We start from the raw sequence: 288,358 nt of genomic DNA, 5'->3' as shown, positions 1-288,358 counted from the left end.
TAAAGTAGTATATGCCTGTCGACCTTGTCTCTCTCTTCGTCGGTCCCCGTGCAAGGAAACTTAAAAATGCAGCAACTTGCTGGTTGAGTCCGTGTGTTGGTCGACAGGAGGTAGAGAGAGGGGTGGGGTAGGTGGCCATTACCAGTGTCAGCTGACCTCACGATTGGACAAGTGTTCGTTTTTAGAAAAACAAAAGTACAGCTCGAGTCGAGATGCCGAGCGTCGCGCGTGGAAAAATATGCACTGTCCACGGTGCTGAAAAGGGGAGTTTCTGTATGTGAGCGAGGCCGAAGGCTTGTGTAGTGTATGCCCCCCCTCCCACACGCACACTCCGCTGTTCAACACCCCCCCTTCTCCTCCCTTCGCTCCTTATCCATCTAGAGCACATATGTCAGAGTCAAGGCCCGCGGGCCACATCCGGCCCGCAAGAAGGTTTTTTACGGCCCCTGGGATGATCTTGATTTATTATTAGAACCGGCCCGCAGCAAGCCGGCAGCCCGCAGATCTTTTACACGCACCAATACTACATTTCCCACAATGCAAAGGTGACGCACCGAGCAGTAGGCTGCTTCATTTCAATATTTATTGGCACAGCAGTCGTCAGCATCACAGTAAAATTAACTTTCAGATACCCATCAAAAATGGCAAAACGGAAGGTGGATACTGAGAACCGGGGGTTTCAAACAAGGTGGGAGTCGGAGTATATGTTCACGAAGGTAGCTGGAAAACCTGTGTGTCTTCTGTGTGGAGAAAGTGTGGCGGTACTGAAAGAGTATAATCTGAGACGACATTATGAAACGAAACACGCGAACAAAAACAAGAATATGGACATGGAACAAAGGCTACAAAAGGCCAGTTTTATTTTGGCAGAAGAGATCGCTAAATCAGCCCGGCCATTTACGGAGGGGGATTTCATCAAAAACTGCATGATTAAAGTTTGTGACGAAGTTTGCCCAGAAAAAAGGCAACTCTTTTTAAATGTGAGTCTGAGCAGAAACACCATTGCCGAGAGAGTAGACCAGTTGTCCATCAATCTAAAAGAGCAGCTTGTGAAAAAGGGAAAAGATTTTATTGCATATTCCTTGGCTGTGGATGAGAGCACCGACATTTCTGACATTGCCCAGTTGTCAATTTTCATCCGCGGAGTGGACTCCAACCTAAGCGTGACAGAGGAGTTTTTGGCTTTACGTCCTATGCATGGCACAACTACGGGGCATGATTTGTATGAAGAGGTGTCAAGATGTGTAAATGAGATGGAGCTGCCTTGGGAAAAACTCGTGGGTTTGACAACCGACGGAGCACCTGCGATGTGTGGACACAGGAGCGGACTGGTGGCGAAGATACGGGAAAAGATGCAAGAGGAAAACGCGACAGGTGAGCTGACAGCTTATCATTGTATCATACACCAGGAAGCGTTGTGCGGTAAAGCCTTGAAAATGGAGCATGTAATGAGCATCATCACGCGCACAGTTAACTTTATCAGAGCCAAAGGTTTGAATCACCGCCAGTTCAAGGCATTTCTGACGGAGTTAGAAACGGAGCATGGTGATTTGCCTTATCACACAGAGGTGCGATGGCTAAGCCAGGGAAAGGTGCTTCAAATATGTTTCGAGCTTCGTGAGGAGATTTGTCTGTTCTTGGACAGCAAAGGGAAAGACACAACACAACTCCGAGACGAAATGTTTCTGTGTGAAATGGCTTTTCTGTGTGACATTACGAGTCATCTGAATGCAATAAACTTGCAGCTGCAGGGTCGGGATCGTGTCATCTCTGATATGTACAGTACAGTGAAGGCATTTAAAACCAAACTGACTCTGTGGGAGACGCAGATGCGGAAAGAAAATTTGAGCCACTTTCCCAGCTGCCAGACCATGAAAGAGAAGCTCTCTACCAGTGCGTTCCCGAGCACACAGTTGGCTGATAAAATAGGTATGCTTGCCGCTGACTTTCGACGCCGATTTGCTGACTTTGAAGCACAAAAAAGCAGGTTGGAACTGCTCGGTAACCCATTTGCTGTTGACGTGGAAAGCTCACCACCAAACCTCCAAATGGAGTTGATTGACCTCCAATGCAATGATGCACTGAGGGCAAAATATGCGGCAGTGGGTGCTGCGGAGTTCGCCCGTTTCCTCCCCGGCACAATGCCCCAGCTGCGCATCCAGGCTGCTCAAACGTTGTCTATGTTTGGCAGCACATACCTGTGTGAACAACTGTTTTCTTTGATGAACCTGAACAAAACATCACACAGAAGTCGACTTACTGCTGAACACCTCCACTCAATTCTGAGGATTTCTTCAGCTCAGAGCCTTACCCCGAACATTGATGAACTTGTGGAAAAGATGGGACACCACCAAGTATCACCCTCAACCTCAAACAAGTGAACATTACTGTGCAATCACATATTTAGAGTTTTTACTCAGTTCAAGTTTAAAAGTTAAAATTTAATATTTGTTTTCACTGCATGTTACTTCTCCTTAAACAAAGTGTTGTTTTTGATTAATAGATTTTTGCACTTTATTTTTTTGTATTTCAATCCAATTATATTTTAAAAATATTTCAGTTGAGTGGATGATAGAAAATTGCTATTATTGTTTTTTCTTTGAAGTAAATTTAGCCCACTTTTGCTAAAATAGAAAATATAGTCTACTGATGGTGCCTTGAATACCGGTTTCTTTCATTTAATGTTCATGTTATGGGGATATTTATATAAAGGAAATTTGTCTTTTGTGTCTGTTGAAAATTAAAGATTACTGACAGAGCCATAAGAAAATATTGCTTTATTTATCTGATCATATTGTAATATATTTGTTAGGTTTTCAGTAGGTTCAATTAGGTTCACTAGACTATATGCGTCATTTAAAAATTTTTCAATGAACATTCGAACAGTCCGGCCCTCGTCTTGTAGCTGATTTTTTTATTTGGCCCTCCGTCCATTTGACTTTGACACCCCTGATCTAGAGGTACACGTGCCCTTTCATCCTGCAAAATAGGGCAATGGGCGATTCTTCGATACATTGTTGTCATGAGTTTTCATTCTCTTGCCCCTCTTTTGTTCGGCCAAGAAAATACCGTAGCCTAACAACAGAGACAAGTGGACGGAGCGTCATTGTTCCATTTTGCTGTTGTGTTTTTATTCAGATTGGCCATACTATCTGTGGTGAGCTACCAGCATGCATTTTCCTTATTTACTGTATGACCTGAAGAAGACGCCAATGGTATTCGAACACTTGTTAGCAAATTTAGATGTTTTGGCAAGGGCATTTCGTTGCAATCTGATTGTAATATAGCCTACAGGTCTACATTTGTGTTTTTAGGAGTTGTTGTAACGGTTTTCTTCTGGTGAAAGAGAAGTGGACCAAAACGCAGCGTGGTTATAATTCATGGTTCTTGAATAACGAAACTATACATGAATAAACTACAAAACAAGAAACATGAAAACCCGAAACAGTCCCGTGTGGTACAAACACTGACAGGAGACAACCACCCACAAAACCCAACACAAAACAGGCTACCTAAATATGGTTCCCAATCAGAGACAATGACTAACACCTGCCTCTGATTGAGAACCATATCAGGCCAAACATAGAAATAGACAAACCAGACACACAGCATAGAACGCCCACCCAGCTCACGTCCTGACCAACACTAAATCAAGGAAAACACACAAGAACGATGGTCAGAACGTGACAGTGGCGGCTCTAGCGGCTCTGGACAGACGGGAGACTCTAGCGGCTCTGGACAGATGGGAGACTCTAGCGGCTCTGGACAGATGGGAGACTCTAGCAGCTCTGGACAGATGGGAAGCTCAGGCGGCGCTGGGCAGACGGGCAGCTCCGGCAACGCTGGAGAGGAAGGCTCTGGCAGCACTGGACTGAGGAGCTCTGGCGCCTCTGGACTGAGAGGCTCTGGCGCCTCTGGACTGAGGGGCGGGAGCTCTGGCAGCGCCGGACAGGCGGGAGACTCCGGCTGCGCTGGAGAGGAGGAAGGCTCTAGCAGCGCTGGACAGGCGAGACGCACTATAGGCCTGATGCGTGGTGCCGGCACTGGTGGTACTGGGCCGAGGACACGCACCTCAGGGCAAGTGCGGGGGGGAGAAACGGGGAGTACTGGGCTCTGGACATGCATAGGAAGCCTGGTACGGGGGGCTGCCACCGGAGGGCTGGTGCGTGTAGGTGGCACTGGATAGACCGGACCGTGCAGGTGCACTGGAGCTCTTGAGCACCGAGCCTGCCCAACCTTACCTGGCTCGATGCCCACTCTAGCCCGGCCGATAAGAGGAGCTGGTATGTACCGCACCGGGCTATGCACCCGCACTGGAGACACCGTGCGCTCCACAGCATAACATGGTGCCTGCCCGGTCTCTCTCGCTCTCTGGTAAGCACATGAAGTTGGCACAGGTCTCCTACCTGGCTTCGCCATACTTCCTGTGTGCCCGCCTCAAGACATTTTTGGGGCTGACTCTCGGGCTTCCTACCGCGCCGCCGTGCTCGCTTCGCCAACCTCATTCTCCTGTAACCTTCCTCGCACTGCTCCATTGAATCCCAGGCGGGCTCCGGCACTCTCCCTGGGTCGACCGCCCACCTGTCTATCTCTTCCCAAGTTGTGTAGTCCAGATTCTGCTCCCATGTCCCGAAATCCTGTCATCGCTGCCTCTCCTGCTCCTCGTAATGCCGCCTCTCTGCTTTCGCTGCCTCCAGCTCTGCTTTGGGGCGGCGATATTCCCCTGGCTCTGCCCAGGGTCCTTTTCCGTCCAACTCGTCCTCCCAAGTCCATGAGATAATTTCATGATTCTTTTTCTTTCTCAGACTCACTGTAACAGTTAATCTGACAAAGTGATGACGTCATCCTACAGCTTTGATTTGATTTCAGCTGCATAGCAGGCTTACTCACCAGTAGATCTGAGCCAATTACATCATTACTTCATTCATTATTTCTTCTACAGGACAATTATAAACTTAAATACATCACATAATATTCTAAGCCTCCCTTTCACCCAATATCATAATGTCTATCTATCTATCTATCTATCTATCTATCTATCTATCTATCTATCTATCTATCTATCTATCTATCTATCTATCTATCTATCTATCTATCTATCTATCTATCTATCTATCTATCTATCTATCTATCTATCTATCTATCTATCTATCTATCTATCTATCTATCTATCTATCTATCTACAGTGCCTTGCGAAAGTATTCGGCCCCCTTGAACTTTGCGACCTTTTGCCACATTTCAGGCTTCAAACATAAAGATATAAAACTGTATTTTTTTGTGAAGAATCAACAACAAGTGGGACACAATCATGAAGTGGAACGACATTTATTGGATATTTCAAACTTTTTTAACAAATCAAAAACTGAAAAATTGGGCGTGCAAAATTATTCAGCCCCTTTACTTTCAGTGCAGCAAACTCTCTCCAGAAGTTCAGTGAGGATCTCTGAATGATCCAATGTTGACCTAAATGACTAATGATGATAACTACAATCCACCTGTGTGTAATCAAGTCTCCGTATAAATGCACCTGCACTGTGACAGTCTCAGAGGTCCGTTAAAAGCGCGGAGAGCATCATGAAGAACAAGGAACACACCAGGCAGGTCCGAGATACTGTTGTGAAGAAGTTTAAAGCCGGATTTGGATACAAAAATATTTCCCAAGCTTTAAACATCCCAAGGAGCACTGTGCAAGCGATAATATTGAAATGGAAGGAGTATCAGACCACTGCAAATCTACCAAGACCTGGCCGTCCCTCTAAACTTTCAGCTCATACAAGGAGAAGACTGATCAGAGATGCAGCCAAGAGGCCTATGATCACTCTGGATGAACTGCAGAGATCTACAGCTGAGGTGGGAGACTCTGTCCATAGGACAACAATCAGTCGTATATTGCACAAATCTGGCCTTTATGGAAGAGTGGCAAGAAGAAAGCCATTTCTTAAAGATATCCATAAAAAGTGTTGTTTAAAGTTTGCCACAAGCCACCTGGGAGACACACCAAACATGTGGAAGAAGGTGCTCTGGTCAGATGAAACCAAAATTGAACTTTTTGGCAACAATGCAAAACGTTATGTTTGGCGTAAAAGCAACACAGCTGAACACACCATCCCCACTGTCAAACATGGTGTTGGCAGCATCATGGTTTGGGCCTGCTTTTCTTCAGCAGGGACAGGGAAGATGGTTAAAATTGATGGGAAGATGGATGGAGCCAAATACAGGACCATTCTGGAAGAAAACCTGATGGAGTCTGCAAAAGACCTGAGACTGGGACGGAGATTTGTCTTCCAACAAGACAATGATCCAAAACATAAAGCAAAATCTACAATGGAATGGTTCAAAAATAAACATATCCAGGTGTTAGAATGGCCAAGTCAAAGTCCAGACCTGAATCCAATCGAGAATCTGTGGAAAGAACTGAAAAATGCTGTTCACAAATGCTCTCCATCCAACCTCACTGAGCTCGAGCTGTTTTGCAAGGAGGAATGGGAAAAAATGTCAGTCTCTCGATGTGCAAAACTGATAGAGACATACCCCAAACGACTTACAGCTGTAATCGCAGCAAAAAGTGGCGCTACAAAGTATTAACTTAAGGGGGCTGAATAATTTTGCACGCCCAATTTTTCTGTTTTTGATTTGTTAAAAAAGTTTCAAATATCCAATAAATGTCGTTCCACTTCATGATTATGTCCCACTTGTTGTTGATTCTTCACAAAAAAATACAGTTTTATATCTTTATGTTTGAAGCCTGAAATGTGGCAAAAGGTCGCAAAGTTCAAGGGGGCCGAATACTTTCGCAAGGCACTGTATCTATCTATCTATCTATCTATCTATCTATCTATCTATCTATCTATCTATCTATCTATCTATCTATCTATCTATCTATCTATCTATCTATCTATCTATCTATCTATCTATCTATCTATCTATCTATCTATCATCCATCCATCCATCCATCCATCCATCCATCCATCCATCCATCCATCCATCCATCCTATAAGCCTGGCTGTAAATATATATCCATTTCTCTATAGGTTAATGGATGAATGGAACAGGTTTTTGTGTTCTACAGTAATCCCCAGTCAACAAATCAGCCTGACCTCTTTATGTAGATTAAGGAAACACGCCAGTGAATCTGGAAGGAGCCATACACTAACTAGGATCCTATATATAACGTTGCCTCAAAGGAACTTATAGGAAAACAGCATAACAAAAGAAAGGAACCTTTATGCCATACAGACTGTTTTTCTTCTCTTTTTCTCTGCCTGCCTGTTAGATACTTGAATGTGTTTTCCCCTGGGATTTTCCACTAGGCCTACGGTGGGGTCAAATGTGAAGTTCGAATGAAGCAATAATCGGCTGTATAAAACCAGGATAAAACCATACCCTATTTCTGACACTGCTCATCCAAGGACTATATCCCGACCAAGGTCTTTGTAGCAATGCATCGCTGCTGAAGGGAAGTATGCATAAACAGAAGAGTACTATGTAGCCTGCTGAATGATGCTGCTGCTGATGAATATAACAATGTAATAATACAAATAATAAAAAAGTAACAGCAACAATAATAATAATAATAACAAAGGTTCTAGTTTTCATAATCATGAAAATATATTTTAATCATAGTCTTTGTGCAGTGTGTACAGTATAACCACGATCCACTCTTTATTTCTGTAAGGTTGCATATAGTGTTAGACCACTCTATAGTTTTCTGTTGTAAAAGTAGAAAAACATTGCCAGCAGTCTTGGTCTTGGAGATCTTCCTTGGACATAAAGCCCCAGACGTGATTTCATAAAAGGGACCAGCTTAAAAAGGCTGAGGCTTTTATTCTACCACTCTCTGTGCACTGGGAAGCATCATTACAGGAGATTGGTAAAGTGTTAATGCACCTGGGGCCCACTTGAGAGAGTGTCCACAATCAGATTTGAAGGGTTCTCCACAAAAGGCTCCAGCGTTTACACCCCTCAAAGCCTAAAGGTCTGGCCTCGCTTTCTGTCGGAGAATACATGGACGATATGGGGACATGACACATGCCCTTCTTCTGAAAGGTGAGTCTCTTAAAGCACTCTCTCATCTCCCATCTCAGTGTTTTTGTGATGTTTCCCAAACAGATCAATCCTCTGTATCACCCTCGAGTACAGTAGAGCTAATTGGTTTAGCAGAGTTCGCATTAATGTAGCTTATGTGTGTTGCTAAATATTGCTTGCGTGAATAACTTGAGCAGGGAGAAAAGTTGAATACATTCTGCCATCTTCCTTTCTCACCCTGTCAGTACCAAGCAGTGAACTTCTTTGGATATGCAACTGGCATATTAAGGCATGGTAATATTTTATTTTTGGCTCACTCAAACTTGATATATAATGCAATATACAGTATAGTAACAAAGTCTAAGTGATGGGGAAAATGTCACATTCAGCCAACTGGACTTGCAAAGGCACAAACATGTTAAAAAACATGAATAAATGTTAACATAACACAACATTCATGCTCTTGACTTTGCAATGATTACTATTACCACAAGAGCTCCACATGTAAATCTTGTAGATGCAGCTAGAGAGTAAAAAGAACCTTGCTGGTATCAGCAGAAAAAGTTTAGCTCTAAATATTTTTTCAGGTCCAGCAAGTGTATTTTGTGAGTCAGTTTAACAGAGCTATATTGGCAGCCGGGTCCACACACACAGCGTCACTAAACGCCTGATGTCAAACTATAGAGTGAATCATCAGTGGAAAAGATAGTCCATTTCACAGCTGCAAAACCTTCTAGGGAGACAGTATAATGTATTGCCATGCATCCTGCTTCCCATATGGGAGAATATTGGCCTCTCTCCATGTTGCCAGGTTGGCGCTTTTTAGCCAAGAAAGGGCTTTCTGTGATGTCACAGCATCCATTACCTACAGAGGCAAAAGTTCTGTGAAGAAATGTTCCCATCTGAGCAGGTTGAAGTTGTAAAATCAGGAAGTCACATAAAACTCATTGGAAACGTCAACTCAGTGTATCTAAACTGGAAGCAAGGAATTTGTGTTTGTGTGTGTAAGTTTGTGTATGTGTAGGCCAGTATGCATCAATGCGTTCTCTGCCCATGTGTGTGTCCATCACCACATATTTACAAGTGTGTCCTCTCATGCATGTTAGTGTATTTGAATATGCGTGCAAATGCTGCATTTGTATAACTGCCCATGCACAGCTGAGTTTGGGGGAGCTCACCCCCGCCGCTTGGCTCGGCGCACCCATGCCACCCCTCTGACACCAGGTCTCCATTGTGTGCCTGTCGTGATCAATCATGTCCTCCAATGACTGACCTTGTGCGGGAGGGAGGGCACCAATCACACGCCTCATTACCCTGGCTTGGTTACTCCGAGCCCTTAGTGGTCCCAGGACACTCAGCCTGTTGAGCCTGGTGTATGAGGCGTCGGGGCTTCACAGAAAGAGAGGGAATAGAAAGATGACTGGTGCTCATAGGCGTATAAAGGGCTTTGGTCTCATAGACTGCTGGAAGGAAGGAAGAGAAACAACACTGACGTGATATATGATGGACTATAGTTTTTGTTGTAGTGTTGGGATGACATGGGGAGGCTCACGAAAAGCATCCAGATCTAGACTGGTCTGAAACTGCTGCTGTTGTCTGATAAGAGCGGTGACCCAGGGTTGGCTGGGAAGGGGTTAATTTAGGCTGTGAAGGGGTTAACTTAGGACAGAGGATTTTAGGCTTAAGGACATTACCTTCCTAAATATCTGGAAATGCTAAACCAGTGTCAAGCCAAAAACTGCTCAAATCTTAATGGTGAAAATGTTACATCATGGTGTCACAGTCAGTCAGCATAACACTTAATAACTAGACAGAAAATGATCATAACAGATTCTATCACAATCTACAATAAGTTAGCATAGTAGCAAATGGGTGCTAGAAACCCCTAGCTTTAACCAAATCAAACAGCTCTCATTGTTCTGAAATGCCTCCATCTGTCAGGTTTCACTGGCCGGCAACAGTCATGTCTCCCCCAGCAGCTGGCGAAACTGTCCAACCGCTTTTCCGCTTGGCCGTCAGAGTAACCGCCTCGCTCACTCCGGCCGGCCCACACCACTACGCTAACTGTCCCCTAGCTACTGTCAGTCAGGGGGTCAGCCGGCCAGAGAGGGGGAGAGTGGAGGAGAAGGATTGGAGGGAACGGGTGACACCATTGAGCCCTTTGTTACTCATCCCTGGGTAGGGACAGGATGAAGGGGGGAGTGGAGGGACTAACTGCCTGGTTAATATTTTGGGATAAAGAGAACAATTGTTGATATATTTTCATATAAGGGAAAAGTTGTAGAACCGTCAATACTACAGTACCTTAACAATGCCAACTACAGCTTCAACAACAATGAAAATAGTATATTATCACTGCTAATCATATCATAAATTGTTCTACAAAAAAAATGTATGTTTCCAGAATGAATAATGAACCTTTTCATGAACAAAAAGGTATTGAAGTAAACATGAAAATGGATACAAAATAAAATGACAAACACATATTGAACAAAGCTGAGCAAGTGATTCAGACTTCATCCTCTCGTTATGAGTCTGCCATTGCCTTTCTACCGTTGTGTCTTATCAATGATCTCCACAAGTGTTTAACTCAACAGCAGGTCCTCAGGGTCTGTGTGAGAGAGAGAGTGCTCAGCTCGGGTCTAAAGAGGCTGCCACCTCTACCCGACATCAACCTCTGAAATGAATATTGATATGCTAATGACGTACACCACAGGGGACAAAGGCCCAACGCTACCACTGGACACCAATACAATGGCCCTTAACTCAAGTCCCTGACATTTTTACAACCCAACATGTGTCACTTGTGTCATACTCAGACAATGAAGGGACCAACAACTGTCCTTCCTTTTCGGAATCTCGCATGCTCACTTTTCCTTTTTGTCTTCTTTCTGTCGACTCTGCATGGCTGGCCAAGACTGACCTTCTGGGGACTCTTGGGTTTTGTGGGGCTTTGTTTCAGTAGGGAATATCTGTCTCTTTAGTGCGACGACAGGCAACCCTGCAGGGCAGACACAATGTCATGAGGTCAGGGTTCAAACCTCTAAGGCAGAGTTAAGGCTCTTCCCAGCTTGGGTTAGGGGATGCTGACCTGTCGAGGACATGCCTGTCTGGTTTGTAGGTGGTCGTTGTTGGGTCTTCTGAGGGGCAACTACTGACGCAGACGGATGGACAGACAGGCAGAAAGATGGACAGACGGATGGGCAGACAGCCAGATGGACGGAAAGACAAACAGACCGACAGAAACAGGGACTGTTTAGGGACTGTAAGCTTTAAGACAATTTACGTTTAGATTAATTCATAACGGACTTGGATCAGATTTGAAAAAATATTACCCTTACCATAACCCCCATATTTCCGTGGCTAACTGTACATAAGACTTCAGTTACAAAGGATTAATTGCTGACCTTCATCCTAACCTGAGCAAAGATAATTGCAGATCAGGGGTAGCTTCTAATCTACAGCCAATTATATTCCACTTTGTCCAGTATTACTCATGGCATTACTCAATGGTGACAGAATAAAGTAACAGGAGAGGGCGATAGAAGACGGGGATGTTGGACCTTGATTGAAAAACACTCCAACCTTAACCATTTTACCCAAAACAACCCTGAATCATTCCATATTAAGAAGTAGATGTTATCTGAGGGTCAAGGGGTGTGCAATATTTAATTGTTGCATAAACAATTGTTGGTCAAAGTCATCACTTGTCTTTTCCAGGTGATTATAACCCCCCCATAACCTATAACTCATAAACAAACACCTGGATAACTGAGAGTTATGACTTCCTATTGTAATTGAGGAGAGACAGGAGAGGAGAGACACTCAAGGTTGTGCCTTTGCTCAGGGACACTTCAGCAGGCCATCAGTGCCACTGGTGGCTCTTAATTGGATTCTAATTGAAATCTCTGTTCCGTCCTGCTCATCCCCCCCGCAGTTAGAGAGGTGAGATGAGACTCCCTACTCCTTTCTGCTTGTCCAAAGATGAGATGAGGGCGATGAGTTATAGCTCTCGGTCTCCAGAATTACAGGGCTCCCATTCCCAAATACAAAGCCTCTTCATGTGCTCACACCTCTTGCTTGTTTTTTAGCCTCTTTCATCGATAAAAACTCTTTCTCCTTGTTTCGTCTCTTTCTTTTGGTCTTTTCCCCAATCTGCTTGACTTCTGTCACTTTTTAATTTTCCCTTTCTCTCATTCTCTTTTCCTTTTGTTGCTTCCATCTCTCTATCTTTCACCCTCGCTCTCTGACCATCAGCAGTCTCATCACAGAGCAGGGCGAGGCTCCTCTCCTGTATTGATGGATGTAATCATTTCACTCCAAAATTAATGTATTTATTATTAGTAATTTATTTGCTGATGAATCATACTCGGTGTCAGAGCAAGCTGGACAAATGGCCTGCCGCAAGAATCAGAGGGGTCAGGTATTTAAAAGCCCACATTTATCATGGTGTCACTGTTAGATGTCATTATTGCTGAGCTGGTCTTGATTCGGTAAATTAGAAATCAATTCATTGGAACACTCTGAAAAATCACACATCAGAGCCTGGGCTAAAAAAGCTAGTTGTCTTAGTGTGGTTGACATTTATACTTTTTCCTCTTTCCTTGAACCTCCTCTAAATTCTATTTTAGTGTTAATTGGACTATGTTTATCCACCTTCCTTACTATGGTACGCATCAAGAGGTCTGGAGAAGGAAGTTACCCTAACGGCACAAACAGACTAACCCAAACAGACTAACCAAAACATGCTAAGCAAAATCAGGATGGTTGTGGAGGGAGGGAGGGAGGGGGGCAGTTGTGGTAGTCTGCGGCATGCAAGAGTGTGTGTCTGACAGAGAGGATGGGGATTTAAAAAACACAGATAAGAGACACCCGACGGACGACACACTACTCCCGGACAGTAATCCCATAGTCTCAGACTCGTGACCCACTTTCTTGGAGGAGCGGGACAGAGCAGCCGCAGCCCCTTGCCCAGCCCAGCCCAGGAGCCTCCAGAAGGCAGGGTGGAGGGGTTGGAGGGGTTGGGGTGGTGGAGGGACCCCCAGACAAAGGGATGGGCAGACTCCTGGTCCTTGGGGGCCATTGCTGCCACGGCTCTGTCCCAGTTCTTTGCCCAACCTCGACGTTTGATATATGTACTATATGCTAACATCCATCGATAGACAGGCTTTTATGAAGGTGTCCGTCCCTACATGGGCTTTTGTCAACATGCTAAGGAAGAAATAATACACATAATGCTGGATAGCATCTCTGAGCTCTGATGATACTGCTCTCTAGTTAGCATTTACTTAGCTAAGTGTCACCATTCACCCATCAAGGAAACTGATATTTGCAGGTGTTTAAGATTTAAGATGCATAATGGACAAAGTTTAGTGTTCTATCATTCGTAAAGCAGACTAACAGGGCTAGCTACTCCAGAATAACCGTTAGAGGCTTGTGGCATCTGGTATGACCATCACCATCCTATCAGAGGCTTGACCCTTGTAGGACTATCCTATCAGACAGCTGAAGATGTCTCTTTGGATGCCCCTTGCACAGTTAGCACTGTACCCCCTACTGCGAGTACCATATAGGAGATACTCCCAGACCAAGGGAGAATGGCGGCCGAAGGGGAATCCAAGCCATTTCCTAATTAAACCAGTGAATAAATCACAGATTATCCACCCATACAAGACAAAAGAACAGCTTATCCTTTATTTTATCTTACCTATTGTAAACACAGTAACTTAAGATGGGACGCGTGCCTGATGTAAAATAGGTCAACAATGCAGAGTTTAAATATTAGATCATGTTACCCTCTATATCTTTCTTTTTTTTACTCCCTCTTTCTTTTAGAAAACATCTCCCCACTGGCACCACAACACACGCAGGTCTTATTTCTCTCTTTATCTTAATCTCTGGCAGACTTTAAGTGTCTGGCATCGGGGCAGAATCCCAAACTGGAGAGGAGCGCGTTTGGACTTAATCCCCTTACCCCTAGACTTGAGCCGCCCTCAATTCACCTCTCCCAAAGTAGGCCAAGAACCAAGAGCCTCCACAGGGGAGGCAAGCAGCATCCCCACCAACAAGCTCTTAGGCTCAGCATCAACACGATGCCAACATGGACACATGCATGCACACTCACGCCTCCAGAGTGTACAGTATGACACACACACACCCCTGTGGCCCCCTCCACCCACCCCTCTGTGGCAGGCCTTGCCCACATGGCTGCATGTAGCTGGGCTGACTGACTGGCTCAGTAGGAGGGCATCCAGCAAAGCGCCGCTCCCGCGCCTTTTGCAGGCTCAAGGACTGCTCCCCCAGATTAGACAGGGCACTTTCTTCAAGTGTGGCAGGGCCCAACAGAGGGTTAAGACCCAGGGAGGTGGTGGTGAAGGAGTGAGAGGGAGTTATCTGAAGAATCAATGAATAACAGTAGATTTAGCACCATTCATTTATACTGGCATTTGGCACTTCAGTTATTGTAAAAAGAGTATCAAAGAACCCATACTAGTACTAGATTAATTTTACAGCACAACCCAGTGTAAACTCTTGAGGATAAATTCATTGATTATTTATTTTTATGAGGTGCCAACTTCACAGGGCCGTGAGTGGGGTACTATGGCTTGTCTCCAGGGAAACCCGTGTTAAGGAATGGCCGCCTTGACGACAGGTGAAACTAAAACCATGACAGGCCTGTGACAGTGTTCCCTCAGCATGTGGTCAATGGCCAGGTCTCCCCACTAAAAGGAAATGTAATGCAAAGTGTGGGGCTGGCTAAATGATGTACATCACCTGAAATAACCTACCTGATATATCCTCAATCAATTGGCAATTTGACATTTTTGTCATTTAGCAGACGCTGTTATCCAGATTGCATAGTTTTTGTATTTTTTTGTACTGGTCCCCTGTGGGAATCGAACCCATAACCCTGGTTTTGCAAGCACCGTGCTCTACCAACTGAATGACTATGAAGGACAATGTGCACACACGCTCACATAAACAAACACTCATCAATAAGCTTTCTCAGCTATCAAGAGTCTCACAATAATTACATTAAAAATAGAAAGACCATGGTCAACAAATTAATAAACATAAACACTGCTGGACAAATATCTAGGAAAATATCAATGTAAAGTTATATCATCAATGATAAACTTAAATTCATTATCTCAGACAAACATTTACACTCTGAATACATATGCTCTATTCAATCTGTAAAGCTGAAGCGTTACAGATTCCTCGATATGTAATGGTAATTCCTGATTAAATTGACAGCATCTACAATGAATGCAGTCTCTGCTAAATCAGGATCATTGCCTTTAAATTTCAATCACGCTGTAAAGTTGGATTTCTGCCATGTGGATAGAATAGAGCCCATAGTGTGTTTGCAATCCTTAGAAAATATATTAGATTGCAGCATCCAATGATTTAGGTTGTAACTATACATTTTTGGAAGCATTCATGGGATAATGTAGCAGTAAAGGATGACTGAACAACACTGCCACCCCCTGGCAGCTAGGTCAAACCACACGAAGGTTCTGAGAAAATAATGGAATATATGCTACAAAACTGGATCTCATTATATGCACATTATAGTTGTGACGATAGTCGCGGATTGGTTGATGCTCAATGTTTAATTTAAAGCTTTCTACCATCACATCTAAACCAGTATGACACCAATGTCGATGAAATGTAGCAAATCAGCTTGATCAGACGTTCACAACACATTATGATCTGTACAGACTTTACCGAGAACCATATACCATATGTTTTACAGGGTCGTTAGTATTTGAGTTTCAGATAATTTTCTGCCACCACATCGGATTAAAACGAGAGTATAGCTTCCAAAAAGTGACAATAAGATTTCACATTTGTCGGATTGACTAAATTTGCAGGTGCAACAGTTTGTATTAAAATTATAATTTTGTCATGTGCCCATTAAGAACCAACAATGTGCTATCTTTTCCAGACGAATTATCAAGAGTTCTAAAACCGGTCCCAAAGCACTTGGGTTGTCACGCAAAAGCACCAGTAGCCGGCTAACAGCTGGCTGTAGCTAGTTTACACAAGCCAGATGAGAGGCAAGCTAAAAGCAAAGGAAACTATATTTTCTATGGAAGGTCTTTCATATGGCTGAAGTCATCTGTGTAAACTGCTGACCTTGACACTTGCGTGTAATCGAGTACAAACACATAAGCACAAATAAACGAACGAACGTTCTTGCCTGCTATTATAGCCAGTTAACTAGCCAACTAGCCACCAGCTGCTACAAGTCAGCAAGACTGGCTGTATGGACTGATCGTGCACCACACCTCAATGTTGTCAATATATCCTACATTCTTCCACAAAGCATAGTTAGCTAGCTAGTCAACACCAAACTTTGGGAAACTGCCATGTTACTAATTTATAATACATGCAATGGGTATTGCTTATCTAGCTATTCCATACAGTTAAACTGGCCTGATAACTACATGTGCAGTCTGATTTCAGTTTCAGCAAGACATGCTAACTTCTTACCATTACCTATAACAGGGGCAGGTTAGCATTTTTTGGGGGGTATAATATTTATGCGCCTGTAACTTTCTCATTCATAATTATTCATGATTTAATCTAGGTCAGATAATTATCCACCATCATGGTAGCATCCACATTAATGTAGAAGTGTTCATAAACATATTCCATTCTTATTAACAATAGAAGTGACTCCAAAATGACACAATACATTATTTACCATTCATTTCTACTGGGCACAACATAATCTGAAACACAACCAAAATAAACTGTAATGCATCCAATACATTTGTAGAGTTACAAGCTTAATGTAGTCATAGCGTGCTTGGAATATGGGACAAAATACTTAACTCTTTGTCTACTTTAATACACATATAAGTGAATTTGTCCAAATATGTATGAAACTTTCAAATGGGAGATACATGAAGTGCTGTCATTTCTAAACGGTAAAACAGATAAGTATGAAAATACCCTCAAATAAAAGGTGAAATTCTGTGCTGTGCTGAAACATTTGATCTCAAATCCAAAATGCTGGAGTATAGAGCCAAATTAAAGGTTTTAGCTTCAGTGTCCCAAAAAATATGTTGGTGAGTGTGTCATTGAGAAAAATATATACTTCGCAATAACATGTATTTTTTGGTCAGTAGGTGTGCAACATAGACAAGTTACTGGCTCAGAACCCCTTGTTTTGCAAACATGGTCTCGTTTTATCAATTGCGCGGGCTAATCAATAGGCATTTCATTAACTCTGTCAAAATAATGTGGCTTCAAGTTACAGGTAACTGCCAAAATAAAGGAAACACCAATGTAAAGTGTCTTAATAGAGCTTTGGGCCACCACGAGCCGACCAGAACAGCCTGAATGTGCCTTGGCAAGTGTTTGGAACACTATTCTTCCACGATAAATTCCGTAATTTGGTATTTTGTTGATGGTGATGGAAAACGCTGTCTCAGGTGCCACTCCAGAATCTCCCATAAGTGTTCAATGTGGTTGAGATCTGGTGATTGAGACACACAAGGTTCAAGTTTCAAGTTTTATTAATTGTACAGTACAGAATACACCATCCAACGAAACGCTTAGGTGCAAGTGTTTAAATTGTGCAGCATTTATCAATAATAATAAGAGTCTGGGAGCAGCAGTTGGGATGTGTGTGTTGCATGAATGTATGTGTGTGTGGATGTGTGCATGAGTGAGTGCATGTGTGCTAACGTGTGGAGTGTCAGTGCAGGTTGTCAGTCCAGTTCAAGTTTTCAGCAGTCTGATGGCTGGTAGATATGGCTCCCAAGTGGCGCAGCGGCCTAAGGCACTGCATCTCAGTGCAAGAGGCGTCCCTACAGTCCCTGATTCGATTCCAGTCTGTATTACATCCGGCCGTGATTGGGAGTCCCACAAGGCAGCGCACAATTGGCCCAGCGTCGTCCGGGTTTGGCTGGTGTATGCCGTTATTGTAAATATGAATTTGTTCTTAATTAACTGACTTGCCTAGATAAATAAAGGTTATATAAAAAAACAGTCTCTGAGCCTGTTGGTATAATGCCCCGATACTGTCTGCCCGAGTGAACAGCTCGTGGCTGGGTGTGGGGTCCCTGATGATGCTGTGGGCCTTCCTCAGGCATCATTTCGTGTAGATGTCCAACTAGGCCGTCTTCACCACCCGCTGGAGGGCCTTGCCGTCATGGACGGAGTAATACCTGTACCAGACTGTGATGCAACTAGCCAGGACACTCTCGATGATGAAGTGGTAGTATTTGGAGAGGACCCGGGATGGAATGGCACATTTCTTCAGCAATTTCAAGTCAGCCATTGGTCCATTTCAAGTTCTCAGTGATGTGTAAACCGAGGAACTTAAAATGGCTGACTCTGTCTACTGCAGTCCCATAGATGTGAATAGGGGCATGTTCCCTCCTCTGCTTCTTGAAGTCAACAATCAACTCCTTTGTTTTGCTGAGGTTGAGGGAGAGGTTGTTGTTGTCATGTCACCATAACTCCAATTCACTTACCTCCCTCCCTATAGGCTGACTTGTCATTGTTGGTTATCAGGCATACAACCATGGTGTCGTCAGCAAACTCGGCTTTGTGAGTATTCACTCTTTTGAGAATTTTCCTCATGTCAGCTTTGGAGAATGAAAGTACCTGGTCATCGGGAGCAACAAGACTCTTCCTGGATGGCTCTCTCCCTCTACTGTCTCCCTCAAAGTGAGCATAGAATGTGTTAAGCTCGTCTGGGAGGGAGGCTTCGGTGAGCACCACACAGCTGGGTTTGCCTTTGTAGTCAATGGTAGTCTATAGTCCTTGCCACATGAGTCATGAGTCTGAGTTGTAAAACATCAATTCAAGTTTGAGTCTGTATTGTCTTTTTGCATCCCTAATGGATTCGGGGAGCTCATACACATCTCGCGCCACTGACTCAGGAGGCATGCACACCATCCACCGCTTCCGAGTGTATTACTTACTAATGTCTCTGGATAATAAAGTAGAGGAGCTAAGGGAAAGGATCTCCTTCCAGAGAGACATCAGGGATTGTAACATATTCTGTTTCAAGGAAACATGGCTCTCTCTGGATATACTGTCCCTGTCCATACAGCCATCTGGGTTCTCAGTACATTGCGCATACAGGAATAAAGAACTCTCCGGGAAGAAGAAAGGCAAGGGTGTATGTTTCATGATTAACTACCGATGGTGTGATTGTGAAAACATACAGAAACTCAAGTCCTTTTGTTCACCCAACCTAGAATACCTCACAATCAAATGCCGACCGTATTACCTCCCAATATAATTCTCTTCAGTTACAGTCACAGCCATGTATATTTCCCCTCAAGTCGATACCATGGCGGACCTCAAAGAACTACACTGGACTGTATTCAAACTAGAAACCACATATTCTGAGGCTGCATTTATTGTAGCTGGGGATTTTAACAAAGCAAATTTGAGGAAAATGCTACCTAAGTTCTATGAACACATTGACTGCAGTACTCGCGCTGGTAAAACATTCGACCACTGCTACTCAACTTTTCAAAATGCCTACAAGGCACTCCCCTGCACTACCTTCGGAAATTCTGATCATGACTCCATTTTGCTCCTCCCTTTCTATAGGCAGAAACTCAAACAGGAAGTACCTGTCCATTCAACGCTGGTCTGACCAATCGGAATCCATGCTTCAAGATTGTTTTGATCACGCGGACTGGGATATGTTCCGGGTAGCCTCTGAGAATAACATAGACAAATACACAGATACGGTGACTGAGGTCATCAGGAAGTGTATAGGAGATGCTGTACCCACTGTGACTATTAAAACCTACCCAAACCAGAAACCATGGATAGATGGCGGCTTTCACACAAAACTGAAAGCGGTAACCACCGCATTTAACCATGGCAAGGTGACTGGGAATATGGCCGAATACAAACAGTGTAGTTATTCCATCCGTAAGGAATCAAACAGGCAAAACATCAGTACAGAGACAAAGTGGAGTCACAATTCAATGGCTCAGACACGAGACGTATGTGTCAGGGTCTACAGGCAATCACAGACTACAAAGGGAAAACCAGCCATGTCGCGGACACTGACGTCTTGCTTCCGTACAAGCTAAACACCTTCTTCGCACGCTTTGAGGATAACACAGTGCCACCGACGTGGTCAGCTACCAAGGACTGTGAGTTCTCCTTCTCCATGGCTGATGTGAGTAAGCCATTCGAGCGTGTTAACCCTCGCAAGGCTGCCGGCCCAGACGGCATCCCTAGCCAAGTCCTCAGAGCATGCGCAGACCAGCTGGCAGGAGTGTTTACGAATGATATCACCTCTACCTTACCTGACACCCTAGACCCTCTTCAATTTCCTTATCACCCCAATAGATCCACAGATGATACAATCACCATTGCTCTGCACACTGCCCTATCCCATCTGGACAAGAGGAATTCATATGTAAGAATGCTGTTTATTGACTATAGCTCAGCATTCAACACTATAGTACCCTCCAAGCTCATCATGAAGCTCGGAGCCCTTGGTCTGAACCCCACCCTGTGCAACTGGATTCTGGAATTCCTGACGGGCCACCCTTAGGTGGTGAAGGTAGGAAACAACACCTCCACTTTGCTGATCCTCAACACAGGGGCCCCACAAGGGTGCGTGCTCAGCCCCATCCTGTACTCCCTGTTTACCCATGACTGCATGGCCACACACGCCTCCAACTTAATCATCAAATTTGCAGATGACACATAGGAGGGAGTAGGAACAGAGAGAAGTGATCTTATTGGTCGAAGTGGGGGGCGGGGGATAGCTTTGCACGCGTCATGGATGTTTGTATATACATGATCCAGCACGTTGTTTCCTCTCGTGGGGCAGGATACAAAACGTGCTTGGTTAAAATCACCTGCAACAATAAATACTGCTTCCGGGTGAGAGGATTCTTGTTGGCTAATATTCTTGTAGAGTTCGCTGAGTGCTGCCTTGGTGTTTGCTTGTGGCGGTATGTTCACAGCTGTGATAATAACACAAGTGAATTCCCTTGGCATATAGTGGGGTCGGCGTTTTAGAATTAGGAATTCCAGGTTGGGTGAACAGGAGCTTGAGATGTTTTCAACTTCAGTACACGAGGAATTGTTGATGAGGAAGCATACACCTCCCCCCTACTCTTACCAGAAGTCGCTGTTCGATCCATACAGAAAATGGACAAGCCGTCTGATTGAACAACAGAGTTAAGTGTATTTTCCGTAAGCCATGTCTCTGTAAAAACAAAGACATGGCATTCCTTGTTGTCCCTCTGCTATTTAATCCTTGCTCTGTGTTCAGAATGTTTATTTTCCAGCGATTGGACATTAGCAATCAGGGTACTAGGAAGACGAGGCCGTGTAGCCAGTCTTTTCAGCCTAGCTTAGAGTCCCCCTTTCCTTCCTCTTCGCCGGCATTGCCTTCTTTCATCTTGGTCAAAAGCAACAGGGAAGCCCGCTGTGCTTGGAACAAAGGAGCGAATGTAGTATTTCAGACCTGGGAAGCTGAGAGATAAGTATGTAGCTTCCGATTCATGATCCATAAGTTTTTGTCGGTTGTAGGAAATGATTCCACGAACATTATGAGCAAACAAAGTAATAATTAATGCCAAAACAGCCATTAAAAAGTTAAGTCGAGCAGGAACCGTCAAGATGCTCGCCCTCTTCAGCGCCACCATCTTAAATATCTTATATCACACACACACGCACAAACACACACACACCTCAATCCACCTCAAATGGCACAAGAAAGAAGATTGACACTCACCATCTGAGATTGATATAAACAGATAAGATTAGTATTCCTGCAACATTATTTTGTTGAAATATGATTTAATCTTTTTAAAGGGATAATTGACCCAAATTATACATTGGTTTTCTTACACCTCAGAGTATGGACCAAAGGGGTATCCTACGAAGCAGGTTTGAGGAGTTAGTGAGGTAACTTTGGTTAACTCTGAGTTCAACTTGGGATAACCAGTCATACTAAAGTGGCTTACCTTTTAGCCAGGCCACGAATTATGGCCAGGGTCTGTGGATGTCTTTTGACCACGTCTTTGGATTCCTCATGTCTTCCTCATTTTTTATTAAAAAGGCCGATTTGGGTTCAATCAATTATCTTAATTTCTCAAACCAAATTATATTTCAACAAAATAATGCTTTGGGAATGCAGATCTTATCTTTCTAACTACAGAAACGATTTCAGAGCAAACATAACCCGAGAATAGTAGAAATACATTCTCAACTCAACAACTTTAATAAGGAAACAATAATCACATGATTTTGGTAATTGACCACAGGCTTTATGGTTTAAAATCAATCAGGTAGCAATGATGAACCCATTGATAATGATGGATTTAGATACTACTATCTCCTAATCAGGGTTGGGGAGAAACTGATTACATGTAATAAGTTACATGCAATCTGATTTTAAAAAGTAACTGTAACCAGCAGAAATATTGTAATCATATTACAGATACTTTTGAAAAACTTGATTACTTCTTTGATTACTTTTAAATTCATTATGACACCTTTCTGTTTTCTCAATGACATTCAAATCAGCATAAAAAAGTTTAAGTTTGTTCCACCTGAGCAAGTCCGACCACAAATCAGAGACCTATGATGACAGACAAAATTTGTTTCATGAATCCTTTTCGTCTTTTTGTAATGCCTCTTAAGGGGAAAGTAACCCACAAGTAACAGAAAGTAATCAGATTACGTTACTGAGTTTGCGTAATGCGAAAGTTACGTTACTGACTACAATTTTGGACAGGTACTGTAACAGATTACATTTAGAAAGTAACCTACCCAACCCTGCTCCTAAATAGGTTACATCTCAAAAGTAGTATTACCTGTAGATACAAGTCCTCGTGTGTCTTTCAGTGTACAGTGTACCAATATTTGATAGCACTAATCAGATACTACACTCTACACACACACATACTGTGGGCATAAGGATAAAAAATACATTCATGTTTTCTTCATTTTTCTCTCAAAACATGACAATTGTCCAAATAACAACTTCACAAACATTTTCTGAGAACATCAATTAAATTAATTAGAATTTTAAGTCACTAGGACAAAAGGATCATACTCTTATTAAGACTGCACTTCTTCAGATACAGAAAGCCCACTTATATGCCATTAGCGTGAAAAAAAAACATAAAAAGAGAAACAAACAATGACAATAACAAACAATGAACTAAAAACAATATGGATTTGAGGGGAATCATACTAAAAGAACATCCAGCCTAGCTATTTGAAATTTATCCCACTACGTTTGAGCTCCTATATTGCACGTGCCCTCCCTGTCCCACACACAAGCGGCCCCTACAGGCTATGTTGTTAAATCAAAACTCTAAGCTGCCAGTGCTCTAACCAGCTTACCGAAGTGGGGGAAAAAGGCATTATGGGAAAGCCAAAGTGGACACAAGTCAAAGGCAAAATGGCCATTAGAGTGAGGAGATTGGCCCGGGCTGGGGCATTGTCTTGGGGATTGTTGTGGCCGATTGGGAGTTTTAAGAGCTTTTACAGGAGGGCTAAAAACTTCAGCTCTGGTTGGATCCCTGATATAGAGTGCAGAGTAATGACAGAAATGCTGTGGATTTAAAGGGCTCATCCTCTTCTCTCTCTCTCTTTCCCTCCCCTTTTCCCTTTCTCTTCTCCCAGCTTTGGGAAGATTTGTTCATAATTTTTCATTACACAAATTGGTTTTCCCCTCAAAACCCCTGGCATCATTTAGGTTCGCCAAAGAGATAGTTTTCATGTTAGGGCGATGGAGTACAGAACATGTAGACAGACACTAAGCTAGTGTATTACACCCGCTCACACACTGCCCTGCTTTCAGCTCCTACCCATGAGCTGATGCAGAAGGCCAGGCATGTAGTGAGCTGTCCATCTGGGCTGATTCTATAAATTATGTGCAGGCGATTGTCCATGTAATTGGACCATAACAATGACCACCAGGTATAGCAGGGGTTATGTCTTTGTTAAACCTTGTAGGAAGGTCATTGGGCAGGTATAAGGAACGTATAGGGGAACATTAGTTCTAATGTCCCACAGATTATTTAAACCCGCACCACACACCATCTATGGGAGTTTTTTTAGGTGATATTGTACTTTAAAAATATGTACTTGGTAAAAATCATACTACAATTCAAGAATAGAGGTGAGAATAGCCTACTGATGAGTATTGGTGAACCTTACAGGATGCACCCCAGTGCACACATTGTTCTGAACACATTGCTTGGGAATACAATTAATATTCTCCCTGCTGTTGGTGTCAAGTGGGGTCAATTAATATCTGCATGTAAGAGCAGATGTAAAGAATTACACCAAGCCTGTGACATTTCTCTCATTATGAAGATTCCAAAAACACAATAGTTTGAGAAAATGAATCTAGATTTATTTTTTTTGTGCACACAATGTACTCGAGTGACAACAACAATAACAATGCATTAATGACAAGGTAATGGAGACAGATGGTTTTGTTTTTGTCAAACAGACATTTACCAAAAAATAAAAAGATAAAATACATTTGAGTTGCTCACTTTAAACCTAAAATAAGCTTACTCCCAATCTCATGTTGTCTTAGTTGTTTCTTGCAGCCCCATAATAAACTGTTCCCTTTAGGAGTGACGAAATGAAATCCCCTGGCATGCAGCTCAGGGATTAAAGTAGAAAACAAAAAAGCCAAGGGCCCTCCTGGGAAAAACAGCTTGTTTTTGGTATATCTGAGAAAACAATTTTAGGACTAATGAGGTAGGTGTCTTGAGGAGCTTACTGTACTCTGCTGTTTCACACAATGATACATGAATAATTTACCCCATTAAAATAAGTGTTTTCTATGTACAAATTTTGCAAAAAACCCACAATATATCTTGGCAAACATGTAACACGATACAAAACAAATATGTTTACTGACAAATATTATACAATATCTAGATGTTAATGTATTCTGGCTTGAAGGACCAAATACAGAAAATGCTATAGAATTATAAAGGACTGTAGGCCAAGTGCGTATGTCTGGTTTTCATTAGAATACATTTAATAATAATTCTCCCAAGCTTGCAAAATGTGGAAGCCTACATTTCATATTGTAAATATTGGGAAAACAGTACAGTATGTTACAACATAGATAACTATTTGATTACTATTTGATTCCTTACACCAGGATGACCTCTATGATTGTCTGTGACTCTTTCCATTCAAATACTCATAGAAACACGCTGGAGCAATAACAATAACAGCATGCCAAGTCTCATGAGTCCATATCTGATTCATTTTTGTATAGTATTCTAAATCAAAGAGTCCATACAACTACTTAATCCAAACACAAACATACTGCTCCTATTCTACATGCTCTATATTAAATTGCAGAATTCAAGGAAGACCTGCTATTGACAGGCTCAATAAGGGATGATCCGTAAGCCTATGCTCCAGACATATTTAATATTTGACCGGTTTATTTGGGGGGAGGGGTGGGGTTAATTTTCTTAAATGGGGGGCATTATCAGAACAGACCCCATTGGGATGCCTCCGTGCTATAGTATAAACAACTATTCGTTTATTACATTGACGGTATTCCTGAAGATTTGTGCCTCATTAAATAGAGTTGCTGAAGCCTACAACCTCATCCCTTGACTACTTTGACAGATAGACTGCTGGGAAGGGGGGGGGGGGATTATGGAATAACACTATGTAATTATCTCCTTATATGAGAAGAGTGTAGGGGTTAGAAAGAGGGAGGCTGGGGAAGAGAGGTGATCCGGGGTGTTACAGTGTCAAGACCTAAGACGCTGCGAACAAAACAATACCATGGATGTCAGCACGCTACGACAGCTTGAAGCCCAATTGTGGTCCGTGCTGATTTCTCAAAGTGACAAATACATCAAATAATACATTATTAAAAGTAGGCTCTGAATTAATGAATAAATTAGAGAAAATATATTTTTACCTGGACAAACAGTATGTGTATTACAGTAAATATGTGATATGTGAGCTGGGATCATTGAGTTAAGATCTTCACAGGGAGCACAATATTTTGGATTATAGAGAGATTACGTATTTCTGTGGAGTGTCGTGTATGGCTGTGGTAGGATTGGATGGGATGGGAGACACGCGCCACGCAACGCTTAACTCCTTACGCTCCCCGTCTCGCTGGGACCAGTCATGCAGCAGCAAATTGGATATGATCATTATCCAGGGAGAGTGCTTGCATGTAAGTGTGTGGTGTGTGTGGTGTGTGTATTTGTGTGTTGGCAGGGGGGGTGCATTGCTTGTCCAGACATTGAGATGAGGCACAACGGAGAGTTAGTACAAGAATACATGCGTTGTCTTGGAAATGAACCCACTCTATGCAGCAAATCCATAACTTCATGAGATCTGTATTTATTCTGCTCATTATCACGTGATCCACTGCTATGTAGGATGGCCTGTAAAATGGTTCTTAAAACAAGAAGTAGTAGATTAGGTAGAGAAGAACAGAGCTTTTGATTCTAATGATTCTAATAATGTTCATTTATAATCATATACATGTAGGAGCCACTCAGGGTTAACTCAACAACATTGAAACAAATACACTGATTTAGTCACACTGTGTTTGATAGCTTTTGTGAGGATTTGACTCAGTTTTGTAGTTACTACATGGGAATGTGTGGAAGGTTAAAAAACAGTGGGATACATTTCTAGAGCTTTATCATCATTCTTCTATTGATATAACACTGCTCTCCAATGGCAAGCCTACAGACTACTGTAGAAGCCCTGGATATTGGTTTTCACTAGATAACACAGCCACAGTCAGATTCCGCAGCCATAAAGTCAAAATTGGCACAAAAACAATAATTTGGGGTCTTAATTTAAGGTAAGGGTTAGGCATAAAGTTAGCAGTGTGGTTAAGTTTACGGTTAACGTTAGGGTAAGGTTTAAAATACAATTTTAAGAAGAAAGTTATGGACGGGGTTTAGCCATAACTAGGATTTTGTGGCTGTGTTAACTAGTGACGACTCTGAAGTGAATCAAGTGCATCCAACTAACTACATTCTTCAGCAAAATGACCCATCAAATTGTCCAGACTTCATGAACAATCCCTTTTAACCTGGAAACTATGTTATGTCCACAACATCTCCCTACACAAGGCACTTCTGTGGAACAACAAAGATAATGTTGTTAAAAACAAGTCTTTGTTCTTCCCTAAGTGGTTTGAAAGAAATATTATATTTCTGCTTGATTTATTTGATAAAGAAGAAAATATACCCTCTTATAGAAAGTTCTTAAAAATATATTATAAAGAATTTAATTATATAATTATATATATATAATTGTAATTAAATTATATAATTATAATTTAATTATATATGCAAAGCAACACTTTCAGGATTCACTCAATTAATGAAATCTAATTTGTTTTGGCAAACATGTCAAGATAGGGGCGGCAGGTAGCCTAGTGGTAAGAGCGTTGGGACAGTAACCGAAAGGCTGCTGGATTAAATCCCCGAGCTGACAAGGTAAAAATCTGTCATTCTGCTCCTGAACAAGGCACAGATACCGGGTATTGGAACAGTTGGAGAATTCTGCCGCTGGCCCCAAAGGAACAAACAATTTTGCCCGGAAGCAAGTGGACCCCTGCCATCTAAACAATTTACAACAAAACAGCTCTATAACTAGCCCCAAACAACCTTCTAGGAGGAAGATAACTCAAGAGAGACGCAGCAGTCCCGCTGTCCTTATTGTGGGCTCATCTATGATCCAAAATGTTTCTATTAGGAAAGCAGAGACCATCTGTTACCCGGGTGCCCGGATCCAGGACATTGCCTGTATGATCCCGCTACTCATTAGTGAACACCTGACTGCTTCAGCTATCACTGTCCATGAAGGGTCAAATTATATTAAACTACAGGAATCTGAGCAACTTAAAAATTACTTTAAATCACTGATTCATACTGTACTTAAATTAGGTAAACAATGCATTATTTCAGGTCCATTCCCGTCTCCACGCTCTATGGATAATCATTTCAGTCGTATACGCCAGCTACACATCTGGCTTAAAGGTTATTGTTGTTCAATAAGCATACAATATGTGGACAATTTTACAGCTTTTCTACATCGACCAAATGTATTTCTCCGGGATGGATTACATCTGAATAGGTATGGTACAAGCATTCTCTCCTCAAACCTGGCTCTCACTATAGCCTCATACAGGGCATTTGAGAATTGACAATATATAGCCATGGGGGTTGATACTCGGAATTGGTCGATTCCCCATCAGGCTATACTGACTGCTCCCCCCATAGCTTTAAATAGCTCTACAGGTGCTGCTAACATGGATGAAACTTTTGATGGACTTTATGTTATTGTTACACTACTGTCAAGGTACCGTGTTGCCACTTCCTCGCACAGGCAGAGGGGCATTGTTAGAAGTAATCTTATTTCCATCCAACTCAGGCCTGTCAGTAGTTACACAAGGAAGCGTTGCTCATCTAATATTACCTTGAATGCTCCATCTGATATGAGCTCTCGAAATAGTGGTCTAGGAATTATTCATTTGAATGCTAGAAGCTTGATCCAAAAGCTAGATTTGATTGAAATACTGGTCTCACAATAACATGCTGACATAATGATTATGTCTGAATCCTGGCTGTGTGTCTCTGAGAAATTATAAACACTTCTCAGAGCAAGCCTTTATCCATGACCTTTATTATTCAGAGCTTTTATCCGTAAACTGCATAATGGACCTAGTTTTAGCGTTCTCTTTTTTTTCACCAATTTTTTACCTTCATGGATGATAAACACGCCCCGTTAAAGCGACTTAGGGTAAAAAAAAATCGAACTAATCCTTGGTTCTCCTGTGGTTTGAAAATCCTTTTTCTGCAAAAGAATCAAGCATGGTGTTACGCCCGTCGTTGGAATGAGACCAAAGCGCAGCGTGGACAGTGTACATCTTCTTTATTTAAAATGAACACCAAAAAACAACAAAAGAAAAATGAACGTAAAGTTCTGCAGGGCTATACAGCTACTGTGCAAAAACAAGATCCCACAACATAGGGTGGAAAACAGGCTGCCTAAGTATGATTCCCAATCAGAGACAACGATAGACAGCTGCCTCTGATTGGGAACCATACTCGGCCAACAAAGTAATAGAAAACTAGAATGCCTACCCAAATCACACCCTGACCTAACCAAATAGAGAAATAAAAAGGCCTTATATGGTCAGGGTGTGACACATGGGCCTTGGCGAGGAAAACTGGTGAAACAGCTGATTGGCTGCTTTTTAGGCAATTGAGAAATAAATTGACCGGAGGAATAAAAAAGGCAAAATCTAGGTATTTTCTTGATGCTACGACAGAGTCTGCTGGTGATCCCGCTAAATTCTGGAAAAATGTCAACTCACTTAAACAAGGAAACTCCTTGACATCCCTGCCGAAGCAAATTACATCGGAATCTGTGATCATCAGTGACCGAACTGAAATTTGCGATGTTTTTAATAAGCATTTTATTTCTGCTGGTTTTCTTTTTGAAAAAAAAATGGCCAACATGATCCTGACCGGTCTATGGTTTCAGCCCCTCGGCCTTTATCTGATGTGGAAAACAGTAAGACGGTTTTCAATTTTCAAAAAGTCACAGAAGATGAGGTCTTATCTGCACTATCTGCTATAGATTCTAAGAAATCATTAGGCGCTGACAAACTGGATCCATATTTACTCAAGTGTGCGGCAGGTGGTGCGGCAGGTGGTGTAGTGATGCATATTTTTAATCCAACATTTGTCGTAGGAAAGATTCCTAAATCTTGGAAAACAGCTTTTGTTTTACCACTCCTCAAGGGAGGTGATGGTAGTGAGTTGAATAATTATCGGCCCATCTCTAAGCTCTCCTGTTTGGCTAAGATTCTAGAGTCACTGGTGAATAGGCAACTACAATCTTTTTTAACTGTTAACAATATTCTTTCTAGTAATCAATCTGGCTTTAGACCTAAACACAGTACTATTAACACCACTGTACGTGTTGTAAATGATATTACTAATGCCCTAGATAATAGAAAGTACTGTGCCGCCTTATTCATAGATTTATCTAAAGCTTTTGACACTGTAGACCATGCGATACTTTTGGGTAAGCTGCCGTCAATAGGACTGGGACTGGATGCCTGTCGTTGGTTTCATGACTATCTAAAGAATAGAAGTCAGGCTGTTACAGTCAACGGCATCCAGTCAGAGCCATTGGAGTTGGTTAAAGGGATACCACAAGGTTCTATACTTGGTCCATTACTGTTCACTCTCTACATAAACAATATCGGTGATGAGATAAGAAAGTGTCAAATTCATTTATATGCTGATGACACTGTCATGTACTCTATCGCTTCAACGGCTGACCATCTATAGAAACAGGACATGCTTGTCCTCTACAAATAGAAGACCTAAACTGTGTGTGCAAACATGTATACGCAGGGCCCAGCTGTAAAAGGGACCTTGGTCACAGTCTGTGCTCCTTGTTGAAATAAAGGTATAATAAAATAATAATAATAATTAACCCACTGTTCCCTGGTAGGCTGTCATTGTAAATAAGAATTTGTTTTTAACTGACTTGCTTAGTTAAACAGGTTACATAAATAAATAAATTTAATAAAGATGCATGTTAGAAGGTTGCCCCCTGCTGGATAATACATGTAATAATACATTCATAACATTACATTTTAACTCCAAGAACAAGATCTCTCCTATAGAGACATTCTTCAGGAATGCATATATTACTGAAATTGAATGGAAGAAAGCTTGGTTGCACCCTCACAAATTTTGTTTATCAGAAATTCACTTTGTAATAACTTGTTGAGGACATATGCCTTTTCTGTGATAAAGAAGGGGAAACTATTATACAAATTTTTTATGAGTGTGACTTGCGCACTTAGGTTAAGTATTTACATTTTTTATTTCATTAATAAGACCCATGTATTTACAATGAAAGATGTAATATTTTATTATTCAAATGAAAACAAAACTACTGAATTAGTCATTCATTTTTTCATTCTCTCCGGTAAATTGTGTATACACAAAAACAAATATTTTAAATCTGTCCCCAAATCGAATAAATATTTTTACTTGAATTCCAATATTTAATAACATCTCTAGAATTTTTCAATAACAAAAAAAAACGGTATTCTTACAACTCTATCTATCACAGGTTTTCCCTGCACCTGCAAGAACATCTGTTAATCACGTGTATGTGACCAATAAAATCATAGCATTTCGCTACACCCGCAATAACATCTGCTAATCACGTGTATGTGACCAATAAAATGTGATTTGATTTTTACAACTGTAACCCCTGGCCTTTATTTTATTTTAGGTAAATCAACTTTTGAAAGAAAATTCTTGTGATTTTTTTCTTTTAATGTTATTTTATGTTTCTTCAGAGAAAACATACTGTACGTGCAGTGATGTCCTATGTTTTTTGTTTTTGTATTGTAATTTGAAATACACTGCTCAAAAAAATAAAGGGAACACTTAAACAACACAATGTAACTCCAAGTCAATCACACTTCTGTGAAATCAAACTGTCCACTTAGGAAGCAACACTGATTGACAATACATTTCACATGCTGTTGTGCAAATGGAATAGACAACAGGTGGAAATTATAGGCAATTAGCAAGACACCCCCAATAAAGGAGTGGTTCTGCAGGTGGTGACCACAGACCACTACTCAGTTCCTATGCTTCCTGGCTGATGTTTTGGTCACTTTTGAATGCTGGCGGTGCTTTCACTCTAGTGGTAGCATGAGACGGAGTCTACAACCCACACAAGTGGCTCAGGTAGTGCAGCTCATCCAGGATGGCACATCAATGCGAGCTGTGGCAAGAACGTTTGCTGTGTCTGTCAGTGTAGTGTCCAGAGCAAGGAGGCGCTACCAGGAGACAGGCCAGTACATCAGGAGACGTGGAGGAGGCCGTAGGAGGGCAACAACACTGCAGCAGGACCGCTACCTCCGCCTTTGTGCAAAGAGGAGCAGGAGGAGCACTGAAGAGCCCTGCAAAATGACCTCCAGCAGGCCACAAATGTGCATGTGTCTGCTCAACCGGTCAGAAACAGACTCCATGAGGGTGGTATGAGGGCCCGACGTCCACAGGTGGGGGTTGTGCTTACAGCCCAACACCGTGCAGGACGTTTGGCATTTGCCAGAGAACACCAAGATTGGCAAATTCACCACTGGCGTCCTGTGCTCTTCACAGATGAAAGCAGGTTCACACTGAGCACATGTGACAGACGTGACAGAGTCTGGAGACGCCATGGAGAACGTTCTGCTTCTGCTGCCTGCAACATCCTCCAGCATGACCGGTTTGGCGGTGGGTCAGTCATGGTGTGGGGTGGCATTTCTTTGGGGTGCCGCACAGCCCTCCATGTGCTCGCCAAAGGTAGCCTGACTGCCATTAGGTACCGAGATGAGATCCTCAGACCCCTTGTGAGACCATATGCTAGTGCGGTTGGCCCTGGGTTCCTCCTAATGCAAGACAATGCTAGACCTCATATGGCTGGAGTGTGTCAGCAGTTCCTGCAAGAGGAAGGCATTGATGCTATGGACTGGCCCGCCCGTTCCCCAGATCTGAATCCAATTGAACACATCTGGGACATCATGTCTCGCTCCATCCACCAACGACACGTTGCACCACAAACTGTCCAGGAGTTGGCGGATGCTTTAGGAGGAGGAGATCCCTCAGGAGACCATCCGCCACCTCATCAGGAGTAAGCCTAGGCGTTGTAGGGAGGTCATACAGGCACATGGAGGCCACACACACTACTGAGCCTCATTTTGACTTGTTTTAAGGACATTACATCAAAGTTGAATCAGCCTGTAGTGTGGTTTTCCACTTTAATTCTGAGTGTGACTCCAAATCCAGACCTTCATGGGTTGATAAATTTGATTTCCATTGATAATTTTTGTGTGATTTTGTTGTCAGCACATTCAACTATGTAAAGAAAAAAGTATTTAATAAGAATATTTCATTCATTCAGATCTAGGATGTGTTATTTTAGTGTTCCCTTTATTATTTTGAGCAGTGTATATCTAAAAAAAGGATGGGATGGGACAAGACTACAGAACATTCATATGCCCCCATCATTTTAATAGGAAGATTTCCAAGTTTGCAGTTTAACACACAAGGGCTATGCATTAATCTTTCCATATGATGTCATGGGTCATATTTGGGTCAGCATAATAAAATAATCACTTTAAAAAATATCTAATAATACTAACTCCATTTGTATGAGGCAGTTTAGTTTTTTAACATTAATTTAAAGATAATTCTGACAATACATACCTCTGTAAATATCTTTGTTGAAGAGTTGTGAATGAAAAGTAAACCCTTGATCACAGATGTTAAAATAGCCCTTGATTCTTCTCTTCGTTCCTGACTTCCTGGTTCTACTTGTTTCTCTCCAAACAGGATATAGATCTTTGGTGCCTCCCTGTGGCGTTACATAGTAACACAGGTTTTATAAATGCAGAAATGGAAGTGAATACCGTTTCTGCCTGTTCTATTTGTGGGCACGATTCTCAAGTATTTGTTCAGATTAGAATGGCAGAACATATAGATAGGCCATGTGAGTCATATTAGAGACTAGCTTATATTGTTTGTTTATGTTGTTTCAGCTCACCAAAAAGAGGAATGGCCATACTCACTAAAATAAAAATTTATAATTTTCGCTTGATTGTTACACTGAATTATTACATGTTTACATATTGTAGTTTAATGTCTGTTTTAGTACAAATGACTTTAGGTTCTCACACCATATGCTGGTATCCCATGAAATAATCATGACTCGTGATGCCATGTCTTTGTAATTTCCTCATTGTATCCAGAGATCCATGGAAATAACTGAATGAAAAGTAGGATGAGGAGAAGAGAAGAGGAGGAGGAATGGGGAGACTGTTAGCATGAGTCACACTTGTCATGCCACGCAACATCTCACCAAGAAAGCAAAAGCCCCTTGAATCTAATGCTGGCTTCACGTGCTTGTGAGAAATGGGAAACTAGGAAGTGGGAAGACATCAATCCAACATGATTGTGTTCAAGTGTTTTTGAAGTGGGAACAATTCTTCAACGATAAGAAGTTAGATAGTTTGCTTAACATTGACAATATGTTCAAACTAGCTACATTATCCATATTGATAAGGTAGGTGGTAGTTGTCAAAAACAGATTTGTTGTCATCTTTTATTTGAAAAGGTGAAAGGTCAGTGGGGAAAAGTCACAAAATGGCAACAACATTTTCTCAGAGTTCCCCACTTGTAACTCCATCTTGGAAGGTCGTTCAAGTGAAACTACTCAGTCAATGTGACATAATCCATTCTCTGTAAAGGTGACTTATTGACCCCTGAGCCCTGACCCTGGGACTGCCAAGAGACCAGAGGTGGAGTGCTCGGTTGGGATGTATGGTTTAAGCGTAGCCTGAAGGCAGGGAAGGTCAGTTCCCCTTGCTGCTATGTAGGCAAGCACCAAGCACCAGGGTTATCTGCCAGTAAGGCACCCCCACCATTGTCCCAATTCATGCCCTTCCCCTCAACCCAATGAGGGGATTCGATTAATGCCCCGGGCCTACTACCCCTGGTGAACCGGGTTAGCATTGATTGCATTCGTTTTGTATTTGAGCTGCCTCCCCGGCATGAGGCAGGTGTGTCACGCCCTGACCATAGAGAGCCTTTTATTCTCTATGTTGGTTTGGTCGGGGTGTGACTAGGGTGGGCACTCTAGTTTTTGTATTTCTATGTTGGCCTGGTATGGTTCCCAATCAGAGGCAGCTGTCTATCGTTGTCTCTGATTGGGGATCATATTTAGGCAGCCATTTTCCCCACTGTGTTTTGTGGGATCTTGTTTGTGTGTAGTGGCCTGTGAGCACTCCATGACTTCACGGTTCGTTTAACTCTTTATTGTTTTTTGTGAGTTTTGTTTCAATTAAACATGTGGAACTCTACGTACGCTGCGCCTTGGTCCATTTATTCCAACGAGCACCCTCCGCACTGCTTTTGCCTGTTTACGTCACGGAACGTAGCCCGCCGCACTGTGGATCAGCTTAATCGATCTCCCAAAGTGAATGCGTGATGAGCGAAATGAGATTAAAAGTGGCATTGATGCTTTGGAAATATTTTGCTGTGTGGTGGTATCATTTAATTGTATTAATTTTATACAGACTTTGTTATATCATTTCATAAAAGGAGGGGGGAAGATTTTCCTACCACACAGGCCTAAGTCATCATACCATAATGAATGTTGTTGTGTGGACCCCAGGAAGAGTAGTTGCTGCTTTCGCAACAGCTAATGGGGATCCTAATAAAATACCAAATACCAACATTATTTATGCATACACTAAATTCCTGCCCACTAAGTCTCAAGGGCTTGTTTTGTGCCACCACAGCATTTCAAACAATGGCCTCTATATCCTTCCCCCGTCATTCCAAAGCAATGTTACTAAGCGGGGCTCATAAGCGCAATCCCGATGAGGAAACCATGCTGAGGCTGGAGACACAATTAGTGGCATAAAAAACAGCCCTGGAGCTCGTTGGCACTCTGCTAACCATGGAATAACATGTCGCCAAATCTATTTAACTGGTTTACTATGGACCAAACCCCTGTTTCCCTGGGGGGAGCACATACTGTATCTCAGATTCGTCAACAAGACAACAACAACTATGAGAGAGCTAACCACAACTATAAGAGTGCTAACCACAGACATTCAATGTCAGAATATTTGTGCAGTGTAGCTACTAGCTAGCCTATGAGCCCTCTAAAATACTACCCACCTGAAGCCTCCTGCTCAAGCGTTTACCTCCTTCGTTCAGAATGGAAATGAGCCAGACTAGGCTCTAGGTTGAATGAACCAGAGGATTTTAAAGCTCACCTCAACCATGTTACTTTTGTGTAGCAGGCCTGTAATGAGCTTTGGATGACTTTTCCAGCAGACCTAATACTCATTCAGTGACAAAATCACTGGTGATGATTTAGTATTTGGGTGGGAACCTGTGGGTCATTCTTAATGGACAGCTTATTGCAATCCATTATTTTGTGAATCGCAACACATTCAAATATAAAAGTCTGTTCTCAAGCACTTTTAACCATATAAGCAAACACATCTCACATGCTCCTCATGAGTCCAGTCCTATTGTTAGTTTTGTGTTTTCAGTTTATTCAGTTTTCCATATTCATTGAGAACAGATAGCATTTAGTCACGAGAAAAGAGAAGCAATACTTGTGAAAAAGGTGCCGGTGGATAAACAAACACACATTCAGTGTGTCAACATGCATGGCTGAGAAAAGAACACACATACCCCATTATGCTTCATATATAGTCTGTCAACATAGCAAACGGGACACATGCACAAAATACTATTATTAGTGAGATCTACAGTGTGTCAAGACCCTAGGAAACTCTTTTCCACCATCTCCTACCTCCTTAATCCCCCACCCCCTCCCCCTTCTTCAACCTCTCCACTGGTCCCACTCGCACAGAACTACCTTATGCCTTGACCTTTTCCTCCTGTCTCTCTTTAGAGGTATCGGCCACCCGAAAACGTACCCGTTCGACCCATCCCCTCCTCGCTTGTCCAGACCATCTCTGGAAACCTTCTCCCATTCCTCATTTCCCTCATCAATGTCCAGAGTCGCTCGCCTCCTCAAGAAACCAACACTCAGTCCCCCCAACACCAAACGTTTAAAAAGTGTTGATAAGGGAGAGAATGAGGTCGGACCATCACATAATTGGCATGTATATTACAGAATTTCCACATGGGCGAGGATATTGGAAATGTAATCAAAGCTTATTGGATGATAACTTGTTTTTAACTAAGAGGAATTTAGAAGGTACTTTTTCAGACATAACATAGGTAAAGCATATCCCCTTATTGTATGGGACAAGTCATTCGCATACATAGGCACTCTGGCTTTACTCAAAGTCAGTGGCATGTCGTTAGTAAAAATTGAAAAAAAGCAAGGGGCCTAAACAGCTACACTGGGAAATTCTGATTCTACCTGGATTATATTTGAGAGGCTTCCATTAAAGAACACGCTCTGTGTTCTGTTAGACAAGTAACTCTTTATCCACATTATAGCAAGAGGTGTAAAGCCATAACACATACATTTTTCCAGCAGCAGATTATGATAGATCTTGTCAAAAGTTGCACTGAAGTCTAACAAGACAGCCCCCACAATCGTTTTATCATCAATTTCTCTCAGCCAATCATCAGCCATTTGTGTAAGTGCTGTGCTTGTTGAGTGTCCTTCACCCCAGAAGTATGATGAAATTCTGTTGTCAATTTGTTTACTGTGAAATAGCATTGTATCTGGTCAAACACATTTTTTTCCAGAAGTTTTCTAAGGGTTGGTAACAGGCAGATTTGTCTTCTATTTGAGCCAGTAATGGGGGCTTTACTATTCTTGGGTAGCAGAATGACTTTAGCTTCCCTCCAGGCCTGATGGCACACGCTCTCTAGTAGGCTTAAATTGAAGATGTTTCAAATAGGAGTGGCAATATCGTCTGCTATTTTCCTCAATAATTTTCCATCCAGATTGTCAGACCCCTGTGGCTTGTCATTGTTGATAAACAACAATACTTTTGTCACCTCTTCCACACTGACTTTACGGAATTCAAAAATACAATTCTTGTCTTTCATAATTTGGTCCAATATACTTGGATGTGTAGTGTCAGCGTTTGTTGCTGGCATGTCATCCCTAAGTTTGCTTATCTTGCCAATGAAAACGTCAATAAAGTAGTTTGCAAAATCAGTGGGCTTTGTGATGAATGAGCCATCTGATTCATCGAATGGCTTTTTTCCCCAAAATTTTATTTAACCTCTCTGGGATATCCGGGATGCAAGCGTCCCACCTCAACAACAGCCAGTGAAAGTGCAGGGCGCCAAATTCAAAACAACAGAAAACCCATAATTAAAATTCCTCAAACATACAAGTATTTCACACCATTTTAAAGATAAACTTGTTGTAAATCCAGCCACAGTGTCCGATTTCAAAAATACTTTACGACGAAAGCACACCAAACGATTATGTTAGGTCAGTACCTCTTCACAGAAAAACACAGCCATTTTTCCAGCCAAAGAGAGAGGTCACAAAAAGCAGAAATAGAGAGAAAATAAATCACTAACTTTTGATGATCTTCATCAGATGACACTCATAGGACTTCATGTTACACAATACATGTATGTTTTGTTCGATAAAGTTCATATTTATATCCAAAAATCTCAGTTTACATTGGCGTGTTATGTTCAGTAGTGCCAAAACATTCGGTGATTTTGCAGAGAGCCACATCAATTTACAGAAATACTCATAATAAACATTGCTAAAAGATCAAGTGTTATGTATGGAATTATAGATCCACTTCTCCTTAATGCAACCCTTGTGTCAGATTTCAAAAAAGCTTTACCGAAAAAGCACACCATGCAATAATCTGAGTACAGCGCTCAGACAACAAAGCAAGCCATACAGATGTCCGCCATGTTGTGGCGTCAACAGAAGTCAGAAATAGCATTATAAATATTCACTTACCTTTTATGATCTTCATCAGAATACACTCCCAGGAATCCCAGTTCCACAATTAATGTTTGATTTGTTCGATAAAGTCCATCATTTATGTCCAAATGACTTTATGTTCACGCGTTTAGTACACAATCCAAACTCACGACGCGCCGGCAAGTTCAGACAAAAGTTCAGACGAAAAGTCATAATACAGTTCGCAGAAACATGTCAAACGAAGTATAGAATCAATCTTTAGGATGTTTTTAACATAAATCTTCCATAATGTTTCAACCAGAGAATTCCTTTGTCTGTAGAAATGCGATGGAATGCAGGTCGCTCTCACGTGAGCGGGCGTGATCAGCTCATGCCACTCTGGCAGACCCATGACTCATTCAGCTCTCATTCCCCCCTCCTTCACAGTAGAAGCATCAAACAAGGTTCTAAAGACTCAAAAAGAAAGGTGGACCAAGGCACTCTTCATATATTTGATTCAAATGCCTTTGTTAGTATGGCATGTTCAATTGAAACAAAGTTTTTAAAACCGCCACGTTTCGGCTGCATGGCCTTTGTCAGGGAGAACCAAAAAAAAAGGAATACAATGTTCTCTTTTGAACAGCTTTTCAATTAGCCCTAATTGGAAGAAGGAGTGGTTACACAATTGATTGGACACACCTAGTAAGCAATACACATTAAAAGGTGAAATACTGTAGCTATGCTATCATAAAAATACAACTCCAAGATAGAAGTATCAGAACACTAAAAGGTAGTTCTAACCTTCTATATACTATTGTGTACCTTAGTAGCGCTTCCCTTCCTCCTCTTTCCACAAGGTTCTAAAGACTGTTGACATCTAGTGGAAGTGCAATATGACCCCATAGACACTGTATATTCGATAGGCAATGACTTGAAAAACTACAAACCTCAGATTTCCCACTTCCTGGTTGGATTTTGTCTCAGGTTTTTGCCTGCCATATGAGTTCTGTTATACTCACATACATTATTCAAACAGTTTTAGAATCGTCAGAGTGTTTTCTATCCAAATCTACTAATTATATGCATATTTGAGTTTTTAGGCCTGAGTAGCAGGCAGTTTACTCTGGGCACCTTTTTATCCAAGCTACTCAATACTGCCCCCCAGTCCCAAATAAGTTTTTAAGGTGCCCCAAAGCTTTTTACTGTCATTCTTTATATCATTTATCTTTGTTTCATAGTATAGTTTATTTTCATTTTCATTTAGTTTAGTCACATGATTTCTTAATTTGCAGTACGTTTGCCAATCAATTGGGCTGCCAGAGTTAATTGCCATACCTTTTGAGGAAAAACAAAAAGAAATGGAGGAACTTATTCAAGAAAGATCCAGTGTAATATGTTTAAAGAATAAAGCAAACTGGATGGAATACAGTATGGGGAAAAATGCACCATGAGTCACCCATGATTCACCAAATGATGGAGTCACCCATGATTCACCAAACAATAGTTTGAAAGAGGAAGTAATGTACGTTAAGCATATGTGTTTGTTTCAGTCTCCTCCATCTCCAGTAACCGAAGCTAATTGTATGGATTTTTTTCCTATTCATAAAGTCAAATGATCATCTGTACAGAAAGACTCATGTGAAGGCCAAATTACAGAGGGGGAACATCTTGATGCAATTCAAGCCTTTAAGTCCGAGAAACCTCCAGGGCTGGATGGCATACCAGTGGAGGTATACCAAACCTTTTTGATATACTCAGAGAACCGTTATTAGCATGTTTTAACCACTCCTATATAAATGGTAGTTTATCGGACACTCAACAAGAAGGTCTGATTTCATTATTACTGAAACAGGATCCAAGTGGTAAATATAACGATCCAGTCCATTAAAAAAATGAGAGACCTCTTACACTTCAGCAAAATGCTTGCGCATAGAATTGAAAACATATTGTCTGATATTATTCATCCTAATCAGACAGGTTTTTTACAATGACAATATATTGGAGATAATATAAGACAAGTACTGGAAACAAAAGATCACTATGAAATATCTGGGAAACCAGGCCTAGTATTCATAGCTGACTTTGAAAAGGCCTTTGATAAAGTCTGACTGAAATGTATATATAAATGCCTGGAATATTTCAATTTTGGAGAATCTCTTCTAAAATTGGTTAAAGTTATGTATAGTAACCCTAGGTGTAAAATAATAAATAATGGCTACTTCTCAGAAAGTTTTAAACTGTCAAGAGGATTAAAACAAGGTTGCCCACTATCGGCATGTCTATTCATTATTGCTATCGAAACGTTAGCTGTTAAATTCAGATCCAACAATAATATTAAGGGATTAGAAATCCATAAAAAACCAAGGTGTTGTTGTGCACTGATGATGAATGTTTTCTTTGAAATCCACAATTAGAATCCCTCCATAGCCTCATAGAGGATCTAGATACTTTTTCTAACCTCTCTGGATTAAAAATAAATTATGAAAAGTGTAGTACATTACATTGAATCACAAAAAATACAACCTCTACATTACCATATAGTTTACTAATGAAATTGTCTGACAGGGATGTTTATTTAAATTTCTATTTTATTTTATTAAACTAGGCAAGTCAATTAAGAACACATTTTTATTTTCAATGACGGCCCCTTGTACAGGGTCAGAACGACATATTTAATGTGGACACACTTGGTATACATATCCCAAAAGAAAACAATTATCTCACTCCAACAAATTTTAATAGAAAGTTAGCAAAAATAGATAAGATCTACCATGGAAAGGAAAATACCTGTCTATTGTGACTTTAGTCACATACCAGTCTACCTATTTGCGTATGGTTTTGCCTACACCTAGTGACCTGTTTTTTTTACTATATGAGCAAAAAATATTCAATTTTATTTGGAATGTCAAGCCAGAAAAAACTAAAAGGGCCTAACTACATAATGGCTATGAATTTGGAGGGCAAAAATGATTAAATATTAAAGCATTAGACCTCTCCCTAAAGAAATCAGTCATCCAACAGTTATACATAAATCTGAACTGGTTCTCTAGCAAATAGGTAAGAATGTCTCACCCCATGTTCAAGAATGGCCTTTTTCCCTTTATTCAGATTACAACCGCTGGCTTTCGGTCATTTGAAAACGAAATCATCTCCAAAATATCGTAATTTTTTAAACAAGCCATAGAAAGCCGGTTGCAATTTCAGTTTAATCTACCAGAAAAGACAGAACAAATAATGCAACAAATATTGTGGTTAAACTCAAATATACTAATTGATAATACATTTTAAAAATCTGATAAATTGTTTAAAAATTGTATAATCTTTGTAAATGACATCATAAATAGGACTGGAGGAGTTATGTCAAACATGCAGCTAGCACAAATATATGGAAACGTATGCACTACCCAAAATTACGACTAATTGCAGCATTACCGAAAAATGGAAGAGGCAAGTGGAAGGGGGGAAAATAAAGGAACTTGTCTGTCAGCCCTGCTCTTAAGGATCGTACCCGTTAAAAAAAAAGAATTCACCTAAAATGACATACCCAAATCGACAGCTGAAGTCGGAAGTTTACATACACCTTAGCCAAATATATTTAAACTCAGTTTTTCACAATTCCTGACATTTAATCCTAGTAAAAATTCCCTGTTTTAGGTCAGATACGATCACCACATTCTTTTAAGAATGTGAAATGTCAGAATAATAGTAGAGAGAATGATTCTTTCATCACATTCATCACAAGTTTACATACACTCAATTAGTATTTGGTAGAATTGCCTTTAAATTGTTTAACTTTGGTCAAATGTTTTGGGTAGCCTTCCACAAGCTTCCCACAATAAGTTGGCTTTGTTGTCCTTATGCCATTTTGCCACAACTTTGGAAGTATGCTTGGGGTCATTGTCCATTTGGAAGACCAATTCGCGACTAAGCTTTAACTTCCTGACTGATTTCTTGAGATGTTACTTCAATATATCCACATAATTTCACTTCCTCATGATGCCATCTATTTTGTGAAGTGCACCAGTCCCTCTTTCAGCAAAGCACAGCCACATCATGATGCTGCCACCCCCATGCTTCACGGTTGGGATGGTGTTCTTGGTGTACCTTTTGGGCATTTCTCCAAAAAGTACGACCTTTGTCCCCATGTGCAGTTGCAAACTGTAGTCTGTCTTTTTTATGGCGGTTTTGGAGCAGTGGCTTCTTCCTTGCTGAGTGGTCTTTCAGGTTATGTCGATATAGGACTCGTTTTACTGTGGATATATATACTTCTGTACCTGTTTCCTCCAGCATCTTCACAAGGTCCTTTGCTGTTGTTCTGGGATTGATTTTTCACCAAAGTACTTTCATCTCTAGGAGACTGAACACGTCTCCTTCCTGAGCGGTATGACGGCTGCGTGGTTCAATGGTGTTGATACTTGCGTACTATTGTTTGTACAGATGAACGTGGTACCTTCAGTCATTTGGAAATTGCTCCCAAGGATGAACCAGACTTGTGGAGGTCTACAATGTTTTTTTCTTAGGTCTTGGCTGATTTCTTTTGATTTTCCCATGATGTCAAGCAAAGAGGCACTGAGTTTGAAGGTAGGCCTCTAAATACATCCACAGGTACACCTCCAATTGACTCACATGATGTTAATTAGCCTATCAGAAGCTTCTAAAGCCATGACATCATTTTCTGGAATTTTCCAAGCTGTTTAAAGGCACAGTCAACTTAGTGTATGTAAACTTCTGACCCACTGGAATTGTGAGTTATAAGTGAAATAATCTGTCTGTAAACAATTGTTGGAAAAATGACTTGTGTCATGCACAAAGTAGATGTCCTTTCCGACTTGCCAATAAATTTGTGGAGGAGGTTGAAAAACCTGTTTTAATGACTCCAACCTAAGTGTGTGTAAACTTCCGACTTCAACTGTAACTGCCTGTAGTTAAGGACCTGAATCAAGGATATGCAAATTATTGATAACATTTGAAAGGAAACACTTTGAAGTTTGTGGAAATGTGAAATTAATGTAGGAGAATATAACACATTAGATCTGGTAAAAGATAATACAAACAAAAAAACATGTGTTTTCAATTTTTTTGTTACATCTTTGAAATGCAAGAGAAATGCCATATTTTCTGATACGAGTCTAGGTGTAATTTAGATTTTGGCCACCAGATGGCAACAGTGTGTGTGCAAAGTTTCAGACTGATCCAGCAAAGAATTACATTACTGCACAATATTTTGTATCAAGTCTGCCAGGAGTTTGTCCAGATGTGCTGAATTGGTCAATTGATGCTAAGATGCTAAGATGGCGCAGAAGAGGATGGCTGACGTTTTACATGCTCCTAACCTGTTGTGCTATTTTTGTGCTATATTTTTTTGCATTGTTTGTACCTTTTTAAATGTATTATTATTTTGTACATAATGTTGCTGCTACTGTCTCTTATGACTGAAAATAACTTCTGGACATCAGAACAGTGATTACTCACTACGAACTGGAAGAAGCATTTTCCTTTAACGAGTCTGACGAGAAGGATATACTGCTCTCCAGGGAACAGGCCCAAATCCTCGTCATTTGCGTGAAGAAAAGACGGAGGAAAAGAGGATGCAGATTGGGCTGCCCTCTGAGAATCCATAGGTGTGCGAGTAAACTCTTACGGCCATCCATTCTACTTGCTAACATGCAATAATTGGAAAATAAAATTGATGACCTACAATTACAAGTATCCTACCAACGGGACATATAAGATATTACAGTTCTTAGTTTCACCGCGTCGTGGCTGAATGACGACACAGATAATATAGAGCTGGAGGGATTATCCATGCACCGGCAGAACAGAGAAGCTACGTCTGGTAAAACGAGGGGTGGGGGTGTGTGTCTTTTTGTCAGGAACAGCTGGTACGCGATGTCTAATAATAAAGAAGTCTCAAGGAATTGCTCGCCTGAGGTAGAGTACCTTATGATAAGCTGTAGGCCACACTATCTACCAAGAGAGTTCTCTTCTATATTACTCGTAGCTGTCTATTTACCACCACAGACCAATGCTGGCACTATGACCAAACTCAACCAACTCTATAAGGCCGTAAGCAAACAAGAAAATGCTCACTCAGAAGCGTTGCTCCTAGTGGCCTTGGACTTTCATCTAGGCAAACTTAAATCAGTTTCACCAAATTTCTTACCAGCAACACCTTTACACCACACACAGAGATGCATACAATGCTCTCCCCTGCTCTCCATTTGGCAAATCTGACCATAATTCTATCCTCCTGATTCCTGCTTACAAGCAAAAACTAAAGCAGGAAGTACCAGTGACTTGCTCAATATGGAAGTGGGCAGAGATTTTCACGTTCCTAGGTGTCCACCAACAAACTATCATGGTCCAAACACACCAAGACAGTCGTGGAGAGGGCACTACAACACCTTTTCTCCCTCGGAAGACTGAACATGTTTGGCATGGGTTCCCAGATCCTCAAAACGTTCTACAGCAGCACCATCGAGAGCATCCTGACCGGTTGTATCACCGCCTGGTATGGTAACTGTGCGTACGGCCAACCAATAGAATGTTAAATATATGGGGGGGATACAACCTTCCCAGCTCTGCAGATTATGCTATGAGGAGGCAGAGTCATTAGATCATTTATTTTGGTACTGTCCATATGTAGCTCGTTTTTGGTCACAGGTCCAGGAATGGCTGAAGAATTGCAACACTTACCTGCAGCTGACGCTGCAGATAGCAATACTGGGTAATTTGAAAAGTCATAGACAATCAATCAATAATATAATAATACTTTTAGCAAAAAATTTTATCTTTAATTTACAATCTGTAGAAACTATGAGAATAGAAAGGTTCAGAACATTTGTGAAGCATCACAGCACAGTTGAAAAATATCTGGCAAATATATCAACTGGATGGACATCAGAAGTAAAGGGGAGATGTGGAGGTTAGAAGAAGGCCAGGAATAAAAACATTTTTTTTAAAAACTATTGTTAAATAGATTGTGTCCGTAAAATGTATATAGTATGTATGAGCTGGAAGTAGAAGCCAAAGTGTTGTTGTTTATTAGCTTGCTCCAATTAAGGGAGGGGTGATAGGGTTTGTGGGAAATAAGAAAGACAAATATATTTTTAAAAGATATCTAAACTCAGCAAAAAAAGAAACATCCTCTCACTGTCAACTGCATTTATTTTTTAGCAAACTTAACACGTGTAAATATTTGTATGAATATAACAAAATTCAACAACTGAGTCATAAACTGAACAACTTCCACAGACATGTGACTAACATAAATGCAATAATGTGTCCCTGAACAAAGGAGGGGTCAAAATCAAAAGTAACAGTCAGTTTCTGGTGTGGCCACCAGCTGCATTAAGTACTGCAGTGCATCTCCTCCTCATGGACTGCACCAGATTTGCCTGTTCTTGCTGTGAGATGTTACCCCACTCTTCCACCAAGGCACCTGCAAGTTCCCAGACATTTCTGGGGGGAATGGCCCTAGCCCTCACCCTCTGATCCAACAGGTCCCTGACGTGCTCAATGGAATTGAGATCCGGACTCTTCGCTGGCCATGGCAGAACACTGACATTCCTGTCTTGCAGGAAATCACGCACAGAACGAGCAGTATGGCTGATGGCATTGTCATGCTGGAGGGTCATGTCAGGATGAGCCTGCAGACAGGGTACCACATGAGGGCAGAGGATGAATTCCCTGTAACGCACAGCGTTGAGATTTCCTGCAATGACAACAAGCTCACTCCGATGATGCTGTGACACACTGCTCCAGACCATGATGGACCCTCCAGCTCCAAATTGATCCCGCTTCAGAGTACAGGCCTTGGTGTAATGCTCATTCCTTCGCAATACATGCGAATCTGACCATCACCACTGGTGAGACAAAATCGCGACTCATAAGTGAAGAGCACTTTTTGCCAGTCTTGTCTGGTCCAGCAACGGTGGGTTTGTGCCCATAAGCGCAACAAGTTGTTGCCGGTGATGTCTGGTGAGGACCTGTCTTACAACAGGCCTACAAGCCCTCAGTCCAGCCTCTCTCAGCCTATTGTGGGCAGTCTGAGCACTGATGTAGGGATTGTGTGTTCCTGGTGTAACTCGGGAAGTTTTTGTTGCCATCCTGTACCTGTCCCGCAGGTGGGATGTTTGGATGTACCGATCCTGTGCAGGTGTTGTTACACGTGGTCTGACACTGCAAGGATGATCAGCTGTCTGTTCTGTCTCCCTGTAGTGCTGTCTTAGGCGTCTCACAGTACGGACATTGCAAATTATTGCCTTGGTCACATCTGAAGTCCTCATGCCTCCTTGCAGCATGCCTAAGACAATTTCACGCAGATGAGTAGGGACCCTGGACATCTTTCTTTTAGTGTTTTCAGAGTCAGTAGAAAGGCCTCTTTAGTGTCCTAAGTTTTCATAACTGTGACCTTAATTGCCTACCGCCTGTAAGCTGTTAGTGACTTAACGACTGTTCCACAGATGCATGTCCATTAATTGTTTATGGTTCATTGAACAAGCCTGGGAAACAGTGTTTAAACCCTTTACAATGAAGATCTGTGAAGTTATTTGGATTTTTAAGAATGTTTACGATTTTTACGAATTTTCTTATCCTTCAGGGTCCTGAAAAAGGGACGTTTCTTTATTTGTTGAGTTTATATATATATATATATACATAGTTTACATACACGAAGTTGACTGTGCCTTTAAAAAACTTGGAAAATTCCAGAAAATTATGTTATGGCTTTAGAAGCTTCTGATAGGCTAATAGAAATAATTTGAGTCATTTGGAGGTGTACCTGTGGATGTATTTCAAGACCTACCTTCAAACTCAGTGCATCTTTGCTTGACATCATGGGAAAATCAAAAGAAATCAGCCAAGACCTAAGAAAGAAATGTAAGACCTCCATAAGTCTGGTTCATCCTTGGGAGCAATTTCCAAATGCCTGAAGGTACCACGTTCATCTGTACAAACAATAGTACGCAAGTATAAACACCATGGGACCACGCAGTTGTCATACCGCTCAGGAAGGAGACGCATTCTGTCTCCTAGAGATGAACGTTATTTGGTGCGAATAGTGCAAATCAATCCCAGAACAACAGCAAAGGACCTTGTGAAGATGCTGGAGGAAGCAGGTACAGAAGTATCTATATCCACAGCACAACGAGTCCTTTATCGTCTTAATCTGAAAGGCATCTCAGCCTTTCAGAGCACTGGTCCAAAACCGCCATAAAAAAGCCAAACTACGGTTTGCACCTGCACATGGGGACAAAGATCATACTTTTTGGAGAAATGCCCTCTGGTCTGATGAAACAAAAATATAACTGTTTGGCCATAACGACCATCATTATGTTTGGAGGAAAAAAGGGGAAGCACAACGTGGCAACATCATGTTGTGGGGGTGCAATGCTGCAGGAGGGACTGGTGCACTTCACAAAATAGATGGCTTCATGAGGGAGGAAAATTATGTGGATATATTGAAGCATCATCTCAAGACATCAGTCAGGAAGTTATAGCTTGGTGGAAAATGGGTCTTCCAAATGGACAATGACCACAAGCATACTTCCAAAGTTGTGGCAAAATGGCTTATGAACAACAAAGTCAAGGTATTGGAGTGTCCATCACAAAGCCCTGACCTCAATCCTATAGAAAAAATGTGGGCAGAACTGAAAAACCGTGTGTGAGCAAGGAGGCCTACAAACCGGACTCAGTTACACCAGCTCTGTCAGAAGGATTGGGCCAAAATTCCCCCAATTTATTGTGGGAAGCTTGTGGAAGGCTACCCGAAACATTTGACCTAAGTTAAACAATTTAAAGGCAATGATACCAAATACTAATTGAGTGTATGTAAACTTCTAACACACTGGGAATGTGATGAAAGAAATAAAAGCTGAAATAAATCATTCTCTCTCCTATTATACTGACATTTCACATTTTTTAAATAATGTGGTGATCCTAATTGACCCACGACAGGGAATATTTACTTGGATTAAATGCCAGGAATTGTGAACAACTGAGTTTAAATGTATTTGGCTAGGGGTGTATGTAAACATTCGACTTCAACTGTGTATATACACTGCTCAAAAAAATAAAGGGAACACTTAAACAACACAATGTAACTCCAAGTCAATCACACTTCTGTGAAATCAAACTGTCCACTTAGGAAGCAACACTGATTGACAATACATTTCACATGCTGTTGTGCAAATGGAATAGACAACAGGTGGAAATTATAGGCAATTAGCAAGACACCCCCAATAAAGAAGTGGTTCTGCAGGTGGTGACCACAGACCACTTCTCAGTTCCTATGCTTCCTGGCTGATGTTTTGGTCACTTTTGAATGCTGGCGGTGCTTTCACTCTAGTGGTAGCATGAGACGGAGTCTACAACCCACACAAGTGGCTCAGGTAGTGCAGCTCATCCAGGATGACACATCAATGCGAGCTGCGGTTGGCCCTGGGTTCCTCCTAATGCAAGACAATGCTAGACCTCATGTGGCTGGAGTGTGTCAGCAGTTCCTGCAAGAGGAAGGCATTGATGCTATGGACTGGCCCGCCCGTTCCCCAGACCTGAATCCAATTGAGCACATCTGGGACATCATGTCTCGCTCCATCCACCAACGTTGCGCCACAGACTGTCCAGTAGTTGGCGGATGCTTTAGTCCAGGTCTGGGAGGAGATCCCTCAGGAGACCATCCGCCACCTCATCAGGAGCATGCCCAAGCGTTGTAGGGAGGTCATACAGGCACGTGGAGGCCACACACACTACTGAGCCTCATTTTTACTTGTTTTAAGGACATTACATCAAAGTTGGATCAGCCTGTAGTGTGGTTTTCCACTTTAATTTTGAGTGTGACTCCAAATCCAGACCTCCATGGGTTGATACATTTGATTTCCATTAATAATTTTTGTGTGATTTTGTTGTCAGCAAAAAAGAAAAAATAAAAAAAAAAAAAGAAAAAGAAAAAAGAGAAAAAAGTATTTAATAAGAATATTTAATTCATTCAGATCTAGGATGTGTTATTTTAGTCTTCCGTTTATTTTTTTGAGCAGTGTATATTTAACCCAAGAATATATGGGGGATTGGAAATGATGCAGACATTTACATTGATGAAAGCTACAATCTATCCGCAACGTTAAAGCTGATCTACCCCAACATTAAAAAAAAGAAAATAGAAATAAATACTTGACCCCTCTGAAATAAAAAAACTTTAGACCAATATCCCTTCTTTCTTTTCTTTTTAAAATACTTATGCTTATGAGTATGCTGTCTCTGACCAACTCCCTTGCAATCTCTATCAGAATGATCCCCTTTACCGTAACCAGTCAGGTTTCAAGATGGGTCACTCAACTGAGTCTGGTCTTCTCTGTTTCATGGAGGCTATCCGCACTGCCAAAGCTGACTCTCTCTCCCCTGTTATCATCCTCCTAGATCTATCCACCCACTGCAATGCCGTGAACCATCAGATCCTCCTCTCCACCCTACCAAGCCTGGGTGTCTAAGGCTCTGCACACTCTTAGAATGCATCTTACCTGGCAGGCTGCTCCTACCAGGTGACGTGGAGAGGATCTGTGTCTGTACCACATACTCTCACTACTGGTGTCCCCAAGGGCTTTGTTCTTGGTCCTCTCCTCTTCTCTCTATACACCAAGTCACTGGTCATATCCTCCGTCATATCCTCACATGTTCTCTCCTATAATTACTATGTGGATAACACTTAACTACTATTCTCCTCCCCCTTCTGCCACCCAGGTGGCAACACGCATCTCTGCATGCCTGGAAGATAGATTAGCTTGGATGTCGGTCCACCACATTAAGCTCAACCTAGGAAGAAACCTAGAGAAGAACCAGGCTCTCAGGTTTGGCCAGTCCTTTTCTGGCAATGCCGGGTGGAGATTCTAAGAGTACATGGCCATTAAGGCCAGATCTTTCTTCAAGATGTTCAAACGTTCATAGACGACCAGTAGTGTCAAATAATAATCACAGTGGTTGTAGAGGGTGCAACAGGTCAGCACCTCAGGAGTAAATGTCAGTTGGCTTTTCATAGCCGAGAATTCAAAGGTTGCGTCAGCAGGTGCGGTAGAGAAGGAGAGAGAGAGAGAGGGAGGGAGAGAGAGGGAGAGGGAGAGAGAGGGTTGATAACAGCATGTAGCATGCCCGGTGAACAGGTCAGTTATGACAAAGCATGGATTAGCTTTTCTGCATCTTTGCTACATCTTTTTTTGCAATTTTTGTAGTTAGGGGGCTGCCATAATGCGGTAGGTAGCCTTGTGGTTAGAGCATTGGGCCAGTAACCGCAAAGTTGCGAGATTGAATCCCTGAGCTGACAAGGTTCAAATCTGGCAGTTAACCCACTGTTCCCCGGTAGGCAGTCATTTTAAATAAGAATTTGTTCTTAACTCACTTGCCTAGTTAAATAAAAAATACAAATAAATGCATACTTACTTGTTACTACCCTGCCATAAACACAGACTGACAACTCAGTAAGCAGTGATTACTTGAGTGTAACTTGTCTATTGACATGTTTCTCAAGAGATAATGACAGTTAAAAGGAAAATAACCTGAAATTATTTTATATGATGTGGGGAAACGATTAAATTCAACATGTGAAAAGATGGTGAGAAAAGGAAGCTGGAAAAGCATAGATGCAAGCCAAATTGGGGAAGAGACCCTGTGGGAAAAACCCAGGTTGAGCTATGTGCTTTGAAAAGAGACCAGAAAAACGCTATCGCTCAGCATACAGTAAGACAGAGTAAGAGGACAAAGAGAAGAGTGAGAAAAAGAGCCTCTGTGTGTGTGTGTGTGTGTGTGTGCGTGCGTTTGTGCGCGTGCGTGCATTCATGTGAGTGTGTGTGCCCATAAGTGTGTATGTGTGTGACCTATGTATCAGACAGAGACATTGGGATTTCCCCTTTTGCAGTCAGCAGCCCTGCTTGTTCCCTCCCTCCCTCATACTCACACCAAACATGCATCACTCTCTGCTCTGTGATGTCAGCAACAGGGGAGGGGCTTGCCTTATATGGATGTATTTGCACAATACCTCACTTCCTCAGCAGCTGCCATTTCTGTGCTGAGAGAGAGGGAAGGAGAGAGAGAGAGAGGGAAGGAGAGAGAGAGAGAGGTAGAGAGAGCTGCTGGGAAGGACGCAGTTGCAGCACTGGGAAGTCTTGAGCAGCTGGAGGAAATATTTGTGAAGGGTTAGCTACTGGAGGAGGCTGCCCATGGCTCAGTCTGCTAACACTGTTGACCAGGATCTGGCCAGCAAGAGGCTACACTCGAGGTAGGAACCGACCCAAGGGGGAAGTGAGAGGGTTAGTGTGGTGTGGATTCCTGGACGTTCAGCACAGCCTGTTCTTAGTGGGGGGAGGAGAGAGGAAAGTCCGGGAAAGAGGAGCGACTGGGCTGAGAGACAAGGGCTACCGGGTCTCGGCCTGGCTGCCTAAGGAGGCGTTAGACAGGGCGAGCTAAGCTAGACACAGCTCCCTGTGAGTAGGCTACAACTCTAGTCAAAGCTTCAGCCCCAAGCCTCATTCCTGGCCTCAGTCCTGGATATCTTAGCCTCTCCTTTCCCAGACTAACATTGCTGCTGCTGTGGGCTCTAAGTGAATGTGCAGACTGGAAGGAGCCACATAGGACCAGGACAAGAGTGGAGCTGGCTGGCTGAGATTGGGCTCTCTCACACACACACACACACACACACACAACAGAGCACACAGCTGCTCGGTAAAGTCTGTATTTGTGGTAGGTGGATTTGTATACGTAACAGTATGGCTGTCTAGGGAGGCATTCATTTTCCTTTGTCTTTGCATGCATTTCGAGACAGCTAAGTCTTTCTCTGTTCCATCCCTGTGCTCTCTCTACTGCTGACTGTACTATATCAATTGTTTCCACACAGCTTTGAGGGTAAACATTATGTGCAGTTGAATTATAGACAGCACTGAGAGTATGACAGTGGAAAGAATGATGTGTAGGTTTTATTGTAGACTTGAATGTCCTGAGTTAATAATGGTTACACAAAGTGTGTGTGGAGCTCAAAATCCCCTCTAGCAGTAACACCACGTTGGGTTGATTAGCTTAAAAAAATGACACTGAGGACAAATCTGGATATACTGTATAAAGGATGACCACCATACTTCATATGTGACCGGTGGGCCGTCTCAAATCAAATGTTATTTTTCACATGCGCCGAATACAACTGGTGTAGACCTTATAGTGAAATGCTTACTTACAAGCCTTTAACCAACAATGCAGTTTTAAGAAAATCCCCCAAAAATTAAGCGATAAATAAACTGCTGCTCTTTAAATATTTGTTTTATTTTAATTTAACCTTTATTTAACCAGGTAGGCCAGTTGAGAACAATTTATCATTTACAACTGCGACCTGGCCAAGATAAAGCAAAGCAGTGTGACAAAAACAACAGCAGAGTTAATAACACAAAATAAAATAAACATTTAAAATCTATGTACAGTGTGTGCAAATGTAGAAGAGTAGGGAGGTAGGTAAAAAATAGGCCATAGAGGCGAAAATAATTACAATTTAGCATTAATACTGGAGTGATATATGTGCAGATGATGATGTGCAAGTAGAGATACTGGGGTGCAAAAGAACAAGAGGGTAAGTAATAATATGGGGATGAGGTAGTTGGATGGGCTATTTACAGATTGGCTGTGTACAGGTACAGTGATCGGTAAGCGGCTCTGACAGCTGATGCTTAAAGTTAGAAAGGGAGATATAAGACTCCAGCTTCAGAGATTTTTGCAATTCGTTCCAGTCATTGGCAGCAAAGAACTGTAAGGAAAGGCGGCCAAAGGAAGTGTTGGCTTTGGGGATGACCAGTGCAATATACCTGCTGGAGTGCGTGCTATGGATGGGTGTTGCAATGGTGACCAGTGACCTGAGATAAGGTGGAGCTTTACCTAGCAAAGACTTATAGATAACCTGGAGCCAGTGGGTTTGGCGACGGATATGTAGTGAGGGCCAGCCAACGAGAGCATACAGGTCGCAGTGGTGGGTAGTATATGGGGCTTTGTGATAGATGGCACCAGTTTGCTGAGTAGAGTGTTGGGGGCTGTTTTGTAAATGACATTAACGAAGTTAAGGATTGGTAGGATAGTCAGTTTTACGAGGGTATGTTTGGCAGCATGAGTGAAGGAGGCTTTGTTGCGAAATAGGAAGCCGATTCTAGATTTAATTTTGGATTGGAGATGCTTAATGTGAGTCTGGAAGGAGAGTTTACAGTCTAACCAGACACCCTAGGTATTCTAGGTCAGAACTGTCCAGACCAGTAAATAACAGTAGTGGGGCTATATACAGGGGGTACCGGTACAGAGTCATTTGAATAGCTGTTCAGGAGTCTAATAGCTTGGGGGTAGAAGCTGTTTAGAAGCCTCTTGGACCTAGACTTGGTGCTCCGGTACCGCTTGCCGTGCAGTAACAGAGAGTCTATGACTAGGGTGGCTGGACAATTTTTAGGGCCTTCCTCTGACACCGCCAGGTATAGAGGTCCTGGATGGCAGGCAGCTTGGCCCCGGTGATGTACTGGGCCAAACACACTACCCTCTAGTGCCTTATACGGTCGGAGACGAGCAGTTGCCATACCAGGCAGTGATGCAATGCGTCAGGATGCTCTCGATGGTGCAGCTGTAAAACCTTTTGGGGATCTGAGGATCCATGCCAAATATTTTCAGTCTCCTGAGGGGGAATAGGTTTTGTCGTGCCCTCTTCACGACTGTCTTGGTGTGCTTGGACCATGTCAGTTTGTTGGTGATGTGGACGCCAAGGAACTTGAAGCTCTCAACCTACTCCATTACAGCCCCGTCAATGAGAATGAGGGCATCCTCGGTCCTCCTTTTCCTGTCGTCCACAATCATCTCCTTTGTCTTGATCACATTTAGGGAGAGGTTGTTGTTTTTTGCACCACACGGTCAGGTCTTTGACCTCCTCCCTCTCAGATCACTGTTGTGTCATCAGCAAACTTAATGATGGTGTTGGAGTTTTGCCTGGCCGTGCAGTAAATTTTCGCTTGTAAGCAGGAATCAGGAGGATAGCGTTATGGTCAGATTTTCCAAATGGAGGGACACCTTTGTATGTGTCTCTGTGTGTGGAGTTAAAGTGGTCAACATTTTTGTCTCTCTGGTTGGACATTTAGCTGATAGAAATTAGGTAAAACTGATTTAAGTTTCCCTGTATTAAAGTCCCCGGCCACTGGGAGCGCCACCTCTGGATGAGCATTTTCCTGTTTGCTTATGGTGGAATAGAGCTCATTGAGTGTGGTTTTAGTGCCAGCCTCTGTCTGTGGTGGTATGTAGACAGCTACGAAAAATTCAGATGAACTCTCTATGTAGATAGTGTGGTCTACAGCTTCTCATGAGATACTCTACCTCAGGCGTTTAAAAACCCTGAGACTTCCTTAGATATCGTGCACCAGCTATTGCTTACAAATATGCATAGGCCCTCGCCCCGTGTCTTAGCAAAGGCTGGTGTTCTGTCCTGTCGATAGTGTATAACCCGTCAGATGTATCTTCTTAATATTGTTGTTCATCCACGACTCGGTGAAACATAAAATATTACAGTTTTTAATTTCCCATTGGTAGGATATACTGTATAAGTCGACGTTTACATACACTTAGGTTGTAGTCATTAAAACTTGATTTTCTACCACTCCACAAATGTCTTGTTAACAAACTATAGTTTTGGCAAGTTTGGCATCTACTTTGTGCATGACACAAGTACTTTTTCCAACAATTGTTCACAGACATTACATGATTTCACTTATAATTCACTGTATCACAATTCCAGTGGGTCAGAAGTTTACATACACTAAGTTGACTGTGCTTTTAAACATCTTGGAAATTCCAGAAAATGATGTTATGGCTTTAGAAGCTTCTGATAGGCTAATTGACATCATTTGAGTCAATTGGAGGTGTACCCATGGATGTATTTCAAGGCCTACCTTCAAAATCAGTGCCTCTTTGCTTGACATCATGGGAAAATCAAAAGAAATCAGCCAAGACCTCAGAATAAATTTTTTTGTAGACCTCCACAAGTCTGGTTCATCCCTCAGAGCAATTTCCAAACGCCTGAAGGTACCACGTTCATCTGTACAATCAATAGTACTTAAGTATAAACACCATTGGACCACGCAGCCATCATACCGCTCAGGAAGGAGACGCGTTCTGTGTCCTACAAATTAACATACTTTGGTGCGAAAAGTGCAAATCAATCCCAGAATGACAGCAAAGGACCTTGTGAAGATGCTGGAGGAAATGGGTACAAAAGTATCTATATCCACAGTAAAACGAGTCCTAAATCGACATAACCTGAAAGGCCGCTCAGCAAGGAAGAAGCCACTGCTCCAAAACCGCCATAAAAAAGCCAGACTACAGTTTGCAACTGCACATGGGGACAAAGATCGTATTTTTTGGAGAAATGTCCTCTGCTCTGATGAAACAACAATAGACTGTTTGGCCATAATGCCCATCGTTCTGCTTGGAGGAGAAAGGGGCAGCAGAAGAACATCATCCCAACCGTAAAGCACGGGGGTGGCAGCATCATGTTGTGGGGGTGCTTTGTTGCAGGAGGGACTGGTGCACTTCACAAAATAGATGGCTTCATGAGGAAAGGAAATTATGTGGATATATTGAAGCAACATCTCAGGACGCCAGGGAAGTTAAAGCTTGGTCGCAAATGGGTCTTCCAAATGGACAATGACCCTAAGCATACTTCCAAAGTTGGCTTAAGAACAACAAAGTCAAGGTATTTGAGTGGCCATCACAGAGCCCTGACCTCAATCCTATAGAAAATGTATGGGCAGAACTGAAAAAGCGTGTTTGAGCAAGGAGGCCTACAAACCTGACTCAGTTACACCAGCTCTGTCACGAGGATAGGCCACAATTCCCCCAATTTATTGTGGGAAGCTTGTGGAAGGCTACCTGAAACATTTGACCCAAGTTAAACAATTTATTGGCAATGCTACCAAATACTAATACTAAGCAACTATACTAAATAAAATGCATTATTATTCCCATACCATTATTACAGAGATTTTGACAAATTATGCCACCCTCTGCCTATTGGGTAATTAGCTTATTTAAGCCTGTCTCAAAATACAACACAGCCTCTTTAAAACCTGTTTGGGATAGGCGTGCCGCTAGTGGGACACCTCGACAACATCCGTTGAATTGGCAGAGCGCCAAATTCTAATTTAAATTAAATATTAAACTTTCATGAAGTCACAAGTGCAATACATCAAAACAAAGCTTAACTTGTTGTTAATCCTGCCGCTGTGTCAGATTTCAAAAAGGCTTTACGGCGAAAGCAAACCATGCGATTATCTGAGGACAGCGCTCCCAGCACACAAATGCATAACAAATCATTTTCAACCACTGAGTTGCGACAAGAAAGTCAGAAATAGCGATATAATATATGCCTTATCTTTTGAAGATCTTCGTCTGTTGGCACTCCAAAAGGTCCCAGTTACTTTACAAATGGTTATTTTGTTCGATAATGTCCTTCGTTATATCCATAAAAACTCAGTTTAGCTGGCGCGCTTCAGTCAATTATCGACTCAGTTTCCCTCCATCAAAATGCATACAAAATGAATCCCAAACGTTCCTAATAAACTTTTCCAAACAAGTCGAACAACTTTTATAATCAAACCTTAGGTATCCTAATACGCAAATAAACAATACAATTTAAGACGGAGAATAGTATGTTCATTACCAGAGATAAATAAGAAAGAACGTGCTTTCCTTCACACGCCTAGAAACAAACACTACAGCCAAAATAGGAGCCACCTAAAAAAAACTACAATTTCTGGGTAATTTTTCCAAAAACCAGCCTAAAACTCTTTCTAAAGACTTTTGACATCTAGTGGAAGCCCTAGGAACTGCAATTTGGGAGGACTTGGGCTTATAATTATAGTACTAGCCATTGAAAACAGTGGTAAGGTGAATTTTTTGGGGGGGGATGGTTTGTCCTCTGGGTTTTGCTTGACGTATCTGTTCTGTTATACTCAGATATAATTTGAACAGTTTTAGAAACTTTAGTGTTTTCTATCTAAATCTACCAATTATATGCATATCCTAGCTTCTGGGCCTGAGTGACAGGAAGTTTACTTTGGGCTTTTCATCCGGATGTGAAAATACCGCCCCCTATCCCAAATAAGTTTTTAAGACAAAAAAAGCTCTTTAACCTCTCTGGGGTATGTAGCGTCCCACCTCGCCAACAGCCAGTGAAATTGCAGGGCGCCAAATTCATAGCAACAGAAATTCCATAATTAAAATTCCTCAAACATACAAGCATTTTACACCATTTTAAAGATAAACTTGTAAATCCAGCCACAGTGTCCGATTTCAAAAAGACTTTACGGCGAAAGCACACCAAATGATTGTTAGGTTAGCACCTAGTCACAGAAAAACAGCAATTTTTCCAGCCAAAGAGAGGAGTCACAAAAAGCTGAAATAGAGAGAAAATTAATCACTAACCTTTGATGATCTTCATCAGATGACACTCATAGGACATCATGTTGCACAATACATGTATGTTTTGTTCGATAATGTACATATTTCTTTCCAAAAATCTCAGTTTACATTGGCTTGTTATATTCAGTAGTTCCAAAACATCCGGTGATTTTGCAGAGAGCCACATCAATTTATAGAAATACTCCTAATAGACATTGCTAAAAAATCAAGCGTTATGCATGGAATTATAGATCCACTTCTCCTTAATGCAACCGCTGTGTCAGATTTCAAAAAACTTTATGGAAAAAGCACACCATGCAATAATCTGAGTACTTCGCTTCAGACACATAAACAAGCCATGCAGATACCCGCCATGTTGTTTAGTCAATAGAAGTCAGAAATAGCATTTTAAATATTCACTTACCTTTTGATGATCTTCATCAGAATGCACTCCCAGGAATCCCAGTTCCACAATAAATGTTTGTTTTGTTCGATCAAGTCCATAATTTATGGCCAAATACCTTCTTTTTGTTTGAGCGTTTAGTACACAAATCTAAACTCAGGAGGCGCGGGCAAGTCCAGGTGAAAGTTCAGACGAAAAGTCATATTACAGTTTGTAGAAACATGTCAAACGAAGTATAGAATCAATCTTTAGGATGTTTTTATCATAAATCTTCAATAATATTTCAACCTGAGAATTTCTTTGTCTGTAGAAATGCGATGGAACCCAGCTAACTCTCACGGGAGCGCACCAGACTGAGCTCATGGCACTCTGCCAGATACCTGACTCATTCAGCTCTCATTCCCCCCTCCTTCATGGTAGAAGCCTCAAACAAGGTTCTAAAGACTGTTGACATCTAGTGGAAGCCTTAGGAAGTTCAATATGACCCCATAGACACTGTATATTCGATAGGCAATGACTTGGAAAAACTACAAACCTCAGATTTCCCACTTCCTGGTTGGATTTTTGTATCTGGTTTTTGCCTGCTATATGAGTTCTGTTATACACAGACATCATTCAAACAGTTTTAGAAACTTCAGTGTTTTCTATACAAATCTACTAATTATATGCATATTCTAGCTTTTAGGCCTGAGTAGCAGGCAGTTTACTCTGGGAACCTTTTTATCCAAGCTACTCAACTTTTGGGACTGGGGGCAGTATTAACTGACTCGCTTTTCAAAGAATTGTACACAATTTGTGCTCTTGTTGGAAGCAATCACTCCCCTATTACTGATGACAAAAGGATCTATAACTGGGTTAATAACTCACTAACTAGTTTAGGATATGAACCAAAAGTTCACACGTGGCTACATGCAGCTCTTGCTTTGATACCAGAACAAGCATATCTACTCAGGACCACAGCTGTAAGCACAGTCCAGTTCAAGGTAAATGGCATAGATCCATATGTGGCAATGGTCTATTTGCATATAGGCCTGCTGCAGCTCTGGTTGGTTATTCCGCACCGGTCTGTGTAGAGTACGGGCTGAGTTGTGTGCAATCGAATCCAACTCCGAAGCATTCCGCCTATAGCAAAATCTCTTGCATATTTTGTTTTGTTTCGGTGTGTTGCATTGAAAGTGGCTAATATTGTGTTGATCCGATCACAATTGCACAGTAAAGGGAAACATTTGTAGTGTTAACTAACAGGGAAAACTCTAAAAAGTTGAGTACAATTCAATCTCGTGCTACTCTCAGTGGGCTGATATTTCTTCCATGTGCTGCACGACAGTCTTGGAGCGATTGCTCGCCTGAGCGCAGCTTAGATGGACCATTGATTACAATGAACAAAGTGATCATGCTGTTTGTATGTGGCTGCTGTGAAAGATCATTTTGTTTGTGTGTGGTCAGGAGTGTATTCAATCCGCCGATTCTGTTGAAGAACGTTTCTTAAATGGAATCAAATGGATCCTATAGATACCCATGTTTGGAACAGTTGGACTAATGATTACACCCTAAATCAGCTAAATGCAGGCAAGAGTGTGCAAAGCGTTATTGAATGTGTCACTGTCTGCCACCTTGATTACTGATTACTGATCTTTTCTCTCGACCTGTGCACCTACGTTGTAAACTTCCATTCATAGGCTAGGTTGTAGCATCGTCATGATGGGTAGATGGAAAATTACAGTATCACGTCGTAGATTAAACCTAACGATCTTACATTGAGCTGGGTGAATGGGAAATCTAATGACAGTCAATCAATATGCTGTAATAGAAATAAGACCACGCTCATAAAAAAAATAAGAATCATCCTCATTTTAGACAGCACGACTGCCACTGGTGGGTGTATGTGTGTGTTTGTGAGTAACGGGACAAACACAGATGAGTCAATAGCATGGTTTTGTCTAGGGTGACTTTTTCATCACAAGCCAAACAAACCCTACCTCATCTGTCCATGTTGTCGGTGTGGGTCTGATTGACAGGGCTCCATTCATATGCATTCAAGGCTTTGTGGGCAGTGCAGACACAACGATGCCCTCTCGGTTTTCTAATGATACAGTAGATGACTATTCATTAGTCCCAGAGCTAATGTTTGTGATATTGCACAGAGCTGAAACACTGGCACTCCATCTGTCCGCGATCAAGAGGTTTTCCTCTGTCAGAATAGGAATGACAATTCTTTTTCCATTATCTATTGCTTTCAATTGATGTAGATAGACTACAAGAGGATTCAGTTGACCTCTATATGGCCCTGTAATATCCTCAATCAAAGTGCGCCATAGCTTTTAGATCAGTCTGATTTGAGAGGCATTGAAAATATGGCATTGCTATTGCTTTAATGTGATGTGGTATTGTTTTTTTTGTTTACATTCCTTTCATCTTTAACCCATTTCCATGCACAGTAATATCTGTTGACACCATGTAATAATATGTAGCGAGAGAAAGGGTGAGAAGGAGAAAACAGGAATCAGCCAAAAACCGAGACATGTAATGAGGCGAAAAAAACATTGAAGAGTTTCACTTTGGTCACCCTGACAACCAGCCTTGCCTCTGTAATTATGGGTGGATTAATACTCGGAGCACAGAGCTCCTTAGCCAAGCAAGGATCCAGCAAAGAGAACAGTACATTATCATAACACCCAGAATCATCTTAAAACCCATACATGCTAATAATGTAAGCTATATTTCAGTGCATTTCTCTTGTTTCTTTACCACCTTTGTTTCTATTGGTCCTGTCTGTTGCTCTCTCTCTGTCTCTCTCTGTCTCTCTCTGTCTCTCTCTGTCTCTCTCTGTCTCTCTCTGTCTCTCTCTGTGTGTGTGTTGGAAGGTCAATGTTAGTCACACAATTTTTTTTGTTAGGATTTGGCATGGCTTTCTCTCTCTCACTAGTTCAACTCAACTGTCACCGATGACTCTCTTGCCTCCTTTCCAGGGGAAAGGTCATGAAAAAATAACTTATCACGCAAACCTAACAAAGACTTATTCCATTTTTATTGGCATTATAATGCTCGACTACTGCTGAGGTGTGGAGATGGAGCACATAGATGAAGCATCTACCTGTTTAATTGGAAACAGTGTATATACATTATATATTCAAAAGTATGTGGACACCCCTTCAAATTATTTGGCTATTTCAGCCACACCCGTTGCTGACAAGTGTATACAATTGAGAACACAGCCATGCAATCTCCTTAGAAAAACATTGGCAGTAGATTGACCTTACTGAAGAGCCCAGTGACTTTCAACGTGACATCGTCATAGGATGCCACCTTTCCAACAAGTCAGTGTGTCAAATTTCTGCCCTGCTAGAGCTGCCCTGGTCAATTGTAATTGCTGTTATTGTGACGTGGAAATGTCTATGAGCAACAACGGCTCAGCCGCGAAGTGGTAGACCACACAAGCTCACAGAACGGGACCGCAGAGTGCTGAAGCGCGTAAAAGTTGTTTGTCCTTGGTTGCAACACTCACTACCGAGTTCCAAACTGCCTCTGGAAGCAATGTCATCACAAGAACTGAGCTTCATGAAATTACATGGTCAGCCAGCCACACACAAGCCTAAAATCACCATGCGTCTGCTGGAGTGGTGTAAAGCTCGCCTCCATTGGATTCTGGAGCAGTGGAAAAGCGTTCTCTGGAGTGATGAATCACGCTTCACCATCTGGCAGTCCGACGGACTAATTTGGGTTTGGCGGATGCCAGGAGAACTGTAAAGTTTGGTGGAGGAGAAATAATGGTCTGGGGCTGTTTTTTCCTGGTTTTGAGCCAGTTCCAGTGAAGGGAAATCTTAACGCTATAGCATACAATGACATTCTAGAAGATTCTGTGATTCCAGCTTTGTGGCAACAGTTTGGGGAAGGCCCTTTCCTGTTTCAGCATGACAATGCCCCCGTGCACAAAGCGAGGTCCATACAGAAATGGTTTGTCGAGATCGGTGAAGACAAACTTGACTGGCCTGCACAGAGCCCTGACGTCAACCCTATCAAACACCTTTGGGATGAATTGGAACACCGACTGCGAGCCAGGCTTAATCGCCCAACATCAGTGCCCACCTTCACTAATGCTCTTGTGGCTGAATGGAAGCAAGTCCCAGCAGCAATGTTCCAACATCTAGTGGAAAGGCTTTTATTTATTTTTTATTTAACCTTTATTTAACTAGGCAAGTCAGTTAAGAAGAAATTCTTATTGACAATGATGGCCTACCCCGGGCAAACCCTATCCCGGATGATGCTGGGCCAATTGTGTACCGCCCTATGGGACTCCCAATCACAGCCAGTTGTGATACAGCCTGGAATCAAACCAGGATCTGTAGACTGAGATGCAGTGCCTTCGACCGCTGTGCCACTCGGGAGCATTGTGGAAAGCCTTCCCAGAAGAGTGGAGGCTGTTATAGCAGCAAAGGGGGGACCAACTCCATATTAATGACCATGATTTTGGAATGAGATGTTAAACGAGCAGTTGTCCACATACTTTTGGTCATATAACTTGTCTTCAGGGAAGGGCAAGCATAATGTAGATAGGACTTGTAAAATTCACAGCCAACATCTGGGAACTTTATGCAAGGCAAGAGACATCCAAGTAACCATATTGTTTCCGGGAAAGAGGAGATCATTTGACCTTTGAGTTTATGAACGTATTTTAAGACCCCCCACACACACACACACACAAATGTTTACGCTACTGGGTCATTCCAAGAAAATAGTGCCTTTTGCATCCCTTTGACATTTTAAGTAGAAATTGTGCAGCAATATTAAAAGCCTGTCATATTAAATGAAGTGCCCTTTTAATATAGACACATGGAGAATTCAATAAATCTGATTTTCTATATGAATAATGACTTGCTAAAGTTTTCACCATAATTGTAAAGCCCTGGTTATTGTTTTGACAGTCATTCCTGAAGATGATTATTTATTTATTCTGATTAGGGATTAATTTACATCTGAGTGTCATTTTTAGGTCAACCCTGTTACTTGAACTGAACTTTCGTTTTAATATAGGGAAAGTATTCCTTTTTAAAATGTATTTCGAAAGGAACATTGAACATCTAATAGTCAAATGACAGTGTGAAAGCAGGTGACTTTTAAAATACTACTCTTTTTGGCCATTTTCTGGTGTTTTGTGTTGGGAAACTGAGTGGGTCGAGCATAACATGTTAACCCTGTTACCCATAAATTGACCGTCTGGAAATGTTTTAACAATTGCATTTTTTTGTGACGCTTTACATTCAATTGCCACTTCCTGTTGTACACAACAAGCTTCCATTCCCCCTGTCACAAGTGGATTCATGGCTGATTCAAGATGTAATCGTCAACCCTGTTACGGTCAACCCTGTTACTTTATTTGGTAATTAATAGGCCCTTTAAAAAAAATTCAATTTTACCTCTTGAGATGAGAACTTGTTTTTTATGAAGTTGAATTTGTGCTCTTTATGACAATGTAAAAGTTTTGTAAAATCGACTTATCAAAAGTCACCGAATTGATGGAACAACCCTACTGCTTCGTGGCTGAGGCATGATGGTGTTTTATGACACATGCTGTGTGATTATTGTTTGTCTGGAAGGTTTCTAAATTCAGTGGTTTAAGCTAACATGCTTCTCTCTGTGTGTGTTGTAGTTTCCTCATCCTCAACTATAATAGAAAGTAATTCATGAAGACAGCCAATGTAAAAAAAAAAAAAAATGCAATGACAAGAAACATGCTAAAATAACAAATTCCCTCCCTTTCCAGACTAAACCATAATTCCACTACCCATTTTAGCACACCGAATCACAATATCTGCAATAAGACCACATGACAGATTTTTCTACTGGGATATTATGGCGACTCAGTATTGACTTAGTGTTACTATGCAGAGACCAACCGTCACTGAGGGAAAATATTATTATTCCTTTTAAAATACTATCTTTGGCCCTGAGTAACCATGGCTCCCCTTTTGATCCCACCAGAAACTAAATGTCCTTCTCTCTGGTGTACGTCTGGCATTTCTTTGGACCTCACTCCTGGAGAGGACTTTATACTATTGGACTGTTTCAAAGTTCATCTTTGGAGGTTTATCCTGGCTCAGATTGGGTCTGTGTTCAGTAACCAAACAGTGTGGAACGTTGCAGATAGAAATCCTATGAATAGAGCTGATGTGATTCCTTGTTCTAACAGAGAGGCGTGTTTATGCTCCATAACATACTGTATCTCTGTCTGAACGTAACAAAATGTTGCGTCCTGCTGAATGCACCCGTGGCTGCTTCAGTAACCTTGCAGTGCAAATGACAATTCGGATATCAAATGCCTGGGTAAATATTAAACTAAACCTTGCCTGTGTTAAGTTATAATATTTTTGTTAGCTCCCTCGGAACCCTCATAGTCTTAACTCATTTTATGATCTGTTCTTCTCTGGAAAACATAATTTACGTTTTACCCCTGTGTTGAATAAATGTTCAGGCCACACAGCAATGCAAGAAGACCAATATACAGTAACTACTGATATATGGTTTAATGAGTGTCCTCCTATGTTTGTTTATAACTTCATTTGGCCTGAATGGTGACTGTCTGACTGATCTACAAATAATAATAATAATAATAATAATAATAATAATAAGTAGATCTTTAGGATGCAAGGTGATTTGTAGATCAGTCAGTCTTTAGTCACTACGTGGTAAGTCTACTTCCTGGTTGGCCTACTTGGTCGTAAGTCTCCAGGCTGTGTTTTCAGGGCTCTGACCTGTCTCTGACCATACGGTCAGTCAGTAGCACAATCGTCTCAGCACTCTCAGCTAATTGTCTCTCTTTAATCCCACTGGACTCCAATGCTAATGTGGCATCATTTGAGATTAGGCTAATTACAAGCATGAAAGGCTGTGGTAATGCAGTGTAGGTTGCAGTTTACAATTTTAAAGAACGCAAACAAGACAAAACCAAACTCTTGCCTTTTCACTGGCTACATTTTTAAACAGTGTTCCAGTAAGGTGGTGGTTAAGGGATGTTCATAATTCTACAATTTTACTAACCAAGAAAAAGGCTTCATCCATATTACGAAGGTGGATATTGCTCGTCCGCCTGTCGCTAACTCTAGCAGGCTTGTAACTGCGTGTACATGTTAAACATGGCTAGTCGAAACGCCAAACTCTTTCATTGTGACAATACTGAACCATCAATCTACGGGCGAGTCAGTGCCACATTGTTATTTTAGCTGAAATCAATATAAAATAAAAGTTATCTTGCAAATTCAGGAAGCTATGGTGTGAAATAGGCTATTAGAAGTGCCGTCTGTCTTTTCTTTTATTCACTTATGTATCGTTGGTGTGCATATCAATGCAGGAGCACCTTTTCCCCCCCATTCCCTCGGAGTGTGGTGTCAGGAAAATAACCTCACACTCAACGTCAACAAAACTAAGGAGATGATTGTGGACTTCAGGAAACCGCAGAGGGAACACCCCCCTATCCACATCGATGGGACAGTAGTGGAGAGGGTAGTAAGTTTTAAGTTCTTCGGCGTACACATCACAGACAAACTGAATTGGTCCACCCACACAGACAGCATCGTGAAGAAGGCGCAGCAGCGCCTCTTCAACCTCAGGAGACTGAAGAAATTCGGCTTGTCACCAAAAGCACTCACAAACTTCTACAGATGCACGATCGAGAGCATCCTGTCGGGCTGTATCACCGCCTGGTACGGCAACTGCTCCGCCCACAACCGTAAGGCTCTCCAGAGGGTAGTGAGGTCTGCACAACGCATCACCGTGGGGCAAACTACCTGTCCTCCAGGACACCTACACCACCCGATGTCACAGGAAGGCCATAAAGATCATCAAGGACAACAACCACCCGAGCCACTGCCGGTTCACTCCGCTATCATCCAGAAGGCGAGGTCAGTACAGGTGCATCAAAGCAGGGACCGAGAGACTGAAAAACAGCTTCTATCTCAAGGCCATCAGACTGTTAAACAGCCACCACTGACATTGAGTGGCTGCTGCCAACACACTGACTCAACTCCAGCCACTTTAATAATGAATTGATGTAAAATATATCACTAGCCACTTTAAACAATGCTACTTAATATAATGTTTACATACCCTACATTATTCATCTCATATGTATACGTATATACTGTACTCTATCATCTACTGCATCTTTATGTGATACATGTATCACTAGCCACTTTAAACTATGCCACTTTGTTTACATACTCATCTCATATGTATATACTGTACTCGATACCATCTACTGCATCTTGCCTATGCCGCTCTGTACCATCACTCATTCATATATCTTTATGTACATATTCCTTATCCCTTTACACTTGTGTGTATAAGGTAGTAGTTTTGGAATTGTTAGTTAGATTACTCGTTGGTTATTACTGCATTGTTGGAACTAGAAGCACAAGCATTTCGCTACACTCGCATTAACATCTGCTAACCATGTGTATGTGACAAATAAATTTGATTTGATTCCTATAGAGGAAACACTTGTATAAAGTTTTACTGTGCGTGAAGTCCTGTCATTACTAAATGTGTACTGTGATAGTTATTTTAATGTTACTATATTTTTTACACAAAAAAACATTTGAATGAAATATTTAAAGCTGCATTATGTAACTTTTTGGGGGACCCTACGGAATTCACATAGGAAATGTTAGTTATAGATCTGTCATTCTCATTGAAAGCAAGTCTAAGAAGCAGTATGCTTCCCAGTCTTAAGTTTTGTTTCAGCTTCAAACAGCTGAAAAATACAATATTTTGGGTTATTGAAAAGATACTGTATAAATTCATAGCGGTTTAGATGGTACAATGATTCTCTAGGGGTGCATTGCTTATTTTGTCACAAACTAAAAATAGGCAAAACGTTTGAATTTTAGCAACCATGAAATGGGCGAGCGATTTCTGCATATTGCACCTTTTTAATCAGTTGTCTTCCTCACATGAAGGGGATGATGACGCAATATTTGCGATAGGGAGGGAATCTTATTTCATTGGTCATCAACTTGCTGCTCCACACTTCATTCTGGCTAAGTGGAGTTAGCCTGCCCTGAAGGTGGTTAGTTCTGAAAAATTCATTGCCATAAAAATGTACCTGGCTAAAAGCTAACTACTATTGTGTCACTGGTTATCCTGAGTTGAACTCAGTTGACCAAAGTTAGCTTGCTAACTCCTTAAACCAGATTCGTAGTACACCACTCAGACCTTTTGAGAGGGATCCCATCCTCCTATGGCTGGCTAGGCATAGCCATCAAGGTCAAACAATTGTCAGGTCAGTTTTAAGTGCACAGGGTTTCCCTCTCACTCTGATCTTGACCTCCAGCCATGAGAGCCCAACGATCAAAGACAAGGCTCTGGGGTGTGGACATGGAGCTAATAGAGAGACACTGGCCTGGTAGAAACCATAACCTAGCCTACCCAGAAGCCAGTGCTGTGATCAGACACTCAGGTCACTGCCCCTTTGTGATCACAATACAGCGGGAGTGCTCAACCCCAAAGGCCCAGCTGTTTGTGAAGATTTGGTAATTCATTGATCTATTTCTATCATTTGTTGGCTTAGGGCCTGAGACTGTGGACCCCTATGTCACAGTTTACCAGAGGTTTGAAACCCGTTTTTGCGTTTTCACTTATGTTTCTTCTTCTAAAAGGAACAAAAGGATAACGAAAGTTGAATGTAGATTTCTCTCTAATCCTCTTCAGACTATAGGGGCTAAAGGATCCATTTTAGCCAAAACTTCTTAGCCCTCTTATCTTACCCAATTCTAACCCAGTAACCCTGGGAGACCAACAGCCAGTGTGTTCTGTTTTCCCTTTGAGGCCTGTACTTCTCTCTCTCTCTCAGCCTCTCAAATGAGAACTGATAAAATAACTCAGGCTCTTTACTCATCAAAAGCACCCTAATGCAAGAAATGGAGCAGCCGAAAATATAATGCCAAATATTCCAGATTTAATGGGATCAAAACCAATTGTGTACTTACTGCAATTTTGTTTCGGATTTGTAAAACCTGTGTTTATCTTTTAGTAAATATATCAAGGTTGGGGGAATGCAATCAAACTTCCTTCAAATGTATTATTCCCCATGTCACCTCCCTGCTTTTCACCTTCTACCTCTGGGGCTGGTCAGTGTGCCAGACCATGTGCTGTGGGCCTGTTAGAATATATGTCAGGGTCAGCAGATAGCTGGATTAGACCAGACTGCCTGGATCGCTGTGTCTCCTCCACAGAGGAGCTGCAGGTCATTGGATTAAGGTTCGGATTAGATTCTCTCACTCACTTGGGAATTGGTTCTGCTGAGACGCTGGTGTCACACTGTCGTCACACGCTGTTACCCAGGATCCTCGCTCCAAGACACTTCCTCTTCTCTCAGTGTGGCTCAGCAGAAATAGATTACAGCACTCAGTCACTCAGTGCTGGTTGAGAGATGAACCATAAAATACTACCTAGGCAGGACAACACTATACAGTCATTTACTGACTCGCCTCTTAACCTACCTCTTACAGTGCTTCTGAATTTTACTTTTGTGGATATCCATAGACATCTGCGGTGTTGAAAGGAGTAACTTTGTGCTTTGTTAGGAGTTTATGGCTTCACATTTGAAGGTTTTTTGGGATCCTTGTCATTGTTCGGATCGCTTCAGAGGTTCATCATTAGTTATTGGGCAGCATTTGAGGACACCTGAGGAACAAATGTTATCCTTTGCTTTAAAGCGTGCAAAGTATCTCCAATGGGTTTCTGTCCCAGTGGTCTGGCAGCACTGTTGCTGACATTGACGTATTCGACTACTGGAATAATCAATTGAATCTGACGTGGCTGTTGGACATCTGCTTGCATATTGACTTATCGGGAACACAGAAAGCCATCTCAAACCTTTTTGTGTGTGTCCTGGTTGGAGCAGAGTATTGCTATGTTTTTCTCCTGGATTCTCTAGCAGAACTCTAGGGTAGTACATTAGCATATGTGACATTTTGCATTCACGTTCTCCTCCACCCTAAAGTTTAACCTCACGACACATATCCCTTAGGCTAAGGAGGGCCTTTCAGTGCCTTAAGTTGACCTGGTACCCCATGTCGTCTGACTCTGGCCATCTCACCGGGGCCCAGAGAGCTGTGTGCAGGCTGGTCCACCGGGGCCCCAGACCGCAGGCCCTGCTGAGGCCCATAAGGCTGGAGCTGGGGGTGTATGTGGAGAAGACCTGCACTAAACAGAAACACAGGTATTGAGCCTGCCGACAGCAGGCTCAGACGTAGCACTTTATTTCACTGTACTATTATGCTATTTCCTCAAGATATAGTGTAGATGCTGACTGATACTGTATCGGTTGGCTACTTATTTCAAGTAATTCTATTTCCAACCTATTTGGGACAAATCAGTGTCAGGTGGTGTCATACATCTTACAGAACTTAATTAACAAGTTGTTTATGCCAATGAATCCCTTGATGCAAAGGAGTAATGTTTTGGTAATAATACCACGTTATTTGTAAGTAAATAGCAGCGAAGTGGTGTACTGTCAAATAGAAAGCTGCTAATCATATTTACATCTAGATTAAACTGTGGGGCTAATCTACACTCAACACTACAGTGAGCTGGCTGAAGAAGCAGTGTCATGTCTTTTGCGTTTTTAACGATAACAGAATCCACATTGGCTGGTATGTTAATTTCAGTTGCTTTCATCATACTGTAGCAATGATTTTCAGATGACTGTGGGGGAAGGTCTTGGAATGGACTCAGGAATGAGGCTTGCTGAGCGATTATGCCAGATTTCTGTGGTATGGACTTCAGACCACGTGTGCTAAAAGAATGAAGTAGAACTCGTTTTCCTTGAAAACGAATGTCTGTCACTGCGCTGTATAATCATATTAGGCTTTAGGCAGTGGAAGTAAGATGTATTTAACTTTACAAATATTTTGGACAGTTTTGTATGGCAAAAACTGTTATATGAAATCCAGGAAGAGGCTAGGCATATTATGTAACAATTGTAACTAAACTAAAGCATTCTGGAATGTGAGAGGGAGTGGAGTGACTGTGTACATCAGAGCCTTGTGACCTGGCTCTACAGCAGTTATTTCTGGCATATACTGTAATTCTAAAGAGAATAGATTGACTAAACCCAGAATCTTGATAATTGTACTCTTGGGCTTCATGTTGCTGAATGATATTTAGGTTGGACAAAAAGACAGTGTTTGATAGGGCAAGGAAATCCTCTGTAAATTTCTCCAAGGAGCATGTTAATTGGGCATGGGGTTTTGTGTGTAGTGACATGAATTCACTCTCCTTCCTTATTGTCAAGTGTGGAGATGAGGTGTTTCACTCTAATCACTCCCACTGAAGCATTTAAGACCTGCATCACTATGTGTAACCTTTATCTAAGCAAGTCAGTTAAGAACAAATTCTTATTTACAATGACGGCCTACCGGGGAGCAGTGAACAACTGCCTTGTTTAGGGGCAGAACGACAGATTTTTACCTTGTCAGCTCGGGGATTCGATCCAGCAACCTTTGGGTTACTGGCCCAACGCTCTAACCACTAGACTACCTGCCGCCCACAGCCTGACTGAAATAGAGTGTGTGGGCCGAACAGCTCTGGGAGGATGAGACACTCCTTCTCAATGCAGGGAAGGAAAGATGTCAGTTATCTTTACCATATAAACTGGACTTTAAACAGTAGCGTTTATGGAAAGATAGATGTGATAAAGGAGCTGAAAGGACGATGTCTCCAAGGTGCTCATGACAGGGATTCTTCTGACACTCTTGCTGTGGTAACTGCACAGTGACATGCATTCAGACACTGTTGCCATGGAGACATTTCGGGAATAAACTTTTCATTGTCATAAACCAAGTTTCCATCCACAGTTTTTATGCGAGTAAAGTCATATTGTAAAAAAAATAATCATGACATCTGTGATGGAAACAGGTCGTATTGCTACAATTTTATAAATGCAGACAGATCAGTTGTTTGTTCGACATGGTGATATCTTTTTGTGTCGGTAAAATATATTATGTGGGAAATGTTGGTGGAAACACCTATGTGCAAATATTGATATAATAACCATCATATCGAAGTAAATTTGGAGCCACGTGATGGTGTAATGTGTGGTCCTTCCACTATGACTGAGGACACCATGCAGTTTATTAGGCTACAAATGAGTTATGATGAACTTCGCGGGTTGGTGAAAGTGCACGGTGATATTGATGTTTCTTTCGAATAAATATTGAGGGTCTTATTCTGGTGACATGATGATTGATGCTTGACTGCCTTATCCATTATCCTAACCGCACTGTATCTATTAGCTGTAGGCCAGAGCACAAGCACCAAGACCAGAGTGGGCACATTTACTATTTAACACAAGTTTGTGACACAATTATTAGTGGAGTTGAAAATGCAATAGAAACACATTGATCTTTAGGTTTTTATTTGCTGGTAATGCCAGAGGCACACTGTTTCGGACTTGCTATAATACGGATGTTATTTCTCACTTTTCTCTGTGTGTGTGTGTGTTCAGGATGGAGGCTTCGTGTCTGGAGTTGGCACTGGAGGGAGAGAGGCTGTGTAAGGCGGGGGACTTTAAAGGCGGGACAGCGTTTTTCGAGGCGTCTGTGCAGGTGGGAACAGAAGACCTGAAGACCCTCAGTGCCATCTACAGCCAGCTGGGCAATGCCTACTTCTACCTGAAGGAATACGGCAAGGCCCTGGAGTACCATAGACATGACCTCACTCTGGCCAGGTGAGGCCATGGAATACCAGGAAACATCATGTCTGATCATGGATTCAAATTGTAGTTGAAGGATTTCAACCAATGGTATTAACATGTTTAAAAGATAAATTGTATAGACTGCAATGAATGTATATTTATACTGAAGTCATTCATAAAGCATAAGAGAATAAACAGTTATCATTCATTGCACACTGTGCAGAGTGTACTCCTGTTGCCCTGCTAGAAAAATATAAGGGTTTGATACTGCTAATGTTGATGAGACCCCCTTGGTATTTAACTCAGATGGCTAAGCCTCTCCTGTGGAGAGGGGGGCAGTTGGTAGCCTGGCAGGGGGGTGATTACAAAGCCAGGGGGCTGCTGCCTTGATAAATTACAATAACAGCAGGACAACTGGAACCCTGTCCTAGGAAGGAAGCTACCTCTCAAACAGTTAGATAATCAAATCAATAAAGCTAATATAATATTATTGTAATAATTATCCATTTAGCAGATGCCTTTGTCCAAAGCAACTTACAGTCATGCGTGCATAACTGTTTCATATGGGTGGTCCCAGCGGGAATCAAACCCACAATCTTGGCGTTGCAAGCACCTCTAGCTGTGTTACTGTACTGACAATGACCGCAATGGATTTGGCAAGACAGCATAAACAGATCTGGATCTCAGGCTATGTATGACTGATAATGAGATACGGTCTCTATTCTCAGGACAATAGGGGACAGGATAGGGGAAGGGAAAGCCAGCGGTAACCTTGGAAACACGCTGAAGGTTTTGGGCCGCTTCGACGAGGCAGCAGTGTGCTGTCAGAGACACCTGGACATCTCTCAAGAGCAAGGGGACAAGGTTGCGTACACGCACACACCGACATCCCATGGATTGGAGGATTGCATCTGTTTAGTACCTTTCACCAGATTTTGAAGAACAGCCTGTTGTATTGAAAATAATTACTGAGTGTGGTCCATGCTATTTTAGTTGAAAAATTCCTTAATGTCTTCCAATGTCTCTCTTTGTATTCTAAAGTCGCTCATTTCTTTCTCTCTTTACCCTTTGTTTCTGACCAGGTGGGAGAGGCCAGGGCTCTGTATAATATAGGGAACGTGTTCCATGCCAAGGGAAAGCAGCAGTTATGGGGCTGTACCCAGGACCCTGGGGACCTCCCACCAGACGTCAGAGATACACTGCAAAGGGCTACTGGCTTCTACGAGTGAGTGTTATGCTGTATACAAGTGCAAATGTGACAGACCGCCTCAAATTGGTCTTTTGTAGCAAAACTCGAAATTGTGTTTTTTACATTGGATAAAAGTAGAGACTCAGAGATAAAAATAAAAAAAAATGTATATCATATACGGCAGTTGAGGAACAAATGGAAAAGTAATTATGCTTTGAAAGTTGATACACTTGTAACCCCACTTTTGAGAAAATGTCCCTTTAATGTTTTGGGACACCTACTGGAGAACTCTTCTTTGTCTACAACCATTCAACATGGTTCACAGTCTCTTAAGCCTTAGCCCCACCCATCTCTTCAAGGATTCACATGTGAGGCCATGTGCTGAACAGTGAGTATGGTAGTGTACAACCAAAGATTTCAAGACTAAAGGCTGGTTAATACTAGAGGTCGACCGATTTATGATTTTTCAACGCCAATACCGATACCGATTATTGAAGGACCAAAAAAAGCCGATACCGATTAATCGGCCGATTTATTAAAGAAAAATAAAAAATAGAAAGAAGAAAAAAAGAACAAAGTATTTGTAATAATGACAATTACAACAATACTGAATGAACACTTATTTTAACTTAATATAATACATCGATAAAATCAATTTAGTCTCAAATAAATAATGAAACATGTTCAATATGGTTTAAATAATGCAAAAATAGTGTTGGAGAAGAAAGTAAAAGTGCAATATGTGCCATGTAAGAAAGCTAACGTTTAAGTTCCTTGCTCAGAACATGAGAACATATGAAAGTTGGTGGTTCCTTTTAACATGAGTCTTCAATATTCCCAGGTAAGAAGTTTTAGGTTGTGGTTATTATAGGAATTATAGGACTATTTCCCTCTATACCATTTGTATTTCATTAACCTTTGACTATTGGATGTTCTTATAGGCACTTTAGTATTGCCAGTGTAACAGTATAGCTTCTGTCCCTCTCCTCGCCCCTACCTGGGCTCGAACCAGGAACACATCGACAACAGCCACCATCGAAGTAGCGTTACCCATGCAGAGCAAGGGGAACAACTACTCCAAGTCTCAGAGCGAGTGATGTTTGAAATGCTATTAGCGTGCACCCTGCTAACTAGCTAGCCATTTCACATCGGTTACACCAGCCTAATCTCGGGAGTTGATAGGCTTGAAGTCATAAACAACGCAATGCTTGAAGCATTGCGAAGAGCTGCTGGCAAAACACACAAAATTGCTGTTTGAATGAATGCTTACGAGCCTGCTGGTGCCTACCACCGCTCAGTCAGACTGCTCTATCAAATAATATACTTAATTATAGCATAATAACACACAGAAATACGAGCCTTAGGTCATTAATATGGTTGAATCCGGAAACTCTCATCTCGAAAACAAAACATTTATTCTTTCTGTGAAATACGGAACCGTTCCGTATTTTATCTAATGGGTGGCATCCATAAGTCTAAATATTCCTGTTAAATTGCACAACCTTCAATGTTATGTCATAATTATGTAAAATTCTGGCAAATCAGGCTGCATATACCCTGACTCTGCGTGCAATGAACGCAAGAGAAGTGACTAGTTAGTTAACAGTACGCTGTAACTTGGAATAAAAATAACTTTCTGACAAAATTAGAAACTTATAATACCTGAAAATGTAGCTAGCTCTACTCTTACCCGTATCAATAGATGAACACTTCTCCCTCTCTCTCACGGATGTCATGGTTGCCCTTGAAGATGTATCCAGACAGGTGTTTTTATACAACAACCTTCTGTGTTCTCTTTTCGACTCCCTCCGCATTTGCAATCAGAAGCCTACATTTTCTCCATCTCGTTAGCTATCATACTCTGATTCCACCGGGCATTCCACTGATTTCAAAACTCGGTCCACCAGGAAGTGAAGAGCCTTAGCAACACTAGCGCGGTTCTTCGTGATATCTTTAAAAGCTACATGGCAAACCAATCCGAACTCATCTCTCACATGTCCAGCCCATCCATTATCTCAGCCAATCATGGCTAGTGGGAAGGTTCCTGCCTTTTTCCGTGGCTAAACCAACTAGGCTCGTAATTTAACACGTTTATTTGTATTTACAGATGGCATACACATTTGTTTTCTAGGCACATGAATGTTCACATCTTCCAGAAGGCATTTGTGCCAAATGTTAAAAAAAAGTATGTTCAAATGCCTCTCCTGTGAAGTAGTGATGAGCGACATATACCTAGTTTCCTGAAATTAGTCACAAATGAACACATACATACTTATATAAATAATATACAGACACAATACATATACCCCACTGGGCTATTAGCACCTTCAAAATCCTCTGGGCAATTAACACTACTTTAATCCGTATGTGAAGGAGAGGGATAAAAGTGAATTGTCTTTACAGTTTAAAAGCAATTACTGTCGTACTCAATCCCTTGTGGACACACACTGAGATGCTTCCTCGGGCCTTTTGTTTGGTATGGCAACATGGCGACAGGCCAGTTGTCTATGCCATAGCTTTCATAACTACTGATGTACTATAGGCTGCTGTAAACGTTGTGTATCCAGGAGGTACAAAATATACAGTGCCTTCAGAAAGTATTCATACTCCTTGATTTATTCCACGTTTTGTTGTGTTACAGCCTGAATTCAAAATGGATTGAATATTATTTTCTCTCCCATCTACACTCAATTCTTTTGAAAATAAGATGCAAAAATATATCATTTACATATGTATTCACACCCCTGACTTAATACTTTGTAGAAACAGTTTGGGCAGCAACTACAGCTGAGTCTTTCTGGGTAAGTCTAAGAGTTTTCCACACATGAATTGTGCAACATTTGCCTATTATTGTTTTCAAAATACTTCAAGCTTTGTCAAATTGGTTGTTGATCATTGCTAGACAACCATTTTCAGATCTTGCCTTAGATGTTCAAGTAGATTTAAGTCAAAACTGTAACTCTGCCACTCAGGAACATTCACTGTCTTCTTGGTAAGCATCTCCAGTGTAGATTTGGCCTTGTGTTTTAGGGTATTGTCCTGCTGAAAGGTAAATTCATCTCCCAGTGTCTGGTGGAAAGCAGACAGGATTTTGACTGTGATAAGCGAAATTGTGTTTCCTTTTTATGCTGAAACTCCTTAGTCCTTAATGGTTACAAGCATACCCATAACATGATGCTGCCACACTATGCTTGAAAATATGGAGAATGGTGGTCAGTAATGTGTTGTATTTGCCGCAGAAATAACACATTGTATTCAGGACAAAAAGTGACTTGCTTTGCTACATTTTTTCGTTGCAGTATTACTTTAATACCTTGTTGCAAACAGGATGCACGTTTTGGAATATTTTTTATTCTGTACAAGCTTACTTTTCACTCTGTCAATTAGGTTAGTATTGTGGAGTAATTACAATGTTGTTGATCCATCCTTAGTGTTATATTCAAATCTATAACTGTTTTAAAGTCACCATTGGCTTCATGGTGAAATCCCTGAGCTGTTTCTTTCCTCACAGGCAACGGAATTAGGAAGGACACCTGTATCTTTGTAGAATGGGTGTATTGATACATCATCCACAGTGTAATTAATAACTTCCCCATGCTCAAAGTGATATTCAATGTCTGTTTTTTTTTTTTACACATCTACCAATAGGTGCCCTTCTTTGCGAGGCATAAGAAAACATTCCTGGTCTTTGTGGTTGAGTCTGTGATTTGAAATTCACTGCTCGAGTGAGGGATGGTACAGATAATTGTATGTGTGGGGTACAGAGATGAGGTAGTCATAAAACAATCATATTAAACACTATTATTGCACACAGAGTGAGTCCATGTGACTTAATATGTGACTTGTTAAGCAGATTATTACTCCTGAACTTATCTACTTAGGCTTGCCATAACTAAGGGATTGAATAGTTATTGACTCAAGACAGTTCAGCTTTTCATTTTCTATTAATTTGTAAAAATTTCAAAACACATAATTCCACTTTGACATTATGAGGTATTGTGTGTAGGCCAATGACAATAGTATTTTCCATTTAATCCATTGTAAATTCAGGCTGTGCTACAACAAAGTGTGGATAAAGTTGAGGTGTGTGAATACTTTCTGAAGGCACTGTAGAATGTTCACTCCAAGACAACAAAAATGTGACTTTGTGTAAAACACAATTTTGTAACAAACCCAAGTCCTCTCTACTAAAGGTTGAACCTGTGTCTGGTCAAAGAGCTGGGGGACAGAGCCGCTCAGGGGAGAGCCTTCGGTAACCTAGGCAACACCCACTACTTGTTGGGAAATTTTGTGGAGGCCATCAAATTCCACAGACAGGTGAGATACATATCCCTGGGATAGTAGTCAACGTCATATGATGTACCAGTAAAGATACACACACACACTCACACACAATAGTGTGACATAACAATTAATGGAAGGTGTTTTCACACTAGATCATTTCGCCCCTGGGTGAAAACACATAAGAGACACTTGCCTTTGTCTTTGTGAATGACCCCAATGTAAGTGTATGACGTACATACAAGACGAACAAGTATCAGTTTCACAACACAATATTTGTCCGTCTATAGGGTAAAAAAAAGTTTTGAATGACACATTAATTTTCAAGACGTCTGCTGCCTCAGTTTGTGTGATGGCAATTTGCATATACTCCAGAATGTTATGAAGAGTGATTAGATGAATTGCAATTAATTGCAAAGTCCCTCTTTGCCATGCAAATTAACTGAATCCCCCAAAAACATTTCCACTGCATTTCAGCCCTGCCACAAAAGGACCAGCTGACATCATGTCAGTGATTCTCTCGTTAACATAGGTGTGAGTGTTGACGAGGACACGGCTGGAGATCACTCTGTCATGCTGATTGAGTTTGAATAACAGACTGGAAGATTCAAAATGAGGGTGGTGATTGGAATCATTGTTCTTCCTCTGTCAATCATGGTTACCTGCAAGGAAACACGTGCCATCATCATTGCTTTGCACAAAAAAGGGCTTCACAGGCAAGGAAATTGCTGCCAGTAAGATTGCACCTAAATCAACCATATATTGGATCATCAAGAACTTCAAGGAGAGCGGTTCAATTGTGAAGAAGGCTTCAGGGCACCCAAGAATGTCCAGCAAGCGCCAGGACCGTCTCCTAAATTTGATTCGGCTGCGGGATCGGGGCACCACCAGTACAGAGCTTGCTCAGGAATGGCAGCAGGCAGGTGTGAGTGCATCTGCACGCACAGTGAGGCAAAGATTTTTGGAGGGTGTTCTGGTGTCAAGAAGGGCAGCAAAGAAGCCACTTCTCTCCAGGAAAAACATCAGGGACAGACTGATATTCTGCAAAAGGTACAGCATTTGGACTGCTGAGGACTGGGGTAAAGACATTTTCTCTGATGAATCCCTTTTCCGATTTGTTTGGGGCATCCGGAAAAAAGCTTGTCTGGAGAAGACATGGTGAGCGCTACCATCAGTTCTGTGTCATGCCATCAGTAAAGCATCCTGAGACCATTCATGTGTGGGGTTGGGCTCACTCACAATTTTGCCTAAGAGCACAGCCATGAATAAAGAATGGTACCTACCAACACGTCCTCTGAGAGCATTTTCTCCCAACCATCCTTTTCCAGCATGATGGAGCACCTTGCCATAAGGCAAAAGTGGCTCTGGGAACAAAACATCAATATTTTGGGTCCATGGCCAGGAAACTCCCCAGACCTTAATCCCATTGAGAACTTGTGGTCAATCCTCAAGAGGCGGGTGGAAAAACAAAACCCCACACATTATCACAAACTCCAAGCATTGATTATGCAAGAATGGGCTGCAATCAGTCAGGATGTGGCCTAGAAGTTAATTGACAGCATGCCAAGGCGGATTGCAGAGGTCTTGAAAAAGAAGGGTCAACACTGCAGATATTGACTCTTTGTGTCATCGTCATGTAATTGTCAATAAAAGCCTTTGACACTCATGAAATGCTTGAAATTATGCTTCAGTATTCCATAGTCACATCTGACAAAAATATCTAAAGACACTGAATCAGCAAACTTTGTGGAAATTAATATTTGTTACATTCTCAAAACTTTTGGCCATGACTGTACAGTACATATAAAATATATAAACTTTATTTTGTTCACAGAGACTTTCCATTGCCAAGGAGTTCGGTGACAAAGCAGCAGAACGTAGAGCCTATAGTAACCTTGGCAATGCTCTGATTTTCCTGGGCCAGTTCAACACTGCCACGGAGTACTACAGGTTAGAAGAGACTACAACACTGACACCTAGTGGACACAATGTGTATCAACTAATGATGCTCAGAGCGCTATGTGATATATTTATTTTATTTTATTTTACCTTTATTTAACCAGGCAAGTCAGTTAAGAACAAATTCTTATTTTCAATGACGGCCTGGGAACAGTGGGTTAACTGCCTGTTCAGGGGCAGAACGACAGATTTGTACCTTGTCAGCTCGGGGGTTTGAACTCACAACCTTCCGGTTACTAGTCCAACGCTCTAACCACTAGGCTACCCTGCCGCCCCATATATACTTCATTACCTGCATGCATTCAAATGTAATGATGTATTAGATCAATATAATGTATGAAATTAATTTATAATAGTAAAAATAGTAAAAAACACATGATCAAACTTTAAATATCACTGTTCTCCTCTTTTTCCATTCATCGCCCTCTTCCCCTCTGCATACATCTCATTTCCTCTCCCTCTCGCTTTCCTTCTCCCCCCTCTCCCTGTTCCATCCAGGAAAACTCTGCAGCTGTCTCGTCAGTTAAAGGACCAGGTGATGGAGGCCCAGGCGTGTTACAGCCTGGGGAACACCTACACTTTGCTGCAGCAGTATGAGAGAGCCATAGACTACCATCTCAAACACCTCCTCATAGCCCAGGAGCTCACTGACAGGTACACACACACACACACTTCCACAAGCACCACAGGATGTTGGTGGCACCTTAATTGGGGAGGACAGGCTCGTGGTAATGAATGGTGCAGAATCAATAGAATGGTATCGGATACATCAAGCACATTGTTTGATGCCATTCCATATGTACCTTTCGAGCCATTATTATGAGCCGTTCTCCCCTCCGCAGGCTCCACACACATACCTTAAACCCTTAACATGCTTATCATTATGCTGTTTGATTTGTTTGATAGGGTTGGAGAGGGCCGTGCCTGCTGGAGTCTGGGAAATGCCTATGTGTCTTTAGGGAATCATCGCCAGGCCCTGCACTATGCCCGCAAACACCTGGATATCTCCAGAGAGGTAACCACTGTGAATTTTCAGACCAATATAAACTCAGCAAAAAAAGAAACGTCAATTGTGTTTATTTTCAGCAAACTTAACATCTGTAAATATTTGTATGAACATAAGATTCAACAACTGAGACAAACTGAACAAGTTCCACAGACACGTGACTAACATAAATGGAATAATGTGTCTCTGAACGGGGGGGGGGGGGGGGGGGGGGGGGGGGGGGCAGTTCTTGCTGTGAGATGTTACCCCACTCTTCCACCAAGGCACCTGCAAGTTCCCGGACATTTCTGGGGGGAATGGCCCTCACCCTCCAATCCAACAGGTCCCTGACGTGCTCAATGGGATTGAGATCCGGGCCCTTCGCTGAACACTGCACATACTGCACAGAACGAGCAGTATGGCTGGTGGCATTGTCATGCTGGAGGGTCATGTCAGGATGATAAACTGTTAGTGTCTTAACGACCGTTCCACAGGTGCATGTTCATTAACTGTTTATGATTCATTGAAAAGGCATGGGAAACAGTGATTAAACACTTTCCAATGAAGATCTGTGAAGTTATTTCGATTTTTACCAATTTTTACAAATTTTTATCTTTGAAAGACAGTGTCCTGAAAAAGGGACGTTTATTTTTTTGCTGCGTTTATTTGCCGTTGCTATTATCAGACTAACAATAATCAGACAGTGAAATCCCATACACCTGCAGTCAACAAGGTATTTTTCTCTCTCTACCTTCTCCCTCTCTCAGATTGGGGACAGGAATGGCGAGTTGACTGCCAGGATGAATGTGGAGCAGCTGATGGAGGCTCTGGGGGTCAACGAGAGTGACCTTTCACCCTGCGGATCAGAGTTTGAGGTGCAAGGTATGAGGGAGATTTCCTTCTATGGTTCTACCTTGAACTTGTATTTTCAGTGTGAGAGGGAGACTTAAGGCGTCCGCATAAATAGGTTCGGTTTGCTGCTAGTGGTACTAGGCTAGGCAAAGTAATCGTTTGTGCTCGCATACTCCCTTAAAATGACTATGCTTTAAAAATGAGAAGAAAGCGGCAGTATTACTGTTTATCCCTCTTGAGATGCCATATAAATAACATAACCAGTACACTTCCTCAAAATAGTCAGAATTCATCTAAGATAACTCAAGAAATCTGTTATGAATTTGCATGTTTTTTGCAATTTTACGTCGAACTAAGATGTTTGGTACAGTGTTTCTCATGTGAGTTTTTTTTACATGAAAACTAGTCTGTCGTTGAATGACAACAAACTCTTCATTGGGGAATCCCTGCTGTTGACCTATCCCAGACAAAGAGTGTGAGACTTTCGCCCACCTGAACTTCGGCATGTGTGTTTGAACAGCCCCAAAAAATAACTGCTGAACAACGAAACAAACCAATAAATGTGCTAACTGTTTCAACTTGGAAGCCTATGTTAAGCTTAACAGTATATACATTATGACCACGTGCCACGTGAGTCTGGTGTAGTGGTGAAAGCTCCCAACCTTGGACCACATATGCCCCCTGGAACCTTAAAAAAAAGGAGAACAAATAAATACATAAATGATGACCACTGGTGTTTTTTTTGGAAAAGGATAAGGTTAACCCATAAATATTGGTTTGAGTCTAGATGTGTGTTTGTCCCCTTGATGGTTCAGTGTAGGATTTGAGGGTAAGATGATTGTAGATACGAGCCTTATAGGGTTAATTCTACCTGGAGCGCTAAAATCATAACATGCTGAACTAACATTCCAAATGAATCTACTTTTGCTGTTTATTTGAGTAGATTTTAAATTTTATCCATGTCTGCACTTTTTTAAACATGAGTTAATCCCTATGTGGATAAGAAATACTTATACAAACTAAAGGGGATGGTTCTATTTATTTTGATAACCGACCCAGACATACTTTTTCCGGACGATACTAATGACCATAGTAATAATAATTATCAACATGGAAAGCCCTATATAGTATTTTCTGTTTTTGACCAGCCCTGGTTCACATTGCAGAGGCACTGCCCAGCTCGCTCTCCATCTCCATACCACACCCCTTCCTCACACAATCCCGGGCACACTCTCGCACGCACACACACACGCTCAGAAGGAAAACATCCCACCACTCCTCCAGCCAAACTCTTGAGTTGAGAGGGAGAGAACCTGTGATGGATTCTCACAGGATACTTATTGGACACTGCAAATGGAATTTAAGTATAGACTATTAACAATTATAGCAACAGTTTTTTTCAATTTATGTGACTGACAACAATTACTTTACCATAGCTCTTCAGAGTATGAGGTAAGCCTTTGAATTATTTGAATGTACTGTAAATGGTATTGGACGCTTTTTCCTTCTAGTTGCTATGGATCTGTAAAGAATAGTCAAGCGGTTTGAATGCATACTTGAGAAGGCTTCTGTGAAATTCTATAACCCATTCTCTATTCAATTGGTTGAGGGAGATGTATGTATATGTCAGAGGTGGATTGAGTTTTGCAAAGCGCAGAATAAGCTTTAGAGAATGCATACATTTGTCCTCCGCAGAGCCACTGGCTTAGATAAATTATGTATGCAGAGTAATGTCTCATTGTACTTCGGTCAACAGAATCCTTCTCTGCTGATAATGCATCTTAGTGAATGCATTATGTATGCCGCTCTAAAAGGACGTCTGTAGAAGTATAGAGTCATCATTTCAGCTCGATCGTTCTGAGATTGGATTCATTCCATCTCAGATCAGAGGATGTAGTCATTTAGCAGATGCTCTTATCCAGAGTGACATAGTTAGTGCATTCATCCTCAGTTAGCTAGGTGGGACAACCACATATCACAGGCATAGAAAGTACATTTTTCCCCAGTAAAGTAGCTGTCAGTAGAGTCCGAGCTAGAAAGGGTCTGGGGGGGTCAAGATACTTTTTGAAGAGGTAGGGTTTCAGATGTTTTCGGAAGATGGGCAGGGACTCTGCTGTCCCAGCTTCAAGGGGAAGCTGGTTCCACCATTGGGATGCCAGGACAGAGAAGAGCTTTGACTAGGCTGAGCGGGAGTTGCCCTCCTGTAGGGGTTGGAGGGCCAAGAGACCTGAGGTGGCAGAACGACGTGCTCGGGGTGTAGGGTTTGAGCATAGCCTGACGGTAGGGTGGGGAGTTCCTTTTGCTGTTCCGTAGGTAAGCACCATGGTATTGTAGTGAAGGCAAGCTTTGACTGGAAACCAGTGGAGTGTGGGGAGGCGCGGGGTGACATGAGAACTTCGGAAGGTTGAAAACCAGGCAGGCTGCAGCATTCTGGATAAGTTGCAAGGATTTGATGGCACCAGCAGGGAGCCCAGCCAACAACGAGTTGCAGTAGTCCAGATGGAAGTAGACAAGTGCCTGGATTAGGACCTGCGCCGCTTCCTATGTGAGGTTGGGTCGTACTCTATGGATGTTGTAGAGCATGACCCTGCAGGAGCGAGTCACTACTTTGATGTTTGCAGAGAATGACAGGGTGTTGTCCAGGGTCACGCCAAGATTCTTTGTACTCTGGGAGTGTGACACTGTGGAGTTGTCAACCATGATGGAGAGGTCTTGGATCGGGCAGGCCTTCTCCGGGAGGAAGAGCAGCTCTGTCTTGTTGGTGAGCTTGAGGTGGTGGGCCGACATCCAAGTTGAAATTTCTGCCAGGCACACAGAGGTGTGTGTCGCCACCTATGTGTCAGAAGGGGGAAAGAGAAAAGTAGTTGTGCCATCCACATAGCAATGATGGGAGAGACCATGTGAGGATATGAGTGAGTTGGTTTATAGAGAGAAGAGGGCCTAGAACCGAGCCCTGTTGGACACCAGTAGCGAGAGTCTGTGGTGCAGACACAGATCCTCTCCACGTCACCTAGTAGGAGCAGCCTGGCAGGTAGGATGCAATCCAAGAGTGTGCAGCAGAGCCTGAGATGCCTAGCCCTGAGAGGGTGGAAAGGAGGATCTGATAGTTTACCATGTCGAAGTCAGCGGTTAGGGTCAAGAAGATTGTTCTGAGAGATAACGAGAAAGTTGATCAGAGACAGCACGCTCAAGTGCTACATGTCTATAGTTTTTGACATCCAATGAGTCGAGTGTTGGTTTCTTTACGAGGGGAGCAACTATGGCCATTTTGAAGTCAGAGGGGACACAGCCAGTGGTCAGGGATGAGTTGATAAGGGAAGTGAGGAATGGGAGAAGGTCTCCAGAGATGGTCTGGAGAAGGGGATAGGGTCGAACGGGCAGGTTGTCGGGCAGCCAGACCTCACTAGTCACAGGATGTCATCTGGAGAGAGAGGGGAGAAAGAGGTCAAGGCGTAGTATTGTGTGAGTGAGACCAGTGGACTTAATAGGTGATTGAGTAGCGGATGTTGTCAACCTTCTTTTCAAAGTGATTGACAAAGTCGACTGCAGAGAGGGAGGAGGGAAGGGTGGAGGGTTAAGGAGAGAGAATAAGGTAGAAATAGCTTCCTAGGTTTAGAGGCAGAAGCTTGAAATTTAGAGTGGTAGAAAATGGCTTTAGCAGTGGATACAGAGGAAGAGAAGGTAGAGAGGAGGGAGTGAAAGGATGATAGGTCCTCTGGAAGTTTTGATTTGCTCCAATTCCGCTCAGCTTCCAGCAGCCTTGTTCTGTAAGCTCGCAATGGGTCACTCAGCCACTGAGCAGGAGTGGAGGGCTGAGCAAGACAGGAGGAAAGGGGACAGTGTGAGTCATAGGATGCGGAAAGGGATGAGAGTAGGGTCAAAGAGGCTGAAGCGGGAGATGGGAGGGAGAAGGATTTAGCAGAACGGAGAGATGATAGAATAGAAAAGGAGAGAGTGCTGGGAGAGAGAAAGTGAAGATTGCAGCAGCGCATGACCATCTGAGTGGTTAAGGTTGGAGGAAAGGGTGACAGAAAAGGAAACAAATGAGTGATCAGAGAACTGCAGGGGGGTTGCAATGAGATGAGTAGGCTAGAAGCCTCTAGTAAAGATGAGGTCAAGCGTATTGCCTGCCTTGTGAGTTGGAGGGGATTGGGAAAGGGTTTGGTCAAAAAAGGCAAGGAGGGGAAAGAGAGATTTGGAAATAAATAAATCAAAGGCAGACATCGGGAGGTTGAAGTCGCCAAGAATAAAGGAAATAAGTTAACCCATTGTCGTGTCTTAACTATCATTAAATTGAAGACTTTTAGTTTTATCAAAGATTCTCTGTAATTAGTATTACGTGATTAAACTGATTAATCATGTAACTGTAATTAACTAGGAAGTCGGGGCACCAAGGTAAATATTCAGATTACAAAGTTATAATTTTCCTAATATAATTTTTCAGATATTTTACATCTGATAAATTAGTCTTCTAATTAATTAATTATTTACTTTACCTCACGTTAGTCTCATTCCAAACGTCATCCATCAATTCACAGAAATGCATAAACAAACAGTTGATAGTTACAAGGAAATGATAACGGAGTTTCCCTAGTGGGCTATGGCGGCTTGTACAAAAAGGAAGTGGGGGTCGACTGAGAAAAGACCACACACAGTTGATAATTATAACAATTGAAATGCTAATCCTTTGCACATGAACGCTCACTCATTCGGAAACAATTGCAATCAAATGTATATATTTACGCTCAGTGTGTTGTCGGGATCTCTGCTGAAAAGTTAGTTTCTGTTGGAGAGTTTCCGTCCTCTCTCTCTGTCGTGGTTAGAGTGGATAGTTCAGAGTGACAGTCATTAATTTCTTTATCGGTCTTTATCGGTTTCGGCGGCCTTCGTTCTTCGCGTTCAATGATACCGAATTCCTAGCTGCAGACTAGTAATTCATATCAAAGACTTGTTCTTATTCTGTCGGTATCGATAGTCTAACGACGTGGTATGGTTAAAATATTCAGCAATCGCCTCAATCCTTGGCCCTCTCGTTATCGAGGTAAGCTGGTCTGCAACCTTTGTCCTCTCGTGATTGAGAGAAAACATGGTCTGTTGAGAACTTTTATTCAGGAGTTTATTCAGGAGTTGCAGAAACGGGCCCGACCCTAACTGGGCTCATGGGCGGTCCTCTGATTTAGTTAAAAGGGAATTGGAGTTTCCTTCATTAAACAGTCCAAAATCACATTACACAATTTTACAAACAGTATCATCCTCACTCATTCATCTTATACAACAACTAGATGTAAACCTCATATCTGAGGCTATTATATAAACAGCGTTATGGTAATGTGATCGCCCCGTCTCCCATGAGTTTCCCCAAGTTGTAACAAATGGACCAGTTCGTAGCTGGATTCTTCACCGATCTTTTATACCTTCTCTGGAACATGAATGTTGTTCGGACCTCAAGTTCTGTGAGGTGGAAGAAATACTCATTCCAGGGTTTTTCTTAATTTTTTACTATTTTCTACATTGTCGAATAATAGGGAAGACATCAAAACTAGGAAATAACACATATGGAATCATGTAGTAAAAAAAACAAAAAGAGTTAAACAAATATATTTGAGAATCTTCAAAAAGCCACCCTTTGCTATGACAGCTTTGTGCACTCTACATATATTATATATATATTTTTTATTTCACCTTTATTTAACCAGGTAGGCTAGTTGAGAACAAGTTATCATTTGCAACTGCGACCTGGCCAAGATAAAGCATAGCAGTGTGAGCAGACAACACAGAGTTACACATGGAGTAAACAATTAACGAGTCAATAACACAGTAGAAAAAAAGAGAGTCTATATACATTGTGTGCAAAAGGCATGAGGAGGTAGGCGAATAATTACAATTTTGCAGATTAACACTGGAGTGATAAATAATCAGATGGTCATGTACAGGTAGAGATATTGGTGTGCAAAAGAGCAGAAAAGTAAATAAATAACTAAAAACAGTATGGGGATGAGGTAAGTAAAAATGGGTGGGCTATTTACCGATAGACTATGTAAATATCAAAATAAATCCTCTCTCTCTCGCCCCATTGATTTACATTGGATTTGCGTATGCTGTGAATACATGTTCAATACATGTTCAAATGGTCAGATCTTAATGTATAGCTTGTCCGCATTCAGAAAGTATTCAGACCCTTTGACTTTTTACACATTTTGTTACATTACAGCCTTATTCTAAAATGTATTAAATAGTTTCAATCAATCTACACACAATACCCCATAATGATAAAGCATACACAAGTTTTTATAAATTTGAGCAAATTTACAATAAAACCACTCCACAAAAATATCACATTTACATAAGTATTCAGACCCGTTACTCAGTACTTTGTTGAAGCACCTTTGGCAGCGATTACAGCCTTGAGTCTTCTTTGGTATGTAGCTACAAGCTTGGAGTTTATCCCATTCATCTCTGCAGATCCTCTCAAGCTCTGTCGGGTTGGATGGGGAGCGTCGCTGCACAGCTATTTTCAGGTTTCTCCAGAGATGTTTGATCGTGTTCAAGTCGGGGCTCTTGCTGGGCCACTTAAGGACATTCAGAGACTTGTCTCGAAGCCTCTCCTGTGTTGTCTTGGCTGAGGGCTTAGTGAACCTTCGCCCCAGTTTGAAGTCCAGAGCATTCTGGAGCAGGTTTTCATAAAGGATCTCTCTGTACTTTGCTCGGGTTCATCTTTACCTTGACTAGTCTCCCAGTCCCTGTTGCTGAAAAACATGCCCACAGCATGATGCTGCCACCACCATGCTTCACCGTCAGGATGATGCCAGGTTTCCTCTAGACATAACGCTTGGCATTCAAGCCAAAGAGTTCAATATTGGTTTCATCAGACCATAGAATCTTGTTTCTCATGGTCTGATAGTCCTTTAGGTACCTTTTGGCAAACTCCAAGCGTGCAAACTCCAATGTGCCTTTTATTGAGGAGTGGCTTCCGTCTGGCCACTCTACCATAATGGCCTGATTGGTGGAGTGCAGCAGAGTTGGGAAAACCTTCCAGAAGGACAACCATCTCCACAGAGAAACTTTGGAGTTCTGTCATATTGACCATCGGGTTCTTTGTCACCAGCATGACCAAGGTCCTTCTCCCTCGAAAAGCTCAGTTTGCCCGGGCATCCAGCTCTAGGAAGAGTGTTGGTGGTTGCAAACTTATTTCATTTAAGTATAATGGAGGCCACTGTGTTTTTGGGGACCTTCAAAGCTGAATAACATTTTTAGTTCTCTTCCCCAGATCTGTGCCTCGACACAATTCTGTCTTGGAACTCCACGGGCAATTCCTTCGACCTCATAGCTTGGTTTTTGCTCTGACATGCTCTGTCAACTGTGGGACCTTATATAGACTGGTATTTGCCTTTCAAAATCATGTCCAATCAATTGAATTTACCACAGGTGGACTCCAATCAAGTTATAGAAACATCTCAAGGATGATCAATGGTAACAGGATGCACCTGAGCTCAATTTTGAGTCTCATAGCAAAGGCTATGAATACTTATGTAAATAAGGTATTTCTGTTTGTTATTTTTAATACATTTGCAAAAATGTATAGAAACCTGTTTTTGCTTCGTCATTATGGGGTATTGTGTGTAGATTGAGTAAAATGTGTTATTTCCTCCATTTTAGAATAAGGCTGTAACGTAACAAAATGTGGAAAAAGGGAAGGGATTGAACACTTTCCAAATGTTTTGAAAGTATATATATATATTTATATATTCATCCAGACAATCTATACACCAAAAATTATTCATTAATATATGACCATTGGAACATGTAATCATGACTTAATTTGTGACATGTGTAAAAACATTGTACCCGCACTTGTACAAAGACTAAATATAGTGCAATACAGAAACGTCTGTAGTTTACAAATTAGTTAAATCATACTGTATATTTAGCATATTTGGGCTTGGGAATAGGTCAAATAAAAAGAATATGCTTTTAAACAATTTCATTTGGAAATGTCATTTGAATGATTCTTTATATTTTCTCAATCTCAATTTTGATACTGGAAATTAGATACTGACAATCAATCTTAACATTTCAATGTGGCCTGCCTAGACACTTGTACTAGCTATGTTGACACCAAATTTCATGGATTTACAGAAATTGTTCAGTGGCGCATTTGGATATTGCACTAAATATAGTAAAAGGATGTGAATGGGTTTTAATGTTTCTCCCAGACAGACATGCACTGTTACTCATTCACACATGGTTATACAAATGACACCCTACAATTCTACATGTAGGAACAGTTGAGAGGAAGTCCATGTATTGTCTTTTTCTTACCCATTTATGTCATTGTGATATATTGTTTAAAAAATATTCAGGGAATATACTCTGTATTCCAAGAGAACAGCAATGTTCTAAGACTATGACAGGAGAAAGATTTAAAGGGACCATGTGAGAAATAATCTAATGAAGATAGACTGATAGATGGAATGTTGAGTGGTCATTGTTTGAGGTCACTTGAGATAATTCCGGTCAATTGCATCTTCTATTGAGTCCGGGTTGGGAGGAAAGGGTTAGTCAGGTGGACACAGGCCTGCTCTGTGTATGGAGAGGACATGTTGGGTGTTTATTTGAGACAGAGACGGTCTGTTTGGATCAGCAGGCCCATGCTGTACAGACTGTGGTTAGGTGGGACCCAGCCCTGGCGGCCCTGGCACTGCCGCCTCGCAAAATGGAAATACAATGAGAAGACAGACATTCAGGTTGTTATAATGATGATGAAGTTTAGAGTATTGTAGTTTGCGATCCATTGGTGCTTAGCGTTTTCTATGCAAGAATAACTTTATGCCTTACTATTTACAAATTGTCAAACTAGTATGTCATTTAGGACTGTGTTGTGTCTATTCATTTGGGGGGAATTCCAATCTGAGTTAAGCCACCGCAAATAATTCCCTTTTTAATGCACTTTTCTCTCTACGCATTTTCTGACCTTGCTATTAACTTGCTATTAATTTAGGGTGGAGATTAGAAAAATAAAGTGTGGCAGTGTGTCTTCAGATATCCTGTCCTTGATTTAATTCCCTCATAATGTCACCACATTTACACATGATGATGTATGTAAGGTTGAGCAACCTGTCAGTTCCAAGTGGAACAACATCTACTTCATTTTTTCCGATAGAAATAACAGTATTCTCCATAAACTGTAATTTATAAATTCATAAGAACTATCGATAAGAGCTAGGTAAATGAGTAAGCCTTTTGGATAAGGGGATTGTAAATATAAATGACATGATTGCTGGAGACAAATGTGAAACAAGTCATATGGCAGCAAACTGAAGCATATCAAGACTGTATCACCTTTTCCACAGTGAAGTTTATGATTATGCTGGCCTTACAACTTGGGATGAAATTGGGGGACCCAAGCTATCAGCTTCTGTAGCCATGAGCAAATGACAGTATAGCACCAAACCTACCAGTTTGATTTATGATTTCTACAATGTTTTAATTATATGTCCAGACTTTTCAGTTAAAAAAACCCAATTTGTATCATGTTAAATATTAGCCTCTATCGGTAGTAACCGTCAGTTATAACCACATACATTTACAACTGTCAGTGACTTCAGTGTTAGTTTCCTTACATATTACATCATTCAATTACGTTGTTATTTTACTGTTCATGCCTCTGTCACGTTTGTGTAGTTTTTCCTGAGGATCTCTAGCAATAGTGGATCATATTAGGCTAACGTATTATAAGTTGTGCAGTAATTTGGGACTTGTAGTCTTTTTGATTCATGATGGAACGCAAAACATACGTAAGTTCAAAACTGGAGCTTGTCGCACGGTGCACCACGACTGGACCGTTGTCAAAGTTCCATGATTATTGAGGATTATTATGGTGGATTTATAGGACTACTGTTCAACCCCTATTGTACACTTTTCTCACCTTCCAATATTTTATGGATTGAACAATTTGAATATGGCAACTTTCAGGGGGAATCAAACCACTATTTCTGATTCATCAAACATTTTTTTGTGTACATTTTTGTGAGTCTGTTGAACTATGTTTTATTAAAAGGTACACCAAATTTAAAGGGGTGTCTTTAAATAAATGTACTGAAAACCCTATTGAATGAAAACTCCATGAGAAAATCTGTTGGCCAGCAAGTGGGAGGGTTTTCAGCAATTTAATTAAATGTATTCAACGTGCGCAAAGGAACCACTCCTGCAAAGTCTGTTACGCACCTCCATACTGTAAATCTGAATCCCAACTACTGAAGTGCATAGGAAAGGTGTACATTTCCTAATTCTGAATCGGGCACTTGATGTGCATGTCTGAGATAACTAGGCCTTCAGTGAGTCTATACACTGGACACTTGTGAGCCGAAGGAAACCAGTGTAGATAGATTTGGGATGGCCAAATCCAGCAAGAAACCAACATGTGTTTTTAGATAAATAAAGTTAGGTGACTATGTCCCAGTCCAGACGGACATAACACATGTATGACAACAAAATATTTGGTTGTGTACACTTGGGCACGGTGTAGAGTGAGTGATGGTAATCATCAAGCATTACATTTTCCCCTCCAAACAAATACACAGATGGGTTCTCTGATGCACATAACAGAAACACAATGAAAATAGAGATGTCAAGTGTTGAAGAATTAAAATCATCTATTGGTCATATCATGAAGCAAAAATACAAATGTTCAGAATAATGATAATAACATAACTTTCTAAATGTAATTGCTAATCCAATCCAAACAATTATATAACTAACGATACAACCAAATACATAGTATTTTATTATTTTACTTTCCAAGTGTCACATGACTGATAGATCTCATGCTTGTTCTATCTACGTAGAAGTGGACTGCAGAAATGCACATACAGGGTACACCGGTAGGGCTGTGACGTTTGTGGATTTTGGGGTAACGATTGTCATGCAAATGGTACGGTTATTGTCAATTTGAAAATTTGTTGAAAAATGTTGTGAGCTTGTAATAAATACAACACAGCCCTGATGACACCCCTATCTCAAAAATAAATGGTTTTAACCGCTTGGAACTTTTGGAAATTATGCTTCTCTTCCAGGCCGTTCTGCTTGTAAAATGATTACCAACTCTAACCACTTCAAATGTCAAACTCATATTAGGTAAACTAGATCTACTTCAATATAAAGTTGAATCCCCCTTCCTCAAAAATAAATGTATTAAGATGATTATGGAGATACATTTTTTTTAATTCACAGTTATTGTCGGTTACACAATTATACAATAAGTGTGCCAGCCCTACACATTCTCCATATCTCAGTGCAGGCCGTCCAGCTCACACACTGGCCCAACATTCCCTATGGGTTCATGGCTCGTAAAGGGCCCGTTAACCACAGTCTTTTTACTTGGCTGTCTGACTAAACCGCGTCCTCACCACGCATCACAAGACCATCTATTTGAGCTGTATGGGAAACAGTCTAGATATGTGTTTTGGTTTTATGTTTATATAGGTTTATTGGTTGAACGATACAGTTCTTGAATGGTCATCCTACAGAACCTTGTGTAATACATCAATGTTAGAGACATTGGTAAGATAACGTTATTGCACCCTTTATAAGGGGTTTGTAAACTATTTTTAAAACTATTTAAACCTCTTTAGATGTAAAGTCCCTTGTCTAGGGGACTCGCATGGTTCTGGTACCGGTTCCGACTGACATTTTTTGCTTATAAATGGATCTATGGACACCGTAGATCAGAATTGGGGTAGCCCTGGTAGCGTTAGTACTGGTTCCCACGGACTGTGAAATCTAAGTAGCACATTCAGAGATAAAATAATTCATAGATTAAACAAAAAACACTTTGTTTAATATGAGATGAACGGCAAGTTCTTAACCAGTTCAGGAAGCCAAGCTAGAGCTACAGTGCCTTGCGAAAGTATTCGGCCTCCTTGAACTTTGCGAACTTTATCCACATTTCAGGCTTCAAACATAAAGATATAAAACTGTATTTTTTTGTGAAGAATCAACAACAAGTGGGACACAATCATGAAGTGGAACGACATTTATTGGATATTTCAAACTTTTTTAACAAATCAAAAACTGAAAAATTGGGCGTGCAAAATTATTCAGCCCCCTTAAGTTAATACTTTGTAGCGCCACCTTTTGCTGCGATTACAGCTGTAAGTCGCTTGGGGTATGTCTCTATCAGTTTTGCACATCGAGAGACTGAAATGTTTTCCCATTCCTCCTTGCAAAACAGCTCGAGCTCAGTGAGGTTGGATGGAGAGCATTTGTGAACAGCAGTTTTCAGTTCTTTCCACAGATTCTCGATTGGATTCAGGTCTGGACTTTGACTTGGCCATTCTAACACCTGGATATGTTTATTTTTGAACCATTCCATTGTAGATTTTGCTTTATGTTTTGGATCATTGTCTTGTTGGAAGACAAATCTCTGTCCCAGTCTCAGGTCTTTTGCAGACTCCATCAGGTTTTCTTCCAGAATGGTCCTGTATTTAGCTCCATCCATCTTCCCATCAATTTTAACCATCTTCCCTGTCCCTGCTGAAGAAAAGCAGGCCCAAACCATGATGCTGCCACCACCATGTTTGACAGTGGTGATGGTGTGTTCAGGGTGATGAGCTGTGTTGCTTTTACGCCAAACATAACGTTTTGCATTGTTGCCAAAAAGTTCAATTTTGGTTTCATCTGACCAGAGCACCTTCTTCCACATGTTTGGTGTGTCTCCCAGGTGGCTTGTGGCAAACTTTAAACAACACTTTTTATGGATATCTTTAAGAAATGGCTTTCTTCTTGCCACTCTTCCATAAAGGCCAGATTTGTGCAATATACGACTGATTGTTGTCCTATGGACAGAGTCTCCCACCTCAGCTGTAGATCTCTGCAGTTCATCCAGAGTGATCATGGGCCTCTTGGCTGCATCTCTGATCAGTCTTCTCCTTGTATGAGCTGAAGGTTTAGAGGGACGGCCAAGTCTTGGTAGATTTGCAGTGGTCTGATACTCCTTCCATTTCAATATTATCGCTTGCACAGTGCTCCTTGGGATGTTTAAAGCTTGGGAAATCTTTTTGTATCCAAATCCGGCTTTAAACTTCTTCACAACAGTATCTCGGACCTGCCTGGTGTGTTCCTTGTTCTTCATGATGCTCTCTGCGCTTTTAACGGACCTCTGAGACTATCACAGTGCAGGTGCATTTATACGGAGACTTGATTACACACAGGTGGATTGTATTTATCATCATTAGTCATTTAGGTCAACATTGGATCATTCAGAGATCCTCACTGTACTTCTGGAGAGAGTTTGCTGCACTGAAAGTAATTTCAATTTTTTTGATTTGTTAAAAAAGTTTGAAATATCCAATAAATGTCGTTCCACTTCATGATTGTGTCCCACTTGTTGTTGATTCTTCACAAAAAAATACAGTTTTATATCTTTATGTTTGAAGCCTGAAATGTGGCAAAAGGTCGCAAAGTTCAAGGGGGCCGAATACTTTCGCAAGGCACTGTATGTGTGACGTTCACAGTTGTGGGAGCAGATCAAGAGAGAACTTTAGAAAATATGCACATTTTCTCTAACACTAAACATACAAATATGTATTTTAGAGTTATAAGGAATCTTATAGTGGTTTAATAATTGTATTATGCTATATTTATAAAACACATGTCAATTTAAGCCGTATCCATACAGTTTTGTTGAATAGGAAATACGTCATGAAATATTTCGTAGTTTCATATTTGTGCTTGAGCTTGTGTCCTCAAAAGTGACTACACCTCAGCAATGTATAACTATTTTTAGTACACAAGGGGGTTAGTCCGACAGTCCAGGTCACAAAGTGTAATCTCACACACAGTATTCTGTCTTCTCCCACTCTTCATAACGCTCTTGGTTCTCTCCTACTCTGCCCCATTATGAATGTTGCTTCCCCCTTTTATCCCCAAACACTCCCTGGCTTAACGAGTTAGTCTTTCTTCTTTGGGGCAGGAAGTCCACATAAGGCCCAGGGGTGGAGCCAACGGACTGCCCAGATATCTCCCCTCAATCACCACTCCTCTCACCTCTCCCTGCCCACTGCCACAATATTTATGAAATACCTGTACATACTTTAACAATCCTAGCCTTGATTAGTGTTTTACTATGTCTCTGAAGTGGGATTGTGGATAGGGTGTTTGTCTTGGGTCAGGTGACCCGGGTTAAATCCCCCCTCAGGGCAATACTGTCCCCCCATTCATTACAGTACTAAAGGACACTAAACCATCCATACACACTAAACCGTCCATTGACAACTTTACAAAGGGTATCTTATGCTTTGATGTCCTCTTTTTCTCTCCTCTTTGTTCTAGGAGCCAGACCCAAAATTACCAAGAGAAACAGTATGGACAGTGTCGAACTGTGGAAGTACTCGTCAGATAAGGTAAAAACAGTCATTTTGTTGATTCATTGAGATTTCGTTTTCTCACCTAATTTCCAACATTTTATATAATGACAACATACACAGGTAAAATCAATGAAAATCCAATGGTATCCCTGCAGAATGGAGACAGCCAGGAATTGGACAGTATATCTCGGAGATCCAAGAGTCAGCAGTCTCAGCCAAGTAGAGGGAAGGGCTACCCCGACAGCCAGTCCTCAGAAGAGAGGCAGTGGTTTGACTCCCCTGTGGACGCCGATGAAATCACAGTCCAAGCCCCGCCTCCGGTGAGTAGCCATATTTTCATTTTCAATATTTATTTAACCATTATTTAACTAGGCAAGTCAGTTAAGAACAAATTATTATTTACAATGACGGCCTACCCCGGCCAAACCCGGACGACGCTGGGCCAATTGTGCGCCGCCCTATGGGACTCCCAATCACGGCCGGATGTGATGCAGCCTGGATTCCAACCAGGGACTGGAGTGATGCCTCTTGCAACTAAGTTCTGAAAAACGTAGTTAACCAGTGCATAATCTTTCCATTGATCATCCTTGAGATGTTTCTACAACTTGATTGGAGTCCAACTGTAGTAAATTCAATTGATTGGGCATAATTTGGAAAGGCAAATACCAGTCTATATAAGGTCCCACAGTTTACAGAGCATGTCAGAGCAAAAACCATGCTATGAGGTCAAAGGAATTGCCCGTAGAGTTCCAAGACAGGATTTTTTTGTGGCACAGATCTGAGAAGGGTAGCAAAACAATTCTGCAGCATCGAAGGTCCCCAAGATCATAGTGGCCTCCATCATTCTTAAATGGAACAAGTTTGGAACCACCAAGTCTCTTCCTAGAGCTGGCCGCCTGGCCACACTGAGCAATCGGGGGAGTTCCTCTGTGGCGATGGGAGAACCTTCCAGAAGGACAACCATCTCTGCAGCACTCTACCAATCAGGCCTTTATGGTAGAGTGGCCAGACGGAAGCCACTCCTCAGTATAAGGCACATGACAGCCTGCTTGGAGTTTGCCAAAAGGCACCTAAAGACTCTCAGACCATGTGAAACAAGATTCTCTGGTCTGATGAAACCAAGATTGAACGCTTTGGCCTGAATGCCAAGTGTCACGTCTGGAGAAAACCTGGCACCATCCCTACGGTGAAGCATGGTGGTGGCATCATCATGCTGTGGTGATGTTTTTCAGCGACAGGGACTGGGAGACTAGTCAGGATTGAGGGAAAGATGAACGGAGCAAAGTACAGAGACTTCCTTGATTAATACCTGCTCCAGAGCGCTGAGAACCTCAGACTGGGGAGAACGTATACCTTCCAACAAGACAACAACCCTAAGTACACAGCCAAGACAATGCAGGAGTGGCTTCGGGACAAGTCTCTGAATGTCCTTGAGTGGCCCAGCCCGAGCCCGGACTTGAACCCGATCGAACATCTCTACAGAGACCTGAAAATAGCTGTGCCACAACGCTCCCCATCCAACCTGACAGAGCTCGAGAGGATATGCAGAGAAGAATGGGAGAAACTCCCCAAATACAGGTGTGCCAAGCTTGTAGCGTCATACCAAAGAAGACTCGAGGCTGTAATCGCTGCCAAAGGTGCTACAACAAAGTACTGAGTAAAGTGTCTGAATGCTTATGTAAATTTGATATTTCCTTTTGTTATTTTTAATATATGTGCAAAATATTCTAAAAACCTGATTTTTGCCTTGTCATTTTGTGTAAATGAGGAGAAAAAACAACTTAATCCATTTTAGAAAAATGTTGTAACGTAACAAAATGTGGAAAAGTCAAGGGGTCTGAATACTTTCTGAATGCACTGTATAACTTCACTTCCTCATTACATCCCTGCATAACAACAACATGCACCTGGTGTTTACTAGTCATGTTCATTTAATTAACGTGGAGAATATACCAGAGGAAATTAGAATGGCCAAACTCATCCCTATGTCAGCTCCACTAAAAGGCATCAGTTACAAAGACTATTGTTTTCAATGTGTAGCCTAGTTCTATAATGGGCTCCGACACAATGGCTTGAAGTGTGTTAACTTTAGGAGACGGTAGCGATAGCACCTCTTGAGTAGCTTGTATCTCCTTAAAGCCCTAATTAAATCTGACACTTTCCTCCTAGTATCAAAGTGTTTTACTGAAAGGCATTATCTACCGAGTCAAGCTTCAGTTTCCTCTCTGCATTTTAGGAATGAAGCCTTTTAAAAAATCAATGGAAGCTTACCTGACGGATAAAATTAAATAAATGTGATTAGCGCACTAAAGCTGGTGGTCAGGAAGACGCTTCTGAAGCCTGAAGGGTTCTTGCATCTTTGCACCTTTAGTCTGAGATTTACATCATGATTATAGAGGCAAGGGAAAGTGCCATAGGTGAGACATGATGTGATTTAATGAGGGTTATTGGACAATCTAGATCTCCAGGTTAATTCCTGGTAGAGACAGGAGTGCTGTGTCTGATGGCGTCAGAATACATCAACGTCCAGGAATAACACAAAGTAAACCTGCAGGCCTTTCTGACTGCTCTAGATTGTTCACAACAATATTCCTTTGTGCTTCCGTTATCCTTAGGGCATCCTCGGCCAGCATCAGCCAAAGCGGTTGTGCTTTGCTGTCACTTGGCATCTGAGGCGGCCAACCATGCGTCCCGGTTCTGTGATGCTGTTAATTGTTGCAATCAGTGGCTTGCCATGGAAAAGGGCGAGGAAGCCATTGTATGAAGGAAGCCTGTTATTTAATGACTGACTAAAATAGCGGTTGTGCAATTTGGGGTTGAAATGGAGACAAAGTGGACTTCATCTGGCTAATCTTTCTCTTGTCTACAGAAATAAGGTCAATAAAAATGGTATTTGAACTTTAGTCTCTTTGTTTCACACCAGGTCACAAGTTGTTCTTCAAAGAAAATGCGAGTTGAAAAGGTCTGTGTTACAGTCTTTGGTTTTTCTCTGGATTCTGTTTTTGGTTGGTTCTGTTTGGGTGTGGCACACACAGATTACAATATTTTTCTTTGGTGGAATTTAACGGTGGTTGGAATCCAATATGTTGCATTGCCACCCCCAACTGAACTATAGTATAAATTCATTACACGTTGTGAGAAAAAAATATATATAAGCTGATATAAATCATTCTCTCTACTATTATTCTGACATTTCACATTCTTAAAATAAAGTGGTGATCCTAAAACAGGGAATTTTTTTAAATGTAGTAAAAAGGTGTATGAAAAAGTACATTTAAACTCAGGTTTTCACAGTTCCTGACATTTAATCCTAGTAAAAATTCCCTGTTTTAGGATCACCACTTAATTTTAAGAATGGCTTGCAATGGAAAATTCACTTTATTAAAATCACCACTTTATTTTAAGAATGCGAAATGTCAGAATAATAGTAGAGAATAATTTATTTCAGCATTTCTTTCATCACATTCCCAGTGGGTCAGAAGTTTACATACACTCAATTAGTATTTGGTAGCATTGCCTTTAAATTGTTTAATTTGGGTCAAACATTTCAGGTGGCCTTCCACAAGCTTCCCACAATAAGTTCCTCCTGACAAGAGCTGGTGTAACTGAGTCCGGTTTGTAGGCCTCCTTACTCGAACACGCTTTTTCAGTTCTGCCCACAAATTTTCTATACGATTGCGGTCAGGGCTTTGTGATGGCCACTCCAATACCTTGACTTTGTTGTCCTTAAGCCATTTTGCCACAACTTTGGAAGTATGCTTGGGGTCATTGGCCATTTGAAGACCCATTTGCGACCAAGCTTTAACTTCCTGACTTGATGTCTTGAGATGTTGCTTTAATATATCCACATCATTTTCAGTCCTCATGATGCCATCTATTTTGTGAAGTGCACCAGTCCCTCCTGCAGCAAAGTACCCCCACAACATGATGCTGCCACCCACGTGCTTAACGGTTGGGATGGTGTTCTTCGGCTTGCAAGTCTCCCCCTTTATCCTCCAAACATAATGATGGTCATTATGGCCAAACAGTTATATTTTTGTTTCATCAGACCAGAGAACATTTCTCCAAAAAGTACTATGTCCCCATGTGCAGTTGCAAACCGTAGTCTGGCTTTTTTATGGCAGTTTTGGAGCACTGGCTTTTTCCTTGCTGAGGGCCTTTCAGGATATTTCGATATAGGACTCGTTTTACTGTGGATATAGATACTTTTGTACCTGTTTCCTCCAGCATCTTCACAAGGTCCTTTGCTGTTGTTCTGGGATTGATTTGCACTTTTCGCACCAAAGTACGTTCATCTCTAGGAGACAGAACGCGTCACCTTCCTGAGCGGTATGACGGCTGCGTGGTCCCATGGTGTTTATACTTGCGTACTATTTATGGTACAGATGAACATGGTACCTTCAGGCATTTGGAAATTTCTCCCAAGGATGAACTAGACTTGTGGAGGTCTACAATGTTTTTTTCTGAGGTCTTTCCTAATTTCATTTTATTTTCCCATGATGTCAAGCAACAAGGCACTGAGTATGAAGGTAGGCCTTGAAATACATCCACAGGTACACCTCCAATTGACTCATATGATGTCAATTAGCCTATCAGAAGCTTCTAAGGGCATGACATAATTTTCTGGAATTTTCCAAGCTGTTTAAAGGCACAGTCAACTTAGTGTATGTAAACTTCTGACCCACTGGAATTGTGATACAGTGAAATAATCTGTCTGTAAACAATTATTGGCAAACTTACTTGTCATGCACAAAGTAGATGTCCTTACTGACTTGCCAAAACTGTAGTTTGTTAAACAGACATTTGTGTAGTAGTTGAAAAACAAGTTTTAATGACTCCAATCTAAGTAAACTTCTGACTTCGTGTGTGTGTGTGTGTGTGTGTGTGTGTGTGTGTGTGTGTGTGTGTGTGTGTGTGTGTGTGCGCGTGCGTACAGTCGTGGCCAAAAGTTTTGAATGACACATTCATTTCCACAAAAAATGCTGCTTCAGTGTCTTTAGATATTTTTGTCAGATGTTACTATTGAATACTGAAGTATAATTACAAGCATTTCACAAGTTGCAAAGGCTTTTATTGACAATTACATGAAGTTGATGCAAAGAGTCAATATTTGCAGTGTTGACCCTTCTTTTTCAAGACCTCTGCAATCCGCCCTGGCATGCTGTCAATTAACTTCTGGGCTACATCCTGACTGTTGGCAGCCCATTCTTGCATAATCAACCCTTGGAGTTTGTTTGTCCACCCGTCTCTTGAGGATTGATCACAAGTTCTCAATGGGATTAAGGTCGGAGGAGTTTCCTGGCCATGGACCCAAAATATCGATGTTTTGTTCCCAGAGCCACTAGTTATCACTTTTGCCTCATGGCAAGGTGCTCCATCATGCTGGAAAAGGTGTTGTTTGTCACCGAACTGTTCCTGAATGGTTGGGAGAAGTTGCTCTCTGAGGACGTGTTGGTACCATTCTTTATTCATGGCTGTGCTCTTAGGCAGAATTGTGAGTGAGCCTTTTCCCTTGGCTGAGAAGCAACCCCACACATGAATGGTCTTAGGATGCTTTACTGATGGCATGACACAAGGCTGATGGTAGTGCTCACCTTGTCTTCTCTGGACAAGCTTTTTTCCTGATGCCCCAAACAATCGGATAGGGGATTCATCAGAGAAAATGACTTTACCCCAGTCCTCAACAGTCCAATCCCTATACCTTTTGCAGAATATCAGTCTGTCCCTGATGTTTTTCCTGGAGAGAAGTGGCTTCTTTGCTGCCCTTCTTGACACCAGGCCATCCTCCAAAAGTCTTTGCCTCACTGTGCGTGCAGATGCACTTACACCTGCCTGCTGCCATTCCTGAGCAAGCTCTGTACTGGTGGTGCCCCGACCCCGCAGCTGAATCAACTTTAGGAGATGGTCCTGGCGCTTGCTGGACATTCTTGGGCGCCCTGAAGCCTTCTTCACAACAATTGAACCGCTCTCCTTGAAGTTCTTGATGATCCGATAAATGGTTGATTTAGGTGCAATCTTACTGGCAGCAATATCCTTACCTGTGAAGCCCTTTTTGTGCAAAGCGATGATGACGGCACGTTTCCTTGCAGGTAACCATGGTTGACAGAGGAAGAACAATGATTCCAAGCACCACCCTCCTTTTGAAGCTTCTGTTATTCGAACTCAATCAGCATGACAGAGTGATCTCTAGCCTTGTCCTCGTTAACACTCACACCCGTGTTAACGAGAGAATCACTGACATGATGTCAACTGGTCCTTTTGTGGCAGGGCTGAAATGAGGTAGAAATGTTTTTTGGGGGTTCAGGTCATTTTCATGGCAAAGAGGGACTTTGCAATTAATTGCTATTCATCTGATCACTCTTCATAACATTCTGGAGTATATGCAAATTGCCATCATACAAACTGAGGCAGCAGACGTCTTAAATTAATATTTGTGTCATTCACAAAACTTTTGGCATGACTGTATATCCTTTTTTTTTACCCTACCCTCATTAAAACCCACCACCTTATTCCAATGCTTTATCCCTGTTTGATTCTATCCCATGCCTGAGGGGACTGGACACTACCGCTAACACACCCTGTAACTCTTATGAAGTGAAATCGCATATCCCCAAGTACTTTTCTGCAGCTGCCACCACAACATCTATTTTCTTACGTACCATCTCTGCAGTACAGTTGATAACCATTGCTATGAACACTAAGAAGCCAACCTTACTGAAACATATCACTCATTGGCCTATCCCTCTGTTCTGGCACAGATCTACTATTCACAGGGATCCTCTCAGAATCCCTCACCCTTGATCCACCCTCCTACTTTCTTCACTGCCTCAGAATATGACATATTCTGCACTACTTTGACCCTGGCCACCTCAACCTGCCTCTCTGACCCTGGCCACCTCAACCTGCCTCTCTGACCATGGCCACCTCAACCTGCCTCTCTGACCATGGCCACCTCAACCTGCCTCTCTGACCCTGGCCACCTCAACCTGCCTCTCTGACCCTGGCCACCTCAACCTGCCTCTCTGACCCTGGCCACCTCAACCTGCCTCTCTGACCCTGGCCACCTCAACCTGCCTCTCTGACCCTGGCCACCTCAACCTGCCTCTCTGACCCTGGCCACCTCAACCTGCCTCTCTGACCCTGGCCACCTCAACCTGCCTCTCTGACCCTGGCCACCTCAACCTGCCTCTCTGACCCTGGCCACCTCATCCTGCCGCCTCTTTTACCGGGCAACTCTGATCCCCAGAAACATGGGCACCCCTACAGTTGACAATGTTTTCCACTAAAGCAACACATTCCTCTATTCTATGTCTTCCTGCACGCTTCCCACATCTTGGAATCTCCCTCCTACACACTGCTGCAACATGCCCATAAACGTGACACCTGCAACTCTGCAGTGGATTCAGCACAAAACCAGACTGCGTCACCTCTGTTTCCCCACACTCACCACCGGATCTGCATCGCACCAAACAGCGAGCGTCACAAACACCAGGAATCAAGGGTCTCTACCTACATTAATGAGCACAAGGTTATCATGCTTTAGAAAGCTGCAGTCCTTGCAGATGAGTATGAGTTTGTGTTGACCTAAAAATACCTTCAAACAGGGCACAAAGTACTAATATCCCTACACAAAAAAACTATCCAGAGAAGTCCTCTCTCACTACAAGGTTTGTCTTTTCCACCAGCACCCAGAGACAAGGATGGACAGAACTGGTTATCCGTATTTGCCAGTTTGGCTTTACTGCCACGAGAAAAGCCATATTTGTCTCTGAGTCTGTCCTAAGTTGAAACAGAACATTTTGAGAGAAAAAGCTTTCTTCTTGTGGGAGCCCTCCAGTGCATTAAGTCTCTGGTTGGGACTGGTTTATCTCCTAAACAAGATCAGATTTGAATGAACCCTTTGTTTCAGAAGGGTTTGTATCTCTGCAGAGTGGTGATGCTGTTAAACAGCCAATGAAGATACTGGAAGACACTGGGGCCGCCCAGTCCTTCATTTTGTTTGACACTTCAGCAACTGGTGACTGTGTTGGTTCAAGGCGTGGAGATGGGTTGCTTGTAGAATGTGGAACTCAAGTCTGATCTTGTTTCTGGTCGCGTGGTCGTTGGAGTGAAGCTACCCTACCTGTGAAGGGAGTCTTGTTGATTTTAGGCAATGATTTGGCGGGAGGGAAAGTTGTGGTGAATTCTGTTGTTTGTTAGGTGCCAGAGTAGAGGAACCTGATGGGTTATCAGAGAAATACCCTAGAGTGTTCCTACCTGGTGCTTTCCCACGTGCTATGTCTAAGAAGATTGCTGAGAGCAAGTCTAGTTTTGAGGAGTCTCACCATATTTGATCTGTCTGAAACATTTCTGTGTGGTCCTGACTTTGCAGCCTGGTCTCAGTGACTAGACGTAACGTAGTAAATGTTATTCGGGACACACAAATATTATATGTTCTGTTTGGTATGTTTACTTAAGGCAAACAGGAAAGTAGGGTGGTTGGTTGAGGTGCATGGGTGGGAGTATAACGAGAACATCTAGCAACCCTGGGGTTGCAAGTTCGAATCTCTTCATAGACAACTTTTGCATTTCAGCTAATAAGCAACTTTTCAACTACTTAGCATGTTAGCTGACCCTAACCTTAAACTTAGTAGCATTATTGTATGTTTTACAAATTGGTAACATTTTGGAAATTTTTCAAATTCGTAACATATAATACTAACTGTAATTCATAACATCAAATGTGAATTGGCTAATGGTCATCCACAAATTAATACATACCACACGAAATGTAACATATCATACTAAATTGAGTGTTCAGATTTAAGTACAGAATAATACGAAATGCTCTGAGACCAGATTGGATTTTGGTAGAACTCCTGAGTTGACCTCTCCTTTGAAGACCCCAAAGGAGAGCGGGTTGGTAGGACCTCTGAAAAGAGAGAGGATCCTTACAGTTGACACTGTTTAGGAAGCAGCTGATTACTGAACAGAAAAAATATGCTTCTCTCTCCCTTCTTTTTGCGGAGATACTGTACATCCAGTGAATGAGTTTGAGTGGGTTACTTTGACAAAGATGACGTTATGAGGTGAGAAAATAGTATTCCCACGACACTTTTATTCAAGGCTACAGGCCCCAGTGTATCTCAAATTGTCGTTCCAGTTACACTCCGACAAGAAATACTGTACTTATGAGGGTAGTATTGCAGGCCATCTTGGGGTCAAGATGTATGACCGTATCTTGCATAACTTGCAACCTAGGAAAGGTAGTGGGTCAAGGAAAAGTCTGACCATTCATGGCAAAAGTGGAGGCCATTATTAAGCTTCCTGTGCCAAGGGCGAGGGGGAGTGAGGGAGGTGGCGAGAGAGGGAGGTGGCGAGAGAGGGAGGTGGCGAGAGAGGGCGGTGGCGAGGGAGGGCGGTGGCGAGGGAGGGCGTGGCGAGGGAGGGCGTGGGGAGGGAGGTGGCGTGGGGAGGGAGGTGGCGTGGGGAGGGAGGTGGCGAGAGAGGGAGGTGGCGAGGGGATGAGGGAGGGAGGTGGCGAGAGAGGGAGGTGGCGAGAGAGGGAGTTGGCGAGAGGGAGGTGGCGAGGGGGAGGGAGAGAGAGATGTGGCGAGGGGGAGGGAGAGAGGTAGAGGGGGAGAGAGGGGGAGGGAGAGAGAGGTGGCGAGGGAGAGAGGGGAAGGGAGGGAGAGAGAGAGAGAGTCGGAGGGAGATGGTGAGGGAGGGAGGGAGATGGCGAGGGGAAGAGAGAGAGAGGGAGGGAAAGAGAGAGTGAGAGAGATGGTGATGAGAGATGGGAGAGAGAGGGAAGTGGTGAGGGGAAGAGAGAGAGAGAGAGAGAGGGAGGTGGTGAGGGAAAGAGAGGGAAGGGTGGAAAGGAGGAGAGTGGTGGGGGAAGAGAGGGGAGTGAGTCAGGCGTGTGTAGAGTGAGGGAAGGGGAGAGCGCTCGGAGAGAGAGAAAGGGAAAGATCGGAAAGAGAGGTGCTTGTGTGGTAAGTCACTTCATACTCTTTATCAAAATTATTGTTTGATGGATGATAGACTAGTTAGATAGCAACACTAAGTGTTAGCCTAAATGTCTGTTTTTTTTTTTGCTTTGCCAGAGAGTCAGACACATTTAAATGCATTTATAATACCCAGTAAAGCAACGTTTGAAGGGTAGTCTAATTTTGTTATGAAGTTGCTGCTGAAAAGTTGCTGCTGAAAATGTGACCGCCTATAGCAATATCACTGTTGTATCGTACTACTGAACATTCTAGTCTCTGACCTGATTCTGGTTATCTTGTTCACTGTGAGTTGCCCTTTATCTATATCACGCTGCACCAAATTGAGTTTTAAAGGTTTTCAATTATCAAAGCAAATGTTTAGTCAATCTAATTTGCTACCAGAACGTAATGGGATTGTACGTTGTGTATCCAGTTAGATTTGTTTGGCGATAATGCTTGGTGTTGATTGTGCCATAATGGGATGTCATTATGGTATGACATCCAGGGGGATAATAACACCATCAGCCATTACTGATCCATGATGTGTCCTATGGTTTACCGCCTTTGATGTCTACCATTAACCTGCCAAGGCATTTATCATCAACATGGAGGCAGGATCACACACTTCTTCAGTGCAGAGAATCATGTTAATGTATCCTGAGGGTGGAAATTGGAGATGGCTATACTGTAGTACTGGGATGTTGATTCAGTACACATTATTTGTAACATAATATGTTGATGAATAACACTGAGGTGTTGATAGCTTTGAAAGGTCTAGTTTCATTATTCATGTGAAATTTAGAGTGGACAAGAAAGGAGGTTTATTTTTACATTATGTCAGGTGACGGATTGAGCAACCTTGAAGATCTAGGCCAAGGTATATACCCTAGGTAGGGCATTCTCAGCACTGAGGGACATAATTGGTCAGATTGTGAGAAGACTGTTATGCTGTTAGTGGTGCGTACTGGCGGCAGAGAAGTCAGACGCTGGAGAGCAAAAACTGTTTCCAAACGGCGCAGTTTAATAACAAAAAACCCCACCGGAAAACAGAACAATCAAATAATGGGTATATAACCCGACACACACCAGGACAGACGTGCACAAGCACTTACAACAAACAATACCGACAAGGACATGAGGGGGAACAGAGGGTTAAATACACATGTAATTGATGGGATTGGAACCAGGTGTGATGGAAGACAAGACAAAACCAAAGGAAAATGAAAAGAGGATCAGCGATGGCTAGAAGGTCGGTGACTTGGACCACCGAACGCCGCCCGAACAAGGAGCGGGACCAACTTCAGCGGAAGTCGTGACATATGCGCTATTCCAGGCAGTATCAAAGGCATATTGTGTCCAAAGTGCTAGGAAAAGGTTAAGAACAACTTAAACAACAACAACTTGATTTTTAATGCAACACACAGATCGCCAAAATTATGTAGAGGCAGTGCTGGAAAAAGTACTCAATTGTCATAGTTGAGTAAAAGTTAAGATACTTTAATATAAAATGACTCAAGTAAAAGTCAGTCACCCAGTAATATGCTGATATCTCCCTCACTAGCTTTAAGCACCAGCTGTCAGAGCAACTCACAGATCACTGCACCTGTACATAGCCCATCTGTAAACAGCCCATCTATCTACCTACCTCATCCCCATACAGTATTTATTTATTTATCTTGCTCCTTTGCACCCCAGTATCTCTACTTGCACATTCATCTTCTGCACATCTACCAATCCAGTGTTTTAATTGCGCTATTGTAATTACTTCACCACCATGGCCTATTTATTTCCTTATCTTACCTCATTTGCACTCACTGTATATAGACTTTTTGTTTTCTTTTGTTCTACTGTATTATTGACTGTATGCTTTGTTTATTCCATGTGTAACTCTGTGTTGTTGTATGTGTCGAATTGCTACGCTTTATCTTGACCAGGTCGCAGTTGCAAATGAGAACTTGTTCTCAACTAGCCTACCTGGTTAAATAAAGGTGTTCTCAACTAGCCTACCTGGTTAAATAAAGGTGTTCTCAACTAGCCTACCTGGTTAAATAAAGGTGTTCTCAACTAGCCTACCTGGTTAAATAAAGGTGAAATAAAAATAAAATAAATGGAACTGCTAAAATATACTTGAGTATGAAAAGTAAAAAACCTTTAACATTCCTTATAATAAGCAAAGCAGACAGCAGGATTTTCCATGGGGCACACTCTAACACTCAGACATAATTTACAAACAAAGCATTTGTGTTTAATGAGTCCGCAAGTACAGATGCAGTAGGGATGACCAGCAGTGTTTTCTTGATAAGTGTGTGAATTGGACCATTTTCCTGTCAGGATGTAACGAGTACTTTTGGGTGTCAGGGAAAATGTATGGAGTAAAAAGTACATTATTTTCTTTAGGAATGTTGTAAAGTAAAAGTTGCCAAAAAACATAAATAAACTCAGCAAAAAAAATAAACGTCCTTCACTGTCAACTGCGTTTTATTTTCAGCAAACTTAAAATTTGTAAATATTTGTATGAACATAAGATTCAACAACTGAGATATAAACTGAACAAGTTCCACAGACATGTGACTAACAGAAATGGAATAATGTGTCCCTGAACAAAGTGGGGGGTCAAAATCAATAGTAACAGTCAGTATCTGGTGTGGCCACCAGCTGCATTAAGTACTGCCGTGCATCTCCTCCTCATGGACTGTACCAGATTTGCCAGTTCTTGCTGTGAGATGTTACCCCACTCTTCCACCAAGGCACCTGCAAGTTCCTGGACATTTCTGGGGGGAATGGCCCTAGCTCTCACCCTCCGATCCAACAGGTTCCAGATGTGCTCAATGGGATTGAGATCCGGGCTCTTCGGTGGCCATGGCAGAACACGGACATTCCTGTCTTGCAGGAAATCACGCACAGAACGAACAGTATGGCTGATGGCATTGTCATGCTGGTGGGTCATGTCAGGATGAGCCTGCAGGAAGGGTACCACATGAGGGCGGAGGATATCTTCCCTGTAATGCACAGCGTTGAGATTTCCTGCAATGACAACAAGCTCAGTCCGATGATGCTGTGACACACCGCCCCAGACCATGACGGACCCTCCACCTCCAAATCGATTCCGCTCCAGAGTACAGGCCTCGGTGTAACGCTCATTCCTTCGACGATAAATGCAAATCCGACCATCACCCCAGGTGAGACAAAACTGTGACTCTTCAGTGAAGAGCACTTTTTACCAGTCCTGTCTGGCCCAGCGATGGTGGGTTATTTGCCCATAGGCGACGTTGTTGCCGGTGATGTATGGGGAGGACATGCCTTACAACAGGCCTACAAGCCCTCAGTCCAGCCTCTCTCAGCCTATTTCGGACAGTCTGAGCACTGATGGAGGGATTTTGCGTTCCTGGTGTAACTCGGGAAGCTGTTGTTGCCATCCTGTACCTGTCCCGCAGGTGTGATGTTCAGATGTACCGATCCTGTGCAGGTGTTGTTACACGTGGTCTGCCACTGCGAGGACGATCAGCTCTCCACCCTGTCTCCCTGTAGCGCTGTCTTAGGCATTTCACAGTACGGACATTGCAATTTATTGCCCTGGCCACATCTGCAGTCCTCATGCCTCCTTGCAGCATGCCTAAGGCATGTTCACGCAGATAAGCAGGGACCCTGGGTATCTTTCTTTTGGTGTTTTTCAGAATCAGTAGAAAGGCCTCTTTAGTGTTCATAACTGTGACCTTAATTGCCTACCGTCTATAAGCTGTTAGTGTCTTTACGACCGTTCCACAGGTGCATGTTCATTAATTGTTTATAGTTCATTGAACAAGCATTTGAAACCGTGTTTAAACCCTTTACAATGAAGATCTGTGAAGTTATTTGGATTTTTACAAATTATCTTTGAAAGACAGGGTCCTGAAAAGGGGACATTTCTTTTTTTGCTGAGTTTATTAAAGTACAGTACAGATACACCAAAAAACGACTTAAGTAGTATTTTAAAGTATTTTTACTTAAGTACTTTACACTACTGTGTAGAGCCAATAATTGTACTGCCAATGATTGCATTGGGCTAAAACTAGAGAATCACACTAATAGCCATTCCACAAACAGCTTCCTCATATTGAGTTGCACCCTACCAGAACAGCCTCAATTCGTCAGGGCATGGATCTACAAGGTGTCAAGTGTTCCACAGGGATGCTGGGCAATGCTTCCCTACAGTTGTGTCAAGTAGGCTGGATGTCCTTTGGGTGGTGGACCATTCTTGATACACACAGGAAACTGTTGAGCGTGAAAAACCCAGCAGAGTTGTAGTTCTTGACACAAACCGGTGCGTCTGGCATCACTACTATACCCCGTTCAAAGGCACTTCAATCTTTTGTCTTGCCCATTCACCTTCTGAATGGCACACAACCCATGTCTCAATTGTCTTAAGGCTTAAAAATGTCATACAGATTTTTTTTTGTCACTGGCCTACACAAAATACCCCAGAATGTCAAAGTTCAATTTTGTGTTTAGAAATTTGTACAAATTAATAAAAAATGAAAAGCTAAAGTGTCTTGAGTCAATACTGTAGGTAATCAACCCCTTTGTTATAGCAAGCCTAAATAAGTTCAGGAGTAAAAATTTGCTTAAGTTGCATGGACTCGCATTCTGTATTTTCTAATGCCTACCTCATGTCTGTATGCTATACATACAATTATCTGTAAGGTCCCTCAGTCGAGCAGTGAATTTCAAACACAGATTCGACAACAAAAATCGGGAGGTTTTCTAATGCCTCGCAAAGAAGGACAAATATTGGCAGAAGAGTGAAAATAAAAAGCAGACATTGAATATCCTTTATTAACTACACTTTGGATGGTGTATCAATACACCCAGTCACTACAAAGATGCAGGTGTCCTTCCTAACTCAGTTGCTGCAGAGAAAGGCACTGAAGTAAAACAGCAAAATATGTGTCAAAGAAATGCACTTTATGTCCTGAATTCAAAGCATTATGTAAAGGGAAAATGTAACAATACATCACTGAGTACCACTCTTCATATATAAAAATAAACTGAATAGAGCTAAGCTCAGGCAAAATCCTAGAGGAAAATCTGGTTGTCTACTTTCCAGCAGACACTAGGAGACATTCACCTTTCAGCAGGACAATAACCTAAAACGCAAGGCCAAATATACACTTCAGTTGCTTACCAAGAAGGCAGTGAATGTTCCGGAGTGGCAGAGTTACAGTTCTGACTTAAATCTACTTGAAAATCTATTGCAAGACCTGTAAGGGGTTGTATAGAAATTATCAACAACTAATTTGACAGAGCTTGAAGGTATTTTAAAAATAATAATGGGAAAATGTTGTGCAATTGTTGTCCAGGTGTGGAAAGCTCTTAGAGACTTACCCAGAAATACTCTGTAATCGCTGCCAAAGGTGCTTCTTAGATTAGATAGATAGATATCTGTATTTCTATCTATCTACACTACCAAAAATACCTGCTCGTTAAATATCTCATTCCAAAACCATGGGCATTAATATGGGAGTTGGCTTATTAACAGCCTCCACTCTTCTGGGAAGGCTTTCCACTAGATGTTGGAAGATTTTTGCAAGGACTTGCTTCCATTCAGCCACGAGCATTGAGGTCAGGCACTGATGTTGGGCGATTAGGCCGGCGATGTGGTTGCGGTCAGGGCTCTGTGCAGTCCAGTCAAGTTCTTCTACACTGATCTCAATAAACCATTTCTGTATGGACTTAACTTTGTGCAAGGGGGCATTGTCATTCTGAAACAGGAGAGGGCCTTCCCAAAACTGCTGCCACAAAGTTGGAACCACAGAATCGTCTAGAATGTCAATTTATGCTGTAGCGTTAAGATTTCCCTAGCCCGAACCATCGGCCTAGCCCGAACCATGAAAAACAGTCCCAGACCACTATTCCTCCTCCACAGAACTTTACAGTTGGCACTATGCATTGTGTCAGGTAGCATTCTCCTGTCATCCACCAAACCCAGATTCGTCCCTCGGACTGCCAGATGGTGAAGCGTGATTCATCACTGCAGAGAACGTGTTTCCACTGCTCCAGAGTCATTGCACATGGTGATCTTAGGCTTGTGTGCAGCTGCTCGGCCATGGAAACCCATTGTTTCCCAACAAATAGTGTTTGTGCTGACGATGCTTCCAGAGGCAGTTTGGAACTTGGTAGTGAGCGTTGCAACCGTGGACAGACCATTTATATGCGCTAAGTGCTTCAGCACTTGGTGGTCCCGTTCTGTTAGCCTTTTTGGCCTAACACTTCAAGGCTGAACCGTTGTTGCTCCTACACATTTCCACTTCACAATAACTGCACTTACAGTGGGGCAGATAGCAGGGCAGATATTTGACGAACTGACTTGTTGGAAAGGTGGCATCCTATGACGGTGCCACGTTGAAAGTCACTAAGCTCTTCAGTAAGGCCATTGTACTATGAATGTTTGTCTATAGATATTGCATGGCTGTTTGCTCGATTTTATACATTTGTCAGCAACGGGTGTGGCTGAAATCAATCTCTCATCTGAGAAGGGGACCGTGATCTCAACTTGACTTGCTGTTTAAATAAAATCCAGAACACCACTCGCCCCAAACAAGGTATCATCTTATACCATTTTTTTATTTGTTGTATTTTTTATTTAATCTTTATTTAACTAGGCAAGTTAGTTAAGAGCAAATTCTTATATACAATTACGGCCTAGGAGCAGTGGGTTAACTGCCTTGTTCAGGGGTACAACGAGAGATTTTTACCTTGTCAGCTTGGGGACTCGATCTAGCAACCTTTAAGTAACTGGCCCAATGCTCTAACCACTAGGCTACCTGCTGCCCCACGAGCCAAACATGAACCACATAAAAAGGATATAAGAGACAATTGAGTCATTGTCTGTGGTGTGAGGGGTTGTGCTGCCTCTTCTATCACTTAGCGTCCATGTCTCTCTGTTTCAGAAGCTAAGTCGTGACCCCTCTGACGAGGACTGCTTCTTCGACCTCCTCAGCAAGTTTCAGAGCAGCCGCATGGACGACCAGCGCTGCCACCTTGACGACCCGAATGTAGAGAACGGAGAAAACGGCGAGAATGGAGGGGCTGTCTCTCTTAATGAAATGCTAGGTAGGTTAGCAAATTAGTGCTGTTACGACAGTCTAAAGCTAGAGGATCCCTGATACTACTTCCATTAAGGATCTGTTGTGAATCTGTTTCGGTTTGAAAGGTGTACAAATCCAAATTCTAGGAGAAACCTATGTGAATGAGGATCCCTGAATTCCATTACTTCCATTAACTTCCTTTCACGTCAATGTATGACTCAATGCATCACTCAAAGCACACATTGCCGGACATCTCTAGTCAGAAATGTGTGGCATTGATTTTTTGGGGGGGTCAATTACAGTAAAGGAATATAATCCAACTCCCTTTTCTCTCAGATCCAGCGCTCATCACCTCGCCCCAGACAGAGGAGCTGTTTGACCTGATCGTCAGCTCCCAGAGCCGTCGCCTGGATGACCAGCGGGTCAGCGTCAGCAACCTGCCCGGCCTCAGGATCACCCATAACAATCTGGGCCACCTGTGTGTTGACACAGACCCCCAGGAGCCCAGCGATGACTTCTTCAACATGCTTATCAAGTGCCAAGTAAGGCCATGTCTCACTGCCTCAGCATCTCTATGGGTTGAATCTTAACCTTAGTCTCCCATTGACATCCATCGATGCGTAATTTAGGTAAAATACACATATTTGTGCTTATCTCAGGTTATGCAGGATTCATGAATTGCAGCACTCATGAATTGCAATTTTAGATGTACAGTGCCTTGCGAAAGTATTCGGCCCCCTTGAACTTTGCGACCTTTTGCCACATTTCAGGCTTCAAACATAAAGATATAAAACTGTATTTTTTTGTGAAGAATCAACAACAAGTGGGACACAATTATGAAGTGGAACAACATTTATTGGATATTTCAAACTTTTTTAACAAATCAAAAACTGAAAAATTGGGCGTGCAAAATTATTCAGCCCCCTTAAGTTAATACTTTGTAGTGCCACCTTTTGCTGCGATTACAGCTGTAAGTCGCTTGGGGTATGTCTCTATCAGTTTTGCACATCGAGAGACTGAATTTTTTTCCCATTCCTCCTTGCAAAACAGCTCGAGCTCAGTGAGGTTGGATGGAGAGCATTTGTGAACAGCAGTTTTCAGTTCTTTCCACAGATTCTCGATTGGATTCAGGTCTGGACTTTGACTTGGCCATTCTAACACCTGGATATGTTTATTTTTGAACCATTCCATTGTAGATTTTGCTTTATGTTTTGGATCATTGTCTTGTTGGAAGACAAATCTCCGTCCCAGTCTCAGGTCTTTTGCAGACTCCATCAGGTTTTCTTCCAGAATGGTCCTGTATTTGGCTCCATCCATCTTCCCATCAATTTTAACCATCTTCCCTGTCCCTGCTGAAGAAAAGCAGGCCCAAACCATGATGCTGCCACCACCATGTTTGACAGTGGGGATGGTGTGTTCAGCTGTGTTGCTTTTACGCCAAACATAACGTTTTGCATTGTTGCCAAAAAGTTCAATTTTGGTTTCATCTGACCAGAGCACCTTCTTCCACATGTTTGGTGTGTCTCCCAGGTGGCTTGTGGCAAACTTTAAACAACACTTTTTATGGATATCTTTAAGAAATGGCTTTCTTCTTGCCACTCTTCCATAAAGGCCAGATTTGTGCAATATACGACTGATTGTTGTCCTATGGACAGAGTCTCCCACCTCAGCTGTAGATCTCTGCAGTTCATCCAGAGTGATCATGGGCCTCTTGGCTGCATCTCTGATCAGTCTTCTCCTTGTATGAGCTGAAAGTTTAGAGGGACGGCCAGGTCTTGGTAGATTTTCAGTGGTCTGATACTCCTTCCATTTCAATATTATCGCTTGCACAGTGCTCCTTGGGATGTTTAAAGCTTGGGAAATCTTTTTGTATCCAAATCCGGCTTTAAACTTCTTCACAACAGTATCTCGGACCTGCATGGTGTGTTCCTTGTTCTTCATGATGCTCTCTGCGCTTTTAACGGACCTCTGAGACTATCACAGTGCAGGTGCATTTATACGGAGACTTGATTACACACAGGTGGATTGTATTTATCATCATTAGTCATTTAGGTCAACATTTGATCATTCAGAGAACGTCACTGAACTTCTGGAGAGAGTTTGCTGCACTGAAAGTAAAGGGGTTGAATAATTTTGCACGCCCAATCTTTCAGTTTTTGAATTGTTAAAAAAGTTTGAAATATCCAACAAATGTCGTTCCACTTCATGATTGTGTCCCACTTGTTGTTGATTCTTCACAAAAAAAATACAGTGGGGGCCGAATACTTTCGCAAGGCACTGTATGTATCTCCTTCTCTCTCACTGTCTCTCTCACTCTCATGGTCTAAACCAAGTCCTCCAGGATTGATGACCAGCGGTGCTCCCCACCAGAAGGGGGCCCCCGGGCTCCCACGGTGCCTGACGAGGACTTCTTCAGTCTGATCCAGAGAGCACAGGCCAAGCGCATGGATGAGCAGCGGGTCCACCTCCCCTCAGAAGAACAGGACGGGCCCGACTCCGACCCATCCGGGGACTCCAGCTAGGAGCCCAAGCAATCAGCCCTGGGGGCAGGGTTTGAGACTGCGACCATTTGACTTGGCAATGCAAAACCAATCTTTAATTGGTCGCTAGGGTGTCAGTGAAAATGTTTTGCTTGTCATCTTAGTTTTTGGTTCACAATTTGCTTTTTTTCTATTATCAAGATTTATTCTAATAGCAGTGGGCAGCAACAATGGGTATGCAAACCAGGTATTCAAAAGTTTAGTCTGGAGTCTTGGTTGAATCTTTGCGATGTGCAATTCGGTCATCATCCACTGTTTGAATGAACGTGTCTAAAGGTTTTCCTAAAACACCTTTCCAATTAAATGTTGACTGGAAAGTAGGACTATCTGACAGAATGTGGGGTGGCAGGTAGCCTAGTGGTTAGAGTGTTGGACTAGTAACCGAAAGGTTGCAAGATCAAATCCCCAAGGTAAAAATCTGGTGTTCTGCCCCTGAACAAGGCAGTTAACCCACTGTTCCTAGGCCATCAACTTGCCTAGTAAAAAAATAAATAAAATGATATCATAATGATTTGTATCAATCGCAGAGCATTTTTCTGCTAACTCTGTCAGTGTAGCCCACACTGTACATTGCACAGTACAAGAACACTGCTAGGCAACTTAATTCTCTAATTATACTTTTTTTTATTGTTCCCAGACCTTAAATGTGGTCTCCTGATGTGGTTTAAGCATTGTTGTGGACTTAAAACATCCAAGTTGTTGTAGTTTTCCTATTAAAAACAAAGTGTGATTTTGACAGTGAAAACCTGGAAAAAAACAAGGAAAACTATTAAATTAAACCGGGAAAAATGAATTTACCAAAACTGATTTTATAGGGCTCTACACCTGTAGACTGACTGTTCAAAATCACTAACACTAACCAGGTTTCCATCCAACCTTTTTATGTGAGTAAAGTACATGTCGGATGAGACATTTCATGACAGGCCAGATGTAAACAGCTAATATATCGGTAACCTTTCCAAATATTGACAAAACACAACACAACAAGGTGTGATCCTTTTTTGTCTGTAAAATTATGTGAGAAATGGCGGTGGAAACGCCTTTATGCACAAATATTGATCATCATATCAAAGTAAACTTGGAGTCACGTGGTGTTGTATGTTGTATGTTATGTTATATGTTGTGGGTTCCTCCCACTGCGACTTGGGAAACCATGCAGTTTATTAGGCTACAGATGAAATAGCTTATGGGCTGGTGAAAGTGCACAGTAATGAGCTTGATGCTCCTATACAATACATATCGAGGGTGTTATTCTGGTGACATGATGCTTGGCTGCCATTTGAATAATAATCTGCCATTTGTCTATAATAATCTCATCATGTAGGCTATACCCGCACTGTTTCTGCAAGCTGTTGGCTAGAGGGCACGAGCCAAGACCAGAGTGTGCACATTCACTATATAACTCAAAAACAAAATGTCACAGAACCATCAGTAGACTTGAAGATGCGATGGAAACCCATTTTTTTATTTGGTAACCTCAAAAATGATGTGTATGGGCCGCACACAGCCTTTTATCCACATCAAGTCAATTTGATGGAAACTCATCTCTGGTGGGAAAAGTTTTGAGTATTCGCATGAAAATCTGTCGCTAATTGGATGGAAACCTAGCTATTAACACAATGTTTGAGATTTTGCAAAGGTTTTATTTTCCCCTCCAAACAATCAATGTTAATATGATGTTGTCAAGTTAAAATTTAATTATTTATGTATGGAGGGTAGGACATTATAAGCTACTTGCTCAGCGTGCATTATTGCTCAGCGTGCATCATCCGCTTTACCAGGACAGTATTCTTTTCATTGGAGCCAGTAGCTCCCAGTTGGCACTGGCCCGGTGTGTCACTGGCAAATTTACCTGAATGTCAAGCCCTGCCCAAGGCATGCTAATTTACCAGATGGCTTTTCATTACTTGCCTGGTTCTGTATGGAATGCAGCTACATTATAAGTCACAGGTGAGGTCATTATCATGGGGTGTGACCAAATCATGTACTGGTGCCATCAACTGGTCTGCAACCCTGCCTGGGCCACCACTCGAGGAGATCCTTGAAGGGAATTAAGTAAATTAGGGTGATGTGTGACGCAAGATCCGAACACCATGTGCAATAGGTGGCACCCTTTCAGCCGTTGTGAATCTGTTTTAGTTTTGAAAGGTGTACAAATCCAAATTCTAGGAGAAATCTATGTGAATGAAGTGTTTCGCTAGGGTTTGAGACGCCAACAAGATATTTACTGTACCCCATCTACTGCCTTAAATCAGTTTTTTTTTGTTCAAACTCCGATTGTATTACTAAGTATCAGGGGTCTGATTTCAAAGCGTATAATGGAGAAGTGTTTGGTTTGAAGGATGACGATGATTGCTGCTGGTATTTTTGGTGACAAACAGTATTAGCTATAGTTTTCAGTGTCAAAATTGCATTCGGTGTTAGACAACAGCTCAAGAGACTACAGGAATAATTATAAAACAGCACGGTTAGTCAAGGTCTAGTCATTATAGAGTTCATGTCTTCTGGAGTACAAACAGGTTTTAAACAAAAAATTATACATTTCTCAAAATAAATGTTATGTTTAATAGTATACAAAATGTCAAGAACATATTGTTTTAGAGAGTTGAATCAAGCTCAAATCAAAGTGTATCCCTTCAGTTAGGCCATGGAAGTGCCAATAGTGCAGTATATAGGCAGTATACTGATTGCAATCGACAAATGTCTAATGGTAACCCCCACAATGCCATCAACCTATCTCTGACCAATGACCTTACACCCCATGACAGTCCAATGGATCGGGGACTTTTTTTTAGGACGACACAGGAGTATATGTATAGCCTATGCACACACAATCCTGTGTTGCAGGGATCTCCAAATACATTGCCACAGCTGTTAGTTTTCATTTTCCAATTGTCTACGAGGGGTTAGTTTTATATTCTGCTTGTATACTGTCCCTTTGTGGTGAAACATGTGTACTACAGCTGTCCTGTGTGTCCTATTGGAAATGAGACTTGTCATTCCTGAGGTTGAGGATGTAATCATGTGAGCAAGTATAATGCTTTTAAGCCCCTTTTATTATTTCAGTGACAAGCTATACATAACTGTACAGTATATACTTTGCATATTTTTTTGCAGATCATTTTGTAAAGGATGGAATATATTTGCAAAAAATGTTAGTGCCTTTTGTATTTCTGTTCTCTTGTGGCTATCAGAATTATCCTGTAGCAGACCCAGTGGACCAGAGACAGGTGTATACTGAGGAAATGAAACAAAAACAGCTTGTAGTAAGATCTAAACGTACAGTAACGTGTTGCCTAACTGATGATCCATAATGGACATTTTTGTCGCTCTTCCTCTTTGGGACTCCATTTGTAAATGTTAGTTTTACCGTGTAGCTCTACTTTGTACCTCAAGAGTCATGACCCTATCCCAGAGTGGGCCATAAACCTAACTCGGGATGGGTCGTGATCTATATGATTCATCTCGATCTCTGTAAAAAGAGGCTTACAAGGTCCCCACTGTTTTCCAAACAGAGCTAATTTCCTCTATTTTTCCATAACTTATAAGGGTAAACTTGGTCCAGATCTATCCGGTACGCTTCTATTTGTCACTACCATATGTACATATATTTTTTTTGTATTTATGTTCCATTTGAGGACATAAAGATGTCCCGTCTGCTTTTAATAAAATATTGATTCCAATGTTTTATGTGCCTCTGTTGTCATGTCCCATCAAGTGTTCTACACATTACCATAAGAAAGTCTGCTTTCAAACAACCGGCTTTGCTTCAACTTCAACACATTGCATGTAGGTGTTGTTGGGGCTACCTTTTTTTGATTACACCCCATACTATATTGCAGAACCATTCTTACGTCCACACCCAATTGGCGCAGTGTATGATTCAATCCCCCCCCCCCCCCCCCCCCCCACCCAAAGACCTGGATAGTCTTTACATATCCGATGTGTAATGTTTTACATCATCATTATCAAATGAGTCTCCTCGCCCAGACAAGAACGACTCCTTATATCAGCAACTAAAATCAAGGTTATAAAAAAGGATGGGGAGTGTCATTGACTTGCCCTTAGTTGGGCGAGGCACAGTGAACCGACCAAACATGTTGGTTTGCTTTTCTCTGTTTTCCAAAGGAGATTACAACAGTGACTAGAATGCAAAGAAAGGCAGTGCTCTTTATACAGCTTGAGTTGTGGTTCACCTTAGCACAATGGCTCTTGTCCTGTTTATTGCAAAGAAACAGATGCAACATTGTTATTTTATTGTTTGAGAGTCATTTGATAATTCCCGGCATTTCCTGCACATAAACAACGTCTCCTCTATGATGTTACAGCTGAGGCTCGCGATGGGATTTAATTATTATTTTTTTTTTTATAGCAAAGGCAAAGTAATTCCCATGCATCTCAAGTATTCTGCTGGAACAGACCACAATCCTCCTACATAGCCCCCCCCCCCCCCCCCCCCAGCAGTTGGTTCGTTCCATATTAAAAGGAACAACATATCAATCTGCAGTTAGCTGATAATCCCCCTCTGACTTCCTCATTAGCTTGGTCTCTCCCTAGCTTCCTAGCTCACTCTCTCTCTTCCCCTCGATTTAACAACCTCTCCTCAAGGATGTAAACTGTAAATGCAAAAGCAAAGCTTCCGTGGATCGAATACACAACACATGATGACAATAATACATTCTTACAGCAGTCGAAGGCACACTGCCCCCAAACTCCCCTCTCCTCCTCTCTCTCCCTCTTTTCCCAGAATGCACTGGTGTCTGAGCAGGCTGAGCTGTGCTATAAAAAGTGGAGGAGGGGGAAAGAGTGCTGCCGTGCAGCAGGGACACTGCTCAGACACACACAGGATCCAGAGACACACACTTGTGGACAGAGCCGCAACGTTACAGAGGTCAGTACAGAGGACAGACAGCCACACAATGGCAGCGGTGCAGAGGAATAAAAAGCACAGGAAGCGGGGCTTGGGGGATAATTGTGCTGCAGGAACACAGAGAGGGGCTTGTGAGGGAATAGTGGGCAGGGCTGCTTGACTGGCGGGACAGAGGGTGGCACTGTGGAGTGCCGCCTGACCCTAGCTGCCACTGCTTCTTTGATGCAATGCATTTAAAGGCTATGGAAGGCTGAGGAAAAGGGTAGCTCAGACACTTGCGTACTGTATGTAGCATTGTCCTCATTCTGCTATGGTGTAAGAATGTCATAGCCAAATGAAGTGTGTGTCATACTATGTGCGAGTGGACTAGACCATGCCTGGACTTGCATGCACAGTAGGAGATCAAAAGAACAGGCTTGGCTGTTTTTACTATTTTTTTTCATCCTTCATTGTCCATGGCAGAAACAACGTGTTGCTATGCCTGTCCGGTTGCTCATTCCCACCAACCCACTAATTTGCAATATGCCTGTGTTTACAACATGCTGCATTGATGCGGGGTGATGTATGTATTTTTATGCTATTGGTTCTTCTTAGTCAATGGTGAAGATCCAAACACGAAAAGCCCTATCGCCTGGAAGTCACACACCACACAGCTGCAGTACACATCCTTCTCTCCCTTTCTCCCCAACCATATCTCTGTAAAGACCATAGAATATCTTAACTCAGACTGGGCTGGTGATGTCAAAAAGTTATCCTGCTTTCCCTTAAAGGCATATCACCACTATTAAAGGAGCAGGACCACAAGAGGACCACATACAATACAGTTCATCAACTGCTTTGCATAAGAGAGCTGTGGACACTGCAGTTGTAATGACAGATTGTGGTTATTGTTAAATACTCTATGCTACACTTACATTGGCTTTACCAGCTAAGCTAGTGCAATCGAGCCTTCCATGTGCTTTCTGCGAATGGTTGACATGGTATCTGGGAACAGCTGCAGAGAGGACAGACAGGGTCTTTTAATAGCTGAACTGCATGACTGGGGACACCAATAACACACGCTTGGGAAAGAGAGAGGTGCATTGGATATGCACAGACTTGAGATAGGGGCGAGTGGGTTACCAGATGCTTCTTGGTACAGGTTTTACGCACGTGGCTTACATGGGGAAACTGAATGGGTTGATTCTGGAGCATTCAGATGACGCTGCCCTTGGTACTGAAACGTTAATGTCTGGGGAATCATGTCTGGGGGATGTTGCTTTACTCAAAGCCAGTGGCATGTCATTAGTAAAGATTGAAAAAGGAATGGGCCTAGACAGTTGCCCTGGGCAATTCATGATTCTACCTGGATTATGTTGGAGAGGCTTCCACTAAAGAACACCCTCTGTGTTCTGTCAGACAGGTAACTCTTTATCCACAATATAGCAGGGGATGTAAAGCCATAACACATTTTTCCAGCAGCAGATTATGACCGATAATGCCAAAAGCCGTACTGAAGTCTAACAAAACAGTCCCCACAATCTTTTTTTATCATCAATCTATCTCAGCCAATCCTCAGTCATTTGTGTACGTGCTGTGCTTGTTGAATGTCCTTCCCTATTTAATGAATGATGGAGCCGAGTTAGCCTTTTTTCCCAAAATTTTATTTAAGGTGCTCTAAGGTTTTTTACTATCATTCTTTGTCATTTATCTTTGTTTCATAGTGTAGTTTCTTCTTCTTTTTATTCAGTTTAGTCACATGATTTCTCAACTTGCAGTACGTTTGCCAATCGGTTGTGCAGCCAGACTTATTTGCCATTCTTTTTGCATCATCCCTCTCAACCATACAATTATTCAATTCCTCATCAACCCACAGGGATTTAACCGTTTTTACAGTCATTTTCTTAATGGGTGCATGCTTATTAGTAACTGGAATTAGCAATTTCATAAATGTGTCAAGTGCAGTGTCTGTTTGCTACTCATTACACACCACAGACCAACAAATATCTTCAAAACCATAGGAATCACCACAAAACGTATTGTATGCCCTCTTTATACACTATATTAGGCCCAGTCTTTGGAACTTTGGTTTCCCTAGATATGGCTACTATATTGTGAACACTACATCCGGGGGATCTGGGAGTACAGTGAGTACAGTGTAGTTTAATTCCGTAGAGTACATTAGAGTAAAGTAGGGTGCAATACAGTACACTATACTTTACTGTACTGTAATATAGTGTACTCTGCTGTAATGTACTGTGAGGCACTGCCCAAACATGCAAAACATAGATGTCTATGATTGCTTCAGATTTGGTCTGGTCTGGATTGTACCAAATCTGAACCATGTCTATGTTTGGGCCAAATACAGTCAGGACTGGACCAGAAATCAACGTCCTTGGACGTTGAAATCAAAGCTGGCCTGGACTGCACCAAAGAAAGACCAAAAAATACGTCCGGTTTGGACAGGACCAAAAAGACATACAAAGAAGTGGCCATTGGGAAATGGTTAGTGTAAAAAACAGAACAGTCAACGTAATGGTCAATGTAACACATAGTGCTGTGTACCACAATATAGCACACGTTACACCTCATGTCAAGTTAACCATACTTCATGATATAATAATAATTTGGCGGGTGCTTGTATTTGTCCCATTTCACATGCGAATTATATGCATGTGTAAATTGGAAATGTGTATTTTGCATATCCAAACTCCACTTGAGACATCCTCGGATATTGGGGTCATGGCCAGGGTCTGCCATGATTAACGGTCAGTAACCCCAGCTGCTTGGGCAGTGCCCGATCCTCTCCTGATTGGAGGAGGTGTGTGTTTGGCATGCCAAGGAAGCTGCACAGCCTAGTGAAGGCACCATAATAGGCCAGGGTGGGTGTCCCAAAGGGGCACAGAGCTGACTCAGATGCCTGGGTGACATTTACAAAGGACACGGAGTCAAGAGCTCTACATAAAACCTGCCACCCTGGACCTGGACTACTGAGTCTTCAGAAAAACCAAGGTAGAGTAGGGTAGCAGGATGGTGAAGAGGTTCAGTGAAACTTTACCACTTCTTTCTTTCTCCTCTGTGAGTGGGGTGAAATAATCCTATCAAGCTCTGGCTGCCATATTGAAACGCTTTTCCAAGGGTGAAATGTACAGTATACTTGAGCCTGTCTGTGGAACAGGTCCGAGCTGTGGCTTTTTTTATGGTGGGTTATAAACAAATCACAAAGAAAATGAAAGAACATCTTTGCTTAGCAACTTAAGATGCAACTAGTCACCTGCCTACCCGTGTCTTTGGCAGTGTCACTACAACATGAATCATAGGATATTTAAAACCAGAAATGCCCTTAGTGTGTTGTTGGTAACCTGTGAGTTTATGCACTGAAAATGATTACCATGACACGAGCAAACATTCAACCATTATTCTACTCAGTCCCTAATCAACCTAATATTCTGAGAGATTTCCCCTTAGATAAGCCAGCTGCAGTCAAAATTGTCTATATTGTACAAATTCACCTTAATTTAAGGTTAGGGTTAGGCATTAGAGTTAGCAGTGTGGTTAGGGTTAAGGTCAGGTTTAAAATAATATTGTATGACTTTGTGGCTGTACCAGCTAGTGACCACTCTGCAGAGTTTCCTTCAGAACAGCTACTCTTTCTGGGGTCCAAAAAGACTATGGTAACTAATCTACATTTGAGTCACTTAGCAGACGGTCTCTTATCCAGAGCGACATACAGGAGCAATTAGGGTTAAGTGCTTTGCTCAAGGGCACAGACAGATGTTTTACCTAGTTGGCTCTGCGATTCAAACTAGTGACCTTTCAGTTACTGGCCCAACACTCTTAACCTAACGAAAGCAGACTTCTTACTTTCTCGCTGGCTTATTGTAGGGTCAGCTCCTCCTATCCCAAGACACATTGAGTTTTACACTTATCCCTCAACAACTGATTGAATAGCACCCTCCCTACCGCCGCCTTTGTTTCAGCCAGTCAATGACTGATTCATGGTCAGCTCATGTCAGACCTTTTCATTTATTCCACGACAATTTATACAGGATCAGCTTTCTCTCCAACTTTTTATCCAGTTGTTTCAGGCATCATTCAAAAATAATCACACGGCTAGGCTTCACCCTCATCACATGATCCAGACGGGCAGCCACTTGAGCTGAGAGATCTGTTTACACATGCCACCCTGACGCACCCAGAAATGATTCTCCCTCTTCCTCCCTCCCTCTGGCACTTAGGAAGTCCAGAAGAAAATGCACAGGCTGTAAGGCTGTAAGGCTGTTATTTTATTTGGTAATATTAACTCATATTTACTGCAATCAGAAATATTCAGATTCCATTCCATCATACAGTTTTTGCACAGGGATGGTACTATGCTCTGGTCGTGATTTTTTGGGGGTGTTAAGGAACATCAGGTTCTGCTATAATTTCTGGTTGAGTGGTGTAACCGGCTGCTGAGTGATCAGATACTGTAATGTTACTGTCATTGATTCTGTCCATCTTGAGATATGTGGAAGTAATGCTTTTGACTTTACTTGATGCTGCATTCCAATGATTCCCTTCTGTGGACTGGGTTTATTGTTCCTAAGTTAAGTTACGTTCAAGTTACATAATATACAAATGGTATTGTGTTTGTTCTGAGGAAACTTTATTCTCACAAATTTTGAGAAGGTAACAATTTCAGGCGGTAGGGCTTTTGGTAATTTTCTCTTTTGCTTGGACATCAACTGTCTTAATGTCAAAACTGATTAAGAGTATAGGCTTTACTGTATTACTATGAGAATTTATTCAGATTGCGTAATTTGCTGTAATTCTTTTGATATGGATAAGTAAGTATACTAACACAGCATTCACCCAAAATCAATTGCTTTGGAGGACACAACAATATTTTTAAAAACAACTAAAGCTACTGACTGATATTACTGTCTTTGGTTCTCTTCGAAATAGGAAAATGAGACTTTGCATCTATTTGCATGGAGTCAAATGCAGGCTAAGAAGGGGTACTATCTCTGAATGTACAAGCTAACTTCTGTTTTATCTGTCTTCTATTTCAGTTAAAAGGAATAACCCCTTATAGATCAAAATGGCAGGTAATTATGACAAAAGAAAAATACGTTGATCTCCTTTAACATAAAACTTTTCTCATGGGGGAAGTACTTGTGTTCTAAGCAATGATTTATGTATACACTAGATGACTCAGATGGGGTGCTGTGTGGAAGCAAATGCGTCTCCATCTTGACACTCCCCCACATTGTAGAAAATATTTGGAAAACTATAGAAATGCATTTATTAATGTCTTCATTCATCCTTGTAGTGGTTTTTCTATTAGACAGCTTAATGCATACATTAATTATATTGTGAGCTAAACATAATAAAATGAATAAAATATATATAAAACCATTCTTAAATTGTCACTTTTTGAGATTACTAATGTTACTGTCCCCAGTACAATAACAAATACTTAAATATATGTAATTTTGTCCTTATAATTGAAATACAGTAGAATTCCATTCATTCCTATAAAGGAAATCACCTACTGGGGAGTGCCAATATGGCCGACCGGTGGCTTCAAAGCCTCTCAATGGCCAATACATCGCATGGCAATCCAGTGTATATTTATGTCATTGGTCCTAAGTGTGTGCTTAAGCTATGGTGACCTCTTCTGGTTATTTACAATATTGCCACTGCTGAAAGGAACATACTGTACTCTACCTTCATAGTCAGCACAACACTCAAATGGGAAAATACATTATATGAGTTTGTAGCTATATATTGTATTGTTGTTTATTATCAGATGAGGGAACATTCAAAAATAAAGGGATTTCTTAGCTACTACTTATCAGTGAATGATTCAGTGCCTTAAAGTATCCAGACCCCTTGACTTATTCCACATTTTGTTGTGTTAGAGCCTGAATTCAAAATGGATTAAACAGATTTTTGTTCACACCCATCTACACACAATACTCCATAATGACAAAGTGAAAACCTGTTTTAAGAAAATACTGAAAATGTATTGAAAATGAAAAACAGAAATATTTAATTTACATAAGTATTCACACCCTTTTGGTATGACACTCCAAATTGAGCTCAGGTGCATCCAATTTCCTTTGATCGTCCTTAAGATGTCACTACAACTTGATTTGAGTCCACCTGTGGCCAATGCGATTGTTTGGATACAGTTTAGAAAGAAACACACATCTGTCTCTATAAGGCCCCATAGTTGACAGTGCATGTCAGAGTAGAAACTATACCATGAAGTGTCTGTAGATCTCTGAGAATTGAGATGAAGCATAAGTATAAAACCATTTCTAGAGTCTTGAAAGTTTAAATTTCCCATCATTGGGAAAATGGAACTTCCCAGACTCTGCCTAGAGGTGTCCAACAGGACAATGACCCCAAGTATACAGCCAAAGCAACGCTGGAATGGCTTCAGAACAAGAATGTGAAAGTATTTTAGTGGCCCAGCCAAAGCCCAGACTTAAATCCCATTGAAAATCTGTGGCAAGACTTGAAGAGTGCTGTTCACTGCCACTCCCCATCTTATTTAACAGAGGTTGAAAAATCTGCTAGGAAGAATGGCAGAAAATCCCCAAATCCAGATGTGCAAAGCTGATACATGCCCAAGACGACCCAAAGCTGTAATCGCCGCCAAAGGTGCTTGTACAAAGTGTTGACTCAGGGATTTAAATACTTACATAAATGAGATCTGTTTTTCATTTTCAAATGTGCAAACATAAAAAAATATGTTTTCACTTTGTCATTATGGGGTATTGTGTGTAGATAGGTGAGATTTGTATTTATTTAACCAATTTTGAATTCAGACTCTAACAACAAAAGGTGGAATAGGTCAAGGGGCTGAATACTTTCTGAAGGCACTAGAGAGATCGATAGGTTTACAGTGTTTTTGCTGGACTCTTACCCAATTCAGATGTACAAATCTCAAAAGCCTTTAATAAAAAAGTACAGTACTTTTGGATTCCCTAGTGACTCAAACACTGCATATTCTCATGTGGAATAACTCAGACCATTATGCATAAACACCCCACATTTCTACAAAATGTGTGACTACAGTGACTTTGGCTAATCTTAGCCCAGTGCTACTGTAGCTAGGGGCCATTTTCTATGTGGTCACAAAGCATTGTGAAGTGGTTGGCGAAGGTTGCCAAGGTAACTCCGTTGTATATAAGTCCAAGAAGGCAGAGAGGTTCCATGTCAAGATGGGTTGCTCATTCAGCTGCTCCAACTCCACAAGCTGCTCCAGACAAATTGTCCGTTCTGATGATGGTTTGTTGCACATCCACAAAAACTTTTAGTCACCTTGGTTTACTGTCAGCAACCTGCAGGTTTAACCAGTAATCGTCTGAAGTTGTTCTAGAACTACCAGCTATGTTTCTCTGTTGCCTCTGTTCCTTTTAGACAAAATCAAGGACGCCAAGATCATCTTCGTTGTAGGTGAGTGAAATATAATATATCATCTTATTTTAAAATCAACACTATCAGGCAACACAGCACAAAATGTAGGCATATGCATGTTCTACGTCTGATATAAGGTGAAGTCAACACTTCTCTTGAAAGAATACACCAAAGTATAAAGTAAATATACACAACAGCCCTGTGTCATAAACCTACCACCACCAAGGTTATGGCTAGATGGGATTCACCAACCAACCAACCAACACTAACCCCTGTTCTCCTTGTATGTGTCCCCTAGGTGGGCCTGGCTCTGGTAAGGGCACCCAGTGTGAGAAGGTGGTGGCCAAGTATGGCTACACCCACCTGTCTTCTGGGGACCTGCTGCGTGCTGAGGTAGCATCCGGCTCCGAGAGGGGCAAGACCCTCCAGGCCATCATGCAGAAGGGAGAGCTCGTACCCCTGGTGAGTGGCTGGGACAGTGCACACAGTCATTCCTAAAGCAGTTACTATGTAATAACATGTTAACAATATTGTTACTACAGTAAATATAGTCTAACTACACAGGTTTAATGTATACTGTACCGTTTGTGCTGAATTCCTTGGAATAAGCATGAATAAATCAGGTTAACACCCATTTTAATTTGGATATTGTGTTCACCAGGAGTTGGAACCGGTTCAGGGAACAGAACCAAAAACAGGAAAATAATTACATTATTTGAGGAACAGAACCAATACCGAAAACAAAAGTGATCTATACTGTTCCAGAACAGAATTGTTATTTTAAAAGCATGGGTACCGGTTAATAATGTTCCGGGCATTTTTTTCCAGTCACAACGAAGTACTTATGCAAAGCCCTCACTCAGTCACTCTGTCAGCTGGAAATCTTTGCCAGTCTGTGTGAGTGTGTGTACGTTAACTTCTCCTCCCCTCTGAAGCATAGGTTACTATAGCCTACTGATGATGTTAGAAGCGTAATTCAAACATTTTGGAGAGATGTTTAATTAGTGGAGAATGGATTAACTTTTTCAATGCTAACTAAGAATACTATAGTTTTCACCTTTCACATTGGATTTATTAGCCACATAAAGGTAAGACGTGTTTTAAATTCTTGTGTAAGATTGTTAGCTAGCTAACGTTTGCTCTGGTCCAACGTTAAACCAACTGGGAAGTGAAAGACATTGAAAGTTATTCCATAGAAGTCGCTCCTCCGTAGGTATAATTCTGTATAATGCTTGTCATAACAAGATGCCCAGCACTTCAAGGCAAGCTTCCTCCATCCTCTCTCCTCACCCTCAACATTTCAGTTGCATTTCATGCTTGACACTGTGACTAGCAGCATAGTGTGTGTGTTTATCTTTCATTATGATATTATGAAACCATGCTGTCACGGCAAAATACAATTTGCTCTTAACAACTTTCCTATATAGATTAAATCACTTACCCGCTCAACAGCAAGCTGCTCCATCCGCACTGATTGGTGAAGTAATTTAAAGTCGAGCTAAATGTAAAAAACAATATATATTTCAGAGGATAAAAAGGAACAGAAAGGAACGATATAAACTGGTACTTTTTTGTTGTTGTTAGAACCGGTTCATAACTTTATTTTGCTGGTCTGAACAGTGGAATGGAACAAAAGAAAATGATGGTTCTGTTTGGATTTTTTTTTTGGTTCAAACACCTGGTGATCACAAGTTACTTTATGTCACTTTCGACACAGAAGTTAAATTGTTCCAACATCTTTCTATGGAGGTGTGTGTGTTTCATGTCAATAAATAGTACATGTGCCCCCCCCAGGACACAGTCTTGGACATGATCAAGGACGCCATGATTGCTAAGGCCGACGTGTCCAAGGGCTTCCTCATCGACGGCTATCCCCGTGAGGTCAAGCAGGGCGAAGAGTTTGAGAAGAAAGTAAGACGAGAAAGGAACATATATTCACATTCAGAAAATCCATACTTGAACATTGCTGGGCAATTAGGTTGCAGCAGTGCAAAAAATCACAGAACGCAAGTAGGGAAACCTATGCATTTTTAAGGAGTCCCATCCTTTAAAAAAATCACCATAAGCTCAACATCTATCAATTTCCAACAGTTCTTCTCTCAAAATATATTTTCTTTTAGCACATCCCCTCCCAGTTAAAAGGACTATATAATTTCAACAACCTTTTTAAAGTTGTCCTGACCATTATGTTTGTCTTCTCACAGATCGGAGCCCCCTGTCTGCTGCTGTACATTGACGCCAAGGGTGAGACCATGGTCAAGAGGCTGATGAAGCGCGGTGAGACCAGCGGTCGCGCTGACGACAACGAGGAGACCATTAAGAAGCGCTTGGACCTGTACTACAAAGCCACTGAGCCAGTCATCACCTTCTACACCAGCCGCGGCATCGTCAGGAAGGTAAGACTGGTGCCACTAGTTATAGGCTACTGTCAATGCCTGAATCCACAGGAGGTTGGTGACACCTTAATTGGGGAGAGCGGGGTGTGGTAATGGCTGGAGCGGAAGGAGTGTTTAATGCCATTCGTTCCGTTCCAGCCATTATTATGAGCCGTCCTCCCCTCAGCAGCCTCCACTGGTTGTATCCCAACATCAGATGAGAGAGAGAGTGTCATAGGACAGTGTTAGATAAACAGTTCTGCTCTTTTAAAAATAAACAAGTGCATTGTGACAAAATATGCATTGTGACAATACGCCCAAGTGTCTCACCTCGCAGCTCTTGTAAACTCTGAAAATTTGACTCTCTCTCTCTTAATAAAATCCTTATAATTTTAAAATGATGATGCCACCGACATTACAATCACATCTCATGCCTTTCTCTCTCATTCTCCTCAGATTGACTCTGAGCTGCCCGTGGATGAAGTCTTCGGACACGTTGCCAAAGCTATCGATGACCTGAAGTAAAACGCAAACATGACTGGATATGAATTTGTTTTGGTCATTTTTTTCAAAATGTCAATTTTATGCCGAAAGAAGCTCAAATCTGCTCAGTCACCTCCCACTGGGCACACACTGGTTGAATCAACGTTGTTTCCATGTCATTTCAATTAAATTAAGTTGAACCAGAGTGGAATAGACATTGATTGGATGTCTGTGCCTAGTTGGCTTGGCAATAATGAAAGGCCATTAAGGAACAGCACTGCCTTAATTCAACACTGTAGTCTCCTGTTTCAGTCCACAACAGACACCCATATATGGCAATTTTCTCTCTCTCTCTCTCTCTCTCTCTCTCTCTCACGGTTAGTGCTGATTTCAGTTCTATGTAATTACAGGAGGGATCTCTCATCACTTTCCCAGACCATACATGTACAATGCCTGCCTGGGGTGGCTCTGGGCTACACTCTGATCCTGTGCCGCCATGTAGACACCGGAGTATATGGGAAAGCATGGAGACATGACTCCTTTATGGCTGGTGCTAAACGCCATGCAGTGACAGACATGGCAGCAGGCCATTACATCATGCAGGCATTCAGGATATAGTATAGTTCTCCCACAGCAGGAATAGAGTACAATAGTAACCAACCATTGTAAAATAAAATGCAGTATGCCTATGTTCGTATAAATTTCACTGCTTCCGGGATTCATGTGCTACTATTCCTTATGTCGTTTGTAATCTGACGGCCTGTTGGGCTAATGTGTTTTGTACAGGAGATTTGTTTTCCTTCCTGAAGGAAGTAAATATTATTTAGCAGTTGTAATCTGTTGCTGGAAAACTATACCATAGATAATAATCCAATCTCTTTGATAGGTAAATTCTTACTTTTGTAGTGGCTAACCTAACCCAAAAATGAACTCCTTATAGTCCAAGGACCTTACATGTTCTGTTTAGAGGCGAATTGGCCCTGGCAGCCAAAACAACCAAACACTCCATGTGAAACGATTCTCTTACATATTATATCGAAATTATTTCACAAATGCCAACAGTTGCAGGCGACAGTATTTTTCAGTGACAACACATTTGTGGCCTCCGTTTTCCGTTTACATACAGGTGTTGGGAGACGCAAATAGCTAATTAGCACAGGTACGCCTCTGTCTTCCGTAAACAAGTGCTGTAAACATGGAAATATGGCCATGTGGGAACCCTAACTCTATAAAGATGTGTAGTAGTTGAACCTTTGTTTAAATAAACAAAAACAAATGTATCACTGATATGAAAGAAACATTCCTTATGTTTCCAAAACTACCGCAAGCGATGCGTTTTAACGATCAGAACGAGCTTCGTAGTCTTAACAACAATTCCCAGGCCAGAAGATACTATCGTCAATAGGCACTAAAGGTAAGTTAGTTATCGTCTAGGAATGGGTTATGGATTACCTAGTTAAACATTCCTGCTAGACACTCTAGCTCAGGTGAGATTGCAATTGTTCATAAATGTGTGCAAAACAACCTGCTTTTCAAACGTGGATATTTGGTTGTCTTTTGACCATTTATTAGCAGCATAGATAAAAACGTAACAAGATTTCATACTGGCAGATGTAATTACCGATAAGTCCATATCATAGATCCCAGTGACCCAGCATATAGTACTTTAGAGTAAAATTTGTGAAATTTTGTCAGACAAACTAGACAACACACATAAGTAGGCCAATTGCTTATACAGTCTGTCTGATTTACAAACAATTTGAAGACAATACTGCACTCTAGTGGGCAAAAACCTGATGATCAAAGCTATTGCCTCATATCCCAGTGTGAGTGCAGTGTAGCTTAGTTGGTAGAGCATGGCGCTTGTAACGCCAGAGTTGTGGGTTTGATTCCCACGGGGGACCAGTATGAGAAAGAGTTTGCACTCACTTTGGATAAGAGTGTCTGCTAAATGACTAAGATGTCAAATGTGTTGCAGGTGCTTCATGTTTTTGGTTTAACTGGCCTGAAAGACCAGATGTGATGAATTTAAGCAATTACTGGGCCTCCCGAGTGGCGTAGCGGTCTAAGGCATCACTACAGACCTGGGTTCAATCCCAGGCTTTATCACAACCGGCCGTGATCGTGAGTCCCATACGGCGGTGCACATTTGTCCCAATGTCGTCCGGGTTAGGGGAAGGTTTTACTTGACTCATCGCGCTCTAGCGACTCCTTGTGGCAGTGGGGGGGCATGCAGGCTGACTGTGGTTGTCAGTTGAACGGCGTTTCCTCAAACACATTGGTGCGGCTGGCTTCCGGGTTAATCAGGCGGGTGTTTGAAGTGCGGTTTGGAGGGTCATGTTTCGGGGGATGTGTGACTCGACTTTCGACCCAGTTGGGGAGTTTCAGCAATGAGACGATCGAAAAAGGGGGTAGAAAAATATTATTATTTAGGTAATCACTGAACTGATCAATTAGCTCAGTTGGTCAGGTATGGTCCCTAGTTGTAACAAAATGCTGCAGTACCTGCAGCTCTCCAGGAACAGGGTTGTCTACCCCTGGCATATAGCATAAAAAACATGCTGTCATAAAATAAAGCAGCTCTTTCAGAAACCATGAAGCATAGTTTCAAAATAGTTTTTATGTATGACTCTATCCCTGAAACATCCCAACTTACCCGGTCAATAACAACCTTTTCAAAATCCATGCGTGGACCCACTTTACTAAAAGTGCTGAAGGTGGCTCTTTTACAACAAAAACAGGGTCAAGGTGAGTGAGCATGTAGACACAACAGGATGTAGAGTCATTGCTACACCAGTACATCCAGTGTGTTATTGAAGCTCCCCACCTCATGTACCTCACATCTCACACACAGCCCTCAGTAGGCTCACAAACACTTTCTAGCAGGTATCCGGGCTATCCTCCAAGGAGCGCTCTGCTCACGACTCCACGGCTACACTGGAAGGGGGATGAGAAAGAGGAAAGGAGCTTCTTAGGGACAGGATGTGTTCATTGGAAAGCCAATTAGAAAAGGAGTCAGTAAGCACTTTTATGCAGTCAGCAGGAATGTTAAGAATGTCGCGACTGTACCTAGTTTAAAGGTAGGGGGAACAATAAGGGAAAACGAGGGAGGGGGTGATGGCATGTGTGTGTGTGGATACCAAAATGGGCCAGTTCAATCAGCCTTTCACATAGTAGCCTATATTACAGAAAACATATACGACAGAAAAAGTGTCAGATTGATGTGAGCTGTAATTTACACTTAATTCCTTTCACCAGCCATCATACAAATCAGTGGAGGCTGGTGGAGTGAGAAATGGGGAGGATAGACAAATGCTTGATAGGCCTACCTCACAGGAGGTTGGTGGCACCTTAATAGGGGAGGACGGGTTTGTGGTAATGACTGGAGCGGAATAGGTGGAATGGTATAAAATACATCGGACACATGGTATGGAGCCAATCCATTCGCCCCGTTCAAGCCATTATTATGAGCCGTCCTCCCCTCAGCAACCTCCCCTGGCCCACACATACACTTGCAGCCTTAGGCCAATACTATGATTCAAAGAAAACACAACGAGGGCCTCCATGCCAATCTCTCACGTCATGTTTCAAAGCCCTTTGCTAACACACTGCCTTGACCCAGAACCCACGAGAGCCATAAGGAAACCTGTGAGCTGGCGCATGGACACTTTCACAAACAACCCCCTCAGACTGATGTGCTGCTGGCCAGCGACATGGAAACTCGTGGCACCGCGCTGAAACCCGTGTCGACCTGCTGGACCAGCGATGACAGACGATGACCACAGAGCGGCGGATTGTTTCCTGTTATTGAAGGACTACAGAGAAGTACCCCCCCCCCCCCCCCCCCCAGTGGCCCACTGCGGATAGAAGGGAAGTGTCGCTTATAGAGGAGACGCACCCTAAATGCCGAGGTGTACGTGCAGACTGTCTGGTGCGCCTGGGACGTTGCTATACTAGGCTTGTGGGTGCTTATCTATCTAGCTGTCTGTGATGAATGGCCAATATACTGTAGTCCTCCTGTGTCTACTTACTTGTAGAGGGGTGTCTACAACAAGCTGAGCGTGTGTGCATGTTTTATTTAACAGGATTTGAGTTGTGATACATTAAAGTTTTTTGTTCTTCCCTGGAGTCATGTAGTCAAGAATGTTATCTTAGGTATCTCCCCTGTAAGTCTGAAAAAAAATCTGAAATGTATACATTTTCCATAGTATAAACGAGTCATGATCTAGAATCATGAGGCAAGTGTTTTTGTAGGCTACATAGCATACACAAAATCCTATAGTTAATTTTTTTTCACAGGACTTGTACTAAAGCAAACATGTATAGGCTACAAAACACATTGAGGAATAATCATATTCCTGAATTTACACATACACTACATGACCAAAAGTATGTGGACACCTGCTCGTACAACATCTCATTCCAAAATCATGGACATTAATAGGGAGTCGGTCTCCCTTTTGCTGCTATAACAGCTTGATGATTTTTTCCCACTACGCGCTTCAGCATTCGGCGGCCCCGTTCTGTGAACTTGTGTGGCCTACTACTTCGCGGCTGAGCCATTGTTGCTCCTAGACGTTTCCATTTAACAATAACAGCACTTACAGTTGACCAGGGTAGCTCTAGCAGGGCAGAAATTTGACAAACTGACTTGTTGGAAAGGTGGCATCCTATGATGGTGCCATGTTGAAAGTCATTGAGCTATTCAGTAACGGCATGCTACTGCCAATGTTTGTCTATGGAGATTGCATGACTGTGTGCTCGATTTTATACATCTGTCAGCAACAGGTGTGGCTGAAATAGTCGAATCCACTAATTTGAAGGGGTGTCCACATACTTTTGTATTTACTGTATAGTGTGCCATTAATTTATTTAATGTATTTTTTATTTAACCTTTACTTACCTAGGCAAGTCAGTTAAGAACAAATTCTTATTTAAAATGATGGCCTACCAAAAGGCAAAAGGCCTCCTGCGGGGATGGGCGATTAAAAATATAGGACAAACAACACCACGACAAGAGAGACACCACAACACTACATAAAGAGAGACCTAAGACAATAACGTAGCATGGCAGCAACATATGACAACACAGCATGGTAGCAACACAACATGACAACATGGTAGCAACACAACATGGTAGCAGCACAAAACATGGTACAAACATTATTGGCACAAAAGCAAGAAGGTAGAGACAACAATACATCACGAGAAGCAGCCACAACTGTCAGCAAGTGTCCATGATTGAGTCTTGAATGAAGAGATGGAGATAAAACTGTCTAGTTTGAGTGGTTTTTGCAGCTCATTCCAGTACTGCAGTGGAGGCTTCGAGGAGAGGACGGATCAAAATAATGGCTGGAACAGAGTGAATGGAATTGCATCAAACACATGAAAAACACCTATTTCAGCCATTACCACAAACCCATCCTCCCCAATTAAGGTGCCACCAACCTCCTGTGCTGTACTGTCAAATTCTTATGTTTTCATTTAAAATATCCTAAATTCATTTAAAGGTTGCATGCATCACTTTTACAAACATGTTCATCTGCATGCAGGCCAACAGTAGACAAAGTAATAAAAATTCTTATTCCTATTCAAATCAAATCAAATTTTATTTGTCACATACACATGGTTAGCAGATGTTAATGCGAGGGTAGCGAAATGCTTGTGCTTCTACTTCCGACCGTGCAGTAATATCTAACAAGTAATCTAACAATTTCACAACTACCTTATACACACAAGTGTAAAGGAATGAATAAGAATATGTGCATATAAATATATGGATGAGCGATGGCCGAACGGCATAGGCAAGATGCAGTAGATGGTACAGAGTACAGTATATACATATGAGATGAGTAATGTAGGGTATGTAAACATTATATAAAGTGGCGTTGTTAAAAGTGGCTAGTGATACATTTATTTAATCCAATTTATAATTATTAAAGTGGCTAGAGATTTGAGTCAGTATGTTGGCAGCAGCCACTCAATGTTAGTGATGGCTATTTAACAGTTTGATGGCCTTGAGATAGAAGCTGTTTTTCAGTCTCTCGGTCCCTGCTTTGATGCACCTGTACTGACCCCGCCTTCTGGATGATAGCGGGGGAAACAGGCAATGGCTCGGGTGGTTGTTGTCCTTGATGATCTTCTTGGCCTTGCTGTGACATCGGGTGGTGTAGGTGTCCTGGAGAGCAGGTAGTTTGCCCCCGGTGATGCATTGTGCACACCTTACTACCCTCTGGAGAGCCTTATGGTTGTGGACGGAGCAGTTTCCGTACCAGGCAGTGATACAGCCCGACAGGATGCTCTCGATTGGGCATCTGTAAAAGTTTGTGAGTGTTTTTGGTGATAAGCCAAATTTCTTCAGCCTCCTGAGGTTGAAGAGGCTTAATGACGAGTTTGGAAGGTACCATGGTATTAAATGCTGAGCTGTAGTTGATGAACAGCATTCTTACATGGGTATTCCTCTCGTCCAGATAGGTTAGGGCAGTGTGCAGTGTAAATGTGATTGCGTTGTCTGTGGACCTATTGGGGTGGTAAGCAAACGGAAGTGAGTGCTACGGGGCGATAGTCATTTAGCTCAGCTACCTTAGCTTTCTTGGGAACAGGAACAATGGTGGCCCTCTTGAAGCATGTGGGAACAGCAGACTGGGACAAGGGTTGATTGAATATGTCCGTAAACACACCAGCCAGCTGGTCTGGGCATGCTCCGAGGACGCGGCTACGAGGGTTAACAAGTTTAAATGTTTTACTCAAGTTGGCTGCAGTGAAGGAGAGCCCGCAGGTTTTGGTAGCGGGCCGTGTCGGCGGCACTGTATTGTCCTCAAAGCGAGCAAAGAAGTTAAGTTTGTCTGGGAGCAAGACATCGTTGTTCAAGACGGGGCTGGTTTTCATTTTGTTGTCCGTGATTGAATATAGTCTGGTGTCTGAGCCATTGAATTGCAACTCTACATTGTCTCTGTACTGACGCTTAGCTTGTTTGATTGCCTTGAGGAGGGAATAGCTACACTGTTTGTATTCGGTCATGTTTCCGGTCGCCTTGCCCTGATTAAAAGCAGTGGTTCACGCTTTCAGTTTTGGCGAATGCTGCCATCAATCCACGGTTTCTGTTTGGGGAAGGTTTTAATAGTCGCTGTGGGTACAACATCACTGATGCATTTGCTAATAAACTCACTCACCGAATCAGCGTATTCATCAATGTTATTGTCCAACGCTAAGCGGAACATATCCCAGTCCACGTGAGCAATCTTGAAGCGTGGAATCCGATTGGTCGGACCAGCGTTAAACAGACCTGAGCACGGGTGTTTCCCCCAGTCCCTCCAAAAGGAGAGCTTTGTATGCGTCGCGGAAGTTAGAGTATCAATGGTCAGCCAGGGTCACGCATTCGATATGCTGATAAAATTTAGGGAGCCTTTGTCACACCCTGATCATAGTTTGCTTTGTATGTTTCTATGTTTTGTTTGGTCAGGGTGTGATCTGAGTGGGCATTCTATGTTACGTGTCTAGTTTGTCTATTTGTATGTTTGGCCTGACATGTTTCTTAATCAGAGGCAGGTGTTAGTCATTGTCTCTGATTGGGAACCATATTTAGGTAGCCTGTTTGGTGTTGGGTTTTGTGGGTGATTGTTCCTGTCTCTGTGTTTGCACCAGATAGGGCTGTTTTGGTTTTTCACATTTCTTGTTTTGTTAGTCTATTCATGTATAGTTTTCTTTATTAAAGAACCATGAATAATAACCACGCTGCGTTTTGGTCTGCCTCTCCTTCGACTCAAGAAAACAGTTACAGAATCACCCACCACAACAGGACCAAGCGGTGTGGTAACGGGCAGCAGCAGGAGCAGCGAAATAAAGACTTCTGGACTTGGGAAGAAATCCTCGACGGGAGAGGACCCTGGGCAAAGCCAGGGGAGTGTCGCTGCCTCAAGGTGCAGTAGGAGAAGCGGCAGCAGGAGCAGCGCGAGGAGGAATGGACATGGGAGGACCAATTGGACGGAAAAGGACCCTGGGCACAGCCTGGAGAATATCGCCGCCCCGAAGAAGAGCTGGAGAGGCGCTGGTATGAGGAGGCAGCACGGCGGCGTGGATGGAAGCCCGAGAGTCAGCCCCAAAAATGTCTTGGGGGTGCACACAGGAAGTGTGGCGAAGCCAGGTAGGAGACCTGCGCCAACTTCCTGTGCCGCGAGAGAGACCGGGCAGGCACCATGTTATGCGGTGGAGCGCACGGTGTCCCCAGTGCGGGTGCATAGCCCGGTGCGGTACATACCAGCTCCGCGTATCGGCCGTGCTAGAGTAAGCATCGAGCCAAGTGCCATGAAGCCGGCTCTACGCATCTGGTCCCCAGTGTGTCTCCTTGGGCCGGCTTACATGGCACCAGCCTTGCACACGGTGTCCCCGGTTCGCCTGCATAGCCCAGTGCGGGCTATTCCACCTCGCCGCACTGGCAGGGCGACCGGGAGCATTCAACCGGGTAAGGTTGGGCAGGCTCGGTGCTCAAGAGCTCCAGTGCGCCTGCACGGTCCGGTCTATCCAGTACCACCTCCACACACCAGCCCTCCGGTGGCAGCTCCCCGCACCAGGCTTCCTGTGCGTGTCCTCGGCCCAGTACCACCAGTGCCAGCACCACGCATCAGGCCTACCGTGCGCCTCGCCTCTCCAGCGAGCGCTGCCGGAGTCTCCCGCCTGTCCAGCGCTGCCAGAGCCTTCCTCCTCTACAGCGCTGCCGGAGTCTCCCGCCTGTTTAGTGCTGCCAGAGCCTTTCTCCTCTCCAGCGCTGCCGGAGTCTCCCGCCTGTTTAGCGCTGCCAGAGCTGCCAGTCTGTAAGGAGTAGCCAGAGATGCCAGTCTGCAAGGAGGTGCCAGTCTGCAAGGAGGTGCCAGTCTGCAAGGAGCTGCCAGTATGCAAGGAGCTGCCAGTCTGCAAGGAGCCGCCAGAGCTGCCAGTCTGCAAGAAGCCGCCAGAGCTGCCAGTCTGCATGGAGCAGTCAGAGCTGCCAGTCTGCATGGAGCAGTCAGAGCCGCCAGTCAGCATGGAGCAGCCAGAGCCGCCAGTCTGCATGGAGCCGCCAGAGCCGCCAGTCAGCATGGAGCAGCCAGAGCCGCCAGTCAGCATGGAGCCGCCAGAGCCGCCAGTCAGCATGGAGCAGCCAGAGCCGCCAGTCAGCCCGGAGCAGCCAGAGCCGCCAGTCAGCCCGGAGCCGCCAGTCAGCCCAGAGGCGCCAGAGCCCCTCAGCCCAGAGGCGCCAGAGCCCCTCAGCCCAGAGGAGCCAGAGCCCCTCAGCCCAGAGCTGCCAGAGCTTCCGCCCCTCTGTCCCGAGCTGCCAGAGCTTCCGCCCCTCTGTCCCGAGCTGCCAGAGCTTCCGCCCCTCTGTGGCGAGCTGCCAGAGCTTCCGCCCCTCTGTCCCGAGCTGCCCCCCTGTCCCGAGCTGCCCCTCTGTCCCGAGCTACCGCCACTCTGTCCCGAGCTGCCGCCCCTCTGTCCCGAGCTGCCCCTCTGTCCCGAGCTGCCCCTCTGTCCCGAGCTGCTGCCCCTCAGTCCAGTGGGGTCATTTAGTATAGTCGCCGTGGTTAGGAGGCAACGGAAGCGGACAAGGTGGTGGACTAAGACTATGGTGAAGCGGGGGCCACGTCCAGCACCAGAGCCGCCACCGCGGACAGATGCCCACCCAGACCCTCCCCAATAGGTTCAGGTTTTGCGGCCGGAGTCCGCACCTTGGGGGGGGGGGGGGGGGGTTACTGTCACACCTTGACCATAGTTTGCTTTGTATGTTTCTATGTTTTGTTTGGTCAGGGTGTGATCTGAGTTGGCATTCTATGTTACGTGTCTAGTTTGTCTATTTCTATGTTTGGCCTGATATGGTTCTCAATCAGAGGCAGGTGTTAGTCATTGTCTCTGATTGGGAACCATATTTAGGTAGCCTGTTTGGTGTTGGGTTTTGTGGGGGATTGTGTTTGCACCAGATAGGGCTGTTTTGGTTTTTCACATTTCTTGTTTTGTTAGTCTATTCATGTATAGTTTTCTTTGTTAAAGAACCATGAATAATAACCACGCTGCGTTTTGGTCCGCCTCTCCTTTGACTCAAGAAAACCGTTACAGCCTTGTTTTCAGATTAGCCTTGTTAAAATCCGACAGCTACAATAAAAAGCCTCAGGATATGTGGTTTCCAGTTTACATAGAGACCAATGAAGTTCTTTCTGGGTCGTCAATGTGTCTGCTTGGGGGTGATGATAATCGAAGAGAATTCTCTTGGTAGATAATGCGGTCGGCATTTGATTGTAAGGAATTGTAGGTCAGGTGAACAACAGGACTTGAGTTCCTGTGTGTTGGTATGATCATGCCACGTCTCATAAGGCATACTTATTCTTACCAGAGAGATGTTTGTTTCTGTCGGCGCAATGTGTGAAGAAACCAGGTGGCTGTACCGACTCAGATAACGTATCCCGAGTGAGCCATGTTTTCGTGAAACAAAGAACGTTACAATCTCTGATATCTCTCTGGAAGGCAACTCTTGCTCGGATTTCGTCTACCTTGTTGTCAAGAGACTGGACATTGGCGAGTAGTATACTTGGGAGCGGAGCGCAATGTGCCCGTCTACGGAGCCTGACCAGAAGACCGCTCCGTCTGCCCCTTCTGCGACGCCGTTGTTTTGGGTCGCAGGCTGGGATCCGATCCATTGTCCTGGGTGGTGGACCAAACAGAGGATCCGCTTCGGGAAAGTTGTATTCCTGGTCGTAATGTTGGTAAGTTGACGTTGCTCTTACATCCAATTGTTCCTCCCGGCTGTGTGTAATAAAACAATGTAAAAATATGACGGCTGCGTGGTCCCATGGTGTTTATGCTTGCGTACAATTGTTTGTACAGATGAACGTGGTACCTTCAGGCGTTTGGAAATTGCTGCCAAGGATGAACCAGACCTGTGGAGGTCTACAATTATTTTTATGAGGTCTTGGCTGATTTCTTTTGATTTTCCCATGATGTCAAGCAAAGAGGCATTGAGTTTGAAGGTAGGCCTTGAAATACCTCCACAGGTACACCTCCAATTGACTCATATGATGTCAATTAGCCTATCAGAAGCCATGACATAATTTTCTGGAATTTTCCAAGCTGTTTAAAGGCACAGTCAACTTAGTGCATGTAAACTTCTGACCCACTGGAATTGTGATACAGTGAATTATGAGTGAAATAATCTGTCTGTAAACAATTGCACAAAGTAGATGTCCTAACCGACTTGACAAAACTATAGTTTGTTAACAAGACATTTTAATGACTTCCGTCACAAATATACAACTGACTGGATAACTTATTAATTAGCCTATCAAAAGAGACATTTGACAAGAGGACAATTGTTGGAAATCATCATCACATCATACCATTCTATATTAGTAATATGTTTATACATAATTGGTAATGTTCATTCTGAAATTACATCCCTGGTTACATGATGTCAATTTGTTCTCATAAACTAAACAGTCTGGAGGATGAGAAAGTAGTCACAAGTCACAACTCCCATAGAGCGACAAAAGATGATTGTAGCAATATTGGCCTCAAGAGGGCGGTGTGGTCCCCAGTTGTTTTTGACTTTATATGTTATACTGAGGTGAGATTCTTCCAAAACCTAGGGATCATCATCATCTTCATCCCATCTGAGATTATAAGGACACAACCCCTTTACTCTTGATGATACGTAACAGTTTGGGTTATTACAATGTAATAAACCATGTTGAATGGGTTATGGAAAGAACAAATTTATGCTTCTGTGATTTATACTTTCTTTTCTTTCATTAGGCTGCTACCGGTCGACCACATGTCATTGTTGTCGATTCACCTGTGATGCAAAATCTCAAAGAAATCCCTAATTCCTCTCACAATATTCTGTGCAGACAAGCAGTGTGGGTATTGACGTCAGTCACCGGCATTAGCACCAGCGCGCGAAGCTCTGGTTTTTGGGAGTGGTAAGAAAGTCAATCTGCGCTTCCCCGCCCGCCCAGCTACACTAGAAAGTTTATGAGCGTTTACACGACTGACTGCTCCCTTTGCACTCGTGGATTATACCCGCAATTTAAAAGGGACAATCACCATTGATATGTGAGTTTCTTTTAATCAATGCTTTGCTGACAGCTTTAGCTGTTGTCCCTGATACAATGTATTCCCTTGATGTGTTGTTTATTTGAAGCCAATGATAGGTGACAATTAGGTAAAATAACTTGTTAACGTGAATTATAACGTTGTGAACTGTGTATTGTCAGATAAACGTCTAGCCTATAGCCGTATAATCGTACATTTCTGAAAACCAGAACTATGAGTTTCACTTATTCATCCTATTTATTTCAGGCAAATAAAAACATTAATGAGTTTGCTTTTGTTTCACTTTAATAGCCTGTCTTCCGTTTACCTGAAATATTCAACTACTTTCTAGTGATCATTTTCTATAGTTAAATCGTTTTTAGGCATTTGACTCAATAATTCGTGTTTGTCTGGTTAAGGAAGTAGCCAAAGTTACTTTTGTTTTGCTTTGGTTGCATAAACAGTTTATATAGTCTTTTCCCCTCGCTCTATATGAATCATATAACAAGAGCAGTCTCCCCCGCTTATCAGATCTCCCTATTGTAACATTATTTAAAGAAAGCGACGCCATACTGTTTCCTGGCAGACTGGGCCAGCAGTTACTGACCACTGGATAACCCTAGAGCTCTGGGCCCCACGATAATATTCTAGGCTATCCAAGGACAGACAATCTCATTGGAAGTATAAATGTAATACGTTTGTAGCCTATCATTAGTTGCACATGCAGAAGTTGATGGCAATATCACGTGTCAAGTTTGAACTAATTATCCAATTTTTTATCTGAATTTGGCATGGTAGCAACAGTTATAATCAAGCACCTTACTAGAAATTGGTGGTAGTTGAGTAGAGAGAGGTACAGTACATACATTTATTAGAAATGGCCTTGTTAATCATCACTAACATAGATGTTAATCAGTGTACTTCATCTGATCCTGGACGTTTAGGAAGAGGCCCTTTGGAGAGAACATTTTATCCAATAATAATCTCAGGTACCACTATTCCAGATAAAAGACAGAAAAAAGAAAGTGATGCAGTTTATAATCTTGGCAACACCATCTCACAATTTAATTTTCAACAGGAAAGGTTCCTTGAGGGGATTTGTTAAGCTTGCCAGCATTGAGTGTAGAGGATGAGTATTACATTGATTAATATGCATTGACATTATATTAATTCTACTCTGATGTAGTTATATAAATGTGCAGCATCAGTAATATCAGAGGTATACACGATTCCTTATTGATTGGATATTTTCATTATTCATCTATGACTTTGCTTGGCAGTTGGCAATCTCCTACTGACGCCCCGCCTCTTTTCTCCTAGCTGACCTTTAACCTATCAAGGCTGGATTTGTGTGCTCACCCCTCTGGAGCGGAACCACTGCCACCACAGTCACTGCCGTGCTGCCATTGGACGAGGACGCTGCTCTCGCTGCCCGAGCACCTAGACACCGGCAAGTTCTTCATTGAGGCTCCCACAGATATCTGACTTAGAGATGGATAGCAGCAACATGTCACTTTTACCTCTGCTTCTACTCTGCCTTGCCATCACCACTTCAGGTAAGACCAACGGTTGGTTGAACCTCCAACTTCCATCTCTTCTTAATGGTTGTGTAAGTGAAGAGCTGTTTGGTTAACGGTTAGTGTGCTAGACTCGACTTGGAGACGGGTGCTGAATTGAAGCCTAGAGGGTCTTTCCTTCTGTGTAAGCAAAGTTCAAAAACCGGCATTAACCCTGATTTGAACTGTCATGATTTACTTATTCGAACCTCATCTCTTTTTAAAAAAACCAACCAGGGCTTTATTTTCACAGCTGTTTTCAGTGGTTTTCTCAGGATTACCAGTTGATTGGATGAGTCTGTATATAGAGGTGTAACGTATATAGTGACTGACAATATTTCCTAAAGACTACTTTCATTAAAACTCGTAAAGTATAAGGATTAAATGAGAAATGTGTGCATCAGTTTATTATTGTGCTGGGAATACGCTATAGGTAGCCTAGATTTGTATTGGTTTGCGTGTATATTTGATATATTTGTTAAGTAAGTTTTTGGGGCGTATGATAAAAAAAATAGGTATGTTAAATAGAGCTCGCCAGCTTGTAGTCCTAAAAAATGAAAATGAATCCTCAGGTTTGTTCAGCCATTCCTAAAAATCAAATGTGGAATGAATGGGGTTTTAGGATAAACGCAGAAAATAAGATTTGAGGTTAACACAGGCTTAGATCGTATACTTTTGTAATATCAGTCAGTTAACATGACCTTTATGAATTATGAAGCATTTATCTGCTTATTTTGATTACATAAATGTTTCAAATTCACAAGAAGTGAAATTAGCTGATGGAGACGTCATAGAACAAAACTAATAAGATCTCCTAAGCCTGTGTTTACCACAGGTCTTATTTTCCTCTTTTATCCCAAAACCCTACAAAACCCCCCATTCATTTTCCCATAGGCTTTGGCCAACAAGCAATGGTGGTACCCTCCATTAGTTCCTACAAAAAGGTGCCATTACAATTGCTCTCTGTGGTTGCAGTGGTTAGTTGGCAGTTAGCTTGAGTATTATGTAGGAAATGGAAGAGGATCTGCAGTGTTCCGTTACGCTCTGGCCACTAACATGTGTGGATCTTTGGAGTGATACTTATTTCAGATAGTTATGTCAGACAGAGCAGGTGTAGTTCATGCTATTCCAGTGGATCCTCATGTTTATGCACTGATATATGCACATTTGATGTATTTGGCTCTAGCAGACAAAGGAAAACAGTCCAAAACAGTTTGTATTATTTTTTAAATATGATTTCTTATTGGTTGTACCATTGTGGAGAAGGAACCTGCAAGTTGCATTTTGTTGGACGGTATATACCATGTGTATCCTGTACATACGACTAGTACAACTTGAAACTGCAACATAACCAAGAAATGCCAAGACATTTATTGGAATATTCTGTGAGACTTCCAAATAGGAATACTATAGCAACGTTTCTGAACACAGCATTTTTTACACCCATCACTAGTGAGTGGCTGAGGTTGTGGCTGTAACTGTGACTATCTGTCGACAGTGTAGCCCTCTGTAGTGGATTCTAGTTGGGAATCTGTCGACTGTTTTGGTCTCACTGGATTAAATCCCTGTTGCCCCTTTTGGGGGCCTCCGTTTGGGCTCCAGACAGTAGTTGGACTCCAGACTTCTGTTCTGTAGTTCCATGGGGGCCATCAGCTGTACAGCCCCTCTCTGGGGGTGTCCCTACAGGAGGCTAGGTTGACTGTAGGGCCCCATCGGCTCCCCACTGCAGTTAGTTCCCCGTGGGAGCCTGATGTGATGGTTGTCGACTCTTGGCCTCCCGCTGCACTTCCTGCCAGCCGGGTCCTTCTCCACAGACTGAAGGAAAAGTACAAAAGTGATTAGGCAGCTGCCATAGAGGGAGGGGAGCCTGAAGGAGAGCTTGGGGGAAGCTGACAGACTAGGGGGAGGGAGATGGAGGGAAGAAAGGTAAGGAGAGTAGCAGAACAGCAGGCAGGGAAGCCACTAGGACCACATCCTGAGGAAGCTACGCTGGAGGCTGGGAGGGTGTTGAGGGGTGGAGATGGTGGTGGTGGTTAGGGGTGGATTATGTAACTATCCAACAACACATCAGTGACACAGTGGGTTGATCGGGAAAGGGGTGCTGAGAGAGAGAAAGGGATGAAAGGAGAGACAAATACAAAGAGAGAGGAGGGTGAAGTGAGGGATGAGGCAGAGAGATTGAGAGACAGATGATGCTAAGGAGAGGTAGAACAGAAAGAGGGGAGGGACTAAAGAGATTGTGTGTGAGAGAGAAATACACTATGGCAAGATGCAGAGAGAGATGAAAGAGAAGGAGAGAGGGATAAAAAGAGGTGACAGACAGCTCCTTTGTATAGGGCCTTGCAGAGGGGAAAATAAAAAAAAAACCCGCTGCCCCTGTTAAAAATGGCGTTGAGAGTCTAAATAGCCCACTTCCCCACACTGCAGCCAGACTGGGTTCCAGGACCAGGGAGACATAGTGACGCGACCACTTGTCGCTGCTGCAGACCGATTTCTATCTCACTGTTGCAATCAACAATTCATTTCTGACTGCCTCTTTTTCTCTCTTTGACTAGCAGTGCTGAGCAGGACTAGCTACCCAGTGGGCACACGCTGGTTGAATAAACATTGTTTCCATTGTCATTTCAATGAAATGACTTTGAACCAATGTGGAATAGACGTTGAATTGATGTCTGTGCCCAGTGGGTATGCTACAGTATGTTGTTCACCTCTCTCTCTCTCTATTTGTCTGTTGTACCTAAAAGGGAGAGCAAGCGCTTGATGAGTTACAATAATGTTTGCTGCCAGATAACTTTTCCTGTTTGTGTATAGATTATGAATGATGTGTGATGGTTCACTTTATCTCTGGAGTAAAACAGGGCAGCAGCAGTGTCATGTAAAACGTTTAGAGAGCCAAATCATTTTTTTCCAGCTTGTGAGTTATGTTTTTCTTGAAGTTGGTTGTTAACAAGGCACCCCTCATGCGGTAAGGCATATATCAAAGCACTGCAAAACACATCCAGCTCACTCTATTTAGGCTATGCATCACCTAATGTTGATAGGCACACTTTCATCTCAGAAACCATTTATTTTAAGACTTTTCATATCTAGGAAAAACATTGAGAGTAACATACACAATCGTTTCTCATCTGCAAGGAGATGCTTGAGCCTCAGTAATTATTCTATTACTTGGCTGTGAGGCAAAGAGAGAGAGAGCACCAGTTCCGTTGAGCTCTTAACAAGTGCACACATCATTATTTACATGGAGTACTTTAGTTTTTAAACAAAAGATGACCATGTTAAATGAAAACACAGTCATGGATATTTAAGTGTCCACTCGTTTCAGCCACCGTTTCTGGCCAGGCCCTGGACCTTGTCTGCTTGTCTTTCTCATCGTGGTGCACTATCCCTGGGGATTGGTAAGGCCCAGGTTGGGTTGGTCGGCTGGCAGTGGCGTGCGACCTGAATGGCTCATTAGTACATGGCGCTGAGATAAAACTCCTCATCAGAATGGCGACCGCTATGTGCCCATGCCAGCGGCGGCCGTCTGCACACTGTGGACAGATAAGGCATGGCGTTGTGTAGCTATTATCTCTGGCCAGTCTGCCCATACTCAGCCAAGGGTCTGCCCAATCAGAAGAAGTCTTGAAAGGGGATTTGTACCTGTCCCTTTTAAAAATGATTTTTGGGGTTATCTTCCCCAAATCCCAGAGAGAGTAGTACTTGGGTTGGCTGTTTGGTACCTATTCTTTATTTCCCACTATGCAAATTCATAAACTATTTAGTATGCTATGTTGATGTGCTGCTTTCTTCAGGCAGAACAGAGATAGTTGTCAGCTAAGGTTCTAAAGGACAGGAAATTATTATTGAACAGTTGATGCTTTGAAGCAATGACGGATGTCATGGGCTTTAGTTGAAGCTTGTTGCGATATGTCTCACAAATCTTAAAAAACGCGATTGAATGGTGTTCAGAATTGAAACAACGAAGGGTAGCTACAGTCACTTGTTATTTGACCCTAATGGTAGAGCTATGCAAGCCTCGGTGTATAAAGTTGAACCTTCGTGTTGATTCAGGTGTCATGCTGCTTTCTCTGGATTCATGTGGTGAAGCGCTCAAAATTCTCTTTGATTTATGACAAACTTGGTGTGTGTGATTGTGTGTGTGTGCACGCATGAGTGTGCTCCTGTGTGTGTTGGCGTGTTTATGTAGGGGCCACATTGAGGGTTATAGAGAGTCCCTCTGAATATGATGGAAGGCTTTTGATATAATCTTTTCCCATTATTAATACTTTGAAAAGTAGAAAGTGTGATCAAGGGATAGGCTTTAATTAAAGGCCCTGTAGTGCAGATGTTTGTCATATGACTCCAACAAATCCCAAAGCCATGCTCAGGCGTCTTAACAGTCTGTACTTATCTTCCTGAGGGAATATAATCAAGCTTGTTGACAGCTTTCCACTCTCACACTATTTCATTACTCTTAGAGGAAGAAAAATGAAACTTGGCACTGCAAAGCAGCACAATCTTTCTGTCTTTGCTCCAGACTCTACCTAACTCCACTTCTTCAACTTCTCAAACGTGTCGAAAAGTATCAGAACCTTCATAGCTATGCTATCTATGATGCGACGATCCCAAAGTGGGCTCGTTAATATTTTCTGGGAAATCAGTGGAGAAAAACGGGGTAATGTCTGTTGGTTCTATGAGCAACATATGCTGTGCAAAGCGACATCAATCTTGAATGATTGGAAGCACCCAGTGTGCAATGCGTCTCTGCCGCTTCCATCTGCTCGGTGGAACGGAGTTAGCACAGCGACCGCTAAATTAGTCTTTCCCTCCAAAAGCCACGTTTGCTAATTAATGCCTGGAAGATGAATAGACTCTCACTATAGAGCAAATTCACAATGTCTCGCCGTTTAGTGATAAATTAATTTGTTCACACTGCAACCAACCTGAAGACTGAGAGCTAATAGAGTGTTTATGGAACACCTTGTCAATTTGAAGGAAGAGGCAACCAAAGCAACGAAACAGAAACATTGCACACGCTTATGCTGCCTGGAATATGACAGATATATGTTTCTGTATGTGTGTGTCTGTGAGAGGGCGAGAGAGCGATATAGAGAGAGCCTGTAGTGTATCAATGGGGAACGGCAATGTATTTAACATTCGTCATATATCTAAAGTTCCTAGCATCACCATTCTAGGAAAGAACTGCTAGTATAGTGAATGACAAGAGCACACTAAGTTTTTCAACATCAAAGCATCAGATTGCCTTAGGAACCGCAACAGACAGACAAACCATAAAGATTAATTGAGAGACAGCTCTCAAGCATCTAAGAAGTACATGAGTGTGTGTGTGTGGGTGAGCCATAGGCCCTCCATGGATTTGTTGTACTACTTCTGACATGAGGAGATATCTGACAAGAGGTGTAAACAGAGCCAATTATATATGAAGTCACGCTGTCTACAGACCAGCTTTCACATACTCAATGCCAGTGGTGTAAAAATACTTGAAAGTACTACTTAAGTATTTTTGGGGGGGTATCTGTACTTTAATTTACTATTTATATTTTTTCACAACTTTTACTTCACTACATTCCTAAAGAAAATGATGTACTTTCTACTCCGTACATTTTCCGTGACACCCAAAAGTACTCGTTACATTTTGAATGCTTAGCAGGAAAATGGTCAAATTCACACACTTATCAAGAAAACATTCCTGGTCATCCCTACTGCCTCTGATCTGGCGGACTCACTAAACACAAGCTTCGTTTGTAAATTATGTCTGAGTGTTGGAGTGTGCCCCTGGCTATACATAAATTTAAAAAAATAAGAAAATGGTGCTGTCTGGTTTGCTTAATATAAGGAATTTGAATTGATTTACACTTTTACTTTTGATACATGAGTATATTTTAGGAATTACATTTACTTTTGAATCTTAAGTACATTTAAAAACCAAATACTTTTCAAATTTTACTCAAGTAGGATTTTACTGGGTGACTTTCACTTTTATGTGAGACATTTTCTATTAAGCCATCTTTACTTTTACTCAAGTATGACAAATCATGTAATTTTTCTACCACAGCTCAATTCCAGTAACACACCTAAATAACCACACACGCGTGAGCGTACACACACACACACACACACACCAGGGCTGTCCCCGATGTTGGTCGACCAAAAGTCGGCTGTTCTTTCAACCCAATTGACTGGTTGAAATGTTACCATATATAGACACATACGTTTGAATAAAATCAATGATATACTGTAGGCAATGCATTGAGCTTTTCTGATGCTTTAAGAACACTGTTTGATGAAATAAGACACACATGACTCGAGGGAGCCAGAGATCCAGAGAGCCAGAAAATTGTTAATAAAAAATATATTTAAAAAAACTTACCTGACCATCCTCCTCCTGCTCTTATTGGCTTTCGCAGATTCTGGCTTTACTCTGCTGAAGTTGCCGGTCATAGGCTACATGAGGAATCGGCAACCTTTTTCATGTGGAATGCCAGTTTATCTTATCATTTCTACCGATATGCGTGCCAGTTAGGGTTTTCATGTGCAAATTTTCATGGAACAGTTTCATTTAATTTTTAATAAGGTCTTCGTATCTCAAAATCATTGTCATGTGGTTAATCCTAATTATATCCAAATCTAAAGGAAAATTATACAAACCTAAAAGATAGTTGGCAATACAAGTTATGTAAAAACCGCCTATAAAGGCAACAAATGAAAACATTGCAGCCTGCAGATAGAAAATATCCTGATAAAAATAAATATCCTATTAATCAAATTGGCTACACATGGCCTGTCTGCAGCGAACTTGAAACATTGTATCAACTATTACCTTGAGTCAGCCTGAAGCTCCCTCTAGCAAACTTGCAACATTGTTAAAAATATTCTGGGCCCTCAGAGTTTCCGGTGCCAGTGAGCTTGGGACAGACACAGCTGTAGGCTATTTGCACGTGATAAGAACTAATCAGGTAGGCCTATTTCATGACGCTTCCACTGGATCAGAGCATAACATTTTCCCTTTCACGCTGAGTGGTCAAACGGGAGAGAGCTGGAAAGATTTTTAAAATACATTGAGGAACTATTGGTGGTGCGTTAAGTCAATCAGAAATACTATCAGATTCCCAAATGAGCACATTTATATTCCTACATTTGCACGCAGGCCAGTTAGCCAACAGGCCTACTTCTATCCGTAATCAGGTGCGCGTCCTTACTCAAGATTGAAAGGAGCGATCTAAACAAAGACGATGACTAAATTGACAAAACCCGTAAATGGAATAAAATAAACCAAAACTCACAAGTGTAACATAGGTTGCAAACAACGTGTCCACTCCGACAGTGAGAATGACAAAAGACTGTAATAATAATATATTGAATGCATTAACAGAAATGACCGTAACCAAACAAACATTGTATATTCGAAATGATAGGAATTAATGGTAACTGTACTACTGGTGATATATGGGAATCAGGAATAGATAGACACTAACAATGAATGTAAACAAATTGGCGAGAGAGAGCGCATTCTGGAGAGATACATGCATTGTGAATTTAGCCACACTTCTTGGACTGTGCCATCCCCGCGGCCTCCTCCGTGCATTAGTCTCAGCCTCCGCAATGGATTAGTTCACATTAGTTCACAAGACATGTGTTTCGTCTGCCATAAAAAAAGTCATAAATAATAAATAAATAAATAAATAAATAATAAAAAATATATACAGTGCCTTCGGAAAGTATTCAGACCCCTTGACTTTTTCCACATTTTATTACGTTGCAGCCTTATTCTACAATTTATTAAATAGTCCCCCCCCCCACCATCAAGCTGCATACAATACCCAATAATGACAAAGCAAAAACTGTTTTTTAGAAAAGTAAGCAAATGTATTAAAAAAAAAAAAAACAGATATCACATTTACATAAGTATTCAGACCCTTTTTTTGAAGCGCCTTTGGCAACTATGACAGCCTTGAATCTTTTTGGGTGTCACGCTACAATTTGGCACACCTGTATCTGGGGAGTTTCTCCCATTCTTCTTTGCAGATCCTCTCAAGCTCTGTCCACTTGGATGGGGAGGTAAATAATATTTTCATTTTTTTTTTGGCATTAATTTAATCCATTTGAGAATAAGGCAGTGACGTAACAAAATGTGGAAAAAGTCAAGGGGTCTGAATACTTTCCCGAATGCAGTATATATACTGTATATACAAAAGTATGTGGACATGCCTTCAAATTACTGGATTCAGCTATTTCAGCCACACCCGTTGCTGACAGGTGTATAAAATCGAGCACACATCCATGCAATCTCCATAGACAGACAGCAGTAGAATGGCCTTACTGAAGACCTCAGTGACTTTCAACGAGACACCGTCATAGGATGCCACCTTTCCAACAAGTCAGTTTGTCAAATTTCTGTTGGAGCTGCCCTGGTCAACTGTAAATGCTGTTACTGTGAAGTGGAAACGTCTAGAAGCAACAACGGCTCAGCCGCGAATTGGTAGGCCACACAAACTCACCGAACGGGACCGCTGAGTGCTGAAGCACGTAGCGCGTAAAAATGTCTGTCCTCGGTTGTAACACTCACTACAAAGTTCTCCAGTTCTCTGCTGCCTGTGACTGGAACGAATTGCAAAAATCGTTGAAGTTGGAGACTTTTATCTCCCTCACCAACTTTAAACATCTGCTATCTGAGCAGCTAACCGATCTCTGCAGCTGTACATAGTCCATCTGTAAATAGCCCACCCAATTTACCTACCTCATCCCCATACTGTTTTTTTTTTATTTACTTTTCTGCTCTTTTGCACACTAGTATCTCTACCTGCACATGACCATCTGATCATTTATCACTCCAGTGTTAATCTGCTAAATTGTAATTATTTGCCTACCTCCTCATGCCTTTTGCACACAATGTATATAGACTCTTATTTCTTTGTTTCTACTGTGTTATTGACTTGTTTATTGTTTACTCCATGTGTAACTCTGTGTTGTTGTCTGTTCACACTGCTATGCTTTATCTTGGCCAGGTCGCAGTTGTAAATGCAAACTTGTTCTCAACTAGCCTACCTGGTTAAATAAAGGTGAAATAAACAAAAAATAAATAAAATAAAAAAAGTTCCAAACTGCCTCTGGAAGCAACGTCAGCACAATAACTGTTCGTTGGGAGTTTCATGAAATGGGTTTCCATGGCCGAGCAGCCGCACACAAGCCTAAGATCACCATGTGCAATGCCAAGCGTCGGCTTGACTGGTGTAAAGCTTGCCGCCATTGGACTCTGGAGCAGTGAAAATGCTTTCTTGGGCGTGATGAATCACGCTAAACCATTTGGTGGATGCCAGGAGAATGCTACCTGCACGAATGCATATTGAAAATTGTAAAGTTTGGTGGAGGAGGAATGGGCTGTCTGGGGCTGTTTTTCATGGTTCGGGCTAGACTCCTTAGTTCCAGTGAAGGGAAATCTTAACGCTACAGCATACAATGAAATTCTAGATGATTCTGTGTTTCCAACTTTATTGCTGAAATTTTGGGAAGGCCCTTTCCTGTTTCAGCATGACAATGCCCCCTTGCACAAAGCGAGGTCCATACAGAAATGGATTGTTGAGATCAGTGTGGAAGAACTTGACTGGCCTGCACAGAGCCCTGACATCAACTCCATCAAACACCTTTGGAATGAATTGGAACACCGACTGCGAGCCAGGCCAAATCGGCCAACATCAGTGCGCGACCTCACTAATGCTCCGTGGCTGAATGTGAGCAAATCCCCGCAGCAATGTTCCAACATCTAGTGGAAAGCCTTCCCAGAATAGTGGAGGCTGTTATAGCAGCAAAGGGGGGGAACAACTCCATATGAATAACCATGATTTTGGAATGAGATGTTCGATGAGCAGGTGTCAAAATACTTTGGCTATGTAGTATATATACAGTATTTTTATTTGCTACTGCTCGACAACTCCTGACATTTAATCCTAGTAAAAATTCCCTGACTTAGGTCAGTTAGGATCACCACATTATTTTAAGAATGTGAAATGTCAAAATAATATTAGAGAGAATTATTTATTTCAACTTTTATTTCTTTCATCACGTTCCCAGTGGGTCAGATGTTTACACACACTAACTTAGTATTTGGTAGCATTGCCTTTAAATTGTTTAACTTGGGTCAAACGTTTTGGGTAGCCTTCCACAAGCTTCCCACAATAAGTTGGGTGAAATTTGTCCCATTCCTCCTGACAGAGCTGGTGTAACTGAGTCAGGTTTGTAGGCCTGCTTGCTCGCACACACCTTTTCAGTTCTGCCCACATTTTCTATAGGATTGAGGTCAGGGCTTTGTGATGGCCACTCCAATATGATGACTTTGTTGTCCTTAAGCCATTTTGCCACAACTTTGGAAGTATACTTTGGGGTCATTGTCCATTTGGAAGACCCATTTGCGACCAAGATTTAACTTCCTGACAATGACTTGAGATGTTGCTTCAATACATCCACATAATTTTTCCTCCAAACATAATAATGGTCATAATGGCCAAACAGTTCTGTATTTGTTTCATCAGACCAGAGGACATCTCCAAAAAGTACGATCCTTTGTCCCCATGTGCAGTTGCAAACCGTAGTCAGGTTTTTTCATGGCGGTTTTGGAGCAGTGGCTTCTTCGTTGCTGAGCGGCCTTTCAGGTTATGTCGATATAGGACTCGTTTTACTGTGGATATAGACACTTTTGTACCTGTTTCCTCCAGCATCCTCACAAGGTCCTTTGCTGTTGTTCTGGGATTGATTTGCAAAGGCACAGTCAACATAGTGTATGTAAACTTCTGACCCACTGGAATTGTGATACAGTGAATTATAAGTGAAATAATGTAATGTCTGTAAACAATTGTTGGAAAAATGACTTGTGTCAGGCACAAAGTAGATGTCTTAACCGACTTGCCAAAACTATAGTTTGTTAACAAGACATTTGTGGAGTGGTTGAAAAACTAGTTTTAATGACTCCATCCTAAGTGTATGTAAACTTCTGACTTCAACTGTACACAACCTCCCCCCACTATCACATACACAACCTCCCCCCACTGCCACTGCCACATACACAACCTCCCCCCTCTGCCACATACACAACCTCCCCCCACTACCACATACACAACCTCCCCCCACTACCACATACACAACGCCCCCCCCACTACTAAATCAAATCAAATGTATTTATATAGCCCTTCTTACATCAGCTGATATCTCAAAGTGCTGTACAGAAACCCAGCCTAAAACCCCAAACAGCAAGCAATGCAGGTGTAGAAGCACACAACGTCCCCCTACGACCACAAACACAACCTCCCCCCACTACCACATACACAACTTCCCCCCACACATATTAGTTATAAAAGTGATAGTGATAATTAGGGACTTTTTTTGTAGACTGTGGGGATTTTGTTGGCGTGGGGAGAGAGGAGGAGAAAGGTGCGACACAGTGTTGTGCAGTGTAGGGGTGAGAGGCCAGGGGACACTGCGGGCCCCTGCAGAACGCTGATAAGAGCTTGTTTACCTTCCTGTGGATGGTCAAGCCTCAGTCTGTGGCCGCGGAAACACCAGGACAATAGGTGTGTGGAGCTGGAAAGGCTGGGGCAGGCCAGACCCCCCCCCCCCCGTGTGCTCCGACCACCCCCCTACCTCTCCCCTTCACCATCATGGCTCCTCCGACCCGGGACGCAAACAGTTTACTCTGCCTCAGTGAGACAGGTGCCCCAGACACTGCTCTGTGTTTGCCAGGGTTTACCCTAGATTTACAGATAAGGTGGGGTTTAGATGTGATGCAGACACCATTTTTGGAACCAGTTGAAATACATTTTATACAGAACAATTGATTCATGCCAGGGCAATACATTATTTTGTCGTTTTTAACATATATTATGGCATGTAATATGCTTTAGTTGTTTGGTAACTTATCATCATGGTACTTTTGATGCAGTAATATACAGCAATTAGTGAATTGGAGAGCGAAGCCACTCATCTTGATGACAGTTCCAGAACTTTGTGCATAAGGGTGTAAGTGGGGAAAAAAGTTACCCACAGAACACATTTCTTTTGGAACATAGAACTGTTGACAAAATAGATTAGGGAATTGCTTCCAAAGATGTGGTAAATATTGAGCCTAGATAAAATGGAAGAAAAAGTGTTTCCTCCTAATTCTTTTTTTGGCAGGAAAGGGGTTGTAGTGAGAGTAGTAAAGGACTACTGCTAGACTAAAATAGAAACAGTTGTCATCAATGTGTAAGATTTCTTGTTAGGGTCCTGTTGTAGGTGACAGACTTTTGGCAGACTACTGTATTCATGAATTGCAATCAAATAAAATAACTCTGTTGATTCCCCAAATGAAATTCTCATGTCTAAATTAAAAAGTGAATAACCTATCTCAAATAAAGGTGAATGTAGGATAGTACAAGTCCAAACTGCTTCATCTGCGTTTCCTGTCCCTCCCTGTCAAAGTGAATAGTGGTTTGATCTTTTGACTCTGCGAGGAGACTCAATAAAGGAAGTCAGTGTTTCCAGGATGTGGCTTGTTGCAGGCAGGGTCACAATGCCTCTCTTGAATATATAACCTTTAATGTCAGAGTTGTGTGGGTTTTTATTTCCAGCCAAGGTCCTCTTTCTGCTGAGTCGGGAGATCCACCCTACAGAATACTGACGATGAACCTTTCACCCCCCAAACAAGAACTGGTAGTCCGATCCAAGTCAGATGAGGCTGATGATGAAGTCATGCGTTTAGTATTTCTGCTTTCTGGCAGTTTTTTCTAGGAAGGAGCCGTGCTGGCTTTTTCTGCTACAGGATGTTTTTGTTCTTAATACACCTACAGTATGCCTTGAAGAGTTGCAAAAAACGTTTACAGGATTGCCAATAATTTTTTTTTTTTTTTTTGCTGTTTAGTTGTTAACCACGTCAGTGACATCTGTAGATATTAAACATTTATCACAATGTTAGGTATAAACGTTAATATTAAACAAACTATTTCTGTCCCAAAAAATAAACAGTGGTCTACTGTCCTAAGGAGACATACACTCACAGCCACAGATGGTAGACTTGGAATGTACCAAGTTGAGTCAGAGGGATAACTTTGTGTACTTTACAGCATTGAGAAATCTCCCCCTCCTAACTCGAGCTCCCGCACCACCCACCGTAGTCCGCCCCTGCATCAGACAGGAGACACATGCCTGATTGAGCATTTTCTTTGGCCCAACATCAGGTTTGGGAGTTGACCAGAACAATGAGACAAGAAGGGACAGTCCAGAGATAGACACAGACAGGAAAATAAAGTACAAGGGAGGAGGAGAGGTATGAATGGCAGATTCAGCAACATGGCCAGACACGTTTCAAGCCAAGGACTTCCATACTCAGATAAACACTGTGATACAACACTGTGAAGCATGAGGCTCATCATCATTTCCTATACATCCTCTATCATCTAGAATCATTATGATGGATTCCTTCAAAATCCCCCTGACTCCCCCTCACATCTATATGGGAATCACCACCATCGTGGAAAAGAAAATTGGAGGCGCTGCTGATAAAAATAGATAAAGACAGAGGAGGAATGGAACGGCGCTTCTCTATAGCTCATTTAACAGCAAACCGCTTAATGAGGCAGTTGGCATTTCCGGGTCAGGCAGAGGGGTCAGTGTGACTATGGTTTATATCCTTAGTGATCGGTAAATAGGATTAGGGGAGTATCGGTGTGTGCGTCTCTGTGTGTGTGTGTCTGTGTGTGTGCTTTGCAGACACCAGGGGTGATTTACGCAAAGTAGTCTGCCCCTGCCGACGCAGTCACAGGCTGTTGACTCTGTCACAGTGGAATGAGACGGTGCTTCTTTATGGGAGGTAATCTGGCTGTTGAGTGGACATTAAAGCACAGGGGCAGAATAACAGGAAGCCGGTACTTGACCAGAGCAGAAGAAGAGGGATGATGAGAAAAGACAGGGAGGATCTCTTACTGCACAGTGGGGAAAGAAATAAAGAGTTAATTAACGAAAAGATGAGAGGCTTGAAAGAAAGAGCTGTTTGTGTGGTGGGCATTGGCTTGACTTTACTCATACCCCTTTTCTCTCGCCCTTCCCTCCCTCCATCCCTTCCCCTCGTGGTGACGACAATGTCCTCTGCCAGGGCTCTCCGTCATCATCAGGCCAGCCGTCTAAACAGGGCATTTCCTGTTGCCCTCACAAAAGTTGTTGTTTCCTGTTCACCCCCACACCCCCCTTCCCCTCTCTGTCTCTCTATCCTTCCATGGCGCTCATCAACCATCAACCCCTCCCCAAATGCTTTGCACCTTGTAGCTACAGTAGATACGGAAAATCCTGAGTATTCAGACGTTCATAACAGTTTTGATCTTTTGTAATAACTTCCCAGATGAAACTATTATACCGGTCTAAATAAGAGAATGTAACGAGCTGAAAATTCTCATCAGTTTTCCCAAAGAGGGTTGTCCTCTGCGCAGTAGTATGAAGTACTTAAGTAAAAATACTTTAAAGTTCACTTTTTATATTTCTAACTTTTACATTTACTCCACTACATTCCTAAAGAAAATAATGTACTTTTTACTCTATACTGTAGATTTTCCCTGACACCCAAAAGTACATTTCAAATGCTTAGCAGGACATGAAAATGTTTCAATTAATACACTTATCAAGAGAACATCCCTGGTCATCCCTACTGACTCTGATCTGGCGGACTCACCAAACACAAATTCTTAGTTTGTAAATTATATCTGAGTGTTGGAGTGTGCCCCTGGCTATCCGTAAATAGATAAACAAGAAAATGATGCCGTCTGGTTTGCTTAATATAAGGAATGTGAACAAATACTTTTAGACTTTTACTCAAGTAGTATTTTACTGGGTGACTTTCACTTTTACTTGATTCATTTTCTATTAAGGTATCTTAGTATGACAATTAGGTACTTTTTCCACCACTGCCTCTGTGCTCAATAATATCATCCCTTTCCATAATGGGTGTCAGTGGTGATATTGTATTCCGTTTAGATGCATGTCTACTGATTGGGATTCAAACTCTCAGACCAGGGTTGTCTCTGTATCAGTCCTATGACACTATCTGAGTCACATCCTATAGGGTCAGGAGACAGACAGTCTGAGGTGGGGGGCATCAGGGCCCCAATCAGATTTCCCATCTCTGACTAGGCTGGGCGGGACTTGGTCCTAGTGCTGACTGTTGATTGGGTAGGACACAGCACCTGACCCTGCTCTTCCTGAAGAAGGAGGTGGTTTACTGGTGGGCAATATTTATTGAGCACCAACAGGATACTCCCCCAGGGGACAAAGTAAAAGGAAGAAAAATAGCAAATACATTATTTCAATGGTTCCCTTCATCTTCTGCCCTGACACACACAGCCTCACATGCAATAAATCAGCTGCCCTTGTGTCTGTGTGACAGAGAGCAGAGGTTGGGGAGGAAACTCCCTGCGGTGCAGTCAGGGAGTGAGGGATAGTAGGGAGGAGACGAGTGGACTTGATTTAATGTTGCCCATGTAGCCGTGAGGTCCCAGATAAACTTGACCTATCAGCCGTGCCGATCAGACCGGTAGCCCCTCCCACCCATTTAGCATCCATACTTCTTACTTTATCTCCTGATTAGAAAACACGGCAGCACTGCTTCCAAATGCCCCGCCATGCAACCCTCCTCCACTCCGATAGACAGTCACTGAAGCAGGAGTGATGGAGTGCATGTGGAGGAATCAGAGATGAATAGAACAGGAAAGCAACACCCTCCATAGGCTAGTCTAGGCTGTAGCCAAGAGGGTGATTTAAAATGCGTTTCAGATCATGCATTATATTGCTGGTCTACCGAGCTCTTTGTATGTTGCCTATAATGTGTATGAATATATCTTACTAATGATATAATGTGTTTTAATGTATTTATTGTAGATGCATAAAACATTTCAAGGAAATTCATAATGCATTATTCATATGGTCATAATAGAGGGGGTTAGCTCTACCAGCTCTCCTTGGTTTTCTCTCTTTATTGTACCTATGTTCTTGTACCTAATGCATTTCACATCGGCAGGTATTTTAAAGCAGGGTTGCAAAACTACAAGTAATTTAACATATTGTCCATGAGTTTCTAGTAGATAGACCATATTGTTCAAGAGAAAATAGCTTCATTTAATCAACAATTTCAATTACCTTTGCAACTCGTCCAACTATTGACTTTTTTCACAACTGCCACCAGTTTGACACCAAAACATTGACCACAAATACACACCGTCATAGTAAAGCAAGGCAAAAGTAAACATATCGTTCCCCGCGAATGATGCAACGCCTTGGGCCAATCAGTGTACTTTTGTAAATGCCAGATCTTTATGGCTAGAAGCATCATTCAACCAAGTTTCGTCAAAATCGGCCAGTGGTGGGCCTCCCGGGTGGCGCAAGGCACTGTTTCGCAGCGTTAGCTGTGCCACCAGAGACTCTGGGTTTGCGCCCAGGCTCTGTCGCAGCCGCCCGCGACACATAATTGGCCTAGCGTCGTCCGGGTTAGGGAGCGCTTGGTCGTTAGGGATATCCTTGTCTCATCGCGCACCAGCGACTCCTGTGGCAGGCCGGGCACAGTGCACGCAAACCAAGGTTGCCAGGTGCACAGTGTTTCCTCTGACAAATTGGTGCGGCTGGCTTCCGGGTTGGATGCGCGCTGTGTTAAGAAGCAGTTGCCAAGGTTGCCAGGTGCACAGTGTTTCCTCTGACACATTGGTGCGGCTGGCTTCTGGGTTGGATGCGCGCTGTGTTAAGAAGCAGTGTGGTTGGGTTGTGTTTCGGAGGACACATGGCTTTCGACCTTCGTCTCTCCCGAGCCCGTACGGGAGTTGTAGCGATAAGATAGTAGCTACTAACAATTGGATACCAAGAAATTGGGGAGAAAAGGGGGTAAAATAAAAAAAAATTGGGCCTGTGGTGTTTGAAATATTGCGTGGGTTTGCTGGATATCCCTGAGCATACAGTATGCCACATTTCATCACTCTGAGTCAAACAGATCAAGAGATAGTGCTACTGTATGAATGTTCTTGCATATGTTGAGCATTGACAGTGTTTGCAACATGTGTACCATATTTTGTTACAATACGAATGTCCTTGACTGATTTATATGCATTTATCTGCCAGCCACATTAATGTTTATTGGTAAATAGCGGCCATGTTTTTTTAGGTACTAGATTGAAAAATATTATTTGAGAGAACTTTGTCCATAGACTCCACATATCAAGTTTCGTGCCGACCGGTCATTCGCTGCCAGAAGAGTAGCGTTTTAAGTGTTTTTCACACAATTTTAAATGGCGGAAAATCCATCATGGCGTGTCCCTAGGCAAATTGGCTCCTTGTGAGGAGCGCAACCTATGTACCGAATTTCATGACTAGGTCAAACAGGGTGACGGCCGTGACCTTTCAAACTTTGCATTTTCAATCTCTTTTTATAGCACCACCATCTGGCAAATCAGTGTAATTTTGTTACTTGAACGCTTCCAGCTATATACTCTCCTTTTGAAACCCTATTCGTAAGCATAGGCCTGTTTTACAAGTTTAAACATGGCATTTAAGGCTCTAGCCACTTGCCAGGTCATCATTGGCCACAATTGTAAATAAGAATTTGTTCTTAACAGATGTGCCTGGTTAAATAAAGGTTCAATAAAATGTATTGTCCTAGAATGTGTGACCTCTCTACTTTGCTTATCCAGGTTTGCCCCTTGTCTCTCTCCCAGCATCCCAGCAGACGTGTGAGCCAGTGAAGGTTCCTGACAACCAGAATGCCTGGATCAGGGTGAGGGAGATGCCAACAGGCTGCTGGACCAGCTACACCACTAAGGATAGTAAAGAGGTGCACATCCTCAGCCTGCACTTCCTTCCTGGGGTAAGGCAATCTACATACTGTGTGTATGTACTGAACTACTGTGGAAACCCTCCACTAGAATTAGATGCATCCAGTACACTCATTCTGAATAGTCCAGTACATTGAAAACACAGGTTGATTGATACCAGATGAGCATTAACACACTAGGCTAGTTTACACAAGAGATTGATGTCAGATAAATTAGCTAGTTTTCCCATGTGGCTGAGAGTCAACATGACCGACACCACCTCTGCTCAGCCTGATAAGTACAAACACATGCCAGACATAACATGGAGCCAGGGTCTCCCCTGAGGTGACTGGGGTTCCTTACACTACACAAAGCAGTGTGAAAACACACCACCTCATCCAACAGCCTGCATGGGGAATGGGGCTAAGTGTGTAGAATACAGGTTGATTTCAAAGTTGTACCCCAAATTGCATAACAATATGTAATTCCAATTATAGCCAACTGTCCCAAGATCAGTGCTTCGGAGGAATGTAATCCTACACTGGTATTTCACCCCAGACTTAATTTTCATTCTTTGACAGTGTCTGGTCAGCACGTATTCGTAATTTCTTATCAATGATCTCTCTCTATCACACACAAACACTTTCTCTCATCTCATTGACTGTTTGTCCCTCTTGAGATGCCGTAGCCAGTACACTTCTTTCAAAATAGTTTGAATTACTCTAAGATTACTCAAGAAATCTGTATTTAATTTTGACGTTTTTGCTGAGTTCTTAGTTGCGCAATTTTACATCTAACTAAGATGTTTGGTACAATATTTCTCAAGTGAAAGTCTGTGGTTAAATGACAACTTAATTGAAGAATCCCTACTGTTGACCAATTACCAATAAATGGGCGTAGACATCGGCTACCGAACTTCGACAAGCCTCAAGACAAAAAATTCTGTGCTCGAACAGCTGGAAAAATCCTGCTGAATGCTGTCGAACACCAAAACAAATAAAAAATGTTGTCATAATATACACTGAAGGTACAAAACATTAGGAACACCTGCTCTTTTCATGTCATAGACTGACCATGTGAATCCAGCTATGATCCCTTATTGATGTCACCTGTTAAATCCACTTCAATCAGTATAAATAAAGGGGAGGAGACAGGTTAAAGAAAGATTTTTAAGCCACAAGACAATTTAGACAGGATTGTGTATGTGTGTCATTCAGTGTGTGTATGGGTATGATAAAATATTTAAGTGCCTTTGAATGGGGTATGGTAGTAGGTGCCAGGCACACCTACTACCACTGCATCGCTGCTGGGTTTTTTCACGCTCAACAGTTTCCCAAAGGACATCCAGCCAAGTTGACACAACTGTGGAAAGCATTGGAGTCACCCGGGCCAGCATCCTTGTGGAACACATTTGACACTTTGTAGAGTCCATGCCCTGACGAATTGAGACTGTTCTGAGGGCAAACTCAATATTAGGAAGTTATTCCTAATGTTTTGTACACTCAGTCTATGTGCGAACTGTTTCGACTGGGGCTGCCCAGTCGGAAGCTTTAGACTACGCTGTGTGCTGTGTGTGTGTGTGGGGGCAGCTAACCTCCCTGACAGCTACTCTAGCAAAGGTGAGATAAATGCGTACACAACAAACCCCTTTCCAAACATATTCTTTGCTGTGTCTTTGGCCCATTTATTAGCAGCAAAGATAAAACATTTCATACCGGCAGATGTCAGTGCAGTAGTTTCCATAGTTCATAGTGAATATGCAAAGAATACAGGCCTATAAACATCAAACAAAATCAGAATGAGCATCTGTACTTTTCACAAAACCAATAAACTGTATGTGTGTGTCCTTCCATTATACAGACTAATTGGTCAGAAGTGGGGTAGGTAGAAGAGGCCATCCAGACATGCAAGGTATCTATTAAACATGGCAAGAATACAGGCCTATTAATATCAAACAAACAAAAACAGGATGAGCATCTGTAAGCTTCAACAATCAGCATGCCATCTTGATAGCAGAAGACAGTAGCAAAATGCTCCCAAAAAGCTGAGCTTTGTAGAGATACACATTTGAAGAAACGCAAAAAAACGTATATGGTCAAACAGTGTAGATGACAGCTTGCTTACCTTCTCACTCAGGCAATTATTGCGTTTGCTCAGTTGCTCCACAAAACTTCTTCCAGACGTCAGTCAACTTGTATACTTCAAGTTGGTACTGAAATTGTTTGTGATTGGACAAGATAACACCTCCTGAATTGAGGTTTAGTTTGGGGTTTTGCAGAGCATTTCAGTGCTCACCTACCTGCATGCACTCCACACAGACAAAAAACAATTCCCTCCATCCTAAACAAGAGTTCACATGACCCCCCCCCCCCCCCCCCCCCGCTCTCATTATCACCCATCATCACACCCCTGAACACCCCTCACCCCCTGCCAGGATACAACCCTGACCATTCCTCAATGTCCACTAGGCACTGTAAACAACTATGATGGAATATTAGGCCCCCTAAAGAGGAGAGGTGGTGACAAAGGTGTTTGTGGAAAGGGAGGGGTCATATAGGAAGTGTGGCTGCCTGGCGGCCTGTGTATGGGTTCCGCCTTGGAGGGGGATGGAGGGATAGAGGACGGAGGGAAGAGGGGGTGGAAGGCAGGAGGGCTGGACATGTCCCATTCAGGCACGAGTGTGAGGGCCTTGGCTCACAGCCGAGACTGGACCGTCGGAGCCGGCTCGGTTTAGGGGAGAGAGACAAAGAGTAACGGGAAGCTGTTATGCACCAGCAAAAGCCTTTAAAAAAGTTGCTCTCAAGAAGCTCTCTCTCTCTCTCTCTCTCAAAAAAGGAAAACAATTGTATCTGGAAAGCACAGGAACAAAAATAGCAAGGGCGAGTGACCAGGGACGGCAATGTGCATTGTTCAAACTAATAAAGTGAAGCGAGAGAGTGATGGAGAAAGTTAGAATAAGGGAGGACAGTTCTTTAGTAAAGGCCATTGATTTTTGGTTTAAAGTGAAATTAATGTTTCCCAACTGATTTGCAAGACTAAATCCTGTTGACTCATCTTAGTCACAGACACATCCTTGACTCTATTGACTCAAACTGAGTGAATCAGTTGCCCATATCAGACTGGTAAACTATCAAATAACAGGAAAATTAGTCACACATTTACTGTATATTGTGTGCTTTTCAAGAACTCACCCATTATTTTACAATATGATTAGCAAACAGGATAACAACTCACCTAAGACCCTACTATGTTTAATCAACCCTACTATGTTTAATCAACCCAACTATGTTCAATCAACCCTACTATGTTTAATCAACCCTACTATGTTTAATCAACCCAACTATGTTCAATCAACCCTACTATGTTCAATCAACCCTACTATGTTTAATCGAACGGGAAGTGTATAGTCTAGTTGTCAGAGAAGTACTTAGTCTTCTAAGCTATGGACACTTCACTTGTTGAGGCAACTAGAAGTCAATTTATATCATGAATCCCAAGAAGAAAGAAGACATGTATCTCTCAGCTGACTGATTATTGATTTATTCTTCAGGGAGTTTTGATGATAAACATTTTCGGACACTGCTAAAAAGACTATGCAAGCAGTGTGCTTTAATGATACAGTTGGGAGGGAAACTGTTCATTTTTTTCAGACGTATTGCTAGACTCATTGTCCCTACTAGTATCTCACACACACACACACACACACACGTCACCCGTGATACAAAGTCAGTGTTCGACGTCCATACATGTTCGACGTCGGGAGACGATGTTGAAACCGGCCACTAGCGACTTGTTACCTTAAAGCAGTGGTGTAAAGTACTTAAGTAAAAATACTTTGAAGTACTACTTAAGTTGTTTTTTGGGGTATCTCTACTTTACTGTTTAGATTTTTGACAACTTTTACTTGTACTTCACTACATTCTTAAAGTAAATAATGTACTTTTTACTACATACATTTTCCCTGACACCAAAAAGTACTCGTTACATTTTGACAGGAAAATGGTCGAATTCACACACTTATCAAGAGAACATCCCTGGTCATCCCTACTGCTTCTGATCTGGCGGACTCACCAAACACAAATGCTTCGTTTGTAAGTGGTGTCTGAGTGTTGGAGTCTGCCCCTGGCTATCTGTAATTAAATAAAAAACAAGAAAACCATGCTGTCTGGTTTGCGTAATATAAGGAATTTGAAATGGTTTATACTTGTACTTTTACTTTTGATACCTAAGTACCTTTTAGCAATTCCATTTGCTTTTGATACTTAAGCACATTTAAAACCCAATACTTTTAGACTTTTACTCAAGTAGTATTTTACTGGGTGACTTTCTCTTTTTCTTGCGTCATTTTCTATTAATGTATCTTTACTTTTACTCAAGTATAATAATTGAGTACTTTTTTCTACCTGCCTTTGTGGGCGAAGATGGCAGGTAGTCATAAGCATCTGCCTCAGGTGCCAAAGGTTGCATGTTCAAATCCAGCAATGAAAAGATGATTTTTGTTTTAAGCCTATCCCAAAACTTAACCCTTATCTTAACCATCAGCTTTAATGCCTAATCTTAAGATTTTGGAGTTAATGCCTAAACTTAAAGGAAAATTCGACCCCAAAACTATTTTTGGTATTTTGGGTGGCAGGTAGCCTAGTGGTTAGAACTTTGGACTAGTAACCGAAAGGTTGCAAGAGCAAATCCCTGAGCTGACAAAGTTAACCCAGTGTTCCTAGGCTGTCATTGTAAATAAGAATTTGTTCTTAACTGACTTGCCTAGTTAACTAAAGGTAAAATAAATATACATTTGTCCAATTCAACAATGGAGTAATGAAACAAATACCAAAAATATTTTTTGGGGGGGTGGAGTTTTCCTTTAACCCTAACCTTAAAACTTTTGAATTAATGCCTCAACTTATAACCTGGAATTCTTTGAAAGCATCTACCTCTGGTGCCAAAGGTTGCATGTTCAAATTCCGCAATAGAAGGTTGATTTTTAGATTTTTGTTTTGAGCCAAACCCAAACCTTAACCCTAACCTGCCTGGCATTTCAAATGACCTGTTGACAGCAGCTATTGTGATGTGTTGTCTGTGTGTCTATGTGTGTTGAACATGGCCCTTGCAGAGGCCTTGTGTATTAGCCCTGTGGTAGGCCTCAGACAATACACTGGTGGTCTCCTCCGACCAGCTCCAAACATCAGGGGTCCGATTATTTCATGTCGGCCCCTCGCCTCAGCCCAGCGTGGCCCTCTCGGAATGCATGCTGTCAGCAGCAGGCAGCAGACAATCAATTTAATAAGAGCGAGCAGATACGAACAAAATACACTGTGTTCCTCAGCACACTCATCCACACAAAGAAAAAAGGCCAGCAGCAAAGAAAATCCAGCTCCAAAACAAGCAAGAGATTAGAGATGATTTTTTTGAGAACCGCCACGTCAGGATAAAATATAAATAGTTAATTCCCCAAAAGCACCTCTTCAGAACTGTGTTTTAGAGGTATTTAAGTACTTTCCTCCACTTCAGTATTCACAACCGCAAACCTTTTACCTTCCTTTCCTCCCTACTGATATACAAAGAAAGTAAATACCAATTCATTTATGGTAATGAATTGGCAAGTTCAAAACAGAATATAAATTTCCTGTCTTCCTCATTTCTATCTTTGTAAACTTCACTAGCTTATAACGCATTCTTGACTGTGGTCAATATTGCAAGAACATATTTGACTTACCGGAAGTTGAAGCCCAACACTGTTCACCTGTTGTCTACTGGTCTGCTGGTCACAGATACCTTTAAAAACATGTAGAGGTGTGGATCAGAAAACCAGTTAGTATCTGGTGTGACCACCATTTGCATCATTCAGTGCGACACATCTCCTTCGCATAGAGTTGATCAGGCTGTTGATTGTGGCCCGGTGGAATGTTGTCCCACTCCTCTTCAATGGAAATCCCTGAGCAAAGTTACTGCTCAATGGTTAGTATGTCTGGTGAGAATGCAGAACATGGAAGAGCTGGGACATTTTCAGTTTCCAGGAATTGTGTACAGATCCTTGAGACATGGGGCTGTGCATTGTCAATTTGAAACATGAGGTGATGGCGGCGGATGAATGGCACGACAATGGGCCTCAGGATCTCGTCACGGTATCTCTGTTTATTCAAATTGCCATTGATAAAATGCAAGAGCACACTTCTCCAGCGTGCCAGTGGCCATTGAAGGTAAGCATTTGTCCACTGAAGTCGGTTACGCCGCTGAACTGCTTTCAGGTCAAGACCCTGGTGAGGATGACAAGCACGCAGATGAGCTTCGCTGAGACGATTTCTGACAGTTCTGACAGAAATTCTTTGGTTCATCAGCTGTCTGGGTGGCTGGTCTCAGACGATCCCGCAGATGAAAAGGCCGGATGTGGAGGTCCTGGGCTTGCATGGTTACATGTGGTCTGCGGTTGTGAGGCCAGTTGGACGTACTGCCAAATTCTCTAAAACGATGTTGGAGGTGGCTTATGGCTGTTTATTGTCCCCAGCACAAGGTGCACCTGTGTAATGACCATGCTGTTTAATCAGCTTCTTGATATGCCACACCTGTCAGGTGAATGGATTATCTTGGCAAAGAAGAAATGCTCACTAACAGGGATGTAAAAAAATGTGCACACAACATTTAAGAGAAATAATATTTTTGTGTGTATGGACAATTCTGAAAAACACTTCACATGTTACATTTATATTTTTGTTCAGTGTAGAATATGCCTCTCTGACCCACTGTACAGCTGGCTTCCAGCCTGCTGAATCCTGTAGCTGCCTAGTGGAGCTTTTCTTTGTGAGCTAAGCATGTGTCGGGGCCACTGCCACTCAGAAAGAGGCTATTTAATCTCCTCCAGGACCTCTGAAGCAGATAGTGTGCACTACAGGAGGGCATCCATGCACATCCTGTCCTCTCTCTGTCAGGGTTGGGAGTCCACTGTATGGGGCCGGCCAGGTGGACATGTTGACTCTGCTGTCACTGGAGAGGGGAGAAGATATTAGTGGAGTGGATATGGCTAAGCTTCTCACCTCCACTTCTCCTGGTACCCCAAGCCTCTCACCTCCACTTCTCCTAGTAACCCAAGCCTCTTAACTCCACTCCTCCTGGTACCCCAAGCCTCTCACCTCCACTTCTCCTGGTACCCCAAGCCTCTCAACTCCACACCTCCTGGTACCCCAAGCCTCTCAAATCCACTCCTCCTGGTACCCCAAGCCTCTCACCTCCACTTCTCCTGGTACCCCAAGCCTCACAGCAGGAACTGTTGCTGTACTGGGATCACTGGTGTTGGAATGGTGTTGGATTGGATTCACTGGTGTTTGGCTGATGTTGGATTGGATTCACTGGTGTTTGGCTGATGTTGGATTGGATTCACTGATGTTGGATTGGTTCCACGAGCTGGTTCTGCTAGTGTTGTGCTGGTATGAGGTGTTGCTATAGCCTGTCCCTCTACTACAGACTCCTTGGAGCTTCAGTCAGAACTGTCTGTCTGCCAACACCTGCCACTTGGGGTGAATATGTCACATTTCCATATTGTGCCATAATTACGCAGTGATTTATAGTAGATAACTTTCCCAATGCTAGAGAGACTACATCATGTTATGTGTCTTAGATCAGCTGTCTCTATCAAATCACACAAGTGACCTACCATATAGGGAATTCTTTGAATCTTGTCATCTCTGGAATTGAAGAAGTGAAGAAAGTGGTACATAATTTGGCATGCGGCCCATCCTTGTATTTTTCACACGTATTGTGCTGATGTGATGCCTCTGGAAGGGAACAGAAATGCGCTTTTCTCAATGACTTTCTCTGTGGGAGAGACAGAACACAATAGAAACCCTTGTGTTGAGCTGTCAGGCGACAATTCAATCCCAAGCCTGGTCCCTTCAAAATAAATGAAGGTGTTAGATTACATTTGTGTCTTTCGAACACCATGTGTTACCCCACCACAGGATCATTACATTGCAGTGTGGAGTCATTGTATTTTGATGATGCCATGCACTGACTCAGTGAAATGTAATAACACTATTGGAGAAGTAGATTTTTCAGCATGGAGGTGTGGAGTCCATATACGTGTGAGGGGAATAGATTGGGAACCAGGTTTTGTGTGTGTGCAGTATGTGCTAGTCAGTCAGACACACATGGAAGCAGTAAGCCTCATCCTATAATCTGTCATAACGTACATTTAGAATCTATGCCAGCTCACAATTTATCAAGAGACTCTCATAAACAATGACATTGCATAATTACCCTTATATAAGGCCTATAAGGTGACCGAACAGATTAGATCTTAGAATCCTACAGTAAACATTGCCCTCTCTGTGACCCCAGTGTGATCTCTTACAAAAAATGTTTATACTGCTTGATTCTTATTTTGTAATCACAGCAAAGTTCCTTTGGGAATTAAAGCCACCACCACTTCCCCTGCAAGCCACATGTTTATGCTATAGCTACTGTACATACCATGCATGGCTCAGTTTTGAATGTACAGCCATTGTTGATGTGGTGGTTAAGTTGATGTGTACTGTACACTCAGATGGATGGTGGGGTGGGTGATTGGGGGTGTGTAAGAATTGTTTTTCTTGCAGTAAAACATGTGGGGTGAATTGTGATAAACATGATATCATGCTTTTTGGCATTTACAGTCATCACAAACTTGAATGTATTTTTCTTGAAGTTTAACTTGATTCTTCTGTCCCCTCTAGGCTTCCACCATGTTTGAACTAAACATGACCACTGCCAAGCCAATGCACCTCATCATCACCACAGACTCAGAGCAGGTCATATACTTTCTGACCAATGCTAACGTGGATGTCAGCTTATACGTAAGTATACCATCTCTCCTCATTTAAGTGTTTCCTTTTGCCACTTGTTTCCTTTGGGGTTGTGTATCAGTTAGAGTAAGGGCATTACAGTATGTCAGTGTATGAAAAGTACACAAAAGTTATATGCAAATTATTACTCCAGGATTTACAGTAAATCCTGGCCGGGAGAAAAGCATAGATACTGACTTCTATTAGACACCTTAATGCCCAATCGCCTACAGAAATAGAGAGGGACTCTCAATAGGTATTGCCTGATAGATAGCTGGCTGCATTGCCTGATACTTCGCTAATGGGGGCTTGGCAAGGGCTAGGAGTCTAGCCTGGCAGCTCTCCTGTTCCTGCCAGCTGAGCTGCTCCACTCTACTCCTCCACTCTACTCTGCTCTGTTCAGCTCTAGTGTTTGGAGCCGGGGGGGGAGTAGAGCCTCACTGCCAGGCTCCCTACTTCCATAGTTAACCAGGGGAGAAATGCTTTTCTGCAGGCCCAGATGGGCTCTCCAAACCAGCCACAGCTGTGCAAGCCCCTGGGACAGTTTGGAGGAGCAATTACCCTTGTTTGTTGAGTTTCCCAGTACCGAAGAACCTGTGTGTATTTTATATCTGGTACACATTATAAAAATGCTTAAAGTGTGTTGGAGTAGGGAGCAACCTAATAGTCTCTGTCAGACACTGAGGATGTGTAGTGTTATAGTGGAGACATTAGCTGGAGTATTGTGTTCAACCTATCTACTAGATTTACACACGTCAAGTGAGTTTTTAGAAAGAAAGGACTCCTTCAGAAAGAGATGGTGTGTCTCAAAGAGTTTCGTCTTGTCAACCGAATTTTGAAAATGAAGCAGAAGGGACTGATAGGATGTTGTCTTTTGGAGTTTGACAGTAAATTATAGTGGTATTGATTTTGGATCCCTGTCTGGGACTCAAACCGCAACTTGTCTGTGGGCACCCATTCTCTTGAAACAGAACTCTTGCTTTTTATCACAATGAACACGAGTACCAAGCTGAGTTGAGAGTTCAGACCAAGTCCACAGCCCTAGCCTCCTCCTCTTGATCTCTGCTTCTCACACAAAGGGTAAAATAAATAACATGATCTTTTATGTATTTCGACCCTCTTCTACCCTCTATTTAAACTTTGCCGTATTAAGGTGCTGTTAAAACTCAGTAATCTTCCACGATAAATAGGATGATTCAATGTTTACAATACTGTCAGCAGTCTGTGACAGTAGGATAGCCTATCGTGTCCTGCAGAGAGGGGGACCATTTTACATGAAGAGGGGATGTGTGTGTGGGATGGGAGGATGGGATAGTGTGTAGTGGATCACTTGGGAATGTTACCATTTGAATGGAAAAAGGAAGTGCGTCACGAGGCTGACAGATCTGTTGGGTACAGGCCCAGTGTTCTATCCAGCTGTGACCGAGACAGAGAAGAGTCACCACACACACTCAGATGGGACAGAGTACATTTGCGTACATTCACAAAAGGCCACCGACCTGTGGGTTCATCGTCAAGGTTCAAGGTCTCACATCCTCAGTCGTCCCTCCTCCTTTCCTCCGTGTTGTAGATCTTGTCGTTTGTTCTCCCATCTAATATGGGGTGGTAATTTAGCTTCACACCAAGACATGATACACAGTGTGTGTTTCTCAAAATGCATACTACCGTGCTCCAAGCACGCAAATTGGAGCACGGGAGGCTTTGCATACGAGTCCAAATCAAAGTCTGCGAAACGGAGCACGGAGGGCACTAATGGAACACATACTCCGTTTCTACATATTTTGAAGCATGCATCGATGCAAGCTTCAACGGAAAGTATGCAAAGAAAAATACACTCCGATTTGGGAATGAAATGTTGCCTATTCACATCTCATATGTTGTCTGACAACAACATTTTATCTTGATTAAAATGACATTTTGAAATGTTTACCTGCCTACGTACCGTAGATCACAAGCCCATAATAGGTCAATAGGGTTAACTGGCTAGCTACTACTGTTCGATAGCCAGATAGCCATGAAAAATTGTTAGCTAGCTACCAACAAAGAATTGATATCTATCTTGCATAATATTAATTTCAGGTCATTTTTGCCTGTTAAACTATCTGGTTAGCTACATTATTATGATTCACGTAGCTGATAATTATGAAGTAAAATGTTTGGTTTGTCTATATCTTGTTTCGTCTATTGTTGCAATTGTCCTGGCTGGAAGAATGTTCAGTGAATGCAAAGGTGCAGTGTGAGGTAATATAGTAGGGGAAGTGTGAGTGCTTCTCAATTGTAATGTTTTATGCGTTCTCCACACTCTTGTCCTCGCAAGAACGTACTCGAGAGAACTTAATCTGAGAATTCACTCGGAGCATGAGAGTGTGGAGCACGGTAGTATGCATATTGAGAAACACCCAGTGCTCTCTCTTCTATGTTATGTAAGAGTTGATGACCCCTCTGGCATTGTCCCCCCCACGCCCTCGTGCAGACAGTTCACGATGCATCCTTGGAGCCAAGGGGACAGAGATAGACAGATAGGCGAATGGCCTTGACCTCGAACCTAATCTATTTTGGATGGGTGCCTGTTCTAAACAGCCCACCAGATAGCTCTCTCTGACAGTGACTTAAATCCCCCTGACTCCTCTGTGATAGCAACGACACAGACACACAATGCTGAGTGTCACGGCTACACACAATACAGTGTCTGCACAGTGTCTGAGCGATATGGTACCTAGCTGTCACTCCAGTGTTCTCCATGGGGTTAATGATGCAGTACGAGAGGAGAGGAGAAGAGGGGAGTAGAGAAGAAGAGGAGAGAAGTGAGGTGAATCAGAAGGGAGGACAGAGAAAGAGAAGAGAGGAGATGCGAGGAGTATAGGACAGGAGGATGCGTGGAGCTTGTCATCCCTGGCTCATTCAACCCCTCTGGATCAGGCCAAAGGAAGGAAGTCTAATCTGAGAAGTTTCTGAAAGTGCCAGTAGACAATGCCAGTTCTTGCTCAGACTACTTCCTGTTGTGCGTTATGTCCCCTGGCAGTGCAGCGTCGAACTCTGACCCCCAGGAGACAAATTCATGTCAAAGTAGTTCCTTCTATCATTCACTGATCCTTCTCACTCTCTTTCTCTCTTCCTTACTTACTTCTCCGCCCCTCCTCCTCTCCCTCCATTGTGATGTTTTTTATGTTCTCGTCTCTGTAGTTTCCCGTCTTTCTATTTCGATCCACATTAAACAAAATATACACGCATGAGAAGGACCAATCAATCACACAGGTTTACTTGGCTCTCAGCAGAGCGTTCTGACTGGCACACACTGACCGCTAACATGGGAGTTCCACAGAGGGAACAATCAGTGGTCTTCTTTCCAGCCCTTAGTTTTCATCCTAAGACCTCGACCACAAGGAAATATATGGAATTATTCCTCAAACGCCAAAATCATAACCAACACAATGGCTGCTGCTCTGTCCCCCTTCCCTAGCCTCTTCTTGGAAAAATACTGAGCACATACTGTACCTCCTGTGAGTTTGTGCAATGCAGCGTAGCTAATTGTTTGTTGTTGTTTTTATGCTATCCATTATGCTGAAATTAATTGTAACAACACATCGGACCTATATAAGTCCCGCCAGTCCAGAACAATTTGTCCATCTGTGTGCTATATTAGCTGGAATGCAACGGGAATAATGATGAGAACATTAATGGGGGAGAAAATAAAGCCATTGTTGAGACAGGATCCAAAGGGAAATGGATATCTGCTCCATCCATATGCTCTGTATAATATATAAAGGGACTTTATTTTCAAGCTCTTGGGCTAATAATCTAATTGTTTTTTAATATGCTTATAGAAGTATAGTTGTCTTTATACAAATATTTGATTAGCAGATGAGTACAGATTGGGCGCGACTCTTAGGTTACACCAGAATGGCACATAACCGACCGATACATTAGAACACCTACTTGAGTACTTCATGTACAGTCCATTATTTCCCTGGCCTGTTTGGGAAACAGGGGAATGTGTGCTAGGGGAATGTGTGCTGTAGTGTGCATGCACTAGGCTGGATGTATATATTTATACCCGTATGGAGCCAGATTCCAGCCGACTCCACTGACGCACAGAGTTAAAAAGGTCCCCATTTCCCGGCCCCACTCAGGAAGCGAAGGAAAGACCTTGGCTCCAATGGGGTTGTTCAACCGGGCTTGTAGACACTTTAGCATAATAAACATTCATTTTCAAATGGCTCTGCACTGCTCAGAGAATAAAGAAAGCGAGAGAGAGAAAGAGAGATGGAGAGAGAAAAGGAGAGATGGAGAAAGAGGGAGATCAAGATATAGACAGACAGAAAGAGGGAGAGCGAGAGCGAGAGAGAGGAAGAGGGAGGCATGCTTTGATGTGGCTGGTGTCAGACACATTGGGCAAACATGAGGTAGCAGTCTCTAAATAAGGCGCTGACTCACCTAATGCCACGGTAACAATGAGCAGACAAACAGAGCTGTCTAACCCTCATAGAGGTAGAGTGGCTTAATGACTTAGGGTTGTATTGTATATAAACAAGAATCCCCTCATGTACATAAAGGAAATTAAAAAGAATGGAGTGGATCATGGTAACAGACAGATTCAATCAAACTTGCCTTATATATGTAGTGTGTTTGTTTATGAACTACTGCCTAGGCACACGCCTCTTCTTAATAATCTAATTGTGAGGGGAGTCTACCTGAGAAGATAACTTAATAAGTAGTATGTACATTTTTATTCTGTGGTCTAGTTTGACCAGCGGACTGTGTTGCATTATTGCAATATGGGTTCAATTGAAGTGAACCCATAGTATCATAACTTACATACAGTAGATAGATAGTCAAAGAGACCTGAAATGAAATGTCTAATGTATTTTCCTTTACTCTCCAGGTGGCCAACAACTCCAATATAATGTTTTATGGTTCAAAAGGCAACATCCATAGAAAAGCGCTGCCCACAGACAACGAAGATCTAGTGAGGTGGGCCACCGAGGAGTTTGGTGGGGTGACGTCTTTCACCACCGTCCAGAACCCAACGAGCATCGCTTCCACAGGGAGAGAGGGTAAGACACTGTCAGATACATACAACGTACCTCAAACTTACACAACTCCCACAAACTGTCTGTTTTTGATGTGACTAAAGAATTACAGATGATGTAACAAATCTGAATAATAAACATGAATGACTTTACAGGAACAAGACTCCTTCCAACTGGCTCCAACAACTGTACACTTGAAAATGAATGGCACTCACTCAAGCACTATCTGACATTCAAATCAAACATACCTTCATCGATCAAGTCCTGCTCGAACCAGCCTCTCAACAGTCACACTGAGAAAGAACTATATATCGTTAACATCCCTGAGGATGTCAGCATTCGGTAAGACACCGAAGAGTCTCTTGGCTGAAAACATTAGCAACACTTTCCATGATAGTGGCCTTATACTGGTTATTGTGTTGGTTGTTGGTGCTCTTGAACAGTAAATCAACACTATTTTATTGTTCCAGCTATGTCTCTGTGCACGTCATCAGTGAGAGGCAGATCAGTCTGTTCCTAAGAGGTCCTCAGGGTACCACGTGGAGCATCCATGACCCACAACACACCAGCTTCTTTGTAAGCACTGGATAACATCTAAATTGTAGTATCAATGCCTGAAACTGAATCACCAATGACTCAGACATTTTGTCTGCATTTGTCTGGTCATCATTTCAGGCTCAGATCAGTATGCATTATACTCTATGACTGACAAAGGTGTCCTATATAAATTGGAAAATAACCATACAGTACTATCTATTATATCAAATTCTGTTAATTTTATATCTATCTCGCCCAGTCTAACAACGTGATCATGCTTGCTGCCACCAACATGATGCATACGATCCCTCCCACGGTCACCATCACCACAGACAGTGCCGATGCTGTACAGAAGAAGGCCTTGGACCATTTCAAAGCAAGCACCATCACAAGCTACTCTGAGATCCGAACCGAGGGCACCATGGTCACACTGGTCCTGGGGAATAAGGACCACACACCAGGTAAAATACAGTTATAGTCACATTGAGCATAGTCAATATTGGCCTCTAGCAAGGGTAGCATTACTAGGGAGTTCCTGGAAATTTGACAATTGTTCCGATTATTTAATGTATGAAGTTAATGCAAATTCCGACGCAGAGTGACCAGTTCTACAATCATAAATGCTCATACTGTTGGTTGGTATAATGGTGCAAAACTGCAATAAAATATGCTTTATCAAGCGTTCTCAGTAATTGGTAGCTAACACTATGCCACTGTTGCCAGCAGGCTCCTGTACTAGACTAGCTAACTAGCTTAGCCAACGTTATTATTATTCTTATTTATGATTTTATTAAAACAAATATATGGTACACCTATCCTGTAGTATCATGTACAAATGGATTCTTACTGACAGGTGAACGTTGTGTCTTGCTGTCTCAGTCACAGAGACTGCACCCACCGAGACCACCCCATCGCCCGCTAGCCCCCCTCAGATGCCTCTGATCATGCAGCTGTACACCTCTAAAGACTACCGCTCCCCCCTGGACCTCAACGCCAAGGTGCAGAGCGACAAGAGGATCTACGCAGAGGTGAGACCATTTTCTATTTATTTCAGTCTAACACCTTCCTGCTCTTTCTAATCCTCTCCCAGTTCCTCCGCCGCGCCCAAATTCTCATCCTCTAAGCCCTGCACACCTTCACATCTGCATGACTCCTAACACACAAAGCAGAAGTCTCTTCAATAGAATCTCAATCTACAGGTATTAATTCATGTTTGGGGATGTAGCTCCATCCAGGAGAGGACTGGATGTATCTACAGTACATAGTATCGTCATATTGCTATACAGTATAACACCATATATGATATAGTGACCATACAATGTAGTTTGCAGTATGTACTTGGGAGCAAATGCATCCACCAACGTCTCCCACCAGGCCTGCTCTAGGCCACAATATAACATCCATACTGTAGTGTATGCAAACATTTCTAGCACTCCAATTATTCCTGTCCCCACTCATCCCTCTCCTCTCCTCCAGATCTCAGGGAGGATGCTGGGGGAGATTGTGCTGACCATCGAGGTGATCAACTGCTCGGTGCGCTCCAAGGGCTCATGCCCGGTAGTCAGAGACATGCCCTTCAGGTCAGAGATGTGCTCCTCCACCATGTGCCCCAACAGTACCAGGGTTAGCTTCTCCCTAGAGCTGCTCCATGACCTGGCGTCCACTAGCTGGGACCTGGAGTGCTCCGTCAAACTCTGCTTCAGTGAGGTATGTACAGTTGAAGTCGGAAGTTTACATACACCTTAGCCAAATACGTTTAAACTCAGTTTTTCACAATTCCTGACATTAAATCCTAGTAAAAATTCCCTGTCTTATGTCAGTTAGGATCACCACTTTATTTTAAGAATGTGAAATGTCAGAATAATAGTAGAGAGAATTATTTATTTCCGCTTTTATTTCTTTCATCACATTCCCAGTGGGTCAGAAGTTTACATACACTCAATTAGTATTTGGTAGCATTGCCTTTAAATTGTTTAACTTGGGTCAAACGTTTTGGGTAGCCTTCCACAATATGTTGGAGGGAATATTTGCTAATTTCTCTTGACAGAGCTGGTGTAACTGAGTCAGGTTTGTAGGCTTCTTTGCTCGCACACGCTTTTTCAGTTCTGCCCACACATTTTCTATGGGATTGAGGTCAGGGCTTTGTGATGGCCACTCCAATACCTTCACTTTGTTTTCCTTAAGCCATTTTGCCATAACTTTGGAAGTATACTTGGGGTCATTGTCCATTTGGAAGACCCATTTGCGACCAAGCTTTACCTTCCTGACTGATGTCTTGAGATGTTGCTTCAATATATCCACATCATTTTCCTCCCTCATGATGCATCTATTTTGTGAAGTGCACCAGTCCCTCCTGCAGCAAATCACCCCCACAACATGATGATGCCACCCCCATGCTTCACGGTTGGGATGGTGTTTTTCGGCTTGCAAGCTTCCCCCTTTTTCCCCCAAACATAACGATGGTCATATTGGCCAAACAGTTCTATTTTTGTTTCACCAGACCAAAGTACATTTCTCCAAAAAGTACGATCTTTGTCCCCATGTGCAGTTGCAAACCGGCTTCTTCTGTCTTTTTTATGCCGGTTTTGGAGCAGTGGCTTTTTCCTTGCTGAGCGGCCTTTCAGGTTACGTCGATATAGGACTCGTTTTACTGTGAATATAGATACTTTTGAACCTGTTTCCTCCATCATCTTCACAAGGTCCTTTGCTCTCGTTCTGGGATTTATTTGCACTTTTCGCACCAAAGTACGTTCATCTCTAGGAGACAGAATGCGTATTTTTCCTGAGTGTTATGACGGCTGCGTGTTTCCATGGTGTTTATACTTGCATACTATTGTTTGTACAGATTAATGTGGTACCTTCAGTCATTTGGAAATTGCTCCCAAGGATGAACCAGACTTGTGGAGGTCTACAATTTTTTTTCTGAGGTCTTGGCTGATTTCTTTTGACGTTCCCATGATGTCAAGCAAAGAGGCACTGAGTTTGAAGGTAGGCCTTGAAATACATTCACATGTACACCTCCAATTGACTCAAATGATGTCAATTAGCCTATCAGAAGCTTCTAAAGCCATGACATCATTTTCTGGAATTTTCAAAGCTGTTTAAAGGCACAGTCAACTTAGTGTATGTAAACTTCTGACTCACTGGAATTGTGATACAATGAATTTAAGTGACATTTTCTGTCTGTCAACAATTGTTGGAAAAATCACTTGTGTCATGTACAAAGTAGATGTCCTAAACGACTTGCCAAAACTATAGTTTGTTAACAAGAAATATGTGAAGTGGTTGAAATATGAGTTTTAATGACTCCAACCTAAGTGTATGTAAACTTCCAACTTCAACTTTAGGTGTGTGTTGGGGGGGAGGTGTGTGTGTGTGCATGTAGGTGTGTGTTTTGGGGGAGTATTGCTTTTTTTATTTACTTCTATGAGAAAGTCTGTTCCATTTTTTTCTTTTAGTATCCTTTCTTTCCTTATTGAGCATTTTTCATAGCTCCTTGAATACATTTTTCTCTGACAAATTGATTTCAACCTCATAACAGCACCAACGGTTCCAGAAAGTGTACATTTAGAGCTAGACTGAAAATGAAATATCATACACAGAGAATATGCTTCAAGGGATAATGTGTGCCAACTGTTGCTCACTAAACATTGTTCAGTCTAAACTGTAGCTTAGTCAACAACCCAAATATTTAGTGAACTTTCCCTTTCACCTTAAAGCATTTTTGATGTTTTGAGTTGACTTTAGTAGGTTTTAGTATATTTGCCAACAAAGCAATATGAATGATGTGTGTCTCACTCTCTTCGTATTCTCTTGTAGAAATGTGGAGATGGAGGAAGAGTGAAGAGGAATTTGGAGGTCACCCAGACATACATCCCACCACCAAGTGAGTTCAGTTAACTCCAAATCGTTCCAGCTCTGTTGTTGTAGTGTAGTTTGTCCTTCTGGCAACTCAACCCTTACCTTTTCTCTTATCAGCTTTGGCATCAGTCATTTACAGTACACATGATAACCCCAATGTTGGCCCTTAAATGACAAAATTCATAAATTACATTTTTTAAACATGACTCTTCTCTATCGTTGATATGACCCCCGACTTCCCCTATGCTAAAATGTGCCATCTTCTTTCCTGTGGAAAACCAAAAGAAATCCAAATTAAATCAGCACTAACACTGCTGTCAAATGCAATAATAGAAGAGCCACCGCATTGTCCTCTTCAGCAATTCCCTTCTCAGAACATTCATCATCCATCTCATTCCAGCCACAGCAGCTGCTGCCAGTCTGTCCGTCTGTCTCAGTTGTCTCGCCTTCCAACGAGCTCCACTTTAACGTTGGGCCCGTTGTCATGGCGACGATGAGTTCAGGATATACAAAAAGAGAGGGGTCGTAGAGGGGATGCGAGGTGGGGTGGGGCCTCTTCCTTAGGAAGGCCTGCAGCCTGACTTTGTGGCCACAATCAGCTAGTAATGACCCTCAGGGGGATCCATTGTGTCCGAGGTCTGGCCGAGCGGCTGTCCGTCACAAAATAATTACTGGAGCTATTGTCAGAAACCCCCGAAAACAAAGAGGGGAAGGTGTCACTCTTCAAAGGGGAGGACAATCTCTGGGCAGATGAGTCAGGAACTAACCTTGCATTCCTCAACCCTCTGCAAGCCCATTATTTTGGGTTGAAAAATAATTGGAACATAGCTCCCCAGCTATGGCTTGGGACATAGCTCCCCAGCTTTGGCTTGGGACATAGCTCGCCAGCTTTGGCTTGGGACATAGCTCCCCAGCTTTGGTTTGGGACATAGCTCCCCAGCTTTGGCTTGGGACATAGCTCCCCAGCTATGGCTTGGGACATAGCTCCCCAGCTATGGCTTGGGACATAGCTCCCCAGCTATGGCTTGGGACATAGCTCCCCAGCTATGGCTTGGGACATAGCTCCCCAGCTATGACTTGGGACATAGCTCCCCAGCTTTGGCTTGGGACATAGCTCACCAGCTATGGCCAACAAGTAATTGTTTCCTGCAATTTCCTCATGCAGGAGAAGAAGAGGATAAAGGTTGGAGCATCAGCGGCTTGATGGTGATGGGTTTGGAGGCGACACAGCCAGACCACCGCTGCTCATTTTTGTTTTTGCATCCTGTTTTACTGGCCAGCCCATTCTGGTTCTTATGTAATGGAAAGCTGATGTGAGCGTGTGGAGGGACTCAGGGACTTGTGATGGAGAATGGTTGAACGCGAATCAGTGGCAAGGGAACAACGTTTCCTCCCATTAAACTGCAGGCAACTCCTCATTGACCTAAGCGCTCCTTTTTATCCACGCCTGCCAAGTGACTACACAGTGCACACACCAAACAACTGGAGCCAGCCAACTTTCTGGGCTCTCAGTTCTGCTTCAGAATTCTGGCCTGAGTGTTGGAATGTAGCTTTTCTGACAGTGTAAGCCCCTAAGTTGTCCTTGCTGTTTGGTAGCTGTCCCCCAGAGGGCTCTTTGGAGTTGTAGTGTCGTAGTACAGGCCTGCTGCTGCCCGTCTTCTCCACCTCCTCCCCACCTACAACAAGGCTTCTGCTTCCTGTCTCTGTTTGTTCAGCTTTACTGTCTAACCCAAACACACAAATAACAAGTCGGCCCATTTTGGAAAACAAATAAAAGAAAGACTGTAAAGTAGGTTTCTGTTTAGACATGAACTGGGACAGGGCCTTTGAGTCTGTATTGTTAGTACAGTAGTAGATCATTAATTATCCTCCTATAAAGATAACTTACAATCACTTACAATCTAATTCATTAGACTTTATTGAAGGATGTATTCTTCACATTAGTTTAATTTCATTGGCACACAAGGGTTTCAATATATTGTGACAGTAGAGCAGTGATGATTAAGTGATTTTAATAAGGTGAGGCGATGAATGATCTTGATTATTATTTAAAGAACATAGACACCATAAATAACAATATTAACCAGATACACATGGCTTGGATTGTGGCAAGAGATGCAGCCAAACAAACAGAATGCTGTCCCTCACCCTTCCTGCATCCTGTCTTTCCTTCAGGAAAAGAGAGAGCGGTCGGTAGCCTAGCGTAGCGCTGAGCCTAGCATGTAGCGCAGTGGCACAGGATGCAGGAGGCTTAAGGTGGCAGGTGAGAGAAACTGCACAGGGTAAGAAACAGGATGGTTTCTGCCCAGGGGACTGATGATTAGCTTCCTCCCAAATTCTCAGGATCCATGTTGGAAATGTTCACTAGTAAGGAAGCAGAAGCAGAGAAACGTGTGTGTGCCTTGGTGTGCATGCATTTGTGCACATATGCTCAATTGCTAGGATGCACACGTGTGTGTGTGTGTGTGTGTGTGTGTGTGTGTGTGTGTGTGTGTGTGTGTGTGTGTGTGAGTGTGTGAGTGTGTGAGTGTGTGAGTGTGTGAGTGTGTGAGTGTGTGAGTGAGTGAGTGAGTGAGTGAGTGAGTGAGTGAGTGAGTGAGTGAGTGAGTGAGTGAGTCAGTGTCAGTGTCAGTGTCAGAGGCCTGTGTCAACGCAGCACATGGCCAAGACCTGTTTTCTGGCCTTTTTCAGAATAGTTGATTTGAGAGTTCTGCCGAGAGAGAGCAATTCTGCCTCAGCCATTGGCTCCAGTTGTTTTGTTTGCATCTATGTCTGTAATTGCTGCAACGGCTTGTGCGGGACCATGCCACACACAGGCTGCCATGGTGGCACTGCCAGGGCCAAGCTCTGGGACTTCACATCGCATGATGAGAAAGCCAGAACTAGCAAGTACACAACAGCGATAAGCATTTGCTTCCACAAACAGATTTGGCCTAAATTGTGCAATGTGCTTAAGACAACAAAACAAAAAAAATTATGAGCTTGTAATGTTAACTGGTTGTGTGCTGAAAATGAAGAAATCATAGGAGGAACACCTGCAATAACATCTGTTAAACATATGTATATGACCAATACAATTTGATTTGATCTGTGTGATTCCGCTGATCTCCAACGATACTACAAAATACCCCATTGTAAGACATGCATTCATGTGTTTCTTCTGTGTGTTCTAGCTGTGTGTATTGACTTTGGTCTGTCAGCCGTGCTGGGCATTGCTTTTGGAGGCTTCCTGATCGGAGTTCTGCTTATTGGAGCTCTGTGGTTCATCAAGATCCGCACAGGTGAGTCAGAGTCCCACTATCTCTTTTGTGTTGTTACAATGACATACTTCAAAAGTGTTTTAGAGGTCTTTTTCTCTTGATTTGAGATCTCTCTTAATTTTACCATGACTTCATTTTAAAACGGTATTATTCTGTTTTATGGGATCTAGGATACCCCACCGGACTGGATGTCGGGTCGACTGCAGTAAACCTCTCAGGTAAGATGCTAGTCACTGTTTATGGTTGATGCCAGTTACAGTTAAACATAAAGAGCTATATTTTCCATGAATAGGGAATGGTAATGTAGGCACCGCATATAGATCAGGAAAACCCGTCTCCTCCTCCTTTTCTGATCTCTCTCATGGTCTTTCTCCCTCAATCATTCATGCAATCAATCAACCAACAAGTAAATGAGTCTTTATTAGAGGCAGAGGCAACTGGTTTGCACCCCAGAGGCAACAGTTTTGCAAGCTGAAATTTGGTTTGCCATGAATCAAAAAACATTTTTTCTCTCCCCAGGATGTCCTTGCTCTCTGACCAGCAAACGGCAACCCGTTTCTACGAACCCCTCCCCCTCTGAGAACAGTAGTGCTAATGCCAGCATTGGCAGCACTCAGAGCACGCCAACCAGCAGCATGGCATGAGATCATCATCACCACCGTCTCCCCTTTCCGACACCCCGAGGGGCCTTGTGCTATTTGGTCGCTCTTTCACCATGCTTAACAAAGCATTACCCCCCTCTCTTTAGTCACACCACAAACACGCACCCGCTCTCACCCGTAACCCCACCTGAAAGTGGTGAGGTCGGGGGCGGGAAGGGGTGGGAGGAGCAGGAATGGGAGGGTGGGGGGCGACTCTAGTCTAGTCCAGGCACCTAACATTCACCTCTCTAGCCTCCCAGCAAAAGTTCCAGACGGAAAGTCAGCGAGGGTGAAAAAAAAAGACCCCGGCTCCCAGCAACAGGAAAAACAAAGCATATCCCCTAAGAACTAACAGGAAATTCATTGCATTCTTCTCAATAAATTGTGCCTCTGATGGCGGCACAATAAGAGTCAGTCAGTGAAAAAAAAGAGACAAAAGATTGACTTTTAAAAACATTATTAGAGAAACTGTTTTTGTCTCTCGATATCCACAGTTGTTATGATTGGAAATGTCAGGGCCCCTTATTGTAGGCAATTTAGAGATAGATTCTGGACTGACACCTGTTCTATCACATTGACTGTAGTTTTAATTAAAATTATATTACTGTATATGGGTGGCTGGAAGACACCTTGTCAGATTTGAAGATTTCAGACAGATCAACAAAGCTAAAATATCCAATGTTCTCCTCCAATACCAAGGGGTATCTGTCTTTATATGAGTCAGGAAAGATTGGGAAAAGGCTACCTCTTAATTTATGTAGATGTCGGATTGTTAAGCACAAGCATGAGAATGGGTTATTCTGGTGAGCTAGTCAGATACCTTATTTTTTTGTTTCTCTCTTTCATTCCGTTTCACTTGAGTTACAATGCATTCGGGAAGTTCAGACCCCTTCCCTTTTTCCACATTTCGTTACATTACAGCCTTATTCTAAAATTGATACAAATATTTTTAAAACTCATCAATCTACAAACAATACCACATAATGACAAAGTGAAAACAGGTTTTTGCTCATTTAAAACAAAATTATTTACTTATTTACATAAGTATTCAGACCCTTTGCTATGCGATTCTAAATTCAGCTCAGGTGCATCCTTTTTCCATTTATCATCCTTTTCTACAACTTGATTGGAGTCCACCTGTGGTAAATTAAATTGAGTGGACATGATTTGGAAAGGCACACACCTGTCTATATAAGGTCCCACAGTTGACTGTGCATGTCAGAGAAAAAACGAAGCCAACAGGTCAAAGGAATTCTTCTTGGCGCTCCGAGACAGTGTTGTGTCAAGGCACAGGTCTGGGGAAGGGTACCAAAACATTTCTGCAGCATTGAAGGTCCCCACGAACACAGTGGCCTCCATCATTCTTCAATGGAAGAAGTTTGGAACCACCAAGACTCTTCCTAAAGCTGGTCTCCCAGCCAAACTGAGCAATCGGGGGAGAAGGGCCTTGGTCAGGGAGGTGACCAAGAACCCGATGGTCACTCTGACAGAGCATCTGAGTTCCTCTGTGGAGATGGGAGAACCTACCAGAAGGACAACCATCTCTGCAGCACTCCACCAATCAGGCCTTTATGGTAGAGTGGCCAGACTGAAGCCACTCCTCAGTAAAATGCACATGACAGCCTCCTTGGAGTTTGTCAAAAGGCACCTAAAGGACGCTGACCATGAGAAACAAGATAATCTGCTCTGATGAAACCAAGATTAAACACTTTGGCCTGAATGCCAAGCGTCACGTCTGGAGGAAATCTGGCATCATCCCTACGGTGAACAATGGTGGTGGCAGCATCATGCAGTGGGGATGTTTTTCAGCGGCAGGGACTGGAAGACTAGTCAGGATCAAGAGAAAGATGAACGGAGCAAAGTACAGAGAGATCCTTGATGAAAACCTGCTCCAGAGCGCTCAGGACCTCAGACTGGGGCAAAGGTTCACCTTCCAACAGGTCAATGACCGTAAGCACACAGTCAAGACAACCCAGGAGTGGCTTTGAGACAAGTCTCAGAATGTCCTTGAGTGGTCCTGCCAGAGTCCGGACTTGAACCCTACCAAACATCTCTGGAGAGACCTGAAAATATCTGTGCAGCTACGCTCCCCATCCAACCTGAGAGAGCTTGAGAGGATCTGCAGAGAAGAATGGGAGATCATACCCAAATACAGGTGTGCCAAGCTTGTAGCATCATACCCAAGAAGACTCAAAGTTGCTGCCAAGGGTGCTTCAACAAAGTACTGAGTAAAGGGTCTGAATACTTATATATTATATCATATTTCAGTTTTTAATTTGTAATATATTTGCAAAAAAAAACAGTTTTTGCTTTGTCATTATGTTTTGTCATATTATTGTGTGTAGATTGATGAGGGAAAAAAACGATTTAATACATTTTAGAATAAGGTGGTAACGTAACAAAATGTAGAAAAAGGGAAGGTGTCGGAATACTTTCCAAATGCACTGTACATCATATTGTTTTGCTCCAAGCCATCTGTTACATACAAGCAGAATTTATAACTAAATGTCCATGCATGTCAATGTTACTTAGGAGCCTTTGCGAATGAATAGTTTTTATAGTCCATTTAAAAAATATATAATATTTATCTGAAATTGTATTATGTCTAGCTAGATAGAGACACATTTTACTTTCCTCAATGCAAACTAAAGTCAACCCCAAAGCAAGTTTTTACCAAAAACATTGTGAGATTTGTAAAGACCAACAACAAAAAATATGAAAAATGAAGATTTAACATCTAAATGATTGAACTCAGGAAAAACTATATTTGGCATTATCGTAATTTCGGGACAAATGATTGATGTTCAGTGCCAAGAAAAATGGAAATCAGATGTGATAGATGGTTGAACCGTAAATGTAAACCCATTCTGGGTGTAATTGTACAAATGTAAATGTATTATTATTGTATTGCCTCTTTTTACCTCTTTGAAAATGCTCTCACAATACAAAGAAAAGCTTTGTGATGATGACCTGCTGGGTATAAAGACATTCCCTTCAAACATTCCATTCAGCCATGTCTCTGAAAGAAACAGCAATACTGTACCAAAAGTATACAGTTTGTATAATAATTTGTATGTTTTTATTGTTATGATCGTACTAGTTATTGTTCATTACACAAACTTATATTTGTTGAGTAATTAATTATTAATGAGTCATTCATTTGTTTTGATACTGTCACCAAAAGCAGCCATCTTAAAACCAAGTGAGCTTCCTCAACCAAACACTGTTTTGAATGGACCAATATGTTTTTTCCCCTACCTAAATAATTATGTAGCTAACTAATAATGCATTGTGTGTGTGTTTTTATGTGCATGTGTGAGTGAGTGAGTGCGTGCGTGCATGCTCTAACTTATTCCGTTCAAATATATACATTATATAGATATATATTAAGTCAAATAGCTTACTACACACCCCAAAACTTTTCAAATGTTCAAATCAAGAGGCTATTGCGCAGAAAAATGTGGACAGTCGGGCGCATTGCAAATTCAGAACCTCTGGACAGCAACATAATAAACTGAAGCACTGATCATTGGGAGCGAGATCAGAAATAGGTAGCCTCGCCTACAAAACTAAAACACCCCATATGTTCAAATGAAAAGTCCTGATTTAACATGACATTAATAACACAGCCACATCCTGAGTACCCGGTGCCGACACGTTCAGAAATCAAAAGATGGTTTGTGCAATAGACCGCTGCGCCACTCGGGAGGCCCCATTGAAGCTATTATGAGCCAAAACTTTTAACCCACAATAGTCAGCATATAAGGGGAGCACTGGCGTCTCACTGTACTGAACCTCCACAGGCAAGCAACTGTGAATGAAGGGAGTGTTGTAGTATCAGACAGTCTGTGACAGCTAGACTCTCTGAGAGTACTGACAGAAAGCAGGGTAAATCAGATGGGCTGTCAGTTAATCCGGTTGTTAACCCAGCAGATTCTGGCCCAGCCTCTGACAAGGGCTTCCTCTGCTCATAGATACACATGAGCCAAGCAATCCTCAACACACGGCACTTGTCCCTTTCTCACAATGCTAGACACTCGCAAGGCGAGGCGAGCAGACTGTGTGTATGTGTGTGTTGAAGACAGAATATGTGCATGTATTACGAGAGAGTGTGTGTGTGTGTGTGTGTGTGTGTGTGTGTGTGTGTGTGTGTGTGTGTGTGTGTGTGTGTGTGTGAGAGAAAGTGAGTGTTTGTCTTTCTGGAGGTGTCTTTGTTTAAATCCAGAAAGGAGAGGGACTTAGGAAGTGGTTATGAGCTTTTTGTTCTTGAGTGATACACTCAACGCAGCTCTTGAGTTGGGAGGCTCCCAAACGTACAAGGTCTAAGTGTAGAAGAAAAATATCATCCAATATTTCTTGCATCATATGCAATTGAAATCACATAAAAAAGGGGATTACTTTTTTGTTTTATCACATTTCTTTGTAACTAATATAACATGTAAAAACTGAATACATTGAAACTCATCTGGACAGACAGGAATAATAACATTACCAAGTATCTTAACCCTTGAAATATATTCACAGGAATACATTTTTCTGTTATCTATTTTTTTCCTATAAGCAGCAACATGAAGTCATTTCCCTCATTTTGATCTGTACTGGGCTGCTGAGTTAGAAATAATGCCTTAGATTAAAGGCTTGTTTGTGCCTGGGTATAGTGTGTCTATACAGGATGTCACCCTTCAGGATTGTTAACAACGTTGTTAGTCTGTCATCTTAACAAAATGACTGCTCCAATTCTATGCATGGATGAAAAATGCAGGGAATTCCATAACCCTGGCTAAAGTGCCTTTTATGGTGCACTGAACAAATACAAATGATATGGTATGTTGTCTTTTGAAAAGTATATATGTTTTTTTTGTGTATCAACCGTCTTAATAAAATTAGTTTAAGAAACTGATTGTGATTCTTATTGTGATATCTTCACATCCATTATGATTCCTTTGCTGGCTTACATGTAAGAGCAAGGTCAAGGCCAGAGGAGAGTTAACATTGCAGAACATACTGTAGCTGCTGTGAGACTCAAGCATAGAAAGAGAAGCAACTCAAGCATCTGCTATGCCTTGGGTGTCCCACAATTTTATGCTGCGTTCATAACCAAGTGGGAAGGTGGTATTTACCTCATACGACTAGGAGAAATCCACTTGAATGCCCCTCCAACTCGTAATTACTAGTGGGAAACTCATCTATCATCCCTGAACCCTCCCACATTCTGAAATCTCCTGGTAAGGAAATTACCTCGATAACAGCATTTTCAGCAGTTAAATGAAACAAAACATAATTTATATAAAGCAATTCATTAATATGGTTTTTGAACACAATCATTTGTTTACAAACACGATAGCTGTACTTTTAGTTTATGGTTGAAAGCTTATTGGCCATTAGCCAATCAACGTTTCTCAACGAGAAATGTGAATGCAACTGGGATTTACGACTTCACAACTGGTAATTACCACATTCTCACTTGGTTATGAACACAGAATAAGACATACTGTATCAGAGAGCAATTATAATATGGCAAGCTGGGCCGAGCACTTTCACAGCCAAGGCAGGGAGGGTCACACGTGAAGCCAGCAGAAATGTGCTTTTAGTCTTCAATTTAACACTTCTGATCATGATGAGACGAAAGGAACAATTATGCGTTCTTAAATTAGAACAGTTGGAAATAGTGTATTGTTAAGTAGCACACATTGATTAATTTGTTGATTAGGAGTGGTCTTCAAGGATTAGTTATATGTCTATAAATGGCAACGTTTACTTTTCTGCCTGTGTGGTTGAAGGTCAGGATTACATAGGATATAACACACACACGCACACTTTTTACTGTATGACAAAGTTTACATTCATATATATAGTGGACTAAACTCCACTCCAAGTTGAACAAACTTCACCAACAGAGTGGAGCAGGGACCAGGCTTTGTGGAATCTAGATCAGACTACATCCATTTGTCTAAGGTCAATACAAAACGTAATCATGTACCTTGTACCTATGTTTGTCCTCTGTAGTTGCATGCCTTTAATTGTTTGCTGAAATCCTTACTTTTACAATAAACGTTAATCAAATACAACCAACTTTTTTCTAGTTTTTGTTGATGTAATCGGCGCTAGATTTCACAAAGGCTGGTCTCTGCTCCACTCTGTTGGTGAAGTTCATCATAAACTTTCGAGTTTAGTCCGCTAACATTCATACTGCTTGTTTGAGGATGTCAATGGATGTATAAAGCAGATGAGACATTAACACGTAGATGTCTCTGACTCAAGCTAACAAATAATCTGTTGAAAGTTGTCTGTGAATGTTGACATAGTTAATGACCGAAACATCTGCATTAAAGTATTTTGGCTTGATTAGTTTTAATTTGTTTGCAGCAGAAAACGTATGTTGGATAGTAGCAAGTTTTTCCACATTTGCTTGCTAGTGCAGTTTGTTTTAGCTATCTATTGATTAGATACTGAATGTGAAACTTGACTCTAGTTGGCAGCTATTTTGCTACATTAGTTAGCTAGGAAGCTAGATAACCTAACTAAGTGATGTTAGCTAGCTGCTAGCTAATTAGCTAGCTACAATATTCTAGCTTACAATGTTAAGGCTGCAATATGTAACTCTTTGGGCAACAAGACCAAATTCATATAAATGCGATAGATGTGTTCTATGTGCACTATTTCTAAGCTTCCAGTTCTTAAGTATAATTTTTGCATTTTTTTACTTTCGGTTTTGTACACCAGCTTCAACGATCTGAAAATACAATATTTTTGGTTATGGAAAATATGTTTCACAGCAGTTTAGATGGTACAAGGATTCTCTACACTATACTTACTTGTTTTGTCAAGTAAAATTAGGCAAACTATTCAAATTTTAGCAACCAGGAAATGGCGGAGTGATTTCTGCATAGTGCTTCAAGATAGAAAGTTTTCACATTTGCTTGTTTTGCATTGGGTTTTAGCTATCTATCTATTGATTAGATACTAAATGCAAAATGTGCCTCTAGTTTCCAGCTATCTTGCTACATTAGCCAGGAAGCTAGCTAATAGCTGCGATATTCTAGTTTAAAATGTTTAGATAGCAAACTAGCTGCAGTACTTAGCTACCAAAAGCACGCTTCCTTCTTGTTAGCTAAGCTAGCTCAACTTTCTTCTGCCCTGGGGGAAACTATACAACATTGCTGCTTTGAGGGCATCTATGAATGTTTCTCTTGCAAATATTACATGTCTAACATTAAGTTAGCAGTGTGGCAGTGTGAAGCACGTGTGCTACCTGAATCTGAAGCAGCGTGGAACACAGTCGAACATGAGGCCTCTACACTGTTCATCAGGTATTTTACAACATGGTTATGTGCACCCGCCCGCCCGACTAACATCACTACTCTGGATGGTTCTGACTTAGAATATGTAGACAACTACAAATACTTAGGTGTCTGGTTAGACTGTAAACTCTATTTCGCAACAAAGCATCCTATTTGCTGCCAAACATACCCCCGTAAAACTGACTATCCTACCGATCCTTGACTTCGGCAATGTCACTTACAAAATAGCCTCCAACACTCTACTCAGCAAACTTGATTCAGTCTATCACAGTGCATTCCGTTTTGTCACCAAAGCCCCATATACCACCCATCACTGCGACCTGTATGCTCTTGTCCGCTGGCCCTTGCTACATATTCGTCCCCAGACCCACTGGCTCCAGGTCATCTATAGGTCTTTGCTAGGTAAAGCTATATAGATAAAGCTATATAGATTTTTCTATTGTATTATTGACAGTACTTTTGTTTATCCTATGTGTTACTCTGTGTTGTTTTTTGTCGCACTGCTTTGCTTTATCTTGGCCAGGTCGCAGTTGTAAATGAGAACTCAATCTGGTTAAATAAAGGTGAAATAAAACATTTAAAAAGGGAGGTGATGGAGTCCAGGTGAGTCTGATGATGCGCAAGTGTGCGTAATGATTGTGACAGGTGTGCGCCATAATGAGCAGCCTGGTGACCTAGAGGCAAAGGTGTTGCGGATGTCATGCACGTGGTTTACGAGCTTTCTCCACTTGGCCTCCTTCACATCCAGATTTCCACTTGGAGTTGAATCTGCCGTCCACTACTGATGATTCACTATGGACAGCTTCCAGTGCCTCAAGTCCTTGCACCACTTCTCCCTTGACAAGGCATCAAGTTCCTTCCCCAGACCTGTTTTGGAAGCAAAACAATACTTGGACACAACACTCTTTGACACTTAATTATGTCTTCAACATACCTTTGTCACAGTGCCAACAATCATAGAAATGTGTTGTTCCATGGGGACACAATGTCTCTCTCACCCACCTAGCTACAGTTTAAGCCTCTCCCATCTCTTTATGGGTCATGTAATTATCTGGCCAAGTGGAGTCTTTTGTAGCTAGATAAACAATGAACCATAATCCCAATCCATACAGTACTAGTACTAGAAATACAAACTTTACTTTCATAGCTAGCCACCATTCATGAAATGCTGTAGTATGAATCTGCAGATAGCTAAAGCTAACCAACTAAGTTCAATGTTAGCTAGCTAACAGGCTATAACTAGAAATGCAAATGGCTTTCTGAGATACTAATAATATTACTAAACAGATCATACACCTAATGTTTGCTAGTGAGCCAGCCAGCTAATGTTAGCTAGCTAGCTAACAGTACAATTTAACTTGCAATGAAAAATACTTTTGGACAAAATTAGAAACATACAGTGCCTTGCGAAAGAATTCGGCCCCCTTGAACCTTGCGACCTTTTGCCACATTTCAGGCTTCAAACATAAAGATATAAAACTGTATTTTTTTGTGAAGAATCAACAACAAGTGGGACACAATCATGAAGTGGAACGACATTTATTGGATATTTCAAACTTTTTTAACAAATCAAAAACTGAAAAATTGGGCGTGCAAAATTATTCAGCCCCTTTACTTTCAGTGCAGCAAACTCTCTCCAGAAGTTCAGTGAGGATCTCTGAATGATCCAATGTTGACCTAAATGACTAATGATGATAAATACAATCCACCTGTGTGTAATCAAGTCTCCGTATAAATGCACCTGCACTGTGATAGTCTCAGAGGTCCGTTAAAAGCGCAGAGAGCATCATGAAGAACAAGGAACACACCAGGCCCGTCCGAGATACTGTTGTGGAGAAGTTTAAAGCCGGATTTGGATACAAAAAGATTTCCCAAGCTTTAAACATCCCAAGGAGCACTGTGCAAGCGATAATATTGAAATGGAAGGAGTATCAGACCACTGCAAATCTACCAAGACCTGGCCGTCCCTCTAAACTTTCAGCTCATACAAGGAGAAGACTGATCAGAGATGCAGCCAAGAGGCCCATGATCACTCTGGATGAACTGCAGAGATCTACAGCTGAGGTGGGAGACTCTGTCCATAGGAAAACAATCAGTCGTATATTGCACAAATCTGGCCTTTATGGAAGAGTGGCAAGAAGAAAGCCATTTCTTAAAGATATCCATAAAAAGTGTCGGTTAAAGTTTGCCACAAGCCACCTGGGAGACACACCAAACATGTGGAAGAAGGTGCTCTGGTCAGATGAAACCAAAATTGAACTTTTTGGCAACAATGCAAAACGTTATGTTTGGCGTAAAAGCAACACAGCACATCACCCTGAACACACCATCCCCACTGTCAAACATGGTGGTGGCAGTATCATGGTTTGGGCCTGCTTTTCTTCAGCAGGGACAGGGAAGATGTTTAAAATTGATGGGAAGATGGATGGAGCCAAACACAGGAGTCTGCAAAAGACCTGAGACTGGGACAGAGATTTGTCTTCCAACAAGACAATGATCCAAAACATAAAGCAAAATCTACAATGGAATGGTTCAAAAATAAACATATCCAGGTGTTAGAATGGCCAAGTCAAAGTCCAGACCTGAATCCAATCGAGAATCTGTGGAAAGAACTGAAAACTGCTGTTCACAAATGTTCTCCATCCAACCTCACTGAGCTCAAGCTGTTTTGCAAGGAGGAATGGGAAAACATTTCAGTCTCTCGATGTGCAAAACTGATAGAGACATATCCCAAGCGACTTACAGCTGTAATCGCAGCAAAAGGTGGGTCTACAAAGTATTAACTTAAGGGGGCTGAATAATTTTGCATGCCCAATTTTTCAGTTTTTGATTTGTTAAAAAAGTTTGAAATATCCAATAAATGTCGTTCCACTTCATGATTGTGTCCCACTTGTTGTTGATTCTTCACAAAAAAATACAGTTTTATATCTTTATGTTTGAAGCCTGAAATGTGGCAAAAGGTCGCAAAGTTCAAGGGGGCCGAATACTTTCGCAAGGCACTGTATAATATCTGAAAATGTAGCTAGACATGAATGAATGCTTCACGGCAGACTGGAACCTCTTTAACTAAGTCAGACATCCTGTGTCATTTCTGTTTTGTTTGTACCGCTTGCTTGGCCCATTGTATTAAGTTACTCCCATTCACATTGACCATGTGCAATTTCATAAGAATCATCAGATCTTTCTCCCTCTCTGTTACGGATGCAATCAAAAGCCAGAATTTTCTCCATCTCCTTCTCATACTCTACTTCCACTGGGCATTCCACTGATTTCAAAACTCAGTCAACTTCATCCGTGACAACAACACTGTTGATCAACGTTTCTTCCCTATCACTGTCATCAGAATACTCTACAATGGTCGGGTCGGGTCCGGGAGCCGCTACAGGCTCTCATGCCTCAGACAGATCGCCAGGCTCCCCAGCCTCCGCTGATTAAAAATGTGCATGTCATTTTGTGATTACAGCTAAATGCAAAGACATGCTTATGATGGTAGCTTTAGTGTGGAAACTGACAGCATCACTATCCAATGTGAACACAAGTGCAGGTTTGGTTCTGGCTACAGTGCACATCTAATTACCACCTGTCATCATGAAATGTTCCTTTCTGAACTGTTGCTTGCTGTCTAGCTAATGCATATGTGACCGACTGCCTCGATTCAGTCTTTTGAAGCTAAATTTAAATTTTATTTTATTTATTTTTTTACATTGGATTAAAAGTAGAGACTCATACACTGCAGTTGAAGAACAATGGAAAAGTAATTCTGCTTTGAACGTTGATAAACTTGTAAGCCCACCTTTGAGAAAATGGTATACCCACTGGAGAGCTCTTTTTTGTCTACACCATGGGTTCTTAAACTTTTTCAGCCTGGGGCCCAAATGAGAAATTCAGTGTTTTCCTGGGACCCAAGCATAGGAAAATATGCAACTATACATAGATATTGGTACATTTCATTGCCATTATGCCTAAAACAAATGCAATATAGACAAAAAATATCAATGAAATTAAAGATCCATATAAATATCTTGTCATGTTTATTTTCCACCATTTTAAACACTTGACATATCTGTCTAGGTTGGAACTGTTGCTGTTCAAACACAATAAATAATTTTCATTCTGAACTGGAATAAACTGATTGATCACATCACACAGATGAATAACAGAACACATACAGTGCACACAGGCTCAGTTTTTTTTTTATAGTGCAACAGTAAGTAACAGTTCAGATGAAAAATGATCAGGCCTACTGTACATCTTACTGTAGAAATTATTGTTGAAAGAAAGTCTAGGTTGGAACTGTTGCTGTTAAAATACAATGCATATTTTTTCATTCTGAACTGGAATAAACTGATTGATCACATCACACAGATGTAGACCAGAAAACACACACACAGTCCTAATGAGAGCATGTCTTGACAGTGGAACACTGAGGTCATGCTCAGCATGGAAACTGTTTTTGTTTTTTAAGTATGTCAGAGTTGAGAACCCTGACTCGCATAGGTATGTGGTGCCAAACTGAACCAGAACATATAGCGCTTTCTCAGTCAGGCAGGACACTGCTTCCTCCTGTAGATGAGCAACCCAGAACTGTGTGAGTGTGTTAGCATCTCGCTTCAGTTTATTCCAGTTAAGAATAAAAACAATATTATTGTATTTTAATAGCAACAGTTCCAACCTACATAGTTTTCAACAATAATTTCTACATTAAATGATCAGGCCTACTGTACATATTTTCATCTGTAGTTACTAGGGTTGCACTATCAATAGCTAGCTTGCATTGGCGAATGTTAGCTATTAGCTGTGTACAAGGCCAGGGGATTGTTTGAAAGGGAAACTCACATCAACTACTATGAGAGTTGGTTAGTACTCCCTTATTTCTGCTCATCATCACCTGTTATAAAATCACAACAATGCCTTGCTAGCTGACTTACTTTTCCACTGTCCAAGCACTGTTTCCTGAAGCATTATGCCCTGTTCCGAAAGAACTCCATGGGTTTACCATCATGCTGTGGATGTTTGGTCAGGACATATTAATTGTTCATTATGAGAGACTCATTACTAAGCACTTCACACACAAAACACATTGTGGGCGCTCCTCGTTATAGGTTTGTATGAAAGAGAGAGAATTTCATCGCTGTAAATGCGTTTCATGACAATTGAGCTCAGTCAGAACTTGTGGCTAGCATTACTCCATTTGATGACAGCGGTGAGTGATGGCGAGTGGGAATGACAAGTTTATTTTTTGTAATTTAATTTTTTATTTAACCTTTTTTTAACCAGGTAGGCCAGTTGAGAACAAGTTCTCATTTACAACTGCGACCTGGCCAAGATAAAGCAAAGCAGTGTGACAAACAACACAGAGTTACACATGGAATAAACAAAACATACCGTCAATAACACAATAGAAAAAATCTACATACAGTGTGTGCAAATAAGGTAAGATTAGGGAGGTAAGGCAATAAATAGGCCGTAGTGGCGAAGTAATTACAATTTAGCAATTAAACACTGGAGTGATAAATGTGCAGAAGATGACTGTGCAAGTAGAGATACTGGGGTGCAAAGGAGCAAAAAATAAATTAAAAAAATTTAAAAAATAACAATATGGGGATGAAGTAGTTGGATGGGCTATTTACAATGGGCTATGTACAGGTGCAATGATCTGTGAGCTGCTCTGACAGCTGATGCTTAAAGTTAGTGAGAGAGATATGAGTCTCCAGCTTTAGTGATTTTTGCAAATCGTTCCAGTCATTGGCAACAGAGAACTGGAAGGATAGGCGGCCAAAGAAGGAATTGGCTTTGGGGGTGACCCGTGAAATATACCTGCTGGAGCGCGTGCTAGTGAGCTGCTAGTGACCAGTGAGCTGAGTTAAGGCGTGGCTTTACCTAGCAAAGACTTATAGATGACCTGGAGCCAGTGATTTTGGCGATGAATATGAAGCGAGGGCCAGCCAACGAGAGCATACAGGTCACAGTGGTGGGTAGTATATGGGGCGTTAGTGACAAAGCGGTTGGCACTGTGATAGACTGCATCCAGTTTGCTGAGTAGAGTGTTGGAGGCTATTTTGTAAATGGCCAAAGTCAAGGATCGGTAGGATAGTGAGTTTTACGAGGGTATGTTTGGCAGCATGAGTGAAGGATGCTTTGTTGCGAAATAGGAAGCCGATTCTAGATTTCCTTTTGGATTGGAGATGCTTAATGTGAGTCTGGAAGGAGAGTTTACAGTCTAACCAGACACCTAGGTATTTGTAGTTATCTACATATTCTGAGTCAGAACCGTCCAGAGTAGTGATGCTGGACAGGCGGGCAGGTGCGGGCAGCGATCGGTTGAAGAGCATGCATTTAGTGATGGCGCACTGAACAGAGAGCGCAGATGCCAAATCAATTCCATTAATTAATTAAATAAATATGTTCACTCTCTAAAGCCTTAGCTCCACCCATCTCTTTAATGATTCACGTGAGGCCATGCGGTAAACACACCCTATATCAAATAAAAGTTTAATTGTCACTTTCACAGGAAACAGAAGGTGTAAACGGTACAGTGAAGTGGTAACTTGCATAGTAGCAATATCAAACACAGAAAATGTCCAGATAAAAATATTTTATAAATATTTTATCATTATTATATGACGCTTACCCGACACACTTGTCTAAATTGAGGGGTCATGCAAAGGAAATGCTATAACCACCCCCCAGTCACATATAGCTAAGTGGATGGGTCACTATCGTATCAAAATGTACACATGTTCATGAAATAAAATAGATAGCCGTAATCACCCCCAGACACACCTGGCTAACTTAATGGGTCATGTAATAATCCTGCTGAATTGGAGTTTTTTGTTTAGACATGTAACTACCTAGGTAGCTAGCTAGCTAAACAAGGAACCAGCTAAATCCCAATGCATACTACTACCAATACAAACATTGTCATAGCTGTAGTATGAATCTGCTAACAAACTAGGTTAATTGTTAGCTAAATAACATTAGGCTTTAACTAGCAATGCAAATGGATTTTGATTAGAATAACATTACTACACAGATCATACGCGTAACGTTAGCTAGCGAGCCAGCAAGCTAGCGTTTGCTAGCTAACTAACAGTACACTTTAACTTACAATAAAAACGACTTTCTGACAAAATTAGAAACTTATCTGAAAATGTAGCTACAATCTTACCCGTATACATGGATGAATGCTTCACAGCAGACTGGAACCATTTAACTCTGTTTTGTTTGTAGCTACATCTTGTTTGACTAGCTTTGTGTCAAGTCAAGTGTGCAGAAAGTAGCCCATCACTTTTTCCAACTGATCTGTCGATAGCGGCTGCTAAATTTAGGGCATCAATGTTGTTGAGAAAAGTAGCAAAACTTTTGTAGTTCTCGATGTGTAACGTTTTATTTTTCAAAAACGGCATGGTAGAAATGACTGTAAACACATATTGAACAGCCCACATTATAGACAGAAGCAAGCTACAAGGCTTGCGAATCCAAACTCCTCTCCCGGCATGTCCATCCCATCCATTATCTCAGCCAATCATGGCTAGCGGGAAGGTTCCTGGCTTTTTCTGTGGCTAAACCAACTAGGCTCGTAATTCAACAATTGTATTTCTATTGATAGATGGAATTAAGGCACATGAAAGTTCACATGTTCCAGTAGGCATTTCTGCCAAAAAATGCTTTTTGATAAAAAAGAAATGTTTACGTTCAAATGCCGCTCCTGTGAAGTAGTGATGTGCGACATACGCCTAGTTTCCTAAAACGAGTCACATATTTCAGTTGAACACTTATTGGCCCTTTCGCATGCATAGAAGCAGTACTAGACCTTTCTGGTGGACACTGGAGCTTGGAAATAGCATCAGCTGTTCTCTTCTTGCACTTTGTTAAAAAACCTTTTGTGACTAGTATTTTCATTTTTTGGAAAAATAACGTTCCCGTAGTAAACGGGAAATTTTGTCAGGACTAGATGCTAGAATATGCATATAATTGACAGCTTAGGATAGAAAACACTCGAAAGTTTCCAAAACTGTAAAAATATTGTCTGTGAGTATAACAGAACTGATATTGCAGGCTAAAGCCTGAGATCCAATCTGGAAGTGCCTCATGTTTTGAAAGCGCTGCATTCCAATACGTCCCTATTGAGCAGTGAATGGGCTATCAACAACAGAATCCTTTTCCCCTGTATTCTCCAATTGTGATGTAGTTTTACGCATTTATGTTGAAGAATACCCTAGTGATTCTCGCGTAAAATACAGAGGTAGCCATTATTTCAATCGGTCCTACTGAAAAACCAATTGTCCCGGCGGATATATTATCGAATAGATATTTAAAAAACACCTTGAGGATTGATTATAAACAACGTTTGCCATGTTTCTCTCGATATTATGGAGCTAATTTGGAATATTTTTAGGCGTTTTCGTGACTGCAATTTCTGGGCGATTTCTCAGCCAAACGTGAAGAACAAACGGAGCTATTTCACCTTCAAAAATAATATTTTGGGAAAAAAGGAACATTGGCTATCTAACTGGGAGTCTCGTGAGTGAAAACATCCGAAGCTCATCAAAGGTAAACGATTTAATTTGATTGCTTTTCTGATTTCCGTGACCAAGTTACCTGCTGCTAGCTGGACAAAATGCTATGCTAGGCTATCGATAAACTTACACAAATGCTTGTCTAGCTTGGGCTGTAAAGCATATTTTGAAAATCTGAGATGACAGGGTGATTAACAAAAGGCTAAGCTGTGTCTCAATATATTTCACTTGTGATTTTCATGAATAGGAATATTTTCTAGGAATATTTATGTCCGTTGCGTTATGCTAATTAGTGTCAGTCAATGATTACGCTCCCTCATGCGGGATGGGGAGTCATTAGAGGTTAATGTATGATTGCATGAATTCCTTCTCACGTATCTTTCTTACTCTTCTCAATCGCCCGCTGCCGTGGGCCTCCCCCGCCCGCTGCCGTGGGCCTCCCCCGTCCCAAAGCCTTCACAGGCGGCTCAGTCCTCGCACAGCAGTCCCTCCCAGCTGCAGTCAGAGCAGGAGATGTTCACCCCTCCGTGTCCAGACTGCAAATAAATCGCGCATGCGGGAAGCTGCTGGCTGACTGTAAGCCAGGGCGGGATGTAAAAAACAAAAAAACAAACAAACTAAAAATATATATATAAAATAAAAAACGAAGTAACTCCGCCAGAGTGTCTCTTTTGGGTCACTTTTGCCGGTCCTAAGCCCGGATAAAAGAGGAGGGTTGGAACCTAAAAAAGTTCAGGAGTACAATTCTGCTCAACAGGCCACATAATAAGTTGCATGGACTCACTCTATGTGCAATAATAGTGTTTAACATAATTTTTTAATGACTATCTCACGTCTGTACACCACACATACAATTATCTGCAAGGTCCCTCAGAATGAGGACTGAATTTCATACACAGTTTCAATCACAAACACCAGGGAGGTTTTCCAATGCCTCGCTAAGAATGGCACCTATTGGTAGCTGGGTAAAAAAAAAGGCATTGAATATCCCTTTGAGCATGGTGAAGTTATTAATTACACTTTGGATGGTGTATCAATATACCCAGTCACTATAAAGATAAAGGCATCCTTCTAAACTCAGTTGCCAGAGAGGAAGGAAACCGCTCAGGGATTTCACCATGAAGCCAATGGTAACTTTAAAACAGTTACAGAGTTTAATGCCAGGATAGGAGAAAACTGAGGATGAATCAACAATATTGTAGTTACTCCACAATACTAAGCTAATTGACAGAGTGAAAATAAAGAAGCCTGTACAGAATAAAAATATTCTGAAATATGCATCCTGTTTGCAACAAGGCACTAAAGTAATACTGCAAAAAAATTGCGGAGCAATTAACTTTTTTTGTCCCTAATACAAAGTTTTACTGTACGTTTGGGGCAAATCAAATACACATTTCTGAAAAACACTCTCCATATTTTTAAGCATAGTTGTGGCTGCATCAGTATTGAGTATTGAGTAGCTTGGATGAATAAGATGCCCAAATTAACTGCCTGCTACTCCGTCCCAGATGCTAATATATGCATATTATTAGTAGTATTGGATAGAAAACTCAGAAGTTTCCCAAACTGTTTGAATGATGTCTGTGAGTATAACAGAACTCATATGGCAGTGGAAAACCTGAGAAAAATCCAACCAGGAAGTGGGAAATCTGAGTCTTGTAGGTTTTCAAAGCTTGGCCCATCGAATACACACTGTCCATGGGGTCATTTTTCACTTCCTAAGGCTTCCACTAATGTCAACCGTCTTTAGAAACTATTTTGAGGATTCTACTATAAAGGAGGAGCTCATGAGACCTGTGTGAGTCAGTGGTCTGGCAGAGTGCCTTGGTCTCATGACACGCGGTCATGAGAAAGTTAGCTCTCGTTCCATTGCTTTTCTTCAGACATAGGAATTCTCCGGTTGGAACATTATTGAACATTTATGTTAAAAACATCCTAAAGATTGATTCTATAATTAGTTTGACAGGTTTCTACAGACTGTTATATACATTTTTGAACTTTTCGTCTGACTTGCTGCTGGACCTGCACGCGCGTTTGGATTTGCTTACCAAATGCCCTAACAAAAGGATCTATTTGGACATAAATTATGGACTTTATCAAACAAATCAAGCATTTATTGGGGACCTGGTATTCCTGGGAGTGCATTCTGATGAAGATCATCAAAGGTAAGTGAATGTTTCTAATGTTATTTTTAACTAATGTTGACTACCCAATATGGCGGATATCGCTTTGGCTTTTTTGTTGTCTGAACGCTGTTCTCAGATTATTGCACGGTTTGCTTTTTCCGTAAAGTTTAAAAAAAATCTGACACAGCGGTTACATTAAGGAGAAGTATATCTCTAGTTCTATGTATAATAGTCATATCTTTATCAATGTTTATTATGAGTATTTCTGTAATTTGATGGGGCTCTAAGCTAAATCATTGCATGTTTTAGAACTACTGAACGTAACACGCCAATTTAAAATGAGATTTTTTTTATAGAAATATGCACTTTACCGAACAAAACATACATGTATTGTGTAACATGAAGTCCTATGAGTGTCATCTGATGAAGATCATGAAAGGTTAGTGATTCATTTTATCTCTATTTGTGCTTTTTGTGGCTCCTCTCTTTGGCTGGAAAAATGGCTGGGTTTTTCTGTGAGTTGGTGGTGACCTAACATAATCGTTTGTGGAGCTTTCGCTGTAAAGCATTTTTGAAATCAGACACTGTGTCTGGATTAACGAGAATTGTATCTTTAAAATGGTGCCTAATACTGTATGTTTGAGAAATTTGATTTATGAGATTTATGATGTTTCGTATTTGGCTCCCTGCAATTTCATTGGCTGTTGGCGAGGGGTCCCGCTGGCGGAACAGGGTTTTAAGCTTGGCACATCTAGCCACTGGGATTTTTGCCCATTCTTCAAGGCAAAACTGCTCCAGCTACTTCAAGTTGGATGGGTTCCGCTGGTGTAAAGCAATCTTTAAGTCATACCACAGATTCTCAATTGGATTGAGGTCTGGGCTTTGACTAGGCCATTCCAAGACATTCAAATGTTTCCCCTTAAACCACTTGAGTGTTGCTTAAGCAGTATGCTTAGGGTCATTGTCCTGCTGGAAGGTGAACCACCGTCCCAGTCTCAAAAATCTGGAAGACTGAAACAGGTTTCCCTCTAGAATAACCCTGTACTTAGCGCCATCCATCATTCCTTCAATTCTGACCAGTTTCCCAGTCCCTGCCGATGAAAACCTCCCCACAGCATGATGCTGCCACCACCATGCTTCACTGTGGGGAATGTGTTCTCGGGGTGATGAGAGATGTTGGGTTTGCACCAGACATAGCATTTTCCTTGATGGACAAAAAGCTCAATTTTAGTCTCATTTGACCAGAGTAGCTTCTTCCATACCTTCTTACCTTCTTCCTTTGGGGAGTCTCCCACATGCCTAAAGCCTGGGAGTGTACGGCTTAAATTGGTCCTATGGATAAATACTAAAATCTCAGCTGTGGAGCTTTGCAGCTCCTTCAAGTTTATCTTTGGTCTCTTTGTTGCCTCTCTGATTAATTAATGCCCTCCTTGCCTGGTCTGTGAGTTTTGGTGGGCGGCCCTCTCTTGGCAGGTTTGTTGTGGTGCCATATTCTTTCAATTTTTTAAATAATGATTTAGTGGTACTCCGTGGGATGTTCAAAGTTTTGGATATCTTTTTTTAGCCCAATCCTCATCTGTACTTCTCCTCAACTTTGTCCCTGACTGTCACGCCCTGACCTTAGAGAGCTTTTTATGTCTCTATTTTGGTTTGGTCAGGGTGTGATTTGGGTGGGCATTCTCGTTGTCTCTGATTGGGAATCATACTTAGGTAGCCCTTTTTCCCTCCTTTCTGTGTGGGTAGTTAACTTTGTTTGTGGCACTTAGCCCTGTAAGCTTCACGGTTGTTTTTCGTTTCTTGTTTTGTTGGCGACATTTTAAACAAAAATATAAATGTACGCTCACCACTCTGCACTTTGGTCCACTTCCTTGTTTTCGAGAGCTCCTTGGTCTTCATGGTGCCGCTTGTGTGGTGGTGCCTCTTGCTTAATGGTGTTGCAGACTCTGGGGCCTTTCAGAACAGGTGTATGTATATATGTATATACTGTGCCTTGCGAAAGTATTCGGCCCCCTTGAACTTTGCGACCTTTTGCCACATTTCAGGCTTCAAACATAAAGATATAAAATTGTATTTTTTTGTGAAGAATCAACAACAAGTGGGACACAATCATGAAGTGGAACAACATTTATTGGATATTTCAAACTTTTTTAACAAATCAAAAACTGAAAAATTGGCCGTGCAAAATTATTCAGCCCCCTTAAGTTAATACTTTGTAGCGCCACCTTTTGCTGCGATTACAGCTGTAAGTCGCTTGGGGTATGTCTCTATCAGTTTTGCACATCGAGAGACTGAAATGTTTTCCCATTCCTCCTTGCAAAACAGCTCGAGCTCAGTGATGTTGGATGGAGAGCATTTGTGAACAGCAGTTTTCAGTTCTTTCCACAGATTCTCGATTGGATTCAGGTCTGGACTTTGACTTGGCCATTCTAACACCTGGATATGTTTATTTTTGAACCATTCCATTGTAAATTTTGCTTTATGTTTTGGATCATTGTCTTGTTGGAAGACAAATCTCCGTCCCAGTCTCAGGTCTTTTGCAGACTCCATCAGGTTTTCTTCCAGAATGGTCCTGTATTTGGCTCCATCCATCTTCCCATCAATTTTAACCATCTTCCCTGTCCCTGCTGAAGAAAAGCAGGCCCAAACCATGATGCTGCCAACATAACGTTTTGCATTGTTGCCAAAAAGTTCAATTTTGGTTTCATCTGACCAGAGCACCTTCTTCCACATGTTTGGTGTGTCTCCCAGGTGGCTTGTGGCAAACTTTAAACAACACTTTTTATGGATATCTTTAAGAAATGGCTTTCTTCTTGCCACTCTTCCATAAAGGCCAGATTTGTGCAATATACGACTGATTGTTGTCCTATGGACAGAGTCTCCCACCTCAGCTGTAGATCTCTGCAGTTCATCCAGAGTGATCATGGGCCTCTTGGCTGCATCTCTGATCAGTCTTCTCCTTGTATGAGCTGAAAGTTTAGAGGGACGGCCAGGTCTTGGTAGATTTGCAGTGGTCTGATACTCCTTCCATTTCAATATTATCGCTTGCTCAGTGCTCCTTGGGATGTTTAAAGCTTGGGAAATATTTTTGTATCCAAATCCGGCTTTAAACTTCTTCACAACAGTATCTCGGACCTGCCTGGTGTGTTCCTTGTTCTTCATGATGCTCTCTGCGCTTTTAACGGACCTCTGAGACTATCACAGTGCAGGTGCATTTATACGGAGACTTGATTACACACGGATGGATTGTATTTATCATCATTAGTCATTTAGGTCAATATTGGATCATTCAGAGATCCTCACTGAACTTCTGGAAAGAGTTTACTGCACTGAAAGTAAAGGGGCTGAATAATTTTGCACGGCCAATTTTTCAGTTTTTGATTTGTTAAAAAAGTTTGAAATATCCAATAAATGTCGTTCCACTTCATGATTGTGTCCCACTTGTTGTTGATTCTTCACAAAAAAATACAGTTTTATATCTTTATGTTTGAAGCCTGAAATGTGGCAAAAGGTCGCAAAGTTCAAGGGGGCCGAATACTTTCGCAAGGCATTGTATGTGTGAGTGTGTGTGTCTGTGTGTGTACAGACCATGAAGGGTAGTGCCTTTAGTAGAGCACTGAGCCATCCTCATTGTCACTCCTGGGATGTTTCACTGGACACCATTGGGCTTCTTATTACTTCCACTGAAACATGCAGTACCACTTACATTACAGTACCTATCAAGTAAAGATAGCCGCTGTACTGTATTACTGGAAACACTGACTGGATATAGCCCCACAGTACGGTCTAGTACATGATTTTATCTGTGAGTTGCACATTAGCCCATAGCAGTAGACCATAGAATGATATATGTTATGTTATAAATTCCAATACATACTGTATATATATTACGAATTTGGAAGTGCTTAAGATCTGACTGCATTTTTAAAATGTACCACAAGGCTTGGTTTCCCATCCACCGACACATTAATATGGTCCTTTGACTTGAAACTAGGAAATAATTGAAACGTGCTAGAAATGTAAAATTATCCAATTACCTTTTGTACTACCACGATGGTACATTTCCAGGTCTTTTCACAACTTTTATTAGAGGTTTTATAGAAATATTCACCACCCTATACATTAGTCTTTCCATTATAATATCATTCTCTAGTCCATAGGACATGGTTGAAGCTATTCCATTTGAGTAGGGCAAACAAAGCAGGAAATTCTTAGAAGTTCCCAGACTGCAGCATTACATTTTCCCTCAAACAGTGTCTACTGACTTGCATTTGTCTGAATGCACCTGACTGATACAAATATTGGCCCTGTCATATGCTCTTTACATCAGCCTTTCTTAAACTATTGGTCGGTCGCAGACCTGTTAACGGTGGGTTGTGACGTGTCAGAGTAGTAGTAGATGTGAGTTTCTGTTTCAAACAATCCCCTGGCCTTGTACACAGCTAATTGCTAACATTCGCCAAAGCAAGCTAGCTAATGTTACTGATTCAGGAATAAAAAAAATATGTATTGTATTTTAACAGCAACAGTTCCAACCTAGACTTTCTTTCAACAATAACAGTAAGATGTACAGTAGGCCTGATCATTTTTAATCTGAACTGTTACTTTCTGTTGCACTATAAACAACTGAGCCTGTGTGCACTGTATGTAATTTATTATTTATTATTTATCTGTGTGATGTGATCAATCAGTTTATTCCAGTTCAGAATGAAAATGATTTAATGTATTTTAACAGCAACAATTCCAACCTAGACAGATATGTTTTTAATGGGGGAAAATAAACATGAATAGATATTTATATGGATATTTAATTTAATTGTTTTTTGTGTTTGCCTATATCACATTTGTTTTTAGGCATAATGGCAATTAAATGTACCAATATTTATGTATAGTTGCATATTTTCCTAAGCTTGGGTCCCAGGAAAACACAGAATTTCTCATTTGGTTCCCAGGCTGAAAAATAACCCCTGTCTTACATTGATAGGCCTACTTCATGGTTTACATTCCATTGGGATTCATAATTTTTTTATTTGAATTTAACTAGGCAAGTCAGTTAAGAACAAATTCTTATGTACAATGACGGCCTATCGGGAAACAGTGGGTCAACTGCCTTGTTCAGGGGCAGTAGGAGACAGACTTTTACCTTGCCAGCTCAGGAATTCGATCCAGCAACCTTTCAGTTACTGGCCCAAAGCTCTAACCACTAGGTTTCCTGCCGCACCAAAAGTGTAGAAGTTTATCATAGGTAAAATGACTTGTTAGGGTTTCTCCATATGGCATTCACCTACTTAGTCCTTTTAGATAAGCGGTTATGAAAGAAAGGGTAAGAAATAAAATGGCAATATACTGTTAGAGTACACAATATTGTATTACCTGCCTGAATGACTGCAATTTCTCGTGACAACCACCAGATGCCGCCAGATAGTCCCATGTTGCGGTATCCTCCATCTCCAGTGGGTCTCTGAAGATGACAACATGGAGAGGAATGCATGAGGAAACAGAGTACAGGATGCTCTGGATGTTGTTGGGTTTACAATGTGATGTCATGGACAGATAGCCAACTGTTTATAATTAGAGAGAAAAATATGAACAGTTGACATGCCATATATAAATAACTAAGGTTCTAAACAGTAAAAAAGTAGAGAAATTCTCAAGAGCAATTCTCTAGAAATGGCTCTGTTACCAATATCATATTGAATATGTTTCTCTCAACAGATTAAAACAGTAATATTATAGATTTTAGTAAATCTGTAGGTGAAAAACTCTAAATGTCCCCTCGCCAATGGGAGAGGCCTAATCACATTGATAGCTTACTTGACCAAGAAAAATGTTACTGGGGTTCATGCATGTTCCAATGTTGTCATTGAACTAGTAGGCTAGCAAGGTTTTGATAGATATCTCGCAAAATTATCAAGGGGAGTCTTAATTATCACATGTTTTATTCTGATTTAGCATTAGCATTAACGTTAGCTTGCTTACTGGGTATCCACTTCATTCCTTGTGTTGTTAAAGGTTGAGGAAGTTAGAATTTTGTTCCTAAATGTACACACATTTCTATTATCAGGGGACAAAATTAAGGATTCTGCGTTTTTCAAGCTGAAAAGGAAAGGTATCTTGCTGCGTTTTGTAAATGCAGATCTAAAAATTTAATGCCTCTTATTATAAATTATGCTCGGCTTCAGTCAGGGTTTTCTCCAAATCATGAATGTAAAAGGACACGTTTTGTGCTTCAGTTGCACCTATCCACTCGGATGAAATGTCTTTGCTCTCTGTTATGTTCCTCAAGTGTAGTTTTTCTCCGGTAACAAGTTGAAATGCAAGATTAACTTCAAGCAAAACATTAAGGAATTGTAGCTGGCTACATTATGTCTATGATAAACATATGTTATGTTCAGTAGTTCCAAAAACATCCGTTGATTTTGCAGAGAGCCACATCAATTTACAGAAATTCTCATAATAAATGTTGATGAAAATACAAGTGTTATGCATGGACTTACACTTCTCCTTAATGCAACCGCTGTGTCAGATTTCAAAAAAGCTTTACGGAAAAAGCAAACCATGCAATAATCTGAGTACGGCGCTCAGAGACCAAACAAGCCAACAAGATATCCGCCATATTATGCAGTCAACAGAAGTCAGAACTAACATTATAAATATTCACTTACCTTTGATGATCGTCATCAGAATGCACTCCCAGGAATCCCAGTTCCACAATAAATGTTTGTTTTGTTCGATAATGTCCGCGTTCACTAGGAGCAGACGAAATGTCAAAAAGTTCCGTTAAGGTCTGTAGAAACATGTCAAACAATGTATAGAATCAATCTTTAGGATGGTTTTAACATAAATCTTCAATAATGTTCTAACTGGAGAATTCCTTTGTCTGTAGAAAAGCAATGGAACGCGAGGTCGCTCTCACGTGAACGAGCGTCACGAGCTCAAAACATTCTGCCAGAACTCTGACTCATTCCCCTCTCATTCGGCCCCACTTCATAGTAGAAGCCTCAAACAAGGTTCTAGAGACTGTTGACATCTAGTGGAAGCCTTAGGAAGTGCAACATGACCAATTTCCCACTGTATCTTCAATAGGGAATGAGTTGAAAAACGACCAACCTCAGATTTCCCACTTCCTGGTTGGAATTTTTCTCAGGTTTTTGCCTGCCATATCAGTTCTGTTATACTCACAAACATCATTTAAACAGTTTTAGAAACTTCAGAGTGTTTTCTATTCAAATATACTAATCATATGCATATATTAGCAACTGGGACTGAGTAGTAGGCAGTTTACTCTGGGCACCTCTGGGCACCTTATTCATACAAGCTACTCAATACTGCCCTCAGACATAAGAAGTTAAGCCATGAAGCTCAGTCAATTTGGAAAATGTCAAGAACTTTTGGAAGTTTCTTCAAGTCCATCAAGCACTGTGATGAAACTGGCTCTCATGAGAACTGCCACGCTTTTGGAAAATTGTAAGTTAATTTACTAAGTTCCAAAATAATAATGACATTACAAATATCATATTATGTATATATACAGTGTTGTAAATGGTTAAAGTACAAAATAAAATAAATAAACATGGGTTGTATTTACAATGGTGTTTGTTCTTCACTGGTTGACCTTTTCTTGTGGCAACAGCTCACAAATCTTGCTGCTGTGATGGCACACTGTGGTATTTCACCCAGTAGATATGGGAGTTTATCAAAATTGGGTTTGTTTTCGAGTTCTTTGTGGATCTGTGTAATCTGAGGGAAATATGTGTCTCTAATATGGTCATACATTTGGCAGGAGGTTAAGAAGTGCAGCTCAGTTTCCACCTCATTTTGTGAGCAGTGTGCACATAGCCTGTCTTCTCTTGAGAGCGAGTCTCAATAGCAAGGCTATGCACACTGAGTGTACATAGTCAAAGCTTTCCTTAAGTTTGGGTCAGTCACGGTGGTCAGGTATTCTCCCACTGTGTACTCTGTTTAGGGGCAAACAGCATTCTAGTTTGCTCAATTTTTTTGTTAATTCTTTCCAATGTTTCAAGTAATTGCCCCCCCCCGATAGTCTTTGGAGATAGTCAGTCAAGATGCTTTATGTTGGTAGTCAGTTATGTTGCAAAGTTTATTTGCCATGTGCACAGAATACAACAGTTGTATAACAGTACAGTAGAATTCATACCTTGAGAGCTCTTTCCCAACAATGCAGTGATAATAATAATAATAAGTATAGATAACAGAATAAGAAATACAAGTAAGAAGAAAAACCACACAACAACTACGATGAGAGTTAAAGAACAGGAGTAATAGTGACCAGTAAGTAGCGGGATAAATAGATAAATACTTATGGTAATTGCAATCAATAATCAATGGACAGCAGCGTAATGGAGTAATGCATCTAATCAGTAATCATTGTAGCAGCAGCATAGGTTGTTTCTGAGTGGGTAGAGAGCTGTGGATGGGCATAGAGTCATTGTGGCTAGTCTGTGGGAGAGGGAGAAAAGTAATTGTTAGCCAGTCAACAGTTATGGCCAGGGGATCGAAGCTGTTTAGGAGTCTGTTTGTCGGAGCCTTGATGCACCAGTACCACCTGCCGGACAGGAGCATGGAGAACAGTCTATGACTACGGTAGCAGGAGTCTTTGGCAATTTTTGGGGCCTTTCTCAAGACACCATCATTTCATCATAATTTTCCACCAAAAATGTTGTGGTACATGTAAAAAGCATGTTAAACATTCTTCCTCCCAATGTAGTCCCTATGTGAGAATTGCCAGAAAAATCAAATAAACCCTAAATAATTTCTGCTACTGGCGCGGAATCTCCCATAAACTAGATGTAAGCATGGCTGCAGCTACTTTCTCTCCCGGCTTAAGCTGCCTCTCGCCAAGACTTTTACACCCTGAGGCACTCCAGTCCAGACAAGGTTGTCTACTGCCCTTGAGCTTCTGTACAGACAGTGTACATATGCATGCACGTGTACACACACAGACAAGCACAGATGCACGTGCGCACACACAAATACACAAGTGCGCACACTAACACACACATATTACACACACACACACCTCACTGCACACTCATAGCTGGGATTTGAGTAATCCTCTAATTTATGGGCTGTGCTATGTGCTCGAAGCAAATCCCATTTAGTCAAAATACACACAGACTTCTTGGCTGACGTGTGACCTGACTGAATGTTCTTGGGAATGATAAGGCCACTTTTCTTGCTCCTCGTCCTCCTCTTCCTCCTCCTGTCTCTCTCCTCCTTGACTCCTTTCTCTCCTTTCCTGGCCATGTCGATGGAGCTTTGATGTCACTACAATTAGTGTCCAATTACCTATTTTTGGTGGCACTTTGGATTACATAGAGCCCATAGCAGAGTACTTCTGGTGGAATAATGTATGTAGGCCTAATTGGACTGTAAGAAGCTAGTAAGTATGCTACATTTGACTTTGCTGTGCTGATCACTTTAGCTGTCACCTTTTTGTATTTTCTTGGTTTAACAATGGTAAAACAAATATAGCTTCACTCTCTGCGTTTACTAGAGACAAATTACACAATTATTCCCTTTTAGAATAGTAATTCCCAGTCACCCTTTTGTCACCCTGTGTTCTACTGTATTCCAGAGCAGCCAGTGTGACAGGTTTCTATATCATAGATGTGACAGTGTAGCGGCAAATTCACCGGAGCACTGATTGATGTCTGGAGAAGACTGTGTGTCTAGGAGCAATACATCTCACATCAGAGTCCAATTCATTTTCCCTTTGAGAGCTATTTACCAGCAGACATTATTCTGGACGCCTTGCAGAATGTTACAGAGCCATGTTAGACAACAGTATTTTTTAGCTGTTAAATAGATACAAAAGTTAATGAAATTGATTTCAGAAACTGTTGATGTTTGAGGCTCTACCTTTTAAGCAGAACATTGTAGAAAATTGCTCCAAACTGGAATCAGAAAACTTTTGACAAAACGTAGGTAGTTAAGATACTCATTCAACCTCAATGCCCCTCAGGAAACATATCTTAGTTTGTTGGGTGGATGCAAAGTTTAGATGAGGTTCTATCAGAATAGGAGTAGCTGCTGTTATGTCACTAGAAGCTAAAGTTGTGTATCCAAGCCTTCAATTATATTACACATACAGTGCCAAGTATTCACACCCCTTGACATTTTCCACATTTTGCTGTTGGAGCCTGAATTTAAAATGGATTAAATAGAGATGTTGTGGCACTGTGTTTGGAATGATGTTTTTAGAAATGTTTACACATTAATGAAAAAATTAAAAGCGGAGATGTCTTGAGTCAATCAGTATTCAACCCCTTTGTTAATGCAAGCCTAAATAAGTTCAGGAGTAAACATTTGCTTAAGTCACATATGTTGCATGGACTCATTCTGTGTGTAATAATAGTGTTTAACATGATTTTTGAACCTCATCTCTGTACCCCTCACATACACTGAAAAAAAATATAAATGCAACATGCAACATTTTCCAAGAATTTACTGAGTTACAGTTCATATCAGGAAATCAGTCAATTGAAATAAATTCATTAGGCCCCAATCAATGGATTTCACATGACTGGGAATTCAGATACAGTATGCATCTGTTGGTCACAGATACCTTCAAATAAAAGGTAGGGGCGTGGATCAGATCCCCATTTGCCTCATGCAGCGCACATACCTGTATCTCCTTCGCATAGAGTTGATCACGCTGTTGATTATGGCTTGTGGAATGTTGTCCCACTCCTCTTCAATGGCTGTGCGAAGTTGCGGGAACTGGAACTAGCTGTTGTGGATCCAGAGCATCCCAAACGTGCTCAATGGGTGACATGTCTGAGTATGCAGGTCATTGAAGAACTGGGACATTTTCAGCTTCAAGGAATTGTGTACAGATCCTTGAGTCATGGGGCCGTGCATTCTCTGACTGAAACATGATGTGATGGCGCCGGATGAATGACACGACAATGGGCCTCAGGATCTCATCACTGAATCTCTGTGCATTCAAATTGCCATCGACAAAATGCAATTGTGTTCATTGTCCTTAATTTAAGCCTGCCCATACCATAACCCCACCACCACTTTGTTCACAACGTTGACATCACGTTGTGATGCAAACTGCTCGCCCACACGACCCCATACACACTGCCTGCCCTCTGCCTGGTACAATTGAAACCGGGAAACACACTTCTCCAGATTGCCAGTGGCCATCGAAGGTGGCTGATCTCGGACAATCCCGCAGGTGAAGAAGCTGGATGTGGATGTCCTGGGCTGGCGTGGTTACAAGTGGTCTGTGGTTGTGAGGCCGGTTGGATGTACTGCCGAATTCCCCAAAACGATTTTGGAAGCAGCTTGTGATAGATAAATTAACATGTGTAGGTTTGGGCAGTCCAGCATATGTTGCGAAACATTATTGCATTCAAACGATCTGTTTACAGGTCCACAACAATTTGCAATGTTTGTTGTCTTTCAAAAACGGTCGGATATAGCAAAATATGTCACTGCAAAATAAAACATTCTTGCAACACCTCCAAAGGCATTTGATCAAGCTCGCCATTGCTATTTCCTTAGATAGTGTCTTGGCCTCGTTCCAAAAATTCCAAAGTATACAGCAAATAAGGGCATTATTACCACCATAAAAAGCGAATGATGGGTGATTTTCAGGTGGAGTTATAATGTTCGTTCACGCGAGCAAGTTTCACAACAGGTCTGATTTATAACGGGAAACATGCATTCATATGGCATGAACCAAGTTTATAAATCAGAATATGATTGTGCGTGTGGACCGAGTTTGGGAAACCCTGACCTGAATAATCCTCTTCCCTACCATTTGCCCCTGGCTGCTGGCCTGCAGCTCTCATTTGTCCTCCCCTTGGCTCATCTGAAAAGTTGCAAGGTAGAGGTGCAACATGACATTAGTTAGTTTTAAAGGGCAACTGCACTTCCTGATTTGGGCTCGTTTTAGATTTGTTAAAATGCTAGAGGCCATGACTGAATTCAAACGTGAGTTGGTTTCAGGGTATGGTTTGATGTGGGTGTCTCGTGTATGTGTCTTTGCAGGTGGGAAGATTTAGCCAAATTATTTGCCAATTAGCTTCTGCAGGCTAGTGTGCGACATGACTTTGACTTTGGATAGCATAGCTCGGGGTGCTAGTTAGAGACTGTCAATAATTTAAACAATGTAAATGAGACAATACTTTCATGTTGTACACCTTTAATGCTTTCAGTATTTGTATACGAATTTCTACAATTTATATTTGGTTTGACTTTTTTTAAGTCATTGAAATATTGGAATTTGGAGATATTGGAATTTTTACGTATTGTCTCATGTACATTGTGTAACTTACAGATAGTCCTTAACTAGACCCATAGCATTATGATCGGGTCACGTGCAGCTGCACTCCGAATTGATGATTACAGTACGTGTGTGCTGCTAGCTGTGGGCATGTGGGTAGGATTGAAACAAACCCAACCTTCATGTATATTGTGATGCAGTCATGACCACAAGTCTCACACAACTCAGTTTTGGACAGGACTGATTTTATGACCAAAATGATCCTATTTACACAATGCAGTCAATTTTGACAGTGGAATAAATGTGTCTGACTCATACTGATGCCACACAGTCTGTTTTCTAAATGAGAAGTTGGTTTTTAGGGGCAGTTAGTCTTTAAAGTTACTGTATACTGTCACAACCAGGGCAACTCAACTGTTAAGAGAAATTCAAGTGTATGCATAACAGCGCAACACAAATCCAAAAATGACAGATAAAAAGCTACATAGCCCCTAGGCTATATGAATATAAAGAGACATGATCCGAAAAAAGGTACCTGTAAAATGGAATAAGTTATAAGACCTGTATGATTCATTTTGTCAGTTCTACTAGCTAATGTGACACTTTTAGATTACATTACATTTGAGGACACATAACTTAAGTGCCTATATATTTTCAGTGTTTTGTTCACCTACAATCTAACCACAACGCTGGCCATTTTTCCCCTCTTTTCTGGCTGCCCCCTCGCCCCACACACACACAAGTTTTTTTGTTGTTGTCATAATACACATAATATACAGTACATTCGAAAAGTATTAAGACCCCATCGCTTTTTCCACGTTTTGTTGTGTTACAGCCTTATTCTAAAATAGATTTTTTTTTAAAATATAATAATCTTATCAGTCTACACAGAATGCCTTATAATGAACTGAAATATCACATTTACACAAGTGTTCAGACCCTTTACTCAGTACTTTGTTGAAGCACCTTTGGCGTTGATTACTGCCTTTAGTCTCTCCAGAGATGTTCGATCGGTTTCAAGTCCGGGTTCTGTCTGGGCAACTCAAGGACATTCTGAAGCCACTCCTGTGTTGTCTTGGCTCTGTGCTTAGGGTCTTTGTCCTATTGGAAGATGAACCTTCGCCCCCAGTCTGAGGTACTGAGCACTCTGGAGCAGGTTTTCATCGAGGATCTCTCTGTACTTTGCTCCGTTCATCTTTCCCTCGATCCTGAATAGTCTCCCAGTCCCTGCTGCTGAAAAAAATCCCTACAGCATGATGCTGCCACCACCATGCTTCACCGTCGGGATGGTGCAAAGTTTCCTCCAGACGTGTCACTTGGCATAAAGGGCAAAGAGTTCAATATTGGTTTAATCAGACCAGAGAATCTTGTTTCTCATTGTCTGAGAGTCCTTTTGGTGCCTTTCAGCAAACTCTAAGCTGGCTGTCATGTGCCTTTTACTGAGGAGCGGCTTCCGTCTGGCCACTCTGCTATAAAGGCCTGATTGGTGGAGTGCTGCAGAGATGGTTCTTCTGGGAGGATCTCCCATCTCCACAGAGGTACTCTGGAGCTCTGTCTTACTGACCATCGGGTTCTTGGTCACCTCCCCGACCAAGGCCCTTCTCCCCCGATTGCTCAGTTTGGCCCGGGCTCTAGGAAGAGTCTTGGTAGTTTCAAAAGTATTCCATTTAAGAATGATGGAGGCCACTGTGTCCTTAGGGACCTTCAATGCTGCAGAAATGTTTTAGTACCCTTTTCCAGATCTCTGCCTCGACACAATCCTGTCTCGGAGCTCTACGGACAATTCCTTCAACCTCATAGTTCGTTTTTTTCTGATATGCACTGTCAATTGTGGGACCTTATATAGACATTTGTTTGCCTTTACAATTCATGCCCAATCAATTGAATTTACCACACGTGGAATCCAATCAAGTTGTCGAAACATCTCAAGGATGATTATTGGAAACAGGACGCACCTAAACTCTATTTCGAGTCTCATACGAAAAGGTCTGAAAACGTATGTAAATAATGTATTTCTCTTTTTTATACATTTGAAAAACATTCTAAAAACCTGTTTTTGCTTCGTATTATGTGTAGGTTGAAAAAAAAAGATTGAATCAATTTTAGAATAAGGATGTAACGTAACATAATGTGGAAAAAGTAAAGGGGTCTGAATACTTTCCGAATGCGCTGTACATGGAGTACACAATGCAATGAAATGCTTACTTGCAGGTTAACCCTTTGTCAATGCAACAACAACAGAAAAAGTAAGTAGCTAAGTGATAAAAAGAGTATGAAAAATAAGGAGCTTACGAAAAGTAATGCTTTTTAAATTTATTTAACCAGGCAAGTCAGTTAAGAACAAATTCTTATTTTCAATGATGGCCTAGGGTTAACCCTAGTGGGTTAACTGCCTGTTTGGGGGCAGAACGACAGATTTGTATCTTATCAGCTTGGGGGTTTGAACTTGCAACCTTCTGCTTACTAGTCCAACGCTCTAACCACTAGGCTACCCTGCCGCCCCGCTTACCTACAAGCTCTTAACAATGCAGTTCAAGAAATAGAGTTAAGAAAATATTTACTAAATAACAAAACTAAAATATATATCTATATATTTTTAAATGAACCAAAACATCACAACAATAATGAGCCTATATACAGGGGGTACTAGTACTGAGTCAATGTGCGGGGGTACAGTTTAGTCAAGGTAATTTGTAAAGTGACTATGTATAGATAATAAACAGCAAGTAGCAGCAGTGTAAAAACAAAGGTGGGTGGGGGGGGGGGGGTCAATGTAAATAGCCCGGGTGGCCATTTGATTAATTGTTCAGCAGTCTTATGGCTTGGGGGTAGAAGCTGTTAAGGAGCCTTTTGGTCCTAAACTTGGCGCTCCGATACCACTTGCCATGCTCCAGTACTGCTTGCCACAGTCTATGACTTGGTTGACTGGAGTCTTTGGATGTTCTGTATGTCAGGAAGCTTGGCCCCAGTGCTGTACTGGGCCTTACGCACTACCCATTGAGTGAGTTACCATACCAGGCGGTGAAGCAACCGGTCAGGATGCTCTCAATTGTGCAGCTGAAGATGTTTTTAGGATCTGGGGACCCATGACAAATCTTTTCAGTCTCCTGAGGGGGGAAATATGTTGTTGTGCCCTCTTCACAACTGTCTTGGCATGTTTGGACCATGATAGTTTGTTGGTGATGTGGACACCAAGGATCTTGAAACTCTCGACCCGCTCCACTTCAGCCCGGTCAATGTTAATGTGGGCCTGTCTGTCCTTTTCCTATAGCCCAGGATCAGTTCCTTTGTCTTGCTCACATTAAGGGAGAGGTTGTTGTCCTCGCACCACACTGCCAGGTCTCTGACCTCCTCCCTATAGACTGTCTTATCGTTATCAGTGATCAGGCCTACCACTGTTGTGTCGTCAGCAAACTTAATGATGGTGTTGGAGTCATGCTTGGCTACGCAGTTGTGGGTGAACAGGGAATACAGGAGGAGGCTAAGTACACATCCCTGAGGGGCCCCAGTGATGAGGATCAGCGTTGCAGACATGTTGTTGCCTACCCTTACCAACTGGGGGCGGCCCGTCAGGAAGTCCAGGATCCAGTTGCAGAGGGAGGTGTTTAGTCCCATGATCCTTAGCTTAGTGATGTGCTTCGTGGGCACTATGGTGTTGAACGCTGAGCTGTAGCCAATGAACAGCATTTTCACATAGGTTTTTTACAGGTGGGAAAGGGCCGTGAGGAGTGCGATCGAGATTGCGTCATCTGTGGATCTTTTGGGGCAGTATCCAAATTGGAGTGGGTCTAGGTTTTCCGGCATGATGGTGTTGATCTGAGCTATGATCAGCTTTTCAAAGCACTTCATGGCTACCGACGTGAGTGCTACGGGATGGTAATAATTTAGGCAGAATACCTTCACTTTTTTGGGCACAGGGACCATGGTGGTCTATTTGAAACATGTAGGTATTACAGACTCGGTCAGGCAGAGGTTGAAAATGTCAGTGAAAACACTAGCCAGTTGGTCCGTGCATGCTTTGAGTACACGTCCTGGTAATCTGTCAGTAGAATAAATGTGTCTGACCTGTTTAAAGGTCTTGCTCACATCGGCTACAGAGAGTATGATCACACAGCCGTCCAGAACAGCTGGTGCTCTCATGCATGCTTCAGTGTTGCTTGCCTCGCAGTGAGCATAAAAGGCATTTAGCTTGTCTGGTAGGTTCGCGTCAGTGGGCAGCTTGCGGCTGGGTTTCCCTTTGTAGTCCGTAATATTTTTCAAGCCCTGCCACATCCTACAAGCGTCAGAGCCGGTGTAGTAGGATTCAATCTTAGTCCTGTATTGACGCTTTGCATGTTTGATGATTCGTCTGAGGGCAAAGTGGGATTTCTTATAAGCATCCAGATTAGTGTCCCGCTCCTTGAAAGCGGCAGCTCTAGCCTTTAGCTTGGTGCGGTTGTTGCCTGTAATCCATGGCTTCTGGTTGGGAAATTTACGTACAGTAGTTATCGAAGTGGCTAACTAGCCAAGCTGGCTACAGAAACGAAACCCGTCAAATTTACTCGCTGGAAATAAACACTTTTCCTAATATTATGAGTTTTATCAACATCCTTAGCTTGCCAATTCACTAAATCTATTGTTAAATAACTGTCAGACACCCAATAGCTGAAGCAAGCTAACGCTAGCTTATTAGCATTAGCCAACCCTTATGCTGAGGGAGACTAGCTAGTTCACTACCACCAACCCTGCACAAACCTGTGGTTAACTCTGCGGTACTTTGACTTTCTGGCTGTTCAGTGCCTCCTCAACCTGCTCACTTTTTTTGCCACTCTTTCTGGATAAGTTTTGAATATCCATATTTGCACTTTACTATGCTGCAGACTCTGACTGACAGGCATTTTGCTGAGTGATGATATTGACAACTAACCGGTGCCGTATGGGTGGGGAATTGTTCAAGGAACTTGAGTGGTCCACTGCGTTGTGAAATCTCAACCAATCACAGTAGGCAATGCATAACACCAGGGGCTTCTTGCAGTGCCTGCTCTTGCTTAGTGTCCTCAAACTCAACTATGGATGTTGTAGCCAGTTCCACTAAATTCTTTCAGTGTTCCCCCTTCGGCGGGATCTTAAAGATAAGGAATTGCAAGGCACAAGGCGATATTTCTTAAACTTACAGAGGGTAAACACTTTCTTAAAAACTAAATATAAGTGTTGATATTAGTTGGCAAGGGTCTTAGCGTCAACATTATTGTTTTTTGATGTATTTCTGATACCTTTTAAGACTTTATCTGGTAGATGTTTTCTAAGACTCCTGTTCCATTTGTTTATTCAGAAATCAAAGCCTCTACTTGTGCCAAATTTTTAAGATGGAAAATGGTTGAAAAATGTATCTATACCTTTATTTCCCCAAAATATATGCTCTTAGCATTAATTTGACACCCCATTTGATATACTCTTGTGAAGTTCACGTAGGTGCTCATGGGTCCTTTTTGATGGAAATGCCCTTTACCAACGGGATGAGAAATGAGAAAAGAGGCTGATGTGTTTGTGGCCTTGACGCTCTCTCCTACATATTGTGTTCCTCACTAAAAAGCGACAGCATGCTACTGTTAGCTGTAGCCAAGGTCAAGTTTAAAGTAGTGGGTGTTTCAACCAAGTCTGTATTCAGTTTTTCTTTTCCTCTTTGTATGTCAGCATTGAGCAATGAGAATCTGCTCTCACCCTACAGTCAAATATTATTTTCAACAATTCAGAAGTGAACATTTAAGTCCTAAAGCTATATCACATTTCCACATATAAACAATGTCTTACCTCCTTTTTAGAACATAAGCCCACATACATTCACCAGAGGGAATGAATTGAGAGATCTGAAATACCCTATACATTGAGGTTTTCCATTGTTTGTGGCGACTGTTGGGTTGCAGAGGTGTGTGTGTAGGCAGGCAATCTTACTAAGACTGTATTCTGTGTGTGTCATAGAGGTCCTGTTGAGGGGCTGCTATAGGAGCCTTATTAGTGTGCAGGGACACAGGGAAGGCCCAGGGTAAAACCCCTCCATTTATGTGACAATTCATTTCTGTGACATTTGGCAGCTTCGCTCCTCATGCTCATAAACTACCTCATATGGTATCAAGGTAGGTAAAGCCCTGACTGAGAAAAGGTTGGTGTGCATGGAAGTTATGTGGATGCATATTGACCTTAACCATCACATAATGTAGCTGGGTGATGCTGGGCGATATGGACAAAAATCCATATTGTGATAAATTGCCTGTATTGATGTGATAACAGTAAATAGAACGATATGTTTATAACAATGTGCATCACAGTTCTTTTTTTATTATCCTTTAAACTACTACAACTAGTTTGATGGTTGTCACCACCAATTGTCCCATTTAACAATCACCCATATTAGCAAACTTATTTTATTAAAAACTCTAAAACTTTCTCTAGTATAGGCTACTTATCATAATGAACAATAACAGCAAAATGCCTGTGATAAGTGGTCGGTATGATCAGTATTGATTATTTTCAGTTTATTGTCGTCCCAGCTCTGTAACGGTATTGTAGATAAGTTAAAGCTTACCATGTAAGCAAAAAACTACAGCCAAAAAGTGCAGTTCAAACTCACTATGAGGCCAGCCAAGAGGTTTGTGAGAAGTCTTTAACCTGGAATTGAATGCTGAGCGGGAGTGAGATTCCTGCTGAAAAGGGCTGTTCAGGTTTTTGGGCTCTGCCATGATATTACTCGATCAATCATACAGATGCAGATGCATTCCCCCCAGAGTTTTCTCCATTTCATTTTTTTTTGTCAAGAGGTAAAACGTTCGCTTCAATCAATGAGTCATTATTCTAAGCAAAACCCCCCTCTATCTGCCTAAGACTGACTCTCCCTCTTTCTCCCAGAGTCCTGAGAATTTTCTGTGCTATCTGAGAAAAATCTGAGAGTAAAGACAAATCCATATTCAGTGTTTGCTCTCAGCGTGTGATATATATTTCATTTGCCCTTCGGCTGAGATTAAAATGAAACCGCTCAAAGGAGAATTAACAAGGGGAACAAAAAGTACACCTCAGTAGAAATTCTCACTAAGAACACATCCAAGTGGAGAGGCAATAATTTAGAATTATCTTTGAGTGCCACCATCCGTACAATTTGGTTGTGACTCATTTGGAAAATCCAATATCCAGAAAATAATTTGTGTTTAGCCCATACTGTTTTGTCTTGAAGCCAGGGTCTTAGCCTCTATGAAAAGTACAATACATTAGAACATATTGTAAAAATGTTAACTGTTTTGCTAGCATCAAAGAGCACTTTATAATGTATGTGCTCAAATGCCATGGACATAAATATTCCCAAGCTATGATTCCTCCTAATCCAGCCTTCCCTCGCTGCTTCAAAACGTCTTCACTCCCCCATAAATATTAGCTTACTAAATGTATTTGTAAAATTATTTTATTCCCTCCCTTCAATCAGCAAACCTTGTTAGTCATGGCTAAAACATGATTGATATATTTCCCAGTCCGTGGTTTCCTCCCTGTAGCCTGAGAAATGGAAATAACTAGGAAGAGAAACATAAATGCAAATGAGTCTCTCGGTAAACCTCTGCCTGTCTGTGAAGACAACTGGCTTCACTCTTGGAATGCTAAGCAGCCCTGCCCCTCGTAAACAAGTTGCTTCTATTCAATTGGAATAATTAGAATGAATGTGGAGGCCTGAGCGCAGAGCAAAGCGTTTCGGCGGAGGGAGAGAGAGGCAGTGGCAGATGGGGAGGTTGCTCACGAGCCGGCGTAAACCAATCAGATGACAACAAACCCCAGGCCGGTGACAGTGCTGCCAGAATGAATTTAGGGAACAGCACACGTGTTAATGTGCATCCCAATGGAATTATTATGATTTCATGCATTATCTAAGCCAAGGAGGGAAACTCAGGGTATGTGTGAGGTTACCTGAAGCACTGTGTTTGACAGCAGAATTTTCAGGCACTTACTGTAGTTTGCAGACTGTTACATGTACTTTGTTTTTAGTGATTCCAAATGATGCATGTTATGCATGTTCAATCATATGACTTTGATGCTGTGCCAATACAGTTTACACGAGAGAGATGATCTCATTCTATTACAGAACAATGCCAAAGGCTGGGAAAATAGAGGACTTCACATTACCTAGTCCTACAATAATCAGATGGCTTATGTTGTAATCTGCTGTAGCTCAGTTGGTAGAGCATGGCACTTGTAAGACCAGGGTAGTGGGTTTGATTCCTGAGACCACCATATGTAAAATGTATGCATGCTTGTCTGTAAATAGCTTTGGATAAATGCATCTGCTAAATGGCATATTATGTTTCAAGAGAATCTTACATCACTTGTCATTTTCCATTCATATCTTTTTTCATAATTTCATTTAAAATAGTAGCCTTTGTAACCCGCTGTAGTTGATGTGAAAGATGAATTGTAATGAAGATGAGGTGATGAAAGGATTTCAATGACCCATTCATTCCCTGTTAGCTGTGGAGAACATAATTGTTACAAATCCCCATGGTGGTCAGTATCTGTTTGGTCACCGTTAGAACTGGAAGCTGGAGCCAATCAGTTCTCCAGGTTACTAGTCCAAAATGCTCTTTAATAAAAAAATCCCAATTAAATAGCAGATTAAATATTATATCAGGCAAGTATGTATGACCAAGCTATAGCATATTTAGGGGCGTCGTGCAATTACATCACACACATAAACACACATGCAGACACACACATGCATGCATTATGGATACATAAAAACACAAACAGACACACATGATTAGTGCCTGGAAGGTGCACAAAGAAATTGCATCCAGACATGGTAATGTTCCAATTGTTTTCTGACCACTTCTTTTCAGGCTGAGTTATGCACCCATGTGGAAGACAGAGAAAGCATTACTCCAGGGAAAGCAAGGGAGAGCTAGTCTGTGTTGTAATGCTTCTGGCTCACTTTAACGTCAGGGTCCTTTTCTTCAGCAGGATGCTATGAGTTGTATCTTGGTGTGCATGTGTGAGTCTCTGTGTGTGTGTTTGTTTGTGTGTGATAAGTGGTGATGCTCCCACCAACATACATTACCATTGAAAGGTTTGGGGTCACTTAGAAATGTCCTTGTTTTTGAAAGAAATGCACATTTGTTTCCTCCGACAAATTGGTGCAGCTAGCTTCCGGGTTAAGCGAGCGGGTGTTAAGAAGTGCAGCTTGGCAGGTCATGTAGCATGACTCGACCTTTGCCTCTCCCGAGCCAGTTGGGGAGTTGCAGCAATGAGACAAGATCGTAATCACGAAAATGGGGAGTAAAAGGTGGTACATTTTATAACAGCAAAAAAAGTACTGTATCACTTCTAATTTTTCCCAGTAAAGATGCTAGACCCTAATACAACTTACTTAGGCAGGGAGGGAGATTAATTTTCACGCTTCAGTGCATTCACTTTTTTCCACAATTTAGATGGCTCACCAGCAGAAAGTAGCATGATTTATCTTTCTTAATTGAGGATGTGTATCTATTTCTCAATTGCCTGAAAAGTTGCCAATCAGCTAAATAGTCTGTTTTTCAAGCCTTGACCCAGGCCTGATTTCTCATCATAAAGAGATATGAAAGTTCTATAGAGAACCAAGGATGTGTTCTTTTTTTTTACTCTAAGACATTTAAAGGGCGCATGTTTGTTTGCCAGAGAGACAAAAATAGATGAAAACAGCTCTAGAGATAGTTCAGGGTTAGGCTGACAGAGAAAAAGTTAGAGTAATACATATCATGAAGAAATGCTTGTGGGGATTTTTATTTGTACATTTTATATGTGAGGATAATTATATGAGGATCAGTGTTAATTTGTTTGGTACCTCTAATACATGTAGTTTCTTATTCATAACCTCTTTTGTAAGAGGCTACGAACAACACAGTCAAAAGAATAGGCCTGTTATTTACTTTGCCACTGACATTGACATAACATTTTCCCAAGGACATTTTATATCTCTATTTGTGACTGTTGTGGTGAAAGCATATGGTTACCCTTTCTTCAGCAGGTCAGTTGACAGTGACTTGGTATGACACAGGCTGCTTTGACACATAGCCGCTGGCCATTATCACGTCCCGTCCATGTGGATATGACCTCTCACCTCCAGATGTGTGCTGGATGTGTGAAAGAGAGATGCCACCCTATCAGTTGTTTCATTTTCACTGTCTGTGTATGTACACTACCGTTCAAAAGTTTGGGGTCACTTAGAAATGTCCTTGTTTTTGAAAGAAAATCACATTTTTTTGTCCATTAAAATAACATGAAATTGATCAGCAATACAGTGTAGACATTGTAAATGACTACTGTAGCTGGAAACAGCTTGTTTTTTTAAAAAATAGATTAAAAACAGAAGCCCATTATCAGCAACCATCACTCCTGTGCTTCAATGGCACATTTTGTTAGCTAATCCAAGTTTATAATTTTAAAAGGCTAATTGATCATTTGAAAACCCTTTTGCAATTATGTTAACACAGCTGAAAACTGTTGTCCTGATTAAAGAAGCAATGAAACTGGCCTTCTTTAGACTACTTGAGTATCTGGAGCATCAGCATTTGTGGGTTTGATTTACAGACTCAAAATGGCCAGAAACAGAGCACTTTCTTCTGAAACTCGTCTGTCTATTCCTGTTCTGAGAAATGAAGGCTATTGTCACGATCATCGAAATAACATTCGGACCAAGGCGCAGTGTGATATGGGTTCCACATCTTTTTATTAGTGAAACGCAAAAAAACAATAAAGCGCAAACGACACATGAAGCTATGGCGTGCTCACAGGCAACTACACATTAACAAGATCCCACAAAACACAGTGGGGAATTGGCTGCCTAAATATGATCCCCAATCAGAGACAACGATAAACAGCTGCCTCTAATTGGGAACCATACCAGGCCAACCTAGGAATAAAACAACCGAGATTACCCACCCTAGTCACACCCCGACCTAACAACATAGAGAATAAAAAGGCTCTCTATGGTCAGGGCGTGACAGCTATTCCATGCAAGAAATTGCCAAGAAACTGAAGATCTCGTACAACGCTGTGTACTACTCCTACTCCTTCACAGAACAGTGCAAACTGGCTTAACCAGAATAGAAAGAGGAGTGGGAGGCCCCGGTGCACAACTGAGCAAGAGGACAAGTACATTAGAGTGTCTAGTTTGAGAAACCGACGCCTCACAAGTCCTCAGCTGGCAGCTTCATTAAATAGTACCCACAAAACACTAGTCTCAACGTCAACAGTGAAGAGGCGACTCCGGGATGCTGGCCTTCCTGGAGTCTGCCAAGCTTTGCTTCTTAACCTCTTGAAGCTAGGGGGCACTATTTTTATGTTTGGAAAAATAACGTTCCCAAAGTAAACGGCCTATTTCTCAGGACCAGATGCTAGAATATGCATATAATTGACAGATTAGGATAGAAAACACTCTAAAGTTTCCAACTGTCAAAATGTTGTCTGTGAGTATAACAGAACTGATATTGCAGGCAAAACCCTGAGGAAAATCCAATCAGGAAGTGCCTCTTATTTTGAAACCTTTCTGTTCCTATGCATGCCTATCCTCCATTTTCTGGCATCCCTAAGGTGTCAACAGTCTTTAGACATAGTTTCAGGCTTTTATTTTGAAAAATTAGCGTGGGGGCTCTCAGAGTGAGTTTTTGCGCTACAGAGTAAAGCCGCCATTGTTCCTCCCGCTGTTATTGAAAAATCTACACACTCGGTTGATATATTATCGAATATACAGTATATTTTAAAAACTACCTGAGGAATGATTATAAAAAACGTTTGACATGTTTCTGTGGACATTATGAAGACTATATGGAATTTCCGTCTGCGTTGTCATGACCGCTCTTTCCTGTGGATTTCTGAACATAACGCGACAAACAAACGGAGGTATTTTGGGTATAAAAACATCTTTATGGAACAAAAGGAACATTTGTCGTGTAACTGGGAGTCTCGTGAGTGAAAACATCCGAAGATCATCAAAGGTAAACGGTTAATTTGATTGATTTTCTGATTTTTGTGACTAAGCTCCTGATGCTAAGTGTACATAATGCTATGCTAGGCTATCGATAAACTTACACAAACACTTGGATTGCTTTCGCTGTAAAGCATAATTTCAAAATCTGAGACGACAGGTGGATTAACAAAAAACTAAGCTGTGTTTTGCAATATTGCACTTGTGATTTCATGAATATGAATATTTTTTTGTAATATTATTTGACTGTTGCGGTATGCTATTCAGTGGTTGCTGACGAAAATGATCCCGCGACAGGGATGGGTAGCGTCAAGAATTTAACATCCGCTCGCTTACCCCGGAAGCCAGCTTCACCAATTTGTCGAAGGAAACACTTCAATTGATGACTGATGACCAAAGTCAGCCTGCACTCACCTGGCCCACCACAAGGAGTCGCTAGAGTGCGATGAACCAAGTAAGGCCCCGCCGGACAAACCCGGACAAACCCGGTCAATTGTGCACCTCTCGGTCAATTGTACACCGCTCGGTCACAGCTGGTTGTGACACAGCCACTACACTGCGATGCAGTGTCTTAGACCGCTGCACCACTCGGGAGGGCTTTTATTCGAGAGAAATGGTGGTTTAATTTACCCTGGTCTGTCAATGGACTGCTTTCCCCTCTTCCAGCCTCTAGTTGGCATGATGGAAAATCCATCAACTTCTAGTGAATCTTTGTTTTCATTTGAACTATTCTCTACTTGTGATATGCTAGACGATTGATGTAAAAAAACAAATCCAGTGGGGCTGATTTGCTTGATAATTTCTTGCTGCAGCTTTCTGCTCCTCTAATTGTGTAATTATTGACAAATATTTTTAATTAACCTGACAATTTTCTTGAGTGCTATCTCTAGGATCTGGAAGGCTGCCCATGAGCTCCCTCTCCACAAAGGTGGTAACCCTTCTGACATTAATAATTATCGTCTGAACCCCAAATTGTCTATCAAAATTTTTTCAATCTTTAATTAACACTCAGCTTAGATCATTTCTAGCTTCAAAATGTATTCATTGCTTTCTGTATCAGAATGTAGGGTGGCCCTCTTTGAAGTTTTGTAGATCGATGAATTGCAATCTTTTTGTTTGTGAAGATCTCTTGCATAAACTTCCACCATACCTTACTTCATTATTAACCTACAGTTCCTTGCAAAAGTTTTCACCCCCTCTTGGCGTTTTTCCGATTTTGTTGCATTACATTATTTATTAATAGGATTTCATGTAAAAATAGTCAAAATTGGTGTGAAATGAAAAAAATAACTTCAAAAAATGTAAAACTGAAAAGTGGTGAGTGCATATGTACAGTTGAAGTCGGAAGTTTACATACACTTAGGTTAAAGTCATTAATAAACTTGTTTTTCAACCACCACAAATTCTTGTTAACAAACTATAGTTTTGGCAAGTCGTTTGGGACATCTACTTTGTGCATGACACAAGATATTTTCCCAACAATTGTTTACAGACAGATTATTTCACTTATAATTCACTGTATCACAATTCCAGTGGGTTAGAAGTTCCAAACGCCTGAAGTTAACTGGAGGGACAATCAAAAGAAATCAGCCATGACCTCAGAAAAAAATTGTAGACCTCCACAAGTCTGGTTCATCCTTGGGAGCAATTTCCAAACGCCTGAAGGTACCATGATCATCAAATCAATATCAAATCAAATGATTTATATAGCCTAAAACCCCAAACAGCAAGCAATGCAGGTGTAGAAGCTCGGTGGCTAGGAAAAACTCCCTAGAAAGGCCAAAACCTAGGAAGAAACCTAGAGAGGAACCAGGCTGAGGGGTGGCCAGTCCTCTTCTGGCTGTGCCAGGTGGAGATTATAACAGAACATGGCCAAGATGTTCAAATGTTCATAAATAACCAGCATGGTCAAATAGTAATAATCACAGTAGTTGTCGAGGGTGCAGCAAGTCAGCACCCCAGGAGTAAATGTCATTTGGCTTTTCATAGCCGATCATTAAGAGTATCTCTACCACTCCTGCTGTCTCTAGATAGTTGAAAACAGCAGGTCTGGGACAGGTAGGACGTCCGGTGAATAGTTCAGGATTCCATAGCCGCAGACAGAACAGTTGAAACTGGAGCAGTAGCACGGCCAGATGGACTGGGGACAGCAAGGAGTCATCTTGCCAGGTAGTCCTGAGGCATGGTCCTAGGGCTCAGGTTCTCCGAGAGAGAGAAAGAAAGAGAGAATTAGAGAGAGCATACTTAAATTCACACAGGACACCGGATAAGACAGGAGAAGTACTCCAGATATAACAAACTGACCCTAGCCCCCGACACATAAACTACTGCAGCATAAATACTGGAGGCTGAGACAGGAGGGGTCAGGAGACACTGTGGCCCCATCCGATGAAACCCTTGGACAGGGCCAAACAGGAAGGATATAACACCACCCACTTTGCCGAAGCACAGCCCCCACACCACTAGAGGGATATCTCCTGCTTTGCTGCAGGAGGGACTGGTGCACTTCACAAAATAAATGGCATCACGAGGTAGGAAAATGATGTGGATATATTGAAGCAACATCTCAAGACATCAGTCATGAAGTTAAAACTTGGTCGCAAATGGGTCTTTCAAATGGACAATGACCTCAAGCATACTTCCAAAGTTGTGGCAAAATGGCTTTATGGCTGGGGACAGTATTGAGTAGCTTGGATGAATAAGGTGCCCAGAGTAAACTGCCTGCTACTCAGGCGCAGGCGCAGAAGCTAAGATATGCATATTATTAGTTTTATATTTAGATAGAAAACAATCTGATGTTTCTAAAACTGTTTGAATGATGTCTGTGAGTTTAACAGAACTCATAAGGCAGGCAAAAACCTGAGAAAAATCCAACCAGGAAGTTGGGAAATCTGAGGATAGTAGTTTTTCAAGTCTTTGCCTATCCAATATACAGTGTCTATGGGGTCATATTGCATTTCCTAAGGCTTCCACTAGATTTCTACAGTCTTTAGAACCTTGTTTCAGGTGTCTGGCAGAATGCCATGAGCTCAGTCTTGCGCGCTCCCGTGAGAGTTAGTTCCTTTTCCTTTCTAAAGACAAAGGAATTGTCCAGTTGGAATATTATTGAAGATTTATGTTTAAAACATCCTAAAGATTGATTCTATCCATCGTTTGACAAGTTTCTACGAACTGTAATGGAACTTTTTGACTTTCCGTCTGGCCTCGTGAATTTGGATTTGTGAATTAAAAGCGCGAAAAAAATGGAGGTATTTGGACATAAATGATGGACTTTATCGAACAAAACAAACATTTATTATGGAACTGGGATTCCTGGGAGTGCATTCTGATGAAGATCATCAAAGGTAAGTGAATATTTATAACGCTATTTCTGACTTTTACTGACTCCACAACATGGAGGGTATCTGTATGGCTTGTTTTTGTGTCTGAGCGCTGTACTCAGATTATTGGATGGTGTGCTTTTTCAGTAAAGCTTTTTTGAAATCTGACACAGCGGTTGGATTAAGGAGAAGTACATATTCAATTCCATGTATAACACTTGTATTTTCATCAACATTTATGATGAATATTTCTGTAAATTGTTGTGGCTCTCTGCAAAATCACTGGATGTTTTGGAAACATAACACCAATGTAAACTGAGATTTTTGGATATAAATATGAACTTTATTGAACAAAACATACATGTATTGTGTAACATGAAGTCTTATGAGTGCCATCTGATGAAGATCATCAAAGGTTAGTGATTAATTTTGTCTCTATTTCTGCTTTTTGCGACTCCTCTCTTTGGCTGGAAAAATGGCTGTGTTTTTCTGTGACTAGGTGCTGAGCTAACATAATCGCATGGTATGCTTTCGTCGTAAAGCCTTTTTGAAATCGGACACTGTGGTGGGATTAACAACCAGTTTATCTTTAAAATGGTGTATAATACTTGTATGTTTGAGGAATTTCAATTATGAGATTTATGTTGTTTAAATTTGGCGCCCTGCACTTTTACTGGCTGTTGTCAAGTCGATCCCATTAACCGGATCTCAGCCATAAGACGTTTAAGGACAACAAAGTCAAAGTATTGGAGTGGCCATCACAAAGCCCTGGGCAGAACTGAAAAAGCGTGTGTGAGCAAGGAGGCCTACAAACCTGACTCAGTTACACCAGCTCTGTCAGGAGGAATGGGCCAAAATTCACCCAACGTATTGTGGGAAACTTGTAGAATGCTACCCGAAACGTTTTACCCAAGTTAAACAATTTAAAGGCAATGCTACCAAATACTAATTGAGTGTATATGAACTTCTGACCCACTGGGAATGTGATGAAATAAATAAAAGCTGAATTAAATGATTCTCTCTACTATTATTCTGACATTTCACTTTCTTAAAATGAAGTGGTGATTCTAACACATTTTTGCTTGGAATAAATTTAAGGAATTATGAAAAATTGAGTTTAAATGTATTTGGCTAAGGTGTATGTAAACCTCAGACTTCAACTGTATTCACCCCCTTTGCTATTGTCGTGACGTTGTATTAGTTAATGTGTCGACTGTTGCTCATCGAATGATTAAAGGTTTCTAATTGGTGATTAACTGAATCAAGCAATTATTAACTTATTAACCTGGGCACCATGGGAAAATTAGTTTTATTGAGTTTATATTTCCCAAATTAACTCAAAGAATATCAGAATATCAATTTTACAACAGCCGCTAATGAACCGGTTACCTCTACAGTCTCGTTCTGAATGTCGCATCATCCGGGAATCTGCACGTTCGTACCACACCAATCTTAGTTGAGTATTTATTTACTAGAAAGCAAAAATTATGATGAAAGATATACATACACAAAAACACATTCTAGGCTATTGATTAGAACTTAGTATAATGGGCCAACACACTATGGCAGGTGTTACCCAAAATGGGGATTTAAAAGAGAGAGAAAAAGAGAAAGTACACGAGAGAAATATACATTTGGGTTAATTTGTCAGCTATGCTTATTCTAACACTAGCCTTGCCCCAAACTGCCGCTCTTATGGGTCAGAATATAATGATGTAAATACGTGGGGAAGGTGTCCATGGGTTCTCCGTGTGGACCGTTCAGGCTGCTCAATGGCGCACTTCTCCGGCGCAACTCTTTGGTTGTCCTCACAATGTCAGTGACCTTTTGGCTTAGGAGTCTGTTCCCTCGCCCTTGCTCTGGAAGGGCTCTTCTGAGGACAGACAGCTCTGTAGCGCAGAGCCAACAACAGTAATGAAACAGTGTAGATACCCCGATTCGATGAGGAGTGGAGGCTAGGTGGTTCGACTTGAATTCACCCGCTTAGACACAGCTACTCATCCGTAGCTTGGGTAGAAAATATTTCTTTGTCTTTAAATTTGTGTGCCGTTTTGGGTTCGTAGACTTTTTTAGACCTCGGCTGCAGCTTGGGTCACATAGTCTTATCTGTAAATTCTTCACCCACAGGTTTTATACCCTTGGGTCAGAAGTGGGCGTAACCGCCTTTAGGGCAATTCTCTGGGCGTACCAAGTAATGGACAAGGTCTAGATTTGACTCAAATCCAATTTTAGACAACTAACTTCACATTTCATCTTTACCAAAACATTCTCTTTGATTTGGACATTTTCCATACAACGTACAATGTATAAACATCAAACATATACTAGGTAAACTGTTGACATTACAATGTTTTCGTAATAACGTCATCTATTAACCTTTAATAACAAAACAAAAATGACATACATTTTCATATTCCATCTATCGTCATGACCACCATTGTGGCTGATGGAAACCATTGTTCCAAAGTACCTTTATTTAATGTTTAATGTTCTGAGGCTGGTTCTCCATGGTAACAGGACAAAAGGAATTTGTCTGTGACCTAAGATTTACCATGGGCGTGAGTGTTCATAAAATCCCCACATCTTCAGACCTCTAGATCTCCTCCTCTGTTGGGGTTGAGAGATAATCTGTAGGGTTGTGGTCTCCTGTAACCTGACCTGATCAGGACAGTGATGACACTATGAAGCCCCTATATAAGATCTGGTGCAAACAATTACCTTCAGAAGTCAAGTAATGAGTTAGATTGCACACAGGTGGACTTTATTTAAGTGTCACATGATTTGTCACATGATCTCAGTGTTTATATACACCTGTTCTGAAAGGCACCAGAGTCTGCAACACCACTAAGCAAGGGACACCACCAAGCAAGCAGCACTATCAAGACCAAGGAGCTCTCCAAACAGTTCAGGGACAAAGTTGTGAAGAAGTACAGATCAGGGTTGGGTTATAAAAAAATATCAGAAAATTTGAACATCCCACGGAGCCATTAAATCCATTATTAAAAAATGGAAAGAATATGGCACCACAACAAATCTGCAAAGAGAGGGCCGCCCACCAAAACTCACAGACCAGGCAAGGAGGGAATTAATCAGAGAGTCAACAGAGAGGCCAAAGATAATCCTGAAGGAGCTGCAAAGCTCCACAGCAGAGATTGGAGTATCTGTCCATAGGACCACTTTAAGCCGTATACTCCATAGAGCTGGGCTACATGGACGAGTGGCCAGAAAAAAAGCAATTGAAAAAATTAGCAAACACGTTTGGTGTTCACCAAAAGGCATGTGTGAGACTCCCCAAACTTGTGGAAGAAGGTGCTCTGGTCAGATGAGACTAAAATTGAGCTTTTTGGCCATCAAGAAAAACTCCATGTCTGGCACAAACTCAACACCTCGCATCACCCCGAGAACACATCCCCACAGTGAAGCATGGTGGTGGCAACATCATGCAGTGGGGATGTTTTTCATCGGCAGGGACTGGGAAACTGGTCAGAATTGAAGGAATGATGGATGGCGCTAATTACAGGGACATTCTTGAGGGGAACCTGTTTCAGTCTTCCAGAGATTTGAGACTGGGACGGAGGTTCACCTTCCAGCAGGATAATGACCCTAAGCATACTGCTAAAGCAACACTCGGGTGGTTTAAGGGGAAACATTTAAATGTCTTGGAATGGTCTAGTCAAAGCCCAGACCTCAATCCAATTGAGAATCTGTGGTATGACTTAAAGATTGCTGTACTTTTGTGGAACCCATCCAACTTGAAGTAGCTGGAGCAATTTTGCCTTGAAGAATGGGCAAAAATCGCAGTGGTTAGATGTGCCAAGCTTATAGAGACATACTTAAAAGACTTGCAGTTGACTTGCAGTTGCTCTACAAAGTATTGACTTTTGGGGGAGGGGGGGGGGGGGGTTGAATAGTTTTTTTTAGTTTTTTGTCTCATTTCTTGTTTGTTTCACAAAAACTATTTTGCATCTTCAAAGTGGTAGGAATGTTATGTAAATCAAATGATACAAACCCCACAAAAATTCCAGGTTGTAAGGCAACAAAATAGAAAAAATGCCAAGGGGGGTGAAGTCTTTTGCAAGCCACTGTACAGACGTACGATCTACCAGACCCGGTCTCAGGGATGGCTAATTCTGGAGATCCTTCAATCTCAGCTGATTTAAGTAAATCTGCTGTTAGTGTTTTTGCACCTTACTTGTGGAATAATCTCCAAAGCTCTCTAAAATTGGAAGAGTTGGTGTCTCTAAGGTAATTTAGATGGCTGATTTAGGACCTTTTCACTGAAGAATGTTTGTTTTATATGATTGTGTATATCTTTTTGTGTATTGATGTGTGTATTTCATGTTTGATACAGGGCTCATCTGTAAAATAAACATTGTTCTCAGCATGACTTCCTGTGAAAACAAAAGGTTGAATAAAAAGTGGCAGTACAACGTAGTTAGCCAACAAAACTATGTTGCAACTGCACATAGCAGGTATGTGAAGACAAGGTAATGTAATGCTAACCTAACCTACTTTTGTCTATCTGTTGGGGTGTGCCCTCCTGCTCAGGCTCACTGTGGTAAACAAAGAGGTCAGCGCATGTGCTCAAACACAAACATGTCTTCCGTATTGACTTTGTGTCAACCTGCCACCTGGGTTTTTGTTTCCAGGGAAGTCCTGTCGTTGCATCGAAGGAAAAGAGGAGAGATTTCTCCCAGGAAGGAGGCAGAGAAAGGTCATTGTGAATAAAAGGCTTTTAATCGGACCACTTGAACGCACACCCGGGGAATATCAAAGTCACCTCCGCTATGGAGGTCAGGTCAGCCTGCCTCCCCTCTCCCCTGCTCTCCTCGACTCACTTTGTTGATGCTTGGCTGCTCAGGGTTGGGGAACTTTAAAAAAAGGTTTGAAGCAGTCGGGGTGTGTGTGTGTGTGTGGGCGAGTGCGTTAGGCACTTTGTAGTGGTGGGGAGATGTGAGATGAGATTAAGGCTGCTTTGAAGCTTTGTGATATTGAAAGATGTCCTGGGTTTGACCGCAAGCAGGACAGGCAAATTTCAGTTATTGGATATAATTGGGACTGAAACACTTTAACCAATACTTTAAAAATAAGTTCTGTATAGGTCTTTCAGAGTACTTTTCCTATATAAAAAACTTGATTAGCTTCTATGTATATCCTGAAATATGACTGTTACATAATAGTTGGAAATGATACATTATTATACACTTGGATGATTCTTCTAGCTGTCCAGCCACACTGTATAACACTGCACGCGTTTGTGGCAACACCCCATCCCAGTGTTGGCCAAGCAGTGCCAGTGAGAACAGATGAGATGGGCGTTGTGTTTGGATGTCATAAGTGTTGGATAGTGTTGGATAGGCACCTCGGCTGGGCGCCCTCGCATTCTTCTCTTCAAGACTCTTAGACGAGGCTTGCCAGTCCATTAAGTGTGAAGTGGAATCATGTTTTCTACTAGGATGCCTCCAAACATCCATCTTGTCACATGTTCACAACAACCCTCCCACAAACAGACTGAAGTACAGCAATCCCAAAGCTCTCAATTGCTTTTTATAAATTGCTGGAGGGGAGGTACTAAACAAAAACATGATTCGATGGAGGAGAACTAGAGGAAGGTGGCGATTCACTTAAGACACTGATATTTATTTGATATACAGTACAGTAGGTACATGTCGAGTCTACATCATAGATTATACAATGGCCTTATCATTCACAATATTATATGTTGTGAAACTACCCATGGAGTGTTCTGTAGAATGACCTCACTGACTCAGTGCATTCTACCAGCCTGTTAGTACAGTGAGCATTTAGTGGTCACACATTGATACTCCGAAATGTGGGTCTGGCCCGATGAAGCGTGGCTGTCATCACTTTTTGGTGTAATATTCAAAAGACAGCAGCTGCACAGATGCACCAGAGTGATAACCGCTACACAGCGGCATTGTGTGCTCTGCTGAGTGATAGGCAGGCAACCTTACTCGAGCATAGTCTACTGTACTGTACTGTATCACTCTTGCCTGTGCGTGTGTTTGAGTGTAGGAATGCATTTTTGTGTCAAATCAAATCACATTCTATTGGTTGCGTACACATATTTTGCAGATATTATCGCGCATGTAATAAAATGCTTATGTTCCTAGCTCCAACAATGCATTAATAGCTAACAGTACAAAACAATACACGCAAATCCTAAATAAACAAATAAACAAATTAAGAAATATTTAAATAGTAGAACGAGCAATTTCAGAGTCCGGAATATAAATGTACAGTATATGATGATGTGTACAGACAATATATATGTATATGAATAGAAAAGGTGCATACAGCAGTAGTTTTGTAGGATGAGCCTTGACTAGAATATAGTATATACATGTACATATGAAGTGTGTATGTACAGTTGTATGCATGTGCACTGTGTGTTTTTCTGGTGCTCTACAGTTCTCACACTTCTATCCTTTTATGTATAAAATACTTCAGTTACATTCTACAGGGTCAGCCACTGTATTTCCAATGCAGGGGGCGTCAGGCCTCTAACTATCCATCTATCAGACAATCAGTGCTCCAAAACAAGTTCTAATTCCACTCAGGTCCTCTGGTGACCATTGGGGCCGCTGTTGCATTGGATCTGATTGAGTATGACCAACCCATTAAATTCCAATCCATTGTTTTTGCGAGCGGTGGCCCCTAGTGCTCTGATTATTGTTGTTTGCTTTCTCTCTAGCTCTCTCTCTATTTCATTCTCTCTCTTCTCTGAGACATGAAAAGCAGGGAGGCTAGTTGGCCCAAGTCGCCCTGATAAACACTTGTTTTTCACAGATTCCGCTTGATGGGATGGATCGGCGGAAAGTAGTGGGCACTCAGACAGCTCTCACATCTCACCGTCTTCGCAGAGCACCAAGCCGCACTGTCTGTGGCCCCTCTCTCAGGCACTGCAGTCATCACAGTGACTGCCAACAGATAATGACATCAGATTAACCTGACAGAGGAAAGGAGAAAAGCCCTCAATGCGAGAGCTGCATCACTACTGTACTGTACATCTCCCCTGCTATGGCTCTCTGGTTGATCCTGTGACCCTCCTCTTCACCATGTCACCTCCATGTCTTCGTCTGTTCCTCATGAATACTCTCGTTTTCCTCACACACACCTCTAATTCCTTTTTATAGGGGAGAATGGGGAAAGTTGAGCCAAAGGGGTAAGTTGAGCCACCCTTGTTTCTAGAAAACCATACCAAAAAATGTATAAATTGTCATAATTTCATGGAGTCTATGAATAAAGTAACCTCATGGAAAAAGTGGCAAGCAAGGTAGGTCCAAAAACAGATTTTCACCAAGTCAAATGAATTTCTTGTGTTAGAGGTTTCATGATGCTTGTATCTAAACCAAAGTAGATAATTTAAAGATTGTTCTATACTTCAGTTGGAGTCCCTGTCACGCCCTGGTCTTAGTATTTTGTGTTTTCTTTATTATTTTGGTCAGGCCAGGGTGTGATATGGGTTAATTATGTGGTGTGTTTTGTCTTGGGTTTTTTGTAGGTTATGGGATTGTGGTGTAGTATAGTTGTCTAGGTAAGTCTATGGTTGCCTAGAGTGGTTCTCAATCAGAGGCAGGTGTTTATCGTTGTCTCTGATTGGGAACCATATTTAGGCAGCCAAAATCTTTGAGTGTTTCGTGGGTGATTGTTCCTGTCTCTGTTTGCACCAGATAAGGCTGGTTAGGGTTTCGTGTTATGTTTATTGTTTTGTATTGTTTGTTATCATCTTTATTAAAGATGTTTAATAGTAACCACGCTGCATTTTGGTCCGATCCCTGCTACACCTCCTCTTCAGAGGAAGAAGAGAACCTTAACAGTCTCTATAAGCATCCTTGTAGCTGTGTGGGTTAATATAGTCTAAATGTTTGCCTTGGGGTAAGTTAAGCCAATGGTTGAGCCAATGGCAAGTTGATAAAAATGTACTGTTTGGTTCCCAGGCATAATGCAAGGGATCGCTGGGATGTGAGGTATCAACAGGGCCTGGCCTATGTTAAAAGTGTAAAACAAAAAGTGCTTAAAGATGCTTCAAATGATTAAAAGACAAAAACGGGATCTTGATTGTGTTGAATTGTGTTTGGGAAATAAAGCTAGACATGGTTTTAAAAAGGTAGTGGTAATATTTAATTCAGTACAGAAATGTGTAGGCGGCTTAAATGACCCTGTCTCAACTTACCCCATTCCGGGGTAAGTTTTACCAAGAGACCACTTTTTCTGGACAAGCTATGTTTTCAAAGCTGTAATCTTTACATACATTCTGATTATTTCCTGAGATACACAACATCCTGAAATATATGTAGATCTATTTGCTAGAAAGAATACTATGTTTCCCTTGATGGCGTGATGCTGAAGGTAAAAAAAATGGCTCAACTTACCCCACTCCCCTACTTCCTCTTCTTAACCACTTTTCTTCATCTTCAGGACCTCTTCCTCTTCTCCCTTCTCTTCCTTTCACTCTCTATCAGATGGGCCCCCAGCGGCTCCCTCTGTCCCAGCGAGGCGTGAGAGGAGAGCAGAACCTGTCATTAGGGAAGGCTTCCAGCCACCACTGCCTCCTTCTCTCCCACCTTCCCTGCCTGCCTGTCTGCCTCCCACTATCCCTCCCATTTCGACCTCCTGCCTGAAGAAGCTTTTATCAGCCTTAGACACAGAGGGGACCTCTTCAGAGCCCACTAATGGTTGCTAATGGATCCAGCTCTACCCCCCCCAGCCTGGGAAAACCACACACCATAAGCCGCCAGTTTACATAAACACACAGTACATGATAAAGGTCTGCCAGAAGATGTAGCCGAACATACATTAATTAACACTACACATGAGAGATTATATGACAGATTTTTGGATAAAATATTTGGGTTGAGAGGGCTATTGATTCAGTTTCCTGTACTTGTTTGTTTTGACAGCATTTTGAAGTGGTAAACAAATGCAGACTTTTTGTATTTTCCTTTGACGTACACATGCGATTGGACTGTAGAGTTTAGCGAAAATGAAAACATATGGTGAAAGAGGCCAATAATGTGTGCAAGTTGTGCAACTGGATTAAGTATCCTTGTCCATTACATTTATTTGTGTGTTATCTTTTTTAAATGGGTTGTGACTAGAAAACAAAAATAAATCTAATTTGATTGTGATTTGATCAGTCTTGCCAAACAACAACTCAATGTACAGTTTGTTGTATAGTAAAGATTTCTTCAGTAACTTACTGTATGCTAGATAAAGTTTTCTTGGTGTGTGTCTGTGTGTGTGTGTGTGTCAAGTTATCGGGTGGTACTCTCCTTGATGAAACGTATTTGAGCAAATAAGTGCAGTGGTGGCAACAATTTCCCTCCCTTAAACTGAGTGTCAAGTCAGCACAGAAACACAGTTGAGAGATTCCAAACAGAAAAGCCATTCTATCTGAAGTGCTGTACTGTCTAAATCACAACAAAGGACGAAGTCAGGCATCAGCCGGCAATAACTATAACTTCTGATTACCTCGCTGCAGCATGGAGAAGCATGACTTATCAGCAAAGATTGCACTCCAAACAGGAGCATTTTAAACAAGGAAGGGGGCACTCTCATCTCTCTGAAAGCCATTTCTCCGCATTATTGATTCATTCCCCTGGTGAACTGAATTACATTCGATCCAATTTGGTTTCCCACATATTCTCCCTGCAGGAGAGGAGGCTTATTTGCATGCTGGCCCTATGTGGTACTACACCTTGCAGGTGTGTTTCAGAGAGAGGGAGAGCGAGATAGAGAGAGCTACATGCAGACACAAACACACAGTTTTTCAAAGCTGTCTGTCCCTTTTCCAGCTGGGTTACAAGGTGCTGTGTCACCGGTGCCTATGACTGCTGGTCATGATAATCTCCATGATAACGATTTTTTCCTGGGTCTATTTTCAATGCGTGTAACACCTGCACACCTAGCGCGATGAGAGGGGAACTGGCATGGGTTGGGGTCCCCTCTTGTCCCGCTCCCCAGATGTTCACTCTAACAACAGTACCCCCAAGTAGCACAAGCCCCCGAACCCAGAGTGAACCAGGCTTCAGGCAAATGTTGGCACGTAAAAACACATTGTTTCTACCCCAAGTTCCATGGTATTCACGGGTGTCAAAAGCAATATTCCCTCTATGCTGCGCACAGTCTGAGACTGCCGGGGAGCTCCCCAGGGACTGCTGCAGCAGAAATATCAGCCCACAGAGAGAAGTACTAGATCGCGATCGACTGTTCGATCTCCGAGGCATTCCCAGTTGATCGGCAAACATTTTTGTAAAAAAAAACACCAATAAATTTTTTTTTTGTCTCAGGCTGTTGGCAGTAGGTGCACCCGATTCTGCTTCGAGTTTCGCCATCATCTGGAAGAGGGTGTCCCTTTTTGGTCAGTGTCAGTGGAGGAAAGGGAGAGTGGACGATATTGAGAGGCGGATCCTCAGTCTGCTCTCTCCCTCCCCTGAGACTGAAAATCAGATGCAGTGACCATCAGATGCAGGCACCATCAGCCCAGTAAACTAAAAAGCAAATGATTTAAATGTATGCTCACTCATCTGTGCTTCACAAGTAACACAACAACAGATCTATTACTGATGTGATCATATGTGACCCGTTTCAGGAAACTAGGTGTGTGTCGTGGGTCACTACTTCACAGGAGAGCCGTTTGAACATAAAAATAAAAAAAATAAAGTACATTTTATTTGTCAGAATTGCCTTCTTGAACATGTGAACTTTCCTGTGCCTTAGTACAAACTTGTATGCCATCTGTAAATACAAATACAATTGTAAAATTATGAGCCTAGTTGGTTTAGCCACATAAAAAGACACCAACCTTCCCGCTAGACATGATTGGCTGAGATAATGAGTGGGCTCGACATGCCGAGAGATGAGTTTAGATTGGTCTGCCATATAGCACGCTTCTGTCTATTTGAGCTGGTTAGTACGTCTAGATAATCCTGTCTAACATGGCTTTTAAAAAAAAGTATCTTGTATTAAAACAGGCATCCACTTTCTGGAGGAGAGTTTTGAAGTCAATGGAATTCGAGTATGATAGAGAAAACACTTGTCTCCGGATTACATCTTCAAACTAAGAGCAACCATGGCATCCGATAGGAGACTCGTTCATCCATGATGATGTACACAGGTAAGATATTCTAGCTAGCTACATTTTCAGATATTACACCTGCTTGGCTAGCTAGCTAACATTGAACCTGGTTGGTTAGCTACCTGCAGATTCATGCAGGGTAGTAAAGTCATGAGTTGGGATTATGGTTCATTGTTTACTTAGCTAGCTAACGTTAGCTGGCTGGCTCGCTAGCTAATGTTATGTGTATGATCTTATTATTCATATCTCAGAGCTATTTGCTTGGCTAGCTATAGCCTAATGTTATCTAGCTAACAGTGAACCTTGTTGGTTAGCTACCTGCAGATTCATGCAGGGTAGTAACATCATGAGTTGGGATTATGGTTCATTGTTTACCTAGCTAGCTAGCTACATGTCTTAACAAAAGACCCCATCCACTATGTAAGCCACCATTTTGTGTGCATTCGTAAATTCAGTCTGGCCTTCTACTCCAATTTCAGAGCACTCTTGTCTGAGTGTGCCAGGGAGCAGAATAATTGATGAATATACAAACACTCAACACCCATTGTATATGGTCGGTGTCAGTAAACGTTGGCAAAACAGCGTAATTAAATTGTTGCCAGCAGCACAGTTACAAATCAAATCAAAGTGTATTTGTCACGTGCGCCGAATACAACAGGTGTAAACCTTACAGTGAAATGCTTACTTAGTCTCTAACCAATGGTGCAAAAAAGTGTGTGTGTGTGTGTGTGTGTGTGTGTGTGTGTGTGTGTGTGTGTGTAATTAAATAAATAATACAACAGTAAAAAGACATTTGAGAAAAGAGTAGCAAGGCAATATACAGATACCTTTTAGTCAGGCTTATTGAGGTAGTATGTACATGTAGGTATTGTTAAAGTGATTATGCATATATGATGAACAGAGAGTAGCAGAAGTGTAAAAAGAGGAGTTGGCGGGTGGTGGGACACAATGCAGATAGTCCGGTTAGCCAATGTGCTGGAGCACTGGTTGGTCGGGCCAATTTAGGTAGTATGTACATGAATGTATAGTTAAAGTGACTATGCATATAAGATAAACAGAGAGTAACAGCAGCGTAAAAGAAGGGTTGGGGGTGCACACAATGCAAATAGTCCGGGTAACCATTTGGTTACCTGTTCAGGAGTCTTATGGCTTGGGGGTAAAAACTGTTGAGAAGCCTTTTTGTCCTAGACTTGGCACTCCGGTACCGCTTGCCATGCGGTAGTAGAGAGAACATTCTGACTGAGGTAGCTGGGGTCTTTGACAATTTTTAGGGCCTTCCTCTGACACCGCCTGGTGTAGAAGTCCTGGATGGCAGGCAGCTTTGCCCCAGTGATGTACTGGGCCGTACGTACCTCTGAAGTACCTTGTGTTCGGAGGCCGAGCAATTGCCGTACCAGGCAACCGGTCAGGATGCTCTCAATGTTGCAGCTGTAGAACCTGTTGAGGATCTCAGGACCCATGCCAAATCTTTTTAGTTTCCTGAGGGGGAATAGGCTTTGTCGTGCCCTCTTCATGACTGTCTTGGGTGCTTGACTGCCGTTGTGAGGTCAGAATGTTCGGATCAATCCTACTCATCGGCCAGAGGGTCCGGTGTGCCTTCTGCATGCTCCGAGAGCAACACATTTTGAATTTAGGAACGGACAATCTGACAGCACAGTTGCAGTCACCAAAGCTCTGGATAACATAACAGGCTAACCAGCTCTGCTAGGGCGAGTAATGTTCAGTGAGTTGTTCTGTCATTTGTGTCTGGAAGTAGCTAAGAAGTTAGCTTGGGTGCTTGACTTCTGTTGCTAGTATAGAATTCTCGGATCAACCCTTAAAGAGATGGGTGGTGTGAATGATACTGAATGGGTGTAGACAAAGAATGGCTCTCTAGTAGTAGTACCAAAAGATTCAAAGGCCATTTTCTCAAAAGTGAGTTTACAAGTTTATCAACTTTCAAAGCAAAATTACTTTCTGATTGTTACTCAGCTGTAGTGTATGATATACCATTTACCAGAGTCTCTACTTTAATCCAATGTAAAAAATATATATATATATATATTTCTAATTTTGCTACATAAGACCGATTTGAGCCGGTCGGTCACATTTATACTGTAGCCTACCTCAAAGTTTGAAATATAATTTTAAAAAATGGCCCAACAACAATGCATGGCAATTCAAGCAAAGCCAATATGCCAATGTATTGAGCCTAAAGCTTACTGCACAAACCTCATTGCTACAGTACTCTTTTTAATTGGTAAATGTTGCATAGGCTTATGTTTTTTGAGTCATGTAAAAAAAAACTATCTGAGCGGTAAGATCTCGGCTTGCATTTTGACTCAAAGTGATCTTGACTCAAAAGGTTGGTGACCACTGTTCTAGAGATTTCCCTGTTAACACTATCAACATTGTACATTTACTGTGGCAATTGTGATTGAATCAACGCAAAATTAGCCACTTTCAAATCAACATAATGAAACAAAACTAACTATGCAAGAGATTTTGTTGAAGGCTGTACACATCGAAGTAGGATTCTATTGCATTGACACAAATTACTCAGCATTGACACAAACTACTCAGCCTGTACTTTACACAGACCGGTGCAGCATAAACAATCAGAGCTGCAGTAGGCCTATCTACTCCGATCCATGTATGGATCTGTGCCAGTTGCTTTGAACTGGACTGTGTTTACAGCATGAGAGAGAGTAGATGCGTTGTTTTGAGATCAAAGCGAGAGCTGCATGTAGCCACGTGTGCACATTTTGTTCATACCCTTAGCAATAGGGGAGTGATTGTTTCCTACAAGAGCACAAAACATGTACATTTCTAGACATCTTTGAAAAGCAAGTAAGGGAAAGAGCTTTTTTGTCTTAAAGGGGCACTGTTGTATTTTGAGACAGGATTGAATAAGCTAAATCGCCAATAGACAGAGGGTAGCATAATTTGTCTGATTCTCTGTAATAATGGTATGGTAATAATAAAGCATTTTATTTTGTAAAGTGGTTTCTTGCATCAAACATCATAACATTTTCAGTCACTTCCTTGTCTGACGGACAACTGGATTAACAAGTTAATGTCAAGCCCTGTAAATTTTTCTCTCTCAAAAGTCTCATGGAATGTAGGCCTACATTGAACACCACACATTGGTTGCTACTGTAGGCTGAATGATAGAACAGCTATTTCCATGTTAAAATCTTATGGGACGCATTTTCACCATTGTTTTTGATGGCAGGCCACTCTGGTAGGTCTACATTATTATCAAATAGCCACAGTAACCTACATGGCCACTGTTAAAAAGCGGGTACACCCTCAGTCTTCACAGTAAATGCGTGTTGGAAGTTGCACAGAATTTTCACAACATTCAAGTTTTTGCTCAGCAGACCTGAAATGTGCTCAGTTAGAGGGAACATTGGCCAAGAGTCTTGTGTCCTCTACATGTGAGAGGAATAAAAAAAGTCAATTCCCCACAGTCAGGCCCAGTTGTAAAGAATGGTGGAAATTGAAAAAGGCATGAAAAAATAACCAAATTCTCCCAGTCCACAAGGTGCGACTGGGAGAATTTGGCACTTTACGGGAGACTTGCTGTCTGTCGACCATGCCCAGTGTTGCTCTGGATTATACAAACAGTGCCGTTGGGGTACAGGCACAAGTAGTTGTGTGTGTCCCATGTTTGGTCAGAGGATGGCTAGTACAGCTAGTATTTTCTGGTTCCCAGAAGGGGTGGGACTTTTCATTCCAATTTAGACCTGCATGCCCTAAACAAGCACTTCAGGGTCTACAAATGAGGTATGCTTACGGTTGTTGCGGGCTATTGGTTCACCTCCATCTATCTAAAGGATTTGTACTTTCATGTGGCCATAAAGCCCCCTCACAGGAAGTTCAGAGTTTCTGGTCCTCCCTTTGGGCTTTCCCTCTCGTCTCACACTTTCACCAAGGTTGTGGAGGCGGGTTTGGCATCCAACGCGGTGTCTGGGGCTCACAATATTGGACTACATGGACGATTGGCTTGTGGTAGCGGAGTTGAGGGAGCAGGTACTGTTTCACAGATCCATGCTGGTTTCCCATGTTCAGTCTCTAGGTTTCATAATGAATCAAGAGAAGAGCTGTTTGACTTCATCTCAGCACATTCCATTTCTGAATCTCGAGTTAGACTCAGTTGAGAATCGTGAATTCTTGTCCCTGCGGAGGGAGGCCGGTTTCCAGCGTTGCTCGCCCCAATTGGATGTGACTGCCCCCAGTGCAGCCCACAGTGTGCTTACGGCTGGGGCAGGAGAGGGTCATTAGGCAGAGCACTGATTTCATATCCCAATAGCTGTGTTGTACTGAGTTGACCGACTGAAAGGGAATGTACAGTTATGGCTGTACCTAAACAAGGTACAACACCTGTTCGGCCCCGTGCCACCCAGTTCTGGACTCGGTGAAGAGCGGTACTGAATTGAGGGAATGAATCCTCGGGTTTGTCACCTGTGTAAGGCACGGCTTCCGGGGAGGCACGTGTTCATTGGCCTTGTCAGGTGTGATTCTAATGTTCTTCAGTAGAGGGAGCTAGCACGTGAACTCCCCATAGCTGTGTTGTACCTCATTCCCTCCTTCAGGGAACAGTAGTTAAAGCAATAATTGTAAGTTTTGCACATTCATCTCCTTTCAAGCTTGGCTGGCCTTGGTAGTAATCCTTGTGTGATGGTTGTCTTGGTAACCTAATAATGGAAATGATAAGAGGCTGCTGTGTGCACTCTTTTAAGGTCCTTTATACAAAATAGTGTCAGGAATCAAAATGAGAATACAGGCAGAGATGGAGACCCGCACACTGAAGAAAAAGAGGAATAAATCCAAAACTGATGCTTAAATGCCCGAAAGTTCGTAGTGCAGGAAAGTACATAAATGAAAGGTGAAAACAAAACACAAACTTTTCGGCATTAAGCCATCATCAGTGTGAAATGGTGAGCACACAAACCATATGAGGTTGAGCAAATCTATACATGCAAACAAGTACAGGAGTTGACAGAGATATACTGTATCAGTATTATTACTTTTATATACTGTATACAATGTGACATTTTCCTAATAATAAATAACACAAGACTGCAAAGGGTCTGAAAATAATTGTAAAGGGTCTGACACAGGCCCTCCATCCAAGGACCTACAATGACAGATAAGCCAGGCAGTTCACAATCACTCACGCATGTAGCGTAACCAACACAACTGACAAACCACACTTGCTTCATATATAGCCATCTGACTACGCCAAACTTTACTTCATCATCAAAAGATGCAACCGCTCTGCTCTGCATCAACAACAATGACGCCACACATCTGTTCAGGACGCTCATCAGAATAATAATGCACAACGGCTGCACTTACCCACCCATCGACCCGAATCCTTTCCTTCTTCCAATTCAATATGGCACATTTGTTAAAAGCCTAATGCTGACAGGGCAGCAAACTGCTTATTAATGATCACCTCCAGCAGGTGTTCCCTGGCTTCCTATCCTTTGACCTTTCCTTCTGAATGAGACAGTTGATGGACTGCCACAGGGCCCAGTCGGATGAGTTCCTTCTGGTCCCGGACGTGTCAGAAGGCCACACGGACACACACCACGCTTTATGGATTGTTACCATGATGTCGTTATCATCGGTGGTTTCAAAGGTTCCAAGGATTGTTGAGATATTTCATAGTTTGATTACTTTTTTGTATGATGTGGTTCGAGCAGTAAAGTGGAATAGAGATAAAGTGGAAGAGACAAACTGTCTTGATCCCTTTTTGAATAGTGCATTGGACATATTTATTCTCTATTCTCTTCATCTTTATCCTACTGCTTCCTTCCTTCATCCTGACTTTCATGTGAGCCACACTACAAATCATGCATACATGTAGTTTGACATATCCCCAGGACAGGCTTATTGATTACAAATGACACATTGTCTGCAGCCATGTCATCATGAAGCATGACCTGGAATCCTGAGGCAATGCATTACTTGATACTTCAATACATTTTTCCAAATCGTGCCTTTCTCTTCCAAGTCAAGCGACAGCGTTTGACTATACCCTATTGACCAATGCATCACGCTGGGAGTAACAAAAACAGCAACTTGCCTAAGGATGGCTGGGTCTCTGCATTATTGTACCTGAAAGAAAGGTATTATTTTTTTTATCTCTGTGTCCATGTACCATTGGACAGCACAGACTCCTCCAATCATCCCAAGAATCCTTATTCATTCTAAGCAATGTGTGTGTTTAGGAGATAGCATGGGATGCTGCATCTAACGCTTGGTCTTGTCTGCTCCAGTAGAAAGCTTGCTGAAAGGAAGCCTGAATATGCCTCACAGAGAAACCAGCAGTGACTCTTCTCAGAAAGGGCCCTTTGGAGGGGGTTTTGCAGTGACCATCTCAGAGGGAGAGAGACCAGTCCTATTAGTGCTGCTGTCTCACACTGAGACCATATTAGCTGGTTGGCGACAATTAGGCTACTTTCATAATGGCAGCTGAACATAAAAAAAGGCACATACATATCCACCACATTAGCAAATGGTCTAAATATGCTTGATGAAATTGTTCATTTTTAAGGACCTCACTAATTGACCATTTTGTGCTGGACTTAGGGACTATGCTGCTGGCAGCCTCCCTGGTGTTCGAACTAAAAGCATTCTATTTGTTTACTAGGGTCAAGGCTTTCATAATCTTTTTCTTGATCCGTATTTTTTTTTTTACTTCCTCACTATTTGCCCGTACAGGATGTTGTGACTGTAGCATTACCAGCATTACCCTACTGTCTAGCTAGTTTCCAGCTGACTGATCGTTCAGTCAAACTCAAGCAACAGGAACATGTCAGGGGATTTGCTTAAGAGCCGAGCAAGAATGTGCAAATTACCATTAAGATGAATGCAAACCTCTATTGTAATGTATCTCAATGGCTGCTTGCTAAAATACCCTCTAAATGATGAAGCATTTGATCAGATTTAGCCCCAATTACGCGTATGACTGGCTCAGCTCAGACTCCCTAAGGACAACGATAAATACAAACGGCTTGCGCAGCTCAAACCAACTATTATGGGACAGCCATTTAAGACACATTGCAATATTTCCCTACTGGATTCCAAATGCAATTTCACGCAATCACATGTCAGGCATGTCCGGAAATGAATCAGAAGCATGCTAAAGGGCCTCAATCGAGCTTATGGTCAGACAGTGGGAAGGTTTTTCAGCCTAATTCATGGTGTCACTAGCATTAAACATCTGAACTCATAAGCAGTAATTGGAATGGATCTAAAGTTAAATTAGATCATGATTACACAAATATTTTAACATTGTCTATTGTGCAGGCATGATTCTTTGATGGCTATTATGATAGCCCATTAGCCAGATATAGTTGACTTGATTACCTCTGCACAGTGCAACATCAATGTTGTAAATGGCAGTAGAGTAATATCAGTTCTTATGGTTACATAGCCTCTCACAGTTACTTTGTCATAGAAGTAGCTACCCTAATAAGCTTGTCCTGGTAATCGCAGGGTCAACCTTCAGCTCAACCTGGTCTCAGAGCATTTCTTACTTTTCGGTTCGTAAATCCGAGTCACTCCATTTTGTAAAATATGTTAAGTTTGGTATGGTTACACAAGACAGATGGTTACTTAAGGAGGAGAGTGGTTGGTCCGGGTTAGGGCTGTGGTGGTCATGAAATTCTGTCAGCTAGATATTGTCATGCAAAAGACTGCTGGTTTTCCGGTAATTGACCGTAAATTAACATAAACAAGTTTAGCATCTCCAGACCTCCATGCATACAAGCTGCATTCAAGCCGCTGATGTGTGTCTTTGGAACATCTGCATTTAAAAAGTCTAAAAATCAATTTAATATACACCATCACAATAAATCCATTATTTATTTTAGTCAGGTCTAATAAAACATGAATAAAATGTATTTTAGGAGAACAGAATATTAGTTATCTGGCTGGTATTCCAACTACCTACCTCATCCCCATATTGTTTTTATTTACTTTTTTTGCTCTTTTGAACACCAGTATTTCTACTTGCACATCATCATCTGCACATCTATCCCTCCAGTGTTAATTTGCTAAATTGTAATTACTTCGCTACTATTGGCCTATTTTTTTTTTGCCTTACCTCCTTACTCCATTTGCACACACTGTATATAGATTTTCCTATTGTGTTATTGACTGTACTCTTGTTTATGCCATGTGTAACTCTGTGTTGTTTTTTTTGGTCACACTGCTTTGCTTTATCTTGGCCAGGTCGCAGTTGTAAATGGGAACTGGCCTACCTGGTTAAATAAAGGTAAAATAAAAAAATTAGTCTTGTGAGATTATTTTAAATCATGTTATTTTATAGTAAGAAGAATATAATTGAACTTAGCTAAATAAAATAGAAAGTTTATTTTTCCCATTCTGGAGCAAGTGTGCATATGACGTGGTTATGTTGAGCGTATAATTTGAAACAGGACCTAATATGCTAGATTTAGAGTTATTTGGCAACTTAAGTTGTGAATGATACAAACCTTAGAATAACTTAGAAATTAAAATATATATGGGCTGCATGATGCGACTATAGGCTATTGATGATTTGAGGAAGCCGGGAAAAAAGCTTGAGCTCTGTTCCTTGCCTCAGGCTGCACAGCTGTTCTTTCATCAAGTGATCATATTTTGAACTCATCAGACTATTCTCAATTTAATCTTGTCTTTACAAATATCTCAAATTCAGTGGCTGTCGGTGCCATTTAAGATGAGGCTGGACGATTTCGCTTTTTTTCATGAGCATGGCCTTATTTCTATTACAACATATTGGATGACTGTCATTCATATTCCATTCACCCAGCTCAATGTAACATTGATAGGTCTACATGATATGATACTCAAATTTTCTCTACACCCATCATGAGGTTGCTACAACCAAGCCTATGAAGGAGAAAGAGGAGGAGATTGAAACACATAGTTTAGAGATATTCTGTAGCTAAAGGTAATGTCAGCCTATTAATTATGAAAATATAACAAAATCCCTATTACTAGGCTATTCAAAATCATATACAAATTCACTATAATTGTAAGCTAACTGTAAGCCGCCCTGCACAATCAAAGAACCAACAGCATCGCCTAGGGCTATACGTTCTCTCCCAGACTCGTGGATAGACATTTTTGAGCATAGTATAAGGTAACCTAGTCCATCCAGTATAATACAGTGCACACTCAAAGGCGATTACTCAAATTTGTTTAATTTTGGAGTATAGGCTAGACCAATTATGTACTAAAGACATCTTAATTCAGTTTTGTTTTATGTTTTTCTGCCATGCGTAATATGCTTTAGGCTATGTATTGTATTGTATAACCGCACAATCATCATTTTAATTCAGACTTGGGCTCATAAGCCTATGCATTTGCTCTAATATGCGTATTGGTGTTTTGAATTAATCATCACCTTAGAAAGCTTCGTCCATTTCTTTGTGTTACGATTTGAAACAACATCCACAGCGACCATGTTTTACACTCCATTTCAATCTCCTTTTGAACTTCTTTCTTCAAATTGAGAATCACAGTGAGGTGAGTTTTAAAAGCATTATACTGTTTTCATGATAAGAGTTTGATGTGATTTTCATTGCATTTGCACTGATGGCAGAGTGGTTAGAGGGACAATAGAGCCCTGAGTACCAGGCCATTATCAACCTAGTGGTTGTTAGAGTAACAACCTAATTGTCGTCCTGAGTGTATAAAAGGAGATTACTATGACTCAACGGTCATGTGGAATTTTTTTCAAATTTACTGCGGTCATGACTCATGACTGCCGGTGTGCAGGTAATATGGTCACTGCAATAGCCCTAGTCGGGTTGAATGGGTGGGCGTATAACACAAATGTCTAGCAACCCAACGGTTGCGAGTTTGAATGTCAACACGGACAACTTTAGCATTTCAGCTAATTAGCAACTTTTCAACTACTTACTACTTTGCAACTACATAGCATGTTAACGAACCTTTCCCCCAACCTAAATGTTTTTAACTAACCCTTCCCCTAACCCTAACCTTAAACCTTTAATCTAAGTCGTAAACTTAACCCTAACCTTAACCCTTATCTCTAACCCCTGGCCTAGCTAAAATTGTTCCACCTAGCCAGAATTTGTAACATACAATACTTATTGCAAATTCGTAACATATCATACGAATTGTAATTAGTAACATCTCATAAGAAATGGGTGATGGACATCCACAAATTAATACATACCATACGAAACGTAATATATCGTACTAAGTAAGCTCAAGCTTTTTTTCCGACTTTCTCAAATCATCAATAGCCACATCATGCAGACCATATATGTTTTGATTTTTAAGTCCTTCTAAGGTTTGTATCATTCACAACTAAAGTAGCCAAATAACTAAATCTAGTGAATAGGTCCTGTTTCAAATGATCACTTTAAAGCTCAACATGCACACTTGCTCCGGAATGGGAAAAATATCCTTTCTATTTTATTCAGCTAAGTTCAATTATATTATTCTACCTATAAAATTATATAATATACAATAATGGCAAGGGACTTATCAGCATATCTTGTCAGCTAAATGAACAAGCCTCCAGCCTATGGCATGGAGCATAGCCAGATAACATACAGTAGACCAACTCATATTCTGTTCTTCAAAAATATGTTATTCATACCATAATGTTTCTTTAGACCTGACTAAAATAAATAATGGATTTATTGTGATGGTGTATATTACATTTATTTTCTTAGAGGTTTTAAATGCAGATGTTCCAAAGGCACACATCAGCGGCTTGAATGCAGCTTGTATGCATGGAGGCCTGGAGATGCTAAACTTGTTTATGTTAGTTAACGGTCAAATATCGCGAGACCAGCTGTCTTTTGCATGACAATAACCAGCTGAAAATGTCATTAGCACCAAAGCCCTTACCCCAACCAACCACCATCCTCCTTAAGTAACCTTCTGTCTTATGTAACCATACCAAACGTAACATATACTAAATGTAGTGTTTCAGATTTACTTACAGAATAGTATGAAATGCTCTGAGACCAGGTTGTTCGGCTGCCAAGGAAACTGTTAGAGAACCATCCATGATCTACATGACAATGCTGATTATAGTTGGCTGGTTCATTGAGGAACTATTCTTACAGATTACGCAATTGCTGTTGTGCAACACACTGCCATATCCCACCTGGACAAGAGGAATACCTATGTAAGAATGCTGTTCATTGACTACAGCTCTGTTGTATCTCTGCTGATCCTCAAGGGGCCCCCCAGCCCCCTCCAGTACTCCTTGTTCACCCATAACTGCTTTGCTATGTACTACTCCTACTCAATCATCAAGTTTGTTGACGACACAACATGGTAGACCTGATTACCAACAACGAAAAGACACTCAATGTCAAAAAAACAAAGGAGCTGATCGTGGATGATAGGAGACAGAGGAAGGAACATGCCCACATCCACATCGATGGGGCCGCAGTAGAGAAGGTCAAAAGCTTCAAGTTCCCTTAGCGTGCACATCACTGAGGACCTGCAATCGATCCACCACACGACATCACGGTGAAGAAGGCTTAACAGTGCCTATTCAACCTCAGGTGGCTGAAGAAATTTCGCATGGCCCTACGACCCTCACTCACTTCTACAGATGCGCCCTTGTGAGCATTCTGACGAGCTGCACCGCCCAGAACCGCATGGCTCTCCAGAGGGTGATGCGGTCAGCCTAACGCATCAACGGAGGCATGCACCTGCCCTCTAGGACATTTACAGCACTCAGTGTTAAAGGAAGGCCAAGAGGATCATCAAGAACCTCAGCAACCCGAGTCACAGTCTGTTCACTTTGCTACTATCTAGCAGGCAGAGACGGTACAGGTGCATCAAAGCTGGGACCAAAAAGACAGAAAAACAGTATCTCCCCCAAGTTTGCACAAACTTGTGCAAATTCTGGCCAGCAAAATGAATCCTCGCTTTGACATCACAAACACAGAAACATGAAGATCAAGGAGAACATATATGGAGGAAACTTGAGGAAAATGTATTGAATGAGTCTGCCCATTGCCAACACATCTACCTACTCACCTTCATCCCGTCTCCATGGGTGAGCACCCGCGTGCTCCAGTGAACTCATCTGTGAGGTGTTACTGATGTGTTTGCTGATGTGTTTCTTTAAGTTGATTCTGTTTTATTCTCCTTTCTCTAGCCTGGTCATATGGCAGTACTGGTGGTGATGGGTGGTTGGGGGGTCGGAGAGATGGAGACTGATACTCATTTGATACAGGCAATTTTCAAATGGACTTGTGTGTTAGCCCAATATTTTTTTTACTGAAATAGGAAAATTATACAAACATTGTCTGGTTCAGAGGGAATACTGTAAGTCAGTGGTAGCCCAGTAATGCGGAGTGAAAATATTGACTGCTGCTTTCTCTTTTTGTCATTGACAAAGGGTGAACATTGAGAGACCAGGTGATAAGGAAAAAGCAGCCACACAATCCTATTCAGTATATCATTGAGGCTTATGCATAGGCTTCTCAATGGAAGAGCTTCAGCTATTACTGTTACTGGCCCCCTGTGCGCTCATGAAATTCAAAAGGTGTTTTATTATCTTATTTATTTTTCATGACTTCTGAGATGAGTTGTAGGCCTACACATATTAGAATAGGAAAAAAAGAAAAAAAGATAAAAGAATATTGGAATGTCCTTGTTGGATTAAATTATGCAAGACTGCATTAGAATTACTAATTCAAATCTAACATGAGGAATTACCTAGGGATTCTGGAACTAGTCTAGGAGGATACTGACGAATGTTTTCAGAGGAAAATAGGAATCAAAGCTCAATAGCGAGCCAAGATCATGGTTTCCAGTGTAAGCCTACTAGAATCCATGAGACAATGTTGGGAGAAAGGGAATGGGAAGTGGGACATGAATACAAACAGGTAGCCTAGTGGTTAGTGAGAGTTGGGCCGGTAACCAAAAGGTTGCTAGATCGAATCCCCAAGGTGAACATCTCTTGTTCTGCCCCTGAACAAGGCTGTAAACCCACTGTTCCTAGGCCACCATTGTAAATAAGAATTTGTTGTTAACTGACTTGCCTAGTTAAATAAAGGTTAAATGAAAAACAAACATGTTGGAATTATCCAAAATCTGATTTTTCTTTCAAAAATGTTTTTCAAACTGGCTATTTAAAAGAATCTCAAAAACAGCAACATGTAGTGTTAAAGAGCGCTAACGTGTTGCAAGGGTATTCTGATCTTGAAGGGTCAACGGCTCTACGTACACTTAATGGAAGGATTAGAGAGAAGGAAAGAGTGAGATAGATGGTCTCTCCGCATCATTTTGGGCTGTGCTGCCTTGGAGGAGCCTACGTGTGATAAGAGGACCTGAACACCTGACAAACCTAGGATGAGGCCTGACTTATGCCCTTCTATTTTATTGCCTCTTGATGAGGAAGCCTATGGTGCCATTAATCAAATGATGTGTGGCAGACACAGAGCTCCCTAGAACCAAGCCCAGTCCCACTATCCTCTGTTCCTCTGAGGCAGCACCCTTCACACTGCATTTCAGTCCCTTTAAATTACTTTACAATTTGTCTTAATGTGACGAGCTCACAAGGCGAAGCTTGGTAATCAACACTTTGGCACTGCACTTGACATTGCTAGCTGTGGAAAGCCACTTCAGAGCAATCAAATTGAGAAGTCTTATGAAGCACGTCAACTGTAAGTAGAATCTGTATTTTTTTAGGTTAATGGTCCAACAGTTATAATTTGATCAAATTCTGATGTCAAGGAACAATTACTTTTGAAAGTATACTCTTGTGTTGCTATGGTGTTTTAGTGAGTACCTGCTGGTTTTGTTTCAAGGCGGACAACGAAGTGAGCATAAAACTGCACCATAATGGAGTCCCAGTTGACGTCCTGTCATCACCTAGCATGACCCCAAGCAGGAGAGGTCATTGAGCTTCCTGTGATGACTCTGATGCAACATGTCCACCTATGTCCTCCTCAACCACACGTCTCTATTTTAAATCTCTCTCTCTCTCTCTCTCTCTCTCTCTGACAGCTCATCCTTGACACTGGTTCAGTGCTCCAACATAAAGGGTCTTTCATCATGCCAAGTTCCTTTCTTATTTCCTCAACTCTTGTCAATCTGTCATACTGGCCACCCATGGTGCCACCTCCCCATCCCATAAAAACCATCCAACATCCCTTCATGATCAAGCGTATGATGAGTGTATTCACACTACTCTCCCCACTGACAGCCGATGCTGAAGTGACAGGCTCTGTAGCGCTGACTTCCCAAGACAATAGGCATGTCAAAGAGTAAAAGCCTTGTGTCATACAGTAAGCATGCCTGGTGTTTTTTAAGTGCCCTCAAAAGAGACTGTGGCACCATTGCCAGAATATGTAAGTGCTATCACTGTCTTACTGCTGCAAACAGAAGTACGACTGTATCTATTTTTAAGATAAATAATGTAATCATGGATAAGGAATCTGCAGGCGGGCGTTGTGAGAAGTGAGTGTGTCAAAACACAATGCATCACAAGGTCTGGCTTTTAACTAATGGTATATTATTCAGAATCACACTTCCATCATTAATCTATTTGCCAGACTGACAGAAACGTTTATTTACGATTATATGATTCACACATATTTTATGCAAAATGGGCTTCCTATATGTCCCTAAAGACTGTAAAGTGATTTTTAACAAAAATAGTTTGCAAAAGGCCTCATTATTCTCTCTCAATTCTCCCCTGGTAATAAACCATATGCTAAACAAATACTACTGCACTGCACTCTGCAGCACAACTCTAGCTAAATATACCTATCCCTTTTACTCCTTTGCTATTCCTGTAGGAATCCTTCCTTTTTCCCTTTCTGGGAGATAGTGATTTCCACAGTATTTTGGTGTGGGAAATGTATTCCACTGCAATGCTGGATTGTCTCAATGTAATTGATTCCCATTTCCAAACCTAAACACTATGACATGGTTTATCATTCAAGTCAAATCCTGCATCTAAATCATATGTGGCCACACACTACGTCAACATTGTAAGGGCGTTCGTCTGTAGGAGGAGAAGAAGCGGACCAAAGCGCAGCGTGGTGGTTATTCATGTTTTAATAAATCACTACACATGAACAAACTAACAAAAACAAGAAATGTGAAAACGCAAAACAGTCCTATCCTGTGACAACAAACACAGTGACAGGAACAATCACCCACAAACACACAGTGAAACCCAGGCTACCTAAGTATGATTCTCAATCAGAGACAACTAATGACACCTGCCTCTGATTGAGAACCATACTAGGCCGAAAACATAGAAATGCCCCAAAACATAGAAAAACAAACATAGACTGCCCACCCAACTCACGCCCTGACCATACTAAATAAATACAAAACAGAAATAGAGGTCAGAACGTGACAGTACCCCCCCCCAAAGGTGCGGACTCCGGCCGCAAAACCTTGACCTATAGGGGAGGGTCTGGGTGGGCGTCTGTCCGCGGGGGCGGCTCTGGCGCGGGACGCGGACCCCACTTCACCATTGTCTTAGTCCGCCTTATTGTCCGCCTCCCTGGCTTACTCACCATGGCCACCCCTCTCAATGACCCCACTGGACAGAGGGGCTGCTCGGGACAGAGGGGCAGCTCGGGACGGAGGTGAAGCAGCTGCTCGGGACAGAGGGACAACTGCTCGGGACAGAGGGGCGATAGCAGCTCGGGACAGAGGGGCGGCAGCTGCTCGGGACAGAGGGGCGGCAGCTGCTCGGGACAGAGGGGCGACAGCTGCTCGGGACAGAGGGACAGCTGCTCGGGACAGAGGGACAGCTGCTCGGGACAGAGAGACAGCTGCTCGGGACAGAGAGACAGCTGCTCGGGACAGAGAGACAGCTGCTCTGGGCAGAGGGGCTCCGGCAGCGGCGCCGGACAGGCGGGAGGCTCCGGCAGAGGCGCCGGACAGGCGGGAGGCTCCGGCAGAGGCGCCGGACAGGCGGGAGGCTCCGGCAGAGGCGCCGGACAGGCGGGAGGCTCCGGCAGAGGCGCCGGACAGGCGGGAGGCTCCGGCAGAGGCGCCGGACAGGCGGGAGGCTCCGGCAGAGGCGCCGGACAGGCGGGAGGCTCCGGCAGAGGCGCCGGACAGGCGGGAGGCTCCGGCAGAGGCGCCGGACAGGCGGGAGACTCCGGCAGAGGCGCCGGACAGGCGGGAGACTCCGGCAGAGGCGCCGGACAGGCGGGAGACTCCGGCAGAGGCGCCGGACAGGCGGGAGACTCCGGCAGAGGCGCCGGACAGGCGGGAGACTCCGGCAGAGGCGCCGGACAGGCGGGAGACTCCGGCAGCGGCGCCGGACAGGCGGGAGACTCCGGCAGCGGCGCCGGACAGGCGGGAGACTTCGGCAGCGGCGCCGGACAGGCGGGAGACTCCGGCAGCGGCGCCGGACAGGCGGGAGACTCCGGCAGCGGCGCCGGACAGGCGGGACGCTCCGGCAGAGGCGCCGGACAGGCGGGACGCTCCGGCAGAGGCGCCGGACAGGCGGGACGCTCCGGCAGCGGCGCCGGACAGGCGGGACGCTCCGGCAGCGGCGCCGGACAGGCGGGAGGCTCCGGCAGCGCTGGAGAGGAGGAAGCCCCTGTAAGGATGGACCGGAGAGACAGCCTGGTACGGGGGGCTGCCACCGGAGGGCTGGTGCGTGGAGGTGGTGACGGATAGACCGGGCCGTGAAGGCGTACTGGAGATCTTGAGAGCAGGGCTGGCACCAACCGCCCTGGCTGGATCTTCACCCTAGCCCGGCAGATGTGGGGAGCTGGGATGTAGCGCACCGGGCTAAGCACGCGTACTGGGGACACCGTGCGCACAACTGCATAACACGGTGCCTGACCAGCACCACGCCCGCCACAGTTAGCACTGCTAGGAGCACTGTAGTGCTGAGATGGCACAGGACGTGCAAGGCTAGGGAGATGCACAGGAGGCCTGGTGCGTGAGGCTGGCACAGTCTTCACCAGACCCCTCGCACGCACCTCAGGATGAGTATGGAGAGCTGACCCCGGTGCCATTAAATCCCTGACACGCTCCGTCGGGCGAATGTCGTGCCTCATGCACCAAACCAGCAAGTCCCTCATATCACTCTCCTCCAATTTCCCCATTAACTCCTTCACAGTCTCTGCTTCGCTCACCTCCAACACCAGCTCTGGTTCTGAGCTCCTCCTTGGCTCCTCACGATAAACGGGGGGAGTTGGCTCAGGTCTGACTCCTGACTCTGCCACACTCCCCCTGTGCCCCCCCCCAATAAATTTTTGGGGGTGACTCTCGGGCTTCCATCCGCTCTGCCGTGCTAGTTCCTCATAATGCCGCCTCTCTGCTTTTGCTGCCTCCAGCTCGGCCTTGGGGCGGCAATATTCTCCTGGCTCTGCCCAGGGTCCTTTCCCGTCTAGAATCTCCTCCCAAGTCCATCTCTCCAAGTAGTGCAGCCTCTCCCACTGCTGATTTTGCTGCTGCTGCTGTTGCTCCTCCTGCTGCTGCTTTTGCTGCTGCTGCTGTTGCTCCTGCTGCACCAGTCGCTTCTCCTGCTGCTGCTGTTGCTGCTGCCTCTGTTTACCACGCCGCTTGGTCCTTGGTAGGTGGGTGATTCTGTAAGGGCGTTCGTCTGTAGGAGGAGAAGAAGCGGACCAAAGCGCAGCGTGGTGGTTATTCATGTTTTAATAAATCACTACACATGAACAAACTAACAAAAACAAGAAATGTGAAAACGCAAAACAGTCCTATCCTGTGACAACAAACACAGTGACAGGAACAATCACCCACAAACACACAGTGAAACCCAGGCTACCTAAGTATGATTCTCAATCAGAGACAACTAATGACACCTGCCTCTGATTGAGAACCATACTAGGCCGAAAACATAGAAATGCCCCAAAACATAGAAAAACAAACATAGACTGCCCACCCAACTCACGCCCTGACCATACTAAATAAATACAAAACAACAGAAATAGAGGTCAGAACGTGACAAACATATACAAATCGGAAACACTAGTAAACGTGGAACATGTTACAGTTATTTTGTAGAGCCTATATTCTAAGGCATGAACATGATGTACAGTATATCTGTATGTACAGTACACACTCTGCTTCAAGCACTAGGAAGGCACACCTTTAATAACTACCACTGACCCAAGACTACTTGGTTACTGACCAGACTAAGTGGTCAGTTGACAAAACATTGTCCTCACAAATATAACTTGATTGCTGTGTACAGATCTTTTAAGGGCCCATTATAGTGGTGTCATATAATCCTCTATACTGAAAAATTATGGCCCATATATCTGCCTAGCGATTAATACTTTGGTAATAAAACACGGCCCACTGCGGACCAGACATTAATAACACATTATCTCAGAGCTGGACGACCTCCAATGAACGCCTGGATTTGTGCAACCCTATCCTGAAGTGATAGCTTCATTGTCTGGAGAAGCTCATTAGAGCCATATAGGTCATTATTAAAGAGATTTGCAGCCTCAGTTTTAAATGTTGGAGGCTCATTTTACATTATTTAAAGACATCAGGAGACCAGGGAAGCAATTATGATACTACAGTGGTTCGGTGCAAAGCTCCTCTTTAACTAAGACAACGGAAATGTTTTGACAATGGAAACATTCTAATTTACAGTAGTTTACTATACCAAAACAATTTGTTGTAATCTTAGAATAATTTAATGTTAAAACATCATTCTTGGTTAGTCAGTAAATCATACGAAATGTGGACATAAACCACATTTCCTATCATTTGCTGTGCAGAACCAATACCGTATGACACCGAAATGTTCCCCCTCATTTTAAAGCTCCTAATTTAAAAGTCCCTATTTAATTGAATAATTAGGTAAACACTTACTAATAATTGCCAATAAATTAAACTGTGATATAGTCATAAAATTACACTAATTACCATGACTATCAGGTATGAAGGTAAGACCCAGATGCAGACCCCTTTGAATAAACAATAGTTTAATATACCAACAGGGACAGGCAATTGACAGGTCAAGGCAGGCAGGGGTCAGTAAACCAGAGATGAGGAAAACCAGGCGCTGTGAATTTTGGGCCTGCTCTGAAATACGTGATAGTTGGCTTCTAAACGTGTTGGACAAAGTGGGTTTGGTGTGAGTATGTATCAGTTTGGTGTCAGAATGATATCTTATTGACTGATGGACACTGACTTGATGGCTGACTTTTGTCCATTCGCAAGAAGTTTAAACAGTGATGAACCATCACCAAATTGACATGCTGAAATCAACACCAACGAGCGATGGAGAAGAACCACTTCACTGCCCGGCCATCCCGAGTTCAACGGGACAGTCAATTGGGCATTTCTGCAGTATATTAGAGCATTTCAAATTCGTGATGGTACAGTGCCTTGCGAAAGTATTCGGCCCCCTTGAACTTTGCGACCTTTTGCCACATTTCAGGCTTCAAACATAAAGGTATAAAACTGTATTTTTTTGTGAAGAATCAACAACAAGTGGGACACAATCATGAAGTGGAACGACATTTATTGGATATTTCAAACTTTTTTAACAAATCAAAAACTGAAAAATTGGGCGTGCAAAATTATTCAGCCCCTTTACTTTCAGTGCAGCAAACTCTCTCCAGAATATCAGTGAGGATCTCTGAATGATCCAATGTTGACCTAAATGACTAATGATGATAAATACAATCCACCTGTGTGTAATCAAGTCTCCGTATAAATGCACCTGCACTGTGATAGTCTCAGAGGTCCGTTAAAAGCGCAGAGAGCATCATGAAGAACAAGGAACACACCAGGCAGGTCCGAGATACTGTTGTGAAGAAGTTTAAAGCCGGATTTGGATACAAAAATATTTCCCAAGCTTTAAACATCCCAATGAGCACTGTGCAAGCGATAATATTGAAATGGAAGGAGTATCAGACCACTGCAAATCTACCAAGACCTGGCCGTCCCTCTAAACTTTCAGCTCATACAAGGAGAAGACTGATCAGAGATTCAGCCAAGAGGCCCATGATCACTCTGGATGAACTGCAGAGATCTACAGCTGAGGTGGGAGACTCTGTCCATAGGACAACAATCAGTCGTATATTGCACAAATCTGTCCTTTATGGAAGAGTGGCAAGAAGAAAGCCATTTCTTAAAGCTATCCATAAAAAGTGTTGTTTAAAGTTTGCCACAAGCCACCTGGGAGACACACCAAACATGTGGAAGAAGGTGCTCTGGTCAGATGAAACCAAAATTGAACTTTTTGGCAACAATGCAAAACGTTATGTTTGGCGTAAAAGCAACACAGCTCATCACCCTGAACACATCATCCCCACTGTCAAACATGGTGGTGGCAGCATCATGGTTTGGGCCTGCTTTTCTTCAGCAGGGACAGGGAAGATGGTTAAAATTGATGGGAAGATGGATGGAGCCAAATACAGGACCATTCTGGAAGAAAGCCTGATGGAGTCTGCAAAAGACCTGAGACTGGGACAGAGATTTGTCTTCCAACAAGACAATGATCCAAAACATAAAGCATAATCTACAATGGAATGGTTCAAAAATAAACATATCCAGGTGTTAGAATGGCCACGTCAAAGTCCAGACCTGAATCCAATCGAGAATCTGTGGAAAGAACTGAAAACTGCTGTTCACAAATGCTCTCCATCCAACCTCACTGAGCTCGAGCAGTTTTGCAAGGAGGAATGGGAAAAAATGTCAGTCTCTCGATGTGCAAAACTGATAGAGACATACCCCAAGAGACTTACAGCTGTAATCGCAGCAAAAGGTGGCGCTACAAAGTATTAACTTAAGGGGGCTGAATAATTTTGCACGCCCAATTTTTCCGTTTTTGATTTGTTAAAAAAGTTTGAAATATCCAATAAATGTCGTTCCACTTCATGATTGTGTCCCACTTGTTGTTGATTCTTCACAAAAAAAATACAGTTTTATATCTTTATGTTTGAAGCCTGAAATGTGGCAAAAGGTCACAAAGTTCAAGGGGGCCGAATACTTTCGCAAGGCACTGTAAATGGACAGTCGTGCACCTGGTGATCGGAACAGGTGCAAATTAAAAAAATGTTTTTTAATGCCTTTAGGGGGCTGCAATGGGTCCATGTCTGGGTAGGGAGTACCCCCCACCCGTGCCCATCCAATAGGGCCCCTCCCTGATATTTTTGGATGTTTTTCAAAAAATATTTTAAAAAACGAGAGTCCCTCTTCTCATTGCACAAAATTCTTACTTCCTATGATCAAACATGACAAATAGACCTTCTAGGTTGAGTCAGGGCTTAACTTCTTGGTGACAGGGGGCAGTATTTTCACGTCCGGATGAAATTCATGCCCAAATTCAACTGCCTGCTACTCTTCCCCAGAAGATAAGATATGCATATTATTAGTAGATTTGGATAGAAAACACTCTGAATCATGTCTGTGAGTATAACATAACTTATTTAACAGGCGAAACCCTGAGGACAAACCATTCAGATGTTTTTTTTTAGTTCACTCTCTTTTCAATGGGGTTTTATTGGGAATCCAGATTTCTAAGGGACCTTCTTGCAGTTCCTATCGCTTCCAATGGATGTCAACAGTCTTTAGAAATTGGTTGAGGTTTTTCCTTTGTGTAATAAAGAAGTACGGCCATCTTGAACGAGGGTCACTTGAAGTGTACTGTTAGATAGAGGCGCGTGACCAGAAAGCTAGCTACAGTTTGTTTTCCTCCTGTATTGAACACATCTTCAATTTATCGAATATTTACGTTAAAAAATACCTAAAGTTGTATTACAAAAGTAGTTTGAAATGTTTTGGCAAAGTTTACAGGTAACTTTTGAGAAGTTATGTAGTCACGTTGGAACTGCCAAGTAAATGGACATTTTGGATATATATCGATGGAATTAATTGAACAAAGGACCATTTGTGATGTTTATGGGACATATTGGAGTGCCAAGAAAAGAAGCTCATCAAGGGTAAGGCATGAATTATATTTTTATTTCTGTTGTTTCGTGTTGTTTACTATGGTGCTATCCTCAGATAATAGCATCGTTTGCTTTCGCCAAAAAGCCTTTTTGAAATCTGACATGTTGGCTGGATTCAGTGTAGCTTTAATTTGCTATCTTGCATATGTGATTTAATGAGTTTGATTAAGTTTGATTTTTATAGTAATTTATTTGAATTTGGCGCTCTGCATTTTCCCTGGCTTTTTGCCAGTTGGGACGCTAGCGTCCCACATATCCCAGAGAGGTTAAACCATAATAAAAACTTAAAACTTGTAGTTACATTCTAGCTGCAGGGCCAGTTCTGACATTATGTGTAGGCCTAGCTGAGGAGACCCCGAATCCCGAGTTTCGGCTCGATAGGTCATTCAGAGCCCGAGCAGCGACCTTAATTAGTGCTGAGAATCCACTTTTTGGGGTCCCTGAATGAGCTATCGGACAGAAACTTTAGGGTCCGTCGCTATGGGTTAAGGCGGTTTCAATGAACCTAGTCTTGTGATTCTTTGACTTTTCTAAATGTCGTAATTTTCGCGATGGTCAAAATGAATTGACATCATTTCAAATGTACGAGGCTGTTTCTTGGCTTCAGAACCTTCTAGAGCCACATAACTCACCGCGCACTATCGACTTAAGCTCTAGAAAGGGTTTCTGAAGTTTCAGAGCTCTAGGTGTGACGGTTCTTTGATGGTATGAACGCCGGTATCTATGTGTCTGTAAGCCCCACACTGTGTTACTAGATCCTTGTTGTGTGTGTGTGTGTGTGTGTGAGTTTTTCTTGGAAATCTGATGGGAGAAATGACTGATTTACAGTTCATGAGGGTTGCCTAATCACACATATGACATTTTGGAAAGAGGTGACCTTTTAACCCTTCGAAACAGTCCCTATGACCCCAATTTAAGGCACTTCCGGTTGACACAAAGTAAACACGTATCCTCCTTGGGGTAGGCTTTTACAGAATCCTGAGTGTCAAGTCTTTACGTTAAGAACTGACTGATTTACAGAGGGTTGAATGCAGTGTGAAGTTAGGCAATGTATTCCTATGGGGAGAGATGTCATTGAAAACTGTTAGAAGAAAACACCCTGTTTCACTGTTAAGGTTAGGCTTGCACAGATCGGGAGGACCTTAGGAACGTTCCTGTGGTTGAATTGTGTTTCTAGCCTCAACGGTTCTGCCGCTGTCACCCAAAGCACCTCAAATTTAGGTCAGGCTTAATTTTGGGCCTACTTTTTTGCACGGTCGCTGCGGTCAGACCGAGGAAGCTACGGTCAAGTGGGGCATCTTGTTGAACTCGGCACGGCCTGGAGACTATGGTGTTGCCATTTGTTTCCCTTTCGTGATGATTTAAGCCTCCCCATTTGGGGATTTCAGCCCTATTTGATGGTAAAGTTCATATTTCCCCATTAGGATATGAAGGGGACCATTCAATATTTTCATGTTGATATCTATAGAGGTACAGGTGACCCTGAACACGTGGCAAAATACATTTTGAAAGTGGCCTGCACAGAAGCAGAATTAGAGCATAACCTGTTACCCCATGTAATCCTTAGGGAGAAACTTGGATGTGTCAGACTACATGAACCGGTGCACGCAGCTAGTATAACTCTGTGGCTTGTCCACCCCAACCTCCCCCTGATGAGCCAATCGAAAACGGCATGTCTCTGTGTGACCCAGAGATCGTAATATGTCCAAAGCATCATTAAATCACTACTAGTGAGGCTTCATTCCAGGCCTGCTATTTGCACGGTCACTGCAGTCAGACAGAGTGAGCTACGGTCAAGTGGGGCATCTCATTGAACTCGGCACAGCCTAGAGACTACGGTGATGTCATTTTCCAACAATTTTAGTGTTGATTTCAGTCTGTCATTTTGGTCATGGTTCATCACTGTTTAAACGTATTGCAAACGGACAAAAGTCAGCCAGCAAGTCAGCATCCATCAGTCAATAAGATATCATTCTGACACCAAACTGATATAAACTCACACCAAACCCACTTTGTCCAACTCATTTAGAAGCCAACTATCACATATTTCAGAGCAGGCCCAACATTCACAGCGCCTTCTGTTTAAACCATAATAAAATTGTAAAACACATAGTTACGTTCTAGCTGTGGGTCCAGTTCCAACATTATGTGTAGACCTGAGGCTCGATAGCTCATTTGGAGCCCGAGCAGCGACCTAAATGAGTGCTGAAATTGCTACGTGGTCCCTGAATGAGCTACCGGACAGAAACTTTAGGGTCCGTCGCTATGGGTTTTAATGCACCTAGTCTTGTGACTCTGGGACTTTTCAGAAACTTTAGGATCCGTGTGTCTGTAAGCTTCAAACTGTGTCACTCCCCATTGACTGTGTGTGTGTGTGTGTGAGTGTGTGAGTGTGAGTGTGAGTGTGAGTGTGAGTGTGTGAGTGTGAGTGTGAGTGTGAGTGTGAGTGTGAGTGTGAGTGTGAGTGTGTGAGTGTGAGTGAGTGAGTGAGTGAGTGAGTGAGTGAGTGAGTGAGTGAGTGAGTTCGGAAAATCACAGAAATCAAGTAGCGCTCCGAAACCCATCTTCATGGATTTGTCTGAACACAACTGGATCTGTAACTTTTTTGAATAAAAAAAACATTTATTTAACCATCACCAATTGTACATTACGATAGATAAATGGCTGGTTCTTTTTTCCTTACATCGTAGGTTAATGTACTTTGACATGAAGCGGTCAAATTAGCGCTCTATTACCATGTTTGACCTTTAATCCCAGAAAATGGGCCAGCATTTAGGGGCGCTATTAAAATTTTTGGATGAAAAACGTTCCCTTTTTAAACAAGATATTTTGTCACGGAAAGATGCTCGACTATGCATATAATTGACAGCTTTGGAAAGAAAACACTCTGCCGTTTCCAAAACTGCAAAGATATTGTCTGTGAGTGCCACAGAACTGATGTTACAGGCGAAACCCAGATAAAAATCCAACCAGGAAGTGCCGCATTTTTTGAAACCGCCTCATGCCAATGACTCCTTATATGGCTGTGAATGAGCTACGAATGAGCTTACGTTTTCCACAGCATTGTGACGTCTTTTCACGCATTTCCATTGAAGAATAGCCGTAAGGGACCATATATAGCAAGTGGTCACATGGTGTCTCCCGCAGAAAATCTTGCGTAAAACACTGAGGTAGCCATTTTTCCAATCGCTTCTTATGAGAAACCAATTGCCTCGACGGATATATTATCGAATATATATGTTAAAAACACCTTGAGGATGGATCCTAAACAACGTTTACTGTGTTTCTGTCGATATTATGGAGCAAATTTTGAAAAAGGTTTGGCGTTACAGTTGTAGCATTTTCTGGTCGATTTCTCAGCGAAGCATGATGAAGAAACGGGAGCTATTTTTCCTACAAAAATAATATTTTTGGAAAAAAGGAACATTTGCTATCTAACTGGGAGTCTCCTGAGTGAAAGCATCTGAAGTTCTTCAAAGGTAAATTATTTAATTTGGTTGCTTTTCTTATTTTCGTGAAAATGTTGCCTGCTGCCAGCAGAGCCTAGCATAGCATTATGCCATGATAAACTTACACAAATGCTTGTCTAATGCATATTTTGAAAGTCTGAGATGGCAGTGTTGTTAACAGAAGGCTAAGCTTGTGTTTTAATATATTTATTTCATTTCATTTGCGATTTTCATGAATAGGAAAAGTTTCTAGGGGTATTTATGTCCGCTGCGTTATGCTAATGCTTTGAGGTTATGATTACGATCCCGGATCCGGGATTGCTCGTCGCAATTAATTAACTAAAAAATCATTGAGGCCTTGAAGCCATCTTCATTCTGGGCCAATCCTGTGCTCACAAAGTTTTGTCTTCAAAGTTTTTTCTGTTTAGGAGAAATGGCCATGTCACTTTGGTGATGTTTTGTCCGTTTGCAATCGCCATCTGGTGGAATTTTCCAGAAGAGCGGAAAAATGACCCCAAAATTTTTTTATAAAACAGAAACCAAATGTCTGAGAGACTTTATTTGATGACTTCCCGGAAGATCTGGCCCAGGGGCACAACCTGAGGTTGTTGGCCTATTTTAAAAACCTTTGCGGACGTCTAGTAAGGGACCATACATTTGCAATATGGAGATCCTCATCAATCAAATGGGAAATTCCATCATGTAGGAGAGGGAAAAGTTGAACTGAGTTAACAGCAGGGCCCATCTCGCCTGCCTGGAGTTAAGGCGCTTGGTGGTGCAGAGATACTCTAGGTTTTTGTGGTTGGTACACAACAATGAAAGGCTTCACCATAAGACATTCCCGATTCCCCACATCGTAATTCCTTAATGTGGCAGTGAGGCGGTGGGAGAAGAAGGCGCTGAGATGCAGCTTAAAGGTTCACATGGCCCTGGACCACGTTAACCCCAGGAAGCATTGCAACTGCACCCTGGACGTAGGCTGGGCCAATCCACCACCACTTTTACCTTCTCGGGATCCATCTTGACGCTCCCAGCAGAGATGATGTAACCCAGAAAGAGAATGGTGGAGCGATGGAACTTGCACTTTTCCACCTTAATGAACAACTGGTTCTCCAGAAGGCGCTGGAGAACCTGCCGGACATGGAGCACGTGTTCTTGGGGGGAGCGGGAGAAGACAAGAATGTCATCAATGTAGACCAAGACGAACCGGTTCAGCATGTCGTGGAGAAAGTCATTCACCAGAGCCAGGGGCGTTGGTGAGGCCGAAGGGCATGACCAGATATCCATAGTGGCCGCTGACCATGTTGAAGGCGTTTTTCCACTCGTCCCCCTCTCGTATCTGCACCAGATGGTAGGCGTTACGTGGATCCAGCTTGGAGAACACAGTGGCCCCATAGAGCAGCTCGAAGGCAGAGGAAATTAGTGTCAGTGGATAACGGTTCTTTACAGTGGTGTCATTGATTCCCTGGTAGTCAATGCACGGGCGCAGGATCTTGTACTTCTTCTCCGTGAAGAATAACCCTGTGCCAGTCATAAATGTAAGAGGAACGGATAAATACAGTAGCTAGGGAGTCCCCAAGATAGTCCTCCATAGCCTTGGTTTCAGGTCCCGACAGCGAGTACAAACGCCCCCAGGGCGGGGTGGCGCTAGGAAGAAGGTCAATCCCCGGGGGTGCAAGTAAGGTAAGCAGAAAAATCTCCATATGGCCCACCAGAGTACTCGCTCCTACTGGTGAGCCTAGTCTTTTACCGGGCATGAGGACACAAAAGGTCCAAAAGTCCCTCAATACAGACAGCTCCTTGTGCTGATCTGGTGTTGCTGTTCCGCTGGCAACAGCCAAGCCCTGCCTAGTTTTATGGGCTCGGGAAGCAGTGCCTCTGCCCTCCTCGGTGACTCTCGAGGAAGGTCGGGAAATCTTGGGTGCTCTCGGTCACGGGACCGTCGGGGACTTCCGGGATTACTCAGAGGCAAGGTGGAATCCTTGGACGTGCAAGTGAAATCGTTACCACAACCGCCCATCGGTGTGGATGGTCAAAGCGATGAGGGAGTCAAAATCTGTGGGTAACTCCTGAGCCACAAGCTCATCCTTAACCTCGTCTGAGACACCATGCAGGAACATGTCGAACAGTGCTTCCGGGTTCCACGCACTCTCCGCTGTCAACATACGGAAATCCACCGCATAGTCGGCCACAGTGCGGGCTTTCTGTCGGAGCTGGATTAGCTTCCGGGCAGCTTCTCTCCCGGAGAACGGGGAATCAAAGACCTTCCTCACTTCACCCACAAACCCATCCAGGATCATATGGCCGGCTGCTCTTCCCATATGGCTACTGTTCCCACAGGTGAGAGCCCTTCCAGATCAGCGTGATGAGGTAAGCTATTTTGGAGCAATTCGGGGGGAAGGAGGAGGGCTGAAGCTCGAAAATAAGGACACGCTGAGCTAGAAACCAGGGCTTCCGGGAAGGTGGAGTGGCCGGTTTCTAGCTCAGCGTGTCCTTATTTTCGAGCTTCAGCCCTCCTCCTTCCCCCCGAATTGCTCCAAAATAGCTTACCTCATCACGCTGATCTGGAAGGGCTCTCACCGTGGCAGGCTGCCCCCCAGGCGACCCGCGGAATTTCTCCAGCAGCATGTCCAATGCCCGGTCATGGCGCTCAGCCATAGTTTGGACGCCCTCCATCAGCCCACAAAGCAATTCCTTGTGGCCACCAATGAAGGCACCTGGAGGGTGAGAAAAGAGAGACTAGAAAAAGCAGGAGCTGAGACACAAAACGCTGGTTGACTTTAACAAACAAGACGAACTGGCAACAGACACACAGAGAACACAGGTATAAATACACAGGGGATAATGGAGAAGATGGGCGATGCCTGGAGGGGGGTGGAGACAATCACAAAGACAGGTGAAACAGATCAGGGTATGACAATGACTTGTAAAGTTATATTACTGTGAGTGGGAGTTGTTACCTCTATGTACTATGTTGTATATAATTTGATGATGTTAATTAATCTGTGCAGTAAGTAAAAGCCAGTGGAAATCAATGTTAAATCCTGCAATACGTTTGCCATTGCTAATTGTCCTAATTAGTGAATTATTGCATCTGTGCAATAGGCTTATCTTCAGCAACAACTGTACACCACACAGCTGAACTGGTGACCTACAGTATAACTATTCTCTGCCTGGAATACAAACAGAAATCTATCAGCATTGGATTCAAGTACCATGCAAAATGCAGCTATCCTCTACATTCTAGACTGTCCTAAAATTGCATCCGAAAACAGTTCTTGTTCTAACCCGAGGGGGTTTAGGACAATCATCATGCCACATCCTCCGTTTCTCTGAGGTGAAACGCTCCTCTCCTCAAGTGTTGGATTGTGAATGCCACCAGAGACTCATTACGCTAATCTGGTGCGTTGATCTGGGACCAGAGGCAGCCTCAATGGGAGGAGTGTGTTGTCAGGATGAATAGTCTTTAGGCACACGGACAGTTTATCAGTAATCGACAAGTCCTGACCTCTATGCCTCCCTGACACCTCTGATTTTGTTCAACTATGCAGAGAGGACTCTAAGCCCTTTTGATCCCCTCAATAAAGGCCCTGGTTAAAATAAAGGGGATAGATTAATGATTTACTACGTTCCCGCTGATCCCTCATCTGATCTGGGCTGATGCAAGGCCCCACACCACGGCTTTACAGACAAAGCATATTAGGATTATGGTAGCTCATAGAAACTCAGATAATTAACACGTTGACCACTGGGGTAATTACAGAAGGACACTGTTCAGCCTCATCAGTTCATTCAGCAGCATGCCATGTGTCATTAAGTCCTTGTGATCATGTTAATATTTCTTCATAGTAGATAAACAAGCCCCTTTAAAATTGAAATAGTATTTTTGAGCCGAGGGTCTTCCCCTGAAAGTATTAGACGTTGTGGTGACGTACTATTAATAAGACTAGCATATGGATCACAGAATAGCTACACAATGTACAGTACCATTCGATTTCTGAAGCATTATTTGGCATTCATCAGTCACAATGCCAATCCGGATGTTGCTATACACATGCCCATAAATTATCTAGGAGAACATGAGATTGTCCATTTATGTTTTGTTCCTTTAATTAATTTAAAGTCCTTCATAGGGCATGGCACTTAAGTTTGATGTTTCAAGTTAATGCAGTTATTGTGAAAATTGCAAAACACTTCACGGGAAATATACGTTTGAACATATTTACACAGTTTTCATAAATTTGAGTTAGTCCAAATGATTCATAATTCAGACATTTACTTGTGCATAGATGATTAATGGGTTTGTGGCCTGAGATCCACCAGAGTGATGTACATTTGATTGCAACGACACCAAACCGAAACGTGTAAAGAATCTCAAGACACAACGGGCTGCATATTTTACCAGATGGTCCATTATCAAATCCCAGCCAACAAATATTGAAGCATCTGCTATGACTTTTCATTTGGTATGGTGATCACAGAGAGCGATTATGGAAAGAAAAGTGCACTGTCTGATCAAACACTTCAGTCAAGCTCTTGCGAACTCTGATTGACTTCAAGAGGGCTGAACTCTTGGATTTGCTCGGTCATATTATAAGATTACTCTCTTTAATCAATTTACCAAAGGAATGGCTATGATTTTAAACTGAATCCCAACACGTTTTTGACACATATCATAGCTGCGTTGATTCAGGGAGCGGTCTTCTCACCTTAAGGGTTTTAAGCACATATGTGCCTATGGGGGCATGGCAGTATTTCTATTGGAGCTGGAACTGGAGAGGGTAATGAGCTGTGCTGGAAGGTTCCTCTGGTCCAGCCTGGGCTAATTCACAAGACTATGACCTGCCCTCACAACTCACAGACTGACAGGTTTGAAATGGCCAGGCCAGATAGGTGGAACACCTCAAATGAGACCGGTTGAGTGCTCTTTCGCTTCCTGTCACAGTGTGATACTCTTGATCTGGTCACTTCCTGTCTGGCAGCTGTGTCTCTGCTCGGTCACTCACAGAGGTCTTTGGGAGACTGTCGGAGGCTGAGGAATCCGTGGTTAGCACTGTGGCAGGTAGTCATAAAAACGTAACGACTGTCAGAATCTGTTAATTGATTCAGGGTCTCCCACAGTTCATAGATATGGGGTATTTACACACGATGATTCATCTAGTGACAGTTCTTTTTGGTGTCGTACTAAGGTTTGTTTCCAGTTGTGTTTGACAATGAAAGAACAGAAGAGGAGAACTGGGCTACATTTTCCCTTTCTCGACTAAACACAAGGCCTGCCACAGAAGTGAATTAAACCTGCATTCTGTGTGGAAATAAATCCACCGAATGGCTCCCATGACGTATCAGTGATTCAAACAAACATGTCCAAATTGTCACTCTTTCAGAGAACAGCCAGATGGTGAGTAGCTAAGCTGACGGCCTGGAAGACATGCCTTCGTTTTTCCTAACCAAAGTGACTCATATTTTAAAACAAGGGCACAGCATGTGCAGCAAGCGTTTCACTGAGGCCTGAGAAGTAGAGTTTCGGCTGAATTAAAAAACAACACAAAATTTGTCTTGCTAAATAAATATTGGGGAGGTACATGCAAAAATTGTGAAATTACAACATTGTCAACTTCAAAGAATCAAGATGAAGGGAACAACATGTGATGTGGTCTGGTTTTGGATAGTACACCAATACCACCATTTCACAGACACAGACTAGAAGGTTGTATACAGACATTGTATCCTGAGGGAAGCAAGGGGTCCTTGAAGGGGGCAATTACAGCATTCACTCCTACTGGGCCTCTGAATTTCCTTTCTTTGAAACCTGAAAGCTGGGTCCCTTTTAGTTGTGTCCACTATACAATCATTCTCTCTTCTCCTACTGTTCTCTCTCCTTGTTAGGACTTCAGAGAGATCCATAGACAAAACATAATTGCTGTACCTCATGATATAATGGCATCAGGAACACAGGCAGCAGTGGCAGTTTGACATTATATAAACCTCCCACACATTGTCTTCTTCTTCATCGAGTCAGACAGTCAGCCAGCCAGCCCAGCCCAGCCTCAGACCAGTACTGTTACTGTATAATCACTGCACTCTCATCGCTCGTCTCTGCTACCCGGTGCTCTCAAATGATGGGATACCCGGATTAGCTATGCCTGCGTCTGACATACTCTTCTCGCATGCCTGTTATTTTGGTCAATTGCATTAGGTCAGGGTTTCCCAAACTCGGTCCTGGGGCCTCCCATGGGTGAACATGTTGGTTTTGATGATGAGTTGATTATTTAAATCTGTGTAGTGCTAGGCCAAAAGCCAAAACGTGCAGCCCTGGGAGGCCCCAGGACCGAGTTTGTACTAGGTGATGTAACCATGCTATCTTTGGTGAATGCTAGTTTTTCTGGCCTGCAGGCATAGAATGAATCTAAATGGAATCAGAGTTACAGGACAATACAAGTCCTTGAAATTAAGATACTATGAACTGAATTGGCACCCTTTAAAACATGTAGACTGAATCTTCGATTGAGATTGCCTGGAGCAATTACAATACTTGTTTAAGAAGTAAAGCTACCCACTTAACTATTACAAAACCCTTCCAAAAATGGTGTTAGGTGGAGGTGGCCTGCAATACAGTAGAGTAGTACACTCTCCTTCCAGACCCATATCAAACATCTCCAATCCAAAGTTAAATCTAGAATTGGCTTTCTATTTCGCAACAAAGCATCCTTCACTCATGCTGCCAAACATACCCTTGTAAAACTGACCATCCTACCAATCCTCGACTTTGGAGATGTCATTTACAAAATAGCCTCCAATACCCTACTCAACAAATTGGATGCAGTCTATCACAGTGCAATCCGTTTTGTCACCAAAGCCCCATATACTACCCACCATTGCGACCTGTACGCTCTCGTTGGCTGGCCCTCGCTTCATACTCGTCGCCAAACCCACTGGCTCCATGTCATCTACAAGACCCTGCTAGGTAAAGTCCCCCCTTATCTCAGCTCGCTGGTCACCATAGCATCTCCCACCTGTAACACACGCTCCAGCAGGTATATCTCTCTAGTCACCCCCAAAACCAATTCTTTCTTTGGCCGCCTCTCTTTCCAGTTCTCTGCTGCCAATGACTGGAACAAACTACAAAAATCTCTGAAACTGGAAACACTTATCTCCCTCACTAGCTTTAAGCAACAACTGTCAGAGCAGCTCACAGATTACTGCACCTGTACATAGCCCACCTATAATTTAGCCCAAACAACTACCTATTTCCCAACTGTATTTAATTTATGAATTTATTTTGCTCCTTTGCACCCCATTATTTTTATTTCTACTTTGCACATTCTTCCATTGCAAAACTACCATTCCAGTGTTTTACTTGCTATATTGTATTTACCTTGCCACCATGGCCTTTTTTGCCTTTACCTCCCTTCTCACCTCATTTGCTCACATTGTATATAGACTTGTTTGTTTTACTCCATGTGTAACTCTGTGTCGTTGTATCTGTCGAACTGCTTTGCTTTATCTTGGCCAGGTCGCAATTGTAAATGAGAACTTGTTCTCAACTTGCCTACCTGGTTAAATAAAGGTAAAATAAAAAATAAAATAAATAAATAAAAGAGACAGGCACAGGTCCTTATACCCTTGATGTGCTCACCCCACCTGTGGGATCTTTCGCTGTGGCCTGTTTCTTAATATCTAAGGCAATCAATTAAAGCAAGGGCTGTGTATGATCCATGTGAGTGTCCGTGTGTGTGTGTGTGTGTGTGTGTGAGAACAGTGCGTGTGTGAAGAGGTATATGTGTGTGGTATGAGGGGGCGGATAGAGAAGAGACAGAGGCTCAGTTTGGAGGCCTGGGGATGAGTGACTAATGAGGGCCTGCTTATCCGGCCCGGCCCAGACTCCCCAGCATTAAGGATGAATCATATGCAGCCATTGTCTCCCTCCTAACCCATGGCAGCAGGTCCTCACAGTGGAGGGGCAGGCAGGTGGGGAGGTGGGCTGAGGTGGGTGTGGAGGGTGGGTGGAATCTCGAATCTGCTGTCCTCTGCGCACAGTGGTCCGGGGGTATCGATCCAAGGAAAACTGCTCCATCACGCCTCCTACCTCTCTGCCTTCTGCAGAGCCAGCATAAAATCCCCCGGTAGAAACTGCAGTCCTGAAGTGCAGCTCCTCCAGATTCTACACAAACACACACACACAGAGGGTATGTGCGTGTGTGTTAGAGAGAGAGAGAGAGAGAGAGGATATGTAGCGTGTGTTTTCCTATACCATACTAGGATATATTTGCATACAGAGCATGATTGTGTGCGTGTTTGAGCATATAAATACAAGAGTGCACACGTGTGTGTGTGTATGACTGTGAGCACATGCATGCATATGTCTACTTATAGCCAGAACAGAAATATTCAGGTAGTGGAAAGTTACTGGAACAGAGCCTGCAGTGAAAGCTTGACAAATCAATTCCTGACTTATTTCAACAGATAATGTAGGTATGTATATATTTCATGCAACCCATGGTCTCTTTTCTATACCCACAGAGGATTGGCATTTGAAACCACCATGAGAAACCTGTCTCAGTATTTATTTATTGCTAGCTCAGCAGCACATTGGGACTCAAGCCCCAGCATCAAAAGCTGAGAAATATTGTATATGACTGAGTAATGCCTACAAACCCAGCTGTGAAAGAATGCATGCAGAGAGGAAAGAAGAGGGGGGGGCGGGGGGGGGGGGGGGGGGGGGGGGGGGGGGGTAGATCCAGGAACAGTGTAAGAAGCCATAATCACACAAGCAAGCATACACACAGAAACACGCATGCATACTAGTGGTGCCTGAGTCAGCTGTTTGTTCACCCGCACCCGCCTGACTATATGTGAAAAAGTGAAAATCTGACTCCTGCACCAGACCCTAACCCGCTGACTGCAGGAATGTCCACCAGAGCTTTGGCCAGAGAATGGAATATTTTTTTTTTTACCATAAGCCGCCTCCAACGTCGTTTTAGAGAATTTGGCAGTACGTCCAACAGGTCTCACAACCGCAGACCACATGCAACCACGCCAGCCCAGGACCTCCACATCCAACTTCTTCACCTGCGGGATGGTCTGAGACCAGCCACCTGGACAGCTGATGAATGGTTTGCACAACTGAAGAATTTCTGCACAAACTGTAAGAAAATGTCTCAGGGGAGTTCATCTGAGAGCTCGTCGTTCTCACCGGGGTCTTGACATGACTGCATTTTGGCGTTTTAACCTATTTCAGTGGGCATATACTCACCTTCGATGACCACTGGCACACTGGAGAAGTGTGCTCTTCACAGATGAATCCCGGTTTCAACTGTACCGGGCAGATGGCCGACAGCGTGTATGGCGTTGTGTGGGTGAGCAGTTTGCTGATGTCAACCATGTGAACAGAGTGCCCCATGGTGGTGGTGGGGTTATGGTATTGGCAGGCATAAGCTACAGACAACGAACACAATTGCATTTTCTCTCCAGTCCCTAAACATATTTTCTTCCTGGAAGAAACAGAGATGACAGAGAAAACCTGATGTCAACTACACAGAACAAAAATATATACACAGTATGCAACAGTTTCTAAATCAGTCAATTGAAGTAAAAAAAAATTGGCCCTAAAATATGGATTTCACATTACTGGGAATACAGATACAGATGTGAAAAATTACCAAACATGTTTCTGATAAGATTTCAGTTAGGCTTGGATGCATATTTTATGTGGTTGAAATACTATCAGCTTTTATGATGCTGATAATGATAGCACCTCTACAGATGGTATGTAACCTCACATTCTCATTCTCTCAAGATGCTGAAATAAATCATATTTCCCCACTCCTGTTCCTAAGCCTACATTTGGTGTATCATTTTACTGCAAGAAATGCCTAAGTCTTCAAGCGTTAATATTAGGGCTATATGAGAGGTTAGGTTTACAGTCAGTGTCCAGATTTCAGTTTCCATTTAACTCACCTGAACAGTGGGCTACAGTTCCCTTGACGTGCCATAGGCCTATTTGAAGTCCCAACTATTGAATTTGTATAATGCCTCACAGTCATCACACACAACATAGCCCGCACTGCTATCATCCTCATTTACCACTTCACCAAATATTTTCCAAACATTACTTTTCTGCCCCTTATTGAATTACTGTATGTCCTTTTTTGCCTAGTGGAGCGACAACTTTTTCTGTACTTCCCAAAAGCATTTGGGGATTGGCTTGTAGGCTATTTGGCACGTGTACATTTAGGCCCGAAAGCGTAGGCTTATGCACTAATGCCATCCTCAAATATTGAAAGAAATACCTCAATGTAGCCTATAGATATCAATTGCACAAGATTTTTTAATGTATTATTTTCTCGTTATTCAACCCGCCCTTCATCCACACAATATTGAATGACCCTAAACACACACACACACAGGCACACACAGTGGAACATGTCTGGCTATGTTTGGATCTAACAGGAGAGAATAGCAACCTAGTGTCTGTCCGTAACCCCTTTTCCTTTTAATATGTAAGGTTTCATAGCAACGAGGGTGCAAATATGTTGGATGCCAAAGAAAATATACAATAGATTCTCATTCTTGAGATATAGAGTACATCTCTAAGGTGCTACACAGGTGCTACAGAAAAAAAACTACCTCAGTGAATAAAACAGCATGGCACTAGGTGAAACAGATTTATTTTGAGTAATGACCATATAGGCTAAATGCAGGTCAAATGAGAACATTTTTACAATGTTATTAAAGTGTAACAGTATAATGACAGTATACCTGAAATCTCCCAAACCCCCCCTTGTAACGTCCGTCGTTAAATGAAGACCAAGGTGCGGCGTGGTAGGTGTACATTTTCTTTTAATTATAAATGTTCCACCAAAAACAATAAACAACTCAACGAATGTAAAGCTAGGAGTGCAAACACATGCAACAACCAAAGACGAGATCCCACAACAGAAGGTGGGAAAAAGGGCTGCCTAAGTATGATCACCAATCAGAGACAACGATAGACAGCTGCCTCTGATTGGGAACCATACTCGGCCAACAAAGAAATTTAAACATAGATTTCCCACCCTAGTCACACCCTGACCTACCAAATAGAGAATTTAATTGATCTCTAAGGTCAGGGCGTGACACCCCTATGAGTTCCTTAGCGGGGGAACACTGAGGCATGGCATCAAGGTCTCCTTTCCCTGCAAAGCCTCTAATCATGACCAATATCATCTTCCCACTCTGTTTCTCAATTATGTGTGTATGTGAAATTGATGCTTGTAAGCTGTAATTATATCTATAAGGATATCCAGAAGCCTCCAATTTTAATTTTGGAACTGAAACCTCCGATAACACTTCTGAAGAGAGAAGCACAAAGAAATAATAGTGCAATGACAGTGTTTCTGAAAAGAGATATTTGAATGGTATAATCATCGCCACATGCACTTCGGCGGAAATGTGTATCCTTATCTGTGATGAATCTGGATCAGTGTATGCTTTGAGCCTTTGGGGACATGTATCTAAGAATAGCTTTCAAATTAGACAGATCTCTTGAGCTATAACATGAAAATGTTTTTTTGAAGTACATCTTGCCACTCTTTTCAGTGATATTATAGGACTGAAATATCAAGAAGTTCTATGTAATTGTAATATATATATATATATATGGAAGAGAGTAAATAGGTATTTAAACGTCATAGGTTGAGCCGGTGGAAACTTGTGGAATAGACACCGGCTGGAATGCAGTTTTAACCAATCAGCATTCAGGATTAGACCCACCGGTTGTATAAATAATAGTGTACATTTGTAAAGTTCTCAGACCCATTGAATTTTTCCCATTTTTTTTACGTTACAGCCTTGTTCTAAAATTTATTAAATCGTTTTTTCCCCTCATCTGAAATTTTTCCCCAAACCTGAAATATCCCATTTACATAAGTATTCAGACCCTTTACTCAGTACTTTGTTGAATCACCTTTGGCATCGATTACAGCCTTGAGTTTGACGATACAAGCTTGGCACACCTGTATTTGGGGATTTGGTCCCATTCTTCTCTGCAGATTGAATTAGTAGGGATGGCGCCGACAGAGAGGACTGCCTCGCTTCTAGTCCTTGGGAAACTTTGCAGTATTTAGTTTTTTTACGTATTATTTCTTACATTGTTAGCCCAGAAAATCTCAAGTGTTATTACATAAAGCCGGGAAGAACTATTGGGTATCAGAGCAACGTCAACTTACCAGCACTACGACAAGGAATACGATTTCCTGAAGCGGATCCTATGTCCGAATCACCTAGGGCATTTGAACTGATTCCAGAGGCTGACCCAAAACAACGCCACCGGAGAAGAGGAAGACAAAGCGGTCTCCTGGACAAACTTCTGAGGCACGCACACCACCCACCGCTACCGAGTATATCACTCGCTAATGTCCAGTCTCGAGATAACAAGTTCGATGAAATCAGAAGAAGGGCGGGGGTGTATGTTTCATGATTAACGACTCATGGTGTAATTGTAACAACATACAGGAACTCAAGTATTTTTGTTCACCTGACCTAGAATTCCTCACAATCGAATGCCGACCATATTACCTCCCAAGAGAATTGTGACTATTAAAACCTACCGTAACCAGAAACAGTGGATAGATGTCGGCATTCTCGCCAAACTGAAAGCGTGAACCACCACATTTAACCATGGAAAGGTGACTGGGAATATGGCCGAATACAAACAGTGTAGTTATTCCCTTCACAAGGTAATCAAAAAATAAAAATGTCTGTATAGAGACAAAGTGGAGTCGCTTTTCAACAGCTCACACACATGACGTATGTGGCAGGGTCTACAGACAGTCATGGACTACAACAGGAAAAACATCCACGTCACGGACACCAACGTCTTGCTTCTAGACAAACGAAATACCTTCTTTGCCCGCTTTGAGGATAATACAGTGGACTGTGGATTCTCCTTCTCTGTGGCCAACATGAGTAAGACATTTAAAAGTGTTAACCCACGCAAGGCTGCCGGCCCAGACTGCATCCCTAGCCACATACTCAGAGCATGTGCAGACCAGCTGGCTGGTGTGTTAACAGACATATTCAATCTCTCCCTATCCCTGTCTGCTGTCCCACATACTTCAAGATGGCCACAATTGTTCCTCTACACAAGAATACAAAGGTAACTGAACTAAATGACTATCGCCCATCTGGACAAGAGGAATAACTATGTATGAATGCTGTTCATTGACTATAGCTTAGCATTCAACATCATAGTACCCTTCAAGCTTGTCATTAAGCTTGATGCGCAGGTTGGAGTTGTTAAAACTCATTTTTCAACCACTCCATACATTTCTTGTTAACAAACTATAGTTTTGGCAAGTTGGTTAAGACATCTACTTTGTGCATGACACAAGTATTTTTCTAACAATTGTTTATAGACAGATTATTTCACTTATAATTCAATGCATCACAATTCCAATGGGTCAGAAGTTTACATATACCAAGTTGACTGTGCCTTTAAACAGCTTGGAAAATTCCATAAAATTATGTCATGGCTTTAGAAGATTCTGATAAGCTAATTTACCTAATTTGAGTCAATTGAAGGTGTACCTTTGGATGTATTTCAAGGCCTACCTTCAAACTCACTGCCTCTTTGCTTGACATCATGGGAAAATCAAAAGAGATCAGCCAAAACCTCATAAAAAAAATTGTAGATCTCCACAAGTCTGGTTCATCCTTGGGAGCAATTTCCAACTGCCTGAAGGTACCACGTTCATCTGTACAAACAATAGTACGCAAGTATAAACACCATTGGACCACGTAGCCGTAAAACCGCTCAGGAAGGAGACGAGCTCTGTCTGCTAGAGATGAACCTACTTTGGTGCGAAAAGTGCAAATCATTCCCAGAACAACAGCAAAGGACCTTGTGAAGATGCTGGAGGAAACAGGTACAAAAATATCTTTATCCACAATAAAACAAGTCCTATATTAACCTCTCTGCGCACGGAACCCGGTAGCGGGTTACATAAATAGTCATATGAAACATTCATGAAAATACAAGTGTCTCACATGATTCGAAAGCCTAGCCTCTTGCTAATCCAACTGTGTCGTCAGATTTAAAAAAGGATTTACTGCGAAAGAATACGATGCGATTATCTGAGGATAGAGCCCCATAAAAAACAACTATTTCAACCAGCACAGGCGTAACAAAATCACAAACTGCAATAAAATAGATAGTTTACCTTTGACGATCTTCCTCTGTTTGCAATCCCAATGCTTATTGATACACAATGAATGCTCTTTTGTTTGATAAAATCTATTTTTATAGCCTAACAAGAAACATTTTGTGAACCGCTTGTGTCGTGAATTCCGTTTCATTCCATTTTCGACGACACATTCGAGGTAAATACCCACACAAAACGTGACTTTTCCAGTCATGTTTGTTTTCATTGCAATCAACTGGTTTGTTTGTAACACAACCAAACTTGATGGGCCATTTCGCGGGACATATTGACTGAAAGAAACCGATTTGAAGACAACAAATAATGACATCACTGTGCACCAATGATATGATCACTGTTTCGTTGATTGACTATATTTTAACCCAATGACCACCGATCGTCTTGAAATCTAGCTGGGCAGATAGCCAATGAGCTGAGGTAAACGGCAATATGTAATGGTTATGTGTTGGAAGACCAACCCATGTAATAAACTCCTGCGTAAAGACGGTCATTCGCCATTGAAGATTCATACTGGAAGGAGCTAATCTTGTGACACACAGCACTTTTTCGGTAATGCGCATCTTCAGCTGTTTATATATCGAACATAATTTCGAATAAGTCAGGGAAAGCTAAATCTAAGACTAGATATACGAATGTAGACAAAATTATAGAGGAAATCGATTGTGATAGTGAAACAGATCTTCTTTTGGAAGATTCAGATTCAGCTAGTGACCATAGCTATGACTCCAAAATGGAAGCATATTTTTTGAATGGAGAGGACATTGTTTTAGACTGGTAAGTTCTTCTCATGCTAATGCCGTGGTTTGAAATTAATAATATAATATATTATGTGTGATTTTTTAAAAACATTTTATTTGCAATATATACAAATTTAATGAAATGTGTAAAGTACACATTGGCTATGCGTTGTAGGTTTGGGGTATGTTGGTATGTATGTGAATAACCCATAGCCTGCCATGTTTGTGTGTGTGTGTGTGTGTGTGTGTGTGTGTGTGTGTGTGTGTGTGTGTGTGTGTGTATATATACATATATATATAAATGGAAAGGAGTAGAATGTAACAGCAAACCCACACAGCGACCATGCTTCCTCCTCTCAGTCTTCATATTAGGCCCACAACAATGGCCAAAGTGAAATTGAACAGCACTTTATGTTCCCTGTACTCTATATCTGTTTATTATACCTGTTGATACAGGGCTCATATGTGAAACTATTCTAACTGAACATTTTCTTTCACAGTGACACTTACCCCGAAAGGGAGCCCCCCAGTGCCAAGGTGTCCATCCCCCACTGAAGATGGTTCATCCAGCCGGACACCTCCCGGGCCATCTAGAGGTGTGAAGGCACTGACAAAGAAGCGGAGGAGGAGAAGTGTGCCACCTGCTAACGAAGGGACAGAAGGGCGTTGGCACACTGTCCTAGAAGATGATGTGGAGCCACCTCAACCAACATTTAGACCGAAAAGGAAGCCAGGACCTCAGGTGAACATGACATCAACTTACTGCCCCCTTCAGCTTTTTCAGCTGTTTTTCACCCAATCCGTCGATTTGCTCGTGTCTAACTCGAATAAGTATGGGGAGAAGAAGCAAGCAGGCAAAAAGGTACCATGGAAGCCCATATTCATGTCAGACATTTTCTTCTACCTTTCACTGGTCGTCTACATGTGGCTGGTGAAGCTGAAAAGCCTGAGGGACTAGTGGAAAACATCATCTCTCTACCAACTGCCTTTCCCCATGACTGTTATGTCTTGCAAAAGGTTTCTGGTTATCTCACAGGCGCTTCATATCAGTGACCCAAAGGATGATGAAGCGAATGACAAGAATAGAGGCACAGCAACATTTGATAGACTGTGCAAAATAAAACCTCTCTACTACAGCATTGTTGAGGCCTGCAAAACCTACTTTCAGCCAGCCCAGAATGTGTCAATAGATGAGAGGATGGTAGCCTCAAAGGCCAGAATTGGCCTCAAACAGTACATGAGAAACAAACCAACCAACTGGGGTTACACGCTGTTTGTGTTGGCTGATTCTGTGTGTGCCTACACATGCAATTTTTTGGTCTATGAGGGGAAGAACAGTTTTGCTACCGGTAAGGGACTTAGCTATGACTCTGTAATGGAGTTATTGGATTTTAAACTGCTAGGGAAGGGCTACAAACTGTTTGTGGATAACTTCTACACAAGCCCTACCCTGTTTGCAGACCTTATGAAGCAGGAAGTGTGAGCTTGTGGCACCATTCATACCAACAGGGTGGGCTTTCTGAAGACGAAGGTGAACGACATGCCTAAGCGGGCTGAGTGGGGGACCATGCGATGGATCCGTGAAGATGGCCTGCTTTTTGTAAAGTGGATGGATACCAGAGAGGTGGTGATGTGCACAACAATCCACAAGTCCTTCAGTGGGGATCATGTCATCAGACGTGTGAAGGACGCTACTGAGGCATGGACCACCAAATATATCCCCATTCCAACTGCAGTAAAGGACTACAACAAGAGCATGGGAGGTGGGGACCTGTCAGATGCGCTGATAGGCTATTACAATGTCCTCCATAAGACGATGAAATGGTACAAGACATTCTTCTATCATGTCATCGACATTGCTGTGGTAAATGCATTCATCCTACACAAGGAAATGGCCAAGAGCTGTGGAAAGCCCTTCCTCTCACAGAAAGCCTTCAGAGAGCTGCTCATCAAGGAGCTTGCTGGCAGCAGCACCACTGCACCACGTTCTACCTACTCTACCTCTGTCCCTTCTGCTCCTGCCACAAGTGTTCATCTGCCCAAATGTATTTCTGCAGGCCTGGATGTGCCTAAGGGCCAAAAGGGCACAGCATGGAGGCGTCGCTGTGTTGTTTGCAAGATGAAGGCCCCCATCACCTTGGTGACCCTCTGCTTTACAGCAGAAAGAGACTTCTATGGCACCTGGCATCAGCTTCACAATATTGTGTAGAGCTTTGGCAAAGTGGGTGGGGTTATATCCTTCCTGTTTGGCCCTGTCTGGGGGTCTCATCGGAAGGGTCACAGTGTCTCCTGACCCCTCCTGTCTCAGCCTCCAGTATTTATGCTGCCGTAGTTTATGTGTCGGGGGCTATGATCAGTTTGTTTTATCTGGAGTACTTCTTCTGTCTTATCCGGTGTCCTGTGTGAATTTAAGTATGCTCTCTCTAATTCTCTCTTTCTCTCTCTCGGAGGACCTGAGCCCTAGGACCATGCGTCAGGACTACCTGGCATGATGACTCCTTGCTGTCCCCAGTCCACCTGGCCTTGCTGCTGTTCCAGTTTCAACTGTTCTGCCTGCGGCTATGGAACCCTAAACTGTTCATATTTACTCTTGCGGTGCTGTCCTGTTGCATCCTCTACAACTACTGTGATTATTATTATTTGACCCTGCTGGTCATCTATGAAAGTTTGAAAATCTCTGCCATGTTCTGTGCTGGCCACCCCTCATAGCCTGGTTCCTCTCTAGGTTTCTTCCTAGGTTTTGGCCTTTCTAGGGAGTTTTTCCTAGCCACCATGCTTCTACACCTGCATTGCTTGCTGTTTGGGGTTTTAGGCTGGGTTTATATACAGCACTTTGAGATATTGGCTGATGTATGAAGGGCTATATAAATCAATTTGATTTGATAGAGGACTGAGGGTCTTCCAAATATTGAAAGTGTGTAAATAGTTACCCATGTGATTTTGTAGAGGTATATATATTTTTCTTCACATGTTTTTCTCCATTTTTTTGGGGGGGGGGGGGGGTGTTAGAATACCATTTTGGTATTTTGTATATAGTTATTTGTTTCAGAATGTATACCTTCACCAATTTGGCCACTTGGTTACATTTGGGCTACTTGTGTGGGACACCTGGGTGACTTCATGATAAATGTCATGTAGCAGAATCATTTTGGAAGTTATCATTCTGAAACTTTGCACAAGTACTGTTGCCTTCTTATGTTTTTCACTGAAATTGTCCCCATCATCCCATCTGAATGTTTGTTTTATCTTGTTCATTTTAAAGATGATGATACAACAATAAAATAAAAAAAACGTATGCTTTTTTCATTGTATTATCTAAACCAGATCTATTGTGGAAACATTTTCCTACATTCTATTCACATATACATAAACTTCAGAGTGTTTTCTTTAAAATGGTGCCAAGAATATGCATATCCTTGCTTCTGGGCCAGAGCTACAGGCAGTTAGATTTGGGTATGTCTACAGACGGAAATTGAAAAAAGTAGGGGGGTAGAGAGGTTTTAACATAACCTGAAAGGCCGCTCAGCAACGAAGAAGCAACTGCTCCAAAACCACCATTAAAAAGCCAGACTACAGTTTGCAACTGCACATGGGGACAAATATTTTACTTATTTACTTATTTTCTACCATAATTTGCAAATAAATTCATTAAAAATCCTACAATGTGATTTTCTGGATTTTTTTTTCTCATTTTGTCTGTCATAGTTGAAGTGTACCTATGATGAAATTTACAGGCCTCTCTCATCTTTTTAAGTGGGAGAACTTGCACAATTGTTGGCTGACTAAATACTTTTTGCCCCACTGTATATGCTGTATTTTATACCGTCTATGCATCTTGCCTATGCCGTTCTGTCATTGCTCATCCATATATTTAAATTTATGTTTTCTTATTCCATTCCTTTACTTAGATTTGTGTGTAGTAGGATGTTGTTGTGCAATTGTAAGGTTACTTATTAGATATTGCTGCACTGTCTGAACTAGAAGAACAAAAACTTCACTACACTCCCAATAACATCTGCAAGCTATGTGTATGTGACCAATACAATTTGATTTGAATTCTGTCAGGTTGGATGGGGAGAGTCGCTGCACAGCTTTTTTCAGGTCTTTTTTAGAGATGTTATATCGGGTGCAAGTCCGGGCTCTGTCCTTGAGTGGCCCAGCCATTCAGAGACTTGTTCTGAAGCCACTCCTGCGTTGTCTTGGCTGTGTGCTAACGGTCGGCGTCCTGTTGGGAGGTGAACCTTCGCCCAGTTTGAGGTCCTGAGCACTCTGGAGCAGGTTTTGATGAAGGATCACTCTGTATTTGCTCCATTCATCTTTGCCTTCATCCTGACTAGTCTCAAGTCCCAGTTGTTGAAAATAATCTGCACAGCATGAGTCTCTTGGGGTATGTCTCTGTAAGCTTGACACATCTAGCCATTGGGATTTTTGCCCATTCTTCATGGCAAAACTTCTCCAGCTCCTTCAAGCTGGATGGGTTCCACTGGTGTACAGCAATCTTTAAGTCATACCACAGATTCTCAATTGGATTGAGGTCTGGGCTTTGACTAGGCCATTCCAAGACATTTAAATATTTCCCCTTAAACCACTCGAGTGTTGCTTTAGCAGTATGTCTAGGGTCATTGTCCTGCTGGAAGGTGAACCTCCGTCCTAGTCTCAAATCTCTGGAAGACTGAAACAGGTTTACCTCAAGAATATCCCTGTCTATAGCGCCATCCATCATTCCTTCAATTCTGACCAGTTTCCCCACAGCATGATGCTGCCACCACCATGCTTCACTGTGGGGATGGTGTTCTCGGGGTGATGAGATGTGTTAGGTTTGTGCCAGACATAGTGATTTCCTTGATGGCCAATTATTATTTTTTTGTCTCATCTGACCAGAGTACCTTCTTCCATATGTTTGGGGAGACTCTCACATGCCTTTTGGCGAAACCAAACTTATTTGCTTATTTTTTCTTTAAGCAATGGCTTTTTTCTGGACACTTTTCTGTGTAGCCCAACTCTGTGGAGTATACGACTTAAAGTGGTCCTATGGTCAGATACTCCAATCTCCGTGGTGGAGCTTTGCAGCTCCTTCAGGGTTATCTTTGGTCTCTGTTACCTCTCAGATTAATGCCCTCCTTGCCTGTTCTGTGAGTTTGTGGGTGGTCCTCTCTTGGCAGATTTGTTGTGGTGCCATATTCTTTCCATTTTTTAAATAATGGATTTAATGGTGCTCTGTGGAATGTTCAAAGTTTCGGATATTTTATTATAACCCAACCCTGATCTGTACTTCTCCAGAACTTTGTCCCTGACCTGTTTGGTGAGCTCCTTGGTCTTCATAGTGTCACTTGCTTGGTGGTGCCTCTTTCTTAGTGGTGTTGCCGACTCTGGGGCCTTTCAGAACAGGTGTATATAAACACTGAGATCATGTGACAAATCATGTGACACTTAGATTGCACACAGGTGGACTTTATTTAACTAGTTATGTGACTTCTGAAGGTAATTGGGTGCACCAGATGTTATTTAGGGGCTTTATAGCATAGCATGAATACATATGCACCCACCACTTTTCAGTTTTAATTTGAAACAAGTCATTTTTTTCATTTCACTTCACCAATTTGGTCTATTTTGTGTATGTCCATTACATGAAATCCAAATAAAAATCAATTTAAATTACAGGTTGTAATGTAACAAAATCGGGAGGAACACCAAGGGGGCCAATGCCAGCTTTTGCATGGCACTGTAGTCCGCCTCCCCTTATCTTACCAGACTCCGCTGTTCTATCCTACCGATACAGCATATAACCAGCCAGCTGTATGTTGATCGTGTCGTCGTTCAGCCACGACTCCATGAAGCAATAGATTTTACAGTTTTGAATGTCCCGTTGGTAGTTTAATCTTCCGCATAGGTCATCTATTATATTTTCTAAAGATTGCACGTTTGCTAGCAGAATGAAAGGAAGTTGGGGGTTTATTTGAACGAAATACAGTGTTTTTTTATGGAATATCTACATAGGGGTACAGAGGCCTATTATCAGCAACCATCACTCCTGTGTTCCAATGACACGTTGTGTTAGCTAATCCAAGTTTATAATTTATCATTAGAAAACCCTTTTGCAATTATGTTAGCACAGCTGAAACCTGTTGTACTGATTAAAGAAGCAATACAAGTGGCCTTCTTTAGACTATTTGAGTATCTGGACCATCAGCATTTGTGGGTTCGATTACAGGCTCGAAATGGGCCAGAAACAAAGGACTTTCTTCTGAAACTACTTGTACAATGCTGTTTACTACTCCCTTCACAGAACAGTGCAAACTGCCTCTAACCAGAATAGAAAAAGGAGTAGGAGGCCCCGGTGCACAACTGAGCAAGAGGACAAGTACATTAGAGTGTCTAGTTTGAGAAACAGATGCTTCACAATTCCTCAACTGGCAGCTTCATTAAATAGTACCTGCAACCCACCAGTTTCAACATCAACAGTGAAGTGGCGACTCCGGGATGCTGGCCTTCTAGGCAGAGTTGCAAAGAAAAAGCCATATCTCAGACTGGCCAATAAAAATAAAAGATTAAGATGGGCAAATGAACACTGGACAGAGGAAGATTGGAAAAAAGTGTTATGGACAAACGAATACAAGTTTGAGGTGTTCAGATCACAAAGAAGAACGTTTGTGAGACGCAGAAAAAATGTAAAGATGCTGGAGGAGTGCTCGTCGCCATCTGTCAAGCATGGTGGAGGCAATGTGATGGTCTGGTGTTGCATTGGTGGTGGTAAAGTGGGAGATTTGTACAGGGTAAAAGGGACCTTGAAAAAAAGGATCACTCCATTTTGCAATGCCATGCCATACCCTATGAACGGCGCTTAATTGGAGCCAATTTTCTCCTACAACAGGACAATGACCCAAAGCACAGCTCCACACTATGCAATAACTATTTCGGGAAGAAGCAGTCAGCTGGTATTCTGTCTATAATGGAGTGGCCAGCACAGTTATTGGATCTCAACCCTACTGAGCTGTTGTGGGAGCAGCTTGACCGCATGGTACGTAAGAAGTGCCCATCAAGCCAATCCAACTTGTGGGAGTTGCTTCAGGAAGCATAGGGTGAAATCTCTTCAGATTACCTCAACAAATTGACAACTTGAATGCCAAAGGTCTGCAAGGCTGTGATTGCTGCAAATTGAGGATTCCTTGACAAAAGCCAAGTTTGAAGGACACAGTAATTATTTCAATAAAAAATCCTTATTTTTAACCTTGTCAACATCTTGACTATATTTCCGATTCATTTTGAAACTCATTTCATGTATGTTGTCATTGATAACAAGAACATTTCTAAGTGACCCCAAACTTTTGAACGGTAGAATACACTGCACACACTGTAAAAAAATACTGTACACACTAAGCAACATTTGCACCATTGTTGTCACTAGAACAAACATTTCGAAGTTCTTCTGCCTCATGAGAATTTTGAATCAACTCCTTTTAAAGTGAAGGCATCAATTAAATTCTCTATGGGTGTAAAATGTACACCAAGCATCATGATATTGTCACTCTTATTTATAATTTTTGTCTCTATCCTATGGAGAGC

The 288,358-nt window shown here is 42.1% G+C and overlaps 4 protein-coding genes across 6 annotated transcripts in view; 3 read left to right on the top strand and 1 right to left on the bottom strand.

Annotated features, from left to right (window-relative positions):
- Window positions 1-269, bottom strand: part of LOC110509823 (LIM/homeobox protein Lhx3-like) — a 13,729-nt gene extending 13,460 nt beyond the window's left edge. Inside the window, exon 1 of the mRNA XM_021590949.2 lies at window positions 1-269. This exon is cut by the window's left edge and continues 292 nt beyond it. The gene's annotated coding sequence lies outside the window, so the exon portion shown is untranslated.
- Window positions 270-51,510: 51,241 nt separating this feature from the next.
- Window positions 51,511-118,903, top strand: LOC110509822 (G-protein-signaling modulator 1). 2 transcript variants are annotated; one of them, XM_021590947.2, is made up of 14 exons: window positions 51,511-51,739; window positions 71,826-72,047; window positions 72,743-72,878; window positions 73,097-73,239; window positions 77,397-77,520; window positions 79,319-79,434; window positions 79,942-80,097; window positions 80,350-80,458; window positions 81,196-81,310; window positions 95,609-95,679; window positions 95,799-95,963; window positions 112,538-112,700; window positions 113,012-113,217; window positions 115,009-118,903. In XM_021590947.2, exons 1-14 carry the CDS (start codon window positions 51,681-51,683, stop codon window positions 115,195-115,197), a joined length of 1,974 nt encoding a protein of 657 aa, XP_021446622.1. In that variant the 5' UTR covers window positions 51,511-51,680; the 3' UTR covers window positions 115,198-118,903. The 2 variants fall into 2 exon arrangements, with proteins under 2 accessions (XP_021446622.1, XP_021446621.1); XM_021590946.2 differs by lacking the exon at window positions 51,511-51,739 and adding an exon at window positions 68,604-69,539.
- A 1,032-nt stretch (window positions 118,904-119,935) lies between these two features.
- Window positions 119,936-130,550, top strand: LOC110509821 (adenylate kinase isoenzyme 1). Its single transcript, XM_036967202.1, has 7 exons — window positions 119,936-120,106; window positions 125,119-125,154; window positions 127,481-127,516; window positions 127,776-127,939; window positions 129,272-129,388; window positions 129,682-129,873; window positions 130,309-130,550. Exons 2-7 carry the CDS (start codon window positions 125,148-125,150, stop codon window positions 130,375-130,377), a joined length of 585 nt encoding a protein of 194 aa, XP_036823097.1. The 5' UTR covers window positions 119,936-120,106; window positions 125,119-125,147; the 3' UTR covers window positions 130,378-130,550.
- An 11,716-nt stretch (window positions 130,551-142,266) lies between these two features.
- LOC110509820 (endoglin) lies at window positions 142,267-185,295 on the top strand. Of its 2 annotated transcripts, none has more exons than XM_021590943.2 (14): window positions 142,267-142,410; window positions 143,710-143,945; window positions 161,657-161,805; window positions 170,455-170,574; window positions 175,445-175,616; window positions 175,748-175,934; window positions 176,063-176,168; window positions 176,389-176,590; window positions 177,009-177,157; window positions 177,606-177,836; window positions 179,949-180,015; window positions 183,164-183,271; window positions 183,421-183,468; window positions 183,770-185,295. In XM_021590943.2, the coding sequence occupies exons 2-14, from the start codon at window positions 143,882-143,884 to the stop codon at window positions 183,892-183,894; spliced, it is 1,728 nt and encodes a 575-aa protein (XP_021446618.2). In that variant the 5' UTR covers window positions 142,267-142,410; window positions 143,710-143,881; the 3' UTR covers window positions 183,895-185,295. The 2 variants fall into 2 exon arrangements, with proteins under 2 accessions (XP_021446618.2, XP_021446617.2); XM_021590942.2 differs by having other exon boundaries at window positions 161,633-161,805.
- The last annotated feature ends 103,063 nt before the right edge of the window (window positions 185,296-288,358 follow it).

Source organism: Oncorhynchus mykiss, chromosome Y, assembly GCF_013265735.2.
Source record: "Oncorhynchus mykiss isolate Arlee chromosome Y, USDA_OmykA_1.1, whole genome shotgun sequence".
In the NCBI taxonomy this organism is placed as follows: domain Eukaryota; kingdom Metazoa; phylum Chordata; class Actinopteri; order Salmoniformes; family Salmonidae; genus Oncorhynchus; species Oncorhynchus mykiss.
This window is presented reverse-complemented; position numbering and strand designations above follow the sequence as displayed.

Bases quoted from the DNA above. Each gene is read 5' to 3' on its own strand.
- LOC110509822 (XM_021590946.2), top strand. From the start codon at position 69,391: ATGTCGTCTGACTCTGGCCATCTCACCGGGGCCCAGAGAGCTGTGTGC. The intron at 72,048-72,742 runs GTGAGGCCATGG...CTCTATTCTCAG, and splicing joins CATGACCTCACTCTGGCCAG to GACAATAGGGGACAGGATAG. The intron at 81,311-95,608 runs GTATGAGGGAGA...TCTTTGTTCTAG, and splicing joins ATCAGAGTTTGAGGTGCAAG to GAGCCAGACCCAAAATTACC.
- LOC110509821 (XM_036967202.1), top strand. The intron at 127,517-127,775 runs GTGAGTGAAATA...TGTGTCCCCTAG, and splicing joins CAAGATCATCTTCGTTGTAG to GTGGGCCTGGCTCTGGTAAG. The intron at 129,874-130,308 runs GTAAGACTGGTG...CATTCTCCTCAG, and splicing joins GCCGCGGCATCGTCAGGAAG to ATTGACTCTGAGCTGCCCGT.
- LOC110509820 (XM_021590942.2), top strand. From the start codon at position 143,882: ATGGATAGCAGCAACATGTCACTTTTACCTCTGCTTCTACTCTGCCTT. The intron at 175,617-175,747 runs GTAAGACACTGT...ATGACTTTACAG, and splicing joins CGCTTCCACAGGGAGAGAGG to GAACAAGACTCCTTCCAACT. The intron at 183,272-183,420 runs GTGAGTCAGAGT...TATGGGATCTAG, and splicing joins GTTCATCAAGATCCGCACAG to GATACCCCACCGGACTGGAT.